At 41.2% G+C, this 288,358-nt stretch overlaps 3 protein-coding genes across 6 annotated transcripts; 2 read left to right on the forward strand and 1 right to left on the reverse strand.

Annotated features, from left to right (window-relative positions):
* Positions 1-29,087: 29,087 nt before the first annotated feature.
* Positions 29,088-173,188, forward strand: SPATA6 (spermatogenesis associated 6). 4 transcript variants are annotated; one of them, XM_028106932.2, is made up of 13 exons: positions 29,088-29,279; positions 53,202-53,339; positions 54,525-54,573; positions 85,545-85,586; positions 86,620-86,744; positions 94,336-94,416; positions 98,861-99,160; positions 103,419-103,506; positions 112,014-112,054; positions 125,147-125,331; positions 129,185-129,284; positions 158,901-158,992; positions 169,524-173,188. In XM_028106932.2, the coding sequence occupies exons 1-13, from the start codon at positions 29,229-29,231 to the stop codon at positions 169,702-169,704; spliced, it is 1,473 nt and encodes a 490-aa protein (XP_027962733.1). In that variant the 5' UTR covers positions 29,088-29,228; the 3' UTR covers positions 169,705-173,188. The 4 variants fall into 4 exon arrangements, with proteins under 4 accessions (XP_027962733.1, XP_027962734.1, XP_087878558.1 ...); XM_028106933.2 differs by having other exon boundaries at positions 129,185-129,236; XM_088022432.1 differs by lacking the exon at positions 158,901-158,992 and having other exon boundaries at positions 29,091-29,279; positions 169,524-169,642.
* Positions 173,189-191,434: 18,246 nt separating this feature from the next.
* LOC114212088 (uncharacterized) lies at positions 191,435-192,571 on the forward strand. The gene has a single exon (XM_028106801.2). It carries the CDS (start codon positions 191,435-191,437, stop codon positions 192,569-192,571), a length of 1,137 nt encoding a protein of 378 aa, XP_027962602.2.
* An 8,934-nt stretch (positions 192,572-201,505) lies between these two features.
* SLC5A9 (solute carrier family 5 member 9) lies at positions 201,506-223,168 on the reverse strand. Its single transcript, XM_088022992.1, has 14 exons — positions 223,016-223,168; positions 220,834-220,905; positions 217,785-217,889; positions 217,316-217,480; positions 215,815-215,936; positions 215,184-215,263; positions 214,666-214,871; positions 214,350-214,485; positions 213,744-213,851; positions 211,689-211,839; positions 209,936-210,104; positions 207,932-208,147; positions 205,085-205,244; positions 201,506-201,714 (listed from the first exon to the last, which is right to left on the reverse strand). The coding sequence occupies exons 2-14, from the start codon at positions 220,846-220,848 to the stop codon at positions 201,506-201,508; spliced, it is 1,842 nt and encodes a 613-aa protein (XP_087879118.1). The 5' UTR covers positions 220,849-220,905; positions 223,016-223,168.
* Positions 223,169-288,358: the final 65,190 nt, after the last annotated feature.

Below are 288,358 nucleotides of genomic sequence, written 5' to 3' on the forward strand. Positions count from 1 at the left end.
CCTGGAAAGAGTTACACACCCAACTCTGGGTATTTGCTGAGTGGAAAGATGGAAGGATAGATGGATGGGTAGATGTGCATATGAATGGTGGATCAATTTTCTCCTTTGTAAGAATAATTTCTGCCTACAAATGTGTGGGGTAAATGGAGGTTGTGGGATGTTGGTGGCAGATGGAGTTTGATATACAAAGGTGCTCAAAATGGGGCAAGGGCAAGTAAGGCAAGGAGTCCTCAGGAGAAATTAATCTGGAGCTGGCTCAAGCAACTGGGGCCAAACAGGTCATCAATGTTGGCCTATTCGCAGAGTTGCCCCAATCTGGTACTTCAGCTTGGAATTGACACCACAAATGGAAGCCGGAAGAATACCTGAACTGAAGTCATGAAGAAAAATAGTCTCAGAGCGGGATCAAAATGGAGAGAGCCCAGGAAGGCCCAGTAGCCTGAAGCTCTGACTCAAAGGACCTCAGATTTAAACACCCCTTAGGCCTTTGTGAAGCCTTGCCCTTACTAACTGTCCATGTTGATACTGCATGAAACCGAATTTCCTGTTAATAACTAGTGATTTGACCAGGAAAAAGGAAAACAAAAACAAAGTGTTTGAGATTTTATATATACTTTGTTTTTAGGCATCTATATTTTTTAATTATAGTTGAAATCTTGAAGTTAAAATGAATTTCTATAATTAACATTTCCTTTTTCCTGATAATATTGTTTACTTAGAAAATTTTGAAATTTGAAAAATAGGAAAAAGCATAAAGAAAATAAGTCACCACTACCAAGAGATAAGTAACTTTTAATACACTTTAAACAAAATTGAGATAATTTTATATATACAGTCTTAGATATTTTTCCCCACTGAGCTTCCTAGCTGGATTGTGTAACATATAATTTACATGTACAACTCTCCAGATTTTGAATATTCTTTGAAAACACTCATTTTCACTGATTATGTAATATTCTACCATTCAGATAAAACCTAATTTATTAACCCAGTCCCTTCCTGTTGGACATTTGGTCATTTCCCATTTTGCTGCTGTTCTAAATTTTGAACAGAACTGTACAAAACCCTTCACAGGCAATATGTCCTTTGAACTTCCCTACAAGCCTGTGAGGTAGGTAAGTAGTATACAGATTCTCTTTTTACAGATTAAGAAACTGCAGGTTCCAGAGGAGTTCAGTGATTTGTCAAAAGTCACTGTCTTGGTTCACGTTCCCCAGAAACAGACCCTCGGGATTGGAGATAAGGATGTAGGTGCAAGGGATTTATTTAAAAAGAGATCTCAAGGTAAAAGTAGAGAAACGGGAAAATGAGATGAGGAGGGCAAGACCGCCAGTGAAATGTTTATCAAGCAAGTTGCCACCATGGAGAACCAGCGCTTCATCGTGCTGGGGGGACTCGAGAAGCCAATGTACACATGTCCGAATTACCCCACACAAGGGATGAGGGAGCTGGGTATTTTCATCAAATTCAGTCTGGGTTGAGGCTGCTCCCAAGGAGCTGAGTCACTTCTCCCTGTCGCTTCTGAGCTGCTGTCGGGGAGGGAGCAAAACAGGCTCTAGGGGTCACAGAAATGCAAGTGCTGCCAGTCACAAGTTAGGCAGTGTTCCCTCCAGCAATGAGGGAAAGGGGGTCCGGGCGGACACTGAGCCTCTAAGGCCAGTCACACAGTTGTAACTGTCAGAACTGGGATTTGAATGCAGGCGTGCCTGGTTCTGGAGCCCTTACCTTTAACGATTTGGCTTTGCAGAGAAACAAAACCTCCCTGTGACCTTGGGCATGTCACTTCATCTCTCTGAGCTCCAGGACCGGATGGGGATAATGCTATCAGCCATTTCTGACTCAAAGCACACTCATGAGATGACAGCATGGATGTGTCAGCACTTTGACTACCCCCAAGGCCATTGTTGGCTCAGCATTACTGATCCTTCCCATAACATAAGGTGGGTAGGAATCACATCAGGCAGACATTGAGTGCTTTCCTGAGGATGGCTAATGAAAAGAAATTAATAGAAGATGGGCCGGTTCCCTGAGTGTATTAGATGCGTAGTTTTCTAGATTAACTGCATAGTATGCACTGTACACGTGGCTCACTGAAGTACATTATAGGTCTCTGATGAACAGCGGAGTGTTCCATGGTTCCGGCAAGGGGGAGACAAACACACAGTTGCTCATCTCTATGCACTGACAGTCTCCAGGTCTGGATTCTCCCAGGAGGGAGTTTAATTGCTCCATAAGCTTCAAACTCAAGGGCTCCTCAATGCTAAGCTCCTGACGAGCTGCATTAAAGTAAAAATGACAAAGATACCAGTTGACATATTTATTAAATATGCAGATCCCGAAGGAGCCAATGTGGGTTGCTCGTGCCAGTGAAGTTACGGATGTGAAGTCTAGTATTGCTGCAGTCCTTGACTGACGCTCACACTTAAGGGTAAGGTCAAGACAGACTGGAGATTCAAACCCTGGTCTGGCTGACTTCAAAATCCATGTATATTCTAGAAGACCACCTATGTGTTCATCTGTTGAAGAGGTTTTGTAGCTTTACCAAACCATTGGAAAGCAAGTGTGAATGAGTTGCACAGAATCATTCCTACATGGCACTACTTATTGCCAAGGTTTCTACACCCTGCCCCAGCCTGGTCCAGGCTGGTATAAGCATTTATCTGGACTGTTTTTGATAGTATGGAACATGAGCTGATATTTCAAAGATCTGAGTCTATCAAATTGGCATGTTTAGTCCTAGGCACTAAGGCTGTAATTCAGGTAGCTTTCACTGATGACTTACGGTGTCAGTGTTTCCAGTGTCTATGACTACTGCCAGGAGATCTGAATCCTCCCAGCAACCCTGAGAGGAAGAGGAAGGTACTACAGTCCCCATGTTGTAGAGGAAGAGTTGGAGACACAGAGTGACATGACTAGGCTAATAAGTGGTAGAGAGAGGACTCAAACTCACTTCAGTCTGGCTTTAAAGTCCAAGCACTTGACACCAGCACACCACCTCCAGCTGTCTAGAGGTTCTTAGCCTCAACATGCAGCTGTCAAAACCCATGAATTGGGCCAATAATTCCAGATCCTCATCTCTAGCCTAAAACCATCCCAGAAATTCAGATTCATATAGTGAGGCAATGAGCAGTCATCTTGGACCTGGAATTTTTTATTTAAAAAAAGGAATTTTTTATTTCCACTTATTTTGTATCGTTTTCCCAAATTTCTTCCTCTTTCGATCTTTCTTATCCATGCAAAAGACACCACCATCTAGTGGTTGAGACCAAAAATGTCATGTCTGTTGCTTCCCTTCTGATACCTAATGAGGATACCTAATACATTAATAGGCCTACAAAACACACCCTATACTCTATCCACCTCTCTCTGTCTCCATATGGCCATTAGAGCAAGCCACCCACACCTCCAGCCTGGGTAAATGCAAAACCCTCCAAAGGATTCTGCTTTCACTTCCACTCCTCTGCAGTCCATTCTCCACACACAGCCAAAGTGCTCTTTTTAAAAATCGTAAGTCAGAGCGCCTGGCTGTTTCATTCTGTAGAGCACCTGACCGTTGATCTCAGGGTTGTGAGTTCAAGCCTCATGTTGGTTATAGAGATAACTTTTTAAAAAGTATTTTTAAGAAACCCAAAAATCACAACCATCTGCCACAGATCGAATGTTTGTGTTCCTCCCAAATTCATATGCTGAAACCTAATGCCCAACGGGATGGTGTCAGGACGTGGGGCTTTGGGCAAGTGCTTAGGTCCTGAGGGTGGAGTCCTCATGAATGGGATTAGTGACCTCTCAAAAGAGACCCACGGAGCTGCCTCGTCTCCTTCTACCATGTAAGCACACAACCAGAAGGCCCATCTATAAACTAAGAAGTAAGTTCTCACTGGACACCAAATCTGCTCACATCCTGATCTTGGACTTTCGGGCCTCTAGGACTCCTAGAGTTACCAATCTGTTGTTTATGAGGTACCCAGTTTATGGCATTTTGTTAGAGCAACCCAAACAGACTTGAGACATTATCATTTCCTTGCTGAAAGCCCCTCATTTTTTCTCCCATTATGCTTAGATCAAAAAGAGTTTCAAATGGGTCAGTTGAAACTTGTACATGTTAGCCTGGCACCCGTGACCCTACACGACGCGGTTCCCGAACCACCGCTCAAACCTCTATTCTCACTACTCCCCACACCCCTGTCCTCTGTGCTCCAGCCACCCTGGCCTACCTCTTTCTAAAACATGCCATAGTCATTAGGATTTAGAGCTATCACACTAGCGATTCCCTCCCCTGGTTGCTGCTTACACATCTCCTTCTCAGAGAGTCTTCCCTGAACACCCAACACCAACTAACCAACCGTGGATACCTGGTCTACTTCAGCATATGTATATTGGCAGGGTGTTCAGACTACTTGACATTTTCTGCTCTTCAGGTCTGTTTACCGTGATGTCACAAATACAGTGGACCAATGTGACATTCCATGGACGTTCCAAACACTCAAGGCCCCTCCTGACTATACTGTAACAGAGAATAAGAACATTAACTTAGCTCTGAGGCAAGACTGAATATGCACTGCTGTCCTAAGGGAATGTACTTGCTTCTGATTCTTTTCTATGGTGGGGATTAGAGGAATACATTTACTGGGCCAGTAGCCCACACTGAATGCCAGAGGCTGTTTTGATGTGTTCTAGTGAACACATCTAGTAAGACATCCTGCGTAACCACGATTAGGCTATCATTTGCTTACATTTACAGTAACCTACCATCTTCTACCACAATCACGTCTTTTTGTTCAGGGCTCAGAATGGTGACTTAAATGGGAGTATGATGAGGACGACTACTCCCACATCTTCTAATAGCTACCATTCCTCTAGAAGCAGTACTGCTTTAGGTGTATTATCTTGCTGGGGTGGGGTACAATTTTAGGGGCATGAACTTTCCCTTTCCTACCATAATGATTCTTCCTCCATAGATCATGAAATGAACATGAGATTTCTGCAGGCTGCTGAGTATATCCATCTCAGTCATGAACTCGGGAAATGACCACATGGGATCTACTATGAAATAGATCAGGACTCAGCTTCTTCCTGGCTTCCCTAGGTCTCCACTCTAATAAGAAACCATGCTGGTATTTGAGATTCCCTGGAAACTTTTCAGTTCAGATCGTATTTATAGCAGCCTTCAAAAGAGCTCTCTGGTATTCATTACTCTGGAAAATGGTCATGGGGACCTTTGGGGGAAGATTGGGGTAAACACTTTCTGTGGTGGTATAGGGTCCTTCCCAAAGGGAACCTGGCTTCAGCTTTTATCAGTGAGTTCTGGATCTGAGAACTCACTGAAGTCTGGGAACTGGATGAGGAATCATGATTTTTCTTTCTGGCAGCTGACATCAGCCTTCCAGCTTATGTGCTCTCAATCTTTTTTTGCTTAAGTCAAGAAAAACCCTACTGTCTGCCCATTTGTCTCACTACTTTGCCACAGATCCCAGTGGGTCAGGACCACGTAGTCACCACTGTGGCTTTGGTGCCCATTATGCAATGACATCTACCTTCACTTTGAATACCTAAGTGTTAAACCTGGTCTGTTATTCCAGAATTCTGTCATGCTCATTAATATTAGGGACAGTTTGATAGCAGCAACTCCCCGTTTGTGGTGGTGCATATTAACCAGGTGAATAATCTTCTTGTTTCCTAAAGCTGGTCCTTTGAAAAGAATCAGTAAAATTGATAAGACTCTGGCTAGAATCCATCAGAAAAAGAAAAGGTGAGAAGACACAAACCACCAACATCAGGACTGAAAAAGAAGATAAGAGCACAGATCCCTGAAATAATAAAGGATAATAAGTAAAGATTATGAAACATTTCATGTCAATAAATTTGACAAGTTAGATGAAATCCAAAAATTTTATGAGAAACACAAACTACCAAAGCTTACTCAAGAGAAAAATGGATCACCCAAATAGTTCTGTATTGTATTAAAGAAATTTATTTTATAGTTAAAAGCATTGCCACAAAAACACATCCAGGCCAGGACAGTTTCACTGGATAGTTTGAATTCTACCAAACATCTCGGAAAGAAATAACACCCGTTCTATACCAACTCCTCTAGAAAGTAGAAATTCATTCATGTGGCTAATATTACCCTGGTTTTAGAAAAACAAACAACACAAAGATATTTAAGGAAAGAAGACTACAGACCAATATGTCTTTTGAACACAGATACAAATATCCTTAATAGGAGGTTAGTAAATCCAACACAGCACTATATAAAAAGGATGAGACATTTTGATCAAGACAGGTACATGCCTGGAATGCAAGCTTGGCTTTTAACATTTGAAACCAGTATAATTCACTCTGTTAGTAGAATAAAAAAGAAAATCTTATGATCCTCTTAATGGATTCAGAGAACGCACTGACAAAAATCCACCCCTATTCATAGTTAAAACCAAAAAATAAAAACCTCTCAGCAAACTATTAGCAAACCTAATAAAGAGCATCTAGTGTGGATTTTTTTCCCCACCAAATAGGCCTGGAAACAATTCCAGACCCAGTAGCAATGAGCATCCCTTGTGCTTATAGTGTGGTCTTAAAAATACCATTTCTCACTAGGAGAAATCAGTCCTTTTCAGAGAAATGGCCGATCCTGGGGTGGAGGCAGGGAATGCACTAGATGAGCATGGAACATCTTGTCATACCAGAAAACAAAAATGCTATCAAATACTGGTAGGATCTAATCAAAAGGACTCAGGAGTCAACTTATGAGGCTCCCAATGGTTAAACAAGGGACAATCTGAACTTCAATAGGATAACAACCATAATGGCTAGAAAACACCAGATATGTTTAAGTACATTATTAGTTCATCAAAAAAACAAAACAAAACTAGCCCACTTTTGTAGAACTATAGGAAATCTCATTAGCTTAGAAAGTTTACTATCTTGAAAACTGGTAAATAGAGGGGAAAAAATAGAAAATTTATCTCACCTTTTCTATGTGAACCGGTAAATGTATTCACATCAAAAGGTGAGAAATATGTGCCTTCTGTTGAAAGACTATACCACCACTTAAATTTTGGGGGAAAAAAAAAAAGTTGAACCTGAATTTGATCAAGCCTTTATATTCAACTACCAATTTCCATGAAATGCAGAGAACACAGAACATATTAACCTGTACCATGAGGAAGCAAGTAAAATCCAGACTTTTGTCACTTAAAGGCCAAATAACCTAGGTTCTTCCATGAATAAATTGCAAGTAAAAAGATGGGGGAGGAGGGAGAAAATTTAGATTAAAGAGACTTAGGAAACTGGCAAAACTAATCTGTATTATTTAGGGTTTCATCGTAAGTGATAAAACTGTAAAAAATGTAAGGGAGTGACAACTATAAAAATTAAAGATGAGCGCCTGGGTGGTTCAGTCAGTGAAGCCCCTGAAACTTGGTTTGAGCTCAGTTCAGGATTTCATGGGTGGTGAGATAGAGACCCACAACGGGCTCCAAGCTTGGTGGGGTGTCTGCTTAAGAGTCTCTCCCTCTACCCCTCCCCACAACCCCCCACCACCCATGCTTTCTCTCTCTTTCTCTCAAATAAATAAATAACATTTTTTTTTAATTAAAGATAATGGTTCCTTTGAGATGGGAAGGAAGAGACTGATTGGGATCGAGTACATGGAGGGCTTTTGAGTTAGCTGGTAAAATTCTATTACTTGACTTTGATGGTGTTTATAAGGACATTTGCCTTAAAACAATCCATTAAGCTATTTGTTGTTTTATGTAATTTTCTATATCTGTGTTTTATTTTATAATAGTTTTTTTTGAAGCCACAAAGCAATTTGTAGGAGAAGAAAGCAATTTGAGTGAGAGAAGATATTTGTACATGTAGAACCAAAAAGAGTAAATCTAAAACACAATAAAAAAAACTCCTGAAAATTTACTATAAAATGATAATCGACTATATTGGGAAACAGCTGGCAAACTCATATTGGTAAATTTGTGGATAGACTTATAAATGGACAATTTACAGAGTTGAGAGTAGGGTGTAGGGACACCACAAGTTTACCCCTATAAGCCTAAAAGGACAAGGAGACGTAACAGGTCCTAGAAGTCAGAGATGGAAAGTTGTTGGAGAGAGCTGCCTGCCAGGAACTATGGTCTTGGGTCAAAGGATGCAGTCAGCCCCTAGTGACCCTGCAGAGAGAGAATTGGGGAACTAAGTATCCCAATTTCTCTCTGCTCCCTCCCTCCAGTGCTCCCCATTGGCTAAAGTCAGAGGATCCAAGAGCTCCTTGCTGCTCTTTGTGGGCTAGCCTGTAGGGACCTACAGCACAGTGAGGAAGTTGTGAGAAGATCTGGAGAGGCAAGTGAAAGATGTCCAGCCCCCCAACCTGGTAAACAAATGGTCCAAAGACATAAGCAGGCAATTCACAAAGAAGGAAATCCAATGGCCAAAATTCATATGAAAAGCTAAATTTCATTAGTAATCAGGCAAATGCTAATGAAAACTACCTGAGATGACTCTTAACACACATATCAGGTTAGCAAAAATTTAGAAGTCTGATAATATCTAGTGTTGTCAAGAATATGGAGCAGTAGGAAAGCTCTTCAACTGTTAAGTAAATATGTCAACTGGTACAACTTCAAAAAACAATTTGGCCTTATCTAATACAGTTGTGGATACTCTTATGCTATGACCCAGCAATTGCTCTCCTGGGCATATACCCTAGAGACACTCATGCTCAAGGGCACGAGGAGGCATGCTCATGGCAGCATTGTTTCCCATAACCTCAAGCTGGAAACACCCTGAATGTTCACCAGCGGTAGCATGGGTATCTCAAATGTGGCATTTCTGCATGGTGAAATGCTATTCAACAATGATAATATTGCTACTCACAAAATATGGATAAATCTTAATATATTGCCAATTGAAAGCAGCAAATCACAAAAATTACCTAATGTGTGATTATATTTACATATAGTTACAAAACAGGGAAAACTAAATTAAATAATTTAGGCAGGATACGTAGGTGGTAAATGAATATTTAAAAAAAAAAGCGAGACAGTAATTTCACAAAAGTCAGGATAGTGGTTACCTCTAAGAAGAGAAGAACATTGGAGGCAAGGATCCCAGGGGTGGGAGGTATTAAGGCTGCTGCCGGGATGCTGGCAATGTTGTTTCTTTATAAGGATGCGCAACATTTTATATAAAAGAAAAAGACTTAAGAAGGGTGTCAACTAAAAGATTGATTAGAAGCTCTGGGGACATGGGCAAAGCTCAACTGCTGGTGAATTTTACTGTAGGATAACCCATTTTGTTCACTGCTGAGTCCCTAGTCCCTTGAACAGTTTTTTTCTTGAAGTAGGTGTTCAGTAAATATTTGTTGATTGAATGAATTCAAAATTCATTCAAAAATGAATGAATGGGTGAATAAATGAATGTGTTCAGATATGTCTTGTCTTGATAAGAACCATTGTGTCTCACACCCCACAGCATGTTATATAGGAGAAGCCTGGGGAAAGTTCTTAGGTTCCCTGGACCTCTGTAACTGATTTAACAGAAGTTTGCTCTTTGGTGAGTTACACTATACCAGGTGAAGTTGTCACGTCAAAGAAAACTTTATTTGCAACAAATAAGGAGATCATGGGGGAATAACTTCCCAAGCTGGGACTCCTCAAGCAGGGATGAACAAGTTCTTTTTATTTATGGCTTAGGATGACTGACTATTCAGAAAAGGGAGCTTGGTCATTGCCTCTAGAGGTGCACATAAGGTTACTCATGCATCTTAAGGAAACATGCCTATACATACATTGTATGTTATGTTAATGAGGTTTGTAGTCCTTGTTGGGTGGAGATTTCAGCATTACAATGAGGTAGAGGTAACACAGGATGAGGGGAAAGGGCCATGGGCATGTTCTGAGAGCCAGTATAACCTGGATGGGGTCTTGGGCTCATTATCTGGGGTAAGGAATGCAGGGCCTTCCTTATTTTTGAAACAGCCCTGGGAGTTTTACCACTGATTTATTGTGTCTGGTATGATTAGGCTATTTGCTGGCCTGGTAGAGACTGTTAGTTTTTACATTCCCTTTGTTCCCTTAAAATCCTTGAGTACTGAAGTTTTTGCATTTCTCTGTAATTCTGATACCTCCAAGGAAGTTGTGCTGGTGATGTAGCAAACACTTACTAGGGTTCGAAGCCAACGGCCAAGAAAGAATTCTTGAGACATCTTTGGTGCAAAAAGGTGATTTTGTTAAAGCCCAGGGACAGGACCCATGGGCAGAATGAACAGCACTGGGGTCATGAGGAGTGGCCCATTATATACTTACAAGTTGGGAGGGGATTAGGGATAGTGTAAGTCTCTAAGGAATTTTGGAAGCAAGGTTTCCAGGACCTTGAGGGGGCTAGCTATTGTTGGGAAAAAGTCATTTATTACCGTCTAATAAAACCTTAGTCATGAGACACTTCGGATGTATATCGGTGGGCCATATGCTTGGGGGATGATTGCCAACACGTATCTAGGAGGGTTTAGAGATAAAGGAAGTTTCCAAAGAAATTCTTATATGTTAAAGTAGACTTACAGGATTGGGGGGGGCGGTGTCAGACTAGAATTGCCTTTTGCCCTTAGCAAAATATTAACATCGAGGCAGCTGAGTCCCTAGAGGAATGTCATTCTGCCTGTTTCAAGGACTTGTCAATGGGCTGTAGGTAGTAAGGAAATTTAATAATTTTTCTTCTGCCTTTTTTCCCACATCATTAGAAGTGAACTTAGGCAAGCAGAGCCAGTAAGGCAGAGATCACAGAAAATAGTGGGTGGCCTAAAATGACTTCTCTTATGTCATGAAATCTATGTCTCATCTTTCTTTTCCTGGGGACCACTAACTCTTTCTGCTTACGTCTTGAGGGACTCTATAGATTTGCAGATTAGCTGAGTTTGGTCTCTTGGTGAATGGGTCTCTCAGATAGCCAAGGGAAGTATACTAAGAAATGCTATGCTTCATACCCATAATCTTGAGGCTAAATAAGCCTGTTTGCTTCTGCTAATATTTGCATAAACATGATCATTCAATTGCAAAATAATAAACCTATTTTACAGCAAGGATTATCATACCCATTTAATTGATGAGGGCTATGGTAGACATGGTTTGTTTTCTTTCCATTCATTTCACTTGTTTTCAGATGTGTAGCAACCAGGCCAATGGATGATTTACCCCCACTTTCAATTCTAGAGTGGGTGTTGATTAGTCTAGGATGGGCAAATTTCTTTTTGAGAGAGCCAGTTAGTAAATATTTTAGGCTTTGCAGGCCATAAGATTTCTGGCCCAATTACTCAACCCCATTGATACAGCATGAAAGCAGCTAAGGCAATCCATACATGAATGAACATGGCTGTGTTCCATAACAACTTTATCTACAAAATCATGTGGTAGAGCAGACTTGGTCTGTGGCCCATAGTTTGCTGACCCCTAACCTAGAGCAGCTTTTCTCAACCAGGTTCCTCATTTGAACTACCCAACACAGATAATTATTTGAATGGCTGTGCTCTCAATTCTCCCAAGGATGCCAAAGCTAGAGCAACGGTTCTCAAAGTGTGGTACTCAGTCCTGCTGCATTAGCTTTATCTGGGAAATCGATAGGATTGTAAAGTTTCAGGACCAATTCCTGAATCAGAAACTCTGGGAGTGGGGCTCAGCAATCTGCACTTTAACAAGTCCTCCAGGAGATTCTATACACTCAAGTTTGAGAACCACTGCTCTAGAGTTTAGATTAATCAAGAAAAATTCTTCCCATTGCCACAGGGGGTGTAGTTAAATTCAGGGGTATAGCTATTCGATAAATGGAATTGCCCTAATCACAGTGATCAGTTTGGAAGTGATCCAAGATGGGGGAATTTTTCAAAATATTTAACAACCAGCACAGCAAGGACTCCAAAAATCAGAATAGGTACCAGCCATGGCACCAGAACAAGGTTCTAAAGGCCCCTTCTTTTTTTTTTTTCAAAGGTTTTATTTATTTATTCATGAGAGACAGAATGAGAGAGAGAGGCAGAGGGAGAAGCAGGCTCCCCACGGAGCAGGGAGCCCAATGTGGGATTCAATCCCGGGACCCTGGGATCACGACCTGAGTTGAAGGCAGACGCTTAACAGACTGAGCCACCCAGGCACCCAAGGTTCTAAAGGCCCCTTCTTATGCCAGGCACTAATCCTTTCCTTGCTGAATCACGGAGAAGTCTACAGAGTTCTGGGGGAAGAGCCAGAGAGACCAGGTAGGGAGAGAGATTTATGGGGGAAGCGGCCATTGGGGAAGTAGCTATTTACCAACTGCCTATGTAGAGAAGCAAATTTTGCCACTCAAGTTGCATCTCTTTGGCATATTGATTATTTTTTGAGCTGGTGATTTTTAGTAAACTGTGAACACAGGAGAAGCTCTGAAGACCAAGAAGTTAAACTTTTCATAAGAGACATTTACGTATACAAGGGAAATCTTTATTTGTGAGGTGTCTCCCTCACTGTACCAGGAGGAGGAAGATGACTAAATCTCTAAAAACTTATCAACAGGGACTTAAATTTGCATAACAACCTGACTCTTGTTTATTGTTATTCTTTATTGGTAACCTCTCATAACTGACTCCCCACCCCCTAGCATCTTCCTTTGCCTTTAGACATTTTGCAGAATTATTCAGTTTTCCTGGATCTCTCCCATGTATACAGAGGTGTACATGTTATTGAACTTTTGTTTTTCTACTGTTAATCTGTCTCATGTCAATTTAATTCTTAGACCAGCTAGAAGACTCTTGAAGGTTAGAGGGAAATTTTTCTTCCCTAGCACATGGAAGTGTTTCACTCTTTTAACAACGGGTACAGCTGTACCTGTGCACACCAGCTGCAAAGCTGTCCTGGTTCAATTGGCACAAGCCTCACTATTTCCCATCAGTGACTGTAGAAACAACAGCCGGCCCCCACAACCCCTGCATGTGGTAAGTATGTGATCCATGAAGATATCAACCTAAAAGTGAAGCCAACCCAGGGAGGAGGACACAGCTGAGAGAGTCAGAGGGAAATGGAGCTGCAGCCCTGAAGGAGCCACTCAAACTCATCCTGCTTCTGGGCACTCCATTCCCCTGACTCAGTTTGAGTTGAATTTTCTGGCTTTTGCATCTGAAACCATGAAAAGAGGCCCAGAGAGTATCATAAGGAAAATCTTCTGAGGAAACTGTTTCTGAGGGCCTGATTGAACTGTTGTCCTTTCTTCCTGAAGATCTGGGTAAGGCAGACCCTCCCTTCTTCATCGGAGTGTCTGCTGGGGAACAACTCAGGCACCCTTTGGCCCAGCTGTGTGTTGGGCCAGCTGCAGGGCTTGTTTATTAGTGGGATGCATCTGATCAGAGAGGCCCGCCTGACAAGTTCATTACATATCAATTTAATTAGCTGATTTACATTTAATTTACATTTCAATTAATGTCTTTAGCAACAAAACGCTGCCTTAATAGGGTAATTGCCTGTTAGGCAATATGTAAAAGAATAAATAGTCGCATTCTGAGGAAGAATTCCTATTTTCAATTTTTTATTACCATAAATAACTGAAATAATTATTGCTCTTAAGGGCCACGTCCTCGTTTCCTTCTGGGCCTAATTATAAAGACTTAGTACCTCATTAAGCAAAATGGTTTTAGAGTCACAGAAAAACATTACTCGAATCGTGAGTCATTAGTTTCGACAAAAGAGGGAAAACGGTGATAGCAGGCACACATTTGGGGGATTTGACAGTTAATATAGGCAAGCTTTGTCCTCCCTAAGCCACATCATGATAGCAGAAGGTGTTTCTGTTCTGCACACCTGTTGGGATATTGGTCTGAGGGATGTACAAATAGCCTCTTTTAAGTATTTCTGGAGATGAGAAGCTCACTGTCTCTTGAAGCAGATATTATAGAGCTCTGGATTTTAAAAGTTCTTTCTTATGTTAAAATCTGCCCTGCCTCTTTGAACCAACTGTGGCAGGTGCCTGCCAGAGAAGATGTTTCTTCTTCTTCTTCTATCCTGCCAGGGATATGATTATTACATAACAATAATTGTGCAATAAGAGAAACTGACCACACAGAATACGCAGGAATAGAAAGGAGGTGGGAACAGCAGAAAGGAAAGCAAATGGTCTGAGAAATGGGGAGAACGAGACTCCGTATTTTGAGAGTTCAAGAGGAAAAGCTGCCATACACCCAAGGTGAATACTAGGGGAGGGGAGGAGAGAGGTTTGGGTCTGAAGAGTCAGACACCAGTCACAGTGCAAATGGGGCTGGCTTGTTCCTTGAAAAGTGGTTGGGTGTTTAAGCTGAAAGAGCAAATGCTAAGAATTGAAAACTTCAGGGCCAAACTATGGGGTTCCTTGAGGCTAGGGTTATCCTTCCTCAAAGATCCACCGCGGTCATTGCTGTCAACTCCACAGTGGGCCGGCTGCAGTTTTTTGTACTCTGTCGGGCTGTCTTCAACAGTGCCACCATGTGGGAGCAAGATGCAACAGCAGGAGAGGAATAACCACCCTTGGTTCTCTCTCTATTTGACTGTGAAAGCCTAACAGACCCGGTTTGAATTAGATCTGCAGTCAGAGGAATGAAGGAAGACTCGGGAAAGAAATGCTGGACTTCCAGAAAATAACTCACCTAAGAGCTGAAGGAAGGGAGAATTTTTTGATTATTTAATTGGGAAACAAGTGATCATATTTGCACCTTAACATTTTGGAAATGTTCATTCCAGCTATATGACCGCTGGTGCTAGCTTTCCCCTCTCTCCCACTAGAAGCACTTTGCTTCATGTCCGCCCTTTAGAAATTAAATGATAGGATTTAGGTCCCTTGGTCCCCCTTTCCTCACTCCTGAAGCTCATTTTCAAGGTAAATACCTCTAATCCCTCTTTCTTTTCTTTTTTTTGGGGGGGGAGGGGGTAGTTTTTCAGATCCATTGACACCTTGGCCACTCTTGTCTGGGAGTTAGCGGATTTATTCATAGCCTTTTGAAAGCAGATACCAAAATCCGAAGGCAAACTCCAGAACTGGTCAACCAAAGGCAGGGTGAAGAAGGCTGTCAGGATGGGGTCCTCAACTCACCTCACTTGTCCTTCCTGGGATTTATCTGATAAGTTGTGAGCAGGGAGTCTCAGCCCTACCAGATCCAAAGCTCTTTTTTTATTGCAAATATTTTGTAACACTTTCTTTCCTATATGAAATTCACAGAAAATATAACTTGCCTACATGCCCAACTTTTAAAAAATACATGTATCATTCTATCTGTAAGATGAAGGAGAAATAAAAGAGAAGTAACGTATAATAGAATAATCTATATTTCCATATGTAAATGTGCTGGTACGTAAACAGACATAATGAAGCAGTACATGCTTTCATCTCTTTATAAAATTACCTGACTGGGAGAACTGCAAATGCAAGCTGGCTCAGTCAGGTACATTGACTGTTGATTCAAACACCACCACTAGCTGAGAGTGATGTGCTTTTCTAAACTCTTGGACGACTCTTTTTTTTGTTTTTGTTTTTCCTTTCATACAACCCTTAGTAGAGTTCTGAACAAAATAAAATGGCGTCTTCTTTTTTATTTAGAAAAAAAAAAAGTCACATTATTCTGGAAGAACTGCCCTGTATTTAAATCACGCAAAGACTTGGAGTCTATGTGTGAAATGAAGTTAGGCTATAGACTCATATATTTATAAATACGTTTTTCAACCATCAGAATATGTGAAAGGATAGGATTTGGGGAGGCTGGACAGTTCTTCGTTGTGTATGACTACCTGGCATTTCTGAATATTTTCCACGAAGTGCCAGGAGCACCCTCCAATTGTTGTGACAGCCATTTTTTTTTAAAAGACCCACGTATTTCTGAAACACCAACAGGGTGATATTGTCATCAGAGAGCAATGCAGATTTATGCCTCAGTTTCCCTTCCTTCTGACCCCAATTCTCTTCTGAACTATGAATTCTGTCCTGAACCCCAATGCCCTGACTTCCTCTTATCGATGCCCAGTGGCCTAGGGATGTAGGCTGGTCCAGTTCCTGTATTCTCAGCTGTTCCTTACTGCATGGATTACCCAGGGCTCCCATACAGACTATCGTAACACTCTGAAGATCATGCAAACTGCCTTTCCTTGGTTGTGAATTTCTTTATGGAATGTGAGAGGTTCCCGTTTGTCCCCTTTGGGAACTGTGGCCTCCCATGCCAGTGTCCCACCCCTATTACCGCATATGCACCATGTCTGTGCTCACTGGCCGGACTTCCAGCTGCCAGTACCTGTGATTCTCCAGGAAAGACAGACTGGAATTAACACTCAACCAATGACTGATGGGAATGGACAAAGACCTTAGATAGGATGGAATAACTCTAAGGTGTATATTCCACACTGACTCCGAGTGGGATTAAACTCGTCTCCCACAACAGTAATTTGCTTCATAACATGTCTTTTATTTGGCCTCCTTTCTCTGGTAAGTGTTTCTGGGATCATCACCTCAGTAAACTACTCAAATAATTGTCTGAGGGTTCTAGGGAAACCCCCAAATAAGCAACTCTGGGAGTACAGAACTTCCAGGAATCCTTTTTTGTATAAGATCTCCTAGGCCTCCTGGGGAGAGAGAGTGAGTGGAGCTTGAGCCTGAGGTAAATTGGATCTCACAGGCTAGCCTCCAGGAGGATCCCCAGGTTTCCAAGGAACTCATCCTAAAGTAGGAGGCCTATGAGTCCTGTCTTGGAATTTTTGTAGGTCTGTGGGTTGGCAAGGAGGAATCATGTGTTTCACTTGAGCCTGGATGCTACCATTCAACTGCCTCCCACCTTGCCCTAAGAAAACACGAACTACGCTGGTCAAGAATGAATATGAAAATCAGGAAGGGCATTTATGTTTGGTAGGCTTTATAATAACTGTTCTCTGCGGGCTGCCAGACCCTCTGAAGTCTGACCGAGAGGATGCTTTCCCCGGCTGGAGAGACTCCCCTCCGGGGACGCTTGTCAGAGGGAGAGCAGAGAAGCCGGGTACAAGTAAAGAAACAGCTCTGAATTATGACAGGAATGGCGGCGGACGCTCATTCGTTTGCGGGGCGGTAGCACCAGCAAGGAGGCCACAAAGAGGCTGAGTAGACAGCAGTCAGTGGCATCCATAGCTGGACAGCTTCAGTGGATCCTGAGGACTCCCTTAACCACCCAGCCCCAGCGGGGACGGAAGGGACTGGGGCAGGCCCCGAAATCCCAGGGGCTCCGCTGAGGGGGAGCTTGAGTCAGAGGCCCGAACTACTGAGAACTAGGCTCTTATTCATCAACAGGACGGGGGTACTATAATCTGACGGAACAAGCCGCACATTTTGCTTTGGTCAGCACATTCCAAAGCTGCCCTGTAACTTCCAGCGAGACAGGGGCTTTCTTTTCCTCTTTATAGTTTATTGGCAAAGTAGCAAATGTTTTATAGGGCAAATGTTGCCATCCGCCCAGCTGTGCTCAGCGGTTACTGCCAGCAAGGATGTTTCAGTTGGGACTCACACTAGGCTAACTTCGGATTTAAAAGCCTGCCTCTGAATGCATCTCTTCATGCCCTTTAAATGTTGCAAATCAAAGGGGCACACAGGGAAGCCAGGTGATTGGCAAACTTCCTGCCACAGAGATGAGAATGTAGCCCTTTGTGTGGCTAGAACAGCTTGGGGTGGGGGGACGCGGAGGAACATAGGCAGCCTGCCTGGGAGGCCAGACTTCCCAGTGGACACGCAAAGCGAATTTTCCGGCTGAGGTCAGGCTTCGGTACTGATGATACTTCACCAACAGGCAGAATCAGGAATCTCCTTCTTTTCAGGCAAGAGTGCTATGGTTCCTGCTCATTCCTCTTCCTTTCCTTCCCTTTCATGTGTCTTCATTCACTGAGTGCCCAATATCAGACAGACTGACAGCTTTATTGTGGGTTCAGGAGGCTTCAGGGCCCCTGACTTGCACCAGCCCTTCCTCTGGTACCACGTCCACCTGCTCACATGTTTTTGTAAATTGCACAAGGGAGATTTTAACAGCGGTCTTCTAAGACCGTGGTCTCTTTCCACTCCCAATTTCCCCTCCACCTCACTTGCCTTTACGTACGGCAGCTGTAGGCATCTTGGGCATCCGCCTAAAGGGAAGTTGAATTGAAGTTGGGCTTACGAGGTCATGTTTATGTGATTCACAGTCACTTCCCATGTACAATTCAGTTATTGCTAGCCATCTCTGACATAGGAATGGCTTCCAGGAACACTGTGACTGCCATAGTATGGACTCAGCCAATGCTGTGACCCAAAGATACGGGGCCTCAATGTCAAAGACATCGGCGACAAATCAGTGAGTGAGTCCTGCCAATTCAGGGAGTGTGAGGGATGAGTACAGCAGAGGGCAATGCAAAATACCCTGGATTCTTATAGCAGCCAATACAAGGAATTTGATAAAGGTTCCCCCCCCCAAAAAAAAGCATCTGAAAAATTTACCAAACACGACCAGTGAGGAGTTGGAAAGCTAAAATCAACTTTTATGAATTCTGGAAAATAAAGACCCGATTTTGACCAACCATACTAGAAGAAAGACTGACTTATCTTTCATAAAAAGTGCTGTCCTAGGAAGAGGTAATCAAAGAGAAGATGTAGGAAATACAAGAAGATTTATAGCGGTTATCTCAGGCTGTTAGTAGAAATATAATGTGATTTTTCTGGATTTTGAGATTTTTAAAATTTTGATTTGTGATTTGTTCCCTCATTTTAAAGACTCGCTTTTGTACTTAATTTTCCATTAATAAAGTTCACAATCTTTTTCTTGAAGGGCCCTCCCCAAATTATATATGCTTCAGGTTCCACAAAACCCAGCATCACCACGGCACAATGAGAGCTAGTGGGCATAGAATAGCCAAGACCTGGTCCTTGGCTTCAGGGGTCTCGCAGGCCACTGGGCCAGCCCGAGACCATGAACTAACAATCACACAAAGTGCCACCAGGAAGTTAGGGACTTTACCTCACTCCTACCTCCAACTCAGGTTTTTGTTTCTTTTATTTCCTTTTTTTAAAAATTCAGATATTTGTAGGGGCTTACATACCTTGCTTGCTCTCACGGTGCTTCCATGTCTCACTTCTCCCTCTCACATCGGAGGCATTTTCAGACTTCCCTCCTCCCCACACCCAAACCTCAGAACTCACCCCACTTCATCGTGCGATTCACAATTGCGCCACGTGGTCCTGCTTCCGTCCTCTGGGTTTCCCCGTTCATACCTGTAGAGAGGCCTGAAAACTGTTTCCAAACAAACACAGTTCTTGCCAGAAGAGGAATTAGGCCATCTGCATTAAGATTATTTATTTCTTCTCCACTTGATTTATCCCTGTTTCCTTTTTCTCTTCCCACATCCGACCAGCCCAGTGAGCTGTGTCCTCCTCTGCAGCTTTGACAAAATGATCAGGACATTGAGAACATATAGAAAGATTTAAAGGCAATCATGGGCTGTGCGGAAGAGTTCCCTCCAATCTTGGATCCCTGGCTGGCATGTGGTGCTGGCCTGGGTGTTGTCGGTAGTGGAGAGTGACCGGGTGAAGAACGGGGCCAGCCCTGTCCGAAGTATCCACAACGCTGGGTGGGCAGGGACTCAATAAATATTCCATGAAGGGAGAAAAGAGAGGGATGGAGGGACATAGCAGCACTGAGATTGCTTCATTTTATAAAAGCCATCTCCCAAACCTTTCTATGTCTTCACTTCAAGGGAGTCTTCCACTTTTCTGTATACATGTTATTTCTCCTTCCATCAGGCTCTAAGGAAGATGTGTTAGTCTACTTGTTTAAGGCAAATCCCTGCACCTATGCCTCCAGAGTCCCCCAGAACAGAGCTCCCATAATCCTCTTCCTGCTTCCGGGTTTCAGCCTCTAACTCTCTACTTCCTCTTTTTGCTCAGTCTATGACCATACTCAACCTTCCTCCATCCTTAAGAGCACAGCCCCTGCCCCATCCCCTGAACACCATCTTCCAGACTACATCCCCCTGTAACTGCCATCTGCACACTCCCCTTTCTTCTGCACCTGCCGTCTCGCCTGCCTTGTCGTTCATCCGTTAAGGGAAACTCATCTAACAAAGGTCACCGATGACCAGTTTCCAAATCCATTAAGTACTTTCCGTACTTATCTTTCCCGGCTCATAACAGCATGGGGCACTGATGGTCACCGCTGAAATTCTTCTCTTTGTTGGCTTCCGTGACACTAAACTCGGCCGTTTGCTCTTGTGCCAATCTGTGTCTATCCTCTTCAGGGCCGCAGCAAGGTGATTGCTGGGAATGGGAGCATTTGTTCTCCACGTCCTGTCTCCCCATCAAGGACAATAAAGTCACCCCATCTCTAGGCAGACTCTCCCATTTACAATGCTCAGGCTACCGTGCTGCAGCATAAGAGGGCCACTGTTCACTCCACAGTGTGTCCCCAGATGAGCAAGGGGGAATGCTGTGGGGAGTCCGAGCCATGTTGAAGCAGGACAGCCGGGGAAGCCAAGGCTGAGAAAGCCAGAGGAGGAAACATGCCGTGGGGACCGCAGAGGAGGGAGCAAATGTATTCTAAGCAGCTCCAAACCATTAAGTGGATCACTGAGTGGAATCTTTGAGGAGGTAGATTTTGTCCCATTGTAAAAGAGAACTTCATAATAGTCACAGTCATGTGACAGTGGGGAAGGTAGTGTTATTAACATGCCCTGCTAGCCCATAGGGCATCTTCTTATGAATTAGAAAAAAGTGTGCTTCTTCCCAGCCAGCAGCTGCCTGACACAACCCAGTCCCCGCTCACTACTTTGGGCAGGTGCCCTGGTGCAGAGCATAACTTGCACTGTCTTAAGCAGTATCTCCGTGTAAGGCAGTGAGCTTTCTGTCACTGGAAGCGTTCAAAAGACTGGAGAATCTGTTTTGCTTCTGCAGGGAATAACCCTGCCTATAATTCTCCAACCTGGGTTATAAAGATGTGCTAGAGTTAGAGGGAGAGGAGATGAAGGGAAGAAGTAAATGGAGTAGGAGGGGGAGAGGTGGAGCAGGGGAGAGATGAGAGGGAAGGAAGGTGTAGGAGGGAGGGAGAGAGCCAAGGAGCCTGATCATTTTAAGCTTGTGTCCCCACATGCCCAAATCCAGCTGTCTCTTCCCTGCTTTATGAACAAATAATTTCTAGTTGTGTCTGCCACAAGATATTAATCCCTGTCCTATTATTTTTCCTGCTTTGCTTGCTGAGTCCCAAGTTTGTTTCAGGTGGTATCATGGTATGAACTGCAAGTGGTCTACGCCAGTGTTTCTCAACCAGACTGCCCAGTGGAATCCCCACCTGTGAGGTTAACATATATATTTAAATTTAAAATATATAATATATATAATAAATATATATTTATACTACATATTATTGTATGTGAAGATATGCATGTATAATGTATGCATAATATATACATAGGATATATAATAATATGTATGATAATCAGAATATATTTTGTGTGTGTGTGTGTATATAAGCATATACATGTAATCAGAACCCTTGGGAATGAAGCCCAGGTATCTATAATTTTTAAATTTCCCCAGATGATTGTGGTTAGGATCGAGAACTCCTGGTTCTCGGTCGTGAACATCCTTTTCCCATTTATGGAATATATTCCGCTTCTGGCCTCCCCTACAGCTGGAGGAGGTCATGTGACCTAGAAACCGAAGTCTGTTAGGAGGCTTCTAGAAAGCTTTTATTTTTCTCTAAAAAGGGACATTCTAGTTTGTTGGTGTTGCCCCTTCTCCTTTTCCCTGGTGTGAGTGTGGACAGCCAGTCTGAAGACAATCAGCTTCACAAGGAAAAAAAAAAAGTGCTAAATACAGTGAAATGGAACAATAGGAAGGATCTGGGATTTCCAACCAGGTGAGTTTCATCACCACTGCTGCCCCCCGCCCCCCACCGGCCTGACCACCTCCAGACTTCTGGGTATAGGAGATAATTAAATATCTTTATTTTTTAAGCCATCGGTAATTGAGTTTTCTGTTATTTGCAAGTAAAAGCAATTTATCTGGGTATATTTTCTTATGATGAAAGCTATTATGATATTTTATGCCCTTGAATAAAGAGAAGTACAGCTCATGCTAATGTTCAGAGTTCAGAAAATGAGTGTTCCTAGAATGAAAATGTGCAATGGATTTCTGATTTTTTTTTATTGATTTTATTAGGTTGCTCAGGCTGCCGTAACAAAGTACCACAGACTGAGAAGCTTAAACCACAGAAAACTAATTTTCTTAAAGTTCTGGAGGCTAGAGTTGCTTTCTCTTGAGGCCCTCCCCTCTCTCCTTAGCTTATAGATGGCTGTCTTCTCTCCCTGTGTTCACATGGTCTTTTCTGTGTGTGTGTGTGTGTGTGTGTGTGTGTGTGTGTGTGTGTGTGTGTGTCCGAATCTCCTCTTTCTATAAGGACATCATTGGATTGATTAGGACTCGCCCTAGTGACTTCATTTAACCTTAACGACCTCCTTAAAGATCCTGCTTCCAAATACAGTCACATTTTGAGGTACTGGGGGTTAAGACTTCAATAAATGAATCTTAGGGGGACACAATTCAGCCCATAATACTGGTGATGAAAATTTGGCCAAGAATAGGCTATTCATGGCTGGCTTGAACCAGTGGTTTTTCATCCTGACTATAATCACCTGGAAACATCTTAAAACTATAGGCGCTTAGGCCTCACTCCCAAAGGTGCTGATTTAATTGGTCTGGGGTGGGAGCAGATATACTTTTAATTTTAGGTATTGTCAACCATTATTTCTCTAAGTAAGCGTTGATTAAGCCAACTAAAGAAAAACTTCTTTATTTGTTTAAAAAGTCCCCAGAACTTTAAGGGAGAAACAAGAAGTCAACCTGGTGCTGATGGATTGAAGCTGAGAGAGGAGTTCTGTTGAAGGGGGTCTTAAGTATAGGGCTCAGCCTGCCTACCTTGTCCAGAAAATGCGGAGAGACCCAGCCCATCTCCACTCTTGCTCCCTATAAGAACAAGGGGAAGTGGAGAGATGCAAACATATCGGTAGCACAGCTGTTTGAGGAGGAATGCCCAGAATGGAATGAATACCCAGGGATACCAAGGGTGGGAGGGTGGTCACATGGTGCCAACAGGGCCTTATGTTTTTTGTCCACACTCTCAGTTAGTAGGCCTGGTACATCCTCAAGTTCTGGTATTAGAATTTAATTTTGCCAAAATGCGCAGGTGGCCTAGAAAGGACTGAAAGGGGCTGCTTGCCAATCGTTGTGCTGAGAAACCATCCTCCAAGAGATACCGCAGAGGACTGGCTCATTTCCTGAGCATGACTTAAAAAGTCCTCTGAGGTCACTATTTTGTGTCATGATTTTTAAATTTAGAATTTCTGTTGCAAAATTAATTCTGGACTAGCTTAAGAAACTTATGGTCAACCTCTTTAACTTCTAATCCACCTGCAGATTCTGACTAAATCAAGTATTATATGAGTTTCCTCCTGCTGTTGTAACAAACTACCACACACTTAGTGGCTTAAATCAACACAACTTCGTTATCTTATTGTTCTGGAGGTCAGAAGCCTGAAATGAGTCCACAGAGCTGAAATCAAGCTGTCGGCAGGGCTCTTTCCTCTGGATCTCTAGGTGAGAATCCGCTCCTGGTCTTTTCCAGTTTCGCGAGGCTGTCTTCATTTTTCGACTTACGGCCCCACATCACATCAGCTCTCCCTCTGCTTCCATGACCCCGTTACTCTCTGACACTGACTCCTCCTGGTTCCCTTGTGATTATACCTGTACAGACCAGGAGAATCTCCCCATTTCAAGATCATTAACTTGTTCACACCTATAAAGCCCTTTTTTGCCATGGAAAGTAGCATTCACAGTTCTGGGAATTGGGAGGTAGACATCTTTAGGAGGCCATTACTCAGTTTACCGCAAGTATTCAGTGTTCCAGGTGCTTACACCTTATTAGTTATGGATAGAAATAAATGGTACCTACATCAGAATCCCCTTCCTCCCACAACAACTATGGGATCCAATACCACAAAAGGATGTTTCAGTCAGAAACTCTTCCCTAGGATGGATGTGGCTTACCGTCAAGGCAATGTTACTAGCCTTCTGGGGAGCCTTGTGCTAGGGGCCCAGGCCCTTATGTTTTCTGAAATGGAGACCGTCCACCAGGTTGGAAGCGATGCCCAATTCCAGCAGGCCCAGTTTGTAACTAGGGCTCAGAACTTTTAAGCGTATGTTCTTCTACTCCTTCCTCTTATTTTTCAAAAGCAAGCTGGCCTGTTACATGTCTATTTTCCTTAAGGCTGTTCTACAAGAAATTGGAAATGAACCCTAATTTGCTTATTACTTTCTCAAGCTTAATCAGAGGAATGGAAATCTAATTATTATTGACTGGGCTAGCATATCTTACATAGGGAGACAAGATTAATAAAACAAAACATTCTTCTGGGTATGTATTATTCTGGTTGCATAGTACATTTCAAGCTCAAACACTTTTCCAAGGAGTACAATTCATACAAGAAAATTTTATATAAGAAAATTCTTTTTTCTATTTAAAGTATAGTTGACACAACATAAGAAAATTCTTACTACAGGGTGGTTCCTGCTTGATCTTTTTATTCCAAACTATATCACTTATTTATTATTTTTTAATTTTTTTATTCCTATCAGAAAATTTTAAAGTCTTGTTTCTCTTAAACTTTCCATACCATTCTCAGTGATAAAAAAGCCCACAGTCAGGTGCTAGAAGTTTAGAAATAATTGTACTTTATAATATATAGGATCATCCTGAGAATCAATTTAAATGATAAAAACATGCTTTCAGGAACACACGTATCTTTTCAAATGCAAGATCATAATGATATATATAACATCTATTCTCTTAGTATAACAGTTACTGTTGTTACATTTATTTGGTTGTACTGTTTCTTAAACCGATTGTTATTTTGTTACTGATAACATTAAACTAATAAATAATGAGAGGCAACATTTTATAACAGGCGAAGGGCAGACTTAGGTTCAAGTGCCTGCTGCCTCAGGTACTATCTGTGTGAGTATGGGCATGTTAATTTACTCTGCGCTTGTTTCCTCATTTATTAAATGGGGATACATATACTTTCCTTGTAGAGATGTTTAAGGTGTATAATTCTCTATCTAAAGTACCTGTACAATGCCTGATATTAAATGAACTGTCACTGAACAGTTACTATGACTGTTATTATCGTTAATAGTCTTATGACTAATAAAGACACTGACTTTGGTGGAAATTAATTCCCTTATGGAGAATTGAACATGAATGAAAGACAATAGAAGTCTTTAAAAATGCCTCTAGCCTTCTGACCATTTGGCCAGGGAACCTGAGTTACCATCCTCACTTCATAAATGCAAAGTAGAAGTATAAAAGGAAAAAAACAAAAGCTCTAATTTATTCTCTCAAAGTATTCATCAAATGAGGTAGGATTTCTGGGAAAGATTAAGAGCTTACATTTTTTATTGGACTTATTTCCCATAAAGTTTCATAAAGGATGAAAGGAGGGGATGTGCAGAAGCGTACTATTTCTGTTTTATCTGCAACCTCTGATTATAAATCTTCCTGAGACATCATTAATTATAGTGGTGCCATTCACAATGCTGCAATTCGGGCCTATTAGAATTTTCACCCAAAATTTCATGCCTGGGGCTTAGTAATTGGCAGCTGAGTTTTTGTATGAGGCTGAAACTTATAGGCTATGACAGAGAAGGAATGTCTTTAAACTAGTTGCTCACAAACTGTTTGTGTCCCCTCCAAGTTCATACGTTGAAATCCTAATCCCCAATGTGGTGGTATTTGTGGGTGGGGCCCTGGAGAAGTAATTAGGTCATGAGGATGGAGCGCTCATGAATGCAGTTAGTGCTCTTATAAAAGAGACCCCAGAGAGCTTTCTCACCCTCTTCCCTGTGTGAGGATAAAATGAGAAAAGAGGGCCATCTGCAACTCAGAAGAGGGCTCTCACCAGGGCTCAACTGTGCTGCACCCTGATCTTGAATTCCAGCTCCCAGAACTGTGAGAAATAAATTTCTATTGTTTATAAGTCTCTATGGTGGCCATGGTGTTCCGTTACAGCAGCCCACACTGACAAAGACAGGTGCTGTGCACAGAAAGCCCAGAAACCTCTGAGAGGTTGCCCCAAAAGTTCAAGGCTGAGGGATGAGCTTTACAGGCACAGGGTGAGATCACCGGAGACTTGCCAGTTAGCAGCTGCTATGGGGTTGAGAGCAGAAAAGAAATGCTTAAGATCAGGCAGCACTGGGGATATTGGAGTACTGAACATTCCACAGTGGAGAGATCTTTTTAACATTTTGTATAATACTCCTGGAATCCAGCTGATACACCAGAAAGTCTGCACTCTAGTATAAAGAACAATGTCCTAGAGTTAGGCCTGCACTAGACTCACCTGAACAAGGTCTACGGCTAAGCCTGTTGGAGACAGAGTTTGGAAGAGACAGAGTTTGGAAGTTAGATGGGCTTTTAGAACATCTTGGGCTTTCCACATATATGCACTAGTGAAGTATATCACTAAGTCTGTATAAGTGTAAAGTAATCACCCCATAATTAAACTGCCTGCTAAAATAAAGATCAACATCCTTCAGAGAAAGATAATAGAATCCAGGTTCTTACAATGTGTTATTCAAAGTATCCAGTGTTCAATAAAAAAAAAAAAATCACTAGACATACAAAGAAATAGGAAAATGCAATGCATAGTTATGAAAACATTCAGTTAGTAGAAGCAGAACTTAACATGGCACAGATTTTGGATATAACTTATACAGACTTTAAGGCAGCTATTGTAAATATTCTCAAGGATATAAAAAAGGATATATTCAAAGGGTAAAGGAAAATATGGTCCTAATGAGTAACAAATGGGGAATCTCAGTAGTCATGTGAAAACTAAAGAAAAGAAAAAGACCATGTGGAAATTTTAGAACTGAATCATACATTAACTGAAATGAAAAATTCACCGAATGGTGGAAGTATAGAGACTGGCATGGCATTCTGGGCAGCAATTTGGAATTTTTGGGTCAAACCAAGACTATCCATACTCCATGACTTAATTTCTCTCCTGTTCACCATATACCATATGGAAAATTGAAAAAACCTAAGCACAAACTGGGGAAGATATTTGTTAACACATATAATCGATGAAGAATTAGTAGCCAGGATATATAAAGAACTCCTGTAAATCAGTGAGAGAGAGAGCAAGCAAGGGAGCAAGAGAGAAAGTGAGCAAGAGAAAAACAATCTAATTAAAAAAATAGCAAGAGAACTAGTAGGCAGTTCATAAAGAGAAAATGGCAAGACTAATAAAACCATGAAAAGTGCTGAATCTCAATAATAATAATGAGATGCAAAACAAATCCACAGTGAGATACCTGGACTATACACACTCAAGTATAATAACATTAAAAGTTCTAAACAATACCAAATGTTGGTGAGGATGTGGGAAAATAAGAACTCTTATACACTCCCAGCAGGAACATAAATTGGTCCAACTACTTTGGAAAATGGTGTGGCATTACCAATTAAAAACTCTCACGTACAAAACTTCATACCCAGTTAATCCACTCCCACTGGAACATGCATGCACTAGTAGACATGTACTAGAATGTTCATAACAACATTGTTAGTAATAGCTAAAAATGGAAACAGTGCCAGTGACCATCAATAGTAAAAAGAATAAATATTCAATATACTGGAGTACTATCCAACAATAAAAAAACTTCAGCTACACAGCATCAATACTGGGTGAATTCCACAACATAATAGTAAGTGAGAGAAGCAAGTCAAAGAAAAATACAAGTAGTATAATTTCATTTATATGACCTCAGTAACAGGAAACAAATTAAAAAGATCTAGTTTAGAAATGTACACATGAGGGGCACCTGGGTGGCTCAGTCGGTTAAACATCTGACTCTTGATTTCAGCTCAGGTCATGATCTCAGGGTTGTGAGATTGAGCCCCACGTCTGGCTCCGTGCTGGGCATGGAGCCTGCTTAAGATTCTCTCTCTCCCTCTTCCTTTGCCTCTCCCCTCCAAAAAATTAAAAAAATAAATGCATACATGAATAGCAAAAGTATTTAGAAAAGTAAGGGAATTATTGTAACAAAAGTCGGGGGGTGGGGGAGTGGTTTTCTCCCAGGGGAAGGAAAGCAATGCAATCGTTGGGGCATTTCTAAGGTGCTAGTAATGTTCTATTTCTTAACCTGTGTGTTAGTTGCCCAGTTATTTGCTTTATTGTTTAAGATGAACATATTTTATACACTTCTCTATGTATAATGTATTTCACAATAAAAATGATTTTTGAAAAAAAGACTGGAGTGGACAATCTCTTACATTCTTGTCATCTTTGATGGTTTATGGCCCAAGCCCTTTCCAAATGGATTTATTGTTGGCTCTGCATTGACAGTTCAGTTTAAGCAATACACATTGAGATGCATATGCAGTGAATTGGGAAACCTTGAAGGCAGAGGGGGACACACTAACAGAATCAGAGTAGGAAACTAGAAAGAGGAACGTGATCTGATTCACGCCTCATTCTCGGGGAGGCAACGGATTTTACATGAAAGGTCCTGAGTTCCAGTCCTGGTTTTACCTTCTTCTGGGCAAGCCTCTCCTCTAATCTTCAATTTCCTCATGCTGGCTTTGTAAACTGTACTGTGAAATTCAAATAGAGAATCAATAATAATTACCATTATTTTACAGTTGGGGAAACTGAAGACTCACTGGGACTCCACTAGCCCAAGGTGCCATCGCCACCTTGGAACTCAGGGCTCCTGAGTCCAACTGCCTGACCTGGGCACTGTCCCACTACACAAACAGCTAGCTATTCTCTCCTTTGTCTGGCTTTGAGCCCACGGTTTGATGTCACAGAAGAACTGCCCCGCCCCATCCCGCTCCTCCGGAAGCCACGCCTCCTCGCGTGGCCCCGCCTCTGGCGTTCGCCGAGCCCCGCCCCCTACCTCTAGCCCTGGAGTGGCGGCTCTGGCGCTTCCCCGCCCCGCCTCTCTTCCGGCCCCGCCCCTCCTGGCTGCCATGACAACGAGTCCGCGCCCCGCGCAAAGCTGCTGCTCGGGCGGGACCCAGGCTGGACCGCGGGCCCCGGCCTGGGGGCCACAGCTGCCACCGCCGCCGCCACCTCGTCTCCTCCCCGTCCCCGCCCCGCCCCGCGTCTCCTCGTCTCACTCGGGCCCGCGGCCGGGGTCCCTCCCCGCCGCCCCACCCCGCGCGGATGCCGAAGGTGAAGGCGCTGCAATGCGCCCTGGCGCTGGAGATCCGCTCTGTGAGTACCGGTCGTGCCCCCCACCCCCGCGCCTGGGTATCTGCGAGCCTCCGGCATTTACTCGGGGACGCCTCCCTCGTTCACCTCCTTGAACCCCGAGTCACTTCAAAAACTCCTTTAACCCTCCGAATCATCCCTCGGGAGTCTTGACCCTTGTCACCTCTGTCTCTTCCCACTTCAAAATCCTGAAGGCCCTCCCACTCCAGCCACGCAGAGCTCTGTCTGCCCCCACCCCGGCCCCACTCCTCGGCTCTTCTCGCTCTAGCCCAGCTTCCAGTTTGGGTTCCTTCAGATCATTTCCAAACCACTTCAGAAAGCCCCTCCTCTCCTGCCCCTAACTTTCCAGTCAATTGGGATGGGGAGCTTCTCTTTAAATTCCTCTTCTCTGCTCTTGTTCTCTTAGAGAGTTCTCTTAGAGAACCCCATTTCTCTCTGGTCGTCAAGGGGGACTTTTCTTCCCAAATCACTGCAGGCAGATTCTTTTAGACAAATTTCCAAGCTTCTGATTGGTGAAGGAGCCTTTACTCTCAGTCTTCAATGTGGGATACTCACACCCAGCAACCAAATTGTGTCAGCATTGCACAAAGCACCTTGCCATCTCCCCCCAGGGCCAACCCCTCAGAAACCATTTCAGGTCCCTCCAATCCCCAGACCCTCCCTGAGGTGTGAGGGATCCCTTATCCTTATTGTCACTCCAACAAAAGCACCGACTTTTACAGAGAAACTACTCATTCTCTGAACTTGCTGGAGAGGACCAGCAACCCCACCCACAGTCACTCTCCAGACTTACTCAAGAGGATCCTGTCCCCAAACCTGCTGTGGAGATCCAGTTGAGGCACTGAACCCCCATGCCCTTCCATAAGTGAAAGAGGTTGGACTTCTCCATGGTATAAGAAATCTCCATCCCTCTTAATCGTCTCAGAAGACCCTTCCAAGGGTTTTTAAACCCCCTCCTCTTCACTTTTACAGAACCTTCTCATTCTTGTCTTGGGGGGACGAAAGCTCCAGCTTGTTTCTTCTACAGGAATCCCCGGAGAACCTTTCCATACTCCCATTTCAGACGTGCCAGCAGTTTGGAATCAAAATTCCCCATTCAGACCCTTTTCTCTCCTTCCACCTCCCCTAAGCCCTCTTACCTCTCAACTCTGAGCTCCCAGCAAAACTGGGGCAGGTATGTATGTGAGAGGGTACTCATGTGTCCAACACCACGCCTCTGAGTGCTGCAGCAAGAAGCCCTCCCCACTTCTTCCTGCAGGCATGGCTTCTCTGTCCACTTAACCCACCCTTGGCCATCCCCTGCTTTCCTGGCTGTCCTTCCTCAAATTAGAATGAGGCCACAGTAACAGAGTCCGAGTTACCTCCAGGGAAGTTACAAGACAGTTCTAGATCTTTTGTTAGGTCTTAAAGAAGGCAAGGCTGGGTAAGGCAGAGTGTGAGGCAGAGTGGAAGGGAAGAATATTTCTGGCACTCTTGGTTTATCTCTAAACCCACAGAGATTTTACTCTGCTGTGTGGGAAACTACAGCCCTAGCTTCGGATGTTTTTATCCCACAGCTGCCAAAGATTAGCAACTTCTTTGTAAAGTAAGATTCCTTTAGCAAAAGAATACACGAAGCTTCCTTAACGGCTTGGCCTGGAGCAGTTAGTAAAACTCCTCACCAGACTTTGTTACTGGCCGCAGCGGCCTCCTCTGCCAATAGGATCTTCAAGAGGAAGTGCTTTGTTGTAACTGATTTCAGCCCGAAGGAGCTGCAAAAATACTTTTGATTTCAGTACCTCTCTTCCTCAGTGCTGATTGTACTGCAGAAAGTGAATTTAGTATAATGGAGCTTTGTGTTCATTGAAGCTGAAGAAATTATGCAGGTGGAAACATTCCTGTTTAACTTTTTTCAACAAACACCTGAGTCACAGAATTTTACATTTCTAAGCATCTTAGATATCATTAAATTTAATTCTGTTTTACAGTTGAGGCTTAGCATGGCTAGTTATTTATTTAGGGTTGCACAATTATTTAGGGGCAGATCCGCAACAAGATGCTACGTTTTCTGACCAGCAAAAGGCCTGTTAAATGGCTCTGATGCTGAGAAGGAGCAAAAAAGACCATCAGCAACCATACAAGTTAAGCAAGCTTGATTAATTTGGCCTTGATTGAAGAGATGAATTATATGACCGTAGATACTTTTAACATCTTTTAAATTTTAGTTTTTTCTTTTCAATTTAATTTTTTATGTTTACATGGTATAAAAGTCAAAACCTACAAAATGTTATACTGAGAGCAGTCTCACATCCAGCCCTCAAACTTATTTCCCATCCTTACTCATCTGCTGTAGGTAATCATTTTTATTGGTTTCTGAATTGTTATTCTAGTATTTCATTTTGTAATAACCAAATAGATACATATACACACCATTCCCCTCACATATATTTGTTCTTTGCTTCCTTTCTTATATAGTAGGTAGCATATAAACTATTCTGTACTAAAGCTGTTTTTCTTCAGTTTATCTCTGTATCTATAAAAAGTTGGCATCTTTATTTTCCAACTTTTATTGACATTTTTCAAACATACAGAGTAGTTGGAAGAATAGTACAATGAATGACTATATCCCACGAACTATGTACATTAATTTGATTTATCCGTACATAAGTATATGTGTATGTACAAAATAAATGTGGCTTTTTTGCTGAAAATTTGGAAGTAAATTGTTGGTATCATATTACGCCACTCCTAAATACTTCAACATACATCTTCTGAAAATAAGGACATTGTTCTGCATAACCACCATACTGTTAATACACTTAAGATCATGAGTGACAATTTGTTAATATCTAGTGCACATTCAAGTCTTCCCAGTTGTCACATAAATAACTTGCATAGTTAATTTTTTAAAACCAGGATCCAATCAAGGTTTACATGTTGCATTTTGTTGTTAGGTCTTTTTAGTCCATTTTAATATAGAGTTGCTCTACTTTTTCATTCCCATGATCTTTCCTTCCTCCCCCAGCCCCCCAGTGTATTTAGATAAATTCATACACTCATGTAATCATTGCTTAGGTCAAAATTTAGCACACTTCTATCACCCTAGGAAATTCCCTTGTGCCCCCGTCAAGCCCCATGCAGAGGGAACTACTATTCTGATTTCTATTACTATAGATTAGTTTGCCAGTATGTGAATTTCATATTAAATGGAACCATGTAGTATGTAAATTTTGTGTCTGGCTTCATTTGCTCAGCATATTTTTGAGAGTCATCCATGTTACTGTGTGTATCAGTTCCTTTATATTGTATGTGTATATGACAACATTTGTAGCCATTCTGTAGCCATTTGGGTTGTTACCAGGTGGTGGTGGTCCTGAATAAAGCTACTATGGACATTCATTCTTGTAAAAATCGTTCTGTGTATATTACCTTTTGAAGAGACCACATCCAGATATAGAATATCCCATTTCGTATTATTGCCTGAATTTTTTTCCCTTTGTGGTGACATTTAATTTTTCCTAATTCCCATTAACTGGAAATGAGATGTTTTATCTCTTTGTGCCTGTTGAAAGTGTGACACTCCATCCTCCTTTACCCCCACCCCCTCCATGATTATTTTTTGCTGCAGTCTTGTATTGGTAGTAATCTCATGTTTAATACTGTGATAATATGAGAGCAAAAACCTAGTAAACATGAAAGGTCTTAGTGTATAACACAACATTTTGTGTTGCTCCACAGAGCCATATGACTTGAGAGAAAATATATTGCTAGGAAGAAAGTGTGACTTTTCTCAATGAATCTTTGGAGAATGATATAATAGGCCAAGTAACTTGTTTTTCAAGAGCATCAAAAGAATTACATTTCCTACCACTTACACTTTTACTTTTTTTTTTAAAGATTTTATTTATTTATTTGACAGAGAGAGAGAGAGATCACAAGTAGGCAGGCAGGCAGGCAGGCAGAGGGAGAGGGAGAAGGAGGCTCCCTGGATGTGGGGCTCGATCCCAGGACCCTGGGATCATGACCTGAGCCGAGGGCAGCTGCTTAACCGACTGAGCCACCCAGGCGCCCCACCACTTACACTTTTAATAGTTGATACATCTTTTTTTTTTAAGATTTTATTTATTTGAGAGAGAGAGAATGAGCGATAGAGAGCACGAGAGGGAAGACGGTCAGAGGGAGAAGCAGACTCCCCGCCGAGCAGGAAGCCCGATGTGGGACTTGATCCCGGGACTCCAGGATCATGACCTGAGCTGAAGGCAGTCGCTTAACCAACTGAGCCACCCAGGCGCCCAATAGTTGATACATCTTATCTATGATATGAAAAAGTATTTTTGCTGCTGCTTCTCTCTACCTTCTTTCTGTTAATTAGTAGTTCGGTTTTCATGAGATTTTTTGGGAGAATGGAAGAAATTGAAGAGAGAAAAATAAAGCCCAGTGCCTGGGCAATGAAACCAGCCAATTTGCCTTACCTGAATAGTGTCAGTTTGGGGTTAGTTTAGACATATATTCCTGGTTTTTCTTCTCTATACTCCCTTTACCTCATTACCTCAGCAAATTATTGATAACATTGGGGCAAACAGATCTGGGTCCTTTTTGATCACTACTCATCTAAACATTTGTGATCCTTATCCAGCTTTCTGTGGAGTGATGTCTCACAATTGTGCTACAGTTGGTGGTGAATTTCCTTGGAATATAAACTTTTAAAAACTTTAACTAAAAAAATACTTGAAACTTAGAGAAAAAAAACTGAATACTCTGATTCCACCTTCCCCACACTCTGATTAACAAATGCTACATTTTACATGTTTGCTGCCGATTTTGTTTTTAAGAAATAAAATGGAGATGCCTGGGTGGCTCAGTCATTAGGCGTCTGCCTTCGGCTCAGGCCATGTGGGATCGAGCCCCCACATCGGGCAGGCTCCCTGCTCAGCATGAAGCCTGCTTCTCCCTCTCCCACTCCCCCGCTTGTGTTCTCTCTCTCGCTCGCTGTGTCTCTCTGTCAAATAAATAAATAAAATCTTAAAAAAAAAAAGAAAGAAAATGGTACCACTATAGTTAACGCCCCTTTGTACACCTTCCTGACCCCAGTTTTTCTCCTTCCCTTCCTAGAGGTAAGGTAATCAATATTTTGAAGTTGGAGTGTTTATTTTCATTCTGGTTTTGTACTTTTACTATTTATTTGTGTATGTCTATGCGCTACTTATATTATTTTAAAACTTTACACAAAGGGTATTTTACTCTATGTATCCTGCATACCTGTTTTTTCCAGTTCAGTTTTCAAAATTTGTCAGTGTTGATTCTTGCAGATCAAGTTCATTTCCTTAATTACTATATAATACTGTTTATTTTTATAATAGTGATTAATTTATATTCTTTTATTGACAGACTTTTAAATGCCAGTGAAATTTGTTGGGCCACCTTTGTTTACCTTAGTGTTTGGGGGTGGTCCTCTTGGTGTTAATTGTCTAGTCTGCATGACTTGAATGTCCTACTGAATATGTAGATGAAAACCTGTGTATAATTATTAGAGGTTAAGAATCTGTTTTATGTATAAACACAGAATCTTTTTTTTTTTATTTTGCAAGGTGGTAAAATACAGTGACTTTTCTAGGGATACAATTACAATGTAAATTGAGGAAAGAGTATACTTTGTTTTGTTTGAAACTCTGCTAGGAGTTTACTTTTTTGGAAAATCATGGCACCAATGACAGCACTGTTTGCGTTCAAATTGCCAGTATGAGCACCTGTCATTCTGCTTTAGAAACTGTCCATTTTACGTAGATTCCGTGTATAGGTGCAGATATTATATCTTCTAGCTTAGTCCTGCCAAAGCATTTACATATAGAAATAGATCTTTTATTATAAATTATGTCTGGGTTTTTGTTTGTTTCTTTTTTTTCTTTCTTTCAGGGCATTGGTTTAGTGTTTAGTCACATGTGTAGGTAAATTGCAAACTATCTGTTGTAAAGGAGGGTTTTTAGATCTTATAGCATACAGACCCAGTGTTCCAGGCACTAGATTTAGAAATGGAACTGCTGAGGCTCAGGCAATTGTGTTAGTTTCATAGGGCTTCTGTAACAAACTTCCACAAACTTGATGTCTTAAGACAACAGAAATTTATTCCCTTGTATTTCTGGAGTGCAGAAGTCCAAAATAAAAGTTCAGTAGGGCAACACTCGTTTAGAAAGCTCTGGAGGGGGGTGGGGGGGGAGGATGGGAGGAGTGGGATTGGGAGCCCTCCTTGTTCTTTGTTTTCTGATGGCTCCAGGCATTTCTTGTTTGTGGCTGTATAACTCCAACCTCTAATCCAAGAGGTTTCATTTTCTGTGAATAGCCAGTTTATATCCTTTGCCCCTAGGAATTCCAGAGGTTTTTTTCCTTCTTGTTGAATATATCTTGGATACTAACCTATCAGTTATATGTAATGTAAATTTCAACGATCTAGTTGAACCTTAGCTTTTCACTTTGTTTTTGCTGTCTGTAGCAAATACCTTTTTCTTTCTTTTCTTTTCTTTCTCACTGGTAAACAAAGAATGCTATTGATTTAAATTAACTCTTTATAGAACTGTATCTTCAGCAAGTATATTCACAAATCCTAAGCGTGTAATCACCACCTGGATCCATAATTAGAACATCAGTACCCCTCTTGTGCTTTTGTGCTCCATCCCGCCCAGCCACTCCTTTTGTGCCCCCTGTCCCAAAGGTAACTGCTATCAGGACTTCTATCACGATATAATTTGAATTTGTGAAACCTGTCTCTTTCTCCACCATATGAACTTTTTATTTATTTTTTATTTTTTTTTTTAAAGATTTTATTCATTTATTTGACAGAGACACAGCGAGAGAGGAAACACAAGTTAGGGGGAGTGGGAGAGGGAGAAGCAGGCCTCCCGCCGAGCAGGGAGCCCGACGCGGGGCTCGATCCCAGGACCCCGGGATCACGACCTGAGCCGAAGGCAGACGCCTAACGACTGAGCCACTCAGGCGCCCCCATATGAACTTTTTCATGTCTAATTTCTTTGTGAGAATTCATCCCTGTCATCTTGTAAGATAATAGTTCTTTATCATTCTGTTGGGTTTGTTCTCCCCAGCTTTATTGAGCTATAATTGACACATAACATTGTGTAAATTTGAGGTGTACAACATGTTAATTTGATACATTTATAAATTGCAGAATGATTACTGCTATAGTATTAGCTACTACCTCCGTCCCGTCACACAGTTATCATTTCTTTTTTGTGGTGAAGACATTTAAGTTCTATTCTCTTAGCGACATCAAGTATATAAGACTGTATTAGCTATAATCACCATGTTGTACATCAGATCCCCAGACTTGTCAATCTTACAACTAGAAGATTGTATCCTTTGACTAATATCTCCCCATTTTCCCTCTATCCCCCAGTCCCGGGTAACTACCACTACTCTGCTTCTCTGAGTTTGTCTTTTTTGAAAAGATTCAACATATAGGGGTATCATACAGTATTTGACTTTCTCTGGCTTCCTTCACATAGCATAATGCCCGCGAGGCCCATCCAGATGGTCTCAAATCAGAGAAGGGTTTCCTGCTTTCTCATAGCTAATAGGTGATATATGTATAATCTCACATCTTCTCACATCTTTATGCATGCGTGCATTCATGGACAGTTAGGTTTTCCGTATCTTGGCTATTGTGAGTAATACTGCAGTGAACATCGGGGTACAGACATCTCTACGAGATCCTTTTTTCAATTCCTTTGGATATATACCCAGAAGTGGGATTGCTGGATCATATGGTAGTCATTTTGAGGAGCTTCCATACTGTTTTCCACAGTTGCTGTGCTCAGTTTACATTCCCATCCATAGTGCAGTAGGATTTCCTTTCCTCCACACCCTTGCCAACACTTAGAATTTTTGTCTTTTTGGTAATAGCCATCATGACAGTTGTGAGGTGATATCTCACTGTGATTTTGATTTGTGTTTCTTTGATGATCAGTGATGTTGACCACCTTTTCATGTACCTGTTAGCCATCTGTATGCCTTTCCTGGAAAACTGCCGATTCAGTTCTTTTGTATCCATTCTACTGTTGATGGACATTTTCACTTTTCCCAGCTTGGGGCTATTACAAATTGTAGTCCTATGAATATTCTTTTTTTTTTTAAAAAAAAAAAAACAGATTTTATTTATTTGGCAGAGTGAGAGCACAAGCAGGGGGAGCAGCAGCAGAGGGAGAAAGAAAAGCAGGCTCCCTGCTGAGCAGGGAGCCCAACGTGGGGCTTGATCCCAGGACTTGATCATGACCTGAGCCGAAGGCAGATGCTTAACCCACTGAGTCACCCAGGCGCCCCCCCATGAATATGAATATTCTTGTATGTCTTTTGGCACATTTTGAATTCAGCACATTGCTGAAATCTCACATTAGTTCTAGTCATTATTTGGGTTTTCTATGTGGAAAATTATGTTGTTTACAGATAAAGATGGTTTGACTTTTCCTGTACAGTGTCTTTTTTGTTTGTTTGTTTTCTTTTCTTTCCTTTATTGTATATCTATTGAGTAGAATCTCTGATATAAACATTAGGAATAATAGTAGATATACTTGTCTCTTTATTTTTAATTTAAGTTGTTCTTCTGAGGTTTCACCAGTAAGTATTAGATTGAATCTTATGAATTTGCTGACAATGGATTATTTTTTGACTTAAAAAAAGAAAAGCCACAGCGATTTCATATAGTTCAACCTAATGTAATATTGACTCTAGGAGTATATTGACAGATCTGTGATTCAACCATCTCGCACAATTCACAGCGCTCACCATAGCACATACCCTCCCCAATCTCTATCTCCCAGCCACCCCATCCATCCCACCCCCCCACCACTCCAGCAACCCTCAGTTTGTTTCCTGAGATTAAGAATTCCTCATATCAGTGAGGTCATATGATACATGTCTTTCTCTGATTGACTTATTTCACTCAGCATAACACCCTTCAGTTCCATCCACGTCATTGCAAATGGCAAGATCTCATTCCTTTTGATGGCTGCATAATATTCCATTGTGTATATATACCACATCTTCTTCATCCATTCATCTGTCGATGGACATCTTGGCTCTTTCCACAGTATGCCTATTGTGGACATTGCTGCTATAAACATTGGGGTGCATGTACCCCTTTGGATCCCTACATTTGTATCTTTGGGGTAAATACCCAGTGGTGCAATTGCTGGATCGTATGGTAGCTCTATTTTCAACTGTTTGGGGAACCTCCATACTGTTTTCCAGAGTGGCTGCACCAGCTTGCATTCCCACCAGCAGTGTAGGAGGGTTCCCCTTTCTCCACATCGCCGCCAACATCTGTCGTTTCCTGACTTGTTAATTTTAGCCGTTCTGACGGGTGTGAGGTGGTATCTCATTGAGGTTTTGATTTGGATTTCCCTGATGCCGAGCGATGTTGAGCACTTTTTCGTGTGTCTGTTGGCCATTTGGATGTCTTCTTTGGAAAAATGTCTGTTCATGTCTTCTGTCCATTTCTTGATTGGATTATTTGTTCTTTGGGTGTTGCGTTTGATAAGTTCTTCATAGATTTTGGATACTAGCCCTTTATCTGAGATGTCATTTGCAAATATTTTCTCCCATTCTGTCGGTTGTCTTTTGGTTTTGTGGACTGTTTCTTTTGCTGTGCAAAAGCTTTTTATCTTGATGAAGTCCCAATAGTTCATTTTTGCCCTTGCTTCCCTTGCCTTTGGCAATGTTTCTAGGTAGAAGTTGCTGCGGCTGAGGTCGAAGAGGTTGCTGCCTGGGTTCTCCTTTAGGATTTTGATGGACTCCTGAGGTCTTCCAACCATTTGGAGTCTATTTTTGTGTGTGGTGTAAGGAAATGATCCAGTTTCATTCTTCTGCATGTGGCTGTCCAATTTTCCCAACACCATTTGTTGAAGAGACTGTCTTTTTGCCATTGGACATTCTTTCCTGCTTTGTCGAAGATGAGTTGACCATAGAGTTGAGGGTCCATTTCTGGGCTCTCTGTTCTGTTCCATTGATCTATGTGTCTGTTTTTGTGCCAGTACCATACTGTCTTGCTGATGGCAGCTTTGTAATAGAGCTGGAAGTCCGGAATTGTGATGCCGCCAGCTTTGCTTTTCTTTTTCAAGATTCCTCTGGCTATTCGGGGTCTCTTCTGTTTCCATACAAATTTTAGGATTATTTGTTCCATTTCTTTGAAAAAAGTGGATGGTATTTTGATGGGGATTGCATTGAATGTGTAGATTGCTCTAGGTAGCATTGACATCTTCACAATGTTTGTTCTTCCAATCCATGAGCATGGAACATTTTTCCATTTCTGTGTGTCTTCCTCAATTTCTTTCATGAGTATTTTATAGTTTTCTGAGTACAGATCCTTTGCCTCTTTGGTTAGATTTATTGCTAGGTATCTTATGGTTTTGGGTGCAATTGTAAATGGGATCGACTCCTTAATTTGTCTCTCTTCTGTCTTGTTGTTGGTGTATAGGAATGCCACTGATTTCTGTGCATTGATTTTATATCCTGTGACTTTACTGAATTCCTGTATGAGTTCTAGCAGTTTTGGGGTGGAGTCTTTTGGGTTTTCCACATAAAGTATCATATCATCTGCAAAGAGTGAGAGTTTGACTTCCTCTTTGCCGATTTGGATGCCTTTCATTTCTTTTTGTTGTCTGATTGCCGTGGCTAGGACTTCTAATACTACGTTGAATAGCAGTGGTGATAGTGGACATCCCTGCCGCGTTCCTGACCTTAGGGGAAAAGCTCTCAGCTTTTCCCCATTGATAATGATATTCACTGTAGGTTTTTCATAGATGGCTTTTATGATATTGAGGTATGTACCCTCTATTCCTATACTCTGAAGAGTTTTGATCAAGAAAGGATGCTGTACTTTGTCAAATGCTTTTTCTGCATCTATTGAGAGGATCATATGATTCTTGTTCTTTCTTTTGTTAATATATTGTATCACGTTGATTGATTTGCGGATGTTGAACCAACCTTGCAGCCCAGGGATAAATCCCATTTGGTCATGGTGAATAATCCTTTTAATGTACTGTTGGATCCTATTGGCTAGGATTTTTGGTGAGAATTTTTGCATCCATGTTCATCAAGGATATTGGTCTGTAATTCTCCTTTTTGATGGTGCCTTTGTCTGGGTTTGGGATCAAGGTAATGGTGGCCTCATAAAATGAGTTTGGAAGTTTTCCTTCCATTTCTATTTTTTGGAACAGTTTCAGGAGAATAGGTATTAATTCTTCTTTAAATGTTTGGTAGAATTCCCCTGGGAAGCCATCTGGCCCTGGGCTTTTGTTTTTTGGGAGATTTTTGATGACTGCTTCAATTTCCTTAGTGGTTATAGGTCTGTTCAGGTTTTCTATTTCTTCCTGGTTCAATTTTGGTAGTTGATACATCTCTAGGAAAGCATCCATTTCTTCCAGGTTATCTAATTTGCTGGCATAGAGTTGCTCATAATATGTTCTTATAATTGTTTGTATTTCTTTGGTGTTGGTTGTGATCTCTCCTCTTTCATTCATGATTTTGTTGATTTGGGTCATTTCTCTTTTCTTTTTGATAAGTCTGGCCAGGGGTTTATCAATCTTGTGAATTCTTTCAAAGAACCAGCTCCTAGTTTTGTTGATCTGTTCTACTGTTCTTTTGGTTTCTATTTCATTGATTTCCCCTCTGATCTTTATTATTTCTCTTCTCCTGCTGGGTTTAGGCTTTATTTGCTGTTCTTTCTCTAGCTCCTTTAGGTGTAGGGTTAGGTTTTGTATTTGAGACCTTTCTTCTTTCTTGAGAAAGCTTGTATTGCTATATACTTTCATCTTAGGACTGCCTTTGCTGCATCCCAAAGATTTTGAACAGTTGTGTTTTCATTTTCATTGGTTTCCATGAATTTTTTTAATTCTTTAATTTCTTGGTTGACCCATTCGTTGTTTAGTAGGATGCTCTTTACCCTCCAAGTATTTGAGTTCTTTCCGAGTTTCCTCTTGTGATTGAGTTCTAGTTTCAAAACATTGTTGTGTGAAAATATGCAGGGAATAATCCCAGTCTTTTGGTACCGGTTGAGACCTGATTTGTGACCTAGGATGTGATCTATTCTGCAGAATGTTCCATGGGCACTAGAGAAGAATGTGTATTCCGTTGCTTTGGGATGGAATGTTCTGAATATGTCTGTGAAGTCCATTTGGTCCAGTGTGTCATTTAAAGTCTTTATTTCCTTGTTGATCTTTTGCTTAGATGATCTGTCCATTTCAGTCAGGGGGGTGTTAAAGTCCCCCACTATCATTGTATTGTTGTCAATGTGTTTCTTTGCTTTTCTTATTAATTGCCTTATATAATTGGCTGCTCCCATGTTAGGGGCATAGATATTTACAATTGTTAGATCTTCTAGTTGGATAGACCCTTGAAGTAGGATATAGTGTCTTTCCTCATCTCTTATTACAGTCTTTGTTTTAAAATCTAATTTGTCTGATACAAGGATTGCCACCCCAGCTTTCTTTTGGTGTCCATGAGCATGGTAAATGGTTTTCCACCCCCTCACTTTCAATGTGGGGGTGTCTTTGGGTCTAAAATGAGTCTCTTGCAAACAGCATATTCATGCGTCTTGTTTTTTAATCCAGTCTGATAGCCTGTGTCTTTTGATGGGCATTTAGCCCATTTACATTCAGGATAAGTATTGAAAGATACGAATTTAGTGCCATTGTATTGCCTGTAAGGTGACTGTTACTGTATATTGTCTGTGTTCCTTTCTGGTCTATGCTGTTTTTAGGCTCTCTTTTTGCTTAGAGGACCCCTTTCAATATTTCTTGGAGGGCTGGTTTCATGTTTGCAAATTCCTTAATTTTTGTTTGTCCTGGAAGCTTTCATCTCTCCTTCTATTTTCAATGACAGCCTAGCTGGATATAGTATTCTTGGCTGCATGTTTTTCTCGTTTAGTGCTCTGAAGATATCATGCCAGTCCTTTCTGGCCTGCCAGGTCTCTGTGGATAGGTCTGTTACCAGTCTAATGTTTCTACCATTATAGGTTACATATCTCTTCTCTCGAGCTGCTTTCAAGATTTTCTCTTTGTCTCTGAGACTCGTAGGTTTTACTATTAGAAGTCGGGGTGTTGACCTGTTTTTATTGATTTTGAGAGGGGTTCTCTGTGCCTCCTGGATTTTGATGCCTGTTTCCTTCCCCACATTAGGGAAGTTCTCTGCTATAATTTGCTCCAGTATACCTTCTGCCCCTCTCTCTCTCTTTCTTCTTCTTCTGGGATCCCAATTATTCTAATGTTGTTTTGTCTTACCGTATTGCTTATCTCTTGAATTCTGCCCTCGTGATCCAGTAGTTGTTTATCTTTTTCTCAGCTTCTTTATTTTCCATCATTTGGTCTTCTATATCACCAATTCTCTCTTCTGCCTCATTTATCCTAGCAGTTAGTGCCCCCATTTTTGATTGCACCTCATTAATAGCCTTTTTGATTTCGACTTGGTTAGATTTTAGTTCTTTTATTTGTCCAGGAAGGGTGTCTCTAATAACTTCCATGCTTTTTTCAAACCCAGCTAGTACCTTTAAAATCATGATTTTGAACTCTAGGTCCGACATCGTACTAATGTCCGTATTGAGTAGGTCCCTGGCAGATGGTACTACCTCTTGTTCTTTTTGTTGAGGTGATTTTTTTTCATCTTGTCATTTTGTCCAGAGGAGACTAGATGAATGAGAGAACAAAATGCTAACAGGTTAACAATTTCCCCTAAAATATACTCTAAACAAATCAGAAAAGACATGAAACCAGGGGAAAAGAAAGAGAAAAAAAGAAAAAAGAAAGAAAAAGAAAAGGATAAAGACAAACACACACAGACCAAAACAAAACAAAACAAAAAAACAGAATATGATCAAATATGATCAGGCTAGTGCATAGATCAGTGCCACATACTAGATTTTGGGTGTATTTTGGTCTGCTAAAAGAAAGTGCCTCCTAAAATTTTAAAGAAAGAAAAACTTATATATGTACAAATAAGGGTTGATACAATGAAGGGATGGAATATGACTGTAAAGATGAAAATTAAAAAAAGGAATTTGATAAGGTGCTTGAAAAAAGAAAGAAGAGGATTAAAAAAAAAAAGAAAGAAAGAAAAAAAAGGGGGGGAGAGAATGTGATCAGGCAGGAGACCAGAACAAAGGCATACACTAGAGATTTAGTGTATATTTTGATATGTTAGAAGAAATTATATCTCAAAGTTTTAAAGAGACAACAACTTATATATATATGCCAAAAATAAGGGTAACTACTATGAAGGGATAGAATATGACTCTAAAAATGAAAAATAAAAATGTTTTTTTTAAAAAAGGGGTGATAAGATGTTGGTTGAAAAAGGGAAAAAGAAAAATTAAAAAAAACAGTTAAAAAAATTAACTTTGAAAGACTAATGAATCATCATAAAAAAAGCCATGAATTCTATGTGCAGTATTCCCCTAGCGCTGGAGTTTTCCTGTTCTCATTGATCGGTAAATTTGGTCTTGGCTGGCTGTTCGTGCTGATCTTCTGGAGGAGGGGCCTGTTGCCATGGTTCCCAAATGTCTTTGCCGGATGTGGAATTGCCCCGCCCTTGCCCGGTCGGGCTAAGTAATCTGCTCGGGTTTGCTCTTGGGAGCTTTTGTTCCCTGCAAACTTTCCGTACAGCTTTGGAGGACAAGAGTGAAAATGGCGGCCTCCCAATCTCCACCCCAGAGGAGCCGAGAACGCGGGGCCCCGCTCCTCAGTGTGCCCCCAGAGAAAAGCAGTCAATCACTCCCGTCTCCCCAGTCTCCGGCCACACTCCGTGATCACCCGGCCTGTGACCGAGCATTTCTATCTCTGGCACCCAACTTGGTGTGGAGTCTCCAAACCCAGCAGTTCCCTGTGGTGTGCTCCTGTGCTGCTCCGCCCCGGGGGAGGAAGGGGAGTCTCCCCGGCTCTGCCGCTTGTTGGGTCCCTGCTGGAGGAGCAGTGGCCCGACTGGGCCACGGGTCACGGATTATGGCAACCCCGAGCTGAGAGCCCGCACCTCAGCTCCGTCTCTGCAGCCGGCTCCCCCGCTCTGATACCTGGGAGCTCTGCCGCACTCAGGCACCCCCGGTCTTTCTGTGACCCCGAGGGTCTTGAGACCACACTGTCCTGTGAGGGTTCCACCCCCTGCTTAGCCACTGGAGCGACGTCCCTCAGTGGAGCCCACTTCTAAAGTTCCGATTTTGTGCTCCGGGGCTCTATCACTTGCCAGAAGTGGCCAACGGAGGCCCCCTCCTCTGCCATCTATCCTCCCGAATATCGCCTCGGATTCACTTCTCCGCACATCCTACCTTCCAGTAAGTGGTCGCTTTTCTGTTCAGAGAGTTGTTGCTATTCTTTTCTTCGATCTCCTCTTGAGTTCGTAGGTGTTCAGAATGGTTTGATCCCTATTCAGCTGAATTCCTGAGACCAGATGAAATCCAGATCTCCTACTCCTCCACCATCTTGCCTCTACTCCTAAGCATCCAACTCTTAATTTCAGCTCAGGTCATGAGATCAAGCCCCTTGTAGGGCTCTGTCTGCACTGAGTGAGGAACCTGCTTGAGATTCCTTCTCTCCCCTCCGTCTGCCCCTCCTCCTGCTCATAGATGTGCACATGCTCTCTCTATCTCAAAAAAAGGCCCCAGGGATACCTAGGTGGCTCAGTTGGTTAAGTGTCTGCCTTCAGCCCAGGTCATGATCCTAGGGTCCTGGGATCGAGCCTTACATTGGACTGCTGCTCGATGTGGAGCCTGCTTCTCCCTCTCCCTCTGCTCCTTCCCGTGTTCACTCTCTCTCCTGCTCCCTCTCTCAAATAAATAAATAAAATCCTAAAAAAAAAACCTCCTATATTGAGAGTTTTAACTTCATTGACTATATATTCCAGGATTCTCATATAGTTTGTCTTTATATTTATTAATTTATTAATGTTTTGTTTTTCATTTTTTTTATTTTTTTTAAGTAATCTTTACCCCCAATGTAGGGCTTGAACTCACCACCCCAAGATCTAGAGTTGCATGCTGTACTGACTGAGATAGCCAGCCGCCCCCTAGTCTCTCTTATTAAACATCTGAATATTTTCTTTCTCTGTTTCAATTTTATAGTTTTTGGTTTTTTATGGAATATCCCCCCCTGCTTAGATGAAAGATCCTAGCTACTTATTTTAATAAGTAGCTATAATAAGTATTTAATAAGTAGCTAATAAAATTGTTTTCAGATTGTACAAATTACTTTAATTTTCATTTGAAGTGAATTTATCTCTGGATTGTCAGTTCTGTTGCTTTTCTTAGCTCTTGGGATTGCACTGAAATTATAGACCAGTTTTGGGAGAATTGATATCTTACTTAACAGTATTGAGTCTTTCAGTCCATGAACCTGGTACATTTTTACATCTATCTGGACCTTCAGTTTCTTTCAGAAGTGTTTATTGTTTTCAGTAGACATGCCTCACACATATTTTGTTAAATTTATATGTAAGTACTACATACTTCAGGTTTTAATGCTATTGTATTAGAAGTCCAGTGCGCTATCCATTGCGCGATGGAGCCAATGCTATTGTAAATGGTATTTAAAAAATTTCATTTTATAAGTGTTATTGCTGGTATAGAGAAATAACATTGGTCTTTGCATATTGAATTTATATCCTGTGACATCAGATTCTTTCCTTATTTCTAGTAGCATATTTGTAGAGTGTAGACTACAGTTAGGTTGTCTACAGATATTCAGTTTTACTTCTTTTCAATCTGTACACCTTTATTTCTTTTATTTTTCAAATTTCTTTTTCTTGTCCTTTTGCACTGGCCAGGACCTATATAGTACATTGTTGAATACAAGTGTTGAGCATGGACATACTGACCTTTTTGCTGATATTGGGGAAGCATCCAGTCTTTCAACATTATGTATGACATCAAATTCAGGCTTTTTCGTAGATATTCTTTATCAGTTGAGGAAATTTCCTTCAGTCCTCAGTTCGCTAGAGCTTTTATCATGAATGGAGCTTACATGTGTCAAATGCCTTTTCTTCAGAAAAAGAATTGAAAGGAATTTCTAAGATTTAATGTTATAATACACCTTTTATAAGTGATTTAATTATATCTCACATATTTTTATGTATTGTCTTTTCATTTTCATGCAGTTCAAAGTATTTTTTAATTTGTCTTGTAATTCCTTCTCTGACTCGTATGAGTGATTTAGGAATACAGTTTTTAATTTCCAAATATTTAGATTTTTTTTCAGATATTTTCCTGTTATTTATTTCAGTTTAATGGGGTTAGAGAATATAGTCTGCATGATTTCAGTCCTTTTATATTTGTTGAGACTTGTATGGCTCACAGTATCATCTTTCTTGATAAATGTTTTCATGTGCACTTGGGGAAAAATGTGTATCCTTCTTTTGTTGAACGGAGTATTACATAAATGTCAATTAGGTCAAATTACTTGAATGTTGTTTACATTTTCTATACTTTTAATGATCTTTTGATTGCTTATTTTATCAGTTACTAAGAGGAAAGAATTGAAATTCAGTTATATACTGTAATTTTTTGCTTCATTTGATACTATCTTATTAATTGGTTACACATTTAATTTTCTTATATCTTCTTGATAAATCAAATTTTTAATCAATATGAAATGTTTCACTTTAACTTTGGTAATCTTTCTCTCTCTGAAGTCTACTCTATATCATATTAAGACAGTCACCTAGCTTTCTTATGATTAATGAATGTATGATATGCCTTTTTCTATCATTTTGCTTTTATCCTGAATCTTTAATTTTTAAAAAAATTAAGATATAATTCACATACATAAAATATACCCATTTAAAGTGTACAATTCAGTGAATTTTAATATATTCACAAAGGTGTAAAACAATCACCACTAATTCCAGAGCATTTTCATCACCCTAGAAAGAAATCCCATACCTGTTAGCTGCCATTCCTCATTCTCCCTCTTCCCCAAGACCCTGGCTACCACTAATTGGATTTCTAGGTCTATGGCTTTGCCTATTCTAGACATTTATGTAAATGGAATCATACAATATGTGGCCTTTTGTGTCTGGCTTCTTTCACCTAGCATGTTTGTAAGGTTCATTCATGTAGCATCTGTCAGTACTTTATTCTTTTTTATGGTCAGATAATATTCCGTTGTATGGATATACCACATTTTGCTAATCCATTCTTCAGTTGATGGACATTTGGATTGTATCTATTTTTAGGCTATTAAGAATAATGCTGCTATACTCTTGGGTTGCTATGTTTTTAGCACTCTTGGGTATATACTTAGGAATTGCTGAATCTAATAACTATTTAGTTTTTTTGATGAACTGCCAAACTCTTTTCCACAGTGACTGTGCCTTTAATACATTTCCATCAGCAAACTATGAGGGTTCCAATTTTTTGGCATGCTCCTCAACACTTGTTTTTGTCCATCTTTTTAATTATAGTCATCCTAGTGGATGTAAAGAGATAACTCATTATGATTTGATTTATATTTCCCTAATGACTAGTGATATTGAACATTTTTCATGAGTTTATTGGTCATTTGTTTATCTTTGGAGAAATAGCTATCTTTTTTTGCTTCATGGGTTTTGGAGCTCTGTTAAGTGCATATATGTTTTCTAGAAATATATGTCATATGTGTTTTTAATTGTTGTGTCATCATAAAATGTCCTTCTTTGTTTCTAGTACCAACTTTTGTTTTAATGTTTAGTTTGTCTGATATTAGTTTAACCATTGCAGCTTTCTTTTGGTTACTGCTTGCATAGTTAATTTTTACCATTCTTTTACTATCAACTCTTTTGAGTCTTTGAATCTAAAGCGTGTCTCTTACAGACAACATGTGGTTGGATTATAGTCTTTATCCATTTTACGAAGTTCTCCCTTTGCTTGGAGTATTTTCAGTTTACATTTAATGTAATCACATATAAGGTAGGATTTGCCTCTTTCATTTTGCTATTTGTTTTCTGCATATCATGTCTTTTTGTTTCTCTGTTTCTGCATTAGTGCCTTTTGTGTTAACTGTTTTCTAGTGTACCATTTTAATTCCTTTGTTTCTATTACTATATTTTATAGTTTTTTTTTGTGGTGGTTGTTCTGGGGTTCACAATTAACATCTTAGTTTATAACAATCTAGTATGTAGTAATACCAATTTAATTTGAATAGCACACAAAACTTCTGCTTCTATTTAGTCCCATTCCCTCTCTTCTTAATGATTTTATTGTCATACAAACTACATCTTCATACAGATAAGCCTTATCAACACAGTTTCATAATTGCTGCTTTCTGTAATTTTATTTTAAGTAAGGATGGAGAAATAAGAGAAAAAAATTTATACTGTCATTATATTTGTCTATGCAGTTTCCTTCCTGGTGCTTTTTTTTTTCCCCACATGGATGTGAGTTGTTGTCTAGTGTCCTTGCATTTCAACTGAAGGATTCTCTTTAGTATATCTTGTAGGGAAGTTGTGCTAATGATGAATTGTCTGTTTTTGTTCATCCAAGAATATCTTAATTTTCCTTCCTTTTTGAAGGGAAATTTTTGTTGAAATTGAATTCTTATTTGAAAGAATTGAAGTGCAATATGCAAATATTCTGAAATTCCTTCAGCACTTTGAATAAGTCATCCCACTTCCTTGTAGCTTCATGTTTCTGATGCAAAACCAGCTGTTAATCTTATTGAGGATTTTTGGTACCTGCTGAATCACTTCTCTTGTGTTGCATTAAAGATTCTCTCTTCATCTTTGTCTTTTGAAAGTTTGATTATAATGTATGTGGTTTGGAATTCTTTGGGCTTGTTGGATATGTAGATTGCTTTTCTTTAAATTATGGAAGTTTTTGTCCATTATTTCTTTGAAAATTCTTTCTGGCCATTTCTCCTCTTATTCTGGGGCCCCTAATATATCTATGTTGTTGTGCTCAATGGTATCCCACAGATCTCTAAGATTCTGTTCATTTTTCTTTATTTTTTCTTTCTGTTCCTTAGACTGAATAATCTCAATTGACATATTTTCAGGTTCACTTATTCTTTCTTCTGCTAGCTTCTCTAGTGAATTTTTCATTTCTTTCATGTACTTTTCAACTCTAGAATTTCTTTTTGGTTCTTTCAAAAAATAATTTCTGTTCCTCTATTGCTATTCCCTCCTTGATGAGACATTATTGCCATGTTGCCATACTTTACTTTAGATATTTAGACAAGGTTTCCTTAGTTCTTTGTACATATTTTTATAATAGGTGATTTAAAGTCTCTGTTTAGTAAGGCCAACTTCTGGGCTTCCTCAAAGACAGTCCTATTGACTGCATTTTCCCCTGTGTATGGGTCATACTCTTGTTTCTTTGTATGTAATATTTTTTTTGTTGAAAATTGAACATTTTAAATAATATAATATGAAACTCTGTAAACCCCTATTTCTCAGGGTTTATTGTTTGCTGTTTTTGTTGTTTGCTGCTGCTTTTTGTTTGTTTAGTTACTTTCCTGAGTTAAAGTCTGTATTCTTTGTCATGTGTGGCCACCAAAGTCTCTGCTTGGTTAGCTTCATGGCTTGCTAATGACTGGATTTATATATCATTAAATGTCTTGAACCAATAAGTCTCCCAGTTTTTGCTGAAGATCTCTGTGGCTTATTGGGGGCATATTTTCTATGCCCTGCAGGCAGTTTACAACTCTGTCTTAGCCTTCACTTCCAACTATCCCAAACCTCAAGGTCAGCCAGAGGTGAGAGATTAGGGTTTCATCAAGTCATTTCTGGGCACGTGCACAGCCCTGAACATGTGCATGATCCTCTAAATTGCCAAGAATATATTATAGCTTCTCAAAGACAGCACCCCCCAACCCCCACACACCCATATACATGATTTTCCAGCTTTGCCTTTTAAGTATTTTGATCAGATTATGGTTTGCCTCAATTGTGATCACTGCCTCGGGCATCTGTGGTGTTAAACAATGGCTACTGATTATTTTTGACAATTGCCTTGGGGAGAAAGGCTGTTTGTATGAATGAACTCCAATTCAGGTCAAATAAAGAGAATCCCTGTGAATGAAGGTTTTCAGGGTACTGTTAGATCAAATAATGACAGTATCCTGGGGATGGGGCTTTTGGGTAACACTAAACCTGTTCTCCTCCAGTGTCTGTGGGACTGCTGGTTTTCATGGCTACTGTAATTCTAAGGATTTTGGTTTTCAAGGCTACAGAAGTCCTGAGTAGAGGAGATGGGGAGTAGAATACATTAACACACCACAATATCACTGTTTTAACCAAAATTCAGCTGTTTTTCTCCAGTAAATACTCTTCAGATTGTTTCAAATCTCTGGTTAATTTCTAGAGCTGTAAAAAGTTGATTTTGGCAGTTGTTGGTAGTGTTCTCTTTTGCTTTTATAGAGGGCCTGATTTTTGGAGGTATTTGGTCTACTATTCTGAACGTACTTTTTCTATGTATGTCTTTATCTTGAAAGTGATTTTTTTGCAGACAGCAAAAAAGTGTCTTGCTTTTTTATCCAATCTGAATAATTTCTGCCATTTAATTAGAATGCTTAGAATATTTGCATTCATGTAATTATCCATATGGTTGTTTTTTTTTTTTTTTAAGATTTTATTTATTAGAGAGAGAGAGAGAGAGACAGCGAGAGAGGGAACACAAGCAGGGGGAGTGGGAGAGGGAGAAGCAGGCCTCCCACGGAGCAGGAAGCCCGATGCGGGGCTCGATCCCAGGACCCTGGGATCATGACCCGAGCCGAAGGCAGTCGCTTAACCGACTGAGCCACCCAGGTGCCCCTATCCATATGGTTGTTTTAAGTCAACTGCTTTGCTTTTTATTTTCTATTTGTTCCATCTGATTTTCTTTACCCACCCTCCTTTCCTGCTTTCTTTTTGGAAAGCTGCTGGCTGTTCTTTTAAAGCATGGCAGAATTTGTAGAATTGTGGATGAGAAAAACTCAGGCCTTCTTGCATATATTACACATTGGAAGGAGAGTCAGTAGTTTCTAGTAGGACAATTAGAGCAGCTGCATTACTCAATAGAAATAGAATATGAGTGACAAATTTGAACCAAGGATGTAATTTTAAATTTTTTACCAGGTACATTAAAAAAAAGTTTAAGTAGATAAATTAATTTTAATAATTTTATTTAAATGAATATATTCATAGTGTTAGTTATTAATGAAATATTTTATGCTGATTTTGTAATAAGTCTTCAAAATCTTTTTGAACAAGTTGTCAAAATCTTCAAAATCTTGTATTTTACATTCATTGTCCATCTCAGTTTTAGACTGGCCACAACTATAAGCATAAATGGCTTGCAGCTACCACATTGGATAACATGGAGTTAGAGGGATTCTAACAGGTTTGATTTTAATGAGGCAGAGTAGGAAATGAAGGTGATGGACAGCATGAGATTTGCTGAGGACCTTGATTTTAAAAGATTTTAATAATCAGTGGGGAATGTATTAGGACAGAAGTGGAAAACAGAATAAGAGGGAGATGGAGTCAAAATGTCTGGCATAGAAAATAACAATAATCTTAACTGCTATGTACAAAGAGACATGAAGTCTTATTTATTCAATGTAGTTATTTGTGTTGAGATGACAAATGATAATGATTTTCAGTCTAACAATAACTGTAGCTAATATTGGTTGGATGCTCTGTTAGGCACTTTTCTAAGCACTTTTGAATGTATTGTATTGATTCATTTACTATGTCATTTTAAATAAGTAAATCACTTATACTTTCTTGGGGCTCTGTTGTTATCATATATAAATAATCTGAAGCTGTACTTGATAATCTCTAAGCTTCTTCTAAATACTGAAAGTCTGTTTTTGGATATATTGATGAGGAAAATAAAGTTTCTGTCCTCAGAATTATAATTATAAGGGAGTTATAATTAAAAGAGGTGGGATGTACCCACTTAATTAAAATGCATGGAGACAATAATTGGGCCTTAAGAGAACTACAAACTGTTATGAGAATCTAAAATGTATTTACTTGAATATAGTAAATTCATAGTAAATCTTTGAGTTAGATGGACTTGAATAATGATAGCTGGTGAGTCAAGAGAAGTTTTGTGTAGGAGATGCAGCTGATTGATGTAAGCCTTGGTAAGTGATGAGTATAAATGAGGAGGAGATGGAATGGAGTGGTAGGGAGTAGTCATCCAGATAATGGAAGAATGTAATGTGTGTGTTCAGAGGACAATAAAAATATACTTTGACTGTATTATTGGGGAGGCATTGAGTAATATTACTATGTGGGTAGGTTGGATTCAAATCTTAGAGAGCCTTTAATATCTCTTTAAGTGTATGGTTGATCACTGACTAAATGAAATATGGCAGGGACTGGGGAGACTGCCATGTAGTTTTTAGAAAGCCTATATTTTGTGCCTACATTTTCTGTCAATCTTGAGGCTAATTAAGTGCAGTTTCATATTTAAAAAAAATTTCACTGGGCCAGAAACTTATAATTCATTAGCTTTGAAACTTTGTCATATTGCTTTTGATGAGGGTGTGTATGGGCTGCTGTGTAGGGTGATATAGGTCAGATTTGTGTTTTTTATCGCTATTTTTTTGTGTCCTCTAGGATAGTGCTTTGTTTCTGCTGAGTCTTAATCCTTTGTGATTAAATGATGCTGAAGAAGTTTATGTCAGCATTCAGCATAAAGTGGGTGCCTAAGGCTGACTGTTTAAAACTGTTAGTGTCTGTCCCAAGAGCCAGTACACAGAGCTTCAAATGTGGCACAAATAACCAAATGGAGAATCATAGATTTCTCAGGGGGATGGAAGTTATAAAGGCATTTCATTTAACTCTGTAAACATTAGAATCTCTCTCTCTCCTTTTTTTATTTGTGTGTGTTTTTATTAGCTTAGCAGACTAGTGTTTTTATGTAATGCCTTGTAAATTATTTTAGTGGGATAGTTCAGGGAATTCATAAAGCAGTTACATCTATCTAATTTCATTCAGGTAACTTGTCCAGGAGTGGTGCTGAAGGACAAGGAGGACATCTATCTTAGCATCTGTGTGTTTGGCCAATACAAAAAGACACAATGTGTCCCAGCCAATTTTCCACTGGTCTTCAATGCCAGAATGGTGTTTGAAAAGGTGAGTTCAAATATCAGATCAAATATTAACAAATAATCATAGTACTTCCAAATTTTTAATAAAAGCCCAGAACACAAATTATTGTTGCTGACTTTATACTTTGGTTTCGTTCGAAAGGAGATATGTAATTTAAACCCGGAAGCTTGAAAATAAATATGCATTCTGTTATGCATTAAATCAGTTGCCTCTTTTTCATGATGGATCAGCTTATTTCTAAAATTATGTTAGTGGGCTTTATGTAAAATAGAGCATCTTGAGTATTAAATAATTTTTATAAAAAAAGAGAGATATTAATGGGAAAAAATAAGTTTTATTTTTACTATGGCTATCTTATGATACTTCTTTCTATGAGTTTCTTTTCTATTTTTCCCTGAAACTGCTGCTTTTGGTTATTACCAATCATATTCCTCACTTTTTTATCTCCTTCTTTCCTTCTCTGCTTTCCTTCCTTCCTTCCTTCCTCCCTCCCTCCCTCCCTTCCTTTCTTTTCCTTTTCTTCTACAAGGAAGTACCCACGTCTTGCTCTGTTCCATGCACTGTTCTATAGGCACTGGGTAAACAAGACAAACAGCCTCCTCTCTTGGAGCTTTCACTGTAATAGGAGAAACAGGCAATAATCAAGTAAACACAGGAATAATACAAATTTAGATAGTGATAAGTGTCATGAAAAAAATAAAGGGAGGGTGAGGGGACAGAGAGGGGCTGAGTGATTAGGGGGATTATCTAATTTAAAGGGTGGTCAGAGAAGGCAGTAACATTTAAGCTGAACCTGAATTATGAGATAGTTATCAGTTATTCGAAGGTCTAGGGGAAAAGCATTCTAAGCAGAGGAATAGCAAATATAAAGCCTTCTTGTTGGGAATAAGCTTGATGAGTTGGAGGAGCACCAAGAAGGTCAGTATGACCATGGAAACAAACAGGGCAGGAACTGGAGGTGAAGAGGAAGCACAGGTGAAGTTGGAGAGGGCACGACAGCCGGCCGTAAGATATGTTTAATTGTCAAATCCTCCATAGTGATCATGGGAAACAGAGACGAAGTGACAGTCTTCAGTAACGCCAGAAGTTTCTTTGGTTGGGAAAGGAATATTTGGGGAATGAGAGGGAAAACACAGACTGTTGTTTCATGTGTATATTCCTTTCCCTTCCTGTCTTCACCTTGCTTCCCTTTCCGTTCTCCCGCTCCAGGTGTTCCCTGAAGCAGTAGACCCTGGAGATGTGGTTGCACAGCTTGAATGTAAGTTTTTAACTTTTAATTCCTGATTCTAGGGCATTTTAGAATTATGCTGCTTAATCTTGGGTTAGGTAAAAGTTAAAAAGAGTCTACTAAGAATTTTAAAAATCTTGAGTTGAGACTTTTTAAACACTTTTTAGAAACATTTTTCAGAATATACCTGGAAATAATAAAATATACATGTGCTGCAGAGAGGCTGGGAGTTTTTCCTTTTTCTGTGTTAGGTCTGTGGAAATCAAAAAGACTTATTTGAACTTTATATTGATTTAGATGATATGAAATGTTTTTGATGTAAAGATAGAGATTCACATTGGGTGGGACTTTGCCCTGCAAACAAGCCTATGTCTTTAACCTCAGGGTATTACAAATTAATAGAGTAAATAATAGAAGATTGAAGTAATGGTAGCTTAAAATTATATATGACTTGCATTTTATATTGCATCTAATATGTTGGTAAATTATTTGAAATGACATTTTCAAGGCTGTGAATAATAGTAAATTCCTCAAAGTACTAGGAATCAACTATAAAAAGATACAACTGTTTTTGATAGCAGCAATGCAAAGTTATATATATACTTGGGAATAAGTTATTCAAGCTCTGGGTATGAAATGAAAAGCTCTGTTATTTATCCTTATAATTAGAGAGGGATCTGAGATCTCCAGTTTGGTCTAATATATAACTGTGGTTCAAACACCAACAATTTTGGGCATGATCAATGTCACCTGTTCTTCTGCCCTGCACCCCCTGGGATTCCAGCATTGTAGAAGCATGGAACCTGGCACCATGCTGGAATCTGGGCATAGGGAGAGAAACAGGGCCAGCTTACTGTCTTATCTTCATGAATCGTACAGTTGAATGATTCTTCTCCGGAGAACTCTTTATGGCCACTGTCATTATCTTACTTATTTTTTTATAGTTGTTCTAGCCCTTGCTATTCTGTCTTTCACTGTGGTAGATTAGGTAGGTAGCAGTTTGGTGCCAGTAGGTAAATGCCTTTTTTTAAATAACATTACATAAATGTTAATATTTCTTGAACACCTTCCTCAATATCTGGGAAATTGTGTTGTGTATCTTAGAAAATATGAATTCTGGTATCTAAATATCTAAATATTATCTAATATCTAGATATTGTTATCCCATATCTAAATATGAGATAATTATTTCATCATTCTGAAATTCTTTTGTTTGAAACCTTTTTTTTTTTTTTTACTATTTGTTTTTTTTTAAAGATTTATTTATTTGAGAGAGAGAAAGAGAGGGAGAGTGGGAGCAGGGGAAGGAGCAGAGGGAGAGACTATCCAAGCAGACTCTCACTGAGCGCAGAGCCCCACACAGGGTTCCATCTCACAAACCATGAGATCAGGACCTGGGCCGAAACCAAGAGTTGAATGCTTAACCCTCTGAACTACCCAGGTGCCCCCTTTTTTCTATTTGATTTGAAATTTTGGGGCTATAAGAAGCGTACTTCATGGTTTTTATTATTTGGAAACTTTCTTGCTTGATTTTCCTGATGCAGTTTTTCTCTTAGGTCTCTTCTCACCTTACTGATTCCACTTTTTGGTATCTTTCTCAAACTCCTCTTTCATTGCTCTGTCTTTAAATATTCCTATTCCACTGGCTTTACTTCTCTGGTCTCTTTTTATGTATTTATTTTCTATTTTCTCCTTTATTCTGCTCTCCAACGACTTGGCTTCATGTATTCTCTATCTTCTGATGACTTCCACATCAGTCTTTATCTTTGACCTCCCCTCTGAGCTTTTTCTTTTTTTCTTTTATGTTTTTTCCCTCTTAGTTGTACAGTCTTTCACTGTCCACTAACCTTATTAATATGAAAAATTTAAAACATACTAAGAGTGGAGAGGATGGGATGATGAAGTCCAATATACCTATTGTCCAGCTTCAACAATTTTCAACATATTATCAGTCTTATTACATGTACACTCTGTCACTTAAAGTAATTGTGGGAATCTTTAAAAGCAAATTCTTTACATCATTTTACCACAAATGCTTTAGCATGTCCTCCAACTGATAAAGACACACACACACACACACACACACACACACACACACACACACACACACACACACACACTATGCTGGTATCATGCAAGAAAATTAATAATTTCTTAATAACATCAAATATGTAGTCATTAGGAAGATTTCCCCAGTTGTCACCAAACGTCTTTTTACAGTTGGTTTGATAAAATCAGAATCCAATCAAGGTGTGGTTCACACTCTGTGTATCGCTGTTTAGCTCTTGAGTTTCTTTTTTTCTGTAGTAGTGTCCCTCACTTTTTTTTTTTAAGATTTTTTTTAAGTAATCTCCACACCCAATGTGGGGCTCAAACCTATAACCCCAACATCAAGATTCACATGCTCCACTGACTGAGCCAGCCAGGCACCCCTTTAATGCTGTGAATTTGCTAGAAAAACCAAGTCGTTTAGAATATCCTACAACTTGGATTTGACTGATTGCTTCCTTTAAGGGTTGTTTAGCTTGTTTATTACTGTATTATGTAAACTGATAATTAGATCTAGAGGTTTGATTGGATTCAGGCTTATTTTATTTTTTTTGGCAAGAATCTTTCAGAGCTGATGCTGTGTACTTGTAAAATATCAAGTGGTATATGAGTCTGATGATCTTAAGTTTAGTGATGTTAAGATTGATGATCTGGCTCCAGGCAGCACCAGCCTGATTCCTCTATTGCAGAGTTCCTCATCAGTCTTTCATTGAGTAGCTTTAGCACCCTTTGAGATCCATCTTTTAATTAGGGATTACAAAGTGTGATTTTTCTAATATTGTCACTTTCTGTATTTATTAGCTGGAATTCCTCTATAAAAGAAATTTTCTTTATTAGCAATTTGGTTACCCCGAAAGACAGTTCTTGTAGGAAAGGCAGAGTCATTCTTCTCCTCTTCCCTTACAGTAATGGCTTTAGTGAGGTATAATTTGCATATCACAAAAGTCACCATTGTAACTGTAGTTAAATGATTTCTAGAAAATTTATACAGTTGTGAACCATCATCACAATTCATGATACTGCCATCACCCAAAAAGTTCCCTGATGCTCATCTACAGTCATTCCTTATGCCCACTTCCTGTCCCCTATCTCTCTTTGCCTTTTCTAGAAATTTCATGTAAATAGATTAATATGGAGTCTTTTGTCTGGCTTCTTTCATTAAAATAATATTTTTGAGATCTATCCATATTGTTCTTTGTATTAGTAGTTCATTCCTCTTTAATGACAAATTAGTATTCTATTGTATGAAATTTTTCCCTTTCCAAAACTCCAAAACATTTCTGAGTGAAATTAAAGATCAGCTAAAAAAAAAAACAAATGAAATGACACATCGTGTTTATAGATCAGAGATTTGATAGTTCATGAAGGAAGTTCTCCTAAAATTTTTCTCTGCATTTAACATTATTTCTGTTTTATGGATATTTGGATGAACATTTGGATTATTTCTAGTTTTTGGCTATTATGAACAGTATTGGTATGAATATATGGATATAAACTGGATTGTATAATATGTATATGTTTAACTTTTTTTTAAGATTTTATTTATTTACTTATTTGAGAGAGAGAGCGAGACAGTGAGAGAGAGCATGAATGGAGGGGAGGGGCAGAGGGAGAGGGAGTAGCAGACTCCCGGCTGAGCAGGGATCCTGACGCAGGGCCCAGTCCCAGGACCCTAGGACCATGACCTGAGCTGAAGGCAGATGCTTAACTGACTGAGCCACCCCGGCACCCCTGTGTTTAACTTTTTAAGAAACTGTCCATCTGTTTTCCAAAGTTACTGTACCATTTTAATTCCCACTAACAATGTATGAAGGTTTCAGTTTTTCTATGCCATCCGCACAACTTGATATTGTCAATCTTTCAGAGTAGAGTAGTCCCCCTTATTAGTGGTTTCCACTTTCTACAGTTTCAGTTACTCATGATCAACCAGGGTCCAGAAGCCCATGATTCTCCTTCTGACATTTTTTCAGAAGGTCAGTAGCAGCCCAATGCTGCATCACAATGCCTGTGACCTTCACCTCACTTCATCTCATCTCATAGGCATTTTATCATCTCGCATCAGATAGGGGGATTACAATAAGATATTTTGAGAGAGAGAGAGACATCACATTCACGTAACTTTCACTACAGTATATTATGATTGTTCTATTTTATTAGTTATTGTTAATCTCTTGCTGTGCCTAATTTATAAATTAAACTTTATCATAGCTGTGAATGTACAGGAAAAAAACACAGTATGTCTAGGGTTTGGTACTATCCAGGGTTTCAGGCATCCACAGGAGGTCCCCTTGGAGCACATCGCCCAAGGACTACTATATGGACATTTCGGTGGATGTGTAATTCTATCTCTTTATATTTTTAATTTGCGTTTCAATCATGAATAATGATGTTGAGCATCTCTCCATGTGCTTATTAGGTATTCATATATCTTTTCTTCTAAAATGCTTATCCAGATCTTTTGCCAGTTTTTGTATTGGGTTGTTTGTCTTTTTATTGAGTTGTAAGGTTTTATAAAAATTTTTTTTAATATTCTAAATATAAGTCCTTTTTTTTTTCCCCAGTCTGTGGCTTGTCTTTTCATTCTCTTAACAGTATCTTTTGAAGAATAAAAGCTATGAAGTCCAGTGTATCAATATTTTTCTTATATGGATCATGTTTTTGGTGTCATATCTATGAAATCTTAATCCAAGGTCACAAAAATTTTCCCCTATTTTTTTCTAGGAATTTTATAGTTTTACTCTTTACATTTAGGCGTATGATCTATTTTGAGTTAATTTTTGTCTATGATGAGAGGTAAAAGTCTAGTTCTTTTTTGGTTTTCTTTCCTTTTCAAGAATATGGCTATCCAGTTGTCCCCTTTGAATCTCCTTACATCTGTTTTGAAAACCAATGGACTGTAAGTGTGAGGGGTTACTTGTAGACTTTAGGCAGTTCCATTCATCTGTATGGCTATCCTATGTCAATATGACTGTCTCGATTACTGTGGCTTTATAGTAAGTTTTGAAATCAGGTTAAGTCCTTCACCTTTGATTTTTTACTAGGTTCTTTGCATTCCATATACATTTTAAAGTCAGCTTGTCAATTTCTGTATGAGAATTTGAGAGGAAGAGTGTTGAATAGGAATAGTGTTGATGCCTTCGTAAACTATGACCTCTCTGATGTAAGCACTTGGTGTGTTTATTTATTTTTTTATACAGTCTTTAATTTTTCTCAGCAGTGTTTTGGAGTTTTTAGTACACAGGTCATGCATTTCTTTTGTTAAATTTATTTCTAAGTATGTTATTCTTTTTGATGCTATTGTTAAATTTATTTCTAAGTATGTCGTTCTTTTTGCTGCTAAAAAATGGAATTGTTTTCTTAATTTTATTTTTGAATTCTTATTTGCTATTCTGTAGAAATAAAATTGATTTTACATATTTATCTTGAAGCCTGAACCTGCTAAACAGGTAGAGAGTAGGGTTTTTGTTGTTGTTGTTGATTTTTTTTTTTATACACGGAATTTTTATATACAGAATTATTTGGCCTGAAAATAAAGGCAGTTTTACTTTTTTCTTTCTAGTCTGTATACCTTTATTTTTCTTTAATTTTAAAGATTTATTGTTTTATTTTAGTTGGGGGAAGGGCAGAGGGAGAGAGGGAATCTCTAGCAGAGTCCCCCTGAGCATAGAGCCTCAATGTGAGGCTCGATCTCACAACCGCAAGATCATGACCTGAGCCAAAACCAAGAGTGGCTTAACTGGCCACTCAGGCGCCCTTAATCTGTATGCCTTTAATGTTTTTCTTGCCCTATTGCATTGGCTTGAGCCTCCAGTACAGTGTTGAAAAGAAGTGGTGAAAGCAAACAGTCTTGCTTTGTTTCTGATATGAGGGGAAAAACATTATTTCTATTAAATTTGATGTTAGCTGTAGTTTTTATTGGAGATTAAAAAAAATCTTATTAGGAGATCTTCTATTATTGATAAAAGAGGAAGAGATCTGTTCCTAACTGGTTGAGAGTTTTTATCATGCATGGCTATTGAGTTTTGTCATATGCTTTTCTCTGTGTTTTTCATGTGTTTTTCCCTTTATTGTATTAATATGGTTTATTACATTATGGTTTTCCAATGGTATACCAACCTTCTTTTACTCTTGTGAAAAATCCCAATTGGTTATGGTATATAGTCCTTTTTATATTTTCCTGGATTCAGTTTGCTAATATTTGTTAATGATTTTTAAAAAATTTTTTATTTAAATTCAATTTAGTTAACATATAGTGTATTATTAGTTTCAGGGGTAGATTTTAGTGATTTATCAGTTGCATATAACACCTAGTGCTCATTACATCAAGTGCCCTCCTTAATGCCCATCATCCAATATGCCCATCACCCTACCCATCAATGATAGTTTTTTAAGTAGTTTCCACACCCAGCGTGGATCTCAATGCAGGGCTTGAACTCACAAACCTGAGATCAAGAACTGAGCTGAGATCAAGATTTGGATGCTTAACCTACTGAGCCACCGAGGTGCTCCTGTTAATGATTTTTATATCTATTTATGAGAAACTTGATCTGTAGTTTTGTAATTTTTCTGTCTTGCTATGTTATCTAGGTAATACTAGCCTCATAAAATGAATTGAGAAATGTGTCCTTTTTGTTTCCTGGAAGAGTTTGTATAGGATTGATATTATTATTTTTTTAAAGATTTTTTTTTTATTTGAGAGAGAGAGTGAGCAGGAGGGAGAGGGAAAGAGAATCTGAAGCAGGCTCTCCACTGAGCACAGAGCCCAATGCAGGGCTCGATCTCATGACTGCGAGATCATGACCTGAGCTGAAACCAAGAGTCAGCTGCTTAACCAACTGAGTCACCCAGTTGCCCCAGATTGATATTATTTTATCTTTAAGTATTTGTTAGAATTTACCTGGACCTGGGCTCTTTTGGGGAGGGGGGATTAAATTACTGTATCAATACTTTCTTATGTATGTATTTCTTCTTGAGTTAACTCTGGTATTTGTCTTCCCAGAAATTTGTCTAAGATGTCTACTTTGTTTGCTTAAAGTCATTCATACTTTCCTCTTCTATTTTTGATTTTTGGAGGATTAGCATTGATGTTTCTTATTTCATTCCTGCCTTTGATAATATGCATTTTCTCTTTTTTTCTTGGATGGCTTAGCCTAAAGGCTTATCAATTTTGTTGATAATTTTTAGAACCACTTTTTAATTTCATGATATTTTTCTGTTTTCCTATTTTCAATTTTACTGATTTTTATTTTAATCTTTATTATTCTTTCTTCTACCTGCTTGGTGCATGCTTTGCTCTTTGTTTCTTAGTTTCTTAAAATAGAAGTTTAGATGATTGATTTTAGATATTTTTCTTTTCTAGTATAAGCATTTAAAGCTAAAATTTCTTTCTACACACTGATTTTGCTGCATTTATTAAATTTTGATGTTATTTTTTTGTTTCCATTAATTTTGAGATACTGTCTAATTTTTATTTGTGTGTGATTTCTTCTTTGATCTTGGGGTTATTTTGAAATATATTCTTTCATTTCCAAATATTTTCATATTTTCTACATGTTTTATGTAGATTTCATTTTTTTATGATATTGATTTCAAACTTAATTCTACTATGGTAACAGAACTTACTTTATAGGATTTCAGTTCTTTTAAATTTACTGAGACATATTTATGGCATATCGTAAGGTTTCTATCCTTAATAATATTCCAGTTGCTCTTGAAAAGAATGTGTATTTTGCTGATGTTGGTTGAGATATTCTATATCAATCTATTTCAATTAGGTCAAGTTGGTTGATAATGTTTAAGTCTTCCATATTCTTGCTGATTTTATCTCTTGAGGGGTAAGGGAGGCCTGATTATTTTATCAGTTACTGAGAGAAGGGCATTTGAATGTCTAGCTATAATTATTGAATTTTCTGTTTCTCCTTTCATTTTTTCAATTTTTGCTTCATATAATCTGCTGGTTATTGATTTCTTACCCCTTAGTTCCAAATTTGGTCTTTTTGTCTGCTCTGTGGAAATTGATCTGGTTCCTTTAATTTTTTTTTTTTCTCAGCTGGTACTGAAGCTTCACGCAGTAGAGGGCCCTGGAGTAACGTTACAGAGGGAAATGATTTTGCTTCCAGGTGCTGGTGTGCTGGCTTTTTCCCACAGCATACTCCTGTGGTGCTTGAGCCTTCCCTGGCGCTCAGGTATTGCAGTGCAGGGTGGCCGACAGCAGTGTCCTCTAGCTGTCCCTGTTTGTAGTATGGTATTGTTTGTAGTTTTGTATTGAAGTGCCTCTGATGAAACACTTCTCTGTGAACAACCTCCCTGGCACCCTACGTGGTTGATTTCTAGCAAGTTCCTTAGGCAGATTTCCAGTAAGTGAGCAACTTTTCTCTTTCAGTGAGCAAAGGTTGTACCCTCTTGAACAAGTTCTGGATCTCAGCACTGGAGAAGAGAGCTTGGGGAGAACTCTTCCTTGGGTGCTCTGAGCCCCAGGAGTAATGGCTGTTCCTTTAATCTGCTATTCCTATATTCTCTCTCTTTTTTTTTTTTTTAAGATTTTATTTATTTGACAGAGAGGGAACACAAGCAGGGGGAGTGGGAGAGGGAGAAGCAGGCTTCCTGCGGAGCAGGGAACCTGATGTGGGGCTCGATCCCAGGACCCTGGGATCATGACCTGAGCCGAAGGCAGGTGCTTAACGACTGAGCCACCCAGGCATCCCTGCTATTCCTATATTCTTTTACATTCTCTTACAGCTAGGCAATCCCTCATTACTTTAACTCCCATTATAGTTAATAGTTCTTTATATTAAATTTTCCTTGTGTGGTTTCTGTCTCCTGATTGGACCTGTATTGGTATATTTGTGTTGAAACTTTTTTAATTGTTTATACATTTATAATTATTATATCTTCCTGAATCTTCACCTCATTTATTGTAGTAAAATTCCTGGTAGCAAAATTACAGCAATTTCAGGCCTCACATCTTCCATATTCCTAAGAATAAGAGGTCTGTGATCCATAATTTTCATCAAGTTTTGAGATTTATTCTAATCACAGTTGGGTGGGGAAATATAATATGCTGTTCACTTAGCTTATACATGTTGTACTTTGGTTCAAGTGGTGCATGTGTCACCTTTCTAAAAACCGCATAGGTCTCTGATTGAAGGGGAAAGGAGGGGAAAGCTGTGGACAATTTTCATAGGTGTCCGTACAGTGAGCCTCCATAGCACCAAGCCTTTAAACTTAAACACAGAGTGATGGTAAAATGGTAGAAACAACTCCTTTAAATAAAATATAAAATTGAGCCCAAAGAAGTAAAGCCAACTTGATGTCAATGGAAGCAAAGAGAATTTCAAGTAAGGAAACATTGAAACAATCGTGGACTTCTCCACTCACAATTGGGATTGTGAGTCACATGTATCATTTTCCATTGTGTAACATACAAAACTAATGTGTACTTGTTTGTCTAAAGTCCAGTATCTGTTAATTGAGATTACGTTATTTAGAAGTAAATTGAGCATGGTCCAAATGCTTAAGGAGATCCATGCACCCCCGTCATTGGACAGTCTGATAAATGGTCAAATCCTTGAGTAATCTCAGTTAAGATGCTTAGAACAGTCCTTGGCACAAAGTAAACACTTAGAATGTCTCTTGTTTATTATTACTGGTGGTGTATTATTATTATTACTAGTGTTATTACTGGAGAATTTACCAGTTCCATTTCACATCATTTCTGCACCTCTAAGGAAACTCTAGAGGTCCAGAATCACCTAAAGTCTAGGGAAATATATGATATATAAAATGATATTAAGTGCCAATGATATTAAAAGCCATAATCAGTTTTATATTCATAGAGAAGGCATTCTCTTTAGGAAAACTATTATAATCCTGCAATCTACCAGAATAAACTTGGTGATGGCTAAAACTATACCCTGGGAACCATTTTTAGGCAAGAAACAGAATGAAAAGTTTTCTACTTCATAGACTTCTTTATTGAAACGGTGGACTTTCATCCTTTCTCAGTGAAGGTTTACAGATTCTCTTCTACACACACACACACACACACACACACACACACACACACACACACACACAGAATATACTGTCTGAAAAGCTCTGTCTACAGATACCCATACTGCCTGCTTCTTTACTTCTTTCCAGTCATTGCTGAAATTTATCATCATAATAAGAGGCCTTTTAACTCACCAAAGTATCTAATATATAGCACCTGTTGGTTAATATCTCAATCTCTACTTATCTCATTATCTTTAGAGTTATTATATCTTACACCCAGGGTATTTTGAGTAAAAGAGTATGCTTTTAATAGTTCCACCAAGACAACAGGTATAAAAAGGATACTGCTCAGGGCAAATAGGAATGAATGGTCCTCCGGTCTTTCTTTGTAGCACTGATACATTATTTATTTATTTTTCTTTCAATAGAATAACAGTTTCATAAGAGCAGAGATTTTTCCATTTTTGTTTACTGCCATATCTCTAATGCATATGGTAATACCTGGCACATACTAGCTATCTGATAGAGAGTTAAATAAAATATCATAATGCATCGTAAACCTGCCTCCCATTACTGTTTTTATGACTGTTGGAACTATCCTTTTGAGACATAGCAGCTGTTTTTCTAGTGTTATAATCCTTTGATTAGGAAATACATTTTGTATTTAAATATTTATAGTTAATAGCTTCTCTGGCCTCATTCCTTTTAACACTCGATACAGGGAAAATATAATTTTTATTTATATTGTAGTGGATTAGTAGGTATCCATATTGCTTTCTCTTGCCTATAGGGAAAAATTGCAGTTTCACTAGGGCTCCTGCTGTCAAGCTTCTGGGAATTAATGCTTACCTGGTGTCTGGGGCATTAAAATGCTTTCAGGTGAAGATTTGAAGGCTGAGAATATATCCTTCAAAGTCTATAAATGGGAGTGTCCCTACCTTCTCCTCAGGGAGGGCTTGTAGGACTCAGGATTCATATTTTAGATGCACAGTGACAAATACATTCCAACCAATTCATCTTTGTAGTTAGGGCAGGTAAATAAGCATTCAGAGGATATTATTAGAGCAATTGTTCTTGCTGGTGCGATGGCTAACAGCATTCTGGCACTCAAGGTATTTACTGTAGCTTTTGATTTGCTGTATGTGAGTAGGATTTCTGGAGTATCACAGTACATTTACTCTGTAACTCACACTAAAAGTACATGTGAAAATGAGAATTTTCTTAGAGGAATGAGGAAAATTATCATTATTTAGTTACAAGAGAAAGGGGAACTGTCAAAGGAGGTTAATTATGCTATATGTTCCAGTAGATGTAATTACATCAACTTGCTATGTGGTTTCTAGCAGCATTAGTTAGCTTTTTCTTTAATAATTTAAGGTCTTCCTTCCCGAAGTATTTTTGCCAAAATATATTTTTTAAGTATAAAGGAATAGAAAATGGTTCATAGAAACTAGCAAATAGTTTTTCTCAGGAGAAGTTAATCTAGGTTCTTATGATGAAATAGAAATCAAAGCCAAGCAGTTACTTTTCAGCCATTTCTCTACAGCTGGGCAGTTGCAGTAACAGTGGTGCCTTTGGTCATCTCGTCACTGCACTTTGTGTGGCAGTTGTTCGTTGAGCTGGTGGTAGATTCGCAAAGTAGAGAGTATACGGACACAAATCTTAAATTGTTTTCTATTTAAACCCTTTGGTTTTCAACTTTCTATTCCTTCTGAGACCCTTTTTACTTCTGAGACCATTGATACCTTTAGCAAACCTATTGGAATTACAAATGAATTATATTTGGAAATATATCTTGGTAACAGCTGCATTTATTTTTCTTTCTTTGCTGGAAATGATTCACAGAAATAATAACTGGCAATACTAAATACCCACGTAATATTTTCATGAATGTTTTCTTGGCCATTTTCTGCTTGCATGCTTGGCCCCTTCCGGAATGATTCTGGATAGGGTGGGGTCCTTTTGCTTTACTTATATCCTATCCCTTATGGAAGTATTGCCTTCCTTGGCTTTATTTTTAACCTTTTACTTTTCTTTATGAAATGATTTATTTTTATTTTTATTTATTTTTATTTTTGAAAATATTTACTTATGAGAGAGAAATCGAGCAAGAGAGAGAGAGCATGAGGAGGGGGAGGGAGAAGCAGACTCCCCACTGAGCAGGGAGCCCAACTCTGGGCTTCATCTCAGCACCCTGAGATCATGACCTGAGCTGAAGGCAGACAGACGCTTAACTGACTGAACCACTCAGGCGGCCCTGATTTTTTTTTCACTTTTATTATTTATTTATTTATTTGAAAAGAAAGTGTCACTTTTTTTTCTTTTAAATTCACAAATACTGAATTGGCACTGTCAAAGCAAGGCAAGTTCTTTGAAATGGAAGGGGTAGCCATATTATGCACACGGAGTCAGAACTTTTCACCCAGAGATCTACAAAGCAATTAATTTTATTATTCTGCAGGACTTGCTCTCAGACCAGATGTATACATACACACACACACATATATATACACACACATATACATACATATATAAACACATGCATATATGTAACAATGTCTTACCTTTTCAAATTTGGTTTTTACTTATATTGAAATTATTTTAATTGGTTATATGATTATGTTACTTTTCTTTATATCAGAGTTATATATAGTCTACAAAGCTTATTACAAAAACAGCAGTCCTGTAACATCCCTCTCCTCCCTCGTTTCCCACTCCCCAAGGATTAGGTTTTATTTTTTAAAACTTGTTTTTCTTTGTACTCACCCATGTATCTCTGACATGCTTATATTGCATTTGAAACATTTTGATTTTTTCAGTTTTAGACATTATCTGTACTTTCCCTTATGAAAAATAAGGATTTAACTATTTTTTATACATTCTCTGCTTGCCCCGAAAACATATACATGCCCTTTCTCTGTCTTTCTCTCCTCTTAATACAGTTGTAGCACAATTTCGGTTTATAGATGACCATGTAAAAAGTATTTTTAGCTAGACCATGTGGCGAATATATTATGGTTACTTTTCTTGGCAAGAATTCTATTTTCACTTGAATTAATATTTTCTCTCTTTTGCTTAGTTTTATAGTTTAGTTTTTTTTTTTTTTTTCAGTTTTTGCTTAACTTAACCCAGTTCCCCCTCAGGTATTTAAATCATTTTTCTCAACGTTTAATGTTATTTCACTTATAAGTCATTTTTTTTTTTGCCTAGATAGCAAAATATTGTTTATTTATCTTTAAAGTCTAGTAGTTTTGAATATGTCCTGAAGTTGTTTTGTATGGCTTAGGATTCTCCAGTAGTGTGTGTGCTTTCTCATTTGTAGTTTCTAATCTTTTTTCATTCTTGCAAAATTTCCTGGATACTGTTTAGGATTTATTTTTTTCCTTTGCCTTAGTTTTCTTTATCAGGGTCTGCTATTATAGTATGTTGAATTTTTTTTTGTCTGTTTAGCATTTGTTATTTTCTCTCATTTAAAAACCTTTTTTTGTTTCTCTTTGATTTAAAAAATCTCCTTTTTATTTCTTTCAAGGTTTTTTCCTGTTGTTTTTATTTGCCTTTGTTTTAGTTTATTCTTCATTTCTGAAATGACTTCCCCTATTTCAACTTCCTTCCTGAGTTATACCATCTCACTTTTTTGTTTTTCTGGCTTTGATTTATGTAGCTCTTCAATATCTTGTATAACTTTTTAAATTTTCAAATAGTAGATTATAGTTGTGATCTCTTTTACAAACATCTTTTGGCTGCCTTCATTGTAGGATTTTTTTTCTTTTGCTCACTATTATTTTTTTACACAAGAACCAGGTATATATTTGACCTTTATCCTTTTCTTTGCTCATTCTTAATTGAATTTAGTTTTTTCCTGAATGTTTAGAAGGAAGCATGATTGAGGATAACTTTTTAGCCTCACTGAGGTCCCTCCTGTAGTGTTCAACAAATATGATGGCTTGCCCTTGTGGATTTTTTGCCTTTGTTCCATTCTACTTGTATTAGTCTTTCCCCCACCCCACCCCCCTACCCCCGGGTTTTCTTTTTCTATTTTTTTAAAAATCCTGTATTCTCTTCTCTACGGTTTCTTCTAGTTTCCTGGGCTCTTGTCCTACCTGGGAACCCTGGGTGGTCAGTTTCTATAGTTCTTACAGGTTACCGGACTGCCACCTTTGGAACTTACCTGAAGTCTTTTGAACTCACCTGCTATTGGAATGGCCAAACGTTTGCCAGGTTTTAGCTGCTTTTCTCAAATTGATCTGTGCTTCCTAGTGAGCACCTGGGGGCCATTCCCAGGTCCTTTAGATAGCCCCTTACTTCCTTCTGCTTCCCTGCATAGATAGATGCTGATACCTGTGGGTTTTATGACTGTGAGTGGACTGCAGAGATATCTTATCACCTTATTTATTTCAAATGTTGTCCATCGGTTTATGGTTTTGCTATGTAATTGCTGTCTGGTTTTTTTTTTTTTTTTTTTTTTGAGGGGATTTGGGGAGACAAACTCTGCTGCTTCTGCTTTTGTTTTCTGTTTTGTGTTTTTGCTTCTGCCTTTCATATTAGAGGGTGTCATCAAATTATTGGCCATCTGTTCATATTTAAGAGCGGAAGACTAATAGGCTTTTAGAAATTATGTACCAAAGGTGCCTGGCACTACTAATGACTAAATCTGTTGGGGGTTCCTCCTGGATGGAGATTGTCAACATGGACTTTCTAGAAGGGTGATTTCTCTGGGCCATCTTATTGGAAAACAGGATGTCAGCATCTTTTTATGTCTTTTCTCTTTAGCTGGTCATATTCAGTAGAAAAATCAGTCATATCTTTCTCCTAGAGGCTATAAACTTGGCTACTGCTGATTTTAGAACCTTGTGGAAGAAGAAGCTGTGGTGAAGTATCAGTATGTAGCCCAGACTCCTAATCTCCCTGTTTTCAGATGGTAGCCCTGCTATCAACTGTATCTGCTGTTTCCATTCCAAGGACAACAATGACAAGGACGTGGATGACTAATCTTCCCTCCTCCCCTCTCCCTCCCTCTCACCCTTTTCTCTCTGTCCCGCCCACTCCAGAGAATAAACTTCCAGTTAGCTGCCTGGGTATGGGGAAAGGCAGTTTCCTAGCACTGTAAACTGAAGGAAGGATCTGGGGGTTTGACTGCTTCTTAAACTTTCAACTGCTCTGGCTTTTAGCCCCATTGATTCTATCATTTCCAGAGGTACCTGGCACCACCAATTACTAAATCTGTTAGGAATTCCCAAGTATAATATGGGTTGCTTTTTTTTTTTAAGATTTTATTTATTTGAGAGAGAGAATGAGATAGAGAGAGCATGAAGGGGGAGGAGGGACTCCAGGATCATGACCTGAGCTGAAGGCCATTGCTTAACCAACTGAGCCACCCAGGCGCCCAATATGGGTTGCTTCTAAGCTTCCCTGTCTATTGGCTTTCTCCTGTTAACTCAGTTACTACTTCTGTTCAAATTGTTTCCACTCAGGTTTTGCCATTGAGTTTGTGAGAGTGTGTGTGTGTGTGTGTGTGTGTGTGTGTGTATTTAATCCTTTGTTTTTTTTAGTGAGGGTTCAGAAGGGAACATAGCAAATGCATATATTTAACCTACCATGTTTAACTCAAGCATTTATTTATAGCTCATTGAAATATTACAGTGTGAGGGATGCCTGGGTGACTCAGTCAATTAAGCGCCTTTGGCTCAGATCCTGATCCCAGGGTTCTGGGATCAAGTCCCACGTTGGGCTCCTTGCTCAGTGGGGAGCCTGCTTCTCCGTCTGCATGCTCTGCCTGCTTGTGCTCTCTCTCTCTCTCTCTCTCTCAAATAAATAAATAAATAAAATCTTAAAAAAACACATTACAGTGTGAACACCTGTGAACTAGAGGAAATACAGCATTGCTAGAACTTCAGAAAGCTTCCCTTATACCCCCTCCAAATCACTGTTTCCTCTCTGTTTCACAAAAGAATTTCCATTTTAATGTCTAATACAATTTAGCTTTGCCTATTTTTGAACACTAAATAAATGGAATCCTACTGTGTGAATTCCTTTGTGCCTGGCTTTTTTGCTGAGCATTTTGCTTGAGAAATTTATCTGTGTTGTTGTGAGTTAACTAATCCATTCATCTTTATTGCTGTAGTATTTCTTTATGTGACTCTACTCCAATTTATTTATTCTGTTATTTGTGGATATTGATGGGCATTTAGGTTACTAGTTTTTGCTATTATGAGTAATGTTGCTCTGAACATTCCTGATTACATGACTTGGTGCTCATGAGCACGCATTCCTGTTTGGTATATACATAGATGTGGAATTACTAAGTCTTAGGGTCAACATGAGTAGACAATGCCAAACAGTTTTCAGTGTTGCTCTACCAGTATACACTCTGCCATTGATGAAAGTTGTTCTCCACATCCTTCCCAACTCCTGGCATTGCCGGACTTTTTCATTTTAGTCATTATGATAGGTGAATAGTGGTTTTATGTGGCATTTCCCTGAAGACAAATCAGGTAGACCAATTCTACATATGTTTATCAATCTTTCTGGACATGTTTTCATAATGTGTGTGAAATGTTTGTCTTTTGCTCATTTCTGTATCAGGTTACTTTCTAATTAATTTGTAGGAATTTTCTATATTTTCTAGTTACAAACCCTCTGTCAGTTATATGTGTTGCAGTATCTTCTCCTACTCTATGGCTTGCATTTTTTTATCTATTAGTGGTTCTTGTTCTTTTGATGAATAAATTATTTTTAATATAGTTTAATTTAATAATGTAGTTTGATTTATTAATTTTTTTCTTTATGCTTAGTGCTTTTTTTTTCTTTCCCTACCCTAAGTTATAAAGATGTTCTTCTATCTTCTATTCTTTCCCTACCCTAAGTTATAAAGATGTTCTTCTATCTTCTATCTTCTAATCTAAAAACCTTATTCCTTTACTTTTTACCTTTAGATTTACAATTCACCTGGATTTCATTTTTATCTATGGTTTGAAGTAAGGATAAAATTTCATTTTTATTTTATATATATCTATGTGTGTAATGCTATTTGCTGAAAAGAGTTTTCTTATTCTCATCACTCTGTAATGTTACTTTGTCATAAATTAAGTGCCTCCATACATGCAAATTTTTTTCTAGAGTCTGTCATGTTTCATGGGTCTGTTTGTCCATCCTTGCATATATACTATGTTTTCTTAATTGCTGTAACTTCAGTTTTGATATCTGGTAGTTTGAGTCCTCCAGGTTTATAACTTTTGAAATTGTCTTAGCTATTTTTTTGTGTCATGTCTAATGTACTAATTTTAATCCTGTGTACTCATCAATGATTAGTCACATTTGTGTATATCAGTAATCACCATTCACCAAGACGTAGTGTTTCCATTGCCCAAAAAGGTTTCCGTGTGCCTCTGCCAGTCAGTGCTCCCCTCAAGATAATCACTATTCTGACTTTTATCAACATTGATTATTTTTGTCTATTCTTGACCTTCATGTAAAATGGTCATAGAATATGTATGGCTCATGTCTGTGAGAATCATCTGTGTTGTTGTGTCTCAGTAAACTATTCTTTTTTATTGCCCTTTGGTATTCCACTGTATGACTATACTATATTCAATTTCTTGTTGATGAAGATTGTTTTTAGTCTTGGATTATGATGAATAAAGCTACTATGGATATTTTTTTATTTTTTTTAAATATTTTATTTATTCATTTGAGACACAGAGATACAGAGAGAGAAAGCATGAGCAGGGAGAGAGCCAGAGGGAGAAGCAGGCTCCTCTCTGAGCCAGGAGCCCGATGTGGGGCTCAATCCCATGACCCCGGGATCATGACCTGAGCCGAAGCAGGTGCTTAACCATCTGAGTCACCCAGGCGCCCTGCTACTATGGGTATTTTTATAAATATTTTGGTAATCATAATACTCAGTTCTCTTGGTATATTCTTAGGAGTGGAATTTCTGGGTCATAGAGTAGGTGTATAATTAGCTTTAGTTAATAGTGCTTAACAGTTTCCTAAAAATAACTCTTAACTATTCCGAGTTGTTTGGTGTATTGGACATTGCATGTGAAAAATTGTAGAAATAATTGGGGGCATGGCATCATGGTATCTTTCTCCAGATAGGTTCTGTTTGCTTTTATTTGCCTCTTCTAGGGTGCTAGTAGCACTAGCAATCCTTGATCATGTCAGTCTAATGTCACAGATTAAGGTCATTTGAAGCCAGGTTTCAGTCCTTATCAAAGCTAGGTTATTTCCTGCTCATCTTTATTCCTGGACCCTTTCAGGGGCTAAAGTATGGAGAATTTATGAAAATCTCTCCTTGTTGGTAGGCTCTACAGTCATATTTTGCTTCTAGGTCTTCGAGACCATCAAAAGCTCAGCTAAATTTGTCAGTTTTTCATGTGTCTTTTCTAGAATTAGCAGATGCCCTTAGAGAGAAAACAACTCCAATGTCTGGTCCATCCTCCTGGATTTTTCTTCTTCTCCAGAATTTTGGCCCTGTAATTCCTCACTGCCTTATTTGCTTCTCTGTGCCTTCAAGCAGGTTTTTAAAAATAGTTTGACCAGATTTTTTTAAATCTTCTTAGTCGATGATTGGTCTGCTTTGTATAAATTGCTATTATCAGAAGCAGAAATCTGTTCCCCATTTTCTTTCAACTCTCATCCTGTCTCTGTGTACTCTCCCATTCCTTTTCCCCTCCATTATGTCTGTTCATTCTTTTTTTTTTTAAGATTTTTATTTATTTGAGAGAGAGAATGAGAGAGAGTACATGAGAGGGGGGAAGGTCAGAGGGAGAAGCAGACTCCCCGCTGAGCAGGGAGCCCGATGCGGGACTCGATCCTGGGACTCCAGGATCATGATCTGTCTGTTCATTCTAAGTGTCTATTATTTGGTTGATATTGCGTGTTTAATTATTACAGCTTTCTGTAATCCATATTTTCATTTGATATATTCATATTCTTACATGTTTAGTTTTGTGGATGAACTTAGAATCATGTTTCAAGGTCTAAGATAAATCTCTTTGAATTTTAATTTTAATTGTACTTTGGGAGAAGTGGCATTTTTACATTATTCATTCTTCCCATTTAGATTTGCAGTGTTTATTGACTTATTTAAATTTATGTTTTCCTTCTATCTATTACTAAGGTTTTGGGGGTATATGTGTGTGCACACATACCCGCGTGTATATGTGTGTGTGTGTGTGTACTTGGCATATAGTTCTTATGTTTATTTCTTTTTTTTTTAAGATTTTATTTATTTATTTCACAGAGAGAGACACAGCGAGAGAGGGAACACAAGCAGGGGGAGTGGGAGAGGGAGAAGCAGGCTTCCCGCTCAGCAGGGAGCGCGATGTGGGGCTTGATCCCAGGACCCTGGGATCATGATCTGAGCCGAAGACAGACTCTTAACGAGTGAGCCACCCAGGTGCCCCCTTATGTTTATTTCTGTTATATATTCTGTGGGTTTTGGGAATAAAGCTCTTCACCCAATTTTCTTTTCTTTTTTTCTTTTTGTTTTTTCTTTCCTGTGTGTGTGTGTGTGTGTGTGTGTGTGTGTGTGTGTGTGTGTGTGTGTGGCGCTGATATACAGGGAAGTGACCAAAAAATATTTATCTCCTTTTCAATCATTTTGCTGAACTCTCATATTGAGTCTGATGTCTTTTGATTCTATTTAAAACATTTATTCATGATTCATTTAAATATCTTTAAAAAATATTGTTAATTTGGGGCACCTGGGTGGCTCAGTCATTAGGTGTCTGCCTTCGGCTCAGGTCATGATCCCAGGGTCCTGGGATCGAGCCCCACATCGGGCTCCCTGCTCCGCGGGAAGCCTGCTTCTCCCTCTCCCACTCCCCCTGCTTGTGTTCCCTCTCACTGTGTGTCTCTCTGTCAAATAAACAAAATCTTTTTAAAAAATTGTTAATTTGCTTTGTAATCCGAGCACATGGCCTGTAATACTACTGCTTAGAATTTACTGATATTTTCACCCTGGGCATCTAGGATAAGGATCGAATAAAAACATGGACTAGATGCTTAAAAAAGATATGTTCTCTTTGTGTTGGCTACAACATCTGAAACTTTCTATATCTTATTTTACCTTATTTATTTCATTAAACCAGTTATTACATCAAGGCTGACTCTTTTTTTAAACTTTTTTATTAACATAAAATGTATTATTTGTTTCAAGGGTGCAGGTCTGTGATTCATCAGTCTTACACAATTCACAGCGCTCACCATAGCACATACCCTCCCCAGTGTCCATCACCCAGCCACCCCATCCCTCCCACCCCTCACCACTCCAGCAACCCTCAGTTTGTTTCCTGAGATTAAGAGTCTCTTATGGTCTGTCTCCCTCTCTGGTCTCATTTTGTTTCATTTTTCTGTCCCTTCCCCTATGATCCTCTGCCTTGTTTCTCAAATCCCTCATATCAGTGAGATCATGATACTTGTCTTTCTCTGATTGACTTATTTCGCTTAGCATAATACCCTCTAGTTCCATCCACATTGTTGGAAATGACAAGATTTCATTTTTTTGATGGCTGCATAATATTCCATTGTGTGTGTGTGTGTGTGTGTGTGTGTGTACACACACCACATCTTTATCCATTCATTTGTTGATGGACATCTAGGCTCTTTCCATAGTTTGGTTATTGTGGACATTGTGTTATAAACATTAGGGTGCATGTGCCCCTTCAGATCACTACATTTGTATCTTTGGGGTAAATACCCAGTAGTGCAATTGCTGGGTCGTATGGTAGCTCTATTTTCAACTTTTTGAGGAACCTCCATACTGTTTTCCAGAGTGGCTGCACCAGCTTGCATTCCCACCAACAGTGTAGGAGGGTTCCCCTTTCTCTGCATCCTCACCAACATCTGTCGTTTCCTGACTTGTTAATTGTAGCCATGCTGACTGGTGTGAGGTGGTATCTCATTGAGGTTTTGATTTGGATTTCCCTGGTACCGAGTGATGGTGAGCACTTTTTCATGTGTCTGTGGGCCATTTGGATGTCTTCTTTGCAGAAATGTCTGTTCATGTCTTCTTAAGGCTGACTCTTAATAAAGGGTCATAGGAGACTCTCAGTAAAGGGTCATAGCTACCACTTGCCTTCCTGGCTTTTATTCTAGGTGAGTTTGGTGTTGCTGATTGACTCTCATGACCTTCAGATTGGTACCAACATAAGTTTCTTCTCAGTGCTACCTTTCGGTCTTTTTACTTCTTGGAGAATTTCTTGTCTAATTTCTCTTATAGGATATTCTAAGTGTTTAAACTCCAACATTCTTAAGATGAACAGATGAATCTACTTTCTACTTTGCCAATGAAAATTGAGGTTATAGTAGTGATCGACCTTCATTTACTGCACCCTTGTCCTAAAAGTCACCTACATTATTACCCATTTTTATCTTATTTCTCCTGGTATTAGACTTTCTCTGCTCAAGGTTTTTCTGTCTACTTGTCCCCCTTACCTATCTCCTTATGCCATCTCTAATATCTTGGTCATTAGATTTTTTAAAAAAGATTTGTTTATTTGAGAGAGAGAGAGCGTGTGCAAGTGGGGCTAGGGGCAGACAGAGAGGGGGAGAGAAACTCAAACGGACTCCATGCTGAGCACAGAGCCCAATGTGCGGGGCTCAGTCTCACAACCCTGAGATCACAACCTGAGCCAAAACCAAGAGTCAGTGCTTAACTGACTGTGCCACCAGGTGCCCCCTGGTCATTAGATTTTTTTATTCCTCCTGTATCTTCAACTTCTCTCTTGTTGTGAATCCTCACCCTGTATAAACATGCTGTATATTCCCATCTTAAAAAAAATATATTCCCTGCCTTCATACTCACCCCCATCTAGCTACTGTCCTATTATTTTATTCATTCAAAATAAAACTTTCTCACCTAACATTTATTTTCTAAGTCTTGCTTTCTAGTTCCAGTAGATTGTTAATGAAAACAGTACAGGCTTTGAAGACAGTTAGAGCCAAGCTCAAATCTCAGCTCAGGAACTTACCATCTTTGAAAACCTTAACCTTTAGGCTCTGTGTCTTATCTGTAAAAGGAACCCTGACTTGTTAAGGTTGTTTTGAGGATTTGTATGAGGCTCATAGGAGCTGAGTCATGGCAAACAAGATATTCTCTAGATGGGAGTAAATACTACTATTATTTTGACTACCCTTTTCCTTTTTTTAAAGATGTATTTTCTGGTTTGTAATCATGTTTTTCAAGTAGTTGAGGTTGCAGAATAGGAACCTCAGGAAAATACAGTGTTGGTATGTATACAAAATTAAGGTAGCTTATCCCACGCTTGTTTAATGTGTTTGATTTCTAACAAAATTTCATTTTATTTTCTAGAAGACAGGACTTTCCTTGGTGGTCAGGTATTAGAATTATTGTAAGTGTAATAGATCAAGTTTCTTAAAAGCCTTATTTCTTATTTCAGCACTTATTTTTTTTAAATAGCTCTTATTTCAGCACCATGTTTAGCATTAATCCTTTTCTGTTCTTCCCTCTATTGGAAAAGGGATGAGAAACAGCATGGTGTATTCACAGAATGTATCATGTGATTCAAGGGATAATAGAAAAGTCTTCTCAAGCAAAAATTGCTTATCTACTGACCTGTGATAAGAACTGGAATTTGTTTTTTTGAACTTTTTGATTGCCTATGCAGACTCCATCACTCTGAGAGAATATAGGGGATTCAGAAATCAATCAAATATAGGCCCATTTTAGTAAAAGAAGAATCAGACATGTAAATAAATAATCAGAATCTTTGCATAAGTGTACTGGATTTGAGGAGATCAGAGAACTGTTGTATGAGGCATTCACATGGAAGTTGATATTGCTCAAAATTATGACAAAGTACTGTGTTTGAAGGGAACGTATTTCATCTTCAGTGAAAAGTGGTAGGGACCCAGAGGTTTAGAGATTGCAAGAAGGAAGAGGATGAACAGTTGACAAAATCAGATGGCATGAGACTAAAAGGAGGTGATTAATTTCTTGGTAAGAGTCCTCCTCTAAAAACTGTTTTTTCCCCCAGTTTTATTGGGAAATAATTGGCATACATCATTGTATTAGTTTCAGATGTACAACATGATGGTTTGTCTTATGTATAATGTGAAACAATTACCATGATAGGTTTATTTATTTATTTTATTTATTTATTTAATTTATTTATTTTAGAGAAGGAACGTGCACATCTGAGCGCGTGTGCAGGCGAGTGCGGGGTTGGGGGGGCAGAGGGAGAGGGGAGAGAATCTTAAGCAGACACTGTGCTTAGTGGGGAACTGATGAAGGGGCTCAGCTTGATCCCACAACCCAGAGATCACGGTCTAAGGGAAACCAAGTGTTGGCTGCTTACCCGGCTGTGCTACCCAGGCACCCCTACCATGATAGGTTTGGTTAGCATCCATCATTTCATATAGATACAGTACAAAGAAAAGGACAGAAAATTTCTCTTGTGATGAGAACTCTTGGGATTGACTCTCTCAACAGTATCCCCGTATGTCATACATCAGTGGTAATGGTTGTTATCATTTGTACATCACATCCCCAGTACTTACTTATCTTGTAACTTCTAAGTTTGTACTTTTTGACCACCTTCCTCCAATTTCTCCTTTCCTCACCACCTGCCTCTGGTAACCACAAATGTCTCTTTTTGTGAGTTTGGGGTTTTTTTTGGGTTTTGTTCTTTTTTTTTAATTCCACATATAAGTGAGATCATATAGTATTTGTCTTTCTCTGACTTGTTTCATTTAGCAGAATGCCTTCAACATCTATCCGTGTCGTTCCAAATGGTAGGATTTCTTCTTTTTTGTGGCCGAACAGTATTCCATTGTATAATTTCTGTAGATTTGATGGAAAAGGCAGAAGAGAACTTTAATAAAACAGTATAATGGGCATTTTCACAGTGATGCTTTTAGAGCACACACAACTTTCTTTAATCAAAAATACTTAAAAAAACTTTTTATTAAGAGAAAATTTAATAAATATACAAAAGTAGACAAAAGGGAAAAATGAACACCCCGGCCTATCACTCGGTTCAGTAATTATCAACTCATGGCTAATGCTGTTTTATCTCTATCTCCCCCTTCTTTTAGAATATTTTGATGTAAATCACTTTTTTAAATTGTTTTTTTTTTAATTTTATTTATTTGAGATAGAGAGCGAGCAAGCGAGAGAGAGAGAAAGAGAGAGTATGAGTGGGGGGAGGGGCAGAGAGAGAGGGAGAAGTAGACTCTCCACTGACCAGGGAGCCTGAGGTGGGGCTCAATCCCAGGACTCTGGGATCATGACCTGAGCTGAAGGCAGATGCTTAACTGACTCAGCCACCCAGATGCCCCTAAAACCCTTTTTTAGATCATCACTTTTTTAAGATTATTTTCAAGTAAATCTCAGACATCATATGGTTTTACCTATAGAGACCAATACCTAAAATGTAGGTTTTGGGTAGATAGCCTGTCATTTTCATTTTTTGTGAGTTTCTTGTCAAGTTTTGGTATCAAGGTTTTGCTGGGCTTGTAAGACAAGTTGAGAAGTGTTCTCTCTTTTATGGTCCTTGAAAAAGTGTGTACATAATTGACACTGTTTTCTTCCTTAGAAGTTTGAAAGAATTCACGAATGAAGTCACTGACTTAGTGTTTCGTTGTTGCTGTTGTTGTTGTTGTTAGGTTTTACAGAACAGATTGTGTGTATCTACACACATACATATATGTAACATACATATACACATATGCGTGTATATATATAAAACCATTTAGTTTTTTTCTATATCTGTACAAGTTTTAAGTTTTCTTTTGGTAGAAATTTGTTTTTCTAAATAAATCAGATTATTTTGAAGTAAATGTCAAGATTGGATCAGATATGGATATCTAAAATAAAGAAACAACATTACACACACCAAAAATTTATCATCATCAAATATCCACTCAGTTCGCATTTCCCCAATTGTACTATAATTGTTTAATCATTTTGTTTGAATTATGATTCAGATCAGGTACCTTCAATACATTCAGTAGCATGAATGTATTCATAATGTCTTGTTAGAATTTTTAAATACCTCTATCTCTTTTCATTCCTGATTTAGTAATTTGTGTCTTCTCTCTTTTCTCTTGACCAGTGTTACCATGTATTCATCAACTGGTGAATTGAACCTTTTATTATTTTGATGCTTTTCTTTGAAGATTTCTCTCTCTTTTATAGAGCAGCCAAGCCAGCAGGATTATTTTTTTTACTTTTCATATATTATATCTTTGTTTATGTTTTTGTTTTCTATCTTTATATGTCCTTATATTTTATATGTGTGTCTTACAAGCAGATTTGAAAGTTTTCTTTCTTTAAAAATTCAATCTGAAAAAAATTAAAATAGATAAAAATAAATAAAAATTCAATCTGTCTTTTAATTGGTTGATTTAGACTTTTTCTTACAATGTGTGATATAATTATAGAAACTGGAAACAGATGAGTAGTTATCAGGAGTTAGGGTTGGGTTTGGGAAGGGAGGTGGGTGTGGCTACAGAAGGGCAACATAAGACATCCTGTGATGCACCCCTTCTGTATCTTGGCTGTGGTGGTGAATACACAAATCCACACATCTGACAGAAGTGTATAGAACTAAATATAGACACACACACACTCACATAGAAATGAGTACAAATAAAGCTGGAGAAATCTAAATAAAACCAGTGGATTTTATCAGTGTCATAGTAGTTATGATATATTTACTATAGAGTCCCCCCTTATCTGGGTTTTTGCCTTCCATGGTTTCAGTTACCTACAGTCCAGTAGCAGATGATCCTCCTTCTGAGCTATTATTGTCAGAAGGTCAATAGCAGCCTAACACTATCATTCATCTCACATCAATAGTAGCCTAACAATCATTCCCCTCACTTCATCTTATCACAATCACTTTATCATCTCACATCATCACAAGAAGGGTGAATATAGTACAATAAGATATTTTGAGAGAGGGAGAAAGACCACATTCACATAACTTTTATTACAGTATGTTATAATTTTTCTACTTTATTATTATTGTTAATCTCTTACTATACCTTATTTATAAATTAAACTTTATCATAGGTATGTATATATAGGAAAAAAACCAGTAAATATAGGGATCAGTGCTGTCCATGATTACAGGCACCCACTGGGGGTCTTGGAACATATCCCTCACAGATAAGGGGGGGTCTATGATATATTTTGCATTGGGGGAAAATGGGTAAAAAGTATATGCAGTCTCTCTGTCTTGCTTCTTACTGCATGTGAATCCTCATCTCAAAATAAAAAGTTTACATAAAAAATGTATTTACTGATATATTTTGGTTTAAATCTACCATAGTACTATTTACTTTTTATTCTGATTATTGAATATTATTGTTCTTTTTTTCTTCTATTTTTTGCTCTTTCATTTCTACTCCTTGATTATCGTGGAGGTGCATGTTCCTTACTGTTTTGTTTTTTTCAATGGTTACCATAGAGGTTGCAGAATGCATACTTCACTTATCAAACCCTACTTTACAACCATATTTTACCTTTTTGGTTGTTCTTTATTTCCTTTCATTTTTGAGCTTCTTTCTTAGTTTATTGCTTTTTTCTGAAGAAAATTCTTTCACAGTTCCTTTCTCAGTGGTCTTTTGGTGATGGATTATCTTGATTTTTATTTATTTGAAAATATCTTTATCTTAATTTTTGAAGGGTAGTTTTGCTGAACTTGGAATTATTGCCTCCTAGCCCTTAGAAAATACTATCCCATTGTCTTTTCATTCCCTAAGTTTTTGTTGAGAAATCATCTGTCAGTTTTATTGTTATTTCGTTAAAGATATTCTGTCATTTTCCACTGGCTTCTTTTAATATCTTCTCTTTTGTCTTTTTTTCCTGTAGTTTTGCTTTGATGTGCCCAACCCTGTATATATGTGTATATGTATGTGTATGTATATTTTAACATATATTCTGCTTGGTGTTTGTATCTTGATATCTTTCTTCAAATAAATTCTCAGGCATTAACCTTTCAAATATTGCTTTTGTCCCTTTCTCTTCTTTCCTTTTGCACATCCGATTACAGATTGTTAGACCCTCTTACTGTATCCTTTTCCCCCCTTTCTTATGTTCTGCATTCTTTTGGCTTTCTGTGCTTTTCTCAAGATATTTACTTTTGTCTTCTAATTCTGTAGATCTTTCCAGGGTCATTTATAATCTGCTGATAAATCTACCTGTTATGGGTTTCTTGTTGTTGTTGTTGTTATTTTTTTCCAGTTAAAAAATTTCCCTTTGGTTCTTCATAACAGTTTCTAGTTCTCTACTAACATTCTCAACCTTGCATTTTATTTTATTGAGCGTATTAAGCATATTTTAAGTCCCAGTCTGATAACTTATTTTTCTGGATCTTCTGTTGACCTGTTTTTGTTGTCTGTTATTTTTCTTGTTTTTCAATTCCAATTTTCATTTTTCCTGTATACTTGGTAAGTTTTCATTGATTGTCAGACTTCGAATGTAAAAATTTTTGAAATAATCTGAAAACTTAGATGATGATATTTTCTTTTAGAAAAGATTTCTGATTAATTTGGCAGATTTTTAGGGGGCATTAGCAATTGTGGATCACCTTAATTCAGACAGGATTTGGGATGATTCAGATTTAGCCCTTAGTTACTAGTTGGCTGTCTTAGTTCATTTGGGTTGCTGTAACAAAGTAACATAGACTAGGTGGCTTACAAACTATGAAAATTTATTTCTTTACAGTTCTGGAGGCTGGGACGTCTCAGATCAAGGTGAACAGATTTGGTGTTTGGTGAGGGTTGCCTTTCTGTTCGTAGGTAGCCATCTTTTCTCTGTGTCCTCAGGTGAAAGGAGGAGCAAGGAAGCTCTTGGGGGTGTGTGGGGGGGGTCTCTTTTATAATGGTACCAGTCTCATTAGGGCTTTGTCCTACCTCCCAAAGGCCCCAACTCCAAATATCACGTTGGGGGGAATTCAACATATGAATTTGGGGGGGGGAATACAAACATTCAGTATATAGTGTTAGCTATCTATTTTTAGTTTACTCTTTACCCTTGTAGTTATTTTTTCAAGATCCAGTCTTATAGCCTAGCCAGTTTATCAGGCCATTGTCTCTTACAAGCACACCTCCCCTCCTATCTCTTTCCAAGGCCACGATACTCCAATTTTTGGTCCTTTACTTGAATTTATCAAAAGCTAGGTTCAGCTTCTCAGCCTCTAAGCTACCTCTATCAGGACTGTCAGATATCCAAAAAGAAAAGCAGCCTCAAATGCCAGGCTTATTTCTCTGTGTTTCCTTCTTACACTGAGTTTCAAACATAATTTTTTCCTATCTTGCTAGGTCTCTCATGCTTTCATTGTTTACCTTTTCAAGTTGATTTTTGCAGAAGGATTATTTTTCAAACACCTAATCTCTCAGATTACCCTGCTGTGTTCTGCTTAAAGCCTTTGTACATCCTGTTTCTCCTGCTTAAAAAACTCTACTTCCCCATCGCTTCTCAGCCTTTTGGCTAAGATCAAGCGTAAAAACTCTACCTCCCCAGTCCCCCCAGTTTACACCTGTTCATGCTATAGATCAGATCCTAAAGAGCCTTCCTCAGGCTTCTCTGACTCCCTGACTAGATTAGGTCCTGTTAATACAGTCTTTTATAGCACTACCTGCAGTGCCTTCATTGCACCTATGGTTTGTAGTTATAATTTGTGTGTTTATTTCCTTTAATGTTTACATTTTCAATGCAGTGTAAGGTTCTTGAGGAAAAGGGCCATATCAGGGTTTTTTTCTTATTACAAATTATAACCTATAGGAAGTATTTAATATTTCTTCATAGATTGGATGTACTGGTATTGGGTTAAATGATTGAGACTTCCCTTGAATGATAATGGCAGAATTTAAAGAAGGAAAGAGATTATGCATTTTTCATGGGTCCTGGAATGGGAGGCAAGACACAGTGCATCTTTTATTCTTATTTTTATAAATGTATTATAAAATACTTCAGACATATTAAAAATATAAGGAATTATATAATATATCCCACTATCCTCACAGTTCTGCTTAAGAAATAAGACATAATTTATATTCATAAAGATATACAGAGAGCCCAGAAATAGACCCCCATAAATATAATCAACTGACTTTGACAAAGGAGCAAAGGCAATACAGTGGAACAAAGATAGAGTTTTTTCAAAAAATGGTGCTAGAACACTTAGGCATCCAAATGCGAAAAAATGAATCCAGATACAGACCACACACCCTTCACAAAAATTAACCCAAAATAGATCATAGACCTAATTGTAAATACAAAACCCGTAAAACTGTTAGAAACTAACATAGGAAGAAACCTAGATGACCTTGAGTACAACGATGCCTTTTTAGATACAACACGAAAGACATCATCCATGAAAGAAATAATTGACAAGCTGGACTTCATTTAAATTAAAAATTCAGGGCACCTGGGTGGCTCAGTCATTAAGCATCTGCCTTCGGCTCAGGTCATGATCCCAGGGTCCTGGGATCAAGCCCCACATCGGGCTCCCTGCTCTGTGGGGAGCCTGTTTCTCCCTCTCCTGCTCTCCCTGCTTGTGTTCCCTCTCTCACTATGTCTCTCTCTGTCAAATAAATAAATAAAATCTTTTAAAAAAAAGTTAAAAATTCTACTCTGTGAAAGACAGTATCAAGAGAATTAGAAGATAAACCACATATTGGGAGAAAATATTTATAAAATATTAATAAGGACATTTATCCAAAATATACAAAGAACTTTTAAACCTCAATAATAAAATAACAAACATTATTTTTAAATTGGCCAAAGACCTTAACAGATACTTCATCAAAGAAGATATAAAGATGGCAAATAAGCATATGAAAAGATGTTCCACATCATATGTCTCTGGGGAAATTCAAATTAAAACAAGGTACCACCACACTGCTAGAATGGCCAAAATCCAAAACACTGAGAGCACTAAATGTTGGTGAGGTATTGAGCAAAAAGAATTCTTCTTATATATTGCTGGTGAGAATTCATAATGGAACAGCAATTTGGAGACTAGTGGTTTATTACAAAACTAAGCACACTCCTAACATATAATCCAGCAACTACCCTTTTTGGTATTTACCCAAAGGAGTTAAAAACTTATGTCCATGTAAAAACCTGCACAAGGTTGTTTAGAGCAGCTCTGTAACTACCAAAACTTGGAAGCAACCAAGGTGCCCATAGTAGGTGAATGGATAAGGTGTGGTACATCCAGACAATGAATATTATTCAGAACTTACAAGAAATGAGCTGTCAAGCCACGAACAACATGAAGGACACTTCAATGCATGTTACTGAGTGAAAGAAGCCAATGCAAAAAACCTGAATACTGTATGATTCTAATATGACATTCTGGAAAAGGCAAAGCTATGGGGACAGTAAAAAGATCAGTGGTTGCTTGTCGGAGCAAATTGAAGTGGAGGAGAGAGATGAATAGATATAGCACAGAGGAAAATCAGGGAAGTGAAAATACTATGAATGATACTATAATGATGGAATATGTCATTATGCATTTATTTCTCCAAATCCAGACAGTATACATCACCAAGAGTGAGCCTCGAGGTTAATTATGGACTTTGGGTGATTATTATGTGACTGTGGGGGTTCATCCTTGGAAAAAAAAAATGTGCCATTCCTGTGAGTGCTGTTGATGGTAGGGAGGCTAGGACAGGGATATGTGGGAAATCTCTGTATTTTCCTCTCAATTTTGTTGTAAACCTAAAACTGTTCTAAAAAGATAAAGTTTAAAAAAAATCGGAAAAAATCCCCAGAGAGATTGAAGGGACAATCTCTACTATTGATTAATAAAGCCCTAAAAGACATAGCAACCAAAAAATATACACAATATACTAAGATATAAACATATATGTAGTATACCCAGCAATTACTTTGACTTTTAGATACTTTTATGATAAAGTAACTAGTTTTTGTTTATTGTTAATTTGTTTAAGGAAATTTTTCTTTAAACTTTCAGATGATACAGCATTGTTTGAGTTGATTCAACTAGTTCCACCAGGTACTGTATTATATTTTGATAAGATAATTGATGTGCAAACCCATGTCAAAGAATGCTTTTTAAAAATACATATTTTCCCCTTCTTCCCAAATTAAGAACAAAGTTGAGTTTCTAGTATTGGTCCACTATGCATTGAACAGCAATAGATCAAAATAATAAATACATAACAATTGGCATAAATCGTATTTGAACATATTCTAAAACTGAATAAATAGTAATAAAGGAAGGTGGAGAATTATATGCTATCATCCTAGCATATTTTGTGACATTCATAAAAATTGACTTTGAGTTTTTGTGATTTTTCTCAAACAACTTTTTTTATTGATAAGGTAATTATCTTTGTTTTTGTGTGTTGACTGTTACTGGGAATGGGGAGTGGAATAAAACCTTAACTGTTTAGTAAACATTACACATCTCTGGGGTAGGTAAAATTAAAATTAAAATGTGGAGGATAACTTGATTTTTGTTATTTACTTCTGTGAATATAGGAGAAATCTATCTTAAATAATTATTCTGTGTGAAAAGTGGAGAGCTATATGTTACTAAAAATTAGTAATCTAAAAGATTTTGAATATTACATGTGTACTTAATTTGGGTAACCACAAATTCTAGAAAATGTCTACATTTTTTTCCAACATGTAACCTAATGTCTTACAATGGCAATTAGAAAAGAATGGAAGACAGGAAAAATTTATGGAGATGGTAATTACATTTTAGGTTTGTAAATGTCATACCAACTTGATATGTTTACAAGGACTTTTTTTCTCTAGAAACACATAGGTACTCACAAAATTTATATGAATATCTCCCTTCTGTAAAAGGGGAGGGAGAATTAGTAATATGTACTACATTTCTGAATTAAGGAATCCATTTAACATAACTTTCTTTTAATTTTCCTTTCATAGAAAAAAAAAATGACCCTGAAGCAGAAATTTCAGTAAGCCATCAGGCACTATATATATTGTACTTGATCATATTGTTTCTAAATAGAATATTTTGTTATAATTTGAATCATAGGATATCTTTCTTGTAGTGGGTGAAACCTTGTCTACGTATGATGAAAATACACGAGATTTCATGTTCCCGGGTCCAAACCAAATTTCTGGACACCATGATTCAAACCGCCAGGTTACCATGAGGAGGATTTCTGGCCTTCGAGTAAGTGTATTTTCTCAATCAGTCTGTGATGTAGGATCATTGTGAAAAACCACCACATAGGCTTTAATACCTGAAATGTGAAGAACTAATTCAAAGTTTAATTTGGTTCAAAACATAATTTTTTTATGAAATTATGATGTTATTTTAAACATACTGAAATCTGAACAAAGCCCATCTTTCATCCAGAATTAACAAGTGTTAATTTGCCTTATATTCTTCAGATTTTTCCCCTCTCCTTCTGCCTCCCACCTCCACCTTCCCTATCTGTCTCTTCCTTTTATTGTTCTCGCAAAAGAATGACCAATAAACATTTGAAAAGGTGCTCGATTTCATTAGCATATAGGGAAATCCAAACTAAAACAACCTTATGATTTCATTTTTATAGCCATAAAGTTGATAAAATTTAATAAAATATGACCATATTAGAAGTGTGAAAAACTGGAAGCTCTTCCATGCTGCTATGCCATGTAAGTTGGAACCACCACAATTCAGAGTTATCTAGTAAAAGCAGAGATTCTCATAGCCTTTCTCTAGGTATGTTTCATGGAGATGTATTCTCTCTGGTATACTAAGAGCCTTCCTAGGGATGTTCATTGATAGCATTGTTCATAATAGTGAAAAATCGAAATAATTTAAATGTTCATTAGTAGGAGTTTGGATAGATTAATTGTTGTATGTTCATGTCATGGAAATATACATTTATATACCTAAAAGTGAAAGCTGCATTGTGACAACCAACTCTTCCATCCTTTCCCCCCACTCCCTTCAACTTTTGTTGGGTCATTTAGAAATATATTTATCCCTGAAAATGTCTTCCACTTAGAGAAACTGAGAGAAGACCCTGCTATTTCAAAGAAGAAAAAAAGCAAAAGATGTCTAGGTTGAAATAATTTGGACAAACATTTTTTTACTACCTTTATAAAATGTTAAAATAGTATGAGTAAGGAAAGTGGGGTGATATATGAGCTAGTATGGTAAATTAAATACTTTTCCCTATGGGTCTAGGTTTATGATATGCTCTGTTCTGGGAAATAGCAACTTCAGCTTGCTAGAAGTGTAAAAGTTGACTAACTAGCAAACCTATGAAAATATACTTCCTTTGGGATATTATCAGTGTCCATTAGCCATCTTCTATATTATAAAAACCTTCAAAGAGTGTTTCAGCAAATGTATAGAAGCCTGCAATGAAAAAAAAATCTGATTTTAAAATTATGGTGTTTTGAAAGTAATTTAAAATGCTGTATTATACCAAATTGGCAATAAAAACATAAAAGTATGGATCATTAATAAGTATCTTCTTCATTTACTTTGGGTTTTTTACATACATTCAGATGTTGGATTACTAAGGCAAAAAATACGTAGAGATATATATATATATGTATGTGTATATATATGTGTGTGTGTGTATATATATATATATATATATAAAGTAAGACTTCTGGTAATGGTGGTGTGAGGAGGTTGGCAGTTCCTCTCTCCATAAAAAACAGGCAGTTCCTCTCTCCATAAAAAACTAGACAAAATTGTCACAAAAAACAATTTCAGGACACCAGAAACTGGCAATTAAGACAATTAAGACAGATTAAGTTCCGGATGTTATAAGGAAGTGTTGAATAACTTATATTATACACGTGAAACTAATATTACACTGTATGTTAACTAACTAGAATTAAAAAAAAAAAGGGGTGTTTATGCTTAAATAATGGCTAAAACATTGGATAAAAATGGCAGCAGCATGTGGCCTTCTTGCCTGGGACAGCTTCCATACCCTGCAAGGCCACTGAGAATTGTAGCTTCACCAGTCCTGGGGCTGGGCAGAAAAATCAGAAGCTCTGCTACCAGAGGGGTCAGAATCAATTTTGGTGAGTGAGACTATGATACTGTGATTTAAAGTAAGAAATATATATTTGGTCTTTATCCTTGTTCTGGCACAGAGCTCCCAAAATCCTTGGAATTTTCTAAGTGATGGGGAGCAAGAAAGGTGTCTTTTGTTATATTAATGAGGTGACTTTTGGAAAGCCCCTATATAACCTAAGGATGGGGGCTGGAGGAGGAACAGGAGGAACAACCCTGGTATTAGAGGGTTAGAACTTTCAGCCCCTTGACCTCTGGGGAGGATAGATGAGGCTGGAGATTACATTAAAATACCAATGGCCAGTGATTTAATCAATCATGCCTATGTAATGAAACCTCTATAGAAGCCCAAAGGGCCTGGGTTTAGAAAGCTCTTAGGTTGCTGGACTCATGGAGGCAGCTCCTGGGAGAGTGGTTTCCCTGGGGAGGGCATTGCTCCATGTCCCTTCCCACATACTTTGCTCCATGAATCTCTTCCATTTGGATATTCATCTGTATCCTTTACCATATTCTTTTATAATAAATTGGTAAACAGTAAACTATTTTCCTGAGTTGTGTGAACCTCTCTATCCAATTAATTAAACCAGGGAAGACGGTCATGGGGACCTCCAAATTATACCCACTTGGTCAGGAACATAGGTAACAACCCAGTCTTGTGATTGCATCTGAAGTGGGCTGGGCAGTCTTGTGGGACTGATCCCTTAACCTCTGGGATCTGATGCTGTTGCCAGGTAGATAGTGTCAGAACTGAGTTAAATTATAGGACCCCTGCCTGGTGTCACAGAGAATTGCTTGGTGGTGTTGGAAAACCCACACATTGGAATTGGTGTCAGATTCATAAGGACAGATAGTGCGGCTTCATTGGATTCAGATGGAAGTGGATGAAAGAAACACCACAGCTTTGATAGGCCAGTGGCAGTTCCAATTAGAGTGAGTAGCCCATCTGCCAGAAAGTTCACAGAAGTAAGGGAGCAGTAAAAGGGCTGAGATAAGCTCTCCACCCATTCCTGGCTGATTCTGAAACAATGCACATGCAATGAGAGACCGAGGCTGTGAGATCCCAGCAACAAGTGAAACTCAGTAGAAACTGCAGACCTGACTATCTTTGAATGCATTCCCCAAGCCACATACAGATAATCAACAAAGAGTGGAACCCTTACAGGTTCATGGAATGACTACCAAGCTATGTATATATATATATATAGGTGAGACTCCTAGAAAGATTGGAAGAATCAAAAGATATGGTACATATAAAGTGTACAGCAAAATGGCAGCTATAAATCCAGTCATACAATTATTGTATTTAAATGTGAATGGATAAAACACTCCCATCAGTAGTTTGTTGCCCTGGCAAATGACAGTGCATTCTTCCTCAGAATTCTTGTGACAGGGGCACCTGGGTGGCTGTCGTTAAGCGTCTGCCTGCGGCTCAGGTCGTGATCCCAGGGTCCTTGGATCAAGTCCCACATCAGGCCCCTTGCTCCACGGGAAGCCTGCTTCTCCCTCTCCCACTCCCCCTGCTTGTGTTCCCTCTCTGGCTGTGTGTCTCTCACACACAAATAAATAAATAAATAAAATCTTAAAAATAAATAAATAAAATAAATAAATAAAATCTTAAAAAAAAAAAGAATTCTTGTGATATCTGTCTGAGTCTTAGGCTGTTCTCCTGAACCCATTGCTGTGGCAAGAATTCCGCACATCTGGGATTAAATCCTGGCACTCTCACAGACTACCTGACTAAACTCGAGCAAAGCACTATCATATGAAGATATCATAGGGCTGCTGGGTGGATTAATGACACCTTGTAAATGGTTACTGCAGTACCTGGCACGGAGAACACTCTGTAAATGAGAGTGATATGGTGATGGATGTCGAGGTGATGACAGTGCTGATGATAATACCCCCTTTAGACGGAACTCCATAGAAACAGAATCTGTGGCTTTCTCATCTTTGAATTTAACTCTCAGCACAGTACTTTGCATGGAGTAGGTACTTAAATGCCACTTGATTGAATTGAATGAATGAATTACATCTTGTAGATTTCATAGAGGAACTGACATTTGGATGGAGTGGTGATTAATTTTATGCCTCAACTTGGTTAGGTTAGGGTGCCCAGTTGTTTGGCCAAACGGTAGTCTAGATGTTACCGTGAAAGTATTTTGTAGATGTAATTAATATTTACAAACAGTTGACTTTAAGTATAAGAGATTACCATTGACAATGTAGGTGGATCTCATTCCAATTAGTTGAGGCCTGAAGAGCAAAAACTGAGGTTTCCCAAACAATAAGGAATTCTGCCTCAAAACTGTTACGCAGAAATACTTCCTGAGTTTCCAGCCTGCTAGCTTGCTTGCAAATTTCACACTTAAGACTGCAGTATCAACTTTTGTCTGAGTTGCCAGCTTGTGGATTGCCCTATGGATTTTGGGCTTGCCACTCTCACAATTGCATGAACCAATTCCTTAAAATAAATCTCTCTCCCTCTCTCTCTCTCTCTCTCTCTCTCTCTCTCTCTCTATATATATATATATATATATTAGTATAGTATATTATATATTAGTTATATATATGTTCTGTTTTCCTAGAGAACCCCAACTAATACATGATGGTTTTCAAAGCTCAGTGAAAATAATGGCTAAAACACTGAGTATTTACTATGTGACCAACAATATATGGGGAAGGGTAAAGTGCTAAGTTGCAATCCAGGCTATGGTAGTTATAAAATATGTCCACAGATGATTTGATACTTCTCTCTTCCAAAGGCAGAGCTAATTCTCCAGACTATACTTAGTGACTCTAACAGATAAAATGTGATTCAGTGACAGTATTAGACTGGAGACCAGGTCATTAAATGCACTGTGGCTTCCTCCTTGCTCTCACTCCTGTATCAGTCACTTTGGGCTAAGCCAACTGCCATGTGTGAAGACATTCAAGCACCTCTATAGAGAGGCAGAAGCTGGGAAAGCTTTGCTAGAATGTTTGTAAAAGCTTGAAAGGTCTTGAAGAAACTCAGATGTGTGTTTGCAGGAAAATAAGGTAAATGCTTTTGGAAATTAGGGATAAAAGGGTTCCTTGTCATATAATGGCAGAAAGTTTAGCCACACAGTCGCCTGCGGTAATGGGGGAAGGAGAGAAATATCTAATGAAATGGATGGTGTGTCTAAGACTTTTGGTTAGAGAGTTAGAGGGTCTGCTTGGTTTTCTTGCTGCTTTATAGCAAGATATGAGAGGAGTGAGATAAGCAAAGGAAAGGCTGTTTAGCAAAAAGGAATTGGAATTTACTGTTTCTGAAGATTCCCAGCCTTTTCCAATGGCAATTAATGTTAAAATTAAGGAATGACTTCTGAGCAAAAATCATTCCAGGCACTTTTGGGAAATTGTGGTCTGATGGTGAAACCAAAGGTATAACTATAAAATCCTTCATTAAAATTTCAGAAAGTTCCAAGGTGTTGTCTCAGAAAATAATTTAATCAATCGGGTTTTTCAAAGATGCTAAAGGGCAGTCTCAGCAGAAGCTGAGTGTAGAGAAGGGTGCAACTCGCGTCTAATGGAGTGAACTTCAGTAAGATTCATATGAGAACCCATATGTTTTTTAAAAGCATTATGTTGGTAGAAACACCACCAGCTTGGTCTGAAATGCAGAGAGATCTCACAAAATGAAAAGGCCTTTGGACCCCCAAAATTCTGTTGACAGGACTCATGCTCAGAACACTGTGCACTCCAAAAATGGTCTACTTCTCCTTGGAAAGGAGTGATAATTCAAAGGTTGGAAGCAAGAGCCCAGAGGAGCCCAAAGGATAGTTATTTCTGGGCAGGAACAGGACTAAGCTTCTAATCAAGGAACTTCTAACATTTTCTTGGCTGGATTTTAGAATATCTATGGGCCAGTGATGCCCCTTTGACTCTTGTTTACTCCCTTTTTGAATAAGAACATCTGGAGTGATTATCCTGCACCTGCTGCATGTGTGTGCTTTGGGTACATGTGGGGCAGATAACTTGTCCCTTTGTTTTGTAAGTCTTCTAACTATGAGGAACTGGCCTTAAAGAACTGTCCTTAAAGGAACTGTCCTTAAAGAACCCACATCCGAGGAGGCTGAATAAGGATTTGACTTAGATGCCAACATCCTGGATTTCAAGCTGAAGTTGTAAAAGGATGAGACTTTTCTTCTTTTCTTTGTAGAGCATGAGTTTAGTTTACACATGAAAGGAGTGTAACTTGTGGTCAGAGGGTGGACTGTGGTGGTTTTAAAATATGTCCACAAAATTTTGGGGATATTCCTCTTCTGAAAAGGAAGTCTAACTTTTTTGTCCTTGAGTGTGGGCTATACTTCAAGGATTCTAATAAGTAGGATGTGATAGATGTGACAGTGTTAGATTTAGTAGACTAGGTCATAAAAACGATTATGGCTTCCTTCTTGCTTTGCTTTGGGAGAACTAGCTGCCCATGGCATGAGGACACCGGAGTGGTCTTATGGAGAGGTTTATGGGATAGAGGAGCTGGGTCCTCTTGCTAAAATCTAGAAAAGAACTGAGACCTCCAGCCAACAGCTATGTGAACAAGCCTTAGGAAGCAGATCCTCCTGCCTCAGGCAAACCTACAGATGACAGCAGCCCAAACAACCTTTTGACTTCAGTTGCCTCAGAGATTTCAAGCCAGAACCACCCAGTTCCACCTCTGCCAGATTCCTGACCCATAGAAACAGATAATAAGTGTTTACTCTTGTTTTAAACTGCTAACTAATATCCTGTGAGGCAATAGATAACTAACAAAGGCATAATGGACTTCATTAATAAAAGTTATGTTTGCAGAAAAGCAATCATTTAGTTAATTCTTAGGCAACTAACTCATTATTTACCTTTTCTGTAATATGATGTTTGAAACTCTCAAGTTAGTATGTCAAAGGCTGGGTTTGTAAAGGACAAATATCTGACTTCTGCTACATTAGAATGAAGCTGCACTGGGCATACACAATACCTTTTAATGCTTTAGTGAATATACAGTTTGTGTGCTTCCAAATATCTTGGCAGGTGCTTCATGACTGTTCCTTTGAATGCTTTAGTGAATATACAGTTTGTGTGCTTCCAAATATCTTGGCAGGTGCTTCATGACTGTTCCTTTGAATTTTACCATGATAAACCAATGTCTCCACTTAAAACAGTATTCAAGCTGATGTTTGAAATGTTGTGAGAAATAGAAGCCAGGTTCATTCATAGATCTGAGTATAACCTATACATTATGGGAAAAAATGTTGGAGGTATTGGTAGAGACTTCTCTCTCTTCTGTTTTCAAGAACTGCATACCTAGAAGCTATAATTTTTTTTTAACATGAGGAGACTCTCCAAAGCATTTCTTGATTATGTAGTTAAGTATGTCTTAATTTGTAAAAGTAAAAAGAGCTCAGATCCATTAAGTGTTTTTATATATTTATGACTTTAATATTATATCATAGTTTAAAAATCTTAGAATAATTTGACAGGGAAATACTTGAAAATGAAAAAATATATTAATTTTTACATAAAGGTAATATCACTTATAAGGGAATCATCAGCAATGAAACTGTTTCTTGCTAAAATTTAGCATCACTGTATTGTCTTTATCTTTAATAAGAAGGTCAAACCAACAAATGAAAACAGCTAAATCTTGACAAGTGTTTGTTACTTCAGGTCATAGTTTTATCACTAATAATTATATTTTTTTAAAAATTGAAATATCTAATAATACCCTTTTTCCCCTCAGGGAATTGCTCCAAAGCTGGAATTTTCTACAACTTCAGTGATTACTGAATGTCTGATAAGTTCAAGGAAGTGCCGCACTCAGGTTGAACTCATTTATTTAAAGTGTTTAATGGTTTAACTTATTTGTTCATATTTATGAGCATTGGGCAAGAATTATTCTTTTATTTTGGCTGCAACTCTTTTCACTTTTGGGGGTCAATCTTTAAGCAAAACATTTATCAGAGCTATTTAGCAGTTTGGTTGCATCTTAAATGTGAGAGTGAAGAGTTTGGTACACATGATAGATGGCGCCATGATGTTAGTGTTATTATTGTGTAACTCCATGGCCTTTTTTTTTTTTAATGCAAAGCAATCAGCCTGCCAGAAAGATGTTGAGATCAAGAAGTCCCACAGAGAACTAGATCTGAGGCTTCTATAAATCTTACAGAAGTTACAGGTGACTGCAGAAAGTTCAAAGGATACCTTTTAACAAATGTGACCAGAGGTTCTCTCTCATGCAGGGATATTGGTGTTTAGTGAGTATGGTTTCTTGAGTGTCTCTAATTCTTATATGACTCTTGCTCAGTTTGGTGGCCATACTGACGCTATCAGACTGAGGGAAGCTTGGACACTCCAACCTCAGTACCTTCTATATTTGTAAAAACTGCCTTTAGTAAACTGAGATATCTGGACCTAATATTTCATTCTTGTCTAACTTTTTACTGAGTCACCAGGATCATCTTACTGCCTTGTCCACAGGTAATCTAATAATGTCTAGGCATCACTCATATGCAGTTGCATTATGATTAGGTAACAATGACCAGTGTGTGATGAGGAGCCAGTAACATATAAAGCCCAGAGAACCCAAACAAGGCAGGACTGGACCTATGGTGGAAAGAGTGTACTAATAATTTACTGCGTTCTCAGTTTCAGAGTAAATTTGCTGAGGAGGGTAACAGTGACATAAGCTAAGAAAGGTAAAGCATGGTTATATAAAATTATCAAGGGGATCATTCTTATTTTGTTTAGCAAGATACGTAGTGTGCCAGTTTGGCTATAGTTAATTATCTTTGAAATGCAAGCTGAAATGCAGCTATTAGAGATCTATATGCTTGCCAAATGCAAAGATGTTACTGACTTGTTTTGAGTTGTGCAAAACTGTGTATATTTGTAAATTATTAACAGTATTTTACCTGCACTCAGACAAAATTTTTCTCTTCTCATTGGGGTATGCCCTTCTGGTGGGTAGGTAGAAAAGTCTTTTTTTTGTATGAACTATGGCATATGCACAGAAAAGTACCTTCTAAGTGTACAGCTTGGTGGAAAGTCTTTTGTAAATGTAAAATTGTCCCCTCATCACTAGTTTCATTGGACTTTAGGAACTGATGTTTTCCTCCGTAAACTTTTGAGAAGACTCATTTCTTTTTTTAACTTGCTATTTCAGTGTTTGTCATTTTTTCTTTATTGAACAGATGTAAGAAAATAGGATAGGTTTTGGTGTCAGACAGTGTTTAAGAAAATATGCCTCAGAATCAGACAGATCTGGGTTCAAGTTCCTCACAAGGCTGCTTTAAAGATTAAATTAGAGAATAAGCAATGTGTCTGGCACGTAACATATAATTAATGAATTTGATGGCTGATCCTAAGGTTTTTTTTTTTTTAAATAATTAGGAGAGAAGACAATAGTTAAAATACAAGATAGAAAACATTATCTGGTAGGCACAACAGAGTATACACTTACACATTAAAATTTTAGCCAGAATTTTAATCTTCTTTGACCTTATTTAAGAATGTGATAAATCTGCTTTTTAAAAAGTGAACATTAAAGTTACAATTAAAATTTTAATAGCTACAAAGCAGCATTTTCAGGTTCAAACATAAGAATAAGACAAGCCTTTTTGGTTTTTAAAAGCAGAATGAGTGAAATAAACTATAAAATTATTTAAGTTTACAAATAGTTATAATGATCTTTATTCCTTTTGGCATATTATTTTCAAATTGATGTTTTGTCACCAGTTAGATGGATTGAAAAAATTAAGTATATTATTGTGATTTTCTGAAATAAAACTAGTTTTCTACTTATTCTTTTTACCTACTAAAGGTAGAATTTATTATTAATAGTTAAATATCAATGGTAGTTTTATTAATTTGTATGCTGGATCAGGTAGTTTTTGCTTACTGTAAAAAGCAACACTAACTTTTTGACAGTTGTCTGGATTGAGTGGTTGATTCTTTTGGTTTGAACTGGCGAGGCTAGGGCTGAATGATCTATGATGGCTTCATTCATGTCAGGTAGTTGGCTGAGTTTTTGGTCTGGGAGGGACTTTATATTTCTGATAATTTGCTTGATTTTAGCTGGGATGGTGGCCACAAGACTTTCAGCATCTAGTAGGCTAATTTTGGCTCATTCACATGGAGGCAGGAAGGTTTCCAAAAAGGAATAAAAAACAATAGCACTTTTTCAAGTCTCTCTTTTTGTCCCAAGCTAGTATCCTGTTAGCCAGAGGGAGCCATCGTGTTAACAGCATGTAACAGCCACTATTTCAAGTTTTCCTGGGCAGTAACAGAATACATTAAGGACTGGATAGAGTTAGCGTGTATCTGTACTACATATTCCACAGTTTATAACTTCTAATAGTATTCAACATTCAAAAATTGTAATGAAGAAAGAAGGTAGGGTTAGTTGTTTTAGGTTTGGTATAATCAGAGGTAGGTAAGGAGGAACTTTACAGCATTGCTGAAATGGATGATGTTGGGTTCATCTGGGTCTGAAGGTAAGAGATATTAAAAATGTATGAAGGTCTGGGAAAAAAGAGGTCCAGGGACTGAGGGAAGTGAGGAGGTCAGGGAGCAGATTCAGTGAGAATAAAAGAAGTAGAATGAGGAAAAGCAGTTTTGGTCAGCAAGGGATTTTCAGAGTTTGAGAAAAAATGGATCTGCATAATGATAAACTCTAAGATGAGGTGGAAAAAGGTAATTAAAGCTGAGAAAGAGAAGTCTGAGTCCAAAGTCTTGGAAAGATTCACTGCTTGAACATTTATTCCACCTCAAAGGTCCTTGCATGTGCTAACATTCCTGCTTCTGTGCATCAGTGTGATGTCATAGAGATAGATGAAGTGTGATATGGTAGAAAAGTTCTGAATTACTTGTTGAAGTCATTGAGCAACATGGGAGAAGGACTGGGAGAGTATCAACAGCTATAGAGGAAAGATGAGGAAATAATCTGATGCTGCAGGTTTGTATGAAATTCATGGACTTATTTTCCGATTAGGAAAATATATTTTTTTCCTGTTTATCTACTTTTTAAAAATATTTGACTCTTTTCCCTTCTATATCACATTTATGTTTTAATATTTACTTAGAATAGATACCCTTAGCGAGTTAGGGAAGGAGGGGTTGAGAAAATAGAGAAGGAGGTAGGATTGATAGGTTTTTTAAATGATTAAAGTTAGGAAGACAAAGTTTCTCAACTGTCCATTTTCTGTAATATTAGAAATCTTTTAATTCTAGATAATGAATCAAGAGGTCTTATTTACCGTAATCCAAACTTTAAGGCACTCAAAAGGCAGAGACTAAATAAAATGTTATCCTAATAACGCAAAAAAATTTTAGAAATGTAACATTTGTTTTTTAAAATTTTAGACTGCTAACCAGTTTTACTAATAGAGTACTAGTCATTAAAGTTTATGTGTGTCTTTTATGTCTTTTTACTTTTATAAAAATATGGAACCAGAATTAAGATGATATGGCTGTTGGTCATTGACCTGTAAAGTTTTAGTTTGGAAGAGATCTTAAGATCCTAATCACCTTGTATAATCCAAATAATACATTTCATGAAAATATGTATAAAGCTGTTTTTCAGATGTTCACATTGTATATACATATTTAATCTTAGCAGTATAAATGAAACTTATTTTAATAATTTTCTCCATAAAGATTTCATAAGCAACTAATTAGCCATGTGTATTTGTAACATTACTAAAAAGGCCCTCTTGGGTCGCTGGGTGGCTCAGTCAGTTAAGCCTCCGACTCTTGATTTCAGCTGGGGTTATGATTTCAGGGGCATGAGATTGAGCCCCACATTGAGCTTTGTGCTCAGCGTGGAGTCTGCTTAAGATTCCATCCCTCTCCCTCTGCCTTCCCACCCCATTCATATACTCTCTCTCTTAAAAAAAAAAAAAAAAGCCCTCTTAAATTATATAGCCAGTTACTTGAATACTTAATTACAAATGATAAACCAATGTTCATGTTAATTTTTTAGTACACTGAAAACTAATTTTTCTGGCCTTGTTTCTTAGATTTTTCCAATGATTAAATATTGGGATTTTATTTTCATAAGTACTTGTTAGACTTAAGAATACCATGTACTTTATTAACTACTAGACAGAGTTATCTAGCATAGATAGGAAAGACTAGTTGGCTTTGATGGGTTATATGTGCCTTAAATTAATTTTTAAAGTTTTTTTCTACCTGTAATTTATAGATACCTATACATATATCTCTACATATAGCTTCTACCCATGTTAATTTTTATTTTTTATGTTTAGGATAAATTTATTTACCATACGGCTCCAGTTGAAAAATCACATGGCAGACTGCAAAGCAGAACATCAACATCAAGATCACAAAAGAAAAAATCCAAGTCACCTGAGAGAAATAAATATTGCATAAATGCAAAAAACTACGAACAGCCTACAATTTCTTCAAAATCACACTCTCCATCTCCCTACACAAAAAGACGCATGTGTGAGCTATCTGAAGACACCAGGCGGCGGCTGGCCCATTTAAATCTGGGACCCTATGAATTCAAAAAAGAAACAGATAAACCTCCATTTGTGATTAGACATGTATGTGTTCTCTTAAACATTTCCATTTGAAACCAATCTAATCTGTTCTTTCACTAAAATATTATTCTGAAACTTCTTTCAACTTCTGGCTTCTATTAATAATTTTCTTTCCTGAACTGTTAGCTGAGGAATCTAAAATGGAAAATTAGAGTAAAAGAACATTCTTTTTTCAGTCTTTAAACCTGACAGAGGTCAAGTTCCATTATGAATACCATGTTAAATCCTTTAAGTATCCATTTCCTTTCTTCCTATACACTGGACAGTGTAATAACTCTACAAATTGAACTTAGATGTAACTGACATTAGTACTAAAATGGCAGAGTAGGATTTTAAAAGAGGACCAACTTTTCTTTATGAAAAGGAAGACCCCCCTTTTCTAGCCTTTTTAAAAATTATAATGGAAAGTTAAGTTTCCTTTGATATTATGTCCCTTGGGTAAACCTTATATAATGGATCTTTGAAGCAAATCACTATTTGATGAGGATGGGAAGGCCTTTGAAAGTGAAGAGAGTTAACTTAGGGTAGCATAGCTGTAATCTTCCCAAACAGAAGACTGCTTTTGATATGGTTTAAACTTAGAGCTTGTGTTCATGTGATAGTCAAGTAGACTTTGGCTAATTTTAGGGGTCTGTAATATTTCAGAATGTTTAATAAAGGACTTTCTTAGAATTCTCAGTTTCTTGAATTTTTGTAAAGAATTTTTATCCTAAAAGTATTTCTTTAACAAAAGCTTGCAATTTAATAAAAATTACTAATAAATACATATAATAGTAATAATGAATGTTAAGATTTAAGTGCCTACAGAAGCAAAACAACTTTTGGGGTTATCTATAAAGTTATTTCTGACTTTAATGTCTAATTCATCTTTTTCTAAATTCTAATATGTAAATATAACCATGTAAAGATGCTCCTTGGATAATCTAATGGGTTTTTGAAAATACACCATCTGAAAATTCAAATTTTTTTGTGTGTGATATATATTTTTTTAATTTTAGATGTAATTACATTAAGCAACATTTCATTCCATTTTTATATTTTGACTACAAATCATTTATTCTTTTAACCTTAGGTAACAGGTTTTTTATTGTAAAAAGAAAACTTATAATGGGTGCTTTTAAATGGTAATATTTTATTGAGATTATTGTGATTACATTTGTCTTTTTTTCTATAGATTTGTTTATAGGTGCTGGCCACATTTTTTGTTGTTGTTTGGACATATCCAGATAAGATTTACTTGCTGGTTGGATGGCAGTTTCAGAAAACCTTTCATTTTATGACTGCTCGCCGTTACAAATTAAGTTGAAAAGATATTATTAAATTCTAATCTGAAGGAATAGTAGCATTTTAATTAAAATGCCCATGGGCAAAATAACCAGTAATAGTTAGTGGGCGTTAGCCACAAAAAAAAAATTGTTGAGGGAAATAATTTCTCTTCAAGTGCTCATTAAATTGCTGTTTTTTCACACTAGTGTTCAAAGTGGAATAATTCTAATACTGCTAGGTGTAGGCCTTGATGTTTTCAGTGAAGAGATTTCCTTTATAGCTTTCCAGATCACAGAAAAAAATGCATACTTCTAAGCCTACAGTTAGAAAATTGCTTACATTTGGGTGCCGGGGTGGCTCAGTCTGACTCTTGATTTTGGCTCAGGTGGTGGTCTCAGGATCATGAGATTGAGCCCCACATTGAGCTCTGGGCTTAGCAGGGAGTCTGCATGAGATTCTCTCCCTCTGCCCCTCCCCTCCATGATCTCTCTCTCTCTCTCCAATAAATACATAAATCTTAAAAAAAAAAAAAGAAAATTGCTTACATTATCATATAAGAAATGGGATTTTTTCCAGTTGTATTTGCATAGAGATGTCTTTTCTTCCCCCCATAGCCATTCATGATTTCAAAAGCACTTAATAAATTGATAAACAAAATTTTAATTTCATGGTCTCCTGGGTGACTCAGTCGATTAAGTATCCGGCTCTTGATTTCGACTCAAGTCATGAGCTCAGCATTGTGAGTTGGAGCCACACATCGGGCTCCATGCTGAGCATGGAGTCTGCCTAAGATTATCTCTCTCTTCCTCTGCCCCTCCCTCCTCCTGCGTGCACGCTATCTCTCTTTCTCTCTCCCTCCCTCGTCTCTCAAAAAAAATAATTTCATACGTGCATATGTAAAAAGTTAATACCTTTAGAAAAGACTTTCTAGTTTTACATACATTGTGTGAAAAACAGTCTCACATAGTAAGGAGCAGTTTCAAGAAACTAACTAGAATGTTCCCAGACAAACTAGCACAACCATCCCAGAAAAGGTAAATAGAATTATTTTCTTTTACCTTGATACAGAATAGGATCTTTTTTTTCTATTGCAGTAAAATACTCATAAAATGTACCACTTTAGCCATTTTAAAGTGTATAATTTCAGTAGCAGTAAGTACATGTTGTGCAACTGTCACTACGATCTAGTTCCAGTACTTTTTCAATCATCCGAAATGAAACCCTATACTCATTAAGCATTCACTCACCATTTTTCCCTTTCTTCAGCCCCTGGCAACCACTAATCTGCTTCCTATATGGATTCTCCTACTCTGCCTTTTCATCTAAGTGGAATCCTGCAATACATAGACCTTTCTGCCTGGCATCTTTCATTTAGCACAGTGTTTTTGAGTTTCATTCATGTTATAGCATGTATCAGTCCTTGGTTCTTTTTATGGTTGAATAATATTTCATTGTATGGATATATATGACATTTTGTTTGTCCATTCATCTGTTGATGGACATTGGGCTGCTTTCACCTTTTGGTTATGTGAATAGTGCTTCCATGAACATTCATACACAAGTTTCCATTTGAGTATCTGTTTTCATGCCTAATTGCTTTAATACCTAGGAGTGGAATTGCTGGGTCATGTGGTGTGTCTGTGTTTAACTTGTTGAGGAATTGTCAAACTGTTTTCCACAGTGACTGTCCCATTTTTACATTCTCTCCAGCAATGTTTGAGGGTTTCACTTTATCCACATTCTCACTAACACTTACTATTTTGTTTTGTTTTCTTTTTATTATAGCCATCCTAGAGGGTGTGGATTGGTCTCTCATTATGGCTTTTTTTTCTCATTATGGTTTTGATGTGCATTTCCCTAATAAATAATGATGTTGAACATCTTTTTATGTGCTTTTAGCCATTTGTATATTTTCTTTGGAGAAATGTCTATTCAAGTTCTTTGTCCATTTTTAATTGTTTTTTTTTTTTTACTTTTTTATATTTAGTTGTAAGTTTGTTTTATATATTTAGGATTCTAAATCCTTATCAGGTATGATTTGTAAAGATTTTTTTTCATTCTATGGCTTGTCTTTTCACCTTTTTTTAAAATTTAATTTTTTTAAATTGTGGTAAAATATACACAATATAAAATTTACCATTTTAACCATTTTAAGTGTATAGTTCAGAGGCAGTAATTATATTCACATCATGAAGTAGTATCTCTCACTATGATTTTGATTTGTATTTCCCTAATAATTAGTGATATTGAGTATTTTTTCTTGTGCTTATTGGTCATTTGTATATCTTTTGGAGAAATGTATATTTAAGTTCTCCCACTTTTTAATTGAGGAGTTTTTTTCAGGGTTGTAGAAGTTTCTTTATATATTCTGGATATTAATGCCTTATCAGATAATTATTTGAAAATATGTATATTTTTATTAAATAGTTTGCTTTTCACTCTCTTAATAGTGTCCTTTTATGTACAAAGTTTTTAATGTTGATCAATAGAGCTATCTTTTTTACAGTTTATATCACTCTTTTTTCTTTTTCATTAGAAAACATGCTTAGCTGCAACAATATGTAAGCTATAAAGCACTAAGCGTGCTGGGCCCTGAACATAGCCAAGTAAAGACACTGTTTGAATTCAGCATCTATCTAAGTAGCAAATGGCTAAACTTGCTTTTTAAATGTGGCAAAATAGCTTCCTCTTTTTGTAGTTTTGTAATGGAAAGCCAACTGGGCAATGGGGTAATGGAGATTTCAACTGTAAATTTGTTAATTTTAAAATAGACTCAAATTTATAATTAAAAAATTCTGGAGTTTAATTTCAATTTTATTCAAACATGAACAGCAAAATACTCAACTAAGCTCTGGCTTCAGAACATGCCTGAACCACACAGGCACTGTCGTGTTAACCTGATGACTACAGTCTATGTACTTGAGTTGATTTTCAGGTGCCATGAGACTGAAAGAACATTTAAGTTCTTTTTGACTTTCAATCTTGCTTCTTCTAGGTCGACCCCCCAAGTCCCAGGGCTGATGTTTTATTTGGATCTTCTGGCAGAGACTGTGAAAGAGATGGATGGTCTAGGATGCACAATGGTAACTTAAAAGTTGTCTCTCTTCATTACTTTAGTTTCCTTGGTACAGTCAAGTCTTTCACTTGGCGTCAATGAACAAAAATAGATTCTTTGCTGTGTTATTGGATAATAAGGCATAGTGCTACTTTTTACAACTTGTGAGATACCCATATAGGTACTCTCTAAAAATAATAGAATTTCTATGCTTCTATAAATTAATCTCCCTCTTTGAGATTCAAAATACATAATAGCATATTGAAGACTGATAACCTTCTAGTGAAGAAAAAAACAACATGGTTTTGTTTTGCTCAAAAATTTTTAAATTTATTGGACTATGGAACCATTTTCCTGCTTTAACATACACTCCTTAGTTTGTGGAATAGGCTTTGGGAAACACCACAGTAAAAAATGTTCAAGGTTATGGGTTTTGGACATACATTTACACATATATTTGAATACTTGCTCTGTCACTTATTTATAAATTGGGCATTCTTGAACAAGTCATTTTAACTACTTTGATAATCAATATATTAAAGAATGAAGATAACACAGTAAGTATGACCATGTAAAATGCCCTAGCACACAGGCCTTAAGATCCACTGTCATTATAATAATACTTAGATTTCTGAAAAGATAATGTCCTTTAAGTTTAGTTTACAGGAATCTTTTTTTCATCATAGGCCCTGGTTCTAACGGTTAGATAAATTATTTCTTAAGTTCAATCTGAAGATGACTTTTACAAAGAAGATTAAATAGTGTTATATGATTAGGGATATTTGAGTGTTAATATCTATAATCACTGGTTAGTCGGTTCAGCAAGCATTTCCCATCAGCCTTTAAGTTAATTCACTACATACTGAAAAAGGCATAGAAGAAGAAAAATGAGACAGTGAAAAAAACACAATCATAACATGTAGTGAGCTGCATGTATAGAATCTTTTTTTTAAATGGGAAAATGAAACATTCTTCTCTGAGAACATGCAGAGTTTGTGCTCATTTATTTTGCTTTTTTAGCATTAGCAGGGAGATAGATGTGGTAATCACTAGGTCTTTTATAACCACAATAGCAGATTATATGAAATTAGGGACAGATGTTATACTCTGTTTCCCCTCTTGGAAGAAATTTATGGACATGGAAAAAAAGGTTTAAGAACAAGAAAATCGAAAATAACTTCAATATAGATATTCCTTTGGAAGATGCTTTTAGAATGCACTGAGGCGTCTGATTTCTCTCGATAATTATTATGTATTTGCCAGCAGAACTGTTAGAGTTTCCAGTAACTTTTGATCGCCACAGTCAGCTACCTATGTAGAGGTACAATCAGAGAGGTCAATAGTGAGGTCTGCTTTTTTTCTTTTAACTTTTTATTTAGAAATAATTTTAGACTTACAGAGAAGTTGAAATAGGATAAAGAATCCCCATATAACTTTCAGAATCCACAAATACTAATATTTGGTTTTCCCTCTTTATCTCCTCCCTACCCCCCCCATTCCACCTCTGTATGTATGTTTGTATATAAACTTTTTTTTTTTTTTTGACAAGCACATTGCTATGGACAGAATTATGTCCCTCCAAGATTCTTATGTTGAAGCTCTAACCTGAAATGTAGTATTTGGAAATGGGGAAGAGTAAGTAGGTTTAGATAAGGTTAGGAGGGTGGGGCCTTCATGATAGGATCAGTGCCCTTATAAGAAGAGAAACCAGAAATCTTGCTTTCTCTCTCTGCCTCATGCGGACACAGGCAGAAGGTAGCCATCTTCAAGCCAGAACTAGAGCTCTCCCCAGAACCTGACTGCCCTGACACCTGGATTTCAGACTTCTAGCCTCCAGAACTGTTGTAAAAGCCCCCAAGTCTATATGGTATTTGTTATGGCAGCCCAGGGAGACTAATGCAGATATTATGTGATATAATTATGAAAAGCAGAAAATGGACAATGATATAATAATAGTAACTAATCTATAAACCTAACTCAGATTTTGCTGCTTGTCCTCATAATATCTTTATAGCAAAAGAAATTGCACATCATGCATGGTCTTCAGTTTAACATGTCTCTTTAGTTTTCTTTAAAATGGATCAGTTCCTTAATCTTTCTTTGTGTTTGACATTGATAATTTTGGAGAGTATAGGCCAGTTATTTGGTTGAATGTCCCTCAGTTTGGGCTTGTTTGATTTTCCCTCATGATTAAATTTAGATTATTCATTTCCCTCCAGAATACAACAGATGTGATGTGTTACTCTCAGTGCAACATGTCAGGAAACGTGTGATACTGCTTTGTTACTGGTGATATTCATTTGCTCATTAATTAAGATGGGGTCTGCTAGATTTCTCCATCATAAAGGTGCTATCTCTTCCCTTTGTGGTTAAGGGGGAGATATTTTGAGACTATTATATCCTGTCACCTCAACTTTGATCCCTTTAGCATACATTGATGATTCTTGCTTGAAAAAGTTTGTTACTGTAAAGTTTGCCAAATAGTGATTTTTAAAAATTCCGTTATTCTTTGTACATTTATTACTTGCCCTTCTACTATAAGGAGTTTTTTCATCTCATTTCTCTACTTTTAATGTCCCTATTCTTTTGACTGCCTTTTTTTTTCCTGTCTGGCAATTGGTGGTTATGTTTTGGAGTCTCATCAGCTATTGAAATACATATGGGAATTTCTTATGATAGAATCTCTTATTATGTTAGAGTGAATTTTCATTAGTGACTTTAATGGAAATTCTTAAACCTTTTCTTGCCAAATTATCCTACCTAAAAATTCTTAAGTTTTTATAGGATACCATTTCACCACCATTGACTATTTTAGTCATCATAATAATCACATGAGGATGAATTTAAGTGTATTTGATCAAGAAAAATGACAGAGGCCTAGACAGGTTAAGTGGCTTGTTGGAGAGTTCCAGAATAGCCCTGGTTGGTCTGGGGTCCAGCGTTTCTCGCCCCAACCCCTCCCACCACTCTCCTCCTACTTTCTCTATTTCCATTTAGATGTATTTTTTTTAAGATAAATTTTTCAAGCACATTTTCTTTATCTGGAATTTCCATAGTATATCATTCTAACTGTAATTTGTGCAGTCCTTTTGAAGAGATCTGGCACGTCTTGTGCTGCACGAATGTTTGTAAGCTTTATCCAGTCACTGGTGTTTTTGAAGAGGAAATTGAGGGCATCATCCTGGCCCCTTTTTTATTTGCTTAGAATATGAAAAGATGTTAGATTCTGTCTCCCCCTTGGAGGGAACTTCTCTTATTCCCTTTATTTTGAAGATTCTTTTATGAGTTTCATTTCTACCTAAGATTGTAATCTTTTATGAGATTCTGCTAATCTCTTTGTTTGGTGGTTATTGTTTGTAAAGTAAAATAAATTGGAAATTACATTCCAAAACCTAATATGTCATTACTCGAATAGAGAACAATAAATGGTAACATTTTACTATTCTGAGTAAAATAGCAAATAGTCATTGTATATATAGTTATTAGCAAAATATCTTGTTTGTATTTAAATGTGTGCCTCATCTCATAGAGCAGTAGGCAGCTGAGCTGTGTCATTTTAGGAATTCCTTTTTGATTTCCTATTATTTATTAAACATTTTTAACTTTAGTGAGCTATAATTTATATATCATAAAATTCACCTATTTTGAGTGCACAACTGAAGTATTTTAAATAAATTTGCACAGTTATAAAATCTCTACAATCCATTCTTAGAATATTTTCATCATCCAAAAGAGTTTCCTCATACCCATTTGCGGTAAATCTGTATTCTCACCTTGAGTCCCTGGATTGTTTCCACTTTGGGCCATTATGAATGATGCTACTTTGAACATTTGCACTGAGGTCTTTGCATAGACACATGTTTTTATTTCTTTTGGATACCTAGGAATGGAATTGCCAGTTCATATGGTAAGTTTATATTTAACTTTTTAAAAAATTGCCAGCTGTTTTCCAACATGGCTCTACCATTTTACATTTCCACCAGCAGTGTATGATGGTCCAGTTTCTCCACATCTTCCACAGCACTTGTTATTGCCTTTATTTTAACCATTCTAGTGGATAGGCAGTCCTGTTTCACTGAAACTTTAATTTACATTTGACTAATGGCATTGAATGTTTTTTCATGTGCTTATTAGACATTAATTTATCTTTTTTCATGATCATCACTCTTCAGTCACTGATAAGTTTGCTGTTTGCTAAACTTCAGACAAGAAAAAAATAGTGAGGGGGAAAGTCTGAGACTTTTGCTGATGAGACGTCAGACAACAATAGAAATAAGAAAGATGAAAACATCAGAGGTCAGAGTAAACAGTTTCTGTTGAAGGTATCACAGGTGAGCAAGAGACAGAAAACACGTTATATGTTTTTCCTTTTTAGAAGGTGTGATCCCCTAAGAGATATTAAACCCTGGTTTTATTTTATAAAACTGGTCATCTTAGCTTTGCTTCCAGTTATAGGGACTGGCATATAGCAAATGCATGGCTGTGTGCTTCATGAAGATTCACAGGAGAGCAGAGGTCAACCTTAGGATGTTATATGGGCCTTAGGATAACAATAGGGTAATTACTGATAAAGGACTCCAGGAGCATACTCTTTGGAGGTTCATTGGTACACACATTCATCAGCAGAGATGTTTTGCAATAGTAGTAGCACTCACTACCAGAATGGGGTTCAATTCCTTAAAATTACAAAAAAAAGGAAGATGATAGTACCCTTCAATTTAAGGTACTATCGAGGTTGCCAGAATAGGGATTGATTCATAGGGAACACATATTGACTATAATAATCAGAATGGGGCTCAAGAATTACTTTGATAGAAAGGATGAACTGATACAGGGATGCTAAGTTTTAGATTAAAGTTCCTTAAATCCTTCTTGGTTAAAGTCAGGATTGGTCCTTTAGGACTGAGTCATATTTGAACCTATTGAGTGAGGGTCAGCTGTGGAGAGAGGAAGGATGCAAAGGCTCTAAGTTACCAGACTACTCCCAGCAGGAATGGTGACCTTTGTACAAAGTCGATCTTAGTTTCTATATTAGGTGGTTGCTATGGAAATATTTTGATGACTGATTGCCACATTTATTTTTAACCCATACAGTTAGTCACTACTTGATATTTAACTAATTTGATTATATATCACATCCATTTTGTTAAATTCAGAATCTGATGTCATTTTTGAGACTAAAGGCACTTTCATTCTCTTGTGTGAACTAATCAAAGACCTTAGTTCCATTACTTTTGGCTATATAGGAAGTCAGCTTCCTGAAATGTAAAGTAGAAATAACCGTTCGCCTTAGGTGTTCTATCAGTCCGCTCCGGCTACCATAACAAAATACCATAGATGGGACTTAAACAGGAGACGTTTATTTTTCTCACAATTCTAGAGGCTGGGAAGTCCCAAATTGAGGTGCTAGCAAAGTAGGTTTCATTCTGAGACCTCTTCTCTTGATTTGTAGAAAGCTGCCATCTCACTGTATGCTCACATGACCTCCTTTTTTTGTGTACATGTGGAGAAGGAGATGGGGGGAGCATGCGAGCACATGTGCATGTGCAAGCTCTCTGCTGTCTCTTCTTAGAAGGGTGCTCTTTCCATCGTGAGGGACCTACCTGCATGACCTCATCTAATCCTGGTTACTACCCAAAAGTCCCATCTCCACATACCATCACTTTGGGGGTTAGGACTTCAACATAGGAATTTTGGGAGGAGACAAACATTCAGTCCATAACACCTATTCTGTTTCAAGCGGTTATTCGAGAACCAGGTAATGGCTAACCTTTATTGAATGTGTTTTCTGCTGGCCTTGATTCTAAATACTAATATTCATTGGTTACTTACAATAATCAAGAATTTTAGATACTATTATTTATCTCCATTTTACAGATCAAAAAAAATGAGGTATAAAGAAGTAAAGTCAAAGGTGATCGAGATCACACACACACACACATACACGCACAATCTGAGTTAGCTCTAATTTTTCTTCATATTTTTCTTAAGTGTGACCCATCCATTAAGGCCCCGGTCAGCTTTCTCCTCCTTTAGGAAGTTTTCTCTGATTGTCTTCAACCTTGAGAGATTAATCTCTGATATGACTTTTTTAAATAGCATTAATTGCCTGTACCATTCTGACTTAGCCTCTTCTTTAATGCTGCTGTTACCCAACTTTGTATAACTTAACCGAAGTAAATTACAAGCATTTCCTGTGCGTGGGCCATGACTTTTATCTCCTTTATCTCCTGCTTTTAGCATATAGTGAGTAATTATTGGTAAGGGTGATGAAGTGCAAACATTGGGAACCTCAGTAACAGCTGGATTTCAAAATAAAAGAAAATTATAAATCTTATCTGTTAGGGTAGGTTTACAAATGGTTTGTGGAAAGCAGAAGACATATTGACATTTTAATATACTGGTACTTTTAATATTACATTAGCTGCCAGAAAGAATATATACCAAGTACAGAAATTATTACCTTAATTTTCAAAGTTAGCATGTGTGGAGAATTAGGTTCATTATGTCTGTATCATTCTTTTATTTCTGCTACTGTGGCCATGCCATACATTATTAGACCTTATGGAAAAGGAGTTGAGCTGGGATTTATTTTTATTTTTAATTTTGAAAAGCACTTGAAGTAAGTTGAGTCTTACTGACTTAAATGGTGAAGTTGGCCTTATGTGAAAGACATTAATGTTTCAGCTATTCTCTGTAATGGTTCGGGACACTTGGAAAACAAACAAGATCTTGTGCCATAAAAGAAAGCTAATTAATTGACTATTGACTATCCTAGGTCTCTATCTATATAATCATTTTTTTTTTTTTTTGGATAAGGTGATTTGGGAAAGTAAAATATAGAATGTTAGAATGCTTTTGACTAGAATGTGTAAGGAAGTAGAATTGCAAATTATGGTTCTGATTTGCTTGAATGTCAATATACAGAGATTATAATACTTAAATGTTGACTCCTTTAAGTAATGAGGAAAACCCAAAATCTGCATCTGCAATATAGTGGTCCTTATCCCAGGAGAGAGAATAGTTTTATAATCTACTTTGTTACAGATACTGTGCTAGGAACTTTCTCAAGCGGTATAATTTAATCATTACTATGACTCTCTGAGGCAAAGTAGGCATTGTCTTCACACTTTTAAATGTGCTATGGTGAGCACTGTGAATTGGGTAAGACTGTTGAACCACAGACCTGTACCTCTGAAACAAATAATACATTATATGTTAAAAAAAAAAAAAAGAAGAAGATAGTAGGAAGGGAGAAATGAAAGGGGGGAAATCGGAGGGAGAGATGAACCATGAGAGACTATGGACTCTGAGAAACAAACTGAGGGGGTTTTAGAGGGGAGGGGTTTGGGGGGATGGGTTAGCCTGGTGATGGGTATTAAAGAGGGCACGTGCTGAGTGGAGCACTGGGTGTTATCGGCAAACAATGAATCATGGGATACTACATCAAAAACAAATAATGTATGGTGATTAACATAACAAAAAAAAATTTTTTAAATAAAAAATAAAATGAGGAATGAAGGGTGCCTGGGTGGCTCAGTCATTGGGCGTCTGCATTCGGCTCAGGTCATGATCCCAGGGTCCTGGGATCGAGTCCCATGTCAGGCTCCCTGCTTGGCGGGAAGCCTGCTTCTCCCTCTCCCACTCCCCCTGCTTGTGTTCCTGCTCTCGCCATCTCTCTCTATGTCAAATAAATAAATAAATCTTTAAAAAAATGAGGACTGAAACACAGATTAATTATATAACTTGACCAAAGTAATATATTTGGTAAGTGGTGGAATCAGAAATTGCACCTAGGCTTGTTTGACTTAGAACTTGAGAGTAACGATGTTGACGACGAAGTTAGTAATAGTAGCTAACATTTATTTTATTGCTTACATGTAATATTTCATATACTATTTAAAACAATTATGAAAGAGGTACGTGAGACAGAGGAGGAATCTGAGACTTAGAAAGGTTAAATGATGAGCCTAAGGTTATACAGGAGGTGCTGGTGACTGGACTGCAGTATGGATCTATTTGTCAACAAGGTCTGTACACCTCTGCTACCATAATCTAAAGCTGGTCCTCTTGCCTTTATACTCACTTGACTCTAGTGTGGACTCCCAAGAATGGGAACACATGCAGTTTGGCAATACCTATCATATCTATATGTTCAAATTATATTTCATCAGAAATTACTTTATCTACTAAAGATTATCCATTTCATGTAGGCAGATTGGTTTAGCAACAAAAAATTATTCTGGTCTATATTCTGATATCTCCAGCTCTAATGAAAACATTATTTGTGAAATCACCTAACTATTGAAGAATGGATACAGATTTTAACTTGTTGTGTATCACCTTTACTTATAGGGCATTGTTGAGGGATTTTAAGATACTTTTGAAAACTGTATGAAATTATAATCATAGAAATCAAAGAAATTATAAACATAGAAACATAGAAATCATAGCAAAAACCAAAGATGAAACCAAATTTTCTTCTTTCTGATATGAAATATTTATAATTTAATTCTTTTGTACATCCTTTTTCAGATCATTCTCATCTTGGCTGCTACCGACCCAAGGATTATAAGGTATGTAAGTATAAATTACAGAATGAAATTGTCCTGGCTTTCACATAAAAGCATATGCACATTTCTTATACATATGATCAGAGATTATCATTATCATTTAGTCAAGAAAATGCACAAACAATATTGTCATATCATGGAATATCATTATTTTGGCTACAATGTCAAGTGGTAGCATGGACTTTTCATTGAATGTCTTCATACAACAATTTGCGGCTTTTGATTATTCATTTAGATTAATTATTGAATGTGTTTGTGTATGTGTGTGTGAGACATAGACAAACTGGTTGTTACTTTAGTAATACCTTGCACATTACTGTTTCTCAAATTCACTCATAGAGCATCCTTATAATTTTTACAATATCTGCATGCAATTTGTGCTATTTTCTTTAAATTCACCTTTTTATTCAACTCACTACTATAAATGAAAAATCAGTATCCCATGCTTTAAATGGATGACAGCTCTAAAGGATACAGTGAAAACAAAACAATGTTACAAAGTTCTGGCTAAATAATGGTTGTTTTCCAAAGGCTCTGAGGCATGTTCTCTATTTCTTAAAATGAGATAACCAACGATAGAGAGGTGTAGGAAACATACCAATAGCTAACTGAGGATTTCTGACTGAAAGAGAATTGAAAAGATAATACATTTTTTCTTGTAACTCAGTGTTATTTAGTATATGTCCATGTGCCATGTAAAATAATCCTGTGTATCATCTAAAATCACTTTGGGTACCGTATTAAATTATCTGCCATACCACTAGTAGTTTGTGTTCTCCATTTTGAGAAGCATCACCTCAGAGTTTGTCTTTTCTATTCCTAAGTGAAAGCTTTTTGATAAGGAGTATCATTGTATTTGAGAAAACAAAACAAAAACAAAAAATATTGCTGTCCTTATAATACCTTTGCTTATTTACTTGAAAACAATCTTTTGTGTCTACTGGCACTGAACAGCATAATTTAAGTACTTTGCCATGCTTTGAGCATGATAAAAGAAATATGGAACAGTTAAGGTAATGAATCAAGGCATTGTATGACTAAGGGCTCAAATCTAATGGTATCAGAATCATCTAGGTGGAACTTTATAAAAATTCATTCCAGGTACTAAATTGAATTGTTGAGAATGGAGGCTGGAAATTTTTACATTTTTAACACCTTTCCCAGTGATTCTGGTGCAGCTGTCTTGCCATCTAGTGTTTGAGGACTGGCATTTGAGAACCGCTAGTATGGGCTATGAGTACAGCAACTGTATTGGTGGAACCATCCCTCGTACAGTGAGTGTATATGGTCGCACCCTTGTTTAAGACTGCTGCTAGAGGAGTGTGTGTTTGGCATAATTCACCTGGTGCAGACCTGTCCTGTTATGTGGACTGTATTTCAAACACACACACACACACACACACACACACACACACACACGTACAAGCACACTGATGTGTCTAATATATATGTGTGTGCACACACATAGGTCAAAAAGCACAATATTCCTTACCTTGCAGGGAAGCCACCCTAGTTGGTCTACCTAAGGGATAAGCCTGTCTTTGTACCTTTCCTTCAAATTATGCTTCACGATTTATAATCATATATTTATTTTCATCTTTATTTGCATCTTTGTTTAAAATCTGCTTGTTTTACTAATCTCTAAGTTCCAGGATGGTAGGGACCTTATTGATCTTGCTTATTGATAGTACCTAGCATGTTATCTGATATATGGTGTGGATTCCTAATATATGTGTATTGTGTGAGCGAATTTTTTTTTAAGATTTATTTAAGAGAGAGAGAGAGAACAGCGGGAGGGGCAGAGGGAGAGGGAGAGAGAATCTCAAACAGACTGCACTGAGTGTGGAGCCCAGCTCCATCACAGCGTGAGCCGAAACCAAGAGTTGGACGCTTAACCAACTGGGCCACCCAGGCACCCTGTGTGAGTGGATTATGAAGAGAAAACAAGTAAACCAAATATATAAAAATACAGAATGGAGAGACAGGGATAAAGTTTACAGGACACTAATCTTTATCCTAAAGCGACTATAATCTAGCTTTATGTTGGCTGGTCCATTTAAAGATAGGTGTATATATTTACAATCCTCTTTTCCACATGAATTCTTTTTGAAAGAACTGAACTTCTACCCATCTTTATTTCTCTCCCACTCTCATCTCTGGATTCTTCGCTTTTAGGGTTAGAGTAGAAGTTGATCATTCATACTATCCTTGTAAGGCAGTGGGTGGTAAGTAAACTCACAGGATTATTTTTATATTCAAGGGGTAGATTTTCATTGAAATGCATATATAGCATTGAACACTACTATATTCTCTATGGAAAGAATAAAGAATCTTCTTATAGGCACATAGTAGCTGGTTAATATTCAGGCAGTAGAACACTAGGATTTCTACAAGGAAAAAAGTCATAAAGGTGGGAGTGCTTGCCAAAAAATTTCTGGAAAAGTGGAACTTTGCCTGAATTCTGTTGAGAAATATATTTTGCATAGGCAATATAAAAAAGTCTTGGGATTTGGAATAAGTACAGTGTCCTGGGGAATAGAGAAACTACTAGCTTCATTTGAATGGAGGGTGCGTACTGAGGGATAATGGCTTTTTAACATCCTTACTTTTCTATTTTTCCTGCTTCTCCTTATCTATCATATCTACTGCCTCCCTTTTTAAGATTTGTAGTTGTTTGATCATTATCTATTCTTTGGCCAAACTCAACTCTCTTTACCCTGGATGCCTGATAACCAGCTCTTCTCATAAATGCTTGTATTCTTTTCACTGCTTCTTTTCTGTTTTACCATTACTCCCCCGAATCATTGGCTTCTTCTCTCCAATGTATGGTAGTTCCATATGCCTGTGTCATAGGCATTCATTTAGCACATGGGTTCTCAGTGGAGATTGTACCACTGTCAAGGTGGCATTTTAGACGTTAACAGGTACCATTATTGCAGTCATTTAGGGGAAGTACTCTTGATGTTTAATGATCAGGGATGCTAGATATTCTGTAATAGTGGGACAATGCCAAACAGTGAGGAATTCTTATGCCCTGTGTGGCTTTCAGCTGTCTCACCAACCATAATGGAGGTCAAAAACATGTTCATAATTATTAGAACAAATCTAGCTCTACATAAAACACAGAGTACCTTTACATTGTTTTGAAATACATCATATATTATAGGAATACAAGTATATTATAAAGCTTATACTTTACTTTGTTAAAAATATACGGTGTAGTATTACACTGTGATGAAGTATATGGCAGCTCATTTATTTTCCTGGTTTTCTTGTATGGAATGACTTATGATCTTCTTACATTTTAAAACTCCAAACTTATTTATGTAAGTGAGTGCAAGCATCCATAATGTTTTCTAGAGTAGTCATACTTGAGCATTTATGTATTGAAGTGCATATTTTAGGTCATGTCCCATTAATTTCTCTTTTTACTACAGTTAAGACAATTCGTTGATTTTTAATACATTTCATTTCAAGATATAAAAGAAGGCAATACAAAATATTTGTTTTTAAATGAGGGCTTAGTTTGGGCTACCATAATAAATACCCATAGACTGGATGACTTAAGAGAAATTTATTTTCTCACAGTTCTGGAGGCTGGGAAGTACAAGATCGGGGTGCCAACTGGTTTGGTACCTGGTGAGAGCTCTCTACCGAGTTTGCAGACGGCTGCCTTTTCACCTGTCCTCACATGGCAGAGACGGAGGGTGCGCGAGAATGCAAACTCCGGTGTCAAAGAACAGTAATCCTTTCAGATTAGGTCCTCACCTGTATGACCTCATTTAACCTTAATTCCTTACTCCAAATGTAGTCAAGTGGGAGTTAGGGCTTCAACATCTGAATTTTAGGGAGATACAATTCAGTCCATTGCAGGGGCTTTGGGAGTGAAGGTTGAAAAATCAATGATGCCATGTGTAATTAGTGTATGAATAAATTAATGGACATACATCTAGTAACAGCAGAGTATTTCTGGAAAGATTTATAGAACCCATTTTACCTGGGCCTTTATAAATATATCCTTTCTAGCTTCAATTTGACCTTCAGTGCTGCTTGATCATTTTGTTCTCTTGTTGATTCTGTAACACACAGTCCAACCTAAGTTCTACTTCTCCTTCTCATTTTCTATATATGATGTCATATTCCACTTCGTCAGAGAAAATGTTAGTCATTTGTGGATGGAATTATCCTCAGTTATCTTTATCTCTACTTCAATCTTTCTGTTAATCTCCACTTTTTCCTTCTACTCTACCTTCTTAATAATGTTAACACCTTCTTGGCATTTATTTATTTATTGGCTCCATCTCTTTTGACCATAAACATAATAATAAAATCAACTTAAATTTGTATAATGGGTTATAATTTTAAAGCTTTTCATATTGATTATATCACTGGATTATATGCAGCTTCATAATTGAACAAGAATTTTTATCCCCATCTTAAATGACAGAAAACAAATTCTGCAAAGCTCCTGAAAAAGAACATAGCTCTCAGTCTGTATCATTATATATTACCCTCTCCTTCTCCTTCCTTTTACTGCTAGACATTCAAATGAACATTGCTTCCACTTCTTTATTCATTACTTCTAAACTATTTGGGGGAAACGAATCTTATGAGAACTCTCAAACCCGGAGAGTCCTTATATTTCTTTAAAAGAGATAGGAAATTACCTTAGTGGAAGTGGAGAAGCAGACCTGGCTTTAGGCAAAATTGGGAAATGCACGTGGAATATATGGTTGATTTCTGGTAGCCTTACATCACTTTTAGCATCGTCGCATGCCTAAGCATTGCCTTATTACACTGGGTGCCTCTCGGACTTACCGGAATACGGATTTAATGTGTCTTCCTAAACTCCTGAAATTAAGTGTAGTGTTTTGTTCATTTTATCCTCTCTTGCTAGCAAGGCATATAGTATCTGGTGGACACTTATGTAATGTTTGAATTTATGGATAAATATCACATCAAGGTCAGAGTTTTCTGCTTAGATTTTTTTTATTCCCTGAAATTTAGTTGTTCCTTCTGCTCCTGAACTTACACACTCTGTTCCCATTATGCCATCACTATCCTTCTCCAGGTCATGTCTGTATTTCTACTTCTGGATTTTAACTCATTCAGTGTAATGCTAGATATTCTGAAACTTTACTATTTCAATGTCTTAACACAATTTATTTGTCATTAACAGCCCAGTGCATCTGTTTCTTAAAAGCCTGGCAGTGACCTAAGTCACTTCTGATATTCCATTGACAAGAACTGGTCACATGACCATATCTAGAAGCGTAATAGGAGAGTGGCTAGCAAGTAGAGATCCTGGTTAGGCCACTGATTCCCATTAATCTTATACTACATAAGAGGGAACACAAATTTTGGGGGACAGCTAAGCATATCTAACACAGTCTGTCCCTCTGGCCACCAAATATCTCTGCATACCTTTCTTCCCTCACATAGAACATACTCATGTCCTCCTCAAGAAAGACCACTCAAAGTTCCATGCAGCCACTTGAGTCTAGCTTGAAGGCCAGGATTTTGGGTGATGGATGGCCAGTCCATCATATCTGCATGGGGCTCCTTATGACCCAGTGACCTGTGAATTGACGTTCTCTCTCCCCTTTCTCACATTCCCACCTTACCTGAACCCCATATCTAATATACTATGTTAGAGCAGGAACAGGGTAGCTGGGAAAATGGAAGAACTTGGAAAAGGAAGAACTAGAAGGTAAAGAGCAATTATCAGTCTGCAGCAATGCTGAATCCTGCCTGGCCTGCCGCCCTGGTAGCAGAGGAATTTCTCTGCATAGACATTGGTGAAATTATGCTGCTTACAACAGTAACTGTATGATTTAAAATTATAGTGTGAATACATGGAAGCAGCTTGAATCTAACTTGGAGGGGGTGCAGACCTAAAGTGAAGCAAACACACGAGTCTGGTAATGTTGGCCAGTGGGTTGCTTGTATACCTTGTGTCTCCGGCTCCTTGTTGTCTCAAATGGGAGAACTGACAAATCTGTAATTCTAGGAAGATGGAACATTTGGAAGCAAGTTCTCCTAAAGTGTGTTTTCCCATGGAGAAAACAAGAAAAAAAACCTGAAGAAGTTTTCATGATATTTTGACAAGTGACACAGGGCAGAGTTTTTACTCTAAGGATTGTGGTGTGATAAGAATATCAGAGTCTATTCACCCATGGGTCTGACTGGAGGATGGATTTAGTAGCTTAACGTTTGTTCATTTTCCTATGACCTTCCTCTTACAGGCTCACAACAAAACAAAGATAGAGACTCAATAACAAAGATAGAGACATAATTAGTATTGTTAATGAAAAGACAGACTTCCACTGGGGATATGAGTTTTCAGACCTGATCACATAATGAAAAGATTACTAAAGGGTTCTGCATTCCTAGAAGATGAGGTAGGCATTTGGGAAGTTCAGCAAAAGAAGTCAGACCCCAGACCCAACACCAAGATTCACTCACCTCACTATGTAGTCAGAGAAACTCTCAGGAGGGAAGCTCAAGAAGTCTCAGAAAAATGCAGTTTCTATATTGAAGTTCATTGCTGTGGCAGCAAGAGCGCGTCTATTAATATCTTATTGGACTTCTAGGATTCTCTACTGCCTACTCACCCAAAGACCACCACAATAACTAAAGAGTCTGTTGATATCAAGCAAAGCTGGATGTATGACATAATGCAGTAAGGGAGAGCCACCACCTCGAAAGTCAGAGTAGTGTCTCTGAAAGGGAAGGTTAAGGGCAGATACTTACAGGGTTTTGGGGTCTGAGCTCCAGTGTTTTAAGGTAGGGCTTTTACTGAGGGAATCTATGGACAAAATTTGTGATATAAAAGTTTAGGATTAATGGACACAAAGATTGGGGTCTTTTTTTTTTTAATAATTTTTTATTGTTATGTTAATCACCATACATTACATTATTAGTTTTGGATGTAGTGTTCCATGATTCATTGTTTGTGTATAATACCCAGTGCTCCACGCAGAATGTGCCCTCTTTAATACCCATCACCAGGCTGACCCATCCCCCCACCCCCCTCCCCTCTGAAACCTTAGTTTGTTTTTCAGAGTCCATCATCTCTCATGGTTCATCTCCCCCTCCGACTTACTCCCCTTCATTCTTCCCCTCCTGCTATCTTCTTTTTTTTTTTCTTAACATATATTGCATTATTTGTTTCAGAAGTACAGATCCGTGATTCATCAGTCTTGTACAATTCACAGTGCTCACCATAGCACATACCCTCCCCAATGTCTATCACCCAGCCACCCAATCCCTCCCACCCCCCACCACTCCAGCAACCCTCAGTTTGTTTCCTGAGATTAAGAATTCCTCATATCAGTGAGGTCATATGATACATGTCTTTCTCTGATTGACTTATTTCACTCAGCATAACACCCTCCAGTTCCATCCATGTTGTTGCAAATGGCAAGATCTCATTCCTTTTGATGGTTGCATAATATTCCATTGTGTATATATACCACATCTTCTTTATCCATTCATCTGTCGATGGACACAAAGATTGGGGTCTTAAAGCAAGTCTTGATAAGTAAACAGTTTATTTGATAAGGAAGGATTTGTCCAGTTAAGTGATCTGTTGTTCTGAGAAGGGAATTGTGTGCCTAGATTAAGAATCTATTATTGTTTCAAGAAGGGAGCTGATTGATGATTAGCAGACTGCTGTTCAGGTAAATGATTTATGGGAATGTCCTGAAGCAAATGATGGTTATTTACTGGTTTGTAGCATTATTTTCTTGGGCAAGAATTTCCTTGAACCCATGATAAAGTCATGTTCAGGTAGGTGGGCCTCATTTCTTTGATCTGATAGTTAAGCCATTTTTGAATGCAGGTGGTCTCAGTTCTCATGTGTCTCAGTAAAGTTATATATGCTTTTCCATCAATGTGTTGCACATTGTTTGTTAGATCCATTCCTAGAAACCTTATAGTTTGGTTCCTACTGTAAAGAGTCTTATGTAAAATTACCTTTTTATGTGTTTTACTGACATAGGTTTGAAGTTGATTTTTGTATAACATTCTTATCATAGATATTCTTGAATTTTTTAATAGAAGAAACTGTATCATCTGCAAATAATGAATTTTATTTCTGCCATTCAAATTATTTCTTTGTCTTAACTGACTAGAAGCTTCCATACACATGTTGAGTAAGAGTGGGGATAGTGAACATGGCAGAGACGTTTATTGCTTATTTGCTATTCAGGCCCTCTTCCATCCTTTCAAGCCCTCTTGCAGTTATGTAGGGCCTGCTCTATCTGGATGATGATGGAAAATTGTGTGGATTCCTTCCAGGGTGAAGCGTAGATGAACTGATAGGAACTCTCTCTCATTGCAGTGACAAGGAGGCCTCATGTTCCAAAATATACAGCCATAAGTTGTTCAGTGTGCCTCATCAAAACAATCCTTGGACAGTCTTGTGAAGTATAATTTCTCTTGCTAACCTCTATTACTATAAAGCACAGGGGAAAATGAACCTCTGTTATGTTAAGCCACCAATTTTTGAACTTAATTTGCTACTGCAGCATGGCCTAATACAGTGCCTTCTTGTCTTGATCTTGTCTTTGATAGGATCGTGTCTAAGGTTTCACTCCTGTGAATGTTATTTGCAGTAGATTTTTGTAAAATATCCTTTAACAAGTTAACAAAGTTCCTTTTGAAATTCCCTGTTTGCAAGGAATATTTTTTTAATTATGAATGGATGTTGAATACTATCAAACGCCTTTTTTTCGGCATCTATTGGGTTGATTAATAGATTTTCTAATGCTAGCCTATCCTTGTATACTTTGAATAAACCCAATTTGGTCATGTTATATTCTTTTTCTTTAATGTTACTAAATGTAATTTTTTAATATCTTATTTAACATTTTTTATTTTTTAATATCTTATTTAACATTTTTTCCATAGATGGTTTCTAGTGAGGGTGGTCTGTAATTACCCTTCTACTATCCATGAGTGGTTTGGTGGCATTATTATGATCACATCATAAAATTAACTGGAGATGTCTTTCTTCTTTGAGAACAGTTTGTCAGTTTGTTCCTGAGCACTATATTTTGGGTTGTTAGTAAATCAGATTGTGAGACCATCTTCTGTAGACTTTCCTTTTAGGCATCCTGAGGGGCTTGGGCTCTGAGAGTTTTCCACTTGGGAGATCTGCCATAGGTCTCTCATATGTCACTGGCCTGACACCCCCTTACTTAGGAGCTGTTCTACTTTGCTTCAGTTTCCTCTGCTATGAGGTGCAGAGAATAAAAATATCTACCCCATAAGATTGTTGTGGGAATGAAACAAGTTATTTATATAAATGCATAGAACAGTGGTCTAAGAAGGGACACTCCCCACATATACATACACACAGGATTGATCTATTTAAGGAATTACTTATCACTTTCATTGTATTATTTTGGAATTTCTTTCCAATTCTCCAGTGTAAAGAAAGTACATCTTTCTAAAACCAAACCAGGTAGTTGAGTGTATGGATTTTTAAACTAGATAAGATAGGAACTGATGACTCATTTGAAATAGGATTCACTAAGGAATATTCTTGGCAAAACTGAGAAACTCTTCTTAGTTACCAATATCTGCTTCTCTCTCTCTTTTTTTTTAAGACTTATTTATTTGAGAGAGAGCACAAGCGGGAAGGGAGCAGAGGGAGGAGAGAATCCCAAGCAGGCTCCCCACTGAGCATGGAGCCCGATGTGGGGCTTGATCTCATGACCGTGAGATCACGACCTGAAACCAAAAGTTGGAGCTTAACTGACTGTGCCACCAGGTGTCCCTGCTTCTCTCTTTTTTTGAATGAGAACTTTACTTTCTTATCATCCTCAAAGCAGTACCTATACTGCACTTTTTCCCTGCACTCCTTATTCTCAACTATTTCCCAGCTAATTTTAGCCATTAGAATTATTTGTATTTATTTCTTAAATTTTATGCCCCACAACAAAGGAGAAGTTTTAGAGCATGGTGTCGAGTATCAGGCACTAAGTAAGCTACTTGTCGGACAAGTGAATTTCCTGTTTCCCATTATACTTAGTAGTTAATTCTTCCTTCCATTAATTGGATCTTGAAGTTCCTGTAAATATAAAATGTTATGGCCATTAATGTGATTTAATTTATCAGATTATCATGTAAACAACTTTTCAGGACTCTTATTTCATGAGTATAGTATAACCAAACCATTATATATCACAAATTTGAAAAGTATGTCATTTGCATAATTACATTTATGAAATTACAATTAATTTTATGTATGAAACTTTTCTACTTAAAACAGTTTTAGATTGGTTTAAAAATACTAAATTTTTTATCTTGATACATTTTAACATTTGCAATCTTGGAATTGTTACATATTTGAGGTCTTAGGGCATTTAAAGAACTATTTCCATAAATGTAAAAAAAAAACCATTATGCTGAAATATGAAGATTGCTGTAAACAGAGGACATAAATATTATTCTCTCTCATAAGCTATGCCCTCTGCTTTGTGTTTTCACTAATTTTACCACATTTTTGTGGCAAACCTGGAAGATTATTTGCCCAGTTTATAGATAAGGAAACTAAAGCTTGGAGAGGAGATGACCTGGTCAGGCAGGGATTTGAACCCAGGTCTTTGGATTGTAAGCCAGTGTCCTTGAAGAATCATCCAAGAAAGGAACTCTTCAGTAATGAGCCAAAGACATTAATATTCCATTTGATTTCTGAAGTGAGTAAGTAACCTATGAAAAACTCATAAGAGCTGTGGAAATGTTTCTTAGGCTAAGGCTTGAGACTGAAAGTTTGAAATGGATTCTTATCAAAGACTCACCCCCTCATTATATCTTTCAGTCCTCCATGTAGATGTAAAACATTACAAAACAAATATTTACTCTAATTCCATGGAAAGACTACATCCTAGCTGTGATCCCATTGCACAGTTACTTATTATATATCTATTTAATTATAATTTCCTTCCTCTTTATTTTATCAGTACTTGTTTTTTCATGTCTGCCATCATGGATTGTAACTTCTTTGAGGTCTTATCTGTGATTGCTGTCTCCTACCTTGTTCAGTACTTTATACATAAAATATGCTTTAATAAATGTTGAATAGTATTGGGTTACAGCATTTAAAGTTCTCTATAATGTGCCCCTTTCCACCTCTAAGAAATTCCCTCCTATCGCTCTCCTATAGAGATAGCCAAGTTATCATACTCAGTGTGCATCTTTGCTTTCTCCTTTTCCCCCACTCTTAATGCCATTTCTCTCTTTACTTTATGGCCTTGATTCCAGTCCCACCTCCTCCATGAGACTTCCACCATTCAGACCAAAACCGTTGAATATCCTTCTGCATTATTGTCATTAGGATATATTCCCCTCTCTGATTCTTTCTTGAACTCAACTCCAGATTATCACTCCCATCACTCCATCAGTGCTACTCTTGTTGTTACCGATGACCTTCCAATTGCTAAAATACAAAGGTCCATTCACAATCTTTTTTAGTTTGATTTATTAGCAGTATTTAACGTAGTTACTGCCCTTACTTGAAATGCTTTTTTCAATTGACAACACGTTCTTCTGCTTCTTCCCCTTCTTCCCTGGTCACTCCTTAGTCTCATGTTTCCTTCTCATCTTCTGAGCCTCTCAGTGTATTCCCAGGGCTCTGTCTTCAGATGTTTTCTTCTATTTATGCTCTCTTCCTTGATGATATCATCCAGTGCCCTGTCTTTAAATACCATTTGTATCTTTATCCTGGACTCTTCTCCTAAATTCTACTCTAATATGTTGGGTGACTAATAAATTGATATGTGAAGTTCAACATGTCCAAAAACAGACTCCTAACATTTACTCTTCCATCCTTCCAGTTGGAAGGGTATAACTAAATCATACAAACTCAACTCTTCAGGTTGATTAGGCCAAAAGACTGGTGTTATCTTTGACATCCAGTCCATCAGCAAATCCTGTTGGCTCTATCTTTCAAATGCCTTTTGAGTCTGATCTCTTTTCACCTCCATTGATTATCACTCTAATCCAATCCAGCATCCTTTTCCGTATTTTACTGTAATCATTTCCTAGCTGATTTCCCTGCCTCTGCCCTTGGCCCCTCTTATAGACTGTTCTTAAGATAGTAGCCAGGGAGATCTCATTTTTAAAAAAAAATAGTCACAGCATAGAAACCTAAATCCTTATAATCTACCTTTTTAACTTCATCGCCTACTATTTAGTTCAGCCTTGTTGGCTTCTTTGCTATTTCTAATATACCAGGCTATGCTCTCCACCGCACTCCCACAGGTGCGTTTATTTACGTTTATTTTTCTCTCTTTCTGGAATGATCTTCCTACAGATATCCCCATGACTTAGGTCTTGTGGTCTTTACTAAGGTCTTCAGGCCTTTACTCCTTAGGTCTTTACCAAGACATTCTCTTTCTCTGTGAGGTCCCCATTGATTATCCTATTTAAAATTGCAGCTTCTTCCTTCCATACCCCTCCCACACCACCCATCAGCACTTCTTATCTCCTTTCCTGCTTTATTTTCTTCTCCTGGTATTTACCATCCTTAGACATCTAGCTCACATATTTCTTAGTCAGTTATTTGGGACTGTAACTGAGCCATTTGAATCACGTGCTGTTTGGTTCTGGGATGAAAGCTGCTCATTAGTAGAATGTAAATTTTACTAGAATTGAAGTTCCACATAATAAGGGTAGGAATTTATTAATTTTTCTATCCTGATTTATTCATTTGTCCCCAGAACAAATGAATCAATGAATGAGTATTAGGATAGAATTCTGTTCTGTTTGGCCTCATAGCTAAACTGGGCTATAATTAGTTTCTGTGTATTGTCCTTTGTTATATATGTACACCCCTACCTTTACCCCACCACTACTCAAAAGCCCTTGGAATTGATAAAGTTTTATAAATTTTAGACATGTGGAATGAACAATCCAGATGTATTTAATATTTAATGTTACAGTGAAAATGATGACTGCTACATTCTGAAATTTACCTTCAAATATAGCTGTGGCATTATACTTTTTTTAAACTCTTACAAAGGTTCTTAAGGTTGTATGTATAATATTACCACATTTATTATGTGTATACAAATATTTTTTAAACAGGTTACCAGGACACCCCATGGGAGAGACTTTGATGACTCTTTGGAAAGGTGTGATGAGTATTTAAGTTCACGGTCATGTAGCAAGCCACAGCATTCAGCAAGGACCTTACTCGTCCATTCAGCACCCTCAACAATGCCGAAGCATTCTCCAAGCCCTGTGTTAAATCGAGCTTCTCTCAAGGAAAGGTAATGCTTAGTCTCTCTTTCTATACTGATTTTTTGAATAATCATTATTAGAAAAGACAAGGCAGCAATTATATATGTGAAGTGATTATTCATACAAGTATAATTTGATTTTAAAAGGCTTACTTTTTGTTTAGAATACATTACATATTATATAGTACTACATACTCCTCCCCAACCCAGTCCTCTTAAAGTGAGTTTATTAACTATTGGTGAGTTTATTAATTAGAGTCACTTTAACCCTATTTAAATACTGTAATTCATAAAAGTGAAAAATAGTGCATGTTGGTTTGTTTTCAAGAGATTCATAGAGACTTAACATTATGGACATGGCTAATGTATAAAAATAGCATAGATTATACATTCCTTTTAGTGGTAATGATGATGCCATACATTGTGGGTATATGGTACCTGATTTCCTCAAATACACCCTCCCCAACTCCCTGGGAGAATCTTAACCATCTGAGCCACCCAGGCGCCCTCCCTGGGAGAATCTTAACCATGTAAAGACTCTAGCCTCCCTCTAAAAAAGCTTTAACAACCAAAGTTAGACACTTGTTATAATTTGAATGTGAAAGAAATAATTCCTCTTTATCTGTTTTTGTTGTTGTTAAATTCAGATTGGAAATTCCTTGCCTCACTCACTAATAGTAACATAGAAAACAGAGTTGTCATAAATTAAAAAAAAAAAAAAGCCCACCCTAGGTAGTTTAAAATTTTTATAGAAATTTGAACACCTAAGAGAAATGCCATCAACAAATGGAAATAAAATCTGTCTTTACAGATGGCATCAAAATGCTAATGTAACACACTAAATTTGTACAGCTTATTACAACTGTCAGACGTAATTGACAAAATTTAAACTAACTGTATCGTCTATCAAAAAGTTCATCTCAAAATTGGTGATTTGAGCAAGAGTGTATCAGTTTGGAATTAAAACATCTCTATTCTGAACAGATAGTTTCGTCTCTTTCCTCATTAGCCCCCTAAGCATTCAAATGGATCTATGGAAGTCTGCTGGAGACCCTAATCCTCAGATGGGGAATTTTATTTAATGTTGCTTCTAGGCCATTAGAATCCTGCCTGAGGGGTCATGGAGTTCATAGATAGAGATGGACAGATAGATTAAAAAAGATCTATCTCTATATTTAATGAGAGAGATGCGTATCTCTGTTTCTATAGGCTTCAAAGTTCAAGAGAAACTTTTGAGAGATTTTCCTGCTGAAGTCTGCTAACCTGTGTCTCAGTTGTCAGGGGACTTTCTTCAATTTCCGTGTCTGCTCAGATGTTCAGACGTGTAGTCAGTGCTACCCTCTTTTTCCTTTACTTTTAGAATTAAGCACTTGTGGTTTTATTCATTAGGTTCTTTGCCATCTCTGTAGGTTTTCAGGAAATTTTTTATCTATATCTCCTTGGATATGTTTTTATGAACATTGTTTTATTTTTCTGCCTTTTCACATCTTTTGCACAGCTCTCCAGTTGTCTCTACCACTGTAGGACAATATGAATTTTAGTCCCATGTTATTTTATCCTTGTCTGTAATTTTGTCCCAGCTTTTGAAGCCTGTCTTCCCAAGTTGACAAATTCTTCATTGAGGCTGTTACTCAAAAATTCTTCACTGGGGTTAGCTAAAGTCAACTATCCCTTTTTCATATTCCAGTTCAGGTGATGGCCTCTAGTAGTGAGCAGCATTTACACATTTATTCTGATGCTTGGTAGTAGATGTAGTTAAGATCTTTTCTCGAAGGAAATGAGGAGCTCTAATATTAAACATGACCCATTTCACCTATCACTTGAGGAAGGTTGAGGTGCTTTTAAAATAAACAAAATAAAATCTAAATAAATTAATAAACTTTTATTGGGGTACTCCTTAGGATAAACTTTTTTACTTTCACTAAGGTAGAACACCTCTACTTTGAGTGTATGTTCTAAAAAAGATTTAGACATAGTTATAAAAGAAAATAAAATGTCTATAGGACATATTACTAGGAACAAAAACATTTCATCCTTTTCAGTACACTCAGTACCGAATATAAGATGTTCTTATATATAAGACGTTCTCTGATAAGGCTTTTTGGGTTACTGAGCAGTATACTTACAGAGTGTTTATAAAATCCGGTGGAATCAGTAAACAATTTAAACTGATATAAATGTAAATTGTATGTCCCCAGCAAAATTGGGAGTATGACAAAATATACAGCTATAGGAGGTTATCTGGGTAGTTATTCATTAAGATGAAGTAAGTTTTCCTCTAAGATTACTGTAAAATGTTGACTCCTTAATCATGTATGTGAATAAACAGACTTTCAAAAACTCTATTAGTGACTGTAAGCAAATGAATTTCTTTATTTATAGTGAAGGTGCTTTTTGCTTTAAGCCCATTTAAAAAAAAATATTTCCAGTAGAGTTAACACACATAAAATGGTTGCAGTTTTTATTAGAAATGTTAAATTTCAGAAGCAGTTTTCTCCTCCAAGTATAAATATTAATATTATGACTTATCATTTGTATTAGGCTGTAGAGTTATTACTAAAATCAGACTAAGAAATACTTGCAAATCTAATTAAAAAGGAGCTGATATTCCTTTTAATCATGCTTAATGTTTTTGAATTTTGTAAATGAAGTTAGATAAGCAATCATTTCTTATACCACAGCACAGACTAGTGGATCCTCTCATAGTACACTGAAGAGATCCTCTTGGAACTAAATATTTGGATCTCAGGTTTTCAAGATGGGTTACATATGTAGCAAATAACAAGGTCCGACAATATACTTGTGTAGATGCAGTAACACTTTCCTTTTACAAACGTAGGATATTGAAATTTAGATATAGTTGATCATCCATTATTGATTGCATTCTTTGAAACAGATTAAATCATTTTTCCTGCTTAATAGTTTATACCTTGTATAAACATAAAATTATAACTTTGCAAGAACAAGCTGGGAGAAAAAAAAGGCAAAGATGTAAGCAGTTAGCATTTTAGTACCCATTCCTTTATGAAGGAATTATCAATAACACTTGATATAGATGAATTATAATCAGATGGACCTGGAGGTTTTCATTATTACTTGTATAAGGTAGATAAAGTAGTTTAGTTAAACTAATGCCAGTTTCGAGTTTGGGGAGGTCATAAGAAAGAAGAATGGTTGCTTTGTTTTTTCTGTAATTCCACAACTCAGATTTTAATAAAAGTCACATTTTCCTTTCCTGTTTTTCAATATTCACTTAAAAACACACACACACACTTACAGGAGAGACTAGAGGAGTGGTATCTGTGCAGAGAGGGGATCATTCAATTTTTATGTTCCTCTGTATTTTGAGGGAGTAAGAACATGATAGGATTCTAAATAATATTTTCATCTATTTAAACATTTTACTTCATTTCATAAAATTAGTTTTATTTTTCTGTATACAGAAAGGAATTTCTCCCACATAATTTAAGAGAGTGGGATTAAATTACTGGAAAATAAGAACTAATTTTAAAGGCACTATACATGGAATTATTGTTCTAATTTGAACATCTGTATCTTTTTTTTAGAGATAAAGCTCTAAAGACTTATATAAGGAAATCATTAAAATGATCAGATATATAGGTATGCTCTCCCTAATTCATGCCAAACTTTATTAAGACTACTTATTGCACATATTATAAAGACTTAATACTTCTGCAGAGAATCAGTGCCTGATTTTACATCTGCCTCTCATCCTTGGTCAATTAAGAAAATATACTATTTTAATCTTTCTGTGTTATCACACAGGGATAAGGAAAAAAATGACTTTCTATATCTGGCATTTGGAAAGATTTATTTTTCTCTCCCTCTGACTACAAGTCACCTTTGTTTTTTATGCCCACAGATTCCATTCTGATTGGTGTTCACCTTCAAACTGCGATGAGATCCATGACCGGGTAAAAAATGTCTTGAAATCACATCAGGCTCATCAAAGACATTTATATGTTAGTTTCTAAAATTTTCCTTTGAAGGCCTTTTCTAATTGGGCAAGAAAACCAGTGAAGATGCTTAAAGCTTATAATATTAAATCACTGGAAAGAGAAGAAAGAAAGATACAACCTCCATTCAATGGAAGTCAGTGGTTTTGCTAAAGGCAACTTCTCTAACTTCCTGCTTGACCTGAGTCATTATGTAAAATGTTTGACATCATCTGAACTCGAAACAATGTTACTAATAATTACCTCAGAGTCAGTAAGTAGAGATTTTATGATGATTATTTTATAGCCTTCAAAGTGTGGAGACTCTTATTTTGTGGCCCAGTATAAAACAATTCCATTTCCCACAAATATTTTATTCTAAATGGTAGAATGAGGGGAGTGGGGTGAGAAATAATTGTTTTGAAGCAGCTTCCCAACTGATTTTTATGTTAATTAAATATTTAAAAGAGGAAAAGAGCAGGTCAGGTTTACTGGGTTTAATATTAGAGAACATCAATATGAGAATATTTTCTGAGGTAAGGCAAATAAACATATATATGAAGGACAGCTGGGGAATAATTACAGTGTATTCTTTTTGTGTTTGATTTGTTTTTGTTTGTTTCATTCAGTAGTTTGAAAAACAGTCATTTATCATGAGCGTCATGTTGGGTACTAGGCTTGGTCCTGACAATATAACTGGATTATGTGACATTCCATCAGTTTGTACAGTTTTAAGTTTCTATATGCATACTGTTTTCAAATTAAGCTTGTTTTCAAAGTACAGTGTATATATGTATATATAGAAAATGCACAAATCATAAGTAACCAGTTTATGAATTATAATAAATCAGCACACTCCTTTGTAAACTATTTACCAAATCAAGAAATAAACTATTATCAGCTCTGCAGAAGCTTCTCTTCTTTCTTCTCAGCTACTGCCACTCCAGGGGTAAAAGTTATCCTAATTTCTAATAGCAAGATTAGTACTGTGTGTTTTAATCTTTATATAAATGAAATCCTACAGTATCTACTTTTTTCTCTGACTTGTTTCACTTTGACTTTGCAATTCAGACTTCTTTGTACTGCAGACATCTTATATTTAGTAATATCTTCACTTTGGCTGCTGTATGGTATTTTATTATATGAAAATACTACTGTTCACTTATTCATTCCTCTGTTAATGGACATTTGGGTTGTTTCTGGTTTGGGCTCTTATAGAGCTGCTGTAAGCATTTTATGCATACTTTGGGTATCATTGTATTCTTATTAGGATATGTATGTATTCTTCTTTGGGCATGTATGTATTCTTCCTATTTGGAATTGCCCAGTCATAGGGTATGTGTACATTCAGCTTTAGAAGATGCTGGCAAAGAATTTTTCAAGTGATTTTAACTACCTGTGTATGAGAGTTATACTTGCTCCACATCCTTACTGGTACTTAATTGGCGTGTGTGTGTGTGTGTGTGTGTGTGTGTGTGTGTGTGCGCCTGTGTGTGTTTTCATTTTGGCCTTTTGGTAAGACGTAGTTTATCATATGATGGTTTCAATTTGCTATTTCCTGATGACTAATGAGTATACTTATTGGCCATTGGATATTCTCCTTTGTGAGCACTTGTTCAAGTCATTTGCCAATTTTTGTACTGAATTATCTCCTTTTGGTTTTTTGTTGAGAGAGCCATATAGGTCCTTGATATGAATTTTTAGGTATATGTTTTGTAATTGTCTTTTCCCACTCTGTGCCTTGCCTTTTTATTCTCTTAATGACATCTCTGATGAAAAGAAATTCTTAATCCTAAGGAATTCAATTTATTATGGTTTTTTGTTGTTGATTAACATTTTTAGAAATTTTGTGTACTTCAAGACTTTCTCCTATGTTTTCCTCTAAAGGCTTTCTGTTTTATTTCCCATTTAAATATATGATCTGATTAAAATTATTTTTTCTGTATCATGATAGATAGATATCAAGTCCCAAGAAAGTTTTAAGCCTCAAGATTTCTTTGAAACAAAAAACAAGATTTTTTGTTTCGTTAATTTTATATATTTTGAAGCTATGTCATTGGTGGGATACAGAACCTTTTATTGTGAAGGTTCTTCATCTCTAGTAATATTCCTTGCTTCACAGTACATTTTATCTGATATTTGTAGTTACAATGGCTTTCTTTTGTCTAGTTTATGCATGGTAGGTATTTTTCCATTTTTTTTCTTTTTATCATATTTAAAGTGCATATCTTGTGAGTAACACAAGGTTTTTTTTGAAGAATTAAAATCTAGAACTTTTATGTAGATTGATGTGTCTTTGGTTTGGATTGGTAAGTATTTTTTATAACTTACTTTCATTTTTATTAAATTGTTATTCATTTTTAACTTTTTTTTATTGGTTGCTCTACAGATTTCAAAATGCATACATGACAAATTATTTTTTTGTTGACGTCTCTAACAATAACGGGGCCCTAAAACATTTAACCCTTTTTAACCTGCCCCCTTTTTTGTACATTTTTGTCATGCATTTTAATTCTACATATATAAAACACACAAGAAATTGATTTTGTTTGTATAGTAATGTTTATTCATGTTCTTTCATTTTATTCATTATCCTTTCTATTATTCTTCCTTCTTTCCTGTAATTCCATGTTCCCATATGGATTCTAGAGTCATTTTCCTTCTGCCTTTAATACATCTTTTATAACATTCTCCTGGCTGTGAATTCTGATTTTGTTTGAAAAATCTTGGTTTTAGTTTTATGTGGGATGGTTTTATAGGATATAAAACTCTGGGTTGGTAAAGTTATTTTCTTTGGTATTTTAAAGAAGGTATTACATTGTCTTCTGGCTTTTTTGTGTGTCTTGAAAAGTAAGCTATTACACCTTTGAAGTAATGTGGGAATTTTTCCCCACTTTGTTGCATTTAAGATTTACTCCTCAACTTTGTGTTTAGTAATTTACTCTTATACACCTAGATGTGGTATTCTTGGATTGATTCTATGTTAAATTCTCAGGGCTTCCTAAATTTGTAGGTTGATATTTTTCATTAGTTTTGGAAAACCTATAGCCATTCTTTCTTTAAACAGTACTTATGCCCCATTATCTGTTTTTCTGGATTTCCCAATTATACTTATATTAGATTTTTAGACTTGTATAAGATTTTTTAGATTTTTAGACTCATGTATCTTGTGCTTATTTTGATATTTTTAATTTTTTTTTCCTCTCTCTCTAATTTGGATACTTTCATTGGAAATGTCCTCTAGTCTGCTAATCCTGTCTTATGTGTTTACATTGATGTTAAAACTATTTGAAACTTTATGAAAGACATAACTTTCAAGAATTTTTTGAAAGACATAAAGTACTAAAACTAACTCAAGAAGAAGTTCACAATCTCAATAGCTGTATATCTATTAAAGAAATTGAATTTGAAGTTAAGAATCTTACATAAAAGAAAACACCAGGCCCAGATGATTTCTCTGGTTAATTCTACCAAACCTTTAAGAAAAACCTAATGGCAGTTTTACCAGACAGAAAGTAGAAGAAAAACTTCCTAAGTTCATTTTATGAAATCAGTATTTTCCCTAATGTCAAAGCCAGACAATGACATTATAAGAAAAGAAAAATACAGACCCAAAACCCTCATGAACATATATGCAGAAATCCTCAAGAACATACTAGCAAATCAAATCCAGCACTATATAAAAATGAAACTATATCATAATCAAGTGGTCTCATTCTAGAAATGCAATATAAATTCATCTTATTGACAGGTTAAATAAAAAGCATATTTCTTCTGTATGTCATTTCAATAAGCACAGAACAAGTATCTAACAAAATCCAACTCTATTCTTGATAAACATTCTTAGTAAAGTTGAGGTCAGAAGGGAACTTTATCAACCTAATGAAGAACATCTTTAAAACCTACAGCTAACACTTTGTAGTTAATGGTGAAAGACTGAATATTTTCCCCTAAATTCAGAAACAAGGATGCCCTCTCTTAACATTTCTTTAGCATCATATTGGGAGTCTTAGACAATGCAGGAAGATAAGAAAAAGAAATAAGAGGGATACAGGTTAGAAAATAAGAAAAAAAAAACCACTTATATTTGCAGAGGATATTATTTTGCAGAAAATTCCACAGGATCTCCAGAAAAGCTCCCAGAACTAATAAGTGAGGTTAGCAAGGTCACAAAATATGAAGTCAATTTTTTCCTATATATCTGAAATGAATAGTTGGAATTTTAAATTAGGAAATCCATACCATTTACAATAGCACCAGAAATTGAAGTTCTTAGGTATAATCCTAATAAAATACGTGCAGCATTTGCATTTTGAGAACTACAAAATGCTGTTGAAAGCAATCAAAGAAGATAGAACTAAATGAAGAACTACATCATGTTCACAGATTGGAAGACTCAATATGAAGATGTCAGTTTTCCCCAATTTGATGTCTAGATTCAGTGCAATCATAATTAAAACCCTATCAAACTTTTTAATAGAAATTGACAAGCTGATTATAAAAGTATATGGCAAGGGCAAAGGAAATTGAAAAACCAAAAACAATTCTGAAAAAGAACAAAGCTGGAGGACCTAGCAACTAATTTTAAGACTTACTATAAAGCACAACAATGAAGGCAGTGTGTTGTTGACTAAACCATAGACACATATGTCAAAGGAATAGAATAGATACCTCAGAGATAGACGCACATCAATACTGTCAACTGAGTTTTGACAAAAGTACAAAGTCAATTAAACAGAGACTTTGCATTTGTTGTCTTTCAGTGCATAGTTCTGGATTTTTAAAAATGCACATTTAAAAATAGATCATAGACCTAAAACATAGTAGAAAATCTATTTAATTTATATTTGTAAATTACTTTTAAGAAATGACACCAAGCACATGATCCATAAAAAAATTGATAAATTTAACTTCATTAAAATTAAAAAACTTTTGGTCTGTGAAAGACAATGTTAAGAGAATAGAATGACAAGTCATAGTCTGGATGAAAATATTTGCAAATCACATATATGATTAAGGATTTGTATCCAGAATTAAAAAAAAAAAAAAAATCCTCTTCAACTCAAGAAAATAAAGAACCCCATTAAAAATGGGCAATATATCTGAACAGGCATTTCACCAAATAAACATGAAAAGATGCTCAATAATCATTATAGAAATGCAAATTAAAACTGCAATGAGATACCACTGCTACCTATTAGAATTGTTAAACAGAAACAAAAACCCAAAAAATCTTATCCTAGTAAATGCTGTCAAGGATATGGAGCAGTAGGAATTCTCATTCAGTGCCAGTGGGAATGCCCAATGGTACAGCCACAAGACAGCTTGGCAGTTTTGTATAAGGTTAGATACACTTATCATACAACCCAGCAATCCTACTCTTAAGTATTTACCAAATGAATTAAAACTTATGTTCACACAAAAACCTGTACATGCATGTTTATAGTAAGTTTATTCATAATTGCCCAAAATTAGAAGCAACCAATATACTCTTCAAAGGCAAATGGTGAACAAACTATGGTAGTCAATTGACTATAACTCAGCAATAAAAAAGAGTGAGCTATAGGAGCACTGGATGGCTGTCAGTTAAGCATCCGACTCTTGATTTCGGTTTAGGTCATGATCTCAGAGGTCATGGGATCAAACCCTGCATCAGGCTCCGTGCTCAGGGGGAATATGCTTGAGATTCTCTCTCTCCCTCTCCTTTTGCCCCTCCCCCCCTTCTAAAATAATAAATAAATCTTTTTTTAAAAAGTGAGCTATAAATTCGTACAACATGTTTAGTCTTAAATTCAGTTTGCTAAATGAAAGAAGCTAGAACTCCAAAGCTACATATTGTTGATTTTCTTTTTTTACATGACATTGAAATAGCAAAGCATAGGGGAGGCAGAAGAGGTTGATTACAAAGAAACCAGTCTCACAGGGAGATTTTTAGGGTGTTAGAGCTGATGGGTACTGAAGTTGTTGATATGTGACATTATGCATTTGTCAAAACTACCAGAAATGTACATCAGAAAGAGAGAACTTTAGTGAATGAAAAATAAAAGAAAAAAATATCAAGTGTGATGTTTGGGCTTCTGAGGATTTAATGCAGATTATAACAAATGAATCTAAAGGTACTAAAAATACAAGATATAGTTTTAAATTAGCTTACCTAAATAACTTTGGAGTATAGTGTTTTGGCTGGATACCAGGTTTTTCATTGTCAGAAAAGAAGTGACAAAGAAACAAGGTGAGCCCTATGATGTTAGAATAGTGTCTAAAATAACAGTTTAATTCATGTTTATTTTACTGTATATATACAGATAGATTGACTCAAATATAGATATGAGTGTATTTGGCTTAGTACACATCTATATTTCCTACTTTTGGTCCTCCAAAAGGCCTAAAAGGAGTGACAACCCAATAGCCCTGAGCACACCCAGCTCCCAGATCTTGGTTTCTAAATACCTGTATTCAGTAAAAGTTACCAGGACTCTGGGAGCAATAGCTGATCCTGGGGCTGGGGCAGGGGAAACAAAGATTACAATGGAAGAACATCTTGTAGTATGAAAGTGAAGAATTGCTTTAAAAAAAAAAAAGGAGGGGGCAGTGGGGAGGACAGGGGCATATCAAAAGAACACAGGAGCCAATCTGAAGTCCCAGTGGCCATTGCTGGAATAATTTGAGCAACAAATTAAATAGCAATATTTGGATTATAACCCAAAGAATAAAACAAAATCCATGAGTACATATTGATATAAGTGAAACAATGAATGACTAAGAATGAGAATGGATACATCTTCCTTACAGAAGAATTGTAAATAATAATTGTGGATATTGCCCCTTCCATGACGTGGAGCATAATTATTCTTCCCTTGAGTGTGGGCTAGACTTAATGATTTGTTTCTGATGAATAGAGCATGGAAAGGAGAAATTGTAACTTGGAGAAATCTGGCAGACACCTTTACAAAGTGATCAAGGTTAACATCACTAATGATAACTCATGCTGACATCCTGTATTCCTTGATATCAGGTGTTATGAAGGGCACTGCTCTGTGACATTGTTCCCCAAAGCCCATAACCCTAGTCTAAACATGAAAAAATATCAGACAAAAGCAAATTGAGAAACTTTCTACAAAATACCTGACTAGTACTCTTCTGAACTGTCAAGGTCATAAGAAACAAGGAAGGACAGAAACTTGTCACAGATTGGAGACTAAGGAGAAATGATCTAAAAGCACCACGGTATCCTGTATTGGATCCTGGAATAGAAGTGCATTGCCAGAAAAACTGGTGCAATCCAAGTCTGCAATGTAGATAATTACTGTACTAATGTTAATTTCTTTGTTTTGCAAAATGAACTGTGGCTATATAAGATATTAACATTAAGAATGTGGATGAAGGGTGAAGTTCCTGTGCACAAGAACTCTTTCATCTTTGCAACTGTTTTGTAAATCTAAATATTCAAAAATAAAATGTTAAACTACCATTGAGCCTTGAACAATACGGATGTTAGAGCTCCACAGCCCCCTTGCAATCAGAAATCTGCATATAACTTTTGACCCCCCCAAAACTTAACTACTAATAGCCTACTGTTGACCAGAAGCCTAACCAATAACATAAAACAGTTGATTAACACATATTTTGTGTATGTATTCTGTGCTGTATTCTTATAATAAAGTAAGCTAGAGAAAAGAAAATGTTATTAAGAAAATTATAAGGGAGAGAAAATATATTTATAGTACTGTTAAAAATCTGCTTTGTAAGTGGACCTGCTCAGCTCAAACCCATGTTCAAGGTCAACTGTTCTAAGTTCTTAATTTCAGCTCTTTGGGCTTTTAACTGAGAGCTGGTGTGATTATAAGCTCCTTCCCTCCCATAGGGTACTATGTATAATTCTTCTTAGGTAGACAGCAGCAAATCCCTTCTGCTTTTCAAATACTTTCTGTTTAGGTTTTTGTCCCTTGACCCTGTACTGATTCAGACATTCAGCCAGTATCTTGAGGGAACAGTTAGCTCAGTTTTGCACCCATCATGTCTCATTGGATTTTGGCCTCTCAGGTTTTTAATTTTGTACATCTAGCATAGTAAGACTGCCAAAACCCTGCTGATTTCTTTGTCTTCCAGCAGTGGACCTGTGGTTGAACAAAGCATAGATTCCCAACATTTTGCTCTATGCTCAATACACAAATGCCCCCAGGAAAACACCAGTTGCAGACCTTTAGTTCATCGCTTCTCTCAGAAATGCTGGTGCCACTAGTACTACTGTTTAAGTAGCTTCCTTGTGCCCTTAAACAAAAACAAACTACACACACACATAGACACACACACGCACATATATACATACATACATGCAGTTGGCTTAAACTGGGCACTAATCTCAGTACCTTAAATTGGTTTACACTAAGAGCAGCCTGAACACAGGCTATTAAAATTAGTCATATATTTCTGCCTATGTTAATCCATATATATTGAGCATTCTCCATCAAATATCTGCATGCTCTGTATCTGGCACTATGCACAGCACTGGAGATCTTTTCATATAATCAAATTTCTGACCCATAAGGAACTTATATAATCCAATGATTTAATAAACCAATAAATATAAAAGAGTAAAAAAAAACAGTGTGGCACAGTATATGATTAAATATAATAATAAAAAGCATAAACAAGTAATGTCATTGTTTTTCCAGAGAAAAACAAATTGATTACATAGAAATAATAACTTTTTATTAAGTGTTGACTACATCCCAGGCACTATGTATATGTTACTCCATTTTATCATTGCAATAATCTTATAAAGTAATTACTATTAAGGAGTACTATTTTAAAGATGAACTGAGGCTCAGAAAAGTTAAGTGGCTTATATAAGGTTTTGTAGCTATTTAAGATGATTGGAGCAAAGATTTGAATCTAGATTAATACTTTTTTTTAATTTTAGCATGTTTTTATTGTTTTTCTTTTGTTTTTTTTATTTAAATTCAATTAGCCAACATATAGTACATCATTAGCTTCAGATGTAGTGTTTAATAATTCATCAGTTGCGTATAACACCCAGTGCTCATATGCGTATAACACATGCATATATACATATAACATATACGTATATAACATAACATGCGTATAACACCCAGTGCTCATACAAGTGCCCTCCTTACTCTTTATGATCTTAACCCCTAAGCTCTACAGAAATAAACACACAAAGTACAATCTGATACACATAAGTTAGAAAATATAAATGTCTAAACATAAACGTGAAAACATGCAAACATAAGATCCATCAACAGAATACATGTTCAGAAACAGAAATAAACACTAACATATTAGAGATAGACATTGTTATCTGCACACTCAAACACACTCTCTGGACACAGGTCAGATCAAAGTACAGGTTGGTCCTCCTTGAAGGATACTCATAGACAAAGATATATCATCTTAAATATAAACACCAGGATTTTTAAAATTTACTTTATACCTTACAAAGAATTTTACAAAAAAAGAAAAAGACTTTTTTTTTTTTTTTTACTTCACAAAGATTTTATTTAAATATCAAACTCTTCTGGGACAGTGAAAAAGTCCTTTATGAATCATTAAACATTTGACTAGTACAGAGGGGAATAAAACATAATATGTTGAAAATTTGATAATCATTAAAAAATGAAGAGAACCCATTTCAAACAAGCTAATGAAAGTCAGTGATCAGGAAAGATTCAGTTGAAAATAAAATCCAGGTGAAAAGGGAGCAAATGATTTTCACATTTATTCAAGAAAATGTAAGATCACTTCAACAAAGACCCCAGTCCTTTTGCTATTATGTCTAAATCCCAGACTCTGGTGCCTTCTGGCAGAAATAAGGAAATAGAGGGAAACACAGAATATAGAATAGGCAGGATAAATAGAAAACACTAAATTTATACCCAACTGTATCAGTTAGGTACATTAAATACAAACAGAATAAACATTATAATTGAACACAATGATTGTCATATAGACTAAAAATGCCAGTATATGGTTATTTCAAAACACCTCTTAAATATAAACAGAAAGGTTGAGTCATGCTCTGTCTTTCATCAGTAGGCACATAATGCCTGATTAGTTCATATTCTCTCTCTCACTCACTTGCTCTATGTAGCAATTCCAATGCTTAGATGCTTTATTTTTATTTTATTTTATTTTTTGCCTAGATGCTTTAAATAGCAGAAATAAGAGTAAATGTGACTTAATCCTACCAGCCTGTCCTGTACAGAAATGCATGTTTTTAGGTAAAACTCCTTGTGGAGATAATCCAGGTAAAGCAGAAGGTCATTGTTGGGCCAGATCATGGAAAACCAGGCTAAGATGTGTAGACTTTATCCTGGAATCCAGGAGTCATGAATACAGATGCATTCAAGGTGATAAAATTAGAACATAATCCAAGTCCTCATTTGCTTTGTTAACAAAATGATCTCAGAACAAAAATAGCAAACTACCATTGAAGATACAATTATTGAAGAATGTTAAAGAATTTTTTTCTCCTTTCCACTTTTTCATAACTGTACTCAGCTACATTTTCAGAGCATATACCATTATATGCTATAATACTATACTCTCTCCTTTATATTCTTCATTTAAAGTTCTACATGTAAATACTTAATGTTTTTTTATTTTATGTCAGTGTCTTCTCCAATCATTTCAGTTGTCTGAAGCTCTTTCCCTAGTAAATTCCTAAGGAGGCCCATGGAACAAATATTCCCTGAGTTGCATGATAATGATATTTTGTCTGTAGTCTTTATGCCTGAAAGTTACTTTGGCTGGATATAAAAATCCTTGGCTTACATTTTCTTTATTTTTTTTATTTTTTTATTTTTTTTAAAGATTTTATTTATTTGACAGAGAGAGAGACAGTGAGAGAGGGAACACAAGCAGGGGGAGTGGGAGAGGGAGAAGCAGGCTTCCCATGGAGTGGGGAGCCTGATGTGGGGCTCAATCCCAGGACCCCAGGATCATGACCTGGGCCGAAAGCAACACTTAATGGCTGAGCCACCCAGGCACCCCACATTTTCTTTATTTTAAATATGTTTCTTGGTTTTGACACAGGATGTTGCTGTCAAAATCCGCTTAAAATCCAATTTTCTTTCCCTTGTGAGTGACTTACTCTTTTAGCCTGGAAATCCAATTGTGGGGCTTTTTTCCCCTTCATTTTTAAAGTTTAGTAATAATACCAGAATATATCATGTGTTGATTATTCTGGATTGATTTTTTTCCCAATGTATGTCATGTGTCTTTCATTATTTTGTGAATATTTTCTCTTTTTATATTTTAATTAAATTTTTCTTTTTTAATTTAAATTTTACTTAGTTAACATGAAGTGCAATATTGGTTTCTGGAGTAGAATTCAATGATTCATCACCTACACTCAACACCCAGTGCTCATCACAAGAAGTGCCCTCTTTAATCCCCATAACCCATTTAGACCATCCCCTACTCACCTCCCTCCCTCAACCCTCAGTTTGTTCCCTATCATTAAGAGTATCTTATGGTTTGTTTTCCTCTCTCTTTTTTCCCCCTTCCCATATGTTCATCTGTTTTCTTTCATAAATTCCACATATAAGTGAGATCATATGGTATTTGTCTTTCTCTGGCTGACTTATTTCACTTAGCGTAATACACTCTAGCTCCATCCATGTTGTTGCAAATGGCAAGATTTCATTATTTTTGATGAATGAGTAATATTCCATTGTGTGTGTATATATATACACCACATCTATCTTTATCCATTCATCAGTGGATGGACATTTAGACTCTCTCCATAGTTTGGCTGTTGTCAATAATGCTGCTATAAACATCAGGATGCATGTACTCCTTTGATTCTGTATTTTTGTGTCCTTTGCATAAATACCTAGTAGTGCAATTGCTGTATCATAGGGTAGCTCTATTTTTAACTTTTTGATGAACCTCCATACTGTTCTCCAGAGTGGCTGCACCAGTTTGCATCCCACCAACAGTGCAAGAAAGTTCCCCTTTCTCCACATCCTCACCAACACCTGTTGTTTCTTGTGTTGTTAATTTTAGCCATTCTGACAGGTGTGAGATGGTATCTCATTGTGGTCTTGATTTGTATTTCCCTCATGATGAGTGATGTTGAGCATCTTTTCATGTTAACAGACGTTAATCACCTGGATGTCTTCTTTGGAAAAGTGTCTATTTGTGTCCCATGCCCATTTCTTAACTGGATTATTTGTTTTTTTGGATATTGAGTTTGGTAAGTTCTTTGTAGATTTTGGATAATAATCCTGTATCAGATATGTTGTTTGCAAATATCTTCTTCCATTCCATAGCCTACCTTTTAGTTTTGTTGATTGTTTCCTTCACATGTAGAAGCTTTTTATTTTGATGTTCATTTTTGCTTTTGTTTCCCTTGCCTCTGGAAATGTGTCTAGTAAGAAGTTGCTACAGCTGAGGTCAGAGAGGTTTCTGCCTGTGTTCGCCTCTAAGATTTTGATGGATTCCTGTCTCACATTTAGGTCTTTCATCCATTTTGAATTTACTTTTGTGTATGGTGTAAGAAAGTGGTCCAGTTTCATTCTTCTGCATGTTGCTGTCCAGTTTTCCCAGCACCGTTTGCTGAAGAGACTGTCTTTTTTCCATTGGATATTCTTTCTTGCTTTGTTGAAGATTAGTTGACCATATAGTTCAGGCCCAATTCTGGGTTTTCTATTCTGTTCCATTGAACAATGTGTCTGTTTTTGTGCCAGTACTATACTGTCATGATGACTACAGCTGTGTAATACAGCTTGAAATCCAGAATCGTGCTGCCTCCAGTTTTGTTTTTCTTTTTTGGGATCGCTTTGGCTATTTGGGGTCTTTTGTGGTTCTATACAAATTTTAGGATTGATTGTTCTAGTGCTGTAGAAAATGCTGGTATTTTGATAGGGATTGCATTAAATGTATAGATTACTTTGGGTAATACAGACATTTTAACAATGTTTGTTCTTCCAATCCATGAGCATGGAATGCTTTTCCATTTCTTTGTGTCCTCTTTAATTTCTTTCATAAGTGTTCTATAGTTTTCAGAGTACATATTTTTACCTCTTTAGTTAGGTTTATTCCTAGGAATCTTGTTTTTGGTGCAGTTGCAAATGGGATAGATTCTTGATTTCTTTTTCTACTGCTTCATTATTGGTGTATAGAAAGTCAACAGATTTCTGTACATTGATTTTATAACCTGCAACTTTGCTGAATTCGTGTATTAGTTCTAGCAATTCTTTGGTAGAGTCTTTAAGGTTTTCTACATAGAGTATCATGTTGTCTGCCAATAGTGAAAGTTTGACATCTTCCTTGCTGATTTGGATGCCTTTCATTTCTTTTCTTTCTGATTGCTGAGGCTAGGACTTTCAGTACTATGTTAAATAGTAATGGTGAGAGTAGACATCCTTATTTTGTTCCTGACCATAGAGGAAAAGCCCTCAGTTTTTCCCTATTGAGGATGATATTAGCTGTGGGTCTTTCATATATGGCTTTTGATGTTGAGGTATGTTTCTTCTATACCTACTGTGTTGAGGGGTTTTTATCAAGAATGGATGCTGTATTTTGTCAAATGTTTTTTCTGCATTTATTGGCAAGATCATATGGTTCTTATCTTTTATTAATGTGGTGTATCACATCAACTGATTTGTAAATATTGAACCAAGCCTGCAGCCCAGGAATAAATCCCACTTGATTGTGGTGAATAATTCTTTTAATGTACTTTTGAATTCGATTTGCTAGTATTTCATTGAGAATTTTTGCATCCATCTGCATCAGGGATATTGGCCTGTAATTCTCCCTTTTAGTGGAGTCTTTGGTTTTGGAATCCAGGTAATGCTGGCCTTGTAGAATGAGTTTGGAAGTTTTCCTACAATTTCTATTTTTTTTTTTTTTGAACAGTTTGAGAAGAATAGGTATTAACTCTTCTTTAATTGTTTTAGAGTTCCCCTGGGAAGCCATCTGGCCCAGGACTTTCGTTTGTTGGGAGATTTTTGATTATTGATTCAATTTCTTTGCTGGTTATGGGTCTGTTCAAGTTTTCTATTTCTTCCTGTTTCAGTTTGGTAGTTTGTAAGTTTCTAGGAATTTGTCTGTTTCTTCCAGATTGCCCAGTTTGTTGCATATAATTTTTCATAGTATTCTCTTGAAATTGTTTGTATTTCTGTGGTATGGTTATGATCTCTCCTCTTTCATTTGTGATTTTATCTATTTGGGTCCTTTTTGTTTTGGTAAATTTGGCTAGGAGCTTATCAATTTTAATAATTATTTTGAACAACCAGCTCTTGGTTTCATTGATCTGTTGTACTGGGTTTTTTGTTTGTTTGTTTCGATATCATTTATTTCTGCTCCAGTCTTTATTATTTCCCTCTTCTGCTGGCTTTAGGCTTTATTTGCTGTTCCTTTCCTAGCTCCATTAGGTGTAAGGTTAGGTTGTGTATTTGAGACTTTTCTTGCTTCTTGAGATAAGCCTGTATTGCAATATACTTCCCTCTTGGGCCGCCTTTGCTGCATCCCAAAGGTCTTGGCCTGTCATGTTTCCATTTGCTTCCATGCATTTTTTGATTTCTTTAATTTCATGGTTGACCCACTCATTCTTTAGTAGGATTTTCTTTAACCTCCATGTATTTGAGGTCTCTCCAGATTTTTCCCTGTAGTTTTGTAGTGTTGTGGTATGAAAATATGCATGGTATGATCTTGATCTTTTTGTACTTGTTGAAGGCTGATTTGTGAACCAGTATGTGATCTGTTCTGGAGATTGTTCCATGTGCACCCAAAAAGAATGTGTACTCTGCTGCTTTAGGATGAAATGCTCTGAATATATCTGTTAAGTCCATCTGGTCCAGTGTGTCATTCAAAGCCATTGTTTCCTTGTTGATTTTCTGCTTAGATGATCTGTCCATTGCTGTAAGTGGCCTGTTAAAGTCCCCTATTATTATTGTATTATTATCAATGAGTTTTCTTTATGTCTGTTATTAATTGATTTATATATTTGGGTGCTCCCAAGTTGGGACCATAAATATTTACAATTGTTAGATCGTCTTGATGGATAGACCTCTTAATTATGATATAATGCCCTTCTTTATCTCTTGTTACACTCTGTTTTAAAATCTAGTTTGTCTGATATAAGTATGGCTATTCCAGCTTTCTTTTGATATCCATTAGCATGGCAGATGGTTCTTCTTCCCCTCACTTTCAATCTGCAGGTGTCTTGAGGTCTAAAGTGAGTCTCTTGTAGACAGCATATTGATGGATCTTGTTTTTTTATCCATTTTGATACTCTCTGTCTTTTGATTGGAGCATTTAGTCCATTTACATTAAGAGTGATTATTGAAAGATATGAATTTAGTGTCATTGTGTTACTTGTAGAGTTGGTGTTTCTGGTGATGTTCTCTGGTCCTTTCTAGTCTTTGTTGCTTTTGTTCTTTTTCCCCACTCAAAGAGTCCCCCTTAATATTTCTACAGGGCTGGTTTAGCGATTATGAACTCCTTTAGTTTTTGATTGTCTGGGAAACTCTTTCTCGCTCCTATTCTGAATGACAGCCTGGCTGGATAAAGTATTCTTGGCTGCATATTTTTCCCGTTCAGCACATTGAATATATCCTGCCACCCTCTTCTGGCCTGCCAGGTTGCTGTGGATAGATCTGCTGTGAACGTGATCTGTCTTCCCTTGTAGGTTAAGGACTTTTTTTCCCTTGCTGCTTTCAGGATTCTTTAGTTGCCTCTGTATTTTGTGAATTTGACTATGATATGCCTTGGCAATGGCCAGCTTTTGTTGAATTTAATGGCGATTCTCTGTGATTCTTGTATTTTGATGCCTGTATCTTTCCCCAGATTAGGGAAGTTTTCAGCTATAATTTGCTCAAATAAACCTTCTGCCCCTTTTCCTCTATTTTCATCTTCTGGGACACCTATGATACGAATGTTTTTCCATTTTAATAAGTCGCTGATTTTCCTAAGTCTATCTTCATGATCCATTACCTTTGTTTTCATCTTCTTTTTATCTTCTTTATTTTCCATAATTTATCTTCTGTATCACTGATTTGTTCCTCTGCTTTGTCCATCCTCATTTTTATGGCATCCATTCAGTTTGCATCTCAGTTATAGCATTTTTAATTTTGGCCTGACTAGATTTTAGTTCTTTTATCTCCATAGTAAGGGATTCTCTAGTGTCATCTATGCTTTTTTCAAGCACAGTTAGTATCCTTATAATTGTTGTTTTAAATTCTTTTAAATTTGTTCTTTTACTATTGGGGTAAAAGATGGCTACCAGTGATTTTTTGCCTACTAGTATTCTCACGCCTGTGTATTTTCTTCCCACCACATGTGAATAGGGCTGATCTGTGCAAACAATAGACTATTGAAGAAATAACAGTGTATGACTTCTGAGGCTACATCAAAAAGACATTAAAGCTTCTTTCTTGTTCTCTCATAAGAACATTTACTCTTGGGAAGACAAATTGTCAGGCCATGAAGACATAGGTAAAATATTTTCCATCTGTTTTGTGAGCATGACTTTTCTGGCGTGCTTTCATTGAGGGCTCCTTATTTGGTCTTCTTTTTCCCCTCTTAAAACTTTTTATGAAATTTAACCCATTTATGATAATTACTTTGTAAAATTATTTTTTCCTAAACTTTTAAAAAGCGACATAGGATTTAGATTAATTTTTCTAAATGTGTAGTTTGAGAGCTCTTTTTTCTGTCTTCATCATTTGTTCTAAAGCATGGCAGCTTAGTTTCTGACATTTCCTGGCTTGCTTTTTCTACCCAATTTTTATGTAGAAATTTTCTTTCTTTTGTTTTTACTTCCCTGTTCAATTTGTATTCTTTTTCCAGATGTTTATACTCAATGTAAAGTTTTATCTTGGAAGATGACTTTGGCGTGTTAGTTTTGAGAGTTAATGGGTCCCAGACTGCTCCAGCTCCTTCAGAATTTATTGTAAATCCTTTGTATTCATTACTATGAGAGTGAGAAAACCTCTTCTGGTTTCGGTTTCTGAATTGGCCCACCAACCTTTTGAGTGAATACTCTCTTTTGTTACTTTGAAGTTATTTGGTTTATCAGATGCTTCAATGTTTTCCTCTGATTTGTCCTCCACAGATGGTGTTACCATCTCATGTACCTACTGGGGGTTTACAAATGTCTCCTGATATTTTGGAGTTCATGGGAATATCTTGTCACTTAATTTTCTTGCAGATGTTTCCCATGGATTTTTTAATAATGCTATTCTAGGTAATTAAAAAAAATTATTTCAGTATAATTTACTTTAATCCTAAATTCTACAGCACAGTGAGTTTTTAAAAAGTGAACCCCTGGGTAAACAGCATCCAGATCAGAGACTTGAGATTACCAGCACCCCAGAAATTCCTCTGGTGCCTCTTTTCAGTCACTACACAACCTACATTCTAATATCTAACAACATATAGACTAGTTTTATGTGTTTTTGAACATTTCATAAATGGAATCATATGGTAATTATCCTTTTGTATTTAGTTTCTTTTGCTGATCATTATGTTTGTGACATGCATGTGCTTCATTTTTATAATTATATAGTGGGAATCAGCAAACTATAGTCCACAGACAAATTCCAGACTTATAAATTTTAAATAAAGTTTTACTGGAACATGAATAGACCCATTTGTTTATATATTTTATATGGCTGCTCTCAAGTTACAACAGCAGAGATGAGCAGTTGTAACAAAGAGCACATAACTTGCAAAGCTGAACATATATACTATTTGGCCCTTCAAAGAATAGTTTGACAACCTTTGCTTTATAGTATTCCAATAAGAATAGCAAACTTTATCAGTTAATTCTTTTTATGTGGGGCTAATACTAATAGTACTGCTATCAATATTATTATATAAGTTCTTTGATGAACATATATATGTATTCCTGTTGGATATATACCTAAAGTGAAGTTGCTTGGTCATAAGGAAGGAATGTAGAATATACTGCTGAAGAGTTTTTTCAAAGTATTCCAGTATCAGTGGTTGAGAGTTCTAATTTTCTATATCCTTGCTAACACACTGTATTTTCTGGGTTTTATTTCCCCATTATAGGTATTCCAGAGAGTATGAATTGATAATGTATTATGGTTTTGCTTTGCATGTTCTGAAACTGTGTTGTTGGATGCATACATGTTTAAATTGGGGGGGGGGTTCTGATTAATTGACCTATTTGTCATTGTGAAATGTCTTTACCTCTAGGAAAGCTTCTTGCCTTCAAATATATTTTGTCTGATATTATTATAGGCATATCAACTTTCTTTTGGTTAATGTTGATCGGTACTTTTCATTCTTTTACTTTTACCCCTTCTTTGTCCTTATATTTAAGATGTGTGTCTTATGTAGTTGGGTTTTGTAATATTCAGTATTTACCTTTATTTAGTGTAATCATTTAATTACTGATATTGTTGGGTTTATACCATCTTCTGTTTTTTTATCTGATAGATCTATTCATTTGTTTTTTAAATCTCCTGCATATCTCCTTTAACTAAGATATTTTTATTCCCTCTCCTCCCTCTTTTAACTCATAGGGTATGTATTTGCTTATTATTCTTTTAATGTTGCCCTATAAAATACGTGTATCCTCTATTACAATCTAATACAATTGTTTTCTTCACTAGTTTTTTGATAGTGCTAGAATTTTAGAACACTTATACTCCTTTTAAACTCCTTTCTTTTTTAAAGTTATTGTCAGACATTTTAATTCTGTATGTATTTTGGATTCCACAATGCATTGATACTATTGTTCTGTATAATAATATTTATTTATATTTGCCTTCATATTTTGTATAGTAGTATTTATATTTGCCTACATATTCATCTTTTTTGGTGCTTTTTAGTTTTGAATTCTCTTTTCATTTTGGATCATTTCCCATTTGCCTGAAGAATTCCCCTTAGTGGTTTTTTGTACAGATCTGCTATTGGAAAATTTTCTCATTTTTATTTACTTATTTTTATTACTTATGGATTTATTTATGTATCCACTAAATCTGTGAAGACTTTTTCCTCACTGGATATAGATGTATATGTTGGCAGATGTTTTTCTTCCTGTACTTTAAAAATAGGCCTTGATAAGCCTGTTGTTAGTCTTAACCCTTTCTCTTGTAATGTCTTTTATCTCTGGCTTCTTTTAGTATTTTCTCTTGTCCTTAGTTCTGAAAGGTTTGGTTTTATTTATTATTAACCCTGCCCAGAGTTTCTTGAATCTGTGAATTCATTACTTAAATTAGTTTGGGGAATTCCAGCCCTTTATTTCTTCAAATATGCTATATGACCTTACCTTTATTCCTTACTTCTTGGGTGTCCAATTACATCTATTAGACCTTTTGATTATCTCCCACAGTTTCTTGCACTTCTTTCTGTATTCATCATTCTACTTTCTCTTTTATTAGCATTTCCTATGAACCTGTATTCTACTTCACTGATCTTGTCTGATCAGTGATCAGACTTGATCAGACCTGATACTTCTACTGTTTCCAATATACTGTTAAACCCATCTATTAGGTTCTTTATTTCTATTTAATGTTTAGATATACAATGTCTCTTTGATTAATTCTTATAAATGCCAATGTTTCTGGAAAACCTTAACCTTTATGTGTATTTTGTCCAACTTTTCATCTATTTTCTTGAACATATTGATCATAGTATGAAGGGCTTATCTCCTAATTTTGACAGCTGGGTTGCACTTGTGATCTGCTTCCTTTGTCCTTTTTACTCTTGTGTACTGTCCTGACTGTACTGTCTTGACTGTACTACTTATTTCATAATTAAATTCTGGACATTATTTCTAAAAGAACTTTAGATCTTTCCAGATGATTCCCTCTTTCCTCTATTAGGCAGGTCGCATCAAATCTTTCACCTTTTAACTTTGATTCAAAAGAGACCAAACTAGTTTGAGGCTATATTGATGTTTTGGTAAATCTCAGTTCATCCTTAATCAGACTTTCATTAAATCTCACTTCAGCTCTCTTTTTTTGGTAATTAGCCTCCAGTGCTTTCAAGTCAGAGTTTTTCAGGTCTTTGTCTTCTCAGTACCAAGAAACTGAGGAAATTTCTCTCCTACTTCGCAGAGAGTTTAGGTTTAGTTCCTTACATTTCCATACCAGGAACCTGCAGAAAATATTCATATATTTGAGTCCCCTCTCATCTCTGTTTTTATGACATCAGCTCTGCATAATCATCAAAATGTCTGCTGGTTTCTGTATCTGCCAGCACCAACTCTACAACCAGTTCTAGCTGCTCCCAGAAATCAGGTACCCTCGGGTAAACGTGATTGCAACCAGTCAAGTATCAATTCACTACATTTCAAGGCTATGAGCTCTTAACTGCTTTGTTACCAAAGTCTTTTTTCCTGACAGATGTTTGTCTTTTAATTACCATCTAATTATATGGCATGGATCTTTTGCTTTTCATTCATTTTTTGGATTAATTTGTTGCTCCCCAACCTGGCATAGCTTCAGAATTTGGCAAATATTGTGACAAGACACTTTTATATGTTTGAGGCTCTTCCAGTTCTCAGTTTTACTTCTCAAGTGTGGTGTGATTCACAAAAAATTGTGCTGGGTACTCCCTCCCCAGAAATAGGGGAGCCAAGACCAGATATTTTAGCCTAGCTAGTCCCAGATTGTCAAGTCTTTCCAGTTTAAAAACAGTTACAGGTCCTTAAGTGTCAATACTATCTCCAGGGTTTTTGCCTCTTGTGTTTTGAGGGCCTCTAGCTCTAGTAGATCTTTATCTCTTAAGTACCATGAAACTGTAGGAACATTCGGATACTTTTGGGTTATCTCTATACTCTCTAGTCCCATGCAGCTTCATAAATCAATAAATGTCATAACTGAGATACTGGTTGTACATCTAAGGCCTCATAATATTCCGTTACATTACTCCACTCTTTTACAACCATCAAAAACTTTGTTGGTTTGTCTGGGTCGCAGCAATGACCTTTGTTCTAATAGAAGCTCTGGTTATTAGCCTGTGCTCAGGATATGCAAATGCTTAAGGAAAATGGTGGTGCAGATCATCAGTCCACCTTTGAAAGTTTCTCTCCTCTGAAATGTTATAATCACTAGTGTTCTTTTTTTTTTTTGCATCTTTCTAATAGCTTAAAACATATAAATTTATATTTGTTTCTGACTTTTCTAGTTTTCAGCAGGAGTATTGGTCTGCCGTGAATTATTCCATCTAACCCCAAAACAATTTCTGCATGTTTTTATGAGGGGATTTGTGCCTCTAAATATTATTTGTTTTTTATTGCTACCACAACAAATTACCACAAGCTTAGTAGATCAAACTGATTATCTTACATTTCTGTAGATCTGGCATGGATCTCACTGGCCTAAAATCAAGGTGTCAGCAGAGCTGTTTTCGTTATAGAGTTTCTAGGGAAGGATCAATTCCCTTGCCTTTTCCAGCTCCTGGTGACCACCCACATTCCTTGGCATGTGCCACTTTCCTCCATTTGCAAAGCCAGCAACGTTGCATCTCCTTGACCCTTATTCTTTTTTAAAAAAGATTTGTTTTTTTGAGAGAGAGAGAAAGAGAGAGCAAGTACATGTGGGGCGAGGGATAGAGGGAAAGAATCTTCAAGCAGACTCCCCACTGAGCGAGGAGCCCTATATGGGGCTCGATCTCACGATCCATGAGATCACGACCTGAGCTGAAACCAAGAGTTGGATGCTCAACCAACTGAACCGCCCACGTGCCCCTTGACTCTAATTCTTAATCACATCTCCCTCTGACCACAGCCATGAAAGGTTTTTCTGTTTTTAAGAACTCATTTGATTAAATTGGGCCCAGACAGATAATTCAAGGTAATTCTCCCTTGTCAAGATCCTTAACCTTAGTCAAATCTGCAAAATTCCCTACTGCTATGTAAGGTAACATATTCATTGGTTCTGAGAATTAAGGCATGGACATCTTTGGGCACCCTTATTCTGCCGACCACATGCTGTCACTAACATCTTCCTAGAATTCCCTTCTCTGGCAATTTTTAAGATTTTTTCATTGTTATTTCTTTTCAGCACTTTAATATTGTACACTTAGCTGTGATTATCCCTTATTTTTATCCAGTTTGGCCTTTGTAGTACTTCTCAAAAAGCACATGTTAAACCTGTTCCCTTTGTACCATATGCCTCTTAAGGTCTTTTAATTCCTGGACATTTTCTAATGGGTATATTTTATATTATGAATACATTCCAATCTGTGACATACATGTTTGTTTCTTTAATAAGAGTCCTTTTGTGAATAGAAATTCTTAATTTAATGTAGCCCAATTTTCCTCTCCTTTTGGTTAGTGTTTTAGTTAGTGCTTTCTTTACATCCATATAGGAAAACTTCAGCTAACCATGATTCTGAAGATATTCCCCCATTAAAAAAATCTTTTATCATGTTGCCTTTCACATTAGATCTACAATGCATGTGGATTTGATTTGTATGTATAATGTGAGATTTGGATGAAGGTTTCTTTTTCTCCCCTATGTTTATGATCCGTCATCTTTTTTTCAAATGGCCATTCTTTTCCTTACTCTGTTTACATGGAGATGGTCCTGGATTCTGTCCTATTCCATTGGGACTGTATATATGTGAGTCTCTTTCTGGATTTTTTCTGTTTCTTTGGCTTCATTTTGTACTAAATCATACTTTCTCAATTGCTATAGGTTTATATTAACTCTTGATATCTAATGGTAGAGGTTCTTCAGCTTTGTTCTTGCTTGCAGATTGCTATGGTTATTTTTTGTTCTTTGAATTTTCATCTGCATTCCAAAACCAGATTGTCTGTTTTAAAAAACATGCTATGATTTTGACTGAGATTACATTAAATCGGTGCTTTAACTAGGGGAGAACTGACATCTTACCAATATTGAGTCTTACAATCCATGAAAATGGTGTCTTTTAAAATTAATTTAGATATTTAATTTCTCCCAATTATGTCATAATTATCATAGTTGCATTTCTTTCAGTAGATTTATTCCTAAATGTTGGATATTTTAATGCTATTATAAATTGTATATTTTAAAATTGTATCTTCTATTTGGTTTTAGTTAATGGCTGTAATAGATTTTTGTATAATTACCTTGTATCCAGTGACTTTACATTCACATATTAATGTTAATATATGGTAGTTCTTTCGTGTTTGTATGTATAATATAATTTGTAAAGAATGACAGTTTTATTTCTCCCTCTTTAATCTTTATGCCTTTTATTTCTTTTTCTTGCCTTATTGCACTGTGTAGGGTTTCCAAAGCAATATGAAATGGATGTGGTGATAGAGGGCATCCTGTTTTGTTTGCCATCCAAAGAAGGAAGCTTTTTATAATTCAACATTAAGTATGATGTGTGCTATACATTTTTTGTAGGTATTCTTTGCTAGATTACAGAAATGCCTTTTATTCTTTTTCTTATGATTTTTTTAAATTTTTATTGTAAATGTATGAATTTTACGACATTGAGATGATTAAATGCTTTTTCTCTTTATTTTAATGTGGTAAATTGCTTATTTGATTATTCAAATGTTAACCCATGCTTGCATGCTTGGAACAAAACTCTTGGTCATAATTTATGTATGTATATATATATATGTATACACACACACACACACACACACATACTCTACTGGTTTTGATTTGCTAATATTTTACCTAGGATTTTTATATCTAAGTTAATGATAGTGATTGGTCTGTAAGTTTCCTTTCCTTCCTTAAGTTTTGGCTGGCCTCATAAAAATGATTTGGGAGGGGTGCCTGGGTGGCTCAGTTAGTTAACCATCCCACTCTTGGTTTCGGCTCAAGTCATGCTCTCATGGGTCATGAGATGGAGCCCCACATCTGGCTCCTGCTTGGTGGGGAGTCTACTTGAAGAGTCTCTCCTGCTGCCCCTCCTGCCACTTGCTCGCTCACACTCTCTCTCACTCGCAAATAATTTTTTTTAAAAAATGATTTGAGCACTGGTTGTTATACGTAACTGATGAATTATTGAACTCTACATCTGAAAATAATGATGTGTACTATATGTTGATTAATTGAATTTAAATTATAAAAAAATGATTTGGAAAATATTCCCAATCATTCTCTGGAAGAGTTTGTGTAAGATTATTTATTTCTTAAATGTTTTTAAATAAGCCCATCTTTGTAGGAGAATTTTCAATAAAGATTTAATTTGCTAAATTTATTTCACTGCAGCCGGATAACATACTTTGTATGATTTCAGTCCTTTTAAATTTATTGAAACTCATTTTATGGTTTAATAATGGTCTCTGCTGAAAAATTTGTCATGTATACTTGAGAAGAATGTATATTCTGCTATTGTCTAGAGTGTGTTCTGTAGATGTTAGATCTAGTTGATTTATAGTTTTGTTCAAGTCTTCCATTTCCTTGTTGATTTTCTGTCTTGATTGTTCTATCCATTGTTGGAAGTGAAGTACTGAAGTCTCCAACTAATATATTGTATGAGTTTTTCATTCTCATATTGTGTGAGTCAGGATTCTCCAAGGAAACAGAAGCAAAAGAACATGTGTATGTATGTGTGTGTATTTATATACATATACACATATTGGAGAGAGAGAAATTTTAAAGAGCTGGCTCATACAATTGTGGAAGCTTGGTAAGTCCAAAATCTGATGAGGTAGGCTGGATACTCAGGGGAGAGTTGTAGTTCAAATCCAAAAGCAGTCTACTGGCAGAATTCCTTCCTCTGTGGGGGAGGTCAGCCTTTGGTCTCTTAAGGCCTTCAACTGATTGGATGAGGCGTGCCCACATTATGAAAGTCAGTCTCTTTTACTCAAAGTCCATTCATGTAAAAGTTAATCTCATCCATAAAAGCCTTATGGAAATGGACAGAATAATGTCCAACCAAAAATCTAGGCACCATGGCTGAACCAAGTTGACATATAATTAACTATCACACGTACTTTTTCACACTCTGCCTCTGGCAATTTGTCAAAGTTACCATTTAAGTATTCTTTAAGTGGTCTTCCCTTCAGACTTTATTATTCTCTATTACACTTATAATATAAACCAGGTTATAGAATTAGAAAAACCTCAGGGTGCCTCAGTGGCTCAGTTGGTTAAGTCTCAGACTCTTGGTTTCAGCCCAGGTCTAGATCTCGCAGTTGTGAGATAGAGCCCTGCATGGGGCTCCACACTCAGGGCAGAGTCTGCTTCAGATTCTCTCTTCCTCTCCCTCCCACTCTCTCTCTCTCAAAGAAAGAAAGGCGCGCCACCCACACCTGGCCCTCCGTTCTGCAGAAAAGCTACGTGCCTCTCGGAGGCTGGGGATCCTTCTGGAACAAGGGCCTGGACTCACGCGCAATTCTCTGCTTCACGAATCCTTTTCTGAAAGTTAGTATTGAGCACGCATAGTGGATGAAAGCTAGTTTTACCTATTTCACAGTTTGAGTCTTAGCGGGTGTGAAGAGTGAGTGGTCATATCCAAGTGACCGGGGGGAGCAGGGGGCCCAGCCTGATCTCAGCAGAGCCCAGCAAACCCATACCCTGGGCTATCCACCTACCTAACAAAACCCGGGGGACGCGACTGCATCCTGATCTCAAAGACTAGAATGTTTGCGGACAGGCGGGTGACACAGTGGGATCTCAGGCCAGACAGCACTGCCTTCCCAAAGGAAGAAAAACCAACCCTGGTTAGCTTTAACTCCACTCCCAATTTCTCCAGCGGCTTAAAGCCAGTTTTAGGCTCACCTATATGAGCATGGTTTAAACAAGACGTGAAAACACCCAACATACTTGAATGTCTCATCTCTATTGCTTAAGAAATATCTATTTTTATCTTTAGTTTTTAAATTCACGATCATGGCATATTAAGAAAGTATTGTGGGCCACGTGTCTAAATCCTATGAGATCCCTTAGAAATTAAACTTGTGTAAAAAAAATTTACCATTTAAGTATTCTTTAAGTGGTCTTCCCTTCAGACTTTATTATTCTCTATTACACTTATAATATAAACCAGGTTATAGAATTAGTAAAACCTCAGGGCGCCTCGGTGGCTCAGTTGGTTAAGTCTCAGACTCTTGGTTTCAGCCCAGGTCAAGATCTCGCAGTCGTGAGATAGAGCCCTGCATGGGGCTCCACACTCAGGACAGAGTCTGCTTCAGATTCTCTCTTCCTCTCCCTCCCACTCTCTCTCTCTCTCTCAAAGGAAGGAAGGAAGGAAGGAAGGAAGGAAGGAAGGAAGGGAGGAAGGGAGGGAGGGAGGGAGGGAGGGAGGGAGGGAGGGAGGGAGGAAGGAAGGAAGGAAGGGAGGGAAAGAAAGAAGAAAGAATTAGAAAAACCTCAATTCAAAGTTAGCCCTTCAACTTCCTATCCTTTTGTCTTTAAGCAAGTCTACCTAAATTTTCTCTATGTTATCAATTAAGAAATTAAAGCCATTAAGGCTAACTGATTTGTCCAGGGTGCTAATGCATATTAGAACTAATGATCAAATTCTATTTGAATTCTTGTCTTGCACACAATTCACTATAAATAATGTATTGAATTTTGATAGCAATAAAATACACCTTATGGGTATTTTAACTATATATGAGAATTTCATGTGTTTGAGAATGACAGGTGTATATTTTATTTAAACACTATGTAATTAGTGAGATTGCTGCCTTTTAGTTCTGGATATGTTTTAGACTAGCCACTTTTGTCCCTAAATTTTTCAGTTTGCAAGCATGAGTAGATGCCTTTTATTTCTTTGTCCCAGGGGTAGTCTAAGTAAGATGTCAATCACATGCACAAGGTGTAGTGATCATTGATGAAAGGAATTTAAAAAGAAAAAAGGATTTTATTTATTTATCTGCCAGACAGAGAGGGAGAGTACAAGCCGGGGAAGGGGCAGGCAGAGGGAGAAGCAGGCTTCTTGCTAAGGAAGGAGCCCGATGTGGGACTCAATCCCGGGACCCTGAGATCATGACCTGAGCCGAAGGCAAACGCTTAACCATCTGAGCCACCCAGGTGCCCCAGTGAAAGGAATCTTAAGAGAACATTTAACTTAGTGCCAGTTTCAGGGAAGGAAAGCCCACAGCTTCTTTTAATAATGTTTATTTTATTAATGACTTTTGCTGAAAGAAAAATGTTTCTTCGTGGAAGTTCTGAGAAAGTTTCTTCTGGACTATATTATTTCGGAACACCCTCATTAAAAAAACAAGTAGATATTAGCTGAAAAATAGGTATATCTGAAAGTTTGAGCCTAATTTTCATATAGGAGAGTAATCTAATGGCTTGGGATGGAGGTTTTGATTTCATTTGCATTGTAGGAGGCAGTATAATGTAAATCAGGTTAGATCTGAGTTTCGATTCCAGCTTAATAATGTATGACTTTGGCCAAGTTATTTAATTTTTTGGATTTCACTACCTCCTATTTCTTAAGGTTATTAAAGGCTTAAGTGATACCCATGTAAAGAGGACCTAACACAGTCCTAGATACCTTACAGGAACTCAGCAAATATTGGTGTCATCCATTTTTTCTGTATTTACATGTTGGCAAATGGGAATGTTGATAAGGAACAAGAGGGGAATCATTTTTCCTTGCCCCAGGAATGTATTTCCTGGCACTAATGAGAATGATACATCTCTTCAAATGCTTGTTTTACTGGTAGTTAATAGCTTATAATAAAGTGTGGTGTTTTGGGTTTTTTTTGCCTCTTTGCTTTTATATAGTTTGACCTTTGAAAGAAAGACTATACCAGGACTCTTACAAGAGATATGTATATGTATTGAATATATATAAAATGTCACAAAATATAGTCTTAAAATTTGAAGGCAATAACCAGGAAGATCATCTGGTCCTTTGTGTTTCTTGGGGCAGAATTCCCTTTCATGAACTTCTTGATCTAGATGTGTATCAATGCTCTGCATGAACAGTTTCAGTAATTGTGGTCTTACTTCCTCTAAAGGCAGTCATTCTGATTTTAGAATGCTCCATTAATTAGAACAGTCTTCCCTATTTTGTCCTTTACTCTGTCTCCTAATAATTCTGCCCTTGCTCCTTTTTATTACCTGTAGAACTTCATAGAATAAACAACTTTGTTCTGCAGGTATACGGGAACCATATCTTAGTCATTTTTTTTTTATCTCATAGGATAGTAAGTACCCAACTCAAAATAGGGATTTATTTAATGAATAAATAAGGTTCAGATTTTTTAAGGTACTTTTATGTATTTTTTCATATGTAAACTTTAAAATTTAGTCAATGTTTTTTATTACTCTTGGTCAAAAATTAATTTTTTCAACTGTATTGACAAAATTAAACAAGGAATATTGATTTATGCTTATGTGTGATATCACTTATATAATCCAGAAGTGAATAGCTTTTTCCAAGGAAAGAATTAAAAATTAAATATTATTTACATCTCTTTCATTCAGCGCTTCTTGTAGCATAATCTATCTGAAGGTTGAAAGCATATTAGATTTTTTAAAATTTCTTACACTCTGTTTTGTAGTGTCTTTTGCACTCATTACAGACAATTATATTGTCTGTAATGTTAATGCTCCACTTCACTGACTCATCAGACTGGACAAAAATAACCAACATCCAGCTATATGATATTTAAGAAGATCTAAAACCTAATAATAAGGAAAGATGGAAAATAGAAGGACAGAGGCCATCCAAACACTAAGAAAGCTATTGTAGTTATAGTAACAGCAAATCAAAAAGAGTTAAGGGAAAAAAAAACATTAATAGAAATTAATGGAGTTACTTCATAATTTAAAGGGTTAGGTTTCGCCTAGAAGCTATAACAATTCTAAATATATACTCACATTTTCTGTGATTTTTTAGACTTGCTCTATATTTTATTGCTTCCATTTTGTAACTGAATTCTCTCTTCCCAATTTCATGCCATCAGCAAATTTTTTTAGAAACATTTTTCTTCATAATCTTTGTTCAGCAGATTTCTCACATAAAGTGAATGACTCCCTTATTAATATTAATCCTTATAGCAACCTGTTTGTGCTTACTAGCTTCTTTTGTTATCTAGTTGTCTTTATGTCTTTTCCTGTCCCACTAAGGAACAGGGTTTTGGCTAGTAGTCGTGAAAGATATTTGATACTTAATTATACAGAATTACCATGCATAAGAACATAGTTGCAGTGGATGATATAGTTTACAATCTATCTCTTTAGAATTCTATTTCTCATGTCCTGGAATGTGTCTGTAGAAGTTAAGAACGGGCTGCCCCTAAGAGGAGTAGCCATGTATTTTGATACCAACTACCTTGCCTTTCATATTTGCTTCTTGTGGCTTCTTGTTGCATTTTGGCTTATGAATAATAGGTACATGTTAGAATGCTTACATTTGCATAAGTTTCCCAGGTACTTATTCTTCAGAGTACAGGAACAATCTTTTAGGAGTTCACATAACAATGTGTAAGGTATTACTATATATCTTACTACATACAGTCTCCATTCCTATTCATTTATTGATGCAGGAAACATCTACCAGGTGTCTCATCTTTGATAAGCCTTATTAGAAAAATATAATACAACTATATTTTATTGAACAGAATAATGAATTCTCACCTCTTTTTTTCTTTCCTAAGAAATCCAAGCATTTAATTCATTTCTTATAATGGGGGAGAGGGAGAACATTTCCCAAAGAAACAGAGGCATCATTTTAATTATAAAATGAATTAATGGAAATCTTTAAATTTTTCAGAATGAGAGAGACCCAGAGAAAGAAGATGAACTGGAACTGAAAAGAGGTCTTTTATACAGAGACTCTGCCTATGACAGTGACCCAGAGTATAGGTATGAGCTAGATTAATGCAGCGTGTTGAGATCTTTCTCACAGTTGGCATAAATGTAACCTGCTTTTTAATCTGCTGGATTTGTGGGAAATTTAGACTCAAATTAATAATTAGTTATTAATAGGTTTTATTTTTAACTATATAAAATTCTATTAAAATACTTGAATGATTGCATTACTGCAACTTTTCACTGAAAACAAATATAGTCAATTAAGGGTGATACTTTTCATTTTACTTAAGATTTAGAGTGTATTTGGCTGTCCTGCCAGTCCACATATCCAGGGCTTATTTTCAGGCATATTTATTCTCATTCAAACAACAGTTTCCATAATTTTAGACCATGAGTAAGCTTTTTTTTAATAACATAAAACTGTTCTTCTAGCCTAACATTTCAGAAATGTTAGTAATAACAAAAATTTTTGCAAGATTATGCTAGCAAATGTCATGAAGATTTTTAAAAGGTCTATGTCAGTTGCCATAGAATGTGGTATTAAAAGTAATATAAATTGTGAGTTTATGTAACTGACAGTTCTCTGAATCCTTTGGTGCTTATTACTACATGGCTTCCACTTTCCTGGGTTTCCTGAAAAACAAGTATAAGAAAAAAGCTCCAGATAATGGAATATGTTTTATTGCTAACTTGAGTTTTAGACTGAATTTTCTGATCTTTACCTGATAAGTTAGGCTAGATATTCTGTGAACATGTGAGGACTTCTTTTGTCCCTTACACAGAGTATAAATGTGAACTCCTTTCCCAAAGCTACTGCTTCCCAACCAACAGGCAACCTGGGCCTCCCATCAAGGGAAATAGCATATTACAGGTGAGTTTGAAGAAGCAATCCGAACAGGAAAAAGGAGATCCAGGAAAATCCACACCCTGAGGAAGAAGACTTTTTACCTTTGTTATTATTATTTACTTAAAGCTCTGTTCTCCAGATTGCTACTATATGGATTAACATCTCAATTTTGGTTCTTAATCCATGTAATTGATTCTAATATGGCTAAGAATGGATAGGGTTGATAAAGGAAAGTGTCTGATTTTCAACTTTTGTATGCATAATAATTACCTGGGTTGCATCTTAAAAATAAGAGTTCTTCTTCCTACCCCCTTAGATTCTAAATCTTTACCTAGAAGGTGAGACCTAGAAATCTGCATTTTAAGAAATATCCTGGATGCTTCTAATGCAGCTAGTGTAAGGACCACATTTTGAAAAGCACTGGTCTGTATTTAAAGTTTGCTGTAAACCTCAATATTGGTTCTTTTTCCAGTTCACCAAGCAATGTTAATGGCTTACCTGGGACTATTTTGGTACCCCTCAAGTAAGAGTTAAGCAGAGTATCAGAAAAGTTCTGCTTATACATTTTTTTGAGATTTCTTTATATTCCTTGCCACTTCTCTTATATATACATTTAGACTGATAGGACCGAGTGGTCAGAACTTCAAGACCTTTTATAAGAGTATATTTGATATTAGCTCCAGAAGCTACTGGGATGATCAGGATATTATTTTAGTTTTATCCCTAAGTCACATTAAATATTAGGACAAGGAGTCACTCTCGTTCTACTTTCCATCTCAAAGATGAGACAACCTATGCGTGAAGGCTTCCATCAGCAGAAATCAAGAGGAGGTTTGGGGTCTTGGCTTAATATCACCCCTCTCAGACACACATTGACACAGAGGTCCTGAGGAAGTCTGCATGGACCCCTGGAATGGCTAGTGAGGAGCTCAGCAAATCCTCTTCCCCAAAGCAACAACTAGACAGAACTGTCAAAAACACCAATTTTAAGACTCTAGAAATTGACCAAAGGCATATAACAAATCGAGAAGCATTTATCGAGAAAATCTACTGAGCCTCAATAAGGGCAGTGGGAATCTGTGGTATTTTGCCCGGAACTCCCAGTGCCCAGCTTCTTAGGGCAATCATGCTGAGAGAACGGCAGCTCGGCTGCCGGAGGAGACTGGCGATATGGAGCAGAGCATGGGAAATCCTATGTACATGGAGATTAGTTGAAATAATAATGATCCCACTGGCAACCAGTAAGAGAAGGCTTGAGGTCTAACTACTTGTTGGGACAGATAACAAAGATCCAGGGTCCAGGTAGCCAAAGTTGGTCTTGATAAAGTTGTACTTACCCCTAGTAGTCTGGAACATTATGTGTATGTGTAAGGTTGTAAATATGTTCAGGAAAAACTGGAGAGGCCCTTAGGGAGCCACTAGTCCATGGCTGAATGTGAGGCCTTGTGAAGGCAGAAAGTAATACCCAGGGCAGGCTTGCAAACTGGATAAACTTTGATTGTATATTCCAAGTCACACATAGATCCATTGGCAAAAGATGGAAGAAGCCTTCCTGACCAATCATTTGCTGGTCACTAACCTATGCTGACCCAGGGGCAGCCCCTATGATTCCGACTTAAAAGTAGAAACAATAATTTTTTTAAAAAAAGAAAAGGAACAGGAGACATCAGAAACTATAAAGGACAAGGGAAGCAGACTTCAGGCATTAGTGCAGGCAGGACACTAAACAATAATCAAAAACAAAACCCTGGTAAGGTCAAAATCAAGAGTTGTTGCATTTTTTATCTAGAATATTGTTTTCAACAAAAACTTATGAGACACACAAGAAATAGGAAAATCTAACCCATAGAATTGAAGAATGAATTACTATAAACTGTCTTTGAGGAGGCCCAGATATTGGATTTAGCAGCTGTGTTCAAAGAACTAAAGGAAATCCTGTTTAAAGAATTAAAAGCATATATAATGGCAGTGACTCATCAAATAGAGAATATCGATAAAGAGATAAAAATTATTGGGGCACCTGGGTGGCTCAGTCATTAAGCATCTGCCTTCAGCTCAGGTCATGATCCCAGGGTTCTGGGATCGAGCCCTGCATCAGGCTCCCTGCTCGGCAGGAAGCCTGCTTCTCCCTCTCCCACTCCCCTTGCTTGTGTTCCCTCTCTCGCTGTGTCTCTCTCTGTCAAATAAATAAATAAAATCTCTAAAAAAAAAAAGACAAAAATTATTTCTTTCATGCTTTGCTTCAAAATTATGCCTAGGATTCAATACTTGATCTTATGATCTAAATGTGCACTGTGGTTATCATTCATGGAGTGTAGTAGAGAGTCTGTGCTTTCTGCAGGAAGAGCAGAATGGGAAATTGGAGTGCCTGTTACTGTACACGGCACCCTATGCATGCTAGCTGTCCTAGGTCTTCCGTCCTCTGTGAATATAAAATTCATTTGGAAGAAATCTCTTATCAAGGAGTTGTTAAGTGAACTTTTACTTCAAGTGCTTTGGGATCTGGAGCTGGAGTTTGGGAAGAATCTATTACCCATGCCGACCTCCCTCTCTCTTACATGTTGCCTATCTTTTAGGAAATTTTAGACCTTTGCAGTGGTAGCCTTGCCAGTGCCCAGGGTCCTGGTGGGCTTTTTAGTACCTGCTCTGTGTAGTTCAGATTTCTTCAGTTTTCAGGATGTTTAAATTTCTCCATATAGTTCTGTACTTCTGGCATAACTATCTTATTTGAACATTGGTCCTAATTAAAGACCAGGCATGAGTGATGCTTCATATAGATGGGAGTTGGTCACAAAAAGAGAGAAGTAAGGATAAAACTAATTTTAAGTTCATCGTTAGAATGTGAATTGACCTTTTGTGACTATTGCCTAAAATTTTTAACCATATTCTTTTATGGAACTAGCTAATGATATAAACTGTTTACTATTACACTGAATATTTTTCAGGTTACTAACAGTAGAAATATGCTCAATATAATGTTTTATTGTGAAATTATTTGTAACAGAACTGAGTAAAATTTTGACTATATATTTTTTTTTATAGATTCCAGTATAGTTAATATACAGTGTTATCTTAGTTTCAGGTGTACAATATAGTGATTCGGTAATTCCGTGCTTCACCTGGTGCTCATCACAAGTGCACTCCTTCATCCCCATCACCTACTTCACCCATCCTCCCACCCCTTCCCCTCTGGTACCCAGCAGCTGAATATTTTTGAATAACACAGGCTTGACTGTAGTTTTCATCTCTTCCCTACTGATCACTATCTGATTAATCTGATGAATCTACTAAGATGTAATAAATAGCCAAAAGGTTGTCTTTAATATTAACAAGTGGAAGAAAAAAAATCTAAATAATATACAGACTTAAAATCTCTTAAATAACTAAGAATAAGCTTTCATTTTTAAGTGAGAAAAATGTTACTTGATTCTAATTTGAATTCATTGGATCTTGTGTTATTAACTCAAGTATCTTAATATCCTTTTTCATTAAATACTTAAGATTTAATTTTTTTAAACAAATTTTGTCTAGAAGGTATATTGATATTCAGAAATATTGGGGGTGCTGCATATTTATGTGATTTTTCAAAATGTTGTAAAAATTGTGGCTTAGAAAAGTCTCTGATGATTAGGACAGGGCAGTGTTGTATTCATTTTTTAAAACAAAAATATGACCTTGGTAATTAGACTTAATATTGACACCAGGGCATGTCCAGTGTTCCAACTTGTTGTCCGCTTAAAAAATACTACTAAGCAACCAGAATGGTTTTAGGACTACCAAGTCTTGCAGACTAATTTAATTTTTTAAATAGATCATGAGAAAGTAATACATTAAATATAACGTTCAGTAAGAATTGTGATTTTATGACATTCTCATAAACAAGTAGGTGATTATGGTCTGAACTAGTGTTAGGTGGACTGCTGATTGGATGATGACATGGAAGAGACTATTACAGCAATCCCAAGTTAGATTCGAGAGCCATAATAAGTAGGAGTTCATGATGATATGCTTGAACTATAGTTGTGTAAGCTTTAGTGATAACTGCATTTAGGAATAAAAAAAATATGTTTCTTATTTTATTTAACCAGGGTAAAACATGCAAATACTCCTAAAGTATCACAGCTGTGCTCTATATTAGATCAGTTTTATGTCTAGTTCTCTTTACTCAAAGTATGGGAGGGAAGTCAGAAAAAAATGATAAAAATAAATGAGATGTTCTTTAGGGACATATTAATCATACTGAGTTTAACCTGCATTCATGAAACCGGAGGGAGGACTTAAAATATCAGTTTAAAATACTGTTTTTTGTGTGTTTAAATAAAGACCACTTGTCCCCTATATACATATTATTAAAAATAATGCTGGAGGCTAAGGAGATTTTAGAGTAATCATGATTCAGTCTCCCACTCAGTAGAAATCCCTTCTGTGTCCTCCCATTGTAGGCTCATTATTCACTCCAAGGTAAAATTCTGTTTGACTCCTCTAAGAGTTAAATTTTACTTTATTCTTACCTCTTCAGATATACCTGGTATTTCATGATCCTCCAAACTGTCTCATGCCTTGATTCTGTTATAATACGATGCCTGGAATAACTTCTGTCTTCTTGTTTATCTAGTGAATGCCTACCTATTCTCTAGGACTAAGGTCAGGTTTTTCCCTCTTGTGAGATCCTTTCATGACCTCAACAGACTGTTAGGCATTTTTCTCCTTTATCTAGCCACTTCCTCTCATGTATTTCATCTCAATTAGCAACATTTTTCATATAATAACTAGTTCATTATGTGCCTATCTTGTCTTCTTCTATTAAATGTGAGCTCCTTGAAGGTACAGATATGTTACTTATCTTTGTTTTTGACTGCCCATCAAGGTCTTTGACATGTAATAGCTCAATTTAGAAAAATAGTTCCAATATTAAAATTAGGTTCTTTATTAATAAAGATCAGTTACATTGCTAAAACTCTATCATTTAAGTAAACTCATATTTTAATTGTGATATTTAGTAACATGTCTAGATAAGGAATCAAGAAAGGAATTAATAATAATGAAAGCTGTTAGACTTTATTTGTTGTCAGTGGCTCATTTCTACACATTCTTAGTCATGGAAGAGAAAAAAAAGGACCTATAAGTAACCAGTCTTCAGCAAATTTCTCTGAATATACTTCTTTTAAAGTTTACTATATGGTTTCTGCTAATGGTAAAAAAAGATAAATGACAAGATGCAATTTTTTCCCTAAGCTTTTTTGTTCCCATAGAAAACAAAGTCTCTAATTCAGTGCTTTCTAAAGGATAGTTTCTCGACCCGGTGACATCAGCATCACCTTGGTATTTGTTAGAGATCCAAATTCTTGGACTCTACCTCAGTAACTCTGGAGGTGAGACTCAATAATCTGAGTCATAATAAGCCTTCCAGATGACTCTGATGCATATTATAGTTTGAGAACTACTGCTATAATTTATCAGTAAATTTTTATGCCTTTAATGACATTTTATCTTTATATGGTATCTTTAAAAATACTAAATACTTTTCAGATTTTATTAAACCATAATATATCCTCTTCCTATTATGTATTCTGAGCTCCAAGACTTTTGAGTAGTTCCATTCCTATTTTTCATCCATACATCCATCCATACATACATCTACCCGCCTATACATCCATCCATCCGTCACCCACCTATACATCCATCCATCCATCCAGTGCCTCTAAAGCATACATCACAAACATTAGGGTTTCAAGTGAGTTCATTCTTTTTGAAGCAAAAAATTAGTAATGTCCTTTGTCTCCTAGTTCAGGCTAAACTGCCTAAGACCTTTCTCTCCTTTGCATATATGCTAGGCCTTTTCAACACTTAGGATTTGAAGCTGTACAGTTCTTGGGTATTATCCTGGTCTGTTCTTTTTTGTCTTTTTTTTTCTTAATAGCATTATCATAGTTAAATACAGGGCTCCCTACTTAAGTAGCAAGAGTAAGTTAATTAAAACAAAATGCACTGCATTAATAAAACATCATCCGCACTTTGAAGGTAACCATTTAAGGGTATATAGCATTGATGCAGTATTTTTTAGAGTTTAGTAGGAATTCACTAAAATGCTTTGAGTGTATGAATGCTGGAGATACTCATGGTAAAATAGAGAAGTATAATTTTTAAAAGCCTATTACTATAATAAAACTTTTTAGTGTCACTTACACATTGTAAACTTATTAATATACTCAGTAATGAGAAATCAGAATTGACTCAATATGTTCACAGTTCATTAGAGAGTTAATGCTTTCATGTCTGGAAGTAAATATCATTTTTAGGATTATGAAACTCTTGTTTGCACCTATCTGTGGACCATATTAGGACCTGTTCTGTGTTCACATCTCTGTTTTGCAATTCAGACTTCCAGGCTGAACTAATTCCTAAATTCTCTCGAGAATTACAATATTGTTTACTAAATTGAAGAATTTTGCAATTTAAATAGAAATAAACTCACTGCCAAATTTTACAAGATCTAAAGGCATCAGGATGTGTATTTTGGCCGCTTTAGCTCTTCTTTACAGAACCTTATCAGGTTCATGTTTGCTTCCAAAAAGCTTTCTGAATTTTATTTATTCATTGCAAGCCACTGAGGTGATACTTTAAGATAGCTTTGAGACATGAAAAAAAATATATTGTCTAATGGAACCAAAGCAGTAGCAAATCTATGCCAGGTAATATTAAATATTGTAATTGATGATAGGGGTGGCAATTTGTCTTACACTCTCAGAAGAAATCTACACAATGATTTTTAAAGTTAGCAGCTGTACTGCTCCTTTACCTCTCTGAGAGCAGGGTAGAGGTGTGTGTTAGAAATTCAAACTTCTCTTGAGTAGGTTTATCATAGAACTAGCCTGGCAACTAAACAAAATGTAGAATTCAGAAAAGAACATTATTATCTGGCCATCAGCATGTAGTAAAGTTGATGATTGTGGACAGGGAGATAAGGACAAACCTGTGTTTTGTGAAATTTTCATTAGTTCATGACTTGTTGCAAAACAAGTCAACAAATAAACAAAAACCAACCAACCAAGCAAAACACAACATGGTGGGATTCCTAAAGTAGTATGAGGGAACACAGGCAAATGTGGGGACCTCGGCTGGTAGATACGGTTGCAGAGGCACAAAAGATGTAGAAATGTTTCTGTTAATATATTTGTGAGTATGTGATTTCCCTATCATTTGACTCAAACTGTCAAAAAAAAAAAAAGTTGTGACAACAGGAGTTAAGCTTGGTGAAAAAAATCCCCAAATCAGAAATTGTATTCAGTGGCTAGACTATTTCTTCAGCAAAGCTAATGAAAGAAATGTGGTAATTATATCAAAGCAAGAGCACTGAGACTTGGCTAAGGCCTTTTGAACAATTTTAAATATTATACTGACATTATTAGAAATTGTCTTAATTATCCCTCCTTAACTGAATGGACAAGATAGAAGTAATGATAATCATGTTTTAAAACACCTTTGTTATCCAAGAGACTATATCATTTTCAAAATTTTCCAGTGCGGAAGAAGCAGCACCAAGTGTAAAGAACGTTTGACAAGATCTAGTAAATATTACTAGAAGATATGAGGTAAAATTTCATCTTAGCAAAGCCATGAGGAAATGGAGAGACCTCTTGTCATGTTTCACAGAAGTGAATTTTTAAAAACATATCACATATATTACTTTTAACAGGGGGATATGTTTAAGGTTTGTGCGTCCTAAGTAATAATAATAATGATAATAATATAATAAATGAATACCCATTTACTCACCATCCAGCTTAATAGAACATTAGCCATACCTCCAAAGCCACCTTATGCTCTGAACCAATTGCATTTCTTTCCATAGAGATAGCTGTTATTATAGCTTTTCTATTAATCCTTTTTTTATATATTTATACCACACGTGAATCTATCCTTCAGCAATAAGTTGTTAAATTTTCCTTGTTTTAGACTTTACATAAATGTAAGTATAACTGTGTATTGTTTGGAATTTGCTATTTTTTCCACTCCGTTGGTTTTTCAGTTTCATCACATTGATGCATGTGGCTATAGATCATTAATTTTCCCTGCTGCATATTATATCATTGTATGCACATACCATTTTATGCATATCTGATCTAATGTAGGTGGATATTTAGAGTAGCTTCCAGTCCTTAGCTTTTTTACAAAGGGTATTGTTATGAACATGTCTGTACATGTCTCCTGGTACATATGTGTAAGAATTTTGCTAGGGTACCCAGGAGTGGGATGACTGGCTGGAAATTGCATCTTCAACCTTATTGGGTCATGCCAAACTCTTCCAAAGTGAGTGTATAAATGTTCTCACGACTTTACATCCTCGCGGACACCATGTCAAGCTCCAGGAATGGTAACCCAGCCTACTCCATGCCTTTTTTTGTGGTCTCTTTTATTGTGTTCACATGTTAGATTGACTTCAGGTCAAATAAAAAATTCTTCTTACAGATATACAGCCCTAAGAGTTTCTGTTTCACAGTTGACAATAGAGGTAACACTGGACTGATAAGTCAAGGAAGAAATTGTTTGAAGTGAGATTCCAAATGTATGAATAAAATATTTGTGGCATTTAATAACCAGAACATACAGTTTTATATGACACAAACTTGACAATCTCTAACATCCCTTGAGAGTCTTATCTATAACAAGTAATTAATTTCTTGAAGTAGGTCAATTATTTATTAAAAAAATAAAACTCAGTCCTTGAAAAAGTCAACATTTTGTTTCCAACAAGTAATATATTAAGCCCACAACTTAATATTTATGATAGTAAAATTGTAACTATGGTATGTTTTTTAAAGTACTATCAAACCTTCAAAAGGAGTTGCCTTTCCTTCTCTATTCTCATTATAATTAGCCCAGTCCTGGTCTATTTCATAGCTTCCTATCTATTCTCTCTTTTTTCTTCAAGACCCTCAAAATTGGATCCCTATCACTTCAAATACAGACTTTTTTGCCTTCTTTTCCATTTTCCGGAAGTGGTTCATATTCAGGCTAATTCTTACCTACTCCTCCTCGAGGACAATAGCAGTTTGCCATAGTGGAAGGGGCCTCAAGGCCACAGATGTGGTATCTCTTTCTCTTCTGCCAGTCACTAGCTGAGTGGCCATAGGCAAGTCCTTGACTTCACTGAGCCTCAGTTTCCACAGCTACCAACTTCAGAGCATCCTCAGATTTTTAGATAAATATCTATAAAATACCTAGTAGTTTAGTGCCTCATGGTTAATAACTTCTGTGTGCAGAGTAAGCACTGTACTATATACTTTACACATATTGTCTTTGATTTTTAAAACAATACTGCAGAAAATACAGTAAAGGAAGCTGAGGCTCAGGATGATTAAATAAATTGCCCCAGGGTCCACAGCTTATACAGGATTAAGCTGTTACTCACTTCCATGTCTGCCTGACTTGAGAGGCCCGGAGCTCTCATGACTGGCCTTCCCACAGCATCTGCACCCTGCTTTTACCACATCACACACATCTCCCTTCTCTGAATTCTTCATTACTCTCTCTCTCAGACACAATTTTCATTTTACTGTTTTGTAATAGTTTCATACAAATAGGGTCACTCTTTGAAGGCACAGACCTTATTGTCTTTTATTTCTCACAGCCCAGAGTATCACACCCATAAAGTACTCAGTAAATATTTGATTTATATAATACTACCTTTCATTGAGTTTCACCAGTTTTAATATTTTATATCCTTTTTTATAGCTCATATCAGCGGCCACGTGGCACTCTCCATTTGGATGATGGTGAATACTGGTCCAACAGGGCAGCCTCTTATAAAGGAAAATCCCACCGACCCATCTTTGAAAACAGCATGGACAAGATATACAGGAACTTGTACAAAAAGGCCTGTAGTTCTGTTTCTCATACACAGGAAAGCTTCTGAGACCATCCATGATAAACTGTATGGGTGTCTGTGTCAACTTCTCAATGAAAATGTTTGATGTGATCAATATCTGTATTCTTTTTTTTTTTTAGCAGGTGATTCTGAGTACAGTAGTTAAATGTGAATAAGTTTATTGCTTCAAATGGTAAATTATCATAGGCAGTTCTTTTTTTTTTTTTATCACAGAAGAGAGTACTCTATTCCAAAAGTCAAAGCTCTGCACCACAATCACAACTTCCAATCTGATTATGAGAAGGATGTTCTGTGGCATATATGTCAGATCTCCATCTACAAATCCAAGAATAGATTCTCTCTAGAAATGGTCTTCTGCCTTAATCACCTTGTGATTTTCTTTTCATCTGCTTGATTGATTATCTTGTCTAAGATTAATATGAACTCCTTTTTCTTGGTAATGGGCAAAACGATAAACAGTACAGAAATGAATTTCCTAAGTTTAAGCCCTGTTTTGACTAGTATTTTCTACTTATTTATGCCCCCCCAAAAAGGTTACTTGTACTTCTTAGCTAATAAGAAATAGTTTTTTTTAAAGTTTATATAACCATTCACTTCCTCTTCTGTCAAAGAACTAAGTTACCTATAATACAGTTAGCTAGAAATAGCAGTGGCCATGTGTGACCCAAAATGTGACTAACTGATTTTTAAAAATAGAATTCTTTGCATGATCTTAAGGTTATCTTTTGGTGCAACCAGAGTCAGAACATAGCTTTCATTAGTAAGCATGTAGAAACTCAGAAAGAATAAAGGGATTATATTGTAATTTTAAATTCTTTAGAGTTTTCATAGGTGTATCAAATGGTCCAGGAAAGTATCTTTTTTTAATTATTATGTTAGTCACCATACAGTACATCATTAGTTTTTGATGTAGTGTTCATGATTCATTGGAAAGTAGTATCTTCACTTAAAGGACACTTGGAACCATAAAGAGGAGTAAAATATTATACAGAATGCTTTGTACTGGAAAGTCCAATAGTTGATAAAATTAGCTCCTCTCCACCCCCCTTAACCACACCTGAGAGGCCAGTGAGTCTTTGAAGATATGAAGAAATCCATCACCTCATATTTGCCAGAGTAAGTGGAGGGAAAGCAGAGAATAGAAAATAAGTAAACTTGGCTTACAAGCTTGAAGAGTTGACTATGAGGTGCTGTTCTCTCATTGACTCCACCTTTGGTTAATTCTACAGTTATGATTTAAAAAGAAAAAAAATGAACTCCATTTAAGTTGAAATTAACATGTAAAATTGAGAGACTTGTTTTTGTATTAGGAGAAAATATATAATACTTGTTATCTAATAATAGGATTTTTAAACTCCACGTTAAGAGTGTTCTGGTATGACAATCAGTGATGTGTGGAAACGTGCATCAGAGAAAGGGGCCAGGAGGCCTAGGCTCTGCCATTCTCCCGCTGAGTCTATTTAACTCTCTGGGCCCGACTTTCCTCAGCTATCACATGGAGAAAATGGGATGGATCAGCATTTCCAGAACCGTGTTCTGTGGACTTCTATTCTAAGAGATGGCTGTAGGAATGTAGATACAGGAGTTTCATTAGTCATATGAGTTGAGGAAAATCTATACACTAGATTCACACTCCCCAACTTAGAGAGTCACAGGTAGTATGGCAGGAACAAAAGGCAGTTCTACTGATCCTGGAACAGCCATTCCAAACGGGCTGTCCGGGCAAACTGGTGTGTATAGCTGATAAAGTCATGGTCAACACTAGCCTGGTGGAGGCACTAAGAAATCCTGGCATACACCTGTTTCACTCTAGCATCTGGTCTGGAGTCTGACACATAGTGCTCATTAAATATTTTTTGAATTAGCCCAGAATTTCCTAAAGTGAATGTGTAGCAATATTTGTCATTATGGCCATCCTTCCCCTTCCATCCCACCCCCTCAGCTCCCCACACTCCCTTTCAGATGTGCCGTCCTCGGATACATGTAGACACCAGTCAGGGAGATAGTACACTATACAATCACTGAGTTACCCTCTGGCTGTAAGTTGTAGGATGATGTTTTGTACAATGAGCTTTTGAAGGTCAACATTGACTAATGCTTTTTTTTTTTAACAAAAAATATTATCAGTGGAAACTTAGTATGTTTTGTTTTTATTTTTGTTTTACATGTGGAAACAAATGAAAAATTCTACCATTTAAAAGGTCCTGCTTGGTGAAAAGAACAATTTTGAACTTCAAAGAAAATTTCACTGTCATAGAAAATCTCCTGAGTGAATAACTACATCAAAAGTTACCTATTACACCTATTTCTGCCATTGGCTCTACAAAGACCACAAAAAATGGATCTCAGAGGGGAACTTCAGAATATGATATTCTGAAAGATATTTTCCTGTGTAATGCATTTGACTTCTCTCTGAAGGATCAGGTGCAAATTTCCAGATATGTAGTATCTTAGCTAAGTGTCTATTTCCATTTCCTGGGGAAAGAAGTGGTCTTTGTTGCTATCCCTAACTATTACTATAAAATCTTATGTTATGTTATTTTTAAGGAGGAAAACCTTTAAATACTAATAGTTGTCTTTTCTCATTGTAAGAAGCAGAAAAATGTAGTTATTACAATTCTTAAATGAAACAGAAAGATGTAGCTATTTCCTTAGCCTTTTAAAAATATTTCTTACAATCTAGTAATAGTTATTAGACAATATGAAAGATAAATTGATCCTCTTCCTTTTAAGGTATTTTTGTCCTTTAAATAAAAAAAAACCCTGGGAATTTCAGGAAGAAAGATGTCAATTCAACTAAGAAAAAAGATGTGTGATTGGACAGAGAGCGAGGTCTTCATAGTCCCACTATTAGCTATACAACCTTGTTCAAGTCATTTATCCTTCTTGGAGCTCAGTTTTCTTATCTATAAGGTGATGAAGGGGTTAATTTAGAAAGGTCTTTTAATGTTCCAACATTTCTATAATTGTATAATTGATTAAGATGCAAGATAAACAAGTTCTAGGAAGCAGAGTTGTATTGTAACTTCAAAGATTAAGCCCCTGATTAAAAATCTGGAGCAGATAGAGCATTCTCATTATTGTCTTCATTTTCCAGTAATAGCTTTATTGAGATAAAACTCATATACTATAAAGTTTACCCTTTAAAAGTATACAGTTGCATGGTTTTTAGTATATTCACAGAGTTGTGCAGCTATAACCACTAGCTAATTATAAAATATTTCATGACTCCAGAAAGAAATCCTGAACCCCTCAGCAATCACTCCCCATTCCCTTCTGCCCTCACCTCCTGGCAGCCAGCAATCTGCTGTCTCTGTGTCTATTCTGGCGTTTCACATAAATGGAATCATACAGTATGTGATCTTTGGTGTCTGGCTTCTTTGACTTAGCGTAATGTTTTCATAGTTCATCTGTGTTGTAATGCACATCAGTACTTTATTCCTTTGATGATTAAGTAATAGTCATAATGTGGATGCGCAACAGTCAGTTGATGAGCATTTTTATTAGTCCCCCTTTTGTGATATTAAGAAAAGCACTGGCATGAATATTTGTGTATGAGTTTTTGTGAGAACATATCTTTTCATTTCTTTCAAGTGTAAACCTAGAAGTGGAATTGCTGAGTCAAATGGAAACACTATGACATTTTGAGGAACAGCCAAACTGTTTTTCAAAGTGACCCCACCATTTTACAATTTTTATGTTTTTTAAATTTTACCTTAGGATCTTAGGCTAGTTCCACATTTAAGCATCACCCACCCATTCATCACATTTTTATTGAGCACTGTATTAGATAAAGAGGGTATAAATTTGTTAAATGTACCTTCCCACAAGTGTGAAGAGTCTATTGAAAAAAACAACTGTGTATTTCAACATTTACAGTGGTTTGGTAACTTCTTCAGTGGAAGACTACAGGAATGGGGATAGAGCATTGTAGCTTGGTGCAGAATTTGCAAAAGCATGAAAATGGGGGAGAGCATGGTTGTTCAGGAAACTCCCAAGTGCTTTTACTGGAGATGGTATGCAGGGATGCAAAAGCTTTGGGAGGATGTGTTGAGTGCAATAAGAGAACTGCAAAGAGAATGACAGGCCTGGAGTAGCATTGGAAGAGGTGACCTTTGAGGTGGACATTGAAAGATGGGAATGACTTTTGAGAAAAGGAAACCAAGATGGAATAAACAAATACTGATCAGGTTTTATGAGGGTCGAAGTGGGATAGAGGGAAATATCTAGTAATCAGTTAAAAATAAAGATCTAGAACTTTGGAGAAGTCAAAAGTAGAAAATGGATTTTTGAAGTCAGATAAAATTAATGAAGTGAGGGGGGGATGGAGCAAGATGGCGGAGGAGTAGGAGACCTGGATTTCGTCTGGTCTCAGGAATTCAGCTGAATAGGGATCAAACCATTCTGAACACCTACGAACTCAACAGGAGATCGAAGATAAGAATAGTAACAATACTCTGAACAGAAAAGCAACCACTTTCTGGAAGGTAGGACGTGCGGAGAAGTGAATCCGAGGCGATATTTGGGAGGATAGACGGCGGGGGAGGGGGCCTCCGACGGCTGCTTCTGGCAAGTGATGGAGCCGCGGGGCACAAAATCAGAACTTTTAGAAGTCGGGTCCGCTGAGGGACGTCGCTCCAGTGGCTAAGCTGGGGGTGGAACCCTCGCGGGACAGTGTGGTCTCAGGACCCTCGGGGTCACAGAAAGACCAGGGGTGCCTGAGTGCGGCAGAGCTCCCAGGTATCGGAGCGGGGAAGCCGGCTGCAGAGACGGAGCCGAGGCGTGGGCTCTCAGCTCGGGGTTGCCATAAACTGCGATCAGTGCCACACAGTCAGGCCACTGCTCCTCCAGCAGGGACCCAACAAGCGGCAGAGCCGGGGAGACTCCCCTTCCTCCCCGGGGAGGAGCGGCGTGGAAGCGCACCACAGGGATCTGCTGGGTTTGGAGACTCCACACCGGGTCGGGTGCCAGACATAGAAACGCTCGGTCACAGGCCGGGTGAGCACGGAGTCTGGCCGGAGACCAGGGACACGGGAGTGACTGCTTTTCTCTGGGGGCACACTGAGGAGCGGGGCCCCGAGTTCTCAGCTCCTCTGGGCGGAGATTGGGAGGCCACCATTTTCACCCTGGTCCTCCAAAGCTGTACCAAGATCTTGCAGGGAACAAAAGCTCCTGAGAGCAAACCGGAGCAGCTTGCTTAGCTTGGACTCACAAGGGCGGGGCAATTCCGCCTCCGGCAAAGACATTTGGGAACCATGGCAACAGGCCCCTCCCCCAGAAGATCAGCACAAACAGCCAGCAAACCAAGACCAAGTTTACCGATCAAGGAGAACGGGAGAACTCCAGCGCTAGGGGAATACTGCACATAGAATTCATGGCTTTTTTACCATAATTCATTAGTTTTTCAAAGTTAATTTTTTTAACTGTTTTTCTTTTGAAATTTTCTTTTTCCCTTTTTCAAACAACATCTTATCAATCCCTTTTTTAAAAAAATCATTTTTTATTTTTCATTTTTAGAGTCATATTTTTATCCCTTTATAGTAGTTACCCTTATTTTTGGCATATATATATAAGTTGTTCTCTCTTTCAAATTTTGAGATACAATTTCTTCTAACAGATCAAAATATACTCTAAATCACTAATGTATGGCTTTGTTCTAGTCTCCTGCCTGATCACATTCTCTCCCTTTTTTTTCTTTTTTTTCTTTTTTCTTTTTCTTTTTAAATCTTCTTTCTTTTTAAAAACAACTTCTTATCAATTCCTTTTATAAAATCTTTTATAATTTTCATCTTTACAGTCATCTGCCATCCCTTCATTGTATCAACCCTTATTTTGTACATATATAAGTCTTTCTTCCTTTAAAATTTTAGCAGGCACTTTATTCTAACAGACCAAAATATGCCCAAAAGCTAGTGTGTGGCACTGATCTATGCACTAGCCTGATCATATTTGATCATATTCTGTTTTTTTTTTGTTTTGTTCTGTTTTTGTTTGTTTTTATCTTTTTCTTTTTCCTTTTTTTTTTCTCTTCTTCCTTTCCCTTTCTTGTCCCCTGGTTTCAGGTCTTTTCTGATTTGTATAGAGTATATTTGCTGGAGACGTTGTTAACCTGTTAGCATTCTGTTCTCTCATTCATCTGTTCTCCTCTGGACAAAATGACAAGACGAAAAAAATCACCTCAGCAAAAAGAACAAGAGGTAGTACCCTCTGCCAGGGACCTACTCAGTACTGACTTTAGTACGATGTCAGACCTAGAGTTAAGAATCATGACTTTAAAGATACTAGCTGGGCTTGAAAAAAGTGTGGAAGTTATTAGAGAAACCCTTTCTGGAGAAATAAAAGAACTAAAATCTAACCAAGTCGAAATCAAAAAGGCTATTAATGAGGTGCAATAAAAAATGGGGGCACTAACTGTTAGGATATATGAGGCAGAAGAAAGAATCAGTGATATAGAAGACCAAATGATGGTAAATAAAGAGGCTGAGAAAAAGAGAGATAAACAACTACAGGATCACGAGGGCAGAATTCGAGAGATAAGCGATAGGATAAGACGAAACAACATCAGAATAATTGGGATCCCAGAAGAAGAAAGAGAGAGAGGGGCAGAAGGTATAGTGGAGCAAATAATAGCAGAGAACTTCCCTAATGTGGGGAAGGAAACAGGCATCAAAATCCAGGAGGCACAGAGAACCCCTCTCAAAATCAATAATAATATGTCAACACCCCGACATCTAATAGTAAAACTTACGAGTCTCAGAGACAAAGAGAAAATCCTGAAAGCAGCTCGGGAGAAGAGATACGTAACCTACAATGGTAGAAACATTAGATTAGCAACAGACCTATCCACAGAGACCTGGCAGGCCAGAAAGGACTGGCATGATATCTTCAGAGCACTAAACGAGAAAAATATGCTGCCAAGAATACTATACCCAGCTAGGCTATCATTGAAAATAGAAGGAGAGATAAAAAGCTTCCAGGACAAACAAAAACTAAAGGAATTTGCAAACATAAAACCAGCCCTCCAAGAAATATTGAAAGGGGTCCTCTAAGCAAAAAGAGAGCCTAAAAGCAGCATAGATCAGAAAGGAACACAGACAATATACAGTAACAGTCACCTTACAGGCAATACAATGGCACTAAATTCATACCTTTCAATAGTTACCCTGAATGTAAATGGGCTAAATGCCCCAATCAAAAGACACAGGCTATCAGATTGGATTAAAAAACAAGACCCATCAATATGCTGTCTGCAAGAGACTCATTTTAGACCCAAAGACACCCCCAGATTGAAAGTGAGGGGGTGGAAAACCATTTACCATGCTCATGGACACCAAAAGAAAGCTGGGGTGGCAATCCTTATATCAGACAAATTAGATTTTAAAACAAAGACTGTAATAAGAGATGAAGAAGGACACTATATCCTACTTAAAGGATCTATCCAACAAGAAGATCTAACAATTGTAAATATCTATGCCCCTAACGTGGGAGCAGCCAATTATATAAGGCAATTAATAACAAAAGCAAAGAAACACATGGACAACAATACAATAATAGTGGGGGACTTTAACATCCCCCTAACTGAAATGAGCCGATCATCTAAGCAAAAGATCAACAAGGAAATAAAGACTTTAAATGACACACTGGACCAAATGGACTTCACAGACATATTCAGAACATTCCATCCCAAAGCAAAGGAATACACATTCTTCTCTAGTGCCCATGGAACATTCTCCAGAATTGATCCCATCCTAGGTCACAAATCAGGTCTCAACCGGTACCAAAAGATTGGGATTATTCCCTGCATATTGTCAGACCACAGTGCTTTGAAACTAGAACTCAATCACAAGAGGAAAGTCGGAAAGAACTCAAATACATGGGGGCTAAAGAGCATCCTACTAAAGAATGAATGGGTCACCAGGAAATTAAAGAAGAATTAAAAAAATTCATGGAACCCAATGAAAATGAAAACACAACTGTTCAAAATCTTTGGGATACAGCAAAAGCAGTCCTGAGAGGAAAGTATATAGCAATACAATCCTTTCTCAAGAAACAAGAAAAGTCTCAAATACATAACCTAACCCTACACCTAAAGGAGCTGGAGAAAGAACAGCAAATAAAGCCTACACCCAGCAGGAGAAGAGAAATCATAAAGATCAGAGCAGAAATCAATGAAATAGAAACCAAAAGAACAGTAGAACAGATCAACGAAACTAGGAGCTGGTTCTTTGAAAGAATTCACAAGATTGATAAACCCCTGGCCAGACTTATCAAAAAGAAAAGAGAAATGACCCAAATCAACAAAATCATGAATGAAAGAGGAGAGATCACAACCAACACCAAAGAAGTACAAACAATTGTAAGAACATATTATGAGCAACTCTATGCCAGCAAATTAGATAACCTGGAAGAAATGGGTGCATTCCTAGAGATGTATCAACTACCAAAATTGAACCAGGAAGAAATAGAAAACCTGAACAGACCTATAACCACTAAGGAAATTGAAGCAGTCATCAAAAATCTCCCAACAAACAAAAGCCCAGGGCCAGATGGCTTCCCAGGGGAATTCTACCAGACATTTAAAGAAGAATTAATACCTATTCTCCTGAAACTGTTCCAAAAAATAGAAATGGAAGGAAAACTTCCAAACTCATTTTATGAGGCCACCATTACCTTGATCCCAAAACCAGACAAAGACCCCATCAAAAAGGAGAATTACAGACCAATATCCTTGATGAACATGGATGCAAAAATTCTCACCAAAATACTAGCCAATAGGATCCAACAGTACATTAAAAGGATTATTCACCACGACCAAGTGGGATTTATCCCTGGGCTGCAAGGCTGGTTCAACATCCGCAAATCAATCAACGTGATACAGTACATTAACAAAAGAAAGAACAAGAATCATATGATCCTCTCAATAGATGCAGAAAAAGCATTTGACAAAGTACAGCATCCTTTCTTGATCAAAACTCTTCAGAGTATAGGGATAGAGGGTACATACCTCAATATCATAAAAGCCATCTATGAAAAACAAATATCATTCTCAATGGGGAAAAGCTGAGAGCTTTCCCCCTAAGGTCAGGAACGCGGCAGGGATGTCCACTATCACCACTGCTATTCAACGTAGTATTAGAAGTCCTAGCCACAGCAATCAGACAACAAAAAGAAATCAAAGTCATCCAAATCGGCAGGAAGGAAGTCAAACTCTCACTCTTTGCAGATGATATGATCCTTTATGTGGAAAACCCAAAAGACTCCACCTCAGAACTGCTAGAACTCATACAGAAATTCAGTAAAGTGGCAGGATATAAAATCAATGCACAGAAATCAGTGGCATTCCTATACACCAACAACAAGACAGAAGAGAGACAAATTAAGGAGTTGATCCCATTTACAACTGCACCCAAAACCATAAGATACCTAGGAATAAATTTAACCAAAGAGGCAAAGGATCTGTACTCAGAAAACTATAAAATACTCATGAAAGAAATTGAGGAAGACACACAGAAATGGAAAAATGCTCCATGCTCATGGATTGGAAGAACAAACATTGTGAAGATGTCAATGCTACCTAGAGCAATCTACACATTCAATGCAATCCCCATCAAAATACCATCCACTTTTTTCAAAGAAATGGAACAAATAATCCTAAAATTTGTATGGAACCAGAAGAGACCCCGAATAGCCAGAGGAATGTTGAAAAAGAAAAGCAAAGCTGGCGGCATCACAATTCCGGACTTCCAGCTCTATTACAAAGCTGCCATCAGCAAGACAGTATGGTACTGGCACAAAAACAGACACAAAGATCAATGGAACAGAATCGAGAGCCCAGAAATGGACCCTCAACTCTATGGTCAACTCATCTTCGACAAAGCAGGAAAGAATGTCCAAGGGCAAAAAGACAGTCTCTTCAACAAATGGTGTTGGGAAAATTGGACAGACACATGCAGAAGAATGAAACTGGACCATTTCCTTACACCACACACAAAAATAGACTCCAGATGGTTGAAAGACCTAAACGTGAGACAGGAGTCCATCAAAATCCTAAAGGAGAACCCAGGCAGCAACCTCTTCGACCTCAGCCACAGCAACTTCTTCCTAGAAACATCGCCAAAGGCAAGGGAAGCAAGGGCAAAAATGAACTATTGGGATTTCATCAAGATAAAAAGCTTTTGCACAGCAAAAGAAACAGTCCACAAAACCAAAAGACAACCTACAGAATGGGAGAAAATATTTGCAAATGACATCTCAGATAAAGGGCTAGTATCCAAAATCTATAAGGAACTTATCAAACTCAACACCCAAAGAACAAATAATCCAATCAAGAAATGGGCAGAAGACATGAACAGACATTTTTCCAAAGAAGACATCCAAATGGCCAACAGACACACGAAAAAGTGCTCAACATTGCTCGGCATCAGGGAAATCCAAATCAAAACCTCAAGGAGATACCACCTCACACCAGTCAGAATGGCTAAAATTAACAAATCAGGAAACGACAGATGTTGGCGGCGATGTGGAGAAAGGGGAACCCTCCTACACTGCTGGTGGGAATGCAAGCTGGTGCAGCCACTCTGGAAAACAGTATGGAGGTTCCCCAAACAGTTGAAAATAGAGCTACCATACGATCCAGCAACTGCACCACTGGGTATTTACCCCAAAGATACAAATGTAGGGATCCAAAGGGGTACGTGCACCCCAATGTTTATAGCAGCAATGTCCACAGTAGCCATACTGTGGAAAGAGCGAAGATGTCCATCGACAGATGAATGGATAAAGAAGAAGTGGTATATATACACAATGGAATATTATGCAGCCATCAAAAGGAATGAGATCTTGCCATTTGCAATGGCGTGGATGGAACTGGAGGGTGTTATGCTGAGTGAAATAAGTCAATCAGAGAAAGACATGTATCATATGACCTCACTGATATGAGGAATTCTTAATCTCTGGAAACAAACTGAGGGTGCTAGGGTGGTGGGGGGGTGGGATGGATGGGGTGGCTGGGTGATAGACATTGGGGAGGGTATGTGCTATGGCGAGTGCTGTGAATTGTGCAAGACTTGAATCACAGATCTGTACCTCTGAAACAATGCAATATATGTTAAGAAAAAAAAAGAAGAAGAAGATAGCAGGAGGGGAAGAATTAAAGGGGGGAAATCGGAGGAGGAGACGAACCATGAGAGACGATGAATTCTGAAAAACAAACAGGGTTCTAGAGGGGAGGGGGTTGGGGGATGGGTTAGCCTGGTGATGGGTATTAAAGAGGGCACGTTCTGCATGGAGCACTGGGTGTTATGCACAAACAATGAATCATGGAACACTACATCCAAAACTAATGATGTAATGTATGGTGATTAACATAACAATAAAAAAATTAAAAAAAATCATTGCCAAGACCAATGTCAAGAAGTTTTTCCCCTGTTTTCTATTAAGAGTTTTACAGTTTCAGGTCTTAGCTTTAAATCTTTGATCCACCTTTTTTTGTGTGTATGGTGTAAGGTAGGAACTTCATTTCTGCATGTGGATATCCAGTTTTCCCAGCACCATTTATTGAAGAAACTGTCCTTTCCCCATTGTGTGTTCTTGTCAAAGATCAGTTGACTGTATACGTGTTGTTTTATGTCTGGGCTCTCCATTCCATTGCTATAGGTCTGTCTTTATGTCAGTGTCATACTATTTTAATTACTGTAGCTTTGTAATTTAGTTTGAAATCAGGAAGTATGATGCCTCCAGCTTCTTTATTCTTTCTTAAGATCACTTCAGCTATTCTGGATCTAAAGGTTCCATATGAATTTTATGATGATTATTCCATTTCTGTAAAAAAATGCCATTAGGATTTTCATGGATATAGCAATAAATTTGTAGATCACTTTGGGTGGTATGGACATTTTAACAAGTCACATGGTAACCAAAAACATACACACACAAAAAATATAGAAGATACACAAAATAAAAAGAGAAAGGAATAAAGTATACCCCTACCAAAAATCAACAAAACACAAAGGAAGACTACAAGAGAGTAAAAAAGGAACAAAAGAACTACAATACAGAAAACAACAAAATGGCAAAGTAAGTCCTTTCCTATCAATAATTACCTTAAACGTAAATGTATTAAACTCTTCAATCAAAAGACATAGAGTGGCTGAGTGGACGATAAAACAACACCCAACTATATGCTATCTACAACCGACCCTCTTTACATTTAAGGACACAGTCAGGCTAGAAGTGAAGGAATGGAAAAATGGTATTCCAAGCAAATACTAAATAAAATAGAGCATAGGTGGCTCTATTAATATCAGAAAAAAAATAGTCTTTACATGTATCATATGACCTCACTGATATGAGGAATTCTTAATCTCAGGAAACAAACTGAGTGTTGCTGAGTGGTGGGGGGTGGGAGGGATGGGGTGGCTGGGTGATGGACATTGGGGAGGGTATGTGCTATGGTGAGCGCTGTGAATTGTACAAGACTATTGAATCACAGATCTGTACTTCTGAAACAAATAATGCAAGGTATGTTAAGAAAAAAGAAAAAGAAGATAGCAGGAGGGGAAGAATGAAGGGGAGTAAGTCGGAGGGGGAGACAAACCATGAGAGACGATGGACTCTGAAAAACAAACAGGGTTCTAGAGGGGAGGGGGGTGGGGGGATGGGTTAGCCTGGTGATGGGTATTAAGGAGGGCACATTCTGCGTGGAGCACTGGGTGTTATGCACAAACAATGAATCATGGAACACTACATCAAGAATTAATGATGTAATGTATGGTGATTAACATAACAATAAAAAAATTAAAAAAATAGTCTTTAAGTCAAAAACTGTCACGAGCATCACTATATTTCTGTTGCAGAAGTTTAAAGATGTTTAGTGTATGATACAGTTCAGAAATAAGGTGAGAGAAAACCTTTAATGTCTTTGAGCATATGTAATAGAATTGAGAATAAGTATTCTATTGGAGACTTATCAATGAAACTCATTATTCACTGGAGTTTTTGTGTTTTTTAGTAAAGTTAGTGATCTTTGCCAACAAAGGAAGTATTTATATATATAGCTTTCCAGAAAGTTCTACTTCCAGGAGACGGATGGCAACATTGTGTAGTAGGAAGAGCACTTCCTCCACAATTTTTCTGAACCTCATTTTTTTCTACCTGTAAAATAATAAATATTGCCCTCCATTCCTCAGAGAAGCATTAGAAATAAATAGGAAAAACAAGTATGGAGTTTCTTTGATGTATATGAAGCGCTATCATAATTGCTTTTTGGAAATGATCTGGGAAAATGAATTTGCAATTTCAAAAATATTCCATCTAGCACAAGAGCAATACTGTTGGTTTTAAAGTTGAACAGACCTCAGATTTCTTTCTCTGATCTTGTCACCTCTGGGTTACTTAACCTCTCTGAACTTGTATTCTCACCTGTAAAATGGAAGATATTTTCATAGAGTTATAACCATTTATTTTTTTAAGTAATCTCCATACCCAATGTGGAGCTCAAACTCACAACCCCAAGACTGAGTCACATGTTCTACTGACTGAGCCAGCCAGGTGCCCCTAGTTGTTATGATAATTTAAAGAGTTAATGCCTGTAGAGCACCTCATACAATGCATGGTGTTCAATAAAGAGTAACTATAATAACTAAAATTCCAAGCCAATATAAAGGTAGTATTTTGAAAAATCTTGATCTGATTGGAGAGCAAAAATGGAATATGAGCTATGTGAATAAAAGCAAAAAATATTCAAAAATATTTTAAGACATGAAACCACATTACTCAGATTTTTGGTATAACTTTCAGATTTAGTTATTTAATTTATGTTAATAAATTAACATAGTTATGTTATTTAGTTATTTAATTTATGTAGGTTGTACAGCATGTGGAAAGAGCCATATATACCTAGGTTTGAATTCTGTACTGTGGTGCTATCTGGAGGTATTGAACCTTATTTTTATTATTAAAAAATGGGAATGATACCTATCTGGGATAGTTATTATGAAGAATACATTAGGTAAATGAGGCAAATATTTTAGGTAAATGATGCAAAGTAACTAGCATTGTATTTGACGAGCAGTAGATTCTCAAAAATGATTTAGTTCCCTTTCCCTGTCATTAGTTTCATTGTTTTGTGCATAAATCCACCCAGGCATAGACAGCTGCCTAAGCGTCATTATTTCTATTTTTAAAAATCCCATTAACCTTGTATACAAGTGTGCATTTTGGTAAAGGTTTTATGTGGCTTTTACAAGTGAAACTAAACACATGACTTCAGTCTCTGACAATATTGTCCATTTCAACTCTGTATGTAGGTTCTCTTACTTGCAAAGGTATTATTTTTGAAATAAAAATAAATTTAGTTGGAGTGTATGTCCTATAAAACCAGTTTTGATCCTTGGAGGTTTATTTTCTCCTTCATTTGTTTTAAAATTAGCACAGATATGTTTTATAAATTAACCACATATATATTTTTTAACTTGGGGGATATTAGAGGTAGAACTTAGTAAATTACCCTAATTCAACAGAAGTAACCAGATAAACATCTCTGTAGCTCTTAAGAATTTGTAATGAATGTGATTGAGCAATTACCTTTTTGAGAAGACACACTGTCTGATACCAGAGAGGTATATGTATGCACACATATACACACGCCCTTCTTAAGAAGACCAATCTCAGGTTTACCAGGTAATTCTTTAGAAGTTGTCAATTTAAAATTTTTTAATTACAAAGTTTTCCTTTAGAGATCTCAGCCTAAGAGATAAACAAAGTAAAATTTTAAATATACTTAAATATTTTTGGAAATTGCTGGCTAGTGAATATTTTAGCTGTTGATCTTACTGCATATGAATTACCCACTGCCCAGAAAAATAGTCTTGTGGCTAGATATACAGTCTCCGGAATCATACGGCTACATTTCAATTCCACCTCAATCACCTAATACTGTGTTACCTTAGAAAAGTTAACTGATTTCTTTACATCTTAGTTTTCTCATCTGTAAAATGAAGATAAAATGACCAATCTCATCGGGTCATTATGAAGATTAAATTAGTTAACAAATATAAAGGGCTTAAAACATGCCTAGCACATGGTAAGGGCTCTGTAAATGGTATTTATGATGATGATGATGATGATGATGATGATGTAGCTAACTATGGAACTCATCTGAAACATGTTTTCTGAAACATTACTTAGTAGAGCTTCCTTCTGCCTGTTTTTAATAATATGTTGCTGTTAAATAAAAAGTTATATTGAAAAGAATCTACCACTGGACATGAACATATTAAAAATATTGCACATTTTCCTAAAGGATAGAAAAAATATGCTATTCTGATTCTTCTTTGTGGTCCAGCAGTTGTTCACATATGATATATTCCTACAACTGTGCTGCATAAAGAATGTGTTTTGGCATAGAAACTGCATAATTTGGAGAGGTTTTGGTTGATAATCTTAAACAAAAACAGTCAAACTCATTTCAGTTCCACTGGAAGCCCAGGGGGGGAAATGTTTTTGCCAAATGAGAAAAAAGATGCCAGCTTTTGAATTAGGAAGTATTTTCAAGTGTTTGTGTTGGGAAAATGGAAAAAACAAAACAAAACAAAACATTTGACTTCAGTGAATTTTTATCTACCAAACAGTTAAAGCCTTGGAAAACTATTTCCACTAAACTTTTATGATAAATAATAGCTTGTATTTTATGTAGCCTGTTATCGTTTTCACACATTTTTATGTGTTATTATATCTCCCCATAGCGTGTTTATGAATTAGGTAGGGCTGAGATGATAATGCCCATTTTTGACAAATGAAAAGACTCAGGTTTGGGTTAAGCATCTCTTGTAGTCCACAGTGGAAATGGAACAGGCTGAATTAGGATTTAAGCCCAGATATTAGTGTTCTCTCATAAATATCCTATAGAACTTTTCCCCACTATTGTTTGATTTTCCTTAGGTATTGGATTTAATATTAGACTTTAAGAGATAATATTTGATTCATTTGTACTTTTGGAGGAGGCTTGTTGTCCCTTATTCAGATTTGTCTATATGTTTGTGACTATCTGCAAATATTTGCTTTTCCTGCTCCCTAATCGGCTCTTACCTGTTGGCCCATTCACCTGCTTATTAACACACCTCTGTTCTCTTGAACAGCAAGGGAAATTAAATTAGCCAACTTGTAACTTGTTAGCAGCTCTACTAAAAAGTTCTATGGGATTTAACGAATTCAGTGATCTAGTTACCATGAATAATTAGAAATTGTCATAATTTGGAAATAACTTTTCCTTAGGTGTAGGATTCAGAAGTAGAATATCTGAGACATACCTAATATTCATCTCAATAGTGGAATATGCATGACAATATAGCATCCAGGTCAAAAGCTGGTGAAACTTTTTTTTTTTAAGATTTTATTTATTTATTTATTTGTCAGAGAGAGAGCACAAGCAGGGGGAGGAGCAGGCAGAGGGAGAAGCAGACTCCCTGCTCCTGAGCCAAAGGCAGACACTTAACCTACTGAGCCACCCAGGCATCCCGCTGGTGAAACTTTTGGTTATGTTCCAGTTCAGTGGTTCCAAATCCTGACTGATCAGAACCACCTTAAAAATAGTTTCCTCATCTCAATCTTTGGAGATCCTGATGCAGTAAATTTAACTGTATTTTTAAGTCTCTTTAGGTGATTGTGCTGTTTGCCCAGGTTGGAGGGTCTCGCACCTATTCACCTATTCCTCTGTGGTAAGGTTCATATAGAATTTATTTTGCTGATTTAAACTTCTCCTCCTTTAATTTTTTTTTTGAAGATTTTATTTTTAAGTAATGTCTACACCCAGCGTAGGGCTCAAACATACAACCCCGAGATCAAGAGTTGCATGCTCTACCGACTGAGCCAGCCAAGCATCCTCCTCCTTTTCATTTTGCTAACTTCTTCATCATCTGAATGGTTTTTTGTTTTGTTTGTTTGTTTTTTTAATTTTAGGCACAAAATGTTTTGAGCTCCAAGAAGGAAAAAGGCTGGCTCTCGATTCCCGTATGAATGATATATACTTTTTGGGTTATCCATGGCTAACTTTTAAATACCAGGTTTTTTTCTCCCTTCATCTAAAGAGTTAGCAAGGTCATTCATTTATCTATGTATGCATTAGCAAAAGCATTGGATACCTACTGTGAACTAGTTATTGTGAGTGGCATTGGACAAATATAAGTTAAGATACATCTTGACCTCTCACAAACACATTATAAACACAGCATGTTCTAAAATGTTAAGTGTAGTGGAAATACACAATATAAATGGATGAAAGAGATATTTGGGTGGATGCTTTAGGAGCATGAAAGAGGAAACAATGAGTAAAGGAAGACATTGCAAAAGAATACCCTTTTATCTCAGTCATTTAATGGATGATTTTATCGGAAGAGGAGAGGCAGGGCATCAGAACTTGCAGGGGCATGAAAAAACACAGCATATTCCGGAACCTGCAGGAAGTTTAGTATGGTGAGCATATAAGGGTCCATGGTAAAATTGGGGCCCAAGAGGAGGATGAGATGTATATGGAAATCACATCAAGGCCCTTCTTCCTATGCTTTACTAGAGATTGTGAATTGTGTCCTCGTACCAAAAAAGATCGTTAGGTGCTTAAATAATGCCATTTCCTTCTCCTAGTATCATTAAGCAGATATAACTGACATCCCAAAGGCTGTAAGTCAGACAAGACAAGAGTCGGGGTTTTGTAGTCTTGTTTTTCTGACTGTGTTTCATCTTTCAGCTTATTTATTGCACTTGCACGGTAAACACTATAGATGACAAAAAAAAAAATAATTGTCAAACGTTCCCACTGAATTTTCAGTCTACTTTAGCAGATGGCATAAATATTTGTAAAGATCACAATAAGAGATATCACAAAGGAATCTGTAATTGCTGAAGAGTCCGCGAATAGTAAGAGTTCATAAGATGGAGGAATCGGTGCCCTTGATCTGAAAAGGTTTCATGAATACAGAGGAGGGATGTGAATTCAGGCTGATGGATGGGTCGGGCTGGAGGAGGTAGGAAAGGAGAAAAGTCTGTAAGTGGGAAAATACTGAGCAGCAGCAGGAAGGTGTGGAAATGAGGGTTAAATACTGTGTTTGGGGGCAGCATTTGGTCATTTGCCTGGAGCTAGAGTTTGTGCAGGGAGAACATCAGTAAATATTGGCAATAAATAAATGTGTCTTCTACATGAAACGAAGTCTTCAGAAAACCTAGTAAGAAAGGCTATTGCTGAATTTACTTTTGGTCCATCTTAAAGATCTCACATAAAACTCTTCAGCTGAACTTTAAAAAATAAATATTTTGTAATAGAAGAGCATTTTCTGGCATCAAGACACTTTCAAACACTAAAGTCATTGCCAGAGATTTTTCAGCTTAAACTCATGCTGTTTAAATGCATTAGAAAGAGAGTTAGATAGCCTTTTGTTTAATTTAGGCTTTTTTTTTTTCAAGGAAAAAATAGGAAAGTCTAACCATTGACCCTGTGTACACAGAAAGCATAATTGTCACATCTTCAATCTGTTCGATGCCTGTGTGTGGTTCATTGTTTGCCTATAGCCAGTGAACTTTAGGAATAATTCCTGCTTGCCTCAGACAAGAATGAAACTATGCCGGTAAGGGCCACCATTGTTCAGGCATCAGAGATTAATATAAAAACGTTTTCTGATAAACTTAGAACATTTTCTAGGTAGATATTTCAGCTTAAACTAGACTTCTCAAACATTATTTCCTGATTTTAAAGAAGCAGTACTGCATAAAAATTAGAAGATTTATAGAAGTATGTGCTCCCATAAAAGTAAAAATTTGAGATAACTTGGTAATATTTTTGTATGTTCTATTGTGGTATTCTATGCAATTTCTACAAAGTTGTTAGTTTTTTACAAATATTGTATCTTACTACTTCAATGTTAATACGTACACTTTATTTTTTCTAAAACGATGCATAATTGTATTTTTAATGGTTATCTAACATTGCATTGATATACTCTGAAGCAATTTGACCATTCCTTTATGGTTGGATGTGTAGGTTATTTCTCAGTGGTATGTGTCTGTTATACATTTAAAGTGAGGAGAAACGTGTTTGCACCAAAGGCAGGTTATATGGTCTACTTACGCAATGTGCAAGCAGAAAATAGATGACAGAAGGGTTGTTCTTCCCTCCTTGTTTGTTTGTACCAGAACACTCTATTATTTACATACATTTTAGCCTCTGTGCCATTTTCAGAAGCTTTATTTGTCTCACTTACTTTTTGGTTTTGGTAAGGCTTAAATAGAAAATCCATCTGTGAAGCATATTGTATATTCACATTGAAGGCTAAAAATCCATTTTTAATTAAAACTTTATTCGGCACTCATGGTTCACTTTGTCCTGTTTTATTATGAAACACTTCAGTCTTCTTCCTAAAACACATATGTCTTGTACATTTCAAGATGTTCCTCGGCGCTCATGTGGAACTAGCTTCTTTATGCTGTCAGCTCACTACCATATGTCCTGGCTGTTCATTTTGCTTCCTTTCTCGCATTTGTGTAGGCAACATCTTGTATGTAATGCAAGTTCATTTCATTCCCTTCGCTTTTATAAAACTTGTCAGAAGGTAAAATAGCAAACTGGAAACACTGAATGATTCTCTGGCTTGTTAGGTTATACATGAGTATAAAGGATGTAGCCTTTCTTAAGTTCCTAATGTTTGTAAGACATGAAGAGAAAATGTGTCCAGTTAGACCTGAAGTCTTGCCAGATGTGAATAATTACAATTAAGGTATGATTGATGCTACTTGGCAAAGACACACATTATATAAATTGCAATTCTTTATATTGATTATTAAACCAAATGTGAAGACTGGAAAGGGAAGAAAGCATAAAAATCAGATTGTCCCTTTTATTTTCAGCAACACACCATCATGCTCTCATCTGAAAGTCTCTTTGTAGGATTGTCCACACCATGTAAATGATTTTTAAGGTGGCGGCAGCAGGGGAAGAGGAGCAGGAGAGAGCGATGGAGAGAGAGAGAATCTTAAGCAGACTCCACGCCCAGCGCAGAGCCTGACATGGGGCTCAATCTCATGATGCTGAGATCATGACCTGAGCCAAAATCACAACTGACTGAGCCACCCAGGTGCCCCTCCATGTAAATGATTTTTGAGATAAATTGTGTTGTACTTCGAGTTAAGTATATTGAGATGAACTAATTTAAAAAGTAGTGATGTTTAAGTTAAATCTGAATTAGAAAAAGCAGTGACATCTGATGGTATTAGAAAGTTTGCCTTTAAAAGAAAATTATGTCAGATGGGCTTTACATTCTCTAAACCTCAGCTATTTGAACCCTAATGAGTTCTGAATATTTGAATTTCTCAAATAGTTCTGTTATACTTCCATTGAAATATTTGTTCTTTTAACTATTGACTGCAGTATCTAAATTTATCACATATTTCCTAACTTCCTTGAACTAGAAGATAGTATATTCTAATGCATTCATGATGATTCTGGCTCACCAGTATGAACAGCAGGTATTATATCAGCCCACACTGACGCCAGGCTATTGAGGTGGAGGGGAGCCTTTGTGGCCTGCAGTGACTGCCTCCACATGATTACGGCTCTTCATTTTGTTTTATTTTTAGCATTGATGCTGCTTTGGTGTCTGTCCTGTCCTTGCTGAAAATTGGCACTTCTCATTATTTCAGAATTTCTTTTTCCTCTTCAAATTTTCTGTTTCTGACATAGAGTAGGCTTGGAGACCCGGTCACCAATGTGAAATGATTGCGTAAAACAAGAACAAAAATGTCCTATTAGCCACCTCTTAAGTATTGATGTTATGTCATCAGCTCTGACTAGTATGTTTTCATTGATGAACTTGCTGTGTCCAAAGAGTTTAGCGGTCAGTGTAAATGTGAGTCTGTCTCCCCAAATTAGGAGATAAAATTACTTTGGCCTAATGTTCTAACTTGATATAAATTTTAACATGAGAGAAGCACAGGTGCATTTAGACTACCCTGAGTCCTTTATATGATAACTTAGTATATCATACACCTTCACCTCCATTGATTAGAATGCATATCTTTAACTATCATCTTGCACAACTTATAATGCAAGACTTAGCATTAGCCCAAGATGGACATTATGGCACATTTAATTTAAGCACATGGTGGTTTCCCTCTGAAATGGAAACCTTTCTTCAATCATAGCACAAATGAAAGAGTTAACATACAGGGTTTTGTATGTTCTGTGCTGCCATTTTGAAATGGGCTAATAAATTCTTTATTCCATCAGTAACAGTTGAACCTAACATTCTGAATTATGTCCTATAGATTTATATATTTGATCAGTGCTTTGCTGTTGCTGAACTAAGACACAGAGAAATATGCATCAAGCACACAGGAGCATTTCTTGAACTCTATTGAACACTTGTGTGCTGGGCCCAGTACTAGATGCCGAGGAAAGAGGATACAGAGATCAATGAAGTTCCATCCCTGCTTCTGAGGAACTTCGAGTCCTAAGGAGAACGACACAACAAGGTGGGTTAGACTTCAACGTGGAAAATGTGATAGGAAGTATAAACAAATCCAGTTGTGAACTCTGGAGGCTGAAGGAAGAGGAAAATTAAAAAAAAAAAAAAAGAGAGAGAGAGAGAGAAATGGGGGCTGGAGGGCAAGTAAAAGGGCAAGAGAAAATGCTTCTTTCCTGTCTCCAGGACGAAGAGAAATACCTGTCCCCAACCCACTGTTAGGAATACCAGAGGTGCATTCATTAACATTTTGAATGCTGTTACTCTTCTATCGTGGAAAAACAAAATATAGTATAGACGACACTGGAGAGAAATCCTCTAAATGTGAGATGTGTGATAAAGGCTTCAATCAGACATCACAACTTCAAGCCCATCAGAGAGCCCACCCTAGAGATAAAACCTACAAATGGGAGGCATGTGACAGGCTGGTTAATCAGAATCCTGGTCCTCATCAGAGAGTTCACACTGAAGAGAAACCATATAAATGTGAGGTATGTGGGAAGGACTTCAGTAAGGCCTCAAATCTTCAAGCCCATCGGAGAATCCACACTGGAGAGAAGCCATATAAATGTGATGTGTGTGATAAGAACTTTAGCTGGAATTCCCATCTTCAGGCTCATCAGCGAGTCCACACAGGAGAAAAACCATACAAGTGTGACACATGTGGTAAGTACTTCACTCAGGTTTCACATCTTCAGGCCCATCAGCGAGTCCACACAGGAGAAAAACCATACAAGTGTGACACATGTGGTAAGTACTTCACTCAGGTTTCACATCTTCAGGTCCATCAGCGAGTCCACACAGGAGAAAAACCATACAAATGTGAGACATGTGGTAAGGGCTTCACTCAGGTTTCACATCTTCAGGTCCATCAGAGAGTCCACACAGGAGAGAAGCCATACAAATGTGAGACATGTGGTAAGGGCTTTTGTCAGAGTTCACATCTTCAAGACCACCAGAGAGTCCACACTGGAGAGAAACCCTACAAGTGTGATATGTGTGGGAAAGATTTCAGTTGGAGCTCCCATCTTCAAGCCCATCAGAGAGTCCATACTGGGGAGAAACCCTACAAATGTGAAGAATGTGGGAAAGGCTTCATCTGGAACTCATATCTTCATGTTCATCAGAGGATCCACACAGGAGAGAAACCCTATAAATGTGGCATGTGTGGTAAGAGCTTCAATCAGACCTCACATCTTCAAGCCCATTGGAGAGTCCATACGGGAGATAAACCCTACAAATGTTTTGACTGTGGAAAGGGCTTTAGTAAAAGTTCACGTTTGCAAGTTCATCAGAGAGTCCATACTGGTGATAAATCCAATACACATGATGAGTGTGATAAGTGTTCTTCAGAATGTAGACTTCTCACTTTCATCAGAAAATCCACATAGCAGAGAATATTTATAAAATATTGTGTTTTAATAAAAAAAAAAGTCTAGGTACAGACTACTGTGAAGACAAAGGGAGAATCTGGTTAATTCTGCTACAAGAAGAAACGGTCCAGGGAAAATTTTGACATTTGAGCTGGGCCTTAAAGGATGCATGGGTTTTGAGTGAGCAGAGATGTGCAGCAGGATTGTACAGGCAGTGAGAACAGCTAAGGACAAGGAGGACATCATAATAGAGATGACACTGCCTGGCCTACCTAGCCTGCGGCAGTGAGCTCTGTGCCTTCGAGCAGAGGAGAAAGTGCCGGGTAGCGTGGTAAGAGCCCTGGCTTAGTCAAGTCAGCCTGCTTCCGGCCCTCTCGGAATCACGCACCGATAGTGTGAGTTGGTGGCAAGGGGACAAATCATTTTTTTTGCCTCCATTTTCTCATCTGAAAAAAAGAAAGTAATGCCTGGCCCAGGGTTGCATGTTGCCCAACTGTAGGAGGGAGGCATCCTTCACATTGCTTGCACACCGAGGTCCTACCTATCTCAGGTGGGCTGGGAGGATTCAACAAGGTAATACATATAAACACTTAGCCTAGCGGCTGGCACTATGTGCTCAGCAAACTTTCACTATTGTTAAGCAGGCTGCTGCAATTTTAAGGAATGAATCTCTTTGAAGTCTTTTTTATTTATAAAGGTTTACGCATCCCTATCCTTGTTAAGTCAGCTATGTATTCTGAGATTTATTTGAGTACAATGCAAGATGCACTTTGTGTAATATTCTGGGCTTCAACCAAGAGCAAAACAAAACAAAAAATTAAATCCCTCTAAGAGGCTTTGAATGATCAATCTTTTGTCCCCAGTCTTGGTTCATTTGATTCATGCGAATGTATAGAAGTGTCAAAATATATTTATTTTTATTAATAAAAACCTGTCTTCTGTGACCATCCAGTGTTTCCTTTGGGAACTTTCTAGTGTAATTTTGGACCCTGAGATTTAAAGATGTTTGTTTTTATCATTTCCTTTTATATCCAGGAGCAAGGCTGTTTAGAATGGATTAGTTGATTAGAACATCCGACTCAGAAAATGGGACAGCCATGAATTTGCCTGAAGATTCAGAAACATGGCTAGGGGACAATGATTATTACCAGACTTCAAATGTCAGCAAACACTTCAGGGTTGCTGGAGAGAGAAAATAAAACACACAAGGTTTAATGGCTTTTGCTGTGGGGGTGTTTGGGGCAGCTAGGATGGAACTATTTGCTGAACACATGAGAGTCTTTTTGTTACTTGTCCAACTGGATTAATTGAAGCCTGTTAACAGTCTGTCTTGTAAAACAGAACACAGCCCTTAGCTACTCACCAGTCTACATAGAGAAGGCAGAGGTTAGGGTCTGTCTTCAGAGATGGAATCAGCAGAGTTTGTGATTATAGCAAGGACCACAACCAGGTAAAGTCAAAGGAGCTTGGTCAGGGGGGCCTGGGGGGCTCAGTCACTTAAGCATCCGACTCTTGGTTTCGGCTCAGGTCCTAATCCCAGGGTTGTGAGAACAAGCCCGCCCTGCACTGGGCTCTGTGCTCAGTGGGAAATCTGCTTGAAGATTCTCTCCCTCTGCCCCTCCCCCCACTCACTTTCTCTCTCTTGTTCTCTCTCTTTAAACTAAATAAATCTTAAAAAAAAAAAAAAAGAAAAGAAAAGAAAAGAAAAAGGAGCTTGATTAGTCACAGGTTGGAATCAGACTCTGAGCCTGGCATTCAGAGTGCAAGATGTTTAATAGGGAGTGCCCTGGGTCCACACCAGTGGAAGGAAGGACACAGGATTGGGCTAGGGAGAGGCTGAGCTGCGATGTGGGCCTAGTAGCAGCCTTGGCCAACCCCAGGGGGCTGTTGAGCTAACATGACCCATCAGGTCTCACATTAGGCCAAAATGACTGTGCCTTTATACCTATTAGTCATTGGATGTGGGCTGCCCCGGGAAGGGTTGGACCTCGGACAAGGTGGCTCTGCAGCTGGGCCAGTCCCTGGTGAGGCTGCAGGTTGAAGGCTGCCTGCCTCCCAACAGAACTGCCAGCAGCTGGGGCATGTCCTTCCTGTCCTCGCCTCTCCCCACCTCCAAATTCGGTTGTCACATACGCGATCCAAACCAATTCCAGAAGCCTCACTGGACAGAGAGAAGCTCCACCCTCTCCCTTTGCCAGTTTACCCCAACAAAGTAAAGTCTCAAGTGACTCACTACCCAAAAACTACTTAACCACTGGGCAGCACCCTCCCCCACCCCCCAACACAAAAGCATAGATCCAGTACTAGCTCCGTGAGTCCGGCTGTGTTTCCCCCAAGCAGGAATTATAAGAACGTTTTACAGCTCACAGCACTGATCTTCCGCAGGCTCCAGACCCACAGACACAAATAGCTCTCAGGCAATTCCAACGGGATATCTCACAGGTACCTCAGCAACAGTATGCGCAAATCTGAACTCATCACTTTACTGTATTTGCTTTAGCATATATCCATCCATCCATCCATCCACCAATCCTTATTTTTATTGTATAAATATGTACAACAATATAATTTTAGCCATTTGTAACTGTACAATTCAGTGACATTAAGTACATTCGCGATGCTGGGTACCCGTCCCCACCATCTATACCCCAAACTTTTTCATCGTCCTCAACATAAACTCCATATCCATTAAACAATATCCTTTCCTTCCCCCCTCTCCCCACCGCCTGGGAACCTCTAGTCTACTTTGTGTCTCTGTGAATCTGCGTGTTCTAAGCATCTCATATACGTGAAATCATACATTTGTCCTTGTGTGACTGGCTTATCTCACTAAGCATAATGTTTTCAAGGTCCATCCATGTTGTAGTATATATCAGAATTTCATACCTTTTTAGGTTAAAAAGGTTACTCTTTTTACAGGAAACCTACTCTTTTTACAGGAAACCTACAAAGGTTTCCATTGTGTGTATAGACATTTTTGTTTATCCACTCATCTGCTGGGGACTCTTCGTTATTTCTTTCCTTTCTTGCATTGATACTGCAACAATCCCATAAACAGCCATCCCTTAACAGCCTCTGATCCTTTAATTTCTTCTCTTTCTTCCTGAACAAACGATAAGATCCTCCTTGGGTATATTCGTTGCCCTTTCCTCACCCTCCCTGACCCTATCCCATTCTCGGCTACATCATGGCGCTCAATTTCTAGTGGTATTCCGTGGCCTTAGCATTGCCTGTTTCTCCAAGCTGGTCTGCTTTATACTCCTTCACATCTGATGCTCCAGCCACACCAAGCACCTCACTCTACCCCAAACGTGCTGTGCCCTATCACCAACTTGTCTTGTTTTGTGCTGTTTCTTCTGCCTGGAATATAATACATTCCATTTTTTCTGCACAGAAATCTCTACTCACCATTCAAAATCCAAATTAAATGTCACATCTGTGAACATACCTCCCCAACTCTGCCAGGTAGTTTGTTTCTCTTTTCTCTATTTCCCCAAAGTATTCTGTTCCTACCTCTACTTTCAGTCCTTACTGCAATGTACTGCAATAACATACTTGCCCGCCTTTTTTGTTAGATTGACCTCTGCTTGGACTGTCAATTCTTTGCACATCTATTCCGTGTGCCTGGAAGCTAGTACCATCCACAAAGAATGCTGCATATGTGAGCAGGGTGGTGGGGTGATGCAGCAGAGTCCCATCTCTGGGCTCGAAGACCACTGCCACTACTGAGTGACGGGGCTGGGGCACCTCACTCTCCCTCTGAGTTTGCTTCTTCGTTTGTAAATAATTCAACATCCTAGAGTGGTACTGAGAGCTACACGAAGTGATTGATGTGGAATTGTCTTTATAAAACAATGGTGAGTGGTCTAAAATGGCCGGTTCCTTTAGTCTTCATGTACTTCTCCTTCCAGATTATTCTGCCCTTCTACAGGGAGTTCCCAGTTTTGTGAATTATTCTTTTAAGAATAAATCACCAACAGTGAGGATGTAATTTTGGAGTAAATGATTCATTTGAGTTATTTTCAGTGTTGGGTTTGTTTGTGTACGTGGTTGGAAATGCAGGGATGCGGAGTTTAGGCAGTAAAAGAAAGAACTTTCTAATTGTCCGTGTAGTCCGATGGTGGCTTCCGGCTCAGAGGTAGGCAGTTCCCTGTCACTGGAGGCATACAAGCAGAGGCTGGTGAGCCTTACTCATAGAAAAGGCTGATCAGAGAAAGTATGACCTGGCCTGAGGGGCAAAGGCAAAGGAGGGCTGAGCTAGCTGATGCCTGAGGATCCTTCTTTTTCTGAAGGGACATCATTCTAAAATTTACATACAAACCACTCAGAGAGCCGGATCAGGCTTTTGTATTCTCTTCAGGGGATAAGGTAAAATGGTGGGGGTTTTCTTTCCTCTTTAAGTGAAAGTTGTGGATTTTATGTAAGACCACAGTAACAAATCTGACATTTCTACTTTGTGAGTCTGAGCTAAAGCTGAGATTTGGTTTTTAAATATGAAAGTAAACTGTTACTAGCTCAATTTAAGTCTCCAGGATTTATATTTATATATAACCTTTAAAGTTCTCCCAACTTTTCACCCTGGAGAAAAGAAGAAATTACAGCCATCTTACTTAGCGCTGGAAGTCGAGAGAGATACTAGTTGTAGTTTAATGGAAAACTGACCCTGTTTTGCCTGGGCTCCCAGCAGTTTCCACTGCCTTCTAACTGATGTGAACTCTCACACTCAGGGACATAGTCATGAACCTCACATATTAAATTGAGTGCTTTTGTGGTCCAAGCTCAATTACAAATCACTTTTAAAAATGTTTCTTCATGGTATTTTTAAGAGTACGATTTGTTTTTAAACATCACCCTTTTATAGTCCAAAGCAGCAAATTCATGTCGTTATTGCTCATGGCAAACCCATTTCAATTCCCCAAAAACTACTTTTCAGTGTTTCTCTCTTTGTGCTGTTTCCGCTCCAGTGTACCAGTGTGCAGCTTTCCCTGTACCCCTCCTCCACTGCCCCCCCCGCCCCCGCCCCCGGACAGAGCTGGGCTCGAGTCAGAAGCATGCCGTGTTAGCATTAGAGGACTCCTGATTTCATCTCAGCTAATTCAAATCTCTGCAGCCCCCCCCCACTCTTATTAAGGATGAAGAAACTGAGGTATGGTGGGGGCAGGGGGTGCTCACAAAGCAAGTAGTAGCAAAATTAAGCTTGGTCACAAGGACTTTCGAGTCTCAAAAGACTGAGTTTGGTTTCCCAGAAGTAGCACGTAAAAGCAGGTGCAAGTAGCTTATTTGTCAGGTGATCCCAGGATCCTAGCAGGAACGTGAGGAAATGAGACAGCATTTCCTCACAGGGAAGGCAGCTATTTATTCGTGGGTAGGTTAATGCTGTGGGCAACTGGGGCTCAAGCCCCTGAGAAGCTCTGGAAATGGTTCACAACAAGCCTCCTAGCTCTTTCACCAACTCTTGTTTGTTGTTCGTTGAGCGCTGTTCCCAAACTCTTAACTACCCACCCCCCCGCCCCCCGCCACTTCCAGCCTGCTCTGTGCAGGCAGCAAAGCATTTTTCTGCAACCAGAGAAAGCTCTCAGCACAGAGCCGTAGGGCTTTCTGCAGAAAGTCACCCAGCAAACAGCGCTGGTGCGGGCCTGGGTGATATGAGCAGGGCTGGGCCGCCTCTGCGTCAGTGGTCAGATGCAGATTTCACTCCTGTCTCTGCGCAATAAACCTCAGAGCTCTCTGCCTTCGAGCTGAGAGGCTGAAATGAAACATGATTTATAAAGGGAGATTAAATGCGTAGGGTCAATATTTGCAAATGAGCAAATAGTATCCCTATTTTATGGGAACGTACCATGCACTTTTGCCCCTTACCTCCTTTGTCATGCAGTCCCTCGGCCCCGCATGACTTGTCCTAGAAAACTCCAACTCATCTTCCAAAGTCCAGCTCCAGTATGAGTTTTTCTGTTATGCCCTTTCCTGATTCCTCAGGAAAAATTAATCACTCCCCTGCTTTGTTCTGACAGCATGTTGTGCGAGCTCTGAAATAATAGGATGACGTAGTGTCGAGCCTCCTGTGCGCCCATCTCAGCTCTACTATTAGTAGTTATAATAGCTAATGTTTATTGGTTTAATTACGACTTTATGTGCCAAGCACTGTTTAGAATACTTTATATTAATTACCTCCTTGAATCCCCTCAACGACTCTCTGCAGTAGCTGTAATTAATATCTCCAATTTGTCGAAAGGAATCAGAGAGGTTAAGCAACTTTCCTGGGATCGTGTAGTTAGCAAGGGGCAGAACCAGAAGGTTCCAGAAGGTCAGGCTTCCAAGTCCCCCCTCTTAACCACTGTACAGAACAGCCTCTCTTTGGCTGCAGTAGAGAAGGGGTCCCAAGGACTAAACCCTGAGGGTATTGCTGGCAGTTTTTATAGGGCCCCCTGCTGGGCTAGGAAACACTGTAGAGAATCTTACACGGATGGGCAACACAAGATTTACATTTTACAAAGATCATTCTTGCTCCAGTAATAGGGTGAATTGAAAGAGAGCTTGAACACAGAGATGGATGACCGTCAAGAGGCTGGCGCGGTGATCTGGGAAAGAAATAATGAAGTTCCAGGTTTAGCACAAGCTAGCCCCCACTTACCTCCCTCGCCACTCCCCAACGCAGCGGGGCTACGACATCTGGATGTGCAGGTGGTGCCCTGCACAAGTGCATCTGGCCAGGAGGGCGTGTAGGGGCAGAAACGCAGCCACCCATGAGCCCTGGCAAGGGGACCCACACCAAGAAGGAAAGGCACTTTTTGCTCACTTGCATGAAGAAGCCAGATGGGTTAGTGGGGGCCTTGCCAATCAAGATATTTTAAACTACTTTTTGTTTCCTGATTGTGTCCTGGTTTTCCCCCACCTCTGTGTTTTGAACATTTGGTTTGCTCTGATAAGGATGCTCTTTCTCTCATTCATTAATTTATTCTTTCACTTATTCATATAACACATTCTTTTTAGCATCCATCCCGTGCCAGGTACCTTTGCATTTGGGTGCAAATGGTGACTCGGTTGGGGAGCTTACAATCTAGGAGATGAGATGAATATTCCTGGCATCATTATACAGATAGGTCACTCTGACATTTTCTTCAAAGGTAAAGTCAGGGGACCCTGAGACTCTATGCTGTGTGCTGGGGACTTAGCTGCTTTGGAAGACAGCTGATCATAGTAAGGTCATCACTGGGAAATATGGCTTCCCTTAGGATGTGTAGAATTTTTACAGCCAGGTAAGGAATAAGTAGGAACCAACCAGGCAAAGAGGGTAGAGAACGAGAGTGGCTACCTGTCTCATGGCCCTACTACCTTTGGAAGCATGCCCACGCATCTCTGGCTGAAAGGACAGAGGTCTGGACCCAGACAGGCTCGCATCACAGAGAGGGGACACTGAGGTGGAGGCCCTGCAGGACAGTAGAGTCTGCGGAGGGGAGTGGGCACCGCAGGGCAGACGGCAGGAGGTTAGAGACTCAGAGGCCCGTGGGGAACTCTCATAGGCTGCTAGAATCTTTCGAATTTAGGGATGTTCAGTACTTAATTTTAAATTGTGCTTCTGTGGTTTAAGATTCTTTCCCTCCCCAAACCCTCAGTACATTTGGTTGCACGCAAATGCTTCAAGGAAATGGTTTTGGGTAAAATGAGGGGGAAAAGCTGAGTTCCCAGTAATGGTCAGTAGGCAACAGTGAGGAAAGTACGGCCAGGTGAGGTGACACCGATGAGGTCAAGGGTCAGGAGACACGGAAATGTGGAGGCAGCAGCAACAGGAGGCGTTCATAGAATCAGCTGTGTTTAAGCCTTAAAGGACGAGAATTTTATTTGTAGTCACTTACAGTGAGTGATGATCAGAGGCAGCATCGAAGAGGGTCAGATGAGAGTAGGGGCAGCCTAGACACGAGACAGAAAGGAAGGGACCTTCTCACTGTGTCCTTGGCAACGGGGCAGGGCTGTGGTCCCTTTCCAGACATCTGAGGCATGGTGTGCACACTCCAGCTGGAGGGGGCTCCTCCCTGCCAGCTGGCCCCCCAAGTCACTACCCAGCCAGCCGCCACGCGAAGCCTTCCAGGACCTTAGGGAATTACTAATTCACCATTTATTGGACGCTTTTACTTTCTGGGTACATAGTCACTTGGGACGTGGCCCTTGGTCTTTTGTCCTTGCCCCTTGGAGTACCCAGCCTAGCCGGGGAGATAAACATCACAGGAGAGTGATTGATACTGTCACAGAGGCAGGTCCAGAGGGTGTGGGATCCTGACCCAGTTGTGGCAAGTACATTAAATGCCTCAAGGCAGTGGAAACTCCACATGTGTTCAGAAGTGACGGTGGGAAGGGGCAGAATTTGAGTGGCACCAAGGAGAGCCCCCCAGAGCTCCCTGCCCAAACACTATCTGTCACCATGCTTACATTCCACCCTGGTCCCTCACTCCCTGGGGTCTGACAGTGGAAGTAAAGGCCCTCCTGGGTCGGTGCCTGCCGGAAATAGATGACTAGGGGTTGGGAACGAGGGAGGGAGGAGAGGACAAAGGGCGGAGGGAAGGGATACAGGTGAGCAAAGATGCACTTGGACTTTTGCAATGTTTTTGCAACCCTTTTCTTATATCTTCCACTTTTTTAAGCCTCAAAATACATGTATAGTAAAAGCTCCTAAATGGAAGCACCAAGAGGGTGGAAACTGTGTTTCTGAGGTAGGAACATAAGGCAGTATAATGGAAAAAGAGCTGGAATCAGAAGACCTGGGTGCGAGTCCTGCTGTGTGGCCCTGAGCAAACCCAGAGCCCTCTCTGGTCTCCCTTTCCCCACGTGGCCAGTGTGCAGGTTGGGGCAGGGGCTCCTGCCGTCTCAGCCTCAGTGGTCCCCGGTTTTCACAGCATGATGGACGGGCCCAGCTCCAGTCCAGTTTACTCTGTCTCCACTGAAGCCAGGTCTGCGGAGTCAGGCAAAATAGCCCCAGAGGAAGATGTTGATGGCCAGCAGCAGGATGGCATTGACATCGCAGACGCTTCTCCAGAGCGGCTCCTCGGCAATGCTGGTCAGCTTCCGCTGGCGTGCGGCCATCTCCTCGGGGCTCAGCGCAGGCTCGGGGCTGCCAGCCAGCCCGCAGAACCAGTCCCACAGCAGCCTGCCCCACCACCTGCGCGGGGCTGAGGACCACAGCGGGGGGGGGGGGGGGGGGGGGGGGAAGGGAAGCAGAAGGGGAGGTGAGGCCAGGTGGCAGACAGGGGAGTGACAGGGGGCAGGGGAGGGGGAGCCGGTGAGACACGGAAGGCAGGGTGGTGGGGGAGCACAGAAAACAAGGCAGGTGGCACTGGGCCTTGCCGGGAGCTTACAGACTCGGCGCCCAGCTGGGACTGGGACAGAGATCTGGCCCCAGCGTCCAGTCATCCAGCAGAGCCTGTCAGTGATGCAGGTAGTGGGGACTGGGGACGGGGTGAGGATGATGGGGCTCATCCCGATTCAGAGCATGAGATGGAGCGGGGCACGATCTCTCCCAGGGTGGCTGGGAACCACTTTCCCACTCCGCACTGGCCTGCCTGAGGTCCTGTGCGTGTCACCCACTCGGCTTCTCCGAGCTGCAGCTTCTCTCTCAAACAGGTTAACCGTGATGCTTGGTTCTTCTCCAGGTTGCTTTGAGCATCAGATAAGAATGGACATTTGCTAGCATTTTGAAAAGTGACCCATGCTGGAGCAGCAGGGGAGAGGCTCTGGGGACTATAAGGTTCCAAACGTGCATGAGACTGAGCTGGTGCGGACCGGGCTCCCCAGCACCAGGATGGGGCTGTTTTGAGGTTAAAGAGTAGCTCAGTTCTTTAAAAACTAAGCTTAAAGAAAGTAATAAAGTATTTTTAAAGTTGGGTTTTTTTTGCATTAGCAGACAGCATATTAAAATAAATATTTCATTGAGGTTGGACAGAACCCACTGGAAATGCTTTATTATCTTAACGACTTTGGAACTTGGTACCTGGTATGCTCAGTGTGACCACAGAGTGCAGTCTCTGGTCCCATGAAGAGACCATCTGGTCCTGCTCCCTCCTTACCCAGGAGGGAAAAGGCTCAGAGAAAGGAAGGGACCTGCTTGAGGTCACACAGCGACAAGGCTGCACTAAGCAATACCAGGCGTGTGGCATTTCAAGTATACTAGGTCTTAGCATTTTACAAGCCTATCCAAGAACTCTCTTCTGATTCTCAGGGCTGCCCTCAGAAGCAGATGATGCACGGGGCGTCACGTGCAAATTCCGAGGCTCAGAAGTCACTAGGTGGTTATTGGTGACCCAGTCCATCTAAGTCTGTCTACAACCTGGATGTGTACACTTCTTTCAGATCTATTCGGCTGTCCTTAAAATTTTTTTCATCTTTTTTTTTTTTTTTTTTTTTTTAGGACACAAAACTACACTGGGAACCACTTTCCCACTCCGCACTGGCCTGCCTCAGGACAGTTTCACTATTTAACCTGAGGACAACACGGATGAGACTTCATCTGCCTGTGGACCTTTTGAGAGGGGGATTCCAGAGGCTGCCTTATAGGAGTGGGAAGTGCTCCTTCGTCTTGCGGGGAGCAAGCCCCCCACAGGGAGCAGAAGTTTCTCTGCTTCTCAAGGGATAGGCTCTGCCCTGCGGCACGGGGCCGGCCAGGGAAAGCCGCAACGATCATGGCCGTCTATCTCGTGCTGGGGTTCCACCGGGACAGCGCGAGTGGTGCCCTTCCTCCTCCCACTGAAGCTACCTTCCTAGCTTCTCCCCGTCCCTTTCTTCCCTTGGATCTACCTCCCTAGAAGGGCCTGCGATTCCTCCCTGCCATACATTTTATAGGGGCAAGACCTGGTTCTTGCCATGATGCGGGGCGAAACTGTTTTGAGACCTCATCTGGTGCATGGACCACAAAGTTTGAAAAAGAGACAAGGGGTCACATTGTGCAAAGCAAAACACACTGGAACTATTGGGGCAGCTGATTAGACAGGGGGGCGGGGGACGATGTTGACTTTGAGCTTTAGTGGTGCTTTCTGAAGTCAGCCTATGTGGGTTTTGACCTTGGAAGTTTGTAAAGGGTTACATTCTCCATTACGCATAGCTTTTTATAGTGGACCACTGGCTTTTAATTGCTGCAGCTTGGGCAAGAAGATGGGAGTGTTGGATCTTGGTGGGATGCTGGAGCTTATGATGTTATTAACTCTAGGCACCTGGCTGCTTCTCTAGGCAGGGCCTTAGCAAAGTGGAGGGAGTCAAGAAAGGTGGGCAATTTCTCAGGCCTCAGGGGAGCAAAAGCCCCCCCCCCCCCGCCCACCGCGAACCTGGCAAAGATGAGGGACCTGTTCTGGTCCGACCCAACAGGCACTTTGACGACCTTACCTATGCTCTTGACTTACATGAGTTATTAAAATTGTGGACACCAGAGGCTGGGAATGGAACTAAGACATTGTTGAGGCCCTGAAGGAGAAGGCAGCTGACAAAGGCACCCCAACTCTACCCAGGTGGTGGGGTTCCCTCTAGCTGAGGCAGGAAGTAAATTTAGGACTTAAATGTCATTAAGTTATTAATTCCTGAGTGCAAGAGAAATTGATTTGGGGCTTTAACTTGCAACCTGATTTAACTTTTTTGACTATAATTTTCCCTTAGGAATTTTATAATTTAGGAAATCTCTATAATGTCATTATATCAGACTATTCTAACATGGGTGTTTAATCACACTGTAGGAAGGTTATAGTTGCATTATGTCCAAAGCAGAAACATGTCTTATGCCAATTTTCAACTTTAGAGACTGTGTGGCCTTGGAGTACATCTCACTGAGGTACTATTATAACACATGCAAGAACCTCTATGAGGCAAAACGTATATGGCCCATCAGCAGCTCAAGGACAATATCCATAGGAATGGCTGTCAGGCTGGAGGAACCTTATGAAGATGGACAGAACTGTATGGACCCAGGGCTGCTCTTATCCCGTGAGGGACAGCCATGCGTCTCTGTGACTTTAGGCAGAATTTTTAAGCCCTGTGGGAAATAAGTAAATAATAAAGTGGGGGCCAGTTTCTTTGATGTGCCTGTTTCCTTCCATCTGGAGGGAACTCAGTGTAACACTCTTTTTTCTGCCCTTAGACTCATTCAACCCAGGGGAAGAGAGGGGACTCTCCCCTCCTGGTAGATTTGGGAAGCATGGAGGGGACATGCTTGGTTGTGTCCCTCCCTCCTCCTTGTCAATGTTGGGCTCACAGGGGTAGGCGGCTGATGGGCACCTCCGTCTAACACCGGGCTTCACCATAAGGAAACGCACCTCCCCACAGATACAAACAAAATCTTTCTACCTATATTTTGGTTCCTATCTGCCTTCCTTATTTGTCTTATTTCTCAAATAGTTTAATAGCCATGCGGGAAGGGAGGAACGGTCATTTTTTTTTTTTTTGGCATCCCTCAGAGACCCCATCCCCAGGGAGCCCCAAAGGAGGGTCTCTGGGGCCCCACGACATGGCATCCCCATTACTCTTCTGTGATGTGTGCCCCCCAGCATGCCCCCAGCCTACCTCCATGCTGGTCCTGGCCCTGGCTGGAGCTCTCTCTCCCTCCATCTCCTGGAGGGCTCACCCCAGATGGCATCTCTGATGTCCCTGGCGTGCCCTCCGGGGCCTCCTTCTCCAGCTTAGGGTGGGGACCGTTCCGTGTCCACCACGTCAGGCGAGCAAGCTGGAGGGAAAGAAAATACTGCTTGACTTGGGTACCCTTGGGGGTAGTCTTACTGTGGAACAAGAGGACTCACCTTCACGGGAGGCCAACAGAGCAGTGAGGAGCATGAGGAACAGGCACAGGACCGAGTCAGGAGGCCTGGCTCTGAGCCCAAATGCCCTTTCCTTTGAAAAGCTGCGCCCCCTGAGCACCTGCTCCCCCTGAGCACCTGCTCCAGGCTCTACGCTCATAGCCTGGGAGGGAAGAAGCCGGACAGAGAGGCAGGTGCCCCATGACAGAAGGCTTCCACAACCCTACCTTGGAAGAAGAAACTCATAGGCAATGGATAGCCCCTGCAGACTTTAGACAAAAGGAAGAGACTCTAAGTTGTGGGATTTAGAAAGATCTCTTGGAGTGAATTGAAGGGATTCAAGCTGGAGGCTGTTGGAACAGCAGAGCAAGAAATACAGAGCATCTGGGGGAGGAGAAGGGTGTGGTCTTCGGGTGAGGGAGAAGCGAACATGGCTCTTAGATTCCTGCCTTGGACCATCAGGTGGGTGGCGGACGAGCTCGAAGAGTCTGCCTACAGAGTGCCTGCAGAGCCTGCTGCCACAGAGTGGAGATGTCCAGGGACAGAGCAGCAAGCCCGCATCCCCTGGACAGCCCTGGTGGCTTTCTCTCTTCTCCCATTTTGGTGGTGCAGCAGAAAATCCAGCAAGTTCTCTAGCTGAAATTGGTTGGACCCAGCCAGGACTATCTGAGCTCTGTACTTTCCAAAAAGCTCTTTTCCTGGCCCAGCAGCTCTTGGTTACATATTGGCCCAGGTATCCCCTGCCCTGCTGCCAAATTCCTACAGGCATGTCCAGCAGCCCAGGGTGAGCGGCCATCCTCCAGGACCCTTCCACTGGCTTCCAGCTATGTCTTTGTACGGTCTCAGGAGAGCCCAGACTGCTTCTCCACTTGAAAGTACCTTTTAGTGTGACTTCATCCTTACACAATGTGTCATTAGCCGTGTATGGGTGGTGTCTCTTTATGTCATGGGAGGCAGCTGGATTTGGGTTTGAATCTTGGGCGAGAGAGAGAGAATGGAGTTTCATCTTCCTGTAGAGGATTGTTGAGTTCCCGGGTATGGATAGGACAGCTCAGTGACAGTGTGGGGTGAGAAGGGTTTTAGGTCATAGGTGGGACCCTAAGGGACACTGAAAACCAAACTGGAGGGACATGTGTCATGGACGTGAGCAGAAGAGAGGTCTTCGGGATGCAGGAAGTGGTCCGTGGTGGCTGGTTCTCCTCAGAACTCACTGAGGATGAAGATGGGGGAATGTTCGTTAATTTCTAGCAACAAGACGGTTATTGGAGTCTTGGTGAGAGCAATTTCGGGGAAAGGGGGGACATCAGCCAGACTGGATGAGAAGGAGACAAGAGGTGGGAAGTGAAGGCTGCGAGTGATCACCCTGCAAAGTCGGCTGTTGAGGAGCCCAGCGGGAGGCAGCGTAACTAGGGAGGGCCGGGGTCCGGGGAGGGGGTTTCGAGTGGGAGACACTTCTGTATGGGAGTGAGGCAGCAGACAGTGGAGAAGCTGAGGATTCAAGCAGTGGGGAGAGATCACTTCTGGAGCGAGCCGCCAGAGAGACCCGCCTCTCTTGGCTCCTCTGTTTGTAGGAGGAATTAGTGACATCAAGGGTCTAGAGTGGTTTTGCAAACTCTCCAGCACCATACAGATAAGGGATGTTAGTAATGCGTTCCACCCAATGTTCCAGGGCCTAGCTTCTGGCACGGGCTCTGTTATGGGCTGAATTCTACCCCCTCCCAATTCGTATGTCCTAACCTCCAGTACTTCAGAATGTGACTATATGTGCAGATAAGGCCTTTAAAGTGGTAATTAAGGTTAAATGAGGACATTAGAGTGATCCTAATGCAATACAACTGGTGTCCTTTTAAGAAGAGGAGATTAGGACACAGACACTCAGGGGAAGACGGGGTGACGACAGAGAGGCGAAGACAGACATCTGCAAGCCAAGGAGGGGCCTCGGGGGAAACAACTCTGCCAACACCTTGATCTCAGACTTCATGCCTCCAGAACTGTGAGAAAACAAACCTCAGTTGTTGAAGCCACGCAGATGGCAGTGCCCTGTCATGACCGCCCATGATGTAAAGATGAGAGGTTTCAAAAGACAGCTTCCATGACTGAGGACTGGAAAATCTGTCAGCATGGGAGAGGGGAGCACTTGCTCTGGGGGACGCTGTGTCTTTTCTCATCTACCTGTTTCTTGACTGGCCAACGAATCCTTCCTCCTTCCCCTAGGGCCAGCTCGAAGTGACCTTGTCGGGGAACCCTCTGCAGCCCCGCAGGGGTCACTGCCCCCCCTGTGCTCAGCCCCTCCCTTTGAGCTTGGTCCTTCTGCACTTTCTTTTGGTAGAGTAACTGTTGGCGTTGGTGTCTGTCCCCAAAAGTCGCTGGCAGGGACCATTCATCTTTGTAACCCTAGCACAGTGCCTGGCACGCAGGAGGTGCTCCCTGAGTAATTTTCCAATTGAATGAATTACTTTTCACCTGGGATTGAATAGTCCAGTGAGCTCCCCGTCCCAAGGACGTGTGTATGGCCACAGAGGAGACAACCCACTGGAATGAAACTCAGTGGTAGAATCCCAAGCCCCGGGGGTAGGGACAGCATTTTGAGGAGCCCCAGCGCAAGCACTCCACTTGCCTTTTCCTCAGCGATGGGAGTGGTACAGAGGCTGACGGCTACAATGACGATGGCAGTGAGCCCACAGAGCAGGAGGGCAAAGTAGAGGTAGTGGAAGTCTTTCAGCACGGCCGGCCTCTGGTCCACCTCCCCACAGGCTGGCACGGGGTATGAGAACTCCAGGATCATGCGCAGAAGCCCCACAGCCAGGCCAAACATGAGGCCCCAGAAGGCTCCCTGTGGAGAGAGGGTAGACATGGGAGGCCCGAGCAAGCTCAAAGCCACAGTCTGTTACAGTGTTTGCAGGCCCACCTTAGTGAGCTCCCTGTTAATGCTGAGGCTTTGTCTGAACTTAAAGGCAGGCAGAGTGGTGCCCTGGGGAGGGCACAGGCTCCAGAGTCAGACAGACAAGGATTTGGATCCTGGCTCTGTTCCAGAATGATTGAAATAGAGACTCAACCTCACTGGCTTGGAGTTTTCTCATGCGCAATGATAAGAGAAATTAGTATATACTAAGTATAGATGCTTAGTATTCAACTAGAATGGAATATGGTTTTGTAATGAGCAGGGAAAACCAAGATCCCCCATCCTGATTTTCTGTTATAATAAATAAAAAATCAGAATAGAGCTCTTCTAGAAAGAAGAAAGAAAGGAAGAAAGAAAGAAAGGAAGGAAGAAAGAAAGGAAGAAAGAAAGAAAGAAAGAAAGAAAGAAAGAAAGAAAGAAAGAAAGAAAGAAAGAAAGAAAGAAAGAAAGAAAGAAAAAGAAAGAAAGAAAGAAAGAAAGAAAAAGAAGAAAGAGAAAGCAAAGTAAAGCAAAGCAAAGCAAAGCTCTGGCAACTCCCCTATCTTGTTTATAACACCACTTGACCCAAACCTATACCTGTTCCCCGTATGTGAGGGTCAGAGGGCTCGTATTTTTTAAGAAAAATGAGATGCTGATCCTGATATCAAGAATTCTGGAATGAGGGGCGCCTGGGTGGCTCAGTCGCTAAGCATCTGCCTTCTGCTGGGGTCATGATCCCAGGGTCCTGGGATCGAGCCCTGCATTGGGCTCCCTGCTCAGCGGGGAGCCTGCTTCTCCCTCTCCCACTCCCCCTGCTTGTTTTCCTTATCTCACTTTGTCTCTCTCTGTCAAATAAATAAATAAAATCTTAAAAAAAAAATTCTGGAATGAGCAGAAACACCCAGAATTCAGCCGAGCCGAGCCATGCTGTGTACCATCGTGATCAGCAGGGAGGTTAGACCTCAGGAAACAGTCAACAAGTGGCCTGGGTACTCCCCGGGGAAAGGGGCTTCTGAGTTGTCCTTTGCAATGACTTTGAGCTCTCCTGTGGCCCCTGCGGAGTTGTGTCCATGACATCCCTTAGCCCCCAAAGCACAGCCAGCAGAATCGGGCCCCTCTTTCCTAGGTTCTCCTGGAGGTAACCAAGGCAATGGTCCTGGCACCGCTAGCTCCTCCCAGGCCTTTCAGCAGTTTCGTGAATGATGCATGTGCGGGGCCATCTGTGGCTAGTATTTTGCCTACATACAGAACGTTATGGGTTTAGAGAGGGAACAGACCCCAGAGATCCTCCCGTCTGTCCTGGCCTTTTATACACACTTCCATGTGTCAGGAACATTCTTCTCTTCCCCATCGGGCCTAGGATCAGATGTCACTTCCTCCAGGAAGGCTTCCCTGGCCCGCTCCCAGGCATTCCATGGGTTAGGTACCCCTGACCCCCACTCTCACAGCAGACTTTATTGGTATTTCTTATTGAGTCATCTTTCCTCCCATCTGGCCCAGTGATGGTGGACCTACATGAACCCGGTAAACCATTGCATCTAGAAGCCTCCATAATAGGATCAATGAATGTTTGTCAAGTGAACGAATGAATCAAAACCCGACGCTATGGATGGGGAGACGGAGGCCTAAAGGAGGCAGTGTGTGTGTCTGATATGTCTCAGAGAGACACCAGGCTGCAGACAGACCGGACCTCCTGACCCTCTGGTGTACAGGGAGAGACAGGTGCCCTGTTGCACTCACAGGCTCTGTGACCCTCTTGCAGAAAATGGCCAGCAGGAAGAGGGCGGTGATAGGCGGGGCCAGGTAGCTGGTGACAGACTGGATGTAGTCGAAGAGCTGCCCGCTGTTGGAGCTTTGGATGATGGGGATCCAGAGGGTGCTTATGACAACGAGGAACACCACAAACACTCTGTGAGGAGGGCACAGGGCGGCATAGGCATGGGGTAGGGGGCACGGGAGGGGCACAGAAACTGGGAAGGGAGAAGGGAAGGGAATGCATGGTCACTGAGTCCGAGAATGCTAGGAGACTGGAAATGCTAAGATTCCAGAAATTTAGGCCTCTAAAATCCCAGAATATCAGAATTCCAGAATCCAAGAAAACCAGGATTTTTGAATTGGGGTCTGTGAGGTCATGTAGGCCACCTGCTCTTCAGGGAGAAAGCCACACTTTTTACAACAACCCCGACTTCAGTAAATGGCCTCTGGTCTTGGCTTGGATGCCTTTTCTTCTCTTTTGCATCCAAACCCTGTGCAGGACAGCCCCCTTCTCTAGGATGGCTTTAGTTCCAGAGACTTTTCCCTTCTTTGTGCTCCTCCAGCTCTAACCCACTGCTCCCTTACATTGACATTTAGCTCAGAGTGGGGACCCCACCTTCTCCTCCTGACTCCCCCTCAACTGATCCTGGCTCAGGCCCAAGAACCCTAAAGCACTCTCTTATGATTTTGTGCGAACAAGTTGAAAACTTTTCTTGGATGCAATAATGCACTCGGCCAGGAGATGGTGCTCAAACCCCACTTATGGATGAAATAAAAGGCAGTGCAACAGGCTGAGTACAAGAATGAAGGAGGGGTCTTTGGAAATGCCTCTGCGCACTTGTCCTCTCCTCTCCTTTCCCTCCCTCATTTTCCCCCTCAGGCCCCACTAGAGCAGCAGCTACCCAAGTGGTAGTTGCTCATCCCTCCCCTCGCAGATCCTTAAATGCTCAGGCCCCGCGTGTTAGCCCAGACACCTGAGTCACAGAGCCTTAAATTATGAAGCAAAGAGTTCGGGAAGTGCCCCTTAACCCAGTGTAAACGACAAGCCTAGGGAGAAAAAGAAAATAAGCCACCAAGTGATACTTTGAAAAGCACAAAATCAAAACCAAGGAGATAAAGTTCAAGTTCTCCAGCTTGCTGTTCAAGGCTCTGCGTCCACTGGAGACAGCCTCCCTGCGAACTTCCCGGCTGAGGTGGCCCCACGCTGCATTACCTGCACTCCTGTTGCCATTAGCAGCCCTCAGGGCAGGCTAGTACAAGGTGCCCCGGTGTCCCCCGCACAAGCTGTGACACAAGGGGAATGCTTAGGGTGAGTCTGATGGACTAAATTAACAAGCTTTCTGTTTTCCTGGGATAACAGCTGGGCAGATCTAAAGCTCCTGGGGGTGAGCTGCTTGCTAACTAGCCCCCCCCATACAGTTCACCTTCCCTTTCTTAAATGCTTTGTCAGCTTCTCTCACTTACTCTGTTGATCAGAGAAAGAGAAAGTTGAACAGACCGGGAAGAGACTTTTTTTTTCTCTCCTTATTCTGGAAGCAGAGGAATGTCCAGAGTTGGGAAGGGACTCACCTGAGGTCATGTAGGAAGTTGGTGCTAGAACCAGGTGCTGTGACTGCCAGTCTGGGCCCAGACCCCACCTCATCCCCCTCCCCGCCAAGGGCAGCCCAGGACAAGGAGGAGAGGGGAGAGGGGTTCTGCCTGCTGGGAGGGGGCGCTCCAGAAGGAGGGGCCCGTGCACCTGCCCACCACCATCAGCTCCTGCTCTGTAGCCTTCCTTCGGAAGCGCAGCCACACATCAATGGCAAACAAGGTGCCACTGCTGTTGAAGATGGAGGTGAGTGAGCTCATGAGGGCGGCCAGGATCACGGCGATCATCAGGCCCCGCAGACCTGGGGAGAGGCGAGGTCTCCATGGGCAGCCAGCCTGGGAAGGCCAGCTCTGCCAGGGGCCACGGTGGCTACAGGGTCCAGCAGAACCAGGGTTGTGGGGGTGGGGATGCTATTGCATGAGGTTCCCATCCGTGCGGATGAGGAATCCGGGAGACCTGGAGGCCAGCTTCCGGATAAGCGCCACGGCCCTGAGTGAGTCCCCTACACCGCCCCTGCCCAGGCCCAGCCTCCTCATCTGCATCACTAAGAGCGATGGGCCCAGGTGACCCTGTAGCTTTGACACCTCAATCTGGGCTTCAGAGCTTGTAGACACTTGGTTAGGGGCCCCTGGTGGGGAGGAGGGTGCCTGTTAAGAATGGAGTGTTTTCAGTCTCTGTGCCTTCTCATGGACACGGTGGTGCCAGGTTAAGGCCGTGGACTGGGAGGCAGAAGGCCTGGGTTGGTTTCCTGGTTCTGCAAGCAACTAGCTGTGTGATCTTTAAACTAGTTCCTTCCTTTCTGGACCTATCCTCCCCCCGCGTAGCAGGAGAGGGTGGAATCCACTGATATCTGAGGTCTCTATGACTCTAATGATCAAGCTTCTAGAAACAACCACTCATGCGTCCCTGGGGAGACCACTCTCTGTCAGCCCACCTCGGCCCTCTTTCCTCCCAGTCCAAGTATTTAATCACCTCCCGGAGGTCTCCCTGGAAGACTCAAGGCGTTCCAAACAAACCTAGGCCAGCACCTTCCTCCGGGGCCTTCTGTTGCTTCCTTTGGTTAGCAAACTCCAGTCGCCATAGCAGACACTCGGTTACCCTGGACCCCCTCCTCTGCTGCCCTTCCTTCCCACCTCCCTCGATCAGCCCCCACTGTGGACGGCCTGTCCTAGCCGGGCCTCCTACCATCTCTACTGTTTCTTTGATTCATTTCTTGTTCTACTGGAGGGAGGGGAAAGCTCAACTCAAGGACTTCCCTCCTAACCCTGGCTTTTTCCCTATGTCCCCACTCTCGATATCATTGTAAACCCAGGATGTGGGAGCCCTCTCTAGACCCCTCCGTCTTTCTCCTCCCTCAAATGTAATCAGTCACCAAATCCTGCCGCCTCTACCTCACGAAGATCTTTTAAACCCCTTCTGTCCACCCCTGAAACCGCAGACCTGGCCCGGCCACCAGCACCCCATCCCTCTGCCTCCTGCAAAGTGAGCCCTCCATCAGACTGGTCCTTCAGAAGCTCAAATCCCCTCATGTGCTCTGGCCTAAAACCCAGAGGAAAGGCTCTGCTCCACGGTGAGGTGTGGCCACGGCCTCTTCTCCACCACTGTCGTCCATTCCTCTGCAGGTGAACCCTGCGGGGCTGCTTCAGACCCTGCTCTCTGTCAGCCCTCAGCCTTCGCACACATAGTCCCTCCTCCCCGAATGACATTTCCCACCTGCATCTAGCTTCGTCTGCCTAAGATGTTCCCTGGGATTCAGCTCCATTTCCTCTCCTCTGGGAAACCTTCTCCAACATTCCCCTGGGCCGGGTCAGGTGTCTTCTTAGGGCTCCCTCAGCCCCACTGTGTCCCCACACTGGTGACATAGCATTGTATCCTCAGTGAGCCCAGGTGTCCTGGGGATGGCATAAAGCCCGAGCTCAGGGGCCTGCCTTTCATTCCTGCATCTCCACGATTAGAGCCAGAGTGGGTGCTTTATAGACACTTGTGAGAAGTGTGTGTGTGTGTGTGTGTGTGCGTGCGCATACACACGTGCACGTGTGTGTGTGTGTGTACGCTCACGTGTGTTGGGGGAAGGAGGTGTGGAGGTGAAGGTTCTCATTCCCTATTCCCGTCCATGTCCACCATTAATGCAAACCCTCCTGGGCAGCAGGGATTGGAGGAAGCTGGGGGATGACGTGAAGGGTGGCGTGGGGAGACAGGACTCACCGACGGGCATGAGGGCTATGACCAGCTTGGGGTAGGCGATGTTGGAGCAGCCCACTCGGGCCCCGCAGATTCTTTGGCAAATGTCAGGGTCTACACAGCCCACCTCATCTATAGAAGAAGTGAGGGCCATTAGAGCCAAGTCTTCCTGTGCCTCCTTGCTTTGGCCCAATATTTGCTTTCAAACAGGAAAAAAACTACAGGAAAGTGTATCCTGGTGACTCTGGCAGGAACCAGCATCTCTTGCAGGAGCCAGAGGTTCAAGGGGTAGGCAGATGTCTGGGTACCACGATTTAGCTGTCTCCAATAAATCTCTTGACCACATACTACCCTGCAAAGCCTGACAGACTCCTGTGGGTTTTAGGCCTTATATCTTGCTAAAAGGCAAAAATCCTTGGAAGGTACCGAGAATGCCTTCTTTGGTCTTTCCCTCATAAAGGGAGTGTAGGATTTTAAAATGACATTTAGATACAAATTTCTTCTTCTGAAATACTTATTGTATGTTTGGCCCACAAAGCCTAACACATACGTATCTTAATAGAAATAGCATGGGACACCCCCTCCCCACCCCTCACCCCCACCACCAGTGCAGCGTTGTCCAGCTCCTACCTGGGTACAGGGCCCGGCTGATCATGCCGGGCATGACGATGAAGAACATGGGCAGGATCTTCAGGTAGCCCCCTAGCACAGAGCCCCCCTTGGCATGGGACAGATTCTTGGCAGAGAGAGACCTCTGCACAATGACCTGGAAAGGGGGGGGTGGAGGCAGGCCACTCAGGTCAGGTGGGGCTCAGCTCAGTCACAGGTGGGCCCTGAGGTGGTCCTGAAAAAAGCCCCGACCCTCTCTGCATCTAGATGCATGGTTTTCCTGCAGGGAGCCACCCCAGGTTGTGATGGGCTGGGCCAAGCCTGGCTGGGGCATCACCTGGTCCGTGCACCAGCACCATGTGGCCAGCACTGTGAGCCCGAAAATGAGGCCTGGCCAAGGAATGTCCCCGTTCACAGGGTCCCGGAGCATATGGAAGGCATCAGACCGGGGGAGATGGCAGGTGGTATTGGGGACTGTGGCATTAGGGATGGCCTGTCTGTACCGCTGCTCCAGGCCTGGGTACCAGCCTACCTCCTGAAAGCCTGTGGAGAGAGACCACAGTTAGTGACACAGCCCTGAGACCCACTGGGTGTCTCATGCCCCTACCCTAGCTTCCAGTCCCATGTGGGGCCCTGGGGCTTGGAACTGGTATGGGACTTGGGAATGGGGAGAGATGTGGGGCTCAGACCCTTAGCTGGTATAGCAAGAACTCTGCTCTTTGGTAACCCCATCCTGGCAGTGGGGGTGGTGGGATGCTCTGGAAAGTTCTAATCAAACCACAGAGGTGAAAGCCCAAGATAGATCAGAGAGCAATTCCTACATGATGGTGGGGTGTATTCAGGTCTCTTCCTTACCCAGAAACATGAGGACCAGGGCACCGCCCACCATGATCACTGTCTGCAGAGCATCTGTATAGATCACGGCTGTGAGGCCCCTGCAGACCCAAGGAGAGGGCTCATCAGTCGGCACCAACAGCGGGTTCTTCTCTGGGTGTCTGCCCTGTGCTTGGCCACACTGGGGAGCCCTCTTAGCAGGTGGGTTCCGGCCACCTGCCTTCCCCCGACTGGCCGTTCCTGGCTACAGGCGCTCCGGTCTAGCTCTTTCTCTCCTCAGCGGCCCCTGAGTGTGGCCACTGTGCCTCAGTTAGCTCTTGTTGTTTTTAACACCCCAGGGCTATTTCTCTGCTGTGCTGGTAGCTCCACCGGGAAGCCTCCCTCCCTCCCCTCCCAACACCATGGAAATTCCCCATCTTTGCAGGCTGACTTAGCCACAAGCCAGGGTCCCAGGTGCCCAGGCCTGCGAGAGGTGCTCTGGGGGACACAGGGGAAGGAGGGCTGGTGGCTTTGTCTGGAGCAGTCCTGGTGACTCCAGTCCTGATGACGGTCTCCTAGCCGCACCCCTGCTCACTGCTGCATCCCTAGGCATCCCTCTCCACCTGTCCCTGTCTCTCGGTTTCTGCTCGCGGTGCCCGCACCCCAGTGAGACCTGCCCTCGGCCCTACCGGCAATGGTGTAGATGGCCGTCACTGCCAGGAGCATCACCGTGGAGAGGTAAAGGTTCCAGCCCAAGGCCATCTGGATGAAGAGAGCTCCAGAGAAGATGTCAGTCTGCAGAGAGCCGGGACCCAGGAGTCCAGGTCACCTGAGGCCCTCGCTGTGGCCACCAGGGTATGTTGCCTCCTACTCAGCGATATCAAGTGCTGTCAGTCCTCATCACGTGATGAGGGTGACCCTCAAGTGCCATGCTGAGGATGGGCTTGACCTTGCAGATGCTGAGGAGCCATAGGGATTGTCAAGCAAAGGAGAACCACATAAAACTTTGAAACCCGGAGCAATGTCATCTGGTGGCGCAGATAGGAGAGTCTTGCCCTGAAGGCAGGGGTGAAGGAGTGAAGTGAAGACAGAGGAGGTGAAGTGGGGAGCAGGGGTCAGAGAAGAGAAAGCAGGCACCCAGAAGCTCGCTGCCTGCTCCCCAGCAGAGCAGAGGCCCCTGCAGCTGCAGGCGGGCCCTGGCTGACGGGCCGGGCCGGGAGCCCAGTGAGAGGACTTCCGGACGCTCTGTGCGCTCAGGTTTATTAGGGGACTCAGAGAACGTCCTTTGCCTGAGCTGACTTGGGCTCATTTTCAAGCCTTGGTAGACAAGCGGCTATACAGTTTTCCCGACTCTTGACCTGGAAGCTCACAGACTCGGCCCCTTTCAGTGCCTTCTTGCTGACCCCACTGCACGGTTGTTTCATGAACCCATCCCAGGGCTACAACAGGACAGTGTGCAAGGACCCCTGGCCCGGGGCACGGGACCAAACTGCAGTTCCAGTCCATGGCTACATCCTGTGTGGACACGGGCAAACCATTTGCCCTAGGTTTGTTTTTTCTAAGTGTGGGTCAGTGGAGGAAGAACAAGGACCTTTCTAACTGTAACATTCTAGGTAATTAGTGCATGGTGCTGAATGGAGAATCAATTAGCGGAAAGATAAATGAATGAATGCGCTCTAGATGAGTAACCCTTTGAATAGAGGGACGTCATTTACACAACAGACATTTCTCATCCATCTGTGATCACTCCACTGCTGAGTGGGAGCTTGCATTGAAGGTATGTGGATTCATCCCTTCTTCCTCCCTCCCTCCCTCCCTGCCTGCCTTCCTTCTACCTACCTATTATCTATCTATCTATCTATCTATCTATCTATCTATCTATCCATCCATCCCTACATCCAGCAATAAGCCATGATGTAAACTCAGCATTTTCGGGCGCCTGGGTGGCTCAGTTGGTTAACATCTGCCTTCGGCTCAGGTCATGATGCCAGGGTCCTGGGATGGAGCCCCACATCAGGCTCCCTGCTCAGCAGGAAGCCTGCTTCTCCCTCTCCCACTCCCCCTCGCCCTGCTAGTGCTCTCTCTCTCTCTCTCTCTCTAATAAATAAACTCTTAAAAAAATAAACTCAGCATTTTCAGAAGGACAAGATGGCCACACTGGAGTGGGTACTCACGGAAATCTTGGTGAAGATGTAGAGGATAAGAGACAGGACAGACATGTACACCTGGATCCTCTGGCCCCCAAACCGCTTCTTCAGATACTGCGGCATTGTGACCACACCGGCGGCGATGTACACCGGGACAAAGACCCAGCCCAGGGCCAGAAGCAGCCAAGTTGCCTTGGAGAGTGGAGAGAAGCAGGTATCCATGTCCTAGATGCAGATGGAGGGGCAGCCCCCTCCCTCACATCACCGAGCTGGGAACAAGGGACCTGGGACCTAATCTTAGTGCTGTATGACCTCTGATGAGTTCCTCTGTGTCCTCTGGGCCTTGATTTCCTCATCTGTAAAATGGGTTCTGGATTTACCATGCAGCCTCCCCAGGCACCTCCAAGGTTCCCCTCAGCACTAAAGCCTGGGATGGGGGGCGGAGGGGCTTCAGACCTCCATTATCCCTGAGAAGCCTCCAGGCCAGCTTCCTTACGTTCCATTCGAAGCCGCCCACAGCAAGGCCTCCAGCGGCTCCTGTCCCAGCCAGGCCAATGAACAAGCCACTGCCCACATTGCTGGACATCAGAGAGGCTCCAATCTGCAGGGCACAAGTGGGGTCAAGGGTCAGGGTCAGTTTTAATCCAAATCAGCCTGGAGCCAGGACCATGGGCTTCAGGAGCTGTGGACAGAGCAGGAGCCAGGCTCAGGAAATCTGAGATCAGAGGAAGGAGGGCACATGAGGGAGCACAGAGGAGGAGGGATGCAACTGACATTTACTGGGTACCTCCTGTATGCGGGCACTGTGCGAGGCATTTAATATGCACCAATACACTTAATCTGCATAAACATATCGAGAGATGAGCATTAATCTTTTCAATTTACAGAGGAAGGAAATAATGTTGGGAAAAACAAAGCCACTGCCTTCAGGCCACGCAGTGAGTGGCCAAGTGGGAAAGAAGGAAAGCCACGGAGAGCAGGGTCATGTAGGGAGGAGAAGGCTCTGCACTGGGGCCGTCCATCTAGGGGCCTCCAGAGACGAGGATGCTTAAGGGAGGAGGGGAAGTCCCCACGAGAGGGATTGGGGAGGCCCCCGCCACCCCAGTGCCTCCAGGCTCCAGGGCAAGACCAGGAAGAGGGAGGAGCCGAGGGGCTGAACACAGGCTGGGCCAGCCTCCGAGTTGAGTCATGTTTCTCCAGGAGGCAGCCAACTACTCTGAGGCCACAGAGACACTGATAGAAGGACAACATCACGGTTAGTATGGAAGCAGCGTCGCCAAGTGTCGGGTGCTGTTCTAGGTTTCCTCAGGCAGCCCTCACCACAGCTCTGGGCTGGATGTCCCATCATTATCCCCATTTGACTGAGGAGGGAACCGAGGCACAGATAAATGGCTTGCCCGAGCTCCAGAACTAGTGAGTGACAGAATCTTTGAACCCTGGCTGTCTGACTCCAGTAACTAGTGCATGATTATTGCTGGGCACCTAATAAGCACTCATTACTGTCATCTTTGATTATTTGATGGGATCCTTCCTTGGGCAGGGAAAGGGACGAGGGAGGAGCTCTGGGGCCTGGGCGGAGGCGAGGCCTTGGGGACACGACCGGGGCCAGAGGGGAAGAGCTCCGCTCTGGGCTTGCTCCCTGTGTCACCCTAATAAAATCACTTCCTCTTGCAAATCAATCCTCAGATTCTCCACTTGTAAAATGTGGGGACTCACCTGTTCCCACTGCCTGTTCTGGGGGTGCTGGGCGATGGAAAGTGAAAAGAAAGGAAAGGTACTGAGACATTCAGAGAACAGACTGCCTAGAACATAAAGGCCCAGAGATTACAACTGGCCTGATGTTGCTCATTGCTGAAGACACAGCCTGCTGCCACACACACACACACACACACACATTCACATTCAGGTGGTCCTGGGGATGCTGGTGGGGCTGGGCTGGAGCACCTAGCCAGAGCACAGAGCACTGGGCCCTTCCCGAGACTGCTCTCGGAGCAGGGAGGGGCCTCGCCCCCACTCAGTGCAGGGCTCCCAGCTCACAACTCAAGGAGACATCGGCCATCAGGGTTGGCAGGGGGACCAGACAGGCCCCTCTGGAGCAGGGATGCTGTTGCTCCTTCTGCTCTTGGCTTCCCAGCCACACACTCTCTTTGGGGTATAGGGAGGGGAATGAGGCACTTCTCAGGACTGGCCTAGTAGGGAGGGGCACAAAGCTATGGGACTTCTGTCACAGACACCTGGACACCTAGACATGCAAGCTCCAGGGTTACAAATGGGACGGAGACCCCCCTAAGCAGGGCTGGTCCTGCTCAGGCTTCAGCAGGGCAGGAAGCCCAGTACAGGAGGCCCAGCTCATGGCCCCGCCCACCGGGGCTGCCTGTCTCCACAGCCGCTCATCTTGGGAGCACCCTCCTCCTGCTTCCTCACCCCTACAGGGAGACACAGAGTTTCACGTGGAGCAGGGAGACCTGCTCTCTGCAGGACTGGCGGGCGCCCAGGACAGCCCCTGGTCACTCTCCCGGAACGGACCAGAGAGGTGCTCTCTCCTGCTTCTTGTCCCTCCTACTGACTCATCTCCAGAGCTGTGATGGGGGACGGTGGGGAGGGAATGTTATCAGCTGAGCAGAATGGCCTCCAGGAGGCTTGCTGTCTCCTGTTGAGGAACCCAGTGTCACCGTCCCTGTGAACTGCCAGGCCCTCCACCCCCTGCACTCCTGGGGATTCTCTCATGCTGAGGGCGTGAGAGCTCCCTGGCCCTACCTCCTCCTGTCCCAGATACTGGAACCTTCCAGAGAGCTCTGTCAGGGTCCTGGACCTCCTCTTCTCTTCAGGGAGTCTGTCGCCAGCGCAGGTGGGGAAAGTGGTGAGAACCAGAACGGGGTGTAGGGGTGGCTGGTGGTTTGTGAGTGCATGCACACACGTGTGTGTGACCTGGGCGTGACTGGGCGTGTCACAGCCTCAGCACCACAGGGGCTGACAATCCCAAGATTCGATTTCCAGGCAGGGCGTACCTCCCACCGTGCTATTTCAGGAAGAGGAAATCAGTTTTGAGGACCAAGAGAAACAAGTGAGGTGGTCAGATAGAAGAGACTGGGGTTTGCAAAGGTGTCAGGATCGATTCCCTGAGGTTGCTGGGGATTGATGTCTGTGATCCCCCTCACCTCACTGCTCCACGGTACTAAGCAGGTATGTCTCCTTCCCACCTCCCCTGGCTGAGGTCAGAGGCTTCCCAGAGGCACTCACAGCCCCTCTCCTTCCCTCCTGTTGTCTGTGAGTCTGTCTGCCCAGCTAATCTGAGCTTCTCTGGGACAGGAACATTCTAGGTTATGTCTATAGGTGCAGTGTCCAGCTGAGGGCGCACACTTAGGAGGCACTTACCCGAGGTGTGCATTGGCAAGATCTCTTGGGTTGTGGGGTGCCTGGGGACCACAGAGAAGGAACCCAGAGCGCCAGGAAACCCACTCAGGGGGCTGCTGCCTTGGTCAAGGCGAGAGAAGACGAGACGAGGATCCAGTGGTGGGAGGGGACAGGGAGGACGATCGACTCACCGGCCACCAGCTCATGGACCTCCCCGCCAGGAAATAGCCACCAATGGTGCCTCGGCTTGCACGAACGGATGACTGGTGAGGAAGGGGAGAGAGGTGAGGGTCTCCCGAGCTCCCGCACCTCTGCCCCGCCTCAGGTCCCTCTTCCTGGGTCAGGCGCTGGGGGGGCACCCAGACCATGAGAACCAGATGGGTAGTTTCACTGGTTTTACTCTACCCGCCCTTGGGAGGGACACAGCCTCTCTCTGGGCCTCACCGTTCGTCCGCCAGGGCTGGTGTGAAGAGCCAAGGGGCCAGCAGAGGTTAAAGCCTTCGCGAACAGCACTGTGCTGGACGTGTGTGCAAGATACGGTTATTGTCTCCTTAGCCCTCCCTCTGTCCAACCTTCGTTTCAGGAAATTATTTGTATCTGATTCTTGGGCTTGCACGGAGGCCGCCCCCTCCCTCCTTTCTGCAGGACTCCCGCACTGGGGCCTGGATGGCAGAAAGCCCTGCAGCCCCAGGCAGAGGGAGGGCTCCGTCTGGGGCTTCTCCTGCCCAGGGCCTGGAGTGGGACCACGCTGTGAAGCCTGTGCAGGAGCCCGCACAGACCCCTCCTCTGAAGAACAAGAGGAGAGTGGATGTGAATGAATTTCCTCTGGGGCCTCAAGGGCTGGGAGCCAGGGTGGTGAGCAGGGAAGCAGAAACTTGAAGACTTTATTAAGATGCTAAAGCTCAGGAAGCCTGGGTGGCTCAGTTGGCTAAGTGTCTGCCTTGGGCTCAGGTCATGATCCCAGAGTCTTGGGATCGAGTCCCACATCAGGCATCCTTGCTCAGCAGGGAGCCTGCTTCTCCCTCTCCTTCTGCCTGCTGCTCCCCCTGCTTGTGTGCTCGCTCTCTCTGTCTCTCTCTGACAAATAAATAAAATCTTAAAAGAAAAAAAAAAGATGCTGAAGCTAACAGGTCTCTGATTAGGTCTAGAGATGGGAGAGATACCTGAAGGAGAAGAAGGGAAAAGACAAATGTAAAAGGGGATTCTTTGCCCCCAAGGAAATGTCCCTAGTCGCTAGGGAGTGATGAGGAGGAGGGGCTGGTTCTTGTGAAGCCTTTGCTTGAACTTCACCTGTCACCTCTGGCTCTCAGGCAGGCCAGATGAGCAGAAGGAACTCTCACACATGAGGAAATTGAGGCCTGAGTCAGGGAGCAACTTGTCCAAAGTCACTGAGGAGCTGGTGCCTTTCCTGCCAGGAGTTGGTGATCAGCTGTGTGCTCATTTCTTCCTCACACCAGCCTTGGGAGGCAGGGACTGTTCACCCTGCTGAACAGCTGAGGGAACTGAAGCCCAGAGAGGGTTCGTGACCCCGACACCATAACGGGGTCACGACGGGCTGGGACTCGAATCACTGCCGCCCAGGAACATCTGAGAGGGCTGGCCCGTCTCCCGAAGGAGCCATGATGACACCTGCCCGGTATTGTTGCCTGCAATGCAGGGCACTGGGCCAGGTGCTTTGGTGTGTCATGTTACTCAGGGCCATGACCCCTCTGTGGGGCAGTCTTTATCGTTCTCACTGTCCACACGAGAAAACGGAGGCTCACAGAGCATTTGCATGTTCCCAGGGTTCCGTGGCTCTGTCAGAGCCGGGATCTGAACTCAGGACTCCCTGACCTCAGAGCCTGGCCCCTTGCCCCAGGGCTGAGGCTCTGGTGAACAATGTTGAGCAGAAGGGCCTTTGGACTTGCCGAGCTTCCTTCCCATGAGCACACAAACCCCAGCTCCATTAGAAAGCACTACTCCTTGCCAAGACACCTACCTGTGGAGGGTGGGGTAGGCCAAGAGTGGAGCGTGCGCAGAGTTGGCAATCTTGGTACGGGAAGGAGGGCAGGGGTGGGGATCGGGCTGCCAGGGACGGGTGGGGCCCAAGGCAGCAGATGCATAGAGACAGGGAGTTGGGAGATGGGGGTTCCTGCCTGGCCAGCCTCGGCTCGCTGTGTGCCCTCAGGCAAGTCACACCCCTCTCTGGGCCTCAGTCTGTCCGTCTATAAAAAAGGGCCTGGAGAGATGGATTTCTGAAGGCCTCTGCATCTTAACCCTGTGCTTCCCTGATCTGCCTTCCTTCTGCCCACCCTGCCTCCAGCTCCACCACCAGCCAGAGATGAGAGCCTGCCCCACCTCCCCTGCCAGGCCCCAACCTCTGGGACTACTCACCCAGACCCCCACGCCGATGACAAAGACGAAGTAGACAACCAGGACCGCGATGTCGTAGGCATGCAGGCTGACTCCAGAACCCGGTGCTGAGCGTGGGGCTGTCACAGTCCTGACCCCATTTCCTGACGCTCCAGGCCCCACTGTTGCCAGCTCCATGCTCCTCTGTTAGAGTCACTCACCACCAGCTGGACTTTGAGGCGCTCCTGGCTTCGTTCCTTCCTTTTAATGATTAAACAGCCCCAAGTGCCCTTAGCTGCTAAGAAAGCTCTGAGCCCCACTGGCACGGGAAGTCCTGGTCCCCCTTTCTCCTAACCGCCACCCCATCCTCTGCAGGACTCTCCCTTTCCCTGCCCCCAGGTCATACACACACACACACGTACATGCACACACACACGTGCATACACACGCGCACACACGTACATGCACACACGTGCATACACACGCACACACGTACATACACACACGTACATGCACACACGCGGGCACACTCCCACCCCTGAGAGGAGCAGGAGGAGGAAGCGGAGGAGGAAAGAAGGAGAATGCTGGAATTCTGGACCTCAGAAGTCGAGCTATTCAAGCTCCTGCTTATGTGGAGGGGAAACTGAGGCCCAGGGAGGGAAAGGTCACACGGGGAAGTAAGGTGGAGCTGGGACTAGAGTCCAGGTTTCTCAGTAGTGAGTTCAATGCAATTTTCCTTATTCCCAGAAGGAAGACACGGGAGGAGAGGGGGAGAGAGTGCCATGACCCTCGCAAAGCCTCTACCACATCACGTGCTCCTGCCTCCACTCCCCCACCCCCAGGTGTCACTTTTCCTTTTTTTTACAGCATAGGACACTGAGGCCCGGGAAGAGACATGTTTATTCCAAGCCACAGTGGGGGGCCAGAATTCACACCTGCTGGGTGCTGGGATAAATGAATGGTCCTAGAAAGGACAGACAGCATGCTGGGTCCAGGGAAGACCAGCCACCCCAGGACCAGGGCGGCCTGCTTTCCCGAGCCAGCAGCACATCTCACTGCACTGCAGAGTGACCATGGACAGACCGCCCTGGCCCCCCAGCCCCATTGTCCCAGATGCCTGACGCTGAGCCCCTCCCCACACATTTTCCCTGGCCCGAAGCCAGCTGCCTGGGCCCGCCGCAGCCCCTCCTCTGATGCATCTGAGACCCACCGGTTAGCCAGCCGGGCATTTTAGCAGCCCAGAGTCCGGAGAGGGCCAGGAAGGGAGCAAGGGGAGTTTTGAAACCTTCAGAATAGATACTGTGAAGCTTGTAACACAAAGCCCAATGTTTGACCTATCGGTGAGCCCCAGATCCCCCCTCAGGGCCTGTCTAGTTTTGCTCTGCCCAGAGCTGCGTTATTTGTGCTCACAACAAATTAGAAACAACAACTTAACGGCGGGAGCGGGGCTGCCAGAGGCGGGCAGGGCCATGCAGGGCCACGGGGGAGCCCGGCCGCCGATGGCCGCCCAGCTCATGCGCGTCCTGACAACCAGGTAACGTAGAAAGAATGAGGAGAAAAGATGCGCCAACTCGGAGCGAACAAACTGACAAGTTAGGTTCCATCAGCTCTCAACGGAGGGCGTTCCTGCACAGCAGCTGGGGATTCGTGTGCATACCGATGGCCCAGAGTCACTGAGGAAAGATTACAGTGCGACCCTTATGGATTTCTATTTAGCGTGGATTATGAAATCCAGACAGGAAGAGTTGCATCCAAAATGGTTTAACAGTGTAGGCAGGTGTTGGCATTCAAGGATGAGGCCTCACATATGCAGGAAATCCTCTTGGAGAGCTCCCAAGACAGAGGATGTGGTCACACTGTCACTCTTGCAGGAGGGGCGCACCTGCGCTGCACCTGGCTGGGGGGGCGGGGGGGGGGGGGACACCGGTGCGCGTGCTGCGGCTCCCAGGCTGGCTGGAAGACAGTCGCTCACGCAGGATCCGCCCACCCCCTTCCTTCTAGCTGAGGAGCTCACGGAAGGAGCAACAGAGTCCAGTCTGGGAGGGCTGGGCGGGCTTACAGGGAAAGGCCTTCACACCAAGTGCAGCAGAGGTGTGGCAGGCGGGGAGATGGAGAGACAGGGGACCGGCTGACAATAGCCCCTTCCCCCGACCCCCCGACACGCAGGTCCTGCAGCCCGCCCTGGAAGGTGGGGGACCTGCAAGGAGAGTGGTTAACTTTCAGTGAAGATACAGGTGAATAACATATGGTGCGGGACATTATAATTTCTGAGTAATAGCTGCAGGGAGACTGTTCTCGGAGTTACAGCCACTGCGGGGATGGCTATGGCTCACTGGTCATGAGGACACACATGGAACTGGGTGGGTTCCAGTCTAGGGGGACAGAAGAACCATACTTGAGAAGGCTGCTTTTTGGGTCCCCCTCCCTATATCCTCTTTATTGCATGTGTAGTTTGCAGTAACTAGAAGCCAAGCCTGACTTCTGGTGTTCAGGCCCATACCTCCCTTAGGCTTTAGGCTGTGCCATCATTGAAGATCCTGGAAACCAGAGTTCTTGGAATCCCGGGGCCAGCGACTTCATCCAGACTTATGGCCTTGTCTTGGGAGGTCACCACCCAAAATATCAGTCCCTTTGGACAGCCCACCTGCCCCCTCCCTACCCTCCCGAGGCTGTGTTTGCCCTGCCCCTTCCCCACCCTCCTGCTGGCTGCTCACATCCAGCCAAGCCCAGGGCCCAGGGCCTGTGGCCTCTCCACCCTCCTGCTCCTCACTGGCAGGCTGTCCACAGCTGTCACAGTGGCCAGGTTGTCCCCCAGGCAGCCTGCCCATGTGAGGCTCCTCCTTCCCTCGTGTCCTCAGAGTTCGGGTCAGAATCCTTGCACTTCTGTGCTGCTGCATGCCTGCAAGGGCCACGCACCGCCTCACCTCCAGCTCTCCCCTGTGCTGTGTCTTCCTTCACCGACCCTTCCCAGAAGACTCCTCTCCTCTGGCCTGGGGAAGGTCCCCACCCCCCCCACTGATCGCACTGCTGTGGCATGACTAGATGTGAGCCCCTACAGGGACCGAGGAACCTCGTCCCCGTTCCTGTCCCTGGTGACTGGAGCCAGGTGAGCACGTAGAGAGTGGAGGTCGTTTCTGAGGGACTGTGTTGGGGTGAGAGCAGGGGTGGGCGGTGGCGGGAGCAGACAGGGGCTCGGCCGGAGTGTAAGCAGGAGCCGTGCGTTCGGGGAATGACTGGTGGCAGGGGCGGGGGCTGCAGCCTGGGGTCTGGAGGGAGAGTGTGGGGGCAGGAGGCATGAGAAGAAGGGGGCGGGGAGACTGGCATTCTAGAAAATCCCTCTGAGGCCTGGGATGGGGGCTGGAGGAGGATGAGGAAGTGGCGCAACGGGTTTGGTGAGGTTGGCGCCTGGTTGAAAGGATGGAGAGGAGAGGGTCCGGCTGTTCTTACTGAGCTGGAAGCGTGTCTATCTTTGCAGCTTCCTCTCCCCTGGGGTCCCTGCCCTGACCGTGGTGCCAGGGCCAGGATCCTCCATGGCGGGTGCCCTTTCCTTTCAACTCCCAGTGCCTACAAGTGCTCATCCCCTCCAGAGAGCCACAAGTGAGCAGCCGTGGGGATTGCTCCATTCCCAAAAGAACCGAGCTTGTAGCCCACGCAGGTAGAGTGGGAAGCCTTTGGCCCAGGGAATGAGGCACTAATGGCAAGAGCTTGAACACGAGGCATGAAATGCTGATGATACAAAGTAGGCTAGGGCCCTCCCAAATCCACAGTGGAATCGATGTTTTCCACGTGGAAGGAAACTGCCTGTCACACTGCTGCCTGGTAACCCCCTCTCCTCCGGCACCCCGGCACCCCAGCCCCAGGAAGAACCCCGAGCAGGCTCGGTTGTGGCTCTGGCTGGCCTCGCCCTGCCTTCTCACAAGTTCTTCCTGAGAAACCACTCGAAGCCAACTTCCTGCTGTGAACTTCCTCTTCCAGAACAATGAAGGGTAAGGACTAAGTTTGCCAGCACATGCCAGAAGTATTGGGTAGGTCACAGCCCACATGTGATCGAAATTGTGACATTAACTGTAGGGCTTGGCTTCATGATTCCCAGTTTGTTAGGCGAGGAGAGGAGCTCATTGGTGATGTCCCACAGTTATGGTTTATTTGGATTTTGAATTCAGGCTTGGTTCACTCTAACAGCCGTGCTATACCACCCTTCCTTTTTCTCCTAATCCTATGTCTCTGGGGAGAGAACACAGAAGATGGATCGGTCTAAGGAGAAATCAGCTCCGCTTGGCTTCCTCTGGTGGGAACCCTGAGCAGGGCAAAAAGATGGCTGGGTTGGGGTCTGGATCTGGTTCCAGAGACCTCGGCCCCTCTCCTACCACCCCAGCCCTCAGCCACCCTTCCTTCCCTGGCCACCTCTGCCCTGCCCCCACCACTGCTCTAGCTCTCAGCTCCCATGGCCGATGATTCCTCCCCCCCAACCAGGTGCCTTATCATCACATCAATTCAAACCCAAATGCAATTCCATCTGATTGGTCCCAGCCACTCCCTGAGCACACTGCACTAGGCTTTGTCAGGGCTGTGCATCGCACAACTCCGGGGGCACCTTTCCCCAAGAATGTGTCAGTGGTGCCCTGGCAGAGCGGAAGGCTGTGCTCTCTGCAGTGGGGAGAGAGAGGTAAGCAGGGCCTGGTCCCAGAGAAGCTCCGCAGAGGAGGGAACCACAGTGTCTGTGGAGGCCAGTGGGGGCACTGGCTTCTTCATGGAGCCGCGTCACCCCGAGCCCCCAAAGGGCCAAGGCTTCTGTAGTACTCCCAGGTTAGGATCGCACAGTGGGGAAGGGGGGAGGCCCCAGGGGGGCAGGCTAGATGCTAAATTCCAAAAGAGAAAGGATTATTACATAGGATGGGCAGACTAAGACAGTGACAGAGCCCCAGGGATGGGGACAAGAGAGGAAAGGAAAAGAAGAGGGTTATAAGCTCTAGTCACTACGGATACATCCCCGTGAGACCCGCCGACCCCTACCTGTGCCGCCCGGCCTGGACAGAACCTCCTGCGGCCGCTGTCAACCTCGGGCTCCCGGTCCGGCGGCTCCGGCCCGGACTCCGAGAGCTCAAGCTGCTGGCGGATGAGCCCTGGGGGAGGGCGTGGGGGCCCGAAAGCTCCCTCCAGCCCGCGGGGCCCTGTTCTGAGGGGCCGCACCTGTCCTTGCTTCGTGACCTTGTCTTGGGGAAAGGAGAATTTATTCTGTGCTCAGGGTTCTCCAGGACCCCAGGGTCAGGCCGGGAAGACCGCAGCTCCCAGTCAGCTGCTGTGACTGTGGGGACAGCCCTCCCCGATCTGGGCAGCCGGTTTCCCTGGGCGGACAGGTTTCCTGAGGCATTGTTTGGAGCTTAGGAGAAGGTCTGGGGTTGGGCCAGAGCTCATGCACAGGTGTGACTGGCACGTGCACACACACGAGCATGTGTACGTACACGTAACCAGTAGCTTTTCTAAGCAACACTGTGAAGTCATCAAGAATACACAGAATCTCAAGTCAGACGAGCACAAGTTCGTTTAGGCTCCTACATGCACCAGCTGGGTGAGGGGGGCAAAGCCCTTCACCTTTCTTAGTCCCCTTTTCTCTTCTCTTCTCTAAAATGGAGATAGTAACTATCTCACGAGTGGTTGGAAGAATGAGTTTGAGTTAACACAGTGTATTTGAAAACGTTTTATAAATTGCCAAGTACAGTGTCTGTGGGAGGCATGGTCACGTTAGCTGAGCCCCTGCAGGATTTCAATCTCCGTCGTGAGTTCCTGTGGCCAGATTGGGATGGCTGATTGGTAAAATAGGAGAGCTACAGATGGGGTAGGAATTTGAGTCCTGGTTCTGTGGCTCACTAGGTACACTGTGATGGAAGAATTATTTAACCCACTAAGCACCAAATTTTGCATCTGTAAAATGAGGTAATAATACATTAGAAAAATAGAGAGTTGGGAAAATGAAATAAGATAATGTGTATATAATGAGATGCTGAACTATGAGATGCCAGACTATTTCTGTCTTGGGTTTGGCTGAGGTCCAAAGGGTGAGAATGATCTAACAGGTGCCTGGCCAAGCACCCCCCCCCCCACACACACACCTAAATGTGAGACGGAACTCCTAGCGAGCCTTGCCGAGGTGGCCTTGGCAGTGGTGTGCTCAGCGTGCCCGTGCCCCCCACCCCCTCAGCACTGAACACTGCACTCACCCTGAAGTCCACTGGCCCCAGCCTCTCTTGGCGACAGCGGCTGAGTGTGGCTCACACCATGCATGCCCTTCCCTACAGGAAGCGTGGCTCATCGAATGGGCATCTCTGGCTGGAGGACTCTCCCCAGGCCAGCAGAAACCTTCTTGGAACTGTCTAGAATCTCTCTGTCCTTCCCTCCTTTCCTCCCGGTTATGCCTGCTTCCTCGCTTTTGTCCTCTAGTTGTTTCCCCCAGCTAATCTCTTGCCTGCCTGTCTTAGTCTCTGTGATAGCTGTGAGGAGTTGTGTGTGTACCACCCCTCTCCTGAATTCTGGGTTACGCGACACCCCGTGGCTGCCTGTGGGTGCCCCACTAAAAGTCCCATCAGTTGTGTTATAACTGCTCTTCTGTTTCCCCTCTTAGGGGTGAATTCCTGGAAGGCAAGGGTTTGTTGGATTCATTTCTGTCCCTAGTGCACAGCCCAGGGCCTAGTAGACCGTGCATCACTGTTACATTTTCATCAAATAAATGAACGATAACATAAGGCATCAGTTTCCTCCTTTCCCCTGAAAGCTCTTTATAAAGTATAAAACTCAAAACCATGCAAACTAACATCCATCAGCCGGGACTAAGTTTGTCTGTAACACACACCCAAGTGAAAAGCAGCTTAAACAAGAAAGATCTTTTTTCACATAAAAGTTTGGAGGTGGATGGAACAAGACTGGTGTGATAGTCCCAGATTTCTTAAGCGAACAGAACTCCTTTCATCTTGCTGCCATCTTCCACCTCATTGTTTAAAATGGCTGCTCCAAGTCCAGCCGTTGCCTCGACATTCCAGTGTACGTTTCCTAGAACTGCACACAACACTTCCACTACTATCCTGTTGTCCAGAACTCAGTCACGTCGCCACATCTAGGCTGCAGGGAAGGATGGGAAATGCCATCATGATTTTGGGGGGTCTGTGGCCCAGCAAGAATCTGCATTACTTATTTACTCATGAACAGAGAGGAATGGATGCTGGGGAGTACTAGGAGTCCCGCACTTTATAGTCCAAACAGCACACCGTTTTCTTATTATCACCGTCCACTGGCCCTGATTTAAAATGCATACCCCAAGCTGAAAAGCTATGCGTTCGGAATGATTGGGTTATTATTACTTTTGAATTCCACACAATGCCAGCCACAAATTTTTCATTTTCTAATTTCTACATAATAGACCAAGAAATGAAGATAAAGTTACTACATATAAACCCATAAGAGCCAGGACTGTGACATGCTGGTTCAGAAACCATCCCTATGGAAAGGAGACGCTCATGAGTAAAGCCTAAATCGTTCTGCCCAATTAAGTGTCCTTACTCTGAAGTATCATTTTCTGATTTTTACCACATAAAATAAAGGAGTAGGGGCATTGTCCTCACTTGACAGTGGAAGGAACGAAGGCCCTGAGAAGTCGGCACATTTCCCAGGACCACAGGGTGTTGGGCAGAGTTTACAGCAAGACAGAGATGGACACCCAAAGCCACCAGCTACAGGGTCAGTGCTCTGTCCTCTCTGTCACTTTGGCCCAGGGCTTCTTGGAAAGGGTGGTGGTTTGGCTCCTTCCTCCCAATTCCCCCAAAAAGCTGTGCGTTCAGTCAGCACTGGGGAGGAGGCTGGTGAGCACTAAGCTGAGAGACACGCGGCACACATTTTAGGCTTATTGCAGACTCGGGAGTATTCCCTCTGGGACAGGAGATGGGGCTGGAGAACTTGCGCTGAGCTCCAGAGCACAGGCGAAGGACACGGATGCTGATATTTGGTGTGGTGACGCAGCACAGCTGCTCCGGGATCTGGAAATGTTCGTTCTCTTTTCAAGGCAAGTTATGACCTTCAGTTTTCTGGTGGGAAAATGGGGCCTCAGAGAGTTCCGGTCACTCGTCCAAGGTCCGGAGGCAGGTGCGTGGCAGGCACAAGAGTTGAGCACAGGTCTCCCAAGGGCTCTGCTGGACCCCCGCCCTCCCCAGGCCCACTGCTCTGACCCCTGGACGGCGCTCGCAGCCCACCAGGCCAGACCAGGCACACCACCTGGATTATTCTGCAGCTAGACGCCTGATAGCCTGTGAGGACCTGTCAGACTCAGGTCCCATCAACTGGAAAGAGGAAAGGTCGCCAAGAGAGAGACTTGCCCCTTGTCAGGCTTGTGGTGCCTGCTTAGCTAGACTCCACTGCATGTCCTTTGCCTTCCCTGCAGGAATTATCTGAGGACGTTCCCTCATATCTGTAGGGCTCCTGGCTCCCCTGCATCCCCATGTGGCAAATGTGATGGGCAGAATACTGCCTCTGTCGCCTGCAGCAAATAGGGTGTACTCTAGCTCACTGACCTCAGCAAACCTAGTAGGGCTTGAGGAGAATCATCTGGCGTGTCCTGGGTTGGCTTTCTAGCCAGTTGCTGGCTCCAGTTAGGTACTGGTCCATAATGATCAATATATGTTCAATCAGCAACTCATCAATCAATCATCCCAGTTAGTTTGTACTCATCAGCATTCACAGCTTCTACTGTGTATCCAATTCTGTGCTTGGCCTGTGACTAGAGAAAATAAAGTGGAGAATGACCCCTCCTTTAAGGAGACTGAGCTGGAGAGCTTAAAGGTAGGAACAGAGAAAGGAATAGGGGATTTGAAGTAAGACAAACATAAGGTCGAACGACACCAGCTTATTAACTGTGTGACCCTAGGCATGTGGCCTCACCTCTTGTAGGCTCCCTCTTCCGAGACCTGGCTTGGCTGGTGTGAATGCGAAAGGAGAGACTATAAAACCCTTTGCCCGTAGTTTGCCCTGCGTTGGTGATAGCTGGCAAACGCAGGATGAAGGCGCACAACTATAATTATTTTCAGTCATATCGGAATTTGGAGGAGGGAGAGAGTCATCTGTGGATTCTCTTAAAAGACCCTGGCTTGCAGAGCAGGTCATTCTGACCCCTGTGGGTCTGAGGTCCCGGAAAAGTTGCCCTTTTCAGAACATGCAGTACAAGAGATGGCCACTGGGGGGAGGAATAGGACAAATTTTGGCCTCTTCCAGCGGGCTGTCCCAGGGCGCAGGGAAACCGCTAGGTGACTGCCCTTTCCTCACTCCCCCCTCCCCCACCTTTCACCTTGTATTTGAAACTAAACTTCCACATACAATATCCGTAGATAGATGGGGACTCACTGGGCTTTTCGTGTTGCAGTAAGATGTCAAAACTTCCCAGAGACATTCCTGACATGTGGGAGCCAGCGTGGCAGAAAAATCTCTTGATTCCATTTTCTCTACTTTCAATCTTGCTCTAATACTTTTTCCCAGTTGTCTGTGTCGTTCTCCCGATATAACTCTGAAAATATGCAAATATCTGCAGTTTTCTGTATTTCTCTGAACTTTGGGAAACTTTCTCTGGAATGCTGTGACTATCTCTCTGAAATATTCTGAAGCTCCTTGAAATACTTTCTTTAAATCTCTGAGATCCAAAATCTCTATGTGGATGTCTTTTTCTGGATTTCTCTAGTCTTTGAAACCACACATTCTCTCTGAATCTCAGTGACTCTCAGCCCATCTGTCTACCATAGCTCATTATCATCTCGAAAATGGATGTTGGGCAAAACAAGGGCTGTTTGTGACAAACCCTCCTCACTCACCAGGTTTGGAAGCTGCTTGCCTCCTAGCTCAGGGCTACACCTTCGCTAGTTTGGAGGAAGGTGGAGATCAGACGCCTTCCCACCAGGGAAGTTTCAGCAAGCATCAGAGCCAGAGAAAAGAACCAGGCATTTGGAAATGTCTGTCAAAAGAGGCTCAATTCCCTGGTCCTTATCATACTATTTGTGTGACCTTGAGAATATTGCTTCTGCCTCTCCAACTCTCTCCTAATCCAGTGAAAATAACCGTGCAGACTGCAAGGTAGTAAGAGGTAGTCAGGCATAAATGCCTGGTGAACACCTGCTACTATCATGACTTCAAGTAAGTAGGAGTTCAGAGGATGGAGAGGTTTGCGTGTGTGTTTCCTAAACCCTTGGCAGAGAGAAGAAGTGTTCAGAGTCTCTTGCACTTCCGAAATTGCTTTGTGTTAGCCCATGATGTTGCCTTCTCTGCAGATTTGGTGGGACTGTGGACCTGCAAGGGTTACTCTTTTTTTTTTTTTTTCCAGCTTTGAGGTATAATTGTTAAATAAACTTGTAATATATTGAAAGTATACAACGTGATGATATCATATACATTTACATTGTGAAATGAGTTCCACAATCAGGTGAATTAACACATCTATCGCTTCACATAGTTCCCTTTTTTTGTTGAGAATGCTTAATATCTATTCTCTTAGCAAATTTCAAGTATGCAGTATTATTGACTATAGTCACCAAGCTGTGTGTCAGACACTCAGAACTCATTCATTATACAACTGTAAGTTTGTACCTTTAGCAGACAGACCTCTCCCCATTTCCGCTATCCCCCAGCCCCTGGCAACCACCGTTCTATTCTCTGTTTCTGTGAGTTTGAGTTCTTTTGGGGTCCACATACAAGTGACACCATACAGTATTTGCCATTCTCTGTCTGGCTTATTACACTTAGCAAAATGCCCTTTGGTTCATCCCTGTTGTCACAAATGCCAAGAGTTCCTTCTATTTTTAAGGCTGAATAATATTACCATATATATTTTTATATAATATATATATTATGTAATATATAATGTTAACACAATATAGTGATATTAATATTATATGAATATTTATATAATGTATAATAAATATATAAGTCCCTTTGGGTGGTATGGACATTTTAACAATATTAATTCTTCCAGTCCATAAATACAGCGTATCTTCCCATTTGCTTGTGTCTTTTTCAATTTCTTTCATCAATGTTTTACAATTTTCTTTGTACAGAAATTTCACCTCGTTGGTTAAATTTATTCCTAAGTGTTTTATTCTTTTTGATACAGTTGTAAGTGGGATCATTTTCATAGTTTATTTTTCAGAGAGTTCATTTTTAATGTATAAAGATGTGGCTAATTTTTATATGTTGATTTTGTATCCTGAAACTTTACTGAATTTGCTTACTAGTTTTAACAGTTTTTTTGGTAGAATCTTTAGGGTTTTCTTTATATAAGATCACATCATTTGCAGAGATATTTTACTTCCTCCTCTCTGATTTGGATATCTTTTATTTCTTTTTTTACCTAGTTGCTCTGGCTAGGACTTCCAGGGCTATATGAATAGGCATGGTTGGAGTGGACAGCTGTGTTTTGCTCCTGGTCTTAGGGGGAAAAGAGATTTCAACTTTTCACCATTGAGTATGATGTTAGCTGTGTGCTAAGTTCAAGATCTTTAGTATGTTGAGATGCATTTCATCTATACCTAATTTGTTAAGATACATTCCATTTATAGCTAATTTCTGAAGAATTTTTTTAAAGATTTCATTTATTTATTTGACAGACAGAGAGAGAGAGCACAAGCGGGTGGAGTGTCAGGCAGAGGGAGAGGGAGAAGCAGGCTCCCCACCGAGCAGAGAGCTTGACCTGGGTCTCCATTCCAGGACCACAGGGTTCTAAGGTGACCTGAGCTGAAGGCAGACGCTTAACCGACTGAGACACCCAGGCGTCCCTGAAGAATTTTATCATGAAAGAATGTTGAGGTATATTCCATCTATACTTAATTTGTTCAACTTTTGTTGTCATAAGATGTTGAATTTGTTAAATGCTTTTTCCACATTTATTGAGATCATATGATTTTAATTCTTTATTTTATAAAATGTGCATCATATTTATTGATTTGTATTTGTTGGACCATCCCTGCATCCCAAGGGTAAATCCCACTTGATCATGGTGAACGGACCTCTTAATGTGCTGTGCAATTTGGTTTGCTAGTATTTTGTTGTAGATTTTTACATTTATGTTCATCAGGAATATTGGCCTATAATCTTCTGTTCTTGTAGTGCCCTGCCTGACTTTGGTATCAGGGTAATGAAGGCCTCAGAAAATGCCTTTGGAAGTGTTCGCTCCTCTTCAATTTCTTGAGAAGAGTTTGAGAAGAATCAGTATTAATTTTTTACATATATTTGGTAGAACTCACCAGTGAAGCCATCTGGTCCGGGGGTTCTTTGTTGGGAGATTTTTGATTATTGATGCAATGTCCTTACCTATTACTGATGTGTTCATATGTTCTACTTCCCTGCTTCAGTCTCTGTGAGTTGTATGTTTTTAGGAATTTACCCATTTCTTCTTGGTTTATCTAATTTGTCAGTGTATAATTGTCCATAGTTACCTTTTATAATCACATGTATTTCTGTCCTACGAGGATGAAAAGCTGTCTCTTTTGTTACTGATTTAATTTATTTGAGTCTTCTCTCTTTTTTCTCAGTCTAGCAAAAGGTGTGCCAATTTTTGTTTATCTTTTCAAAAACCCCGACTCTTGGTTTGGTTGACTTTTTCTATTGTCTTTCTAGTCTCCGTTTTATTTATTTCCACTCTGGTTTTTGTTATTTCCTTTCTTCTAGCAACTTTGTGCTTAGTTTGTTCTTCTTTTTCTAGTCATTTGCGGTGCGACTCTAGATTGTTTAGTTGAAATCTTTCTTTTTTTCTTAAGGCAGGCGTGTACTTGTTGCTCTGAATGGCTTGCTTTGAACATGCAGTATCAAGAGTTGGACACCAGGTAAGGCAAGAGAGCAGATCTTAGCCTCCTTCCCTGCTGCTCGCCTTTAGCTACTGGGACCCCATCTGTGGGGACTGCTTGGGCGGCTGGAAATCTGAGTTGCTGCGGGACAGTATGTCTCTGTGTTTAGCCTTGAGGCTGATGTGGCCCAATAGAACGTTCCGCTGTGATGGAAATATTCCAAACCTGTGCTGTCTAGAATGGTAGCTATTGACTGCATGTGGCTATAGAGCACTTGAAATGTGCGATCAAGGAACAAAAAACTTAATCAAATTAATTTAAATATAAATAACTACATATATCTTAAATGCCTTGAGATCATTTCCTCACGATCCAGCCTTTGTGAATTCAGGGTCATGAGTCCAGAGGGGCATTACCAAGGAAACCTTAGAACCATGGTGGCCTCTTCACGAGTGTTATGATCTTTAAACAAACAGTGGCACTGATCAAAAACACTGATGTTGTGAATTTCAAGGGTAATTTTGCCTTCTCCCACGGTGTCCTTCAGGAAAATGGTGCAATTCATATCATAGTGGGTGCTTTGTCCAGCGAGTTCTCTCCTCTCCTCCTACAAGTAAACCAGTTGGGACTGTGATCCTGGGATCAGCCCGCTTCCATATCCTCTGCTCGCTGTTGTGGGGAAGCTGGTAGCAGAGCTCGGCCTGTTGGCTCACTCTGACCACCTGGAAACTTCTGGAGTTGCCCGCAGTCAACTGCTCTGCAGAGGAAGTCAGGGACCACAGATCTAGTCTGTAGGCCACAAGAAAACGCTTTGTCTGGATCCCTCTGCCCTGGTCCCATTGGCCCTCTTTCTGATTCTCGATGCCAAGTCCTTCCCAACTTTGGAATTTTGCTCTCTGACCCCAGCCTTATTATCTTCAGACCCTCCCATCATCACTGCCTCCTTCTTACTTCTCAGGTCCCAGCTTAAATGTCAACTTCTGGGACTTCAGCTTCTTATGACCATCCCATTCAACATTTCCCTGGATCATACCGAACTAGCTTCACGACAGGTATCACCACCTGATATTTTTAATTCCTGTCCTTATTTTTTCTCATGGCCCACTAATATGTGAGCCCCGCCATAGCAGCGTCTCTGTTTTATTCCCTTTTAAAATTTCTCTTTATTACCCCAGGGCATAAAACATTGCCGGAACAGAGTACACACTCTGTAAATATTTAACAAAGGAGCAGAGGATACTCCCATTGTCTAGAGGTGGGATGTGGACCACAGAGCTGACCAACGGCCAAGACTTATCAGATATACCAGTTGCTTTTCTGTCTGTGTTTGGCGGATTAAATATGGCCACAGACTTTTTTTTGATGCTCCTTCCAGAAACAGAAGGAATACCCTCTCCTCTTAAAACTCTCTGTTCTGTCATTGCTTTGCTCAGTAAAATATGGCAGAAGACGGGCTGCAAACTTTTCTGGGCCTGTTTTAAGGAATGAGCAGCTTTCATTTCTCAGCTCTTTGTTTTTTGTTGTTGGTGGTGGTGGTGGTGGTGTGTTTTGTTTGTTTGTTTGTTTTTGTTTCATTTTATTTTTTTAACATTCTTTCTGGAAGCCCTGAACTGCCATATTTGAAGTCTGACTGCCTTGAGACCACCACGGCAGAAAGGTTATGTATAGACAATCTAGCTGACAGCCCTGGCCAACCCCAGTCTTCCAACGTACTCTCCCAAAGTATGAGACATGTGAGTGAAGCCTGCTCAGGCCCTTTCGGCCACCCCACTAGCTGAAGACACCAAGGTACCTCAGTCTTTGTTACATGGAACAGAAGAATTGCCCCCTGAGCACTGGCAAGAATTCCTGACCCAAAGTTTTGAGATATAGTAGAATGGTTGTCATTTTAAATCACTAACATACGGACAATTTGTTCTGAAGCTGTAAATAACTATGACCCACGCCTCCCAGCCTCTTAATTTTTGCTCCTTTCAACCATGCCACATTCATTCCTGACACTGCCAAGAATGTTGATCCTTCTCACCATAAGGAACCTGAATTATTAGACTTAAGTCCCGCTGTGCTCAGGAAAATTTGTGGATGGCTCAAGCTCACAACAACTCCTTTATCTGAGGTCTTACTAAACTTATAATTCATATCGTCATGTAAACGATTGTGGTTTGCTCCTAAGTATAAGGGATATATTCATTATGATTTGCCAGTGAGAATATGAGATCCCCAAGGGAAGATGTTAGACATTCATCTCTCTCTTCTCTCGGGCCCATTGTGGCAGTGGTGTGGCATGGAGCTGGGGCTGAGAAGGACACAGTAATTGAAATGACATTTCTTAATCATAAGTTGTTTTAACACTCGTTTCTATCCTCACAACTAGATCAGAAGGGTAGACTCTGAAGATCAGCAGTGAGAATGCTTTCTCATTTCCTTCAGGGTCATTTACCTCCATTCTTTTTCTTTTTTAAAAAAAAGATTTATTTATTTTAGAGAGAGAGAGAGAAAAAAAAAGCACGAGGGGGGAGGGCAGAGGGAGAGAATCTTTAAGCAGACTCCCTGCTGAGCACAGAGCCCAACGATGTAGGGCTCCATCCCATAACTCATGAGATCAGGATCTGAGCCAAAATCAGGAGTTGGACGTTTCACCAACTGAGCCACCCAGGCACCCCCTTGTTTTTCTTTACAGACGTGACACAGGAATAGATATTGAACCTGAAGTGAGTACTGTTACCTGTAAGAGAAGAATGGCCACCAAGTATCCAGATACAGAGGACAATGGGGGCTCCATCCACCTCGAAAATGACGTCATAATCGTGGCATCAGGCAGCAAAAATCATTGTACCATGGGAAAAAAAACAGAGACAATTTAGAAATCCTGCCTTTTGAGGGAATTCCTTTTGATGTGTCACCAAATGACTTAGTCAAACCACAGGTGTCAGACCCACTGAGATTCTCTCTTTTCCTCCTTCCTTCCTGTGCTTTTACTGTGGCTCAGTACCTTCCTCAGATGACTATTCTGAAGGGCACCTGCGGTGGACAAGAGCATAAAAGGTGTGCAACACCCAGCTCTGCCCATCCCCGTGCTCACTTGGCCCCATCTGCCCTTGGCCTAGGCCACTTGCCAGACGGAGAGCCTGGTTGCTGCCTCTGATGTTGTCTCATTCCCTAACGGGAACACCTGTGTGCCTTCTCCTTGGCAGGGGCAAATAGGCCAGCTCTCACCAAACCTCCATAACCCAGCTGTCACGGCCAGGGTCTGACCTGCCTGGGTCCGTGACCTTCGGGTTCCACTCACTACTTGCGCATTCAAATGAAATACCACATCATGGAGGTGGCATCTAGATTCCCCAGGGGCTCCCCAGAGGGCTTGGGTAAAATGACTCCGATGCAAAGGTGAGTTAAATGCTTGTGAGATCATCGTGGATCAATCAGATACGGGAAATAGGAAGAAGCAAGCAGATAAAGGCTTCTCCTTTTCTAATTTCCCCTTCACTTTTGCTGCCTATAATTGCAGCACCCTTCCAATCAACTGTTAGTAATAAGTTTTGGCATAGGCTTTTTTTTCTAGGTATCCTAGACAGAGAAAAGATGATACTGCTAAGATAGGAGTATATATTAGCCTGCTGAACTGGGGAACACATATATTTGGTTGCGTATACTCAATAGTTAAGCTGGTATCTGGTTCGTGAAGGATCTCAAGCATGCCAATAAATAGAATTCTATTTGCTAGAAAAAAATGGAATGCTTGAATGGAAAATGTAAATGGTGTAATCTATGGTGAAGTTTCTGTTTTATAATACAAGACTATCAAATAAGGTATTAAAAAAGAAGTTACAGGTTTGATGTCTCTTGCCACAGTCTAATTTACCCACCGAAAAGAGAGGGCGTTTGGAGAGACTGCGACAGATGAAAGCAGTACCACGGGCGGAGGGGAATAGATATTTGCAAAGCTTCACCTAACGAAGGACTCTTCCTGAATACATATATTTTAAATTTTAATTATGCAAATTATTTTTAAGGCAGATAAGCCAAAAGAAAAATAGGCCAGGGACCTGAACAGTCTCAGCATAAAAAATATCCAAATAGCAGTAAAGATAAGAAAAAGTAGTAGAATTGCTGGGTCATAGGCTATGTTTATTTTTAACTTTGGGAGAAGATACTCAAGTGCTTTCAAATATCCCTACTTATTTCAGTAGAAATATATGTACATATGCGCAAGAGATACGTACAATAAATTTCATGATTCCATTACCAGCAATGACTAAACTGGGATCAGTACAAACATCCTTAACGACAAGCCTACACATATGACCCCAGAGAGTATCAACATCCATCCAATCATTTCACAAACATAATGTTAATAACTGATTTTTTTAAAGATTGTATTTATTTGAGAGAGAGAGCACGAACAGGGGCGATGGGGCACGAGGGGCAGAGGGAGAGGGAGAAGCAGGCTCCCCGCTGAGCAGGGAGCCCGCCGCCAGGCTCGATCCCAGGACCCTGGGATCATGACCAGAGCCGAAGGCAGACGCGTAATGACTGAGCCACCCAGGCGCCCCAATAATTGATGTTTTTATTAATCAACTTGTTAAGATCTCTTATCATTTACGATTGTTCAGCTGCATATTCTTTCAGGTTTTTACACAGAAATTATACTTTTTGAATGATACTTTGTTTTTTTTTATTACAGTCACTTGCATTTCTGCCAGCAACAGAGTTAGCACATATAGCTTTTCAAAACCACCATTTATTAATAATTGCAACAAAAATATAAAGTCCTCAGGAATAAATATAACAAAAATGCAAAACTTTTATTCAAGAGATTATGAGATTTCCATTCTTCCCCCCACTATAGACTCCACAGATGAATCTACAGCTTCAGCACAATCCCAATTAAAATCTCAGCCAACTATTTTGTGGATATTGATAAACTGACTCTAAGGTTTATCTAGCAAGACAGAAGACAGAACTGCCAACAAATACTGAAGAGCAAAGTCAGAGGATCGACACAACCTGACTTCAAGACTTACTATAAAGCGACAGTAATTAAGACCACATAGTGATTTTTAAGATCACATAGTTTAGTGAAAGAACAGATTCATAGAGATTAATACATCAACTGAAAAGAACAGAGAGCCCAGAAATAGCCTCATACAAATAATCAAGTGATCATTGACAAGGAAGTAAAAGCAATTCAATGGGGGAAAGGATTTTTTTTTAACAAACGTTCTTTGAGCAGTTGGATGTCCATATGTATATATAAAAAAATACACACACTCCTCAAAACCAAAACAGACAAACAAAAACCCATACACAGACCTGACACCATTCACAAAATTAACTCAAAATGGATCATAGACCAAATGTAAGACGCAATGCTATAAAATTTCTAGAAGGGAAAAATCTATGTGACCTTGACTTTAGCAAAGAGTTTTTAGATACAATGCCAAAAGCATGATCCATGAAAGAAAATGTGATAAATTGGGATTTACTGAAATTTAAAACGTCTTCTTTGCAATAGATGCTGTTAAGAGAATGAACGACAAGTCACAGCATGGGAGAAAGTAGTTGAAAAGCACATATCTGATAAAACACTTGTATCTACATATTAAATTTAAAAATAGAAAGCAACCACCCAATCAAAAAATAGGCAAAAGTTCTAGACATCTCATCAAAGAAGACATACAAGTAGCGAATGTGCACAAATTCCTTATTTGTTATTAAGGAATTACAAATTAAAACAATAATGACATACCATTACTCACCCAAGAGAATGGCTGACGCCTCCCAAACTGACACCATCACAAGCCAGTGAGGATGTGGGAGCCACGGGAAGTCTCATTCATTGCTCGGGAGAATGTCCAATGGAACATTCACTTTGGAAGACAGTTAGGTGGTTTCTTACAAACGTAGATGCAGTCTTAACCATATAATCCAGCAACTGCACTCCTAGATATTTACCTAACCCATCTGAAAATTTATGTCTGCCTAAAAACCTGCACATACATGTTTGTAGCAGCTTTACTCATAACTGCCAAGAACTGGAGTCACCAAGACATTTTTCAATAGGTGAGTGGATAAACAAATGGTGGTCCACCCATAAAATGGAATACTATTCAGTGACCAAAGGAAATGAGCTAACAAGCCATGGAACGACATGAAGAGACCTTCAATGTATATTGTTAAGTGAAAGAAACCACTCTGAAAAAGCTACTGTTTGATGTTAATTATATGACATTCTAGAAAAAGCAGAACTATACTGGCAGTAAAATAATCAGTTGTCACTGAAAGTTTGGGGGGGGAAGAGAAGAGGGATGTATAAGTGAAGCACCGGGGACTTTTAGGGGAGTATCACTATTCTGTATGATTCTTCAGGGGCAGATACATGGCATTATGCATTTGATGAAACCCATAGAACTTTGTAACAAAAACAAACTGATGTATGCAAATTTGAAAAAGATTTAGGAAGTCAGATAATCCAAGGAAAGACTGTGAAGTGTGACACGGGAATCTAATTGTATCCCGAATGCATGAAACAAGGGAATGGGTGGGCCAGGGGCCGACCTGAGTAACTTTGCAAATGAATGGAGTCTATAAGCCCAAATGCAAAAGGAACTGCTCGTAAGCATGGTGCTGTCATTGATAAAATTGTTTCCCAGTGGGGCAAGGGTTAGAAATTCTGAATAGTGCTATCCGTGTATACTGCAATTGAACAATTAGGTATACAGGTGGACCATGGTGGGAACCAAGTGCCTCACTGTTGGAGCGGGATTTACAGAGAAGCAAGGGGAGGAGGCTGGAAAGATTCCTGCAGTCATGGATGAGATTTGGAAATAGCAGTATGAATTCCTTGTTGAGCTTCATATAGATACGGATGGTTATATACAGAAATGTTTATAGATAGGAGTCTACCTGGGGTAATACACATACATATATTTCTTTGCCCTATCAGTTGAGAGGACCTACAGGAAACATTTCCAGTGGCAGTGAGCTCAGCTAGAGCCCTGCTCTCAGTTTCCAGTACCATCTACCAATAAAGGAATTCAGGTTCTTTGGAGAAATGATCTATCTCAGGACTGGGGCTAGGAATATACCAGATGATCCTGGAGCATCTTGTAGGGCCAGGAAATCAAGTGTAAGAAAAAAAAAATATATTTATTTATTTATATTTATATACATATACGTGGCCTTTACCAAAACATAAAACTTCTCTTCAAAAGACACTTTAAAAACTGAAAAGACAAACTACAGATGGGTAGAAAATATTTACAAAGCATATAGATCATAAAGGACAGAATATGTAAAGAAGTCCCTAAATAATAACTAAATAATGAGAAAACCCAATAAAAAAAATGGACAAAAGAACTGAACAGACACTTCACTAAATGAGCAATGAAGGTATGCTCAACATCACTAGTCGTTTCAGAAATGTCCATTAAAACCACAGTGAGATACCACCACAAATGTACTAAAACAGTTAAAATTAAAAACAGTGACCACACCAAGTTTTGGCAAGAAAGTGGAGGATGCCCACACCGCTGATGGAAAATATAAACATTGGAAAAGAAGAGAAAATAGCTGGAAATTTTCTAAAACTTTATATAAATGGAATTGTACAATATGCCCTCTTCTTTGGTTTGGCTTATTTCACTCAGCATGATTATTCTGAGATCCATCCATGTTTTTTTGTGTATCAATAGTTTATTTCTTTCATTATCCAGCTGGCAATTGCAGGTGCAAAATTTACAGCTATCTCCCTGTTTTCTTCCTCACTTTCCATCCCCAATCTTTATCATGCATAACGTCTCAAGCCTTTCTAGCATCTTACCAGGGAGGTCTACTGCCTTTAGCTGCAGCATCCTTGGAACGAAGAATGCCGATACGGAGCCGGTTCCGTCTCATTGGTCAGGTTTCAGCTCCAATGTCACCCCAACCCTAATCGCTTCCTCTCCTGGCTCCCAATGTTGTCATCCTCAGAACATTTGTCACCACCCGATCTTGTTATATATTACTTATTTCCCCTAATTACTAAAGTGTCTTGTTCATAGCTACTACATCCTCCTGCCTCTACCAATACCTATAACATGAGAGGTCCTCAGGTATTTATGGGGTAAAGGCGTAGCCATGGGATACTAGGCAAGTGGGAGAAGGGGAGATGTTTCCATCCCAGCTCCAAGTTCAGCTGGCCCAGGCTGAGCCCTGTTCCCACACTTTCCTCGTCCCAGATCAAAGGCACTCACTGCTTCCCAAGGCTGGTGAGTCAAGGATAATTGGCCCCCCATCCCCTCCTGTTCCTGTACAACGAGCTTGTTTGTTACGTCTCTTTGGTGCTTTTCAGATTCACTGTTTCTCACAGCCTCTACAAACACAGGGCTTTTGGTTGTGCTCTTGATCCTGCCTTATCTTTGACCTGTCTGCCTCTCTGTGCAGAATAGGTAAGAGCAAACACCAGGTGATAAATGTGGAATTGAAGAAGACAAACGTCCTCTGCTTGTCACTTGAGACAAAACATGCACTTTGCCCCAGAACACAGCTAGGCCAGGGTGTTGTCCCCTCATAGACCCATGGCCCAAGGCCTGACCGTCTGCAAGGATCCAGAGGGGATGGGAGTGACAGTGCATCTGAGACAGAGGGACCGTGTCAAGGGAATCTGTGTCATCTGCCTCAGATATGTATGATTCAGAATGCCAGGCTGTTTGGCCTCAAAACTTTCTAGGCTGAGAAGAGTTATACATGGATGAATTAATAACAAATAAGATAAAAACATGTGTGCCTTCTGGCATTTTATTAACCATCAGTAGACGCCCTACCCTAGAGGAACACAGTGTTGGACACCAAGGTGGAGAGACTTTGGACAGGGCCACTGCCTGAGTTCCTTTTGGAAATCTAAGCTGTAAACGCGATAAAGGTACCCAAGTGCCATCTAGAGGTAAAACTAGTATTGCAGCCTTTCTGAAGGCTGCTTCTACGGAAAGGGTCACGGAAATTTGCTCTGAGAGCCCTAATCCTATCACAGCTTGGTGGCGGTCATTACTATAGGCAACTAGGGAAGGAAGCAAGATATTTTCACATGGTGGGTCAAAATCTGCCTCCACCGCAGACCTGACCACTGCAGACCACGGAACCTCCTCTTCCCTGATTGTTCCTAGTGTATTTTCTTTACATTAATTCAGTCCCACAGCAGAGCACCTTCTATCTTTAACAGTATTTTTTAACATTTGTGTGTGTGTGTGTGCCAGATTGTGCTTGGCAATGGAACTATCAGCTCCTTCACGACAAGTCAGTCCCTGGGCTGGAAGGGACATAGTGCAGCCCCTCCTATCCTTGGCAGGAACACTCAGTGTATCTTTACCTGTTCCCTGCCTTTGTTAAGACAGGTTTCCCGGGAAAAGCAATTCCCAGCAACTCCAGGATTAACATTTCCTGGCGGGTCCCTATGCAGTGCAAATCATGGGTTTGGTCGTCAGTAAGACGGGCCACCGAATCCTAGCTCGGCCACTTGTGGAACATGCCAAATATGGAACTTCAGGCAAATTACTTCTCTGAGATTTGATTTCATAGTTTGCTAAGTAGAATGATAATATCTACATCATGGTCTTATGATTTGGATTAGCAATAGTATTGATTACTTATACATGACCTAGCATGATTCCTGAAACCAAGAAGGTGCTAAGAAAATATTAGCTTTTACTATCATTCCGATAATAAGAATTCTAACTAGGAGAGTAACCGAGCTACCTTGCAAGATTGTTGAGGGTTAAATTATGTATACACATGTATGATAGACTGCCAAGTGAGACAGAACTTAACTTTTTTTTTCAAGAGAAGCTGCCCATGGCTTCTATCTGACAAACACTGCAAGTTTTATCACCTTGAAGTGGATCTTTGGTTTTTCTCTGAACACTTCAGTGGTTTTTCTCTGAACACCTCTTAGCTCTTGCAAACAAAAGCCCACAAAGTACACACTGAGATATGGAATAGGTGTAATAAGATTCTTTGACACTTACAAAGATTGTCCTTTGCGAAATCTCCTCAAATGTGGCTGCTTTGGAGAAGGGCCTAAATTTGCACAGAGCTGAGGCATCCCCAGGAAGAAAAAGGCTTAAAGCCAATCTCTTCCCTTCTGAGAACCAACAAGGTCACAATCTCTCTGATAGACTGAGTGCACTTGGAAGCCTCACCAAACCCTTTGTACTACACAATGCCCTTGGAAAAGTCAAGGAAGGTAGACTTAGAGGTGGGTAGGCCTTGAACAATTAAATGAGAGGTAAAAGACTTGTAACCTTTTTTTTTTTTTAATGCCTCCAACTGGTGAAGGAGGTCATTCAAGCCCTGCATCTGGAATAGGGTAGCACTCAGTCAATGGTGGTTCTTATTACTGATATTGTTCCACGTGGTTTCTCGATAATCCAAGCCAGAGCTCATGTCATCTGGCAGCAGCCTCATCTGGGCCCTGTTAGCAACCTCTCCGTGAATGCTGGCTCAGTGGCTAGGCCAGAGCGCTTGGGGATGGAGGGAGAGACTTCAGGGCAGCAGAGGCAGAGCGGGGCGGCCAGACCCAGACGTTGCTCAGAATTCCAAATCTTCTCCGAATCCTTCTCTCTTCGGGTACATGGTTTTCCCTAGCAGGGAGACATTTGAAGAACGCCTTCAAATAATGCTTGCCCTTCGGACATTTCTGAAAAGAACTACTTGCTCTTAGTGGTGTACCTGAGCCTAATTGTGCACCCTGCAGATTTCTTTTCCTTGTCCTTCTTGCTCACCAGTGTAATGTTTCTTGCCCTGTTCAGCGCAGGATCCAGGGAGAACAAACAGGGGGAGGGATGAAGTAATGGTTCCCTTGGATGTGACGAAGTCCAGAGGCCTCAGACCATCTCTTGAGCGAGTTGCACTTTCTCTCCCGGAGGACTTCCTGTGTTTGCTACATGAATAATGCACTTTTAAGCACTTTTAAGCAAACCCACAATGCACTTTTAAGCACTTTTAAGCAAACCCACGATGGTAACCTCGGCAAAATGGCAATCCCAAGGTAAACTGCCATTACGAATTTGCATCTCAATAGTTCAGCTTTCTTTGTAATGCACACTTAATTACATTAGAGGCACGGGGAATAAATCTTATTCCTGCTGCCGATTGTTGGGATTACCTTATGGATACAAGCTTCGCGACCCATCTTTAGGTTTATTGGTGACAAATATCAGCCCATTGTCCTAATGGTGAAATAACATCATTTACTAACCACGGGATACAAATTCAATTTAGGGAAATTTCTCAAAAACAATCTCTGAATCACCGGCAATGGGAGCTGGAGGGAACGGGAAAAATAACCCGCGCCTTCCTTAGCCTTGGCGGCATCACCTGGGAGAGATTTCAAAAACAGCACTGCGCAGGCCCCACCTCAGACCCATTAAGCCGGAGTCTCTAGGGATAGGGCCCCGTTAGCAGGATGTTTTAAAACTTCCCTGGTGATTAATAAGTGCAGCCTAGAATGAACACCAGGAACACCACTGATATAAATCAGCCCCACATTTGCACCGGTGGAGGCTTTGAGGCCCCGCAGCAGAGGGTGCCGTGTGCAGGACTCCCAGGGGGACCGGGGTGACCGGCGTGACCGGGCAGCTGCCTCTGGGGCCCTGTGCCCTGCCCGATCGCTCTTCCCACCCGGCTGCCAGCCCTTCCCACCTCTTTGCTCTGGTTCCCTCCTCTGCTTCCGGGTGTCTGTTCCACTCAGTGATTGACGAGGCCTGTAGGCAGTGCCTACTGTGTGCCCAGAACCCCATTCCACTGAGGCCGGCCAAACCTTGTTCTTCGTGGTGCTTTTCTCAGCATCCTTGAAAGGCATGGCCTCCCGTGATCAGCGTCTCCTGACTAATGCAACCACAAGAGGGAGCCCAGTGCCCCCACTCTTTTTGGTGTAGACTCGCAGGCCGGCCGAAGCAAGGGAGGGCGCCCAGATGGCAGGAGGCAGGCCCTCCAGGCAGGGGGTGAGGGCTTCAGGAAATGACCTCTGATGACCTTCAGGTGCCAGGTGCTGCTTCCCACCCCGAAGAAGGTACTGGGCTACCCAGAATAGAGCAGGCTTTACAGCTGGGGGTCCTGGGGCCTTACTGGCTGGTGGCGCACCTAAGGCAGTCCTCTGGAAACCAGTCGCAGGAGGTTGTGTGAGAATCGAAGGGAACCACTATGTGAGGGTGCCCGGTAAAGCGTGGAGTCGATCTTCTGATATCCCTTCTTCTGCCTTCTCCCACCTCTTCCTTTCATCCTCATCTGCTGGGCACAAAATGTTTGCGTTTGAGATTCCTATGTTGGGATTCTGACCTCCCGTGTGATGGTATGAGAAGGTGGGGCTTTGGGAGGTGAGGGGGTCGGGGGTGGAGCTCTCAGGAGTGGGATTAGTGCCCTTATCAAAAAGACCCCAGAGAAATGCCTTCCCCCATCAGCTGTGTGAGGACCCAGCGAGAAGGCGGCTGCCCACCAACCAGGAAGCGGGTTCTCACCAGACATGGAATCTGCTGACACCATGATCTGGGACTTCCAGACTCCAGAACTGTGAGAAATGCATTTCTGTTGTTTATAAGCCAGCCAGTCTGTGATATTTTGTTAGAGCATCTGGAAGGGCCTAAGACACCATCCTTTTCTCCTTTTCCTGAAAGACTAAGTCACAGAGAATCCACATCTCACTATGGATTAGAATTCATTTTGTGGCCTCTCCTGAAGGACTGTCCCATAAACTGTAAACTTTCCATCCTCCAATCATGAGAGGAACAAGGCCTCGGATGGCCCTGTTTGTCACCAATCCTTCCAGCGTATACCTCCTCAGTCAGGGGATCGATGACATCACGGCTCTGCCCTCCCCACCCCTCCCTGGCTGCCCAGCCCCACTGATGAGCAGTCCTCGGCCTCCGGTCTCTGTTGAACACTCCCAGCTTTGGAACTCACAGCCTCACAAGGCAGTCCTGTCAGAACTGCGGCCCCTGTTTTAAGCTAAAACTCGGCTTTTCACCAAAGCTTCTGCACTGGGCCCTTCAGGGATCTGGAGTCAGAGATACAGTCCCAAGAATCTTCTTCAGACTTTAACCAACAAATCCCTCCCTCCCCAATCTGGTAAAATCTCCCCCAGTTTGTGGATGGCTGGTTCAGTGTGTTCTGACCAGGGCTGATGGCCTGAATACTACACAACACCCTTGTCACTGGCGGCCAGGCACGAACCTGAGAGCAGCCGGTCAGCCGGCTACTTCCGGTTCACCTGGTGGCCGCCTCAGGGTCTCAGCTCACTCTCTTGCATGTGAACAACGGTACAAGACTGGGTCCCGAAGACCAGATATTTATAGCTGGGGATTTGGACATGACGCTGGGCCAGTTCCTCCAGGCCCTTCTTCCTGGTCCCCTTTCTTTCTCCCTGTTCCCTATCTTTCTCCCCAGCACATAGATGGGTGTCTGTCCTTTAACCCACACCCACAGAGCTCAGCTCTCTCCACCTCAAAGACCTCAATCTCCACTCCTAGATTCTTTTCTGGGCAAATACAAACCAGTTCCCAAATGAAAAGTTATCTGCCCCCTCCCAGCCCAGCACTACCAGAGCTGGTTCTGACCAGCAGGAATGACTCATTCCCCCCAGAGTTCTAAATATGAACGCGCCTCTTATGCGGATGCATGAGGCCTTCTCCTTCTTTCTCCCTTACTCCCAACACACACACACACACACACACACACACACACACACACACACACACTCACTCACACATGCTGTCTTTCCACCTAGCTGCAGAGAGCTGAAAATCTTAAACAAGGGACTGTGCCTGTTGCATCCCTATAGCCCCAGAAAGTGCCTGCCACCCAGTAACTCTCAATAAATTAGAGCTGGATTGAATATAGCCCCTGGGGGGCCAATCCCTGCTTGCCGCTCAGAGCAGCGTTGAGAAAAATGAGTCCTGTCTGGATTTCTTGCTGATTCAATCGTGCAACCAAAGTTCTAACTGGAAGATTTTAAACTGCAAAAATATTTGTGAGACCCTCCTCCTTTCTTTTCCCACATAACTCAGGCTCTATCTCAGAGTCCAGTGATCTAGCCCCTTAGCTCTTGGCTGCAGCCTCTCAGATGCAATTGGCCAGGGGGTTTCAAGCTCCTTCTTGGCCTACCTGTACATCCTAAGAAACCTGGGAACTTGGGGAACCCCATCATCAGACAGTAGCTGTTTCACCAAGAGTCCAAGCGTTTCCTGAACAATATCGTACCCCAGGCTTGTTCAGCTCCTGCACCTGCTAGAAGCTGCAGAGCCACACGGCCTCCAGCGCTGTCTGTCTGCAGGTAGCGGTCCCCTCTGGTGAAGGCCATGTTCACCAGCCAGGCCAGCAGCTTCGTGCCCTGCAGCAGGAAGTCACGGGGAGGGGATAAACCTAGCCTCAATAAAAGGCGATTATCGTTGTCAGAAAACCTCAGAGGCTGCAGGACTCTCTGTAAGCACATTCATTCATTCATTCACTCACTCCTTCACTCATTCTTTCCTAGAAAAGAGGCATTATGGAATATTGTCAAAACAAAGGTTCTAAAATCAGACACAACTGGGTTTCAATCTGAGCTTTGCCACTAAAAACCTCTGTCACCTCGAGCAAGCCGCCTGAACCCCTCACACACTCAATCGTCAACCTGAGAATAATAATGATATCTTTATTTCAAAGGTTGTTGGCGAAGGTTAACGGGGGTAATGTGCACATCGTAGTGATTTCATCCTCCTGGAAGCCTGGTAAGAGAGATACTGTTATCCTCGTTTTACAGATAAGGAAGCTGAGGCACTGGGACGGGAAGGCAATCTTCCAAGTTCGCATAGCTTATCACTGGCAGAGTGGGACACAGCACACGGTTCTGTCTGCCTGGTTGGAATGTGTGGGGTCTCCTGCCATTTGGGTATCCACCCCAGGCCTCATCATGGCCCCGAAAAACCATCCTTGATGCCCTCAGATTCCATAGTAGCTTTTTTCCCCAGAGTCCCACGCAGCACCAAAACTGGACTTGTCCCGGCCCCTGCTCCTTGCTGGTTTGGACGTCAGAGTCCCACAGCCTGCCGACAGCACGTGTGTCATAAAGGCCGCCGCGCTCCCCGTCTGTGGTGGGTAGAAGGTGCTGCCTCCCTGCTAAAGCTCTCTCCAACTTCAAGAAACCACTTCTCCAACTCTCCTCAGTTCCGGAAGCCCCCTGTTCAGGGGCTGTGTAAGGGGAAAGGCCTAGCGCTCAAAGCAGGTGCCAATCCGTCTCTGCCTCTGGGGCCCGAGACACTCATCCCAGCATGAGCTCATCAGGCCACTTTCAAGGGGTCCTGGCCCACCTCACTTTCTCTTTCTGTCTATCACATCTCAGGACAAGAGGGCTCCTTGGTTCCACAGGTCTCTTGTCCGCTTGTCTAGAGGACAAGCTTCCCCACCCTAAGCCCCTTGTCTGGGAACAGTCATCTCAATGTCCAGAACGAAAGGTAGATTCGTATGACTCTAACAGCTGGTGAGAGCATAAGAGTCATCTTAGATGGTTGTTCAAAATGATCCCCCTGCAAGAGATTTTGATTTGGAAGAGCCTGAGGGGAAGCCTAAGAAGCTGCAGTCTTCACTGTGGGGACTCCTGACATCAGCCCTGGGGAGCACGCTCCTTTAATGCCCCTGACTCGGGGTCCCGGGGCAGGACACCAGCCGTTAAAACTCAGCCAGGACCTCCAAGGTGAAGCTGACAAAACGCAGGCTTCCGCGTCCGACAAGCCCTGTTCACATCCCAGCTGCACCACTTGCCAGCTATGCAGTGTGGGTCTAATGACTTAACATCTGTGAACCTCTATCCCTCTGTCGCTGGGTCCCCCTCCCTCATGCCTATTTTTAGAGTTATCATGAGGATTAAGTGAGGCATTAGACGTCAACTGAATGGCCCAGAGCACGTGAAATCAGATTTCCTTCAGTCTCCGCTTGCACCTCGACCAGGGGGATCTCACTCCAGTGTCCCAGCTTAGCGTTTGTTAGAACAGATTGAGAATGTCTGGGGATCTCTCTCCCCACAGTAATCTGTGGGCTCTGTGAGCACAGGGGCTGTGATTCAACCCTCCTTCAACTTCCAGGACCTAGTGCAGAACCTTGCACACAACAGGGTCTCTGTGAGGTAGAAACTATTAAACTAGAGAGAAGACCTTCAGTGTGTTCTTCTACCCTGGGCCCTCAGTCAGTTCATGAAAGAATAACAGAACCTACCAGCATTCATTTTACTTTATTTTTTAGGGGGGAGGGGCGGAGGGAGAGGAGAATAGAGAATCTCAAGGAGACTTCACGCCCAGCATGGAGCCTGATGCAGGGCTTGATCTCACAACCTTGAGATCCTGACCTGAGCCGAAATCAAGAGTTGGAGGCTTAACTGACTGAGCCACCAGGTGCCCCCCTACCAACATTTATTGACTAACTACTTGGTGCCCAGTGTGCTAGGGGCTTGGTACACCTCACTCCTGATCCTTATGAAATCCTCGAGGATATGGATTACTAACCCTGATCCACTCTTTTTTTTTTTTTTTTAAACTTAGGAGGTGACTGTGGTTTGAAAAGATAAGGCATCTCATCCAAGGTCACATAGCTAGAGGACGCCAGAGCCAGGACTAGACTCTAAATCCATCTAAGCCCAAAGCTTCTGCCCTTCTCAGGCAGCAACAGCCTCTCCTCCACAATCGAGAATCAACCCCTTTGCCTACAGCTGCCTTCCCATCCCCAAGACTCGTGGAGGTCATGGTGAAAGGCACAACAGAAGCCAAGCGAACTCTGGGGTCCACAGCGTGCCTTAATGCCCATCTACTACGTACTCATCTAAAATCCTCGGCAGACTGAAACCATAAAATCACAGCCTTATTTAGTGTGCCTCCAAGGCTAGCTCAGAGGCAGCTTCATAACTCTTGGCCAGGAATATTATTTCAAATAACTCATATGGACAGCTGTGTAACCAAGAGGAGAGATAGATGGGTCCCGGAATGCCCCTTTGCTGTAGATCATAGCCCCCCACACCCGTACCCTCCCCCAAGCTGCCTGGACAGAAAGGGTCAATGATTCATTATGCTAAGATAAACAGAGTTAATTTTCTTCCTGGATAAAACTAATTACAACTGTGTTTGTTTTGGTAGGACACGGAATTACTGTCCCCGGTGACAAATCTTCCTAATTGAAAAGAGTGTTTATTTTAAAGGGGTGGGGGTTGGGGTCACTAAACAACAGTTAGCTAGTGTTTTCCCCATTTTTCATTTGAAGAGGGACAGTGATTAGGTGTTGGCCTCAAAAGAACATGCAAAATCTCTTTCTCTGGGTCCATCTCTCTCAGGCTTGTGGAGAGCTTCAGCAACAGCGTGTGGGGGGGCGGATAGTGGGGTGGGGGAAGCAATGTTTAGCAGTGTGGAGGAAGTTTCCTAGGATTCATGTCCTGTGGTTGATTAGCTCTTAGTGGCAGGCAGAAGCAGGGTGACACCCTCTTTGGCAACCCAGTGAGGAGTGTTTTGAATTCCACCACCCGCCAACCTTAACCATGAAAGAACATGTGACCAAACTCAAATAAATTCTTACAGCATTAGGCTAGGTCAGATGTGGTGCTAAGGCACTGGGGAGATAAAAAAGAGAAAAATAGAGTCCCTGTTCTCGAAGAGTCCATGAAGAAGAGGTGGTGGGCGGCGAGGGGGAGGAGCCTCCTTCCTGCAGAGGTGCAGCGGGAGAGAAGGTGTGCACTTGCGTGGTATGTTTGGAGAGGCGTAAACAACCCACTGAGGCTGTGCTAGGAAGGTGAATTGAGGCCCGTGATTGTGGATGAGGCTGGAAAGATGGCTGGTATTTGGATCATGATAGGTCGTATTATTTTGCGAAGGCCGTTCAAAGAAAGTATCACAAACTAGTTGGCTAAGACAACAGATGTTGTCATCTTACAGTTCTGGAGGGGGGACGTTTGAAATCAAGGTGTTGGCAGAGCCAGGCTCCCTCCAGAACCTCCAAGGGAAGGTCCCTCCCTGCCTTTTCCCACTTCCTGTGGCACCAGGCATTCCTTGACTCAGATGAATAATGCCAATCTCTGCCTCCGTCATTAGGTGGCCATCCTCCCTCCGTGCTTGCATCTGTGCCCACATTACCCGTTTTTTATAAGAACACCAGTCATATTGGATTAAGGGCCCATCCTCCTCTGGTATGACCTCATCTTAACTAATTACATCTCAACAACCCCATTCCCGAATAAGGTCCTACTCAGAGGTACAGGGTTAGAACTTCAACTCAACTCATAACACAGGTTACAAAAGGCACCGTCAGGAGCATGAAGTTTACTCTGCAGGCAGAGGGGAGACACTGAGGGTTGTTAAGTGATGGGGTGGTTTTCCTTCTTGGGCAGTTTGTTTTGTTCAAGGAGTCCTCTGGATCCAGTGTGAAGGACGGACTGTGAGCAGACCAAAGCTTGGAAGCCCCATTAGGTCAAAGTTGTTACAATAATCCAGGTGAGTCTTGACCACACTGGAAGTTTGGCAGTAGCAGGAAAGAGTCAGTGGTAGGGCTAGTTAGAGCTCTAGAAGTCTCTGATTCGAACAATGTCGTGACTAGGGGGTTTGTCAGAGGAACAAGGGGGAGGGAGAGGTCAAGAGCCCCTTCCAGGTTTCTGCCAGCTGGCAGGGAAGTGCGTTGTTTGGGACAAGTGGCATTGGAGTGGTCTGGTCAGAGATGTTCAAGGGGATGGATGTGAGGGTCTAAAATTCACCGAGGTGCTTCCCCCCAGGAGATGCGGGTTTAGAAGCTACAAAGCCATAGATGCTCACAGAAGCAGGGAAATGGATGACATAGCAGGAAACCCATATAGTGTGAAGAGCAGAGGGTCCACGACAGAAGGCTGACAAACCTGGCACATAAGGGGTTGAAAGAGGAAGAGTGTCTGGGATTGGCTCGAGAAAGCACCATCACTGGTGGATGCAAGAAACAGCAGCTGCAGTCTCATTTCTCCGCCTTCCCAGCCCCAAACCTAACCTGCTTCAAACCACTACCATGCACACAGCACTGATGGGGCCCCTACACCTTTGCTGGGCACTCAGCATGCTCACGGGGCGCACGCGCGGGCGCGCGCGCGCGCGCGTGTGTGTGTGTGGACTCTCTTCCCCCACACTCAGGCGCCTCCTTGAGGGCTTTACGGATCATGTGCTCTTGGATGTCTCACAGCTTCCCTGAAAAGAATTTCACACAAAGCAAGTGCTTACTGCTAAATACGTCATTAACTGTAAGTAGATAAAGCCCCATCAAACCCTTACTTGGTACCTATTATGGATAAAGTTCTCTAATAGTGACCCAATACAGGGCCCCAAGTAAAACAGGTACTCACTAAATGTTGACAGGAGGAAAGCAGGAAGAGACATGGGAGGAGGCAACCAGCTACATCAGGAATATTTAAAATAGTAACAGGGTGGCTCAGTCGGTTAAGCGTCCGACTCTTGATTTCAGCTCAGGTCATGATCTCAGGGTTGTGGGATCGAGTCCCATGTCGGGCTCTGTGCTCAGCATGGAGTCTGCTTGTCCCTCTCCCTCTGCTCCTCCCCCTGCTCGCGCTCACTCTCTAAATAAATAAATAAATAAATAAATAAAATATTTTAAAAATAAAAATAGACTTAAAAACATAAAATAGTAACAGTAAGAGGCTCCATAAGGGGCTGCAGGCTCTGAGAGCAGGGACAGCTAGATCCTAACCCACCTTGCAGTACCTCATGGTGCACATAACAGCTTCTGAGCCCCATTTGCCTTTCTATAAAGTGGGGAGTTTAGGCTATTGACTTTCTGGGGTTCTTGGCCTCCAGCTGGAGCCCAGCTTGACACTGCTGAAAGTTCAGAGTGGGTAGAGTTTTCTACAACGACACATAACAATGCCTATATTTTCCCATGCAAATGTTCCTCCTCTGTGAGAGGAGGAAACTGAGGCCCAGAGAAGCTCGAATTGCCCAAAGGATTCTGAGGAGGGCGGCACCCGAGCGGGAGGTAGAGGGGGTCCAGGACCGTGGCAGAGGGGCCATGTTGCCATGTAATTCAGCACACGGCCTCTGGAACCCTCTGCTGCCAGGGTGTGAACCCTGATTCAGGCAAAAACACGTCCACAACATTATTGAATTATTTGGGACTTGGAGTTGTTCCAAAAGCAGCTAGGCATAGACTCAGGGGAGGGTCCTTCCTGTAGCCCCCCAAAAAGTGTTCTCAGATCCCAGGACAAGTGAGGCAATGAGAGTGCCCTGGCCACAGTGAGCTGCAGTGGGCGGGACTCCAACCACGGACACATCCTCCCTGGCCTTACCCTCCTTATTAGTGCTCTGTCAGGGAGCCCCAAGGTCTCCACCAACTCTGACACGCTGTGAAGTCTCTTACCCTCTGAGCTCCAGGAGTGCAGGAGGGTGACCCGTCCTGCACGTGGATGTACTTCATGCTTGCTTGTAGCTGCCCTTCTCTGGAATTCGCTAAACCAGTGGCTTCCAGAGGGAGGTTCCTGCCACAAGCTGAATCATAATCACCTGCGGAGGTTTCAAAAAACACACGTGCCCAGGCCTCACACCAAACCCAAAGCACCGGGATCACACAGGCCCTGGGCATCTGGGTGGTTAGAAATCTGCCAGGGGATTCTCGTGCCACCTGCAGGATGGGTTGTGTGCCTGCCTCACATGCATTTCAGACCAAGCACCTGCTGCCTGGGGGGAACAGGTCAGGTACCACAGGGACCCTACAGGTCATGAAGCGCATTGCGGAGGCTGAGCCAGGACTCAAGATTTCTAATTTGGGTAACCGGCCATCAGACAGAAACGGGCTTGACTACTTGCCCTGACACCCTCCAGCCATGTATCCAGAGGTGTACCTCCAAACAATGGGCAGGAATCCAGTGTCAAAGTGGGTTCTCTCCAGGAATAGCAAAAAAAGTTCCCCCTCTTTCTCCTGTGAATAGGAAAAGTGGTGTAACTAAGTAAAGATTTGTTTCTTGGGAGTGGTGATGGAGATAGGTAATGAGGGAGGAGACAGTGAGGATGTGGAGAAAAAAGAAATGCATGTATTTGGGTTCATTCAGGCTTATTTTGCAGTAGCAGAAGGGAACTACCAAGTAATAGAGGGTGGACGAGAATATGGCAGACTCCTGATGGAGTAGACCGTGTGCCGATACTGATCGAGGGCTATTAATACTTGGTTCCTCACAACAGCCCTATGAAGTAGGTACTATTATTGCTATGGTCTAATGTTTGTGTCCCCCCAAAACCCATATGTGGAAATACGAGCCCCCAAAGGCGATGGTATTAGTACGGGGGGCCTTTGGGAAGTGATTAGGTCATAAGGGTGAAGCCCTCATAAATGAACCCTAGAGCCTTCTGCCACGTGATGATACAGCAAGAAGTCCGCCACCAAGACGGGGGTCCTCACCCAGCAGTGCTGCACCCTGGTCTCAGACTTCCAGCCTCCAGAACTGTGAGCAATGCATTTCTGTTGTTTACAGGCCATCAAGCCTGTGGCATTTCATTAGAGAAGCCCGAATAGACTAAGACTGTTGTTATCCCCATTTTACATGAGGAAGGAAAGTACCAAGAGGTCAAGTGGCTTGTCCAAGGCCACCCACCTGTTAGATGCCGCTCACTTAGACATGGTTCCGTGAGCCCGGATCAACATTTCACCTGCTGATGATTAATGTTTTCCCACAATGACTCTTTCTTCATCCACCTCCATCCAGCAGGTAAGCTGTCCTAGAAGCACGTGGAGATGGGTTGACAGAAAATAGCCTGGGGAGATGGAAGAAACCCTGAACATAGGCAAAATGTTTGGAAAACATCATGAATAGAACGGTGAAGTGAAGTAGAATGGGTTTTCCCTAGACTGGAGTGATGCATGAAATTGCTCAATCAGTATTTCAGATCCGAAATTTCCAGGCGCTGTATTTAGGCAAGTCAATTGTGCCTCAGTGTGCTTCCTCTGCAAAGGAATCTGCTTTCTGTTACTGTAGAATTGGTTTGTATTTTCTAGAGTTTTATTTAAATCGAATCATCTAGTATGCACTCTCTTATGTCTGGCTTCTCTCGCTCAGCATCAGTACGTTGAGATTCATCCACGAGGCTGTGCCTATCACTCGTTCATTCTTTTTTACTGCCAAGCGGCTTTCCATTATATGTGTATGCAACAATTTCTGTATCCATTTACCAGCTGATGGATTTTGGGGTTGTTTCCAGCTTTTAGCTATTACAAAGAAAGCTGTGCTGTCCATTTGTATGGACATAGGCTTTCATCTATCTTCAGCGGAATGGTTAGATTGTACTGTAGCTGTGCATTTTAAGAACCTGCCGGAGTGTTTTCTGAAGTAGTTCTGCCATTTTACATTCCCACAGGCAGTGTGTGAGAGTTCCCTTTTCTCCACGTCCTGGCCAACCCTCGGCATGATCAGTCGTTTCATAGATGTCTAGTAAGTAGTAGCACACCGAGGTTTTAAAATTGCTAATGATGATCACCTTTCCGTATCTATTCACCGTCTATCTATCTTCTTTGGTGAAATGTCTTTTCAAATACTTTGTCCATTTGTTATTGGGTTGCTTGTTTTCTTTTTACTGAATTTTGAGAGTTCTTTATAGATTTTGGACTTAAGTATCAAATATATGCTCTGCAAATACTTTCACCTAGTCTATTGCTGGTCCTTTTCCTCCCTTAAGAGTTTTCTTTTGAGGTGCAGAAATTTTAAGTTTTGAAAAAGTCTAATTTCTCAGAATTTTCTTTTATGAGTTGTACTTTGATGTTGAATCTAAAAAACTTTGGGGCTAATGGACCCATTCACTATCTTCATTGTGGTGATGGTTTCATGCTTGTGAGTATTCCTATGTCAAAACTTGTGAAACTACACTTTAGCTATGTGCAGTAGGTCAAATGTACCTCAATAAGGCTGTTGAAGAACAAGAAGAAGCAAGTGTCAATCTTTTGGGCTCATGTGTACCCTCAAATTCCAGGCAGCAGACGTGAAGCTCCTCCTTGAACTTTCCCTCTAAGCTCCCTGCACTCTAACAACTGGTCTGGGATGGCCCCCCATGTTCAGGACCTCAGCAGGCATTGAACCAGGGAGTGAACCTCCAGTCCTCTCTTCCCATAGACATTCTCAGTCTCTAGGGGTCTCTCTTGGAAACTCCTCTCTCTCAATTAAATTAAGTTCGGGGAGAAGTAGAGTGGAGGGAGTATCCTTTCTATGAACGTTGCACTTCCCACGATGGTTATGGCAAATTTCCCCCTCTCTTTTGACCTATCTTCTTGTGCAAACTTGAGGGATGGGGTGCTTCAAAGGGTAGGGGCGGCTACAGGCCCAGAAAACTTCAGGCTGCATATTGCGCTAAGTCAACAAGTCTTTAATGACATCTCTCTTGGGGGAATGAAGATCTGGGTCAGCCAGATCTCGAAGGCAGCAGAGTTTTGTCCCAGGCTCTCCTCCCACATTCTTCTTCCCTCTTTCGCTCCTTCTTCCAGCTTTCAGCATTGCTGAGTAGGGAGAACAGACAATTCTTTTATGTCTGATGTTTTTCCACTATGTATTCTTTGTAACACATAATTATTTAGCTTTCCAAAAAAACAATTTAAATATTCAAATCACGTACATGTCATGGCAATGCAAATAGGTTTTAATGATGCCTGCTGTATGCCGAGTCCGGTTCCGGATGTCCTGAGAGAGATGAAGAATGAAGAAAAATTTTTGAAAGGATCCCATAAGAAACTCTAGTAAGTGTTCTCTGTGAACCCTACCTTGAGTCTATCCTTTACTCTCCAGGCCCACAGACTGACCTCTCACTTCTCACCTGACCTGAAATTCTCTGCCTCTTCTTTGAGACCCTTCAGCAAGCCTTGCATAGATATCTGAGACCTGGCTTCCAGCCAGGCTGGGGTGAATGTAAAAACTTGACAAACAAATCTGCCAGAGAGCATTCTTCTGGGCTCCCAACTTTGCCCGAATGGGCCACATCAATCACGACAGAGACCTTCTTCTGAGGAAGTGAAGCTATGAACCCAGTTATTTATGACAAACTCCTGAGGCCTTCCCTCTGCCAACTGGACTCCCCAGAAGGGGAGATGATCATTAAACTCCCCACTTCTGCTGTGCCCTTCCTTTATAAACAACATCCCATTCTTCAAGTGGGTATTGATGCCAAGAAAGTGGTCAGCTTGGTGGGGGAGGGAGTCTGGGAGAGGGAAATTCAAGGGGCAGATAAGTTCACGTTAAACCTGAGAGCTAGAAGGAAAGTCACCTGGCTCACTTCATACCAAAGACACTAAGGTCCAGAGAAGGAATATGTCCAAGACTACACAGAATGGGGGGGTGCTGAAATGAGGAGCCAAGTGTCCCACCTCCTGGTTGAGGTCTTGTCCCACAGCCATTTTCATTTTCAAAGGACATTTTTTAGAAATTGGGAGATTTCTTAGAATTCTGCTATTGGTAACCATGGATATTGAGACTTCTTGCAAGCTTTCTCCTTCTCCTCTCCTATAGAACTGAGTTCTGTGATCAGGGTGAAATTTCATTTTCTGGAATGGGGTACATTCAGAACTTGCTTCTGAGTGGAAGAAGGAAGGGTCACGTCTCAGACTCCAGGTAAAGTAGAGCAGGAGGAACCCTCATGACAACCCCCCTGAGGTCAATTTTATTACCTCCATGTTGTGGGTTAGCAACCAGAGGACCAAAGAGTTAAGACAGCTTGCTCTAGTCAGCATTTGAATGCATGGTTGATTCAATCTGAAGGATTTCAGAGATAAAAGAGACTGTAGATAGAGACTAAAATAGTACCTTTATTGATTAGAATTGGAAACAAATGTGCCTTATGGCAGATACTGGATAGATACTCAACAAACCTGCTTCTTCTTCCTCCGGGCCATCAGCTAAACTACAGTTCCCAGCCTTGTTCACTTCCCAATGTGATCAGGTGACCTACTTCTAGCCAGTGGACTGTGGGCAGAGAGATACTCCACTTTCATGCAAGACCATAAAATCTTCCCACATATAATTCTCTGTTTCCCCTCTCCTTCATCTGTTGGTTGAATGCCCCCAGAAGGCCCTAGAACACACTTCTTTATCCTCAACACAACTGGCATTTTGGGCCAGATAATTCTGCTGTGGGGGCTGTCCTGTGCATTGTAGGATATTGAGATGCACCCCTGGTCTCTACCTACTAGATGCCATGCACCCCTGGTCTCTACCTACTAGATGCCAATAGGGTCCTATTCCCCAGCGTGACAACCAAAATGTCTTCAGATACTTCCAAATATCCCTTGAGGGGCAACATCATCCCTGGTTGAGAACCACTGGTCTAGAAGATGCCAAAGGCACAGAGTAGAAGGAACTTGGGTCCAAAATGTCTACACAGAGCAGAGTACCCTTCCCACATTTGTTAATGACATGTAAGAAATTAACTTTTACTTCATAGAGCTGCTGTGATTTGGGAGCTGTTGGTTCAAAAGTTAGCTCACCCTGGTTGATACAGTGCTGCCGAATAATTCCCATAAAGAGACAGGCTTACCAAATCAGGCAGAACAGTACTAGCCCAGGGACCACCCCTGCCTACAAGTACCAGGTCCAAAAGGAACACCAGACAGTCACTTCCTGTGAGCAGATAGCTTTCAAGATAAGGAAAAGTGTAGGGCTGAACTCTGCATGAGGCTTACATGAGCTTCTACAGAAGCTTCTGCCCAAATTCACCCAACAGTAAGTCACTTCTCATCCACAGGGGCAGAGAAATCTGAAATATGCTTGGTGGGAGAGTTTTTTCTTGGAAACCCCTTACTCATGAAACCAGGAGGCTCTGCTCTGGGAAACTCCAGAGCCTACCTACCGCCTTTTCTCTACATCAGAAGATCTAGCTCAGTATAGAAAATGGCCTGTATTCTGCTCAACACAAAACGTGGCCTATGTTCTCATTTTCTCACTAAGTGCTTTATCTTATTTTGCTATTGCAGTCAAGGCTCAGTCTTTGGCCAAGGTCAAGGGTTGATCTGAGGCCTCATTTTGTGACCAAGGTCCAGGTTCAGCCCATGAAGGACAGAACTTGGTCTGTGACAGAAAGACAGAATGGGCCATAGAAGGTTAAAACCAACAGCCTTGCCCTGGATTAGCTGGTGAATTTTGTCTTTGGCCCCATCATACAATCCATGTCCTTTCTCCATTGTTCTTCATATTCCCATTTACTAACAAGCTCAGTGAGATACTAACTGCTTCCCATAAAGCTGTCAAAGGAGTGAAATGAGTGACTTCAGTCCAGGAGACCAGTGGAAGGGAAGTAACTGGCTGCAAGTGAAAAAAAAAACAAAAACACAAATTCATGTCCAGATCTGATCTGTCACTAACTGATTGTTTCAAAGTGGACAAATCATTTTCCTTCTGGAGACCTCTATTTCCTTACCATAAAGTAAGAACACTGGGCATCTCTCTTAATTGTAATGTTTGCTGCACTGAGCAGAATTAGCTGGAGATCCTGTTTATACACCTACTGTTAATGGTAACCATGTGCTGCTGCTTTTCCCTTGCTCATGTCACTATGCCTAGCCCAGGCCCTGGATGTTGTGAAACTTGACAAACGTCACACTGGCCTCCAACAGGTCTTCACTAGCCCAGACTCTCCCCAAAGCTCCAATCTATTCCACTACGGAAGAGACTGAATCAGATGCATTCTTAGGCCCTTTCAAACTGCCACGCTAGGATTCTAGGATTCTAAGACTCTAATAACCTGTATCACTAATAGTCCAGATTCTAGTCTAAATATCTGGGAGCGTGAATTTTTGACTCCTTGGAGTTTTAAATTCTAAAGCCATGAGAGCCTAGAATTCTAAGTATAACTTGAATTTCTCCAGGAAATAAATGAAGTTGCACAATAGGACTAACTCAGATTTGCCCTGATTCCTGACCCCATGGGCCCCAGATTCCTAGTAGTGAGTGTCTCCTATGCCCTGTTCGTGAACGCGTGTCGTCCTACTAGAAGGCAGGACCTTCGGGGCTTCTCACTGGGCCTTTAGTCATAAAGGACAACCAAGAAAGGAAACAGATTGCCCCGCCCTGCCCTCTTGCCAGGTCTGCCTGATTACTACCGGGCATCTCTGGGTCATCCCCCACTCCTGTCTCTCTCCCCCCAACACACACACACACCAATTATCTAGACATGTCCAACTTTGTCTAAACCTTAGTGGTAGACAGAGGCCTAGACTCAAACTGAGCTAAGTTCTTAATATTCTTATCATTCAATATTTTATATACTTTAGTACTTTAATACTTTTGTATTTTAGTAGCTCCAAGTAGCTTAGAATTTCATGTTTCTCACAATCTACAGCCTCAATATTCTTGGATTTTAATAGGCTAGGATTTAAAAACTTTTAGATTTCTGGAATACTGATTTGAAGATAGTGGAAGATGCTAGAGTATCTCCTACCTGCTCTTGGAGGCTCTGGGATGAAGACAGGCAGGGAGGCCTTGGCCAGCTCTGAATGCAGCTGTGGGAGGCAGTCACGGGCCTCAGGTGTGAGCACAAGCATATGGAAAGTGTTGCAGGCCCAGGATGGAAGGAAGAGCAATCAAGCTTCTTTGTAGAATGCCCAGAGTCACACCCTAGAGGGCTTCCCAGGCCCTTGGCAGGCAGTGAGAACCAATTTAACAGCCTCCAATCAAATGTGTTATTTATTTTACAAGTAACTATAAATAGCAAAATAAAACTGAGAGTTTATGTCCACGAGTGGGTCCCAGAGTTATTAAAGCTGCTCGAGGCCGCGCATTTGAGAAGCTCTTCTCCCCTGGCTTTCCTCAGGCCTGGTCCTAGCCCCGGTCTCCTGGGGTTGGGAGTTCTGGAGGTCTGATCCCTCCCAGCTTGGCCGCAGACCCCTCTGGCTGTGGTGAGTGGGGGGTGGCGGGGGAGGCTTCGGAGAAGTGGAAGTGATTTAGGCATGTGTCAGGAAACTGGGGCCCGGCCCGAATCTCAGATTTCATAAGAAGCCCAGGGGGCTGGCAGAAATTCTTGGCCCAACACATCCCAGAGCCAGGGGCACCATCTGCGGCCAGAAGCAACAAAGTCCCTGCGTGGAGGAAATTGAGGGCCAAAAGAGAATTTTCTCTGCTGTGGCAGGGCCGGGCCTTCAGGAGAAATGACTCCAATCAATATACGGTCTGGTGCTGTGGAGAAGTTCTGGTAAATGCTTTAATCAACCAGTCAACTGGTTTTACTAAGAACCTACTAAGCGCCAGTCAACGTGGGGAACAGGAGAGGCTCTTGTTCTTGAAGCCTCACGTAAGCCAGTGCCTCCAGGTAAAGCCCCAGTGCTTCACCTGGCCTTCAAGTCTTCTGCCACCTGACCACGTCACTTGCCAGCCTCCCATCTGGCCCTGCCGGTGGTGAAGCCCACTGGTACCCCCCATATCCCATATGGCAGCAGCACATCTCAGCCTGCAAACCTCTGTTCCCACCCCCCTGCCCCACCCCCGGTGTGTCCCCTCCTGCTCCTGGTGCTCAGGACTTGCTCCAGTGTCTCCTCTTCTCTGAATCCTGCTCTCCACATGCTCGGGTGGCACTTCTCCAGAATGTTGAAAGCACATTCTTATAAGGTTCCATTCAAATGTCAGTCTCCCCATTAGACTGCACCTTTACTCGTATCTGTATCCCCAGACCCTAGCTGAGGGTCTGGAACAATATTTATTTAGGATATTTGCTGACATGGATGAGTGGGCAGCAGGGTCAAAGCATGTCTGGATAAAGTGGAAGGATCTGTGCAGATTCAGTGAAAGTAAAGAGCCATCCTTAGACATCAGGGGAAGGCGAGACAGACGCGAGGGCAGGTGGTGCCAAGTTTTCACGCCGGCAGGATGTCTGGGCTTTTATGGCTGGTTCCTCCCTTTGCTAACGACGTGGCTCTAAATAGATGACTTAACCTCATTGTCCTCCTCTGTCAAATGGGGGCAGTTGTGAGGACTGAGTTCATACATATAAACTACGTAAAACAGTGCCTAGCACATTGTAAGCATCCCCCAAATACCAACTTCTATAGCAGTCATGGTAACAGTAGGAAGAGAAATGGTGGTGGCAACATCATTGTGGGGGGCATGAAGACAACCCAAGGACCCGCCAGCCAGCTCGAAATAGGCAATGGGTTGGCTTCTAGGGGAAGTTGAAGCTTCCCCACCTCCACCAGTAAGACTCTGTCGTGTGTCCCCCTTGGACAAAGGTCAAGGGCACTGCTGAGCCAGAGTGAAGGCGGAGCTCTCTGTGCTGAAGAAGCATCAGGTTGTCTGTCCTGTGACATGGTCTGTTTGGGATTTAATTCCTTGTCCATCCCAGCCCTGAGTCTCTCTCTCTCTCTCTCTCTCTCTCTCTCTCTCGATGTGAACAGAAATGCTTTCTTTCTCTTAGCTCCTCCTTTTCTTAAGCTTGCCTTTTTCTTGCTTCTCTACCTCTCGCTTCTCTTCTACTTTCCCCAAAGCTGACTAGCAGCATAGCATACCACTAAGAACCCCAGCTGGGGACTCAGAAGGCCTGGGGGCCAGCCCCAGCTCCGCCGGAACTTCTGGCCAGTCCTCTCGTCTCCTCCCTGAACTGAAAGGCTTCTCAACAGCAGAAACATCAAGCTGCATGCTGTCCTAAGCTCCTTTTGTTCTTCACACCTCTGTATCTCTGTGGCTATATTCTCTTCTATGGGAACTGGTTTGTATCCACAAGGATCGTACAGAGAACTTGTTTGTTTTTTTTTTTTTTTTTATCATTAGGCAATATTTATTGAGCACAGAGACACAGATAATATGTCAGGCATTATACCAAGTACTGTGGATCATGAGGCACCAAACCAGACAGAATTCTTGCCTGCAAAGGGCTCGCATTAAAATGGGTCTAGAGAAAGATCAGATAATAAACTCACCACCTCCCAATCGTGGACCACTGAAGAAAGGAGAGAATTCACGGGTTCTGGATGCTTTATGGGGACCAGGCAGTGGCCTAGGTCATTTTAGTTGGTCTTCACAATCACTTTGTGAACTGGGTATTGTCATTCCCATTTTAAACGAGGGGGCACAAGGCTAAGAGACATTCAGCAGCTTTTGGTCAACGTCACCCAGCTACATCCACCACCATGCTAAGTGTCCTTTCCACACAAGCATGCCCCTCGGTCCATCATGCTCCTGGACTGTGAGGCCGGGGCACACCAGGAGAGTGAACCCCGGGTCCCACTTCCTAGGATGGGGCGCCCAAGAAGGTCCTCCAAGCCTGGCTCGAGCTTCTTGGAGCGTCTGGGCTTCGGACCCCAGCCGCTCGCTCTCCAGTCCACTCTCTCAGCAGGGAGAGCCACGAGATTTGTAGCTGCATCCTACCCTCCTGGCTCATAACCCTATAAAATAGCAAGCAGCCTCAAAGGTAGAAAAAAATGGGGACAGAACTAAAAAGTAAACACTGATGAAGATTAAAAATGACCAGTGAGTCTTGGGGATTTATGTCTCATAAAGGGAGATGGCCAGGGAGGCCAGACAGGGAGCAGACAGCCCTGACGCCTCTGCCTTGCGGATAATTTATTCCAGAAAGTAGAGGCCTCTTGTGCGACTCACACAGGCCAGGGTGGTTCTCTGGGTCCTCCCAGTCCACTGTCGGCAGAGCCCGCCTGGCAGGCTTGAGTCAGTCTTGTTTTCACAGACCAAACCCACACGTTTGATACTTTTTCATTCCTTTTCACGTCTATGATGTTGTCTGAGGTTCATCTTACACTCCCGGTGAGGCTGACAGGATGGGGACCTTTATCCCCATCGGTCAGATGAGAAAATTGAAGCCGACAGAGGATGACTCATCCGGGGTCTCCCAGGGGGTCAGGACTCCGAGCTGAGCTATTGAGCTATCGTTGGTTGATGTGACAGCCCCCATTGGGCACACATTTCCTTTCATTCTCATCCTCCTTCCTCAACGCCTCACCCACTCGCATAAACTGTGCTCAGCCAATAAATTAATTGAACGAACCTCTATTGAATAGTGGCAAACACAGAGATGAGCAAGCTGAAAACAGATGCTAAAAACAACTTGGTACTTTTTAAATACGTGGTGTTGGTGATGATAAAGGTCATGTTAATAGAGGGCTTCTCTCTGAAGTCATAGTCAGAAGACAAAAATAAATAAAAATAAATAAATAAATAAAATAAAAGCTTTGGAGAGAAGTCGGGAAGAAGGGATCGATGTTAGGGTGAAGCACAGGAAAGCCTATCTATTTGCCAGCATCTTCCAAAACAATTCCCTCGGCATCAGGAAGGCTTTTGTCCTGGATGACTTCCCATCAGATGAATTTGTGGGTAAGAATGTGTTTCAAGATTAAGAAGTAGTTGATAGCCACCCTGGACTTTGATGCTAATGCCCTCGCTCACATTCTTGCTGTCGGTATGATGGGCTAGCAAGCATTATGCTGGCCCCCACCTGCTGCAGAGGCAAAGAATCAGCCTTCATGGTACAGTGGAAAGAACTCAGGTTTGGGGATCTGATTAACCCGGTTTTCAATCCTAACTAGTTGTATAGTTCCCCAGCCTCTCTGAACCTGTTTTCTCCACCATTATATGGAGATAGCAATATCTACTTCAAAGTTTTGTTTAAAAAAAAAAAAGTGGAAAGAGAATCTTAAAATTTAACCATGGTAGTTCGGCCTTCATGTGAGTCCCCAAGATAATGGATAACACATCCCCAAGTGAAATGCAAGACCACCACGCAAGGGCTGTCAAAGGTGGTGTTGAAAACTGCTTTTGTGGTTCTTTGCTGACCACCCACCTCTAGCACATAAAAAAACAACAACAACAACAAAAAAAAACACGGTGGGAGAGGCCAAGAACAGAGCCAGGGATTAGATAGGAGATTTCTGGAAAGAGCTGTAAGTGCATCGAGCATCTTTGTCTACTCCCTCCCTTCACTTAAGCCTGGGAAAAGTGGTTTCAATGGGCTAGTTGGAGAGTTTGTGTTTTCCTATATTTGGGGAATCCGGTGGACGGAAATCTGACTCCCACCTGCTAAGTGTAAAGGGCAAGAGGCTGGCTGACCAGCTATTCTAACGGCAGAGTCACAGGTGCTTGCTGTACTGTGGCAAGCTGCGTTCTCAGAGTTCATCAAGCAGAGGCTACAAAGCTGTTTCTCTGAACCCGATCTGGACCACATGAGAGGGAGAAAGTCTAAATCATCCTAGACGCTGTCCAAGGGCCTTGTAGAGAGAGGAAACACCTTAGCAGAAAGAGGCTGATGGTGCTGGCAGAGGCCTACAGGCTGGCCCGGAGTCACAGTCAGCCAGGCCGGAATAGAAATGCATTTACCCACATCAAGGCACTGACTGTATGGGGGAGGGGGATGGATTTTCTCCAAAGAACCCACAAAAATGCCTCATGAGAAAACAAGCAAGTTTCAATGCTTGCCAGGCCCAGAGAATATTGACCCTGATTCCTCAAGTCTATACTAGTCAAGTAAGAATTTCCTGTCCCCCTTTCCTTCTCTCCCTCCCTCTATCCCTGACAATGGAGAGATCAAAAATCTACAATGGTTAGCAAGATGAAGAAGGAGAAGTGATGTTCCAGGTAGAAAAAGAAAGAAGAAACTGACCTCATTCTCACTGAAGGAGATTGGCCAACAGCAGTTCCAGGTCCAAGTGGGAGGTGAGAAAAGCATTTCCTTTGAATGAAGTTTGAAGTTTATCACTACTGTTGTTGCTAATAGTAGTAATAGTAGGATGCTGGATAAGATATGTTAATTATTGAGCCAAAATGATGTTTTGTGAGTTAAAATAAGTGGGAAACTTCTTATTACCCAAGAGAAAACAGAAGAGTCATGGATCAATTTCAAGTTTTCATCAAAAAGGGTGGAGGAGATTTAGCCCTGCAGAAGGGCTGGTGAAAGTCATTTCTTGGGTACACCCCATGAGTCCCACTTGTTTAATATCATACTTACAGGACAGGACATATGGCATCCCTTGCACACAGCTGGACTTGAGTACATCTGGATTTGCTTCCACCATTTCTCTGGGCCTGGTTGACCAGGGCAATGGGCACTGTTAATCAGCTAAGGTATCCTTAACCAGCTACTGTATATCTGACCTACGTTCCCCGTCTGACCCAGAAGTAGGAGTAGGAAGAGAAGGTCCGGTCTTAAGCCTTGGTGAACACACAGTTCACAAGACTGGAAACCTCTTAGGGATATCCAGATGGGATGGCAGAGACCCAGAGAGCGGCAAGGGTTTCCCAAATCCATTGTAGAACTAGAGGTGGGACCTGCCTCTCTTTCTTCCTCTTTCATACCTGTACCATGACAGGTACAGGTCATGACAGCTTCCTTCAGACAGCTTCCTCCTAGAAATCTAGGACAGAGTGGAGTCAAGCGCTAGATTGTATCCTCTGATGGTTTCTACCATTTATCAGAGTCAACAGATACATGTCAGTTCCCTTAAGAATGTTAATCCTGATTCTTACAATAACCCACCAAGGTAGGAATATCAATAGCCTTTGCACAGGTGAGAAAACTGAGATCCATGAGGTTAAGTGACTTGTCCATAGTCATATGGTCATTAAGGAGTGGAATTGGAATTCAAACAGGTCAGTCTGACTTCAAAGTTAGTGGTCTTGTCATACAACATTACCGCCTCTCTGGAGGGCGGCTGGAGTCAGAAAAGAGAAGGATCATCAGGGTTATGGTCAGGTCTGGGTCCCCAGATGGGGCCCTAGCCATCACACGGTGTCATCTTTATGGGAAAGAACCAGTCCAGACTGACCCACAAACTCACCAACCATCCCGGAAGCCAGGACCCCTGGCATAGGTTTACACTTTACCAGTTCCTTCCAAAGAACAAAAAGTAATGCAAATTTAAAAAATCGTAAAGCAGGGGTGCCTGGGTGGCACAGTTGGTTGGACATCTGGCTCAGGTCTGGTCTCAGCGTTGTGGGATCGAGCCCCGCGGTGGGCTCCATGCTCAGTGTGCGGAGTCTGCTTGGGCTTTCTTTCTCCCTCTCTGCCCCTCCCTCTCGTGTTCTCACTCTCTCTCAAATAAATAAATAAATCTTTAAAAAAAATCATAAAGCGGTGTGAATAATTTTTTAATTAGTTGGCAAATCATGTGCCTGAGGGTGCTTCAGTCTCTGAAGTGGGTATTAACTTTATTAACATTTATTCCTTTGCAAGTTAAATTGGTTCTTTGTGAAGGTGGGTGCTTGAGAGTGTGGTAAGTTTCATTTCATGTGCCAGGAATCTTGGCTGAGGTCTACAGGGAAAGTTACTTTTAGATTTTTCTTCTGACGGTAAACTTGGCCTCCCTCACTCCCTGCTGAAACCCAACATTTTGCAGGCGGAAACAGGGGATAAAAAGAAAAAAAAAGATAAAGAAAGAAATAAATTAGAGGGGGAAAACAACTGAAGAATAAATAATCCTCTTAAAACAGTCACTGGGAGAGGCGATGGAGAGGGTCCGGGACAGGGGCAGCATGGTTCTGGTTGGGTGAGTCACGTACTAGCTGGCTTTCTGACCTCGCGCAGATGGCCTGCACTCTCCCAGTCTCTGTCTCCCTGGCTGTGACATGGGGAGATAATCCCTGCTCTGAGGCCCCACTCAGGTCCACTGAGGGTTCACGAGGGGTATCATCTGATAAAGTGATTTGACTTTTCAAAGCACTGTTCATATTAAAACTATGGAGTATCCCTGACACCTGGACCAGGGTCCTTGGGGATCTATCCCTGGAGCCAACCTGACATCAACAAGGGAATCTTCAGGGTGACATATGAGAAAGGGGTCTCTCTTAGCTGAGCTCCTGGAAGGGCCCCTGAGGAGATCTATGGTGTGGGAATGTGGGTAGGAGTGAGTGTGCTGGGTGCCTAACACAGGCCAGCATGCCCCAGTGCCCCTGAGTGTGCACATCTGACTGCCCGTATGTATGGGCAGATGTGAATCCCTGCATCAGTATTGGCGGGATAAGAATATTTGTTCATTCTGTAGGTGAGTTTTGAGGATTCAATAGGTGCTCTGCTCTAAGCACTGGGGATTCAAATGAGAAACAAGATATACCACTTTCTGCATGTGGCTGAGAATGTATATTAGGAAGTGCGAGTCCTTAAGTCTATGAGGGAGTATTTGTGTGTATGTGAGGATATGTGTGTGAAAACACACGTCCATGTATATGAGGGAGTATGTATGTGTGTGAGAGTCTGCGTGTGAGTGAGTGGGAGTCTGTCTGTGTGTGTATGTGTGTGTGGTGGGAAAAAGAGAGAAAGAATTCTTGGCCACTCTAGAGGGTATCAAATTTTGTTAAAACACCAGAAGGTTTGAAAGGCCCTGTGATTTCATCTCGTCCAGTCCTTGATGTCGAAGATAGAGAATCAAGGCCCAGAGAAAGGAAGTAATGTGTAGAAGGCCAGCCAGCAGCAAAACAAGGACCAGAATACACATCTGCTGACTCTGAGCCCAAGGGTCTTCCCCACTGAGGATGTGTGAAAATGCAAATGTAAATTAATCGAGGGGCTGGGGGAAGAATCTGGGGGACTGAGCAGAAATGTAGACCAGGCCAGAGAATAGAGGGGAGGGATGGTAAGGAGGCGGGTGTACCTGTCCAGGCGAGGGGGGATGAGGCCTGCTTTAGGGAGGGGCAAAGAAAGGAGAGAAGGGACGACAGGAGGCTTCTCACCTAGAATCAGTGGCCTTTGCACCCAATAGGATGTGGAGGGTAGGTTTTCATTTTTTGGATGGTTTTCATGATGAGACAGTTTCCCCTTAACCTGGGAACTAGCAGGAACCTGGAAGTTTATACAAGCATCTCATTAAAACCTGCCAACAGCCCTAGAAGTGGGCCTTATTTTCTCCACGCTGACGATGACACAACTGTGGCTCAGAATGGGCAGGTAACTGCCCCAAGACCCCCCAGCCTGGCCCCAGCAGAGCTGAGACCAGAACTCACGTCTTAACTGCTTCAAGCTGAATACTGAGTAAGTTGATAATCACTTAGTGGGCATCTACATTGTGCCAGGAACTGGACTTGTCACCTTATGCACCTTACTTCATTCAGCCTTCCAGTTGCCACTTCTCCATCTTCCAGATGAGCTGAATGAGACTCAGAGGTGGTAAATAAATGGCCAAGGGTACGGAGCTACTTCAACCCGCACCTGAACTCAAGGCATCTGAATCAGATGCCCAGAGTCTTTCAGCAGTCTTCCATTGCCCTTCAGAATCGGGGCAAATATGTTTGCAACATAGTTTAGGAAGAAGTGAATTTAGGACCTTCTATCCTTAGAGAGTATATAAGCTTAGAATAAAGGCCGGTTCATAGAAGTTTTGTCAAATGCCTAGGTGGCAGGCCCATGCTGGAGATTAAAGTGTCCTACCCCTGATCATCAAGAACCACATAAAGGAAGTCAGATGGGGCCTCCAAAGTTCGGTTCCTTGCCTCCTTCAGATATTGAGCAGATGTGATCTTTACTGAGTTTCCAAAGATAATCACGTGGGGCTGGGGACTGGACGTCAGGACACGTGGGACACATGGCCCCAGGAATCTCATCGTGAAGCTCAGGCCACACCTTGTTGGTACAGGTCCTTCCAGCCATATGGGTTTCTATGTCCTTGCATCCATCAGAGATACTGTGCTTGTCCTTCAGCAGCAGGAATGTTGGACCTCCACATCAGTGCCAATCGGGGCTCCATGACCCTGAATGAGTGCTGGCACCAAGAGCCTTCCCGTGGCACACCCAGACTTGTTCCATCACTAAGTCCATCCTGTCCAGTGCAGAGAGGTTGATGACTCCCCCCACCCAAGAGTGAAATAGAGAATTTGTCTTGTTTTCCTAAGCCTGGTGTCAGGTTTATCTGTCCTGAGACTCCCTGGCCCTGTCACTCTTTCTAGATATTTCCTTCCCTCACCTTTAGTTCCACTTCCTCAAATTGCTGACTCAAGTCAGGACACCAGAATCTGACTTCCAGAACAGCTGTATGCTTTCCTGAGATTCCCACTGCCAGCCCCAGTTGAGGCCCTGGAGGAAGCATCAGAACAACTGGAACCTGGACACCCCACCCCCTCCTGAACTTGGAGTTCCCAAACTGGTCACTCTGATGGCCTGGGGCTATGCCAGCTCCAACACTAACCTTGCCTTCCTCACCAGCTTGGTTGCCAAGACCCCAACGTGCCTCTGCTCAAGCTCACCCAATTTACCACACTAGAGCTGATTTCTTCTGGCTTTTTGTTCCGAGAGTCTAACCTCACTCCACCCTCATCCCTGAAACTAATTCCTGGCCCCCCTTGAGAGGCCTATCTGACTGAGTGAAAATAGCCTTCTGGCCCGAGTGCGTTGACATCTAGACACCACGGGTACTTCCTTCCTGACCAGAAATGCCATCAGAGAGCCCAGTAAGGGCTTGGCTCGCTGCTCTCATCAAGGTTCCCCCAACATCCTCTCCAAAAACATAGTTGGCAGAAAACACACCCAAGAAAGTTGTCAGGAAGTAACCAGTTGTCCGAATTATTTACTGTCCCCTGGAACATAGCCAACTAGATGCTGGCCATGCAGACGCTGGGAAAATATTTATGTGGGTCCTGATGGATGCCTGGCCAGTGAAAACTGCCCACTGTCATCTTTCTTTCTGCTGATAAGGCAAAGCTACACATGTCAGACAGTTCTTAGCAGGGCCTGGCGGCAGGGGCCTGGCATCTGATCAGAGTGAGGTTAATGGCTGCAACCAAAGGACTTGGTTTCAGTCCTATCTCTGCCACCAATGAGTTCTTCCCTTCCCTGGGCCTCAGCTCCTCCATCTGTAACATCATGGAGTAGACCAGATGACCTCAATGTCTCTGGGATCCTAGACGACTGCAACTCAGGAAGAATCAGATCTATTTTCCAGATCTGCCATCATGATGCCATTGGCTCATCACAGAGCTATTTTTCTTGGCATCCTGGAAACGTTCCTGAAATTCCAACATCCAAGAATTTCTCTTTCCACTGATCCAGTTTCTATAACCATATGGGAGAACTCTATCTGGAGGAGGAAGATTTGAGCTTAAAATAAAAGGGTAAAATGGAAGGGGGGAAATGGAGTTCAAGCAGTGTTTCTCATGCATCCAATATTTGCAGAGCTTGATGCTGGGCCCATGAGGACAGAGAAGTGCCCCCATGTCCTGTCCTTTAAGTGAAGACCTCACAATAAGGCAGTGGGGAGGGTGGTCCACAGACTCATCTTTTTCCCAAATTGACCCTCATGTTTCTCTCTGCCCATAAACTTCAGTACCTCTGCCTGCAACCCTCCTCAGCTCTGCACTTCCGTCCTCGTCTGTGATCATCATGGACTCCTTGCTTCGAGGAGTTTCAGCGCCCCCAGCGCCCCTCTCCCTGTGGGCAACCTGAGCTCATGAGTCCTTCTCTATTTCAGAGTCTATAGCTACTCGCTTCGAAGACCTACCTGAGATAACAAGATCATGGATAGAGATCCAGGACAAAGGTTCAAGCACCCCCAGAGTTCCTGAAACGCTGTCTCTGCTCGGGGCCTACTGTGACTTCTCTAAGACACTTGATTGCATCTTAGGACCACCTGCCCACGTCAGTTTCCTTAAATGGGAAACTCAAGAGGAAAGGGGTGAAGAGCTCAGACGTGTCAGGCCAAGCAGGTGTCAAAGGTCAGTTTTCTGCGTCTGGGAGGCAGTTGATGGGTAGGGAGAAGCAGGAGAGGCAGCTGAGGAGGGGATGGTGGCTACCACTTGAAGGGCCTTAGGTGCAAGGCAAGGGGGTCCTGCCTTTATATTTGAGGCCCCAGGGATATAAAAGTTTTCAAGCAGAGAAGCAAACTGTTGTCATTGAAGAAGACTCTGGGGATAAAGAATCCATCCCAGAAACAGGAGCTCATAACAACAACAATGATAATGACAGCTCACACGTGCATATCGTTTCTATAAATCTCAAAACAAAACTTCCAAGCAAGCTGATTTATTCCTAACATCAGTCCTGAGAGTGATGCAGCCTCATCCCACTTTTACAGAAGGGGAAAGCAAGGCCCAAAGTCGCACAGATCTTTCCTTTCCAGGTCCAGGACTGTTCATCACGACACACCTCTCCAGAGACTGTCAGTGGTGAGCGTCTACACTGAGCCTGGGTTTCTGCCCCAGGTGAGGGTCTGGACTAGCTGCTCTCCGTGTCATCTAGCTTTGATACGAAAATGCTGAGACTCAGAGGCCGGCTGGCTACCTCGTGGGGCTGCCTGGCTGAGCCGTGGGTGGTCAGGAATGTTTCGGGACTTCCTGGGACCGGTGTTCCAGGTCGGAGTGTCTGGATTAATGATCCGTCTCCAGGCAGAGCCAGCGGAGGCTCCGACGCCAGGCACAAGGCATCGATTAGACTTTACACTCTGAGCTTGCTTTCATCTGGGGCTCTCCGGGTGGGCTGGGCCTAATAATTAACATTCTCTGAGCCCCACAACATGAGTGAGCTGGAGGGGGGTAGAAAGAGTCTCTGAGCAGGTCCCCATCAGTGGTGGGAGTGGAGCACCCCCCACCACCAAAAAAAAAGCCTAGGCTTGGCTGCTTCGCCGGGGACTGTGTCTGCCAGCTCACATTTCAATACTACCTGAAGTTTGTATAGTAAGTGGCTTTGGTCTCATCTTTGAGCTTCACAACCTATCTACGGCCAGTCCCCACGTGGGGAAGTAGCACTAGGACCGTGCACATGGGGAAACTGAGGCCCAGAGAAGGACAGGGGATTGTGCAAGGGCAGAGGGATCAGGACGAGAACTCAGCCCTCCTGCGTGCATGCCTGGCATCTTCCCAGGGCAGGAGGCTGTCTCTTGCAGGGCTGTTTAGAGCCTCCTGGCACCTTGAGGTGAGGGAAGGTAGGGGTGTGATATGATTTTCTATTTTACAAGAGGGAATCCTTACAGAGGTACACTGTCTTCATTCATGCATTGATTCAGCCAGTACTTACTGAATACCTAGTATGTTCCAGCCTCTGTGCCAGGTGCTAAGGATAGCAGAAAATAGTCCCTGACATTGGAGAGCTTATATAGCCTGGGGCAAGGGGGGCGGTGGGGAGTGTGGCAGGGGAGAGGCAGATATGCAAATTCTAAGTCCAGTGAGGTGCCGTGGTGCCTTACCAGTAAATCTATTTGAGCGTACAGAGCATTTTGGCCACAAAGCCCCAGGGAGGGCATGATCAGGTCTACTCTTAGGAGTGAAGCATACGCAGTAGTGGGATGTGATCAGAAAAGGCTTCAGAAGGAAAAAAAAACAAAAATGGAGCCTTAAGAGAGGGCTAGATGTTCATCGGGCCAATGGGGGGTAGAAAGAGGGCATCGGGGTAGGATCATCCCAAGGAAAAGGAAAAGCTGATCCAGGCAAAGGGAGACAGAGAAGCAGGGAGTCGCTCAGTCACTGAGAGCAAGGGAGCTGGCTGAAAAGTAGGCTTTGAGGAAGGGATCGTGGGAGGTGAGGTTGGAGAGATACATGAGAAACAGATCAAAAAGGCCTCTGGAGCCAATGGGAGGGGACTGCACTTAATCCTGAGCGATGCAAGTAAGGAGGCGGTGGTCAGAGCTGCATGCTTGGAGGCTCGTCCCGCTGTAGTGTTGAAGCTGCGCTGAAGGGAAGAGAGATCAGAGCAAACACACCCAGGAGGCAGAAGGGATGGTGGCCTGCTTTTACTGGTTCGTGGCCACTGAGGACACCAGAGACCCTTATCTGGTCTGGAAAAGCCTAGGTCCTGAGAATTTTCTAACATAAGAAAAAGGACTCCCCATGGTTGTCAGCTTATACCCAAGTTCATAGCTCTGGACCCATTCCAGGCTCCTCTGGTCTGAGAAGAAACCACAGCATTCTTTTCTCTCTTCATTTAGGGTTCCCCGTACCACTTTACGCATTCTACAGGTACACGTCTTCCCATAGCGGGTTCCCCACTGCCTCACCACGGCCACCAGCACACAGTGGCAAAGCTCCAAACCTTCACTGCCTCTGTTTCAAGCCTTAGATGATCCCACATTGTCTGGCTACCCCCATTCAGTCCACATCAGGTCTGGGTTAATTGAGCATCTGTATGTACCAGGCACTGCTAGGCTCTGTGGAAGTGGCTTCTGCTCTTCCTTCCATGGGCCCCTATGGTTAAAAGCCAGCCTCCTTAGCCCAGCACCTTAGGACCTTCTCAGACTGACTCCAGCCAAACTCCATGGCCTCATATTTCCCCTCGCTCCCTCCAACACTCCGCACTTGTCACACTGAGCACCATTTAATGTTCTTTAAATATCCTCTATTATTTTTTCCAAATACACATATATTTGGAATAGATAGAAGAGAATAAAATGCTAATCTATACACACTTTAATTGAAATAACACCAAAGACAGAAAATAGAAAGTAAAAATTTGTCCCCTAACCCTCCCACCCACTACCCTGAAAATCCCATTCCCCAGAGATGAACACTTTTAACATGTGGGGAAATATCCCTCCAGATTCTTTAAAAAATTTTCATGTCCTAGCATACTACCTTTTGTACTCTTTCCTGTCCTTCAGGATTCATTACAATGCCCTGTTCCCTCCTCTGAACAGTTCTCTATGGTCCCGTATGGAGAAGAAGGGACCCAAGGCTTACAACAAACATAGCACTTACCACCCTATATTGAGATCATCTGTTCCCATGGTGTGCCTCCATCAGGCTGAGTGTGAGACTGTAATCCAGAGATGACATCTATGAGCACAGAGTTGACCGTCTTGTTCTCTGCTGTATTCACAATTCCTTGTACGTAGTAGGCTTTCAGTAAGAATCTATAGAATCCATGGTGGATGGATGGATGGATGGATGGATGAATGTATGGATGAATGGATGGATGGATGGATGGATGGATGAGTAGGTGGATAGTTGGGAGGACAGATGGATTGACGACAGGTGGGAACCCCTATGGCATGCTCTCCAGAATTAGGGGGAAGGATTGGCACTGAGTAGTGAAAAGGACCCCAGCTGGGGGTTACGGACTTGGATTCCTGCTCTGGCCCCACCTTCTACTGCTATGTAGCTTTATAAAAGTTCCTTGCCTTCTCTTAAGCTTCAATTTCCCTACCTGGACCTGAATAGTGGGGCTGGGTCCTTCCCCAGAACCCTTCCCAACGGATGATCCAGAATGCTCAGCTGGCCCTGGCCCAGCACTCCTATTTCACACCTCTGTAATTACCCACCTGCATGCCTTTATTATAGAAATTGGGGTGGGGGCGGGGGCTCATTAAATAAAGGGCAAAAGGAAATTGCTGGCTTGCCGAAATGACATTGTTGGCGTTAACTAGATTAACTTCTGAAATGAAAAGCCCACAAAAGCAAAACCAAAACAGAGAAGGAGCCATGGCTTCCGCTGGGGGCTCCATGGTTCCCCACTTCAGCCTGCCTGCCCCCCAGCCCAGGCCTCGCAATCGATCCTCCCTGCTGAGGTCAGGGGAGCCACTTTCCTACGTTCACACGGACTCCATCTCAGTGGTGCCAGGAAAATGGCGCTGGGCACTGAGCCCCAGACCGGGACTTGGAAACTCCTCTCAGAGCTCTCTGTCTGTAGGAGACAGGAGGGCAACTAGACCCCAGGCGGAGCATGAAAGCTGGTGGAGGGAAGCCACAGGCAGAGGGGCCTGGAGTCGAAGCATCAGGGAAGCAACACCAGAGCTGAAGGATACTCCAGGGAGAAGACACCAAGACAGGAAAGAGGAGGGCGTCTCCAGGCAATTGAGGGCAGCCCCACACGGCGGGAGCAGAGAGGGAGGGGGTGACCCTATTCCATTTAGTGGTCTCATCTGGTCACGATGAGACTGCTCAAGATGAATCAGGGAGCAGCCCCTACAGGCTGGGCCGGTGACCGATGGATGGAGTCCCCAAGCCAGGGATGCCAACATGCAAGAGCGCCCGGGAGGCAGCACTGTGGGGTGCTGCTGCTGACCCCAGTGCTGGGGCCAATGGGTGCTAAGACAGAAAACCGAAAAAGAAACCAGAGGCAAGAGGCTCCGATGGACTCGGACCGAGGCACTTTCTCAGCTCAGAAAATTTACAGTCATCAGGAGAGGTAGGCAGACCCAGGGAGATGAGGGAGGTGACCCTCGCGCTGCCTAGTGGTTCCACTGGCTCCAGGGGAAGGAAAAGATGGAGCCCTGATGCCTGGCTAACTATCCAGTCTCAGAGGGAGAGAACCAGTTCTTGTAAGCATCCCAGAGCACACAAGAAATATCCTCCTCTGCCGATAAACCTGGAATCCTCCCTACCTTCCTGCAGAGGGCCAGCTAAAGCGAGTCCAAGCAGGGAGAAAATGGGGCAGAAACACTACCCAGTGTGTGCCTCCTCCAGATCAGATACTTTCCGTGCACTCCCTCTTTCATCCTCTACGGAGCCTAGAGGGAGGAGTTTCTCTTTCTACTTGTTAGACAAAGAAACTGAGGCCCACGGGCTTACACAAGCTCTCACAACCAATGACTATCGGAGGTAGACTTTGCCCTGAAGTCTTTCCAGTTCCAAGTCTCAGAGCTCTCTCCCCATGTGTCTCTGCTCTCCAGACCCCATCCTTGCCCATAAGAAGCTTAAAGTCTCATTTTGCTCTGGATCCTTTGCCATCACACTACCTTTGATTACAAACTGAGAATCCTATAATCTCTCTGAGCTGCTGGGCCTCAGAACTGTCAAATCAACAGCCCAATGAGTATTTTAAACATAATTTGTTTCCTAGCTCCCCTGACCAGGGGAGGTCATTTGGGCCATCCTATTTCCAAGGAGAGACATCTAATGATAGAATTCCAGGCACAGGACAGAAGAGATTCTACTATGTAGGAAGCCATCCCAGCTCCCCTTGAACCTCATCCAGCTGCACAGCAGCCCACATCTGGACCTGGAGGCCATCAGCGCTCTCATGGGTCAGTCCTGGTCAGGATCACCCAAGGCCAGGCTAGGTCACCGGGTATTAATCATTGCCAAAAGAGAAGTTAAACTGAAAGCCAGTTCATTAAAGATTAAGCTTCATCTCCATAGCCCTCAGGGAAAGGGAGCTTTGGGTGGAGAGCGAGGTCCTGTTGCCGGAGGTCACCTCCCATGAAAGCCTTCCAAGTGAGCCTGTGGTGAAGAGCTAGGAAGCCTGGGTTCTGGTCTAGTTCTGCCCTCTGCCTGCTGGGGGACCCTGGGCATGGCACTTATCCATTCTGAGCTCCCATTTCCTCCCTTGATACACAAAGAAAATTCTGTAGGTTTCCTCGTGATGCTCTAGCATATGTTGCCTTAAGAATAGTTTATACATGCTTGCTTTTTCTCAGTCTATGTTTGCTCTGTCCCCCCAGGTTGTCTAGTGCAAGTTCACTTACTGTTCACAATATTTGTGGCCATAGAAAGCTGGTAGTAAGTCACAATGTCACCAACACCCGGAGTGCAGGGACTCCCGTCTCTCTTCCTTGCTCTCACACTAGCCAGATTGCATCTCTGACCCCAGAACACGCCCCCTTGGCTCTCTGGGAACTGGCCCAAGTTGTATGTGGAGGAAGCTTCTCTGAGCCCACTGATCTACAAGAACAGAAATTCCCCATTTGGCTCATTCCTGGTACTTTTCTTTGGGTCATCCCATCTCAATGGGATCTGCTCAACCAAAACGTCACAGGCCCTTCACAGATCTTGATCTAATACCAAAGCAATTCCACAGTACATAATGAGCAGTGAAAGAACAGAAACCTAATCATTCTGGGCCCTACACAAAGCACGGTGATGGTGTTGGGGCTCCAGCCCTGATCCCAAAGGAAAATGGCACCATACGGGTCCCGGTGTGAAACCAGAAATTTCTATTAAGGTGGGACATCTGAAAACTACTGTGGTAAATGATGACAGGTTCTAAAATATTAGGGTGATAAGATGAGGAAGGTGGTTGGGATGGGCAGCTATGTCTCTCATCTCCTCTGCTCTTAACCAAGCTCTTCTTAAAACGAACCTAATCACTTTTCTGTCTGTAGATGGCAGCACTGGTCCCCTTCACTCCCCAAGGGGGACGGGGATTTCACTAGAGAACAAGCGCTCCAAAGTTCAGGGTAGTGCAAAACAAGGACAAAACAAGAGGAAATAGCTTCAGAACAAATATCCCCGCACACTGAAGAAGTGAGCACCTCTGGTGAATTCACAAAATTTCCAAAACCTCACTTAACTTGTAAAATAGCCCCTTCGGGATCTAACTGGACACCCCAGATCACCAATAACTTTGTAGGGAACTGTTGCAGAGTGCATGAAACTGGAGGAAGGCTCCCCAGAAGTGCACGAGGGTCCACGGGACCCAGGTGGGACAGCCCCGGGTGGGAGAACGGCGTCCAGCCCACCAGAGGACCACAAACTGCCCCCTCCGCCTGTTCCGCATCAGCCTGGAGTGTCTCAGGTTGGGGGCTGCTCTCCCTGGGCATTGCCCCAAACTCCTGTGTCCAGGGCTCATTACGTGCCAGGCAGGGAGCTGCTGTTTACTCCCACCACCTCCTCTACAGAGGGGAGACAGCCGAGCTAAGAGGTTGACTGCCCAGAATATCCAACCCCCACCACCTAGCACAAACTGAAGGGAGGGGAAGACCCATCTTCGGTGCCACGTGGCAGACAGTGGACAGGCAGGTGAGGACCCTGAGCACGCCTTGGAGTGAAAAGCGTACAGAAGCTGCATGACGATGGGCTCACTGAATAGTGTACCCCACCCTCCTCTGAGAAGTCCTGGAGAGGGAGTCGGGGTGGCCCCTCAGAAGTGGTGCCGGCTCTGCTCTCAACGAGCTGTGCGGCCTCAGGCAAGTCCCCTCACCTTCTGGAGCATCCGCACCCTCCTCCAAGCGGGTGGCAACTATCCAATGAGATAGTGGCAAGAAAAAAAAAAAAAGCTTTTAAAAGTATAAAAGCCCTCTTGGAGGTATTATTATTAATTATTATTATCATCCTCCTCCTCATCTTTCATGGTTATTAATGACCTGTTACCTGCTAGGGATCTGTCATCCAGGAATTTTGGTAAGCCCTCCTGGAATCTGTTTATATTCCCAGTCAGCAGCACCTCTCTTTCCCTTCATCCCCAGCCCCCAGCCCGGGGAGCTGCAGGCAGGCTCCTCTGCCAGGGGGGCCTGGGTTTGAATGGCCTGTCTCAGTCTCTTTTGTGGGGTCCCTTACAGCCAATGGAATTCAGTGCAACACAGCCTGACTTCTTCCCCTGAACCTCATCTGGGCACTCAGGTCTGTGTCAGGGATTTCAGGAGGAGGGAGAGGAAGGTATAGGCCTTGCCTTCCCAACCATCCTCCTCAAGCCCAGAAGCCCTGAGCAGGATCCCCTCTTAAGTGCCTTGCTACGGCCAAGAAAACAGGATCTAGGCCCACAGCCCAGAGACCATCCGAGGACCAGGGTGTCCCCTGCCCTCAAAGCCCATTTTCCTATGCACACCAGAGGCAAAGTTCTAGGAGTCCTTCCTCAAAGAAATGCATGATCCAAAAACCTAAAGCAAGCACCCCCCCCCCAACTTTGGTACCTCTTCTGGGATGGGCTCTGCAGATTTCAAGCTGATTCAGATGACGGATTGTCCTACCCTCAAGAAGGGTACAGTCTGATAGTGAGACCAAGGCAGGTTAGCTGAAGGCTGGACTAGAGGATTCTAGAACAGCAAAATCTAGGGGAGGGCCTAACTAGCCTTGCCTGGGACAATTGGGAAAGGTTCAGTAAACAAGGGTCATTTGAGTTAAGTGCTAAGGGCTGGATAGGAGTTTGCCTGGTAGAGAAGGCAGTGAGCAAAAGCGGAGAATTTCTGGAGCAGGGAGAGCACGAACATGGGAACGAAGATGAACTGGTCAGGGGACATAGGGGTCCACCTGGGTGGCTGTACAGGTCTACCTGTCACCGAGCCTGACGATGCCCTCATTTCCTGAGCTTCAGGAAAAAACCCTGCTGACAGTTAAAGTTTGGGACCCATAGGAAAACGAACTCCCTGACTCCCCTTAAGGGAAGGCCTTTGGATTTCTCCGTTTGTGAAGAACCCAGAAGAGTCTGGGCAGCAGTATATTCCCAGGCTCAGGCCAGCATTGACTCTACTAACTGTGGGTCTTAGAACGTCCCAGCTGAAAAGGGCTTTTCAGACGTGTGTCTCCTCCTTCCCTTAAGACCCCTTCGCTGCAGGTGGGGAAACTGGAGAAAGAAGCCCCTTCCTCAAGAGTCAGGGGCAGCGTGCGAGAGGAACCCGCGCCTCCTGCCCCTCCTCTCCTCCCTGCTCCCATAATGGCGCAAAGCTCACCCAATCCAGCTGGAGGGAAAGCTCCAGACAAATTCAAGGTGATTGTTAACAGTAGCATTTGCAGGCAAATTATACTCCATGAGCTAATTAGGAAGGGATTGGGGCCCTTAGCCTTAATTAATATCTAGTCCCTAACAACTTAATCCTGGATGAGATCATAGCAGGGATTGCCCCTGAATGCCGAAATTCTTTCCTTCAACAAATCACCTATATAAATACATATATTTTAATAGCAGCAATTATAAAGTTCTCTGCCAACTTATGGGGCTGTTTAACATTCCTGGATCGAGGCCACCGTTTTTTCTCCTGGTCTCCTCCCTCCCCACAACCAAAGCCTAATGAATAGTAATGCTTTTGTGGCTCTGCGTTCCACTTAACCAGTATCTCCTACCCAGTGGGTCTTCGCAGGGAGTTAATAAGCAGTCTGGGAGGACTGCCTGAGGAGGTCCACGAACCTAATCGTTAACTGCAAGGCCTAATCAGCATCTGCTTCCCACCCAGAGGCCCCCACAGCTACACAGCCCTGGTCCCTCCAGTAATGGATGGAAAATCGGCGATTTCCTGATAGTTAGCAACCAATTTTCCACCAATTAGAAGAGAGATGGTGGTCTCTGGAGGCAGCTGGATGGTTGCGTTGCTCGGAACTGGAAGGAAGAGAGATGATCCTCAAAGCACCAGGGAACCCAACTCTGGAACCAAACCCCTCGGCCCCCCAGGTCAGCTGTGGCTTGTGTCTGTGGGAGGCAACTGCAGGGGCCAGAGGCTGGGCCAGCAGCTCCCAGGGAGCTCTTCTCTCTCCGTGATGGGCTTCTCCTGCTGGGTCTCTCCTCCGTGCCCAGGACGGTGGAGAAGTTCCTCCAAGGCAATTGGTGTGGAGGCTTAATGACAGCAAACACTCTGGAGTTGGACCGTTGTGCCTCCAAATCCTGGATTTGTCGCTTTTCAGTTGTGTGTGACTTTGGACAAAACATCTAAATTCTCGGGGCCTCCGTTTCCTCCTTGGTAAAACGGGGCTGGTCCTAGCACCTACTTGATAGGATTTGAGGATTAAAGGGAAAAAATGTGGATAAAATGCACATCACACATCATGATGCTCAGCAAATGGGTGCTAGTATTATTCTTACTACTATTTTCATAACGAATGATGCTATTGTTATTCCGCACGAATAACGAATGTGTGTCAGGCATCGTGCTCAGCACCGTGAGGACCACCACCCTGCATCGGCCGACTGAGTTTGCTGGCCCCGCCCCTCCCCGTCCCCACCCACCCCGGGTTAGCGCCACAGTCCTCTCCTCTCCTGGCCGGCCTCACTCTCCTCCAGGCCCCCCGCACCAGGGCCAACATGATCTTTCGCAAATACAGATTCAACGGCATCCATGTCACCAGCTGCATTAAAAGGCTCTGGTGGTTTTTACAGCTTGGATTCCCTCCCGTGCCTCACTGTTTCCTCCTCCTCCACTCCCGACCCTGCTCCTGAGGGTCCTGAAACAGAACCACTCCATAAGGGCCACAGGCCTTCAGCAGCCACCACCGCCCGGATGCGTGTGAGGATTCTGTGGCAGAAACAGAAAGCTCTGCACGTAGTAGGCGCACAGGAAACGCGGCTCCCCTGTTCCCGGGCCACAGCACGGGGACAGAAGGAGGTGAGTGATGACCTCGCTGACAGGCTTTTGAGTCATGAAAGGCAGAGTCAACCTGAACATCATTTCAGCATTTATTAGACTTGATTGTACTCTAAATTCTTGGATAATTGGCCATTCTCATCTGGGAATTGTAGCCGCATCAGAAATCAGACAGTCTCCCTCAAGGAGCTCAGTGTGCCGGGCCGGAGGGAGCGGCAGTGACTCTGTCATGAGTACTCCCCAGGTTCCGGGCTCTGCTAGGGACCTCTCATGGACTGTCTGGCCGAGCACCTCACCTCATCTTCACGAGAGCGTCCGGCATAGGGCGTGCACGTACTGTGTCATACAGACCGAGACCCTCCTGGGAGTGAAAGGGGGCACCATTAGTCAGTAGCCGAGGACGACAGGCGCACCCTGGGGCCGTCGCAGGCTTGCAGGCCCAGAGGGTTGGCCTGTCTCAAAGGCACGTATCCTTATTTTAGGAATGAGGCAGGGAGGCTTCAGGAGGTTAAGGACTGTGCCCACATTTGCACCGCTCTCAAGAGCAGGGATTCAAACCGGGCCCTCAGACTCCTGTCACATGGGCACAGATAATGAAGATTCAGGGCGAAACAGAGTGTCTCCTAAGTGAGGAAGGGAGACATGGTTCAAGGCTTTAGTTGAAGCGGGAAGAGGGGCTTCAGAGGGGGGAAGGGCTGCCGGCCAGGGGAGGCACGTGAGCTGGAGGCGGGTGGGCATTCAGAAGCAGATGGGGAAAGACGTGAGGGAGGGAACGTGGGATGAGCGAACAGGTGCAGGCAGAGAGGGAGGGAGGTGTTTGGAGAAGAGTAAGGAGCTGGAGTCGAGGCTGGGGTAGGGAAGGGGAAGCTACGTTGGAGTCGGGGCCACAGACGCTGGTGAGGATGATCACGGAGCGTGGAGAATGCCAAGCTGCAGAAAATAAGGAAGACAGAATGGTCTTGTGGCCTCAGCCCTTGCCTCCTTCACACACCTGCTGCCCCCTCCTTGCTCCTGGGACACGTCCATCCAGAATCTCGCCTTGTGCTTCAGATACCTGTCCTTTTCCAAACATACCTTCCACCCACCTGCCTCTTCCAAAGCAGGCTGCAAAGACCTGCACCTCAAGTCCTCATCAGGGAAGTGAAAGGGCTGCAGAGCTTCTTGCTCTCCTGCCTTGAACTGCTGTCCTCTAAGCTCTCCAGATTTGGGCAGGTTGGGGGTGGTGACCTGGTCACGGTCACTTGGCAGAGCTGGGGTTCAAACAGCATCTTCTTCTCTCAGGCTTTGCTCTTCTCAGATTTCCAGTGCCCATCCCTGCTTTCTACCACTGCCAGTCTTGCCTAGCTGAGCCTCCAGCTCCTCTTCCATAGAACCCAGCCACCAGGACGCTGCTTTCCAGAAGTTCCTGTGGGAGGATGCAGGTGTTATGGTACAGAGCTGCTGACTTGGCGACTCAAGAGGTCCCTGGATTCCGAGCTCTGGAATCAGGAAGGAGCTTATCTCATGTCCATGCTGGGAGTGACTCCAGCTGCTGCTTCGGACCTGTGGGCTCAGGTCTGGGCAGGTAAGGGTCTTGCCAGTGGAGAAGAAGGCCCACACCCACAAGGGCCAGACTTGAGGAACACTCAGGGGTGTCTCTGCCTCCGGCACCTCCTCTAGCCACACAGGCAGCTCAGCCCTGTGTCCAGCTCTGCCTTCAAGCCTCACCTGCACCATGGTCTGCCCAGTCCCATCCACTCAGCTCCTAGCTCAAGGCTTGCCATGGGGCGGTGACAACCCATGTGGCTGATGGTGACCCTGCTCCAGTCTCACCCCTCAGAGCCCCATCCTCACCTCTGCCACAGGGATCATCCACCAAATCTGATCATGTCCCTCAATAGCTTTCCATCACCAACAAGAGAAACATCTGAGCATCTTCACAGAGAGGCCGCGGGGGCCTCCAAATCCAGGCCCTGTCCACCTCCCTCCGGTTCCCCACCATCACCCGTGCACCTTCATCCAACCACTTATTCATTCGTCAAAGACGTGTGTAGGGCCTTCTTCATGCTAAGCCCCGTGCTGGAAGCTAAATCACTCCTTAAATGATTCCCACACCCAATTCCAATCTGTGTGTGTTGGGGGTGAGGGCTAAGGGGGAGTTTCCCACAGCCCCAAACAATTCTCCCACACAGGGTGGGCGGGGAGCGCGACAGCTCAACTCAATTCTGACTTTATCAACCTGGAGGCAGCATCCGATTCCACAGGTTAAGGGCTCAGTCCCACAAGACTGCCTCCATTTCAGAGGCTGATCCCAAGTCCAGATTGTCTCTGTACTTCTGACCGGCCCGCCATAAATTAGAGGGTCCCACCACTCTGTCCTTGGGTTGAATTGATGTGCTAGAGCGGCTCACAAAACTCGGGAAGCCCGTTTACTCACTAGATTACTGGTTTATTACAAAGGATATTAAAGGATACGAACCAAGAGCCGGATGAAGAGATATGTAGGGCGAGGTCTAGAACAGAGGAGCTTCTGTCCTCATGGGATTTGGGACATAGCATGGTGGCATGTGAAAGCGTTCTGCTTCCCCAGCCTGGAAGCTCTCTGGAACCTATCCTGTTGGGGTATTTATGGAGGCTTCATTTCATACGAAGGCTAGATTAATCCTTGGCAGTTGGCAGTTGATTCAACCAGGGGTGGGACTGAAAGTTCCAACCCTCTCTTCTCTGTTGGTTCCCCTGGCAACCATCCCCCATCCTTAAGTGCTGTCCAAAAGTCGTCTCATTAACATGAAGCCGGTTGTGGTGGGAAGGGGCTTGTTAGGACTAACAGGCCACCCATTCACTTTGATGGCTCTGAAGGGGTTTCAGAAGCTGAGGACAGGAGGCCAAATGTTATGATAAAAGAAGCTCCTCTTGCTCTTATTCAGGAAATTCCAAGGGTTTTGAGAGCTGTGGATGAAGACCAGAATTACAAGAGGAATATCTTCTGGCCATCTGAATGACCAGATACATATTTCTTACTAATCACAGTATCGCGTTCCTTGTTCCCCAACATCCCATGTTGCTGAGGCCTCCCCTCCGGGCCTCTCCTATCTGCTGTGCTCTGATCCTCCAGCACCCCATCCCGACCTCCTCGGGGCTCCTGTGGCGGCTCATCACCGTCTGTTGAGATGTTTCCTGAATTCGACTGGAGCTTCTCAAGGAGAGGGGTTGACTTCGAGTCAGTCCTGTGCCTCTCACAGCAAAAGAAACTTGTCTCCCTTCCCAGTTCCTATATTCCTGGGCCTACATTTTTTATGATTTCTTCACCCACGCCACCGCCCCCTCGCCTGCTGCTAGGCCTTAAGACGCCTGTGTGTACCTTAGAAAAAGATGCCCCTTCCTCTGGTTAGCTGCACGCCAGGGAGGGTGTCTGGTGAGCAGAGCCCTGGCTGGATCTTGGCCCCAACTTGCCCCTTGGCCAGGCACCATGGGGCACAGCACACCCATACCATCCTGTGCATCGTTCCCAACCCCCGCCAACATGCCGTGGGTGTGTTTGGGAGCACTAACTTCAGCTCAGTCACACTAGCATCAGGGGCTCATGGGCCTCCACCCGCTGACTGTTTGCTTCTTTTAAAAATAAATGGGAGTGGGAAAACTGACACACAGTCATGGGAATTGTGGATGTTCTGCAGGTGGAAGGCATGTGAGTCAGGACCCTCCCAGCCTGCTGCCGGGTGGTCACTTCAGTGACAGCGCGGGCGCTGGGCTGGTCTCCCATTGGAAGGACTTTCAGCCG

Source organism: Eumetopias jubatus, unplaced genomic scaffold, assembly GCF_037043125.1.
Source record: "Eumetopias jubatus isolate StellerSeaLion01/CBP00866 unplaced genomic scaffold, mEumJub1_p1.0 scaffold_4, whole genome shotgun sequence".
In the NCBI taxonomy this organism is placed as follows: domain Eukaryota; kingdom Metazoa; phylum Chordata; class Mammalia; order Carnivora; family Otariidae; genus Eumetopias; species Eumetopias jubatus.

Coding starts and splice junctions, on each gene's coding strand:
- SLC5A9 (XM_088022992.1), bottom strand. Junction 217,481..217,784: donor TGGGCGGCTTCGAATGGAAC/GTAAGGAAGCTG, acceptor CCACTCTCCAAG/GCAACTTGGCTGCTTCTGGC. Junction 215,937..217,315: donor ACATCTTCACCAAGATTTCC/GTGAGTACCCAC, acceptor GGCTCTCTGCAG/ACTGACATCTTCTCTGGAGC.
- SPATA6 (XM_028106932.2), top strand. CDS start 29,229: ATGCCGAAGGTGAAGGCGCTGCAATGCGCCCTGGCGCTGGAGATCCGC. Junction 53,340..54,524: donor CCAGAATGGTGTTTGAAAAG/GTGAGTTCAAAT, acceptor CTCCCGCTCCAG/GTGTTCCCTGAAGCAGTAGA. Junction 112,055..125,146: donor ACCGACCCAAGGATTATAAG/GTATGTAAGTAT, acceptor TTTTTTAAACAG/GTTACCAGGACACCCCATGG.
- LOC114212088 (XM_028106801.2), top strand. CDS start 191,435: ATGCTGTTACTCTTCTATCGTGGAAAAACAAAATATAGTATAGACGAC.